The sequence below is a fragment of the Halichoerus grypus genome, chromosome 5, assembly GCF_964656455.1.
Source record: "Halichoerus grypus chromosome 5, mHalGry1.hap1.1, whole genome shotgun sequence".
NCBI lineage: Eukaryota > Metazoa > Chordata > Mammalia > Carnivora > Phocidae > Halichoerus > Halichoerus grypus.
The window spans coordinates 95,172,237-95,441,183 of record NC_135716.1 but is presented as its reverse complement, the minus strand read 5'-3'; the positions used below and the strand labels follow the sequence as shown (position 1 = coordinate 95,441,183).

Below are 268,947 nucleotides of genomic sequence, written 5' to 3'. Positions count from 1 at the left end.
TGAGGACATGGATCTAGGGTATCAATATGGCTTACGTGTTCTCCATAGAGGTAGAGCAAAACAGCTTGTCGGCCAGTTAAGTGCTGGCGAAGGCAAGAAACAAGCTGAGAAAACCCTGTGCCTTGTCCCCGAATACTGAGGAGGAGACTAGCCTAGAAAGTCTACATAGCTGCTCAGGGATCTAGATACTGTCTCGTTGCAACTAGGTGTGAAGTAGTGTTCATGCCTTGCTGAGACTTCCCAGGAATGTGGTCAGGCCATCGGTTACTAAATTGAGATTTAGGAATAAGATTTCAAATGTAAGCTCTGACCAACCTAAGAAAATGTTAAAATATTGTAAAAAAAAAAAAAAATTGGAAATTGTATTCTTTTGAGTTTCTAATAAATTTAGTTAACTAATACTTTCCTTCTACTGATCCAGTTACACAGATGTCTGGGATTGAGGGGCCAAATATCTAATAAATGCAATAAATTAAAAATAAATAAGTGAAGCGTTAGGGCCAGTCTGTCCAGGTCAAGGTGGCATATTTTAAGGTCCTCTACAGCCATTCTGCTTGAAAACTCACCTCTCAGACATGCCTTTGGACTTAAAATTATAGACAAAATATCTGACACGTAAGTAAAAATTGCTAAATATTACCTGTTACATAGGTTGTGTGGTTATTTGCCAGATAGATAAGAAATCATTAAGTAAGAGTAACTCCCAAGAGTAACTCCCATGTGCTGGACTAATAGCATCGGTTTGCCCTCCGTTTCAGAACATGGGAGAGAAAGATGACAGTGCTGGATTCCTTGGTCACATCTTACACAGTCCACTTGGGATCCAGTAGGACTGTGAAGAGACGTGCCCCGGTGCACACAGCAGCATGCAGAGCAGGACCCACTGAAGTCAGGGAGATGCATTACTATCCGCAAGGAAATCTGCCATGCTGAGTAAGGCGGAAGGGTAGCCTGTCAGAAAGGAAGATAGGTGTGCTTTCATCTTGTCCCTGTGGACTCTGTAGTCTTGGTTTCAGAGGGGAGGGTGCCCAAAAATAAGATGTATTTGATGTACTTTTTATAGCTGAAAAGTAAAAAAAGCCCTCAAATATATATGAATTTCATATGATAAATATCTAAGAACTGACACCACGTTCATATTTGTGACTCTTTAAAGTAGAACGCCTTTGGCCAGATGAGTAACATATCATTTAAAGGAGGCTTGATATCATAGTTGATAATTTTTTTCCCATTAAAACACAAATGACTTTAATAGCTTACTAGTGCCCCCAAACAATCTAGTTTTAAAAATTAACAGTAAATACATAATCTATCATTTTACCCTCCACCAGGGGGAGCTTCAGTATCAGTTAAATACTTCTACAAGCCTTGAATGAACAGTATGAATTCAATCCATCTGTTCTTATAAATAAACACTGCTTGCTTCACAAAGAGGTATAAAGGCCTTTCCTCAAGAATTTCCAATCTACCGGGCAGGAAAGATATGTAAGAAATTCATCAAAGATATGAAAACGCTGTAATTTATTAAACTGGTCACAGAGTTCTCTTAGGAATGTTTGGAGAAATATGGGTGTTGGTATGTTATTCTCTTTCCCCTAGAGCTTTGAAGTAATCTCTCTTTGGCATCTTGATCTGCCATCATAACTGACCGCCTTTTACCCCTCAGTGAAACAGCTTGTTTCTTTGAAGTTAGAATGTACTTGGGAAAAATTAATCTTTGGGAAGGTACTGATCTCTATTTTATTACCAGCATTATTAAGACAGGCTACTTGGTCTGGAGCTATTTTTCTCTATATAGGAACGTTCTCCGTTATCTGGACCTGCCCAAGTTCAAATATTTTGCCTCATTTTCCTCATTAGGTACACATATATTTGTCAGTTCATATATCTGATTTTTGTTTTTAGGACTGAGGGACAGAAAGAAAGATTACCTCAGTTTTTTCCTTGTTATGCAATCACAGTAGAATGCTAGAAGACCTAAAATATGCTCTTAAAAATTATATGTATGTGGTGAAACCAGCGTGTGAAGAAATTGGTATTTGGAGGAAGAAAATAGCTTGTAATAATAACCTTTTGTTTTATTTGGGTCTTGTACTTATTTAAAAAGGTGCTACTTAAATGTGTATTGAAATAGCCCCTCTTGACTCAGCTCCAAACTTAAAAGGGTAGAGTGGTTTGGGTGCTTGTCCAGGATCTGGAAGAAGCCCATCTTGTGCAGGGAAGGAAATGAATGTGAGCTTTGAGGTAGTCCAGCCACCAAGCTTTTAGTATTTCTATTCCCCAAAAATGTAAAAAATGCAAGTTATTCTTGAAAATGTAGTACAGACATTACATTGAATATGAAATTTTTTTTACTGCAGTTTCATCTTGGGTTTGCTGAATGCACAGTCCATTTATTTAATGTCATGTCTTACTAAAATTTGCTTGTTGAGAACAGCTGGAGACTTTGAACTGGATGCCTGGTTCTGTTTTCTGGGAAGGCGACGTCGATCGTTTTGCAGACATTAAGAAGAGCTTTAAAAGGGAATTGGGGGATATAGCTCTGGCTTTTTAAGAAGAAGCCGCCTGTGATTCTGGGCTCAAGGTGTGACATACATTTCCTGCTAATTGCTTCTCTTAAGAAGCATGGGCTTGGCTGTTCCTCTTGAGGAAAAACCTTAATAAACCTTCCCGTTTTAAGCAGTGATGTGACTCTTATTTTGAGCTGTTGTTTTCAGTGTATTTTTTTGGTAAAGTTTAACCATGTGCAAGTTCTTGTGCTTGCTTTTAACCGTGTAAAAATTCTTGTAGGGCATATAAAGCAGATGATCCTTAGGGGCCTATCAGCAGATAGTTGCTTCTACTCTGCCAGGTACTGATCTGCATGTTGGGAATACAGCAGTGAATAATACAAAACAAAATCTTTTCCCTCGAGGAATCTTTGGCAGGAGGCAGAAAAATGTGCGTGCGTGCGTGTGTGTATGTGTGTGTACATACGCAATGAGGAGTGCTGTGGAGAAGAGTTAAAAGGCTAGGAGTGCTGGGTGGAGAGAATGTTGTGGTGGGCTGAAGGTTTATATCCTTGCTGAAGTTGCTGTTTGTGTAAATGTTTGAAATGTGCAGCCCACCCAACTGCATGGGGGAAAGAAGGGCCTTCGGTGCATTGGGAAGGGTCTGCAGATGCCGTGAGATGGACGAGTGCCTACATGTTCAAGTACAGTTCAAGCATTGGCTGCGTGGGGTCCACAGAAGGGACTTCAGCAAAGGGTATAGAGAGCATGATCTGACAGCCTCTCATCAGGACACTCTGGCTGCTGAGTTGAGAACAGCTTGTGGAGACCAGTTAGGAGAAAGTGGACCCGGCAGGACCTCCTGACTCAAGTGCAGTGTGAGAGAAAGAGGAATCAAGGATGACCCCCAAGATTTCTTGCCAATAATCAAGATAGTGAAGATTGTGGCAGAAGCAGGTTTGGGAGTTCCATTTTGAACAAAGTGTTGGGAATGGGTCAGATCCTCGAGTTGCACTGTAGGCAGTTGGATAGGTGTCTGGAATTCAGATGAAGAGACCTGGCCAGGAGGTTCACACCATTTGAATGTTTAAGAACGTGGAGCTGAATAGGACTGCTAGTGTTGATTGTAGATAGAGAAGTCCAGGGACTCCATCATGAGGTTGGGAGATGAAGAGGGATTGGCAAAGGAGAACATGAAGGTCATGGTGAACTCGATGGGCCATCAGTGGGGCGGTAGGGGGCATTGGAAACGTCAGGTGTGGACTACTCTGTTAAGACGGTTGTAACAGCACATGTTGGTGCACTAATAGGAGTGGCCCACTGAGGAGGAAAACAGGCTACATGGACGGAATCTAGCATACAAGTAAAGGGGCTGAGCCAGATAGGAGCGTGGGCAAGCATGGCGGTGGGAAGAAAGGATGGGATTGTAGAAGCTGGGAGGGCACAAAGAACTAATAAAAAGTACCATAAAGAAGTGTTCGGCAAAGTAGTCGGAGAGAGAAGGGACCGATGCTTTCTGTTCTGGGGGAGCCGAAATGCTTCAGGGAGGGGAGTTTGAACTGGCCTTAAAGGGTAGAATTTCAATAGGTGAGCATGGGGTAGAGTGTCACAGATTTGCAGGAAACGGGAGCAAGAAGTTGGCATTAATGTGGAAGCCATATTGTGGCAGGCTTTGAAACAAGAAGGTGACCTTCTGGTAGGGTGAGTTAGGAAAATAGGGCCTGGCGCTCATCTGGGGGCCACGGAGAAATTTCAGAAGGGATCTGGACGAAACGCCAAGGTTGCAAGGGTGATTCCCCATGGACAAATGGTCTTTCCAGTCTGCATTTCTCACTTCATTTACCCCCTTTCTCGAATGAAGCTGGTCTCAGTCACGTGGTCGTGATCATTTGCAAACAAAAGCTCAGTTTAGAAGGGAACCAGCATTAATACTCTGGCAGGCAAAGATATTCGGATTGAAGAGAAAAATCTCCTTTATTAACTCTGCTGCTCCACTCTATCTGACACGATTCTGCTCCCCTTGGGCCTTTTGGCACCTTGGGGGCGGGGCATGCAGCAACTCTGGGTTCCACCCTCACACCCTCCCAAGTTTTCCTCCCCCTGCCGTTAGCTCACAGTGGGAGACCGCAGCCTCTGGCCCTCCCAGCCCTTGCCTCGGCACCCACCAGTGATTGGGAAATCTAGGAAGGGGGCTCTTTTCCTGAATTCACTCTTTTGGGTAGCTGCGAGCTTCCCCACCAAGGTCCCGTCATCCAGGCCTTCCCTTGTGGGTGAGAGGGAAGGCACAGGCCACACTGTAGCCCCTGTCGCATCACCAGTGTCCCCAGTTGGGTGGGTTGAGCAATTTGAAGGGGCCGCCGGGATTAAGGGGATGCTAAGCCTTCCCAGTTGGGAAAACTAGGGCATGGAATTGTGGGACAGGCTCTGAGCTCTGCCTTTCTTGGGAAAGGATACCTTTAAGGGAGAAGTTTAAAGATACTTGATCCCCGAACTCCTGGCAGGGTCCTGAAGCCAAGGCCAGAGGATTTGGAATTCTTTGGGCCCTTGAAATCTCAGATGCAGAGCCTACCCCCTTATTTTCTGCTATATAAATGGACTTATCTCAAAAGATGCTTGGAACCTCAGACCAGGGATTCTAAAACCTGCCTAAGTCAGTCTGGCCCAGTGCTCCCTGTGGTAATGAGCAGGCTCCCTGGGCCGCCCCTGCGCCGTGGCAGTGTGCGTGGCAGGCTTCGAGCGAGTGCTCGCAGGCCTGCCGGCCCTTCTAGGCTCACGTTCCCAGCCTGAGTCAATGTAGGGATTTCAGGTGCTGCACTTGGCCCATTGGGAAGAATCTCTGTTGGGTTTTTTTGGGTTTTTTTTTCTTTTTGCTTTAAAAAATAAATTTATGCCTGATACCCTCCCCTTTCCCACCACTTTACACAAATGACTACAAATTTGGCCTTGTGGGCAGCTCGGTCCCCCCCTCCGCTGGAGACAATGCCTGGAGTGTGGCCAGTAGCGGGGCTGGAGGTAGGGAAGCCCGAACACCCAACTCTCAACTTCCTTCCCCGTTGCCCCGCCCTGCCTAACCCTCCATAATCACAATGGGGGAAGGAGAATCTAGCAGACTCAATGTCCCCAGGAGGGGTGGGGATCCCTGGCAAGGCAGGTTAGGAAAAACTCCTTGGGGAGAGTAAGTCTGGAGCCAGAGGTCGTTGCCAGAATGGACAAGGAGATGAGCCAGGTCAGCAAGACCGGTGTAGAGGGCGCAGGCAGAAAGGGGGACAATTTGGAGGCTGGGGTAAAAGCGATGTCCTCTGGGCTAGAAATGGGGACCCATTTGGGACGGAGCCAGCCTGGGAGAGAAGCGGCTGTCTGTGGTGGCCATCTGAAGGGCCTGAGCTCTGGGCGGCCCAAGGACACTGGGGCCCCCAGGCAGCCTGCAGGAGAACAGAACTGACCTGGGAAGCGAGGGTGGAGTAAGCCAAAGTACCAGGTGGCACAGAGGGGACCACACCACAGCTTGGAGACCGGGCCAGGAAGGAGCTTGTCAGCTGTCCTGAAAGTGGGCCTTGGGAGCAGCTGAGGAGGCCTTGACTGCTGGCCTTCCTGACGCAGGAGCTGGGCTCGGCAGAGGGCTCACCCTGACGACGATGAGAGGTCACAGTCACACCAAGATACAGAAATTCGTAATGAGTACTTGCCACCCCAGAGGGGCTCACGATCTAGATGAACATGCACAGGAGCGATTTGAAAGTGGGTCCTGTGGTTCGGTATACGGGCACAGGTGAGGCCCCTGGGGAGGGCTTCTCAGAGGAGGTGCCCTTTAAACTGCAGTGAAAGCTGAGTAAAAAGCTAGTCTGGGGCCTTGAGGAACCTGGAGTCTCCGAGAACAGCCCAGGGAAAGACCTAGAGGCAAAGAGCCCACGCTTGGAGCGCTCAGTAACACACCTCCCTGGAGGATAAAGAAGCAAGTCCCCCAGGGTCTGAGTGGGCAGGGCTGGGCCTCCAGACACCTAGAACAGTGAGGCCAGGTGAGGATGAAGTCACAGAACCTGAAGACATTTCCTTCCCTTCCCCTGTGCTCCCCGCCGAGGGGCAGCATTTCCTTGCAGATGCAGCCTCCGGTCAGGAGGAGAAGAGGAAGGGGGCTAAGGGAGAGGCACGGGAGGAAAGGGAAAGCGGCCAGACGGGGTGACAGCAGAGCCAGAAACCAGAAAACAAAACCGGACTCTTCCCTTGGCGGGAGACACCTCCCCTCCCCAAAACAAGCAGTGCCCCTGAGAGCCACCAGGTAGCCTCAGTTGGTGGCATCTGCTGTGTCTGAAGCCCCCCTCCCTGACCAGTTGGAGGCTGCCAGGGGGCTTCTTTCTGGGACTGGAGAGGGCAGGAAGAGGGGCAGGGAGGACAGCCCAGAGCTGGGTCATGGGCAGGAGAGGGTGGAGGTGCCGAGCATGCGAGAGGTGATTTTTGGCAGGGATTCCTAGATCCCTGGAATGGGGCGGTCATCTTGGGCGCCATGCCCAGAGGGGCAGATCCAGAGAGAATGGATTCTGTGGAGTGGAAGCCAGGGAGTGCAGCAGCTGCGGCCTGAGGCCTTAGTATATGGAGCTGGAGATCCTGCTCCCTCCCGCACCCGGGGCCCCGCCAAGAGGCAGCACAAACAAGTATGGCAGTCCCTTGTCAGATTATGATTGCCCCAAGCACTGTGTTGAGGGGTAGGCACCCCCAGGAGGGCTCCCTGCTTCAGTGTTCCTCAGGGGCCTCTCTCTGACCAGAAACACAAAGATGACTTTGGAGAGACCAGGGCGGGGCGGGGGGGACCCTAGAAGGGGAGGAAGAAAGAGGAGGGCTCAGGAGGGGATAGAATGTGGACCCAGGGATGTTTCAGGCAAGGCTGACTTCACCGTGACCCCTGTGGGCGCATGTGGCAGAATTGGGGGTGGGGTACACCTGAAGCTTGGAGGTGGTGGGCAGAGGGCGTGTCCAGACTGATTGAAGAGCAGGGGCAGAGAAGCAGGTTCTAAGTCCTTTGTCAAATTCGGAGTGAATCTGGGAGAGTTCTCTTCATCCTCTTTGTTCTAAGGATTGGGTAGAGGAAGTAAGAGGGAGGCAGGAACATCCTAATAATAGTACCAAGGGGGTGACTGCTGTCTGGGACGCCCGACTGGCTCAGTCAGTACAGCATGCGACTCTGGATCTCAGGGTCCTGAGTTCAAACCCCACGTTGGGTGTAAAGCATAGTTTGAAAATAAAAGTAAAAAAAGAAAAATAGTACCAAGGGGGTAACTACAGTCTGAGGTGCTTATCTTGCCCTGTGCCCTGGATCTACTAGGCCCTTCCTCCATCTGCACCATCCTGGGCCCCGAGACCTCCTGTGAGAGAGGGTTTCAGGGCACCTCCAGCCCCATCGGGGGGAGTGGATCCTAGCAGGACAGCCACTAGCACCTTTAGGCCATTAGTCCCCAGGGTGACTGGGGGGATGGTATGGGGTGAGGTGTGGAGCTTAGCAGGGACTCTAGGGACCAAGGCCTTAAAGAGCAGAGAGCAGATCAGGGGCTGGACTCTTCTCAAAGCCTTCAGAACTTGGCTCATTCAACTCTCCAGTCCTTGCCAGGAATGTGAGGGCCTGGGGGTTGACTGTGAGGGCCAGCTGGGGACAGAGGGACTGTGAGGGACAGAGGGGTGGCAGTGTTCCCTAGAGCACATCCTCAGGCACTGGGGTCCTCAAGCACCATTTCTGCGCTCAGCCCCCCTGCTGCTCTCTCCATACCCACCCTCCACCCCCAACACACGTCATCCTCTATGAGAAAGTGTAAATTGTTGGCCATTCCGCAAGTAACAGCCCACCTGGGTTATATTTTTACCATGTACAAAAACATTGCAGAGAAGACAATAGAAGACAATAGAGAAACCTATTGTCTTCTCTGATCCTTGCTACAGTCTGGTGAGGTAATAGGGCCAGTATACATTTTTTTTAACAGAAGAGGAAACCAAGCCCCAGTGAAAGTTTTTCTTATTTTCTAGCAGTTTCGCGCTGGTTCACATGGTTAGTGCCTGAACCGAAGGTCAGGTGACCCAGTAGAGAGCTTCTGCTGTGTCTACATGGTGTGCATTACGTCCTTCAAAGCTCCAGCAGCCCTGCATTATCCCCATGTCAGACAAGAAAAATGAGGCTCAGAGAGGTCAAGCGACATACTCAAGCTGACAGGGACAGAAATGGGTCTCAGATCCTGGAGGACTCCTAATCCAGTGCGCATTCCATTGTACTGGCAGAAGTGCCTTAACTACTCTGGGTGGAGAAGGTGGGGGGTGACCTGAGGTGCGTTGAAAGCTGGAGACAGGCCCCTGCTACCCAAAGTCACAAGCTGTGCTTTTGCTTTTATGGAGGCCCTGTAGGAAATGGTGTGACTTGGGAAAGATGGGGTGCCCCCTCCCCGACGGGGAGCAAGGGGGATGTCGTGGGGACAGAGCCGAACCAGGTCTCTATTCCTCTGGGCAAGTTTGGGTTCAGATCTCAACCTGAGGGGTGGGTGCAGGGGAGGTGCTTGGGGACGCCCCTGTGGGAAAGAGGGGTCCCAGTCCTGAAGGGTTGGAAAGAGAAAGAAAGGAGGGAAACCAGGCAGGCCCAGCAAGGACTCTTCTAGCTCCTGCTTATGGTGGGGGAACATCTAGAGACACACTCTGGCCACAGAGCCACAGAGAAGCAGGTGGGGGCCTGGGCAGATGCCTGGGCCAATCAGGGGGTCCCTGTACCTGCCAGGGAAGTGGGCTAGGTGTGAGGCAGGGCTCCATGCCAGGGAGAGTATTAAATGAGCTTCCAGCTTATTTGCATGTCCTAATTAACCATAAAATGAGCCCCAGGGGCAGAATTAAGCTGTCAATTTCCCTCTGCTAACTTCCACTACCTCCCCCTCATCCCGCTGCTCCCCACCCCTACACTTTTCCGGCATCACTTAGGCCCCAGGCATTCCCATTCACCTCTCCCCTCAGCTTCAGTGAAATACACTCTCCATCCTGTCACAACAAAAGCCCAGAAAAAGAAGGAAAAGGAAAAACTAGTGGTGGTGGTGGTGTGTGTGTGTGTGTAAATGAACTGGCCATAGTCTTTCATTAGCAAAGCATGACCTAGTGATGAGGGCATTACACCAGCCCAGTCAAGACCAGGGCAAAATTCCCCCACCGGACAGTGAGCATTCCATTTACTATCCATGCATGGATAATATGGGGAGGACAGGTTTTGTTGTTGTTCCTCTTGACTTGGCTTTTGGAGCAGAAATGGACACTTTGTGGGGTAGTGTGCAAAGCACTAGGCTGGGAGTCTATCGCGACCGGTTCACTCCCAGCTCCGCCGCTGTGACCTTGGGCAAGTTGCTTGCCTTCTCTGAGCGGCTCCACGTAAAGTAAGGGGATCAGCAGCCCCTTTCAGAGTGTGGTGAGAAGGAAATGAGAACACAAAGATGGCGGCGCCCGATGCCTGTGAGTTCTGTTGGTGGCAAATGTCACTCCTAATTGTTTTGTTCTGGCCCGAGTTAAAATGAGTTTTCATTCCCTTGGATCCCTTCTGGCCAACCGATGGGTTAGGAGTTGCTGCTTCTCACTGAACCCCTTGAGCCAGGAGCCGGGTCCTTTTCCTTGCTGTTTTGAGTTCCTGTCGCAGTGCCTGGCACTGGGAGGTGTGCAATAAAGTTTGGTTCACTTGGTCCGGATTGCCATGGCCGGTCCACAGAACAGATGGGTCACAGATGAATGGCCAAGAGGGGACTTGGTTTCCTGTGGAATCATTCCGGATTGAAAGCTTGGTGACTTCACCGCGACCTAGTGGGAGGACCCTTCTCTCTCTCACACACACACACACACACACGCACGCACACACACGCACGCCCCCCCCCCGCCCCCCAGCAAGGCAGACACAGCCAATGGGCCTTCACCCCGCACTGAACTACCCCAGTTCCCCGGGGAGACAGAAAGGATGAGCGGGGACTTGCTCCTCCAGAAAAGGGCTGGCTCTACTAGCAAACTCCGGGGACAGGAGAAAAGGCCGTTTTGCAGCCAGACAATCCTGTTCCAAATCCTGGCTCCTCCATTAGCTAGAAGCCTGATCTGGGCACCCTCTCTGACCCCTAAAGAGCCCCCACTGATTTACCGGGAAGATGGTACTTTCTAGGGTCATTCTGAAGTTTGGAAGGCATGGTTCTGCACGCTGCCTGGCAAATAGCGAGCACTGGAGAAAATACATAGAAGTAGCACCTTCCGTCTGGTAGCTTCTGCCACCGAGAACTAAACATCTCCCACGTGATTGAGCGGGGGTCTGAGAGTGACCCTAACTGGCCCCACCTCCGGCTGTGGAGGGGCCCCGCGAAGCCTCCTCCCTCCGCCATCTTGGTCTCCAGGGGTCCAGGATGCAGGAAGAGCCTCGCTTGTTATTCTCCTCCAGTTAGCTGTTAATGCTCCGAGGGCGGGAAGGCGGCTTGCGTCTAATTGCAGCTGTCACCCCCCATCAGGCGGGAGGGGAGCTCAGCCGGGAGGGGCGAGGGGAGGAGAGGGGGAGGGCCTGCAGGGCGGGGCCGGGCCCAAACAGGCACCCGCATTGTCTCTTCCCAGCCAGCGGGCGTTCCCTGCGGGGCGGGAGGGCCACGTGCGCCGCTCCAGGAAAGCTCTAGGCGCCGCGCGATCGGAGCGGAGCTGCCCGCCCGGCCCTTCCCCTTCCCCGCCGCCGGTCTGGTCCGGCCAGACGGGCCTCCGCGCCCAGCGGGGAGGGAGGCCGCGGGGTGAGGCTGCGAATCTAAACATGAGTGCGCGCGTCGAATGGGCGCACCTTGGCCGCGCCGGCGGATGCCCGTGTGCTTGTGTCCGGGGTGCGGGTTCGGTGCTGGAGGCGGGGGGCGGGGGGGAGGAGCGCGTGTGACTCCAGGGCTGCAGGCTCTGGTCTGCCTCCTGCCCGCAGGGGGCGTATCTAGGCCGGCTTCCTCACCTGGGAGATGGGGGTGGTAACTGCCCTACTTGCTTACTCAGAAGATGACATGAAAAGGCTTTCCAACGTTTAAAGTGCTATACAGATAGATATCTTTCCTGTGCTTTTGAAAAGACATAGGGCTAGCTCAAGTACTCCCCTGGGTACACTCCTTATTCGGCCCATGTCTCAGGACCCGGGTACGGGCTGAAATCTTAAAGGCCACAGGGAGTGGGGGTGGGAATCTGCTGATCCCGATCCCAGGAGGGCTGGGGTTTCCATGCCTGTGCCTGGAGCAGTGCTTTGCCAGGGAAGCCAATGGTTATAAGGTTGGGGCCAGATCGGGGGCCTCTCTGGGGGAACCTGAGACCCCAGGGCCCTAATCCATACAGAATGTTCAACTGAAGTCTTTGGGGGCCCTGAAGGAATGTCAGGATTGCCTGGTCTCCTCCCCCGGCCCCTCATTGTCACCTGCAGTCCCAAAGTGAGCACCACCGTCTCTCTCAATGTCTCTCTTTCAGCCCAGGAGCCCTCACCTCCCCACCAGCCAGCCCCCACGACAGCCTCTCTCAACCACACACTGGTCAGCCCTGCTCCAGACACTCCTGCTGCTTCTCCCTCCTTTCTGGAGGAAAGGGACTCGGAGTTAGGCTTTTGAAAGCCATAGTGCCCACACCCCATCCTTCCCAGGGCCCAGCACTGGGACCCGGTCATGTTGGGTTCAGTCAATGTTCTGTCTCTAGGACTCAGACCCAAACAGCTGTGTTAATATCAAAGCCAGAAGGTGAGGGTTCCAGGGCCTTGGGGCAGCTTGTGGAAGGACGTTCCCCCCTTCTGGGCTCTGCAGTGCCCAGGAAGGGGAAATGCCCAGAGCCCTTGGAATGGCTCCGCTTCTTGACCTTGTGTGAGCGGGCGGCTCTGGGCTCGGAGACCGTGGGCGTCACCCAGCCTGGCTTCTCCTTCAGCAGCCGGTCTCGGTCAGGCCGCACACTGCGCAAGAACTTCCTAAAGATGTTCGCTGTGAGGGCAAACCTGCGGCCCAGCTCCCTGGGCTGGCCCCTCTCCCCTTTGGGCTCCCCCGCCTCCCCCTTCTCCCCACCCTTCTCCACTTCTGGCAAGTCCAGCCAGTTGCCCACCAGGTCTGCAAAAACGTTGTCGCCTAGCACCAGAGGTTGTCGGTTCCGGCCCCGGGACATCAAGGTGGAGGTCCAGTCTTCCGGTTCCACCAGCTCTGGCCCCTGCCGGGCACCGCTTCGGTGCTCCGGTCGCTGTGCCCTGGGCAGGGGGGCCAGGTCCCGCCCACAGGCACTGCTATGGGACGGAAACTTGGCGCCAAGAGATGGTTGGTTGGAGATGGGGCAGGCTGCAGGCGTGGCAGGACCTCTGCCACCCTCCCATGGAGGGGGCTCGGGCTGCGTCCGGGGGCTTTCCGGGCAGCCCGGGGCAGGACTCCCTCCGGAGATCTCCAGCTGTTCCAAAGCTGTCTGCACCTGGAGGAGCTTCAGTTCTTGCAGCGCGCCCATCATGCAGTTCATCTGGTCCTGCAAGCCATCACCCACTTCCTTCATGGACATCTGCGGGCGAGAGGGAGAGCGCAGGCCAGTGAGCCGTGCGGGGCTGGGGGAAGCGCTGCCCCTCATTGGCCCTGAACCTAGACTCCCCACTGCCCACATATACACCTCCAGGTCATTCCAGCCGGCCACTGACCCCACCTCCGTGGGGCCCAGTACAGTGCAGCTCAGAGCTGGGAGAGGAGGAATCTCAACGCTGTTATGGCTGCATAACATGTGAATGGCCGCTAACATGCTAAGGCAGGTGCTGTCCTCGGCCACATGTATGTGACTATGCATACACATATATCAATTAATCTTTTTTTTTAAAAAGATTATTTATTTATGTATTTATTTGAAAGAGAGGGAGAGCACAGAAGGAGAGGGAGAGGGAGAAGCAGACTCCCCACTGAGCAGGGAGCCCGATGCGGGGCTCGATCCCAGGACTCCGGGATCCTGACCTGAGCCAAAGGCAGATGCTTAATGACTGAGCCACCCAGGTGCCCCGAGTTGATCTATCTTTAATCTCACCAACTAGTCAATGAGTTAGTGACTAGTCTTATTGCCATTTTACAGATGAGGGGGAGGAGGCACGTGAGTAAGTTGCTCAAGGTCAACAGAAGAGGTGGAGCTGAGACCGGTTCGAGGGTGCACGCAGCTGTGGTGGCCATCCTTGTCCTTTTATGTGCTGTGCCCTCCTCTTCCCGAGCCTCCCCGAGATGATGATGATGATGATGACGGCCACGACAGTTTGCAGGTGTTTACTATTTAATAGGGATTGAGTGCTCTATGCGCCTCACCTCTTAGGATCTTTGTATAAACCCTATGAGGTTGCTGCTATTGTTCTCATTTTAACGAGTTAACCCTGGTGGGGCGGAAGTAACCTGCCCACGGTCACACACGCAGCTCATATGGCTGGGACTCAAACACGGGACACTCACTCCAAACGCTATGGCCCTAACTACCGAGCACTGCCTGCTTCAGGACGGCGGGGCAGTGGCTGGGCTTTGAGGGCGACGCTGCCCTCCCCAGGGCAGTGGAGAAGGCTGGAAAGGAACAGGAGGGTAAGACAAGGAGCTCAGATTCCCGAAGAAAAGGGGTAGGCGGGGGTTTCCTTTCACTGCTGTGCACATCTGGCCAGTCCGGAGAGAGAGATGGAGGCCAGGAAGCTCCTGTTTGCAGAAGCTCTTCTCACCCCTTCTCTGCCTTCCAAACACCTGTCCTCCCTCAGCTGCTCTTAGACTTGGCTCCCGTGCTCTTCCTGCCTTCTCAGCCCAACTGGCTTCACGGCTCGGGCCAAGAGTGGGGACACTGGAGGCCAGCCCCCCAGTCCCTTTGTGGGCGTCTAAGGCCCGGGTCCCAGGTGCCAGCTGGAAGGGGCTGAGAGGCTGACTTGGGCGAGGGCCGAGTTTGGAGGCTGGGCAGGGGATGCGGTCTGATAACATTCACAGTCCAAGCTGCCTTGGTCCCGCCAGCTTCCTCCCCAGATCTGCTCATGTTACCAACAGCAAACCTCGCGTGAGGGGACCATCTGTTTCTTAAGCCCCCCAGAGACCCGCTGGGATCATCTTACCTCCCAGCCTTGTCCTAATGCACAGAACTAAGCCCACAGGGTGGAGAGCCGGAGGGATTGGGAGGGGAGGCACAGAAGTGCTCAGGGGAGCACGGACAGCTGACCCTCTTAGGCTTTGGGTCAAATCCTCCCCTGCCCACCCCAACCCTGGCGGGGGCGGGGGAACCACACCTGGCTCTCCTGAGCCAGCAGCACTAACACCCGGAGGACTAACTGGGAGGCCTTTGCTGAGTGTGGTGGTCAGGGGCGGGGAGGGGGGCGGAGGGGGGGCCCTGGCAACCCTGGGATTTGCCAGATTGCCCGGGCAAGCAGGCTCCATTTGAGTGGCAGCTCCAGCAGCAAGAGACGCAGCCTGGGAGGTGGCTGTGCTTGCTGATGGCCCCTTCTCTGACCTCTTTGGCTTCCAGCCTCCTGACCGATTCTCCTTTCCGAGACAGCCCGGCTGCAGCTGAGAAGACCCAGGGCAGAGTCGGAGGAGACCCTAAGCCTCCAACCAAACTCCTCCAGGTCTCTAACTGCTCACCGCTTCTCTGACTTCCCTTTATCTGCCCCTTCCCTCATACCCCTTTCCTCCTCACCCCAACCTAGACCTCAGAGTCCCTTTTGGCTTTTCCACCCAGGGCCCCTGCTCTCGTCCCCAGATGTCTCACATCTGCTTTTCTGTCTCCTGGAATGCAGAAGCCTCCTGGAAGGCCTTCCGGCCACCAGATCAGTCTTCCCAGCACGCTCCTGTGATCATGTCACTCAGAAGCGTGTCTCAGTCCCCATATGTGTGCCCCCGGCTGCTGTCAGAACCTCTTAAGTGACACACCTCAAATGCCCTTCCCTGGAGTGCTACTCACCTCCCCGCCCCGGCGCCCCCACACATTTAAAGGCTCAGTTGTTCGTGAGACATCCATTGAGCATCTACCATCGAGGGCAGGGTCAGAGATCTACGCATTATTAGGTCTCCCCAGAACCCAGCTAGCACCTTGCCCCAGGCACACACCCAGAAAACATATTGAGTACCCCTGAATGCCCCAAGTCATCTCTCCAGACCCGCTGCCCTCGGGCAGTAACACACTCCACAGGGAGAAAGAGTCAGGGATGTGGCTCGCAGCTGCATTTCACCAACGGGCAAGGAGTCTGAGCTTGCAGGCTTCCTTCCAGAAGGCTGAACACAGTCCAGGTCAGAGGCAGTGGGAGGAATGAAATGACCCCATTCAATCTCTTCCAGTATGGAAAAATCCTGAAGAAATAATGCTGACATTTTGTACGGTTTTCCAGTGAGAAATGTATGTGGGTATGTATGAATTCAGGGCTGCCCATAAAACAGAGGCCCCATTTAAGTAAACAGGGGGTGAACTTACACCCCTATGGAAAATGATATTCTGCACTGGTTAAGGTCTTCGGTTCTAGAAACAGATGGCACAGGGTTCAAATCCCAGCTCGGCCACATAGTAGTAGCTGTATGACCGGGACCAGTTATTTAAATTGTTCTTCAGTTTCTCGGTTCTCCCATATGGGAATAAGAGTTTCTGCCTCGTACAGCTCTGGCCAGATGAGGTGAGGTCATAAGTGTTTATGTGTGACCTGGAGGTGAGTTCTGGCGGTTATCATAAGACTTCCTAAGAACTTCCAGAGCACTTCTTCTTCAGTAGACCTTAGCACATAGTAATGACAGGACTCCATTCATCTACCCAGTGCAATCAAGGAGAAACATGACTCTTGTCCTGTCCCTTCTGTCCCACCCCTGCCCCCCACAGAGGAAGAGCCGGGGAAGGAAAGGGAAGCCCTGCATCCTCTTGCCCATTCTCAGGCCGGCTTGGTTGGCCAGCCGCGGTGCTGACACTGAGGGTAGAAGACAGCTGTGAGAGGGGACACCAGAGGAGAAGGAAGTGTGGGAGGCGGGGAGGCCGGGGCATCAGCTGGGTCTTGACTGAGAGCGAGTTGCCTTTCCCAGTCCCGAGGGGAATGATGTCACCCTGGGAGAAAGAGCCAGAGGGCAAGCTGCTGTCTTCGTCTGGGGCGTGGGACCTTCGCAGATCCCAGGGTTTCTCTTGCCTCAGGAACCCAAGAGGGAGCAGTGTGGGGTGGGAGCAAAGGAGAGGGGCCAAATCAGAGAAGATGCCGAACTAGAAATGATCGCCACTAAATCCCGGTCCCCAGACTGTGGGGGTCTGAGTTCCTCTCTGGCCTCCCAGTGCCAGAGCCTCAGGTCCTTCCTCAGGACAGGGACCGAATCATACCCAGCTTGCCTTCGGGGGCCAGCTGGAAAAGCCCTAAGAGGGTCTAGTTTGTTCTGATTAGTCTGAGTGGGAGTGGATCTAACAGCCACCTCCCCTCTGTCCACCCCTAGTCACGCTCACTGACCCACACGCATGCCAGGCAGACCTGCTCCACCATCAGACATACTTCCCCAGCAGCACATCCCAGAGACGGGTGTGGGACTCCTTGCTGAGAAAGACCATGAAGGTCTCACCACCCTCCTTGCAAGCACCCCCTGCCCCCACCAGCCATCTCCTATCTCCCGGGGCCTCCTGGGCCTCGAAATGTTTCAACCTAAAAGTTTTCTTTCTTTCTTTCTTTTAATTTCATTTACTCATTTGTCAGTGACAGAGAGAGAGCACACAAGCAGGGGGAGCAGCAGAGGCAGAGGGAGAAGCGGCTCCCTGCTGAGCAAGGAGCCCGACATGGGACTCGATCCCAGGACCCCAGAATCATGACCCAAGCCAAAGGCAGACCCTTTAACCAACTGAGCCACCCAGGCGTCCCCTAAAATTTTCTTCACGTCACGCTTCAGTCTCTCCCACTGCAGTTCAAACTTCCTCCGTGTGTGAGAGCTGGATGGCCCCCGGGTACCCTCCATGGGAGTCCTAGCTGCCTAACTCAGAGGATTCCGGCCCTAAAGTGATGCTCTTCGCTCTCGCCTTGTCGGACCCCCACAGTTACTGTGGTAAGCTGGTGACCCCACTGTACGGAGTAAGAAATGGGATCTGAGATGTTCATTTTCTTCCTCGACATCCTTCCCTAGACTGACTTCACAGTTTTCACCATATCCATGGAGGAGCTCATCTCCTACTTAATGTTGCATGTAAATCTGTTTGTGTAAATAAACGTTTTCATGTAGGAACTTATATGAAATGCATACACTTGCCATAAACAGATGGTAACTATGTAAAACTACAAGTTCTTCATCTGAGTATCACGTAATGTCATCCCGAGTGCCTCCAGTGCAAAGGCAGATCTATTGCCTGGGGTCCGAGGCGTATTCATGGGAAGACTGGGCCCCCAAGCCTGGCCCTCTTACTCCAGGTCAGTGGGCTTCCCGTGTCATCATGATGTGGCTTCTCAGCCCCGTGGGGTTGTTGTGAGAAGAAACCAGGATAGTCAATGCGACACGCAAAGCACAGTTATCATCCTATGGGGAGGAAGAGCACGAAGTCTTGGAGGGACTCCAAGACCCAGTTCAGTTGCTTTCCACTGACAGAGCTTCTTCACTGAATCATCTGAAGAAGGAAGAAGGCCTGTCTGTCTGGAGCTGAAGGGGAAGATGCCCTAGGAAGCAGACCCCACCGTCCTGGACCTGCAGCACTGTGCCCTCCAGGGGTAGTGTGGGGTCAGCTGCCCACGGACAGCACCGTCCCCCTTGGCACTCGCTGGGCCTTTGTGGCATGGGAGGCGTGGCGATGGGAAAGTGACACCAGCATCCTCGGCAACCTTCCCAAGCCCTCTCCTAGGCGCCCGATTGATCCCACAGCTGTGCCCTCCATCCATCCGTCTCACGCCCTCTCCTAGCTCAGCCAGAATCCTTTGACACAGGCTCCAGCTTTGCCCGTGCACCTGGCAGTGTGCCCTGCCTCGCTCCCCCCACCCCCATGACTCACAAGACCCCCACACAGTTCCTTTCAGCCCCTCTGGAAGCTACAAGGAGGTTCGGGGCCGGAAACGGGAAAAGCCCTGCTTTTGCCAAGTGGCCCATTCTCCAGTCCAGTGAATAGGGACCTTCACAGTCCCCTGCTCTTGGCTGGGACACGCAACAGGAAGGTAAAGAGGAAACTGTGCCAAGAGCTGGAGGAGGGCGGAGAGTAAAGAAAGAAGTGCGAAACGGATGAGCCCTCTTTTGACTGAACCATCTACCAGGGGCCATGTGCTCCGGCAAGAGGCAGACGCTCGGAGAGAGGGGCCCAACCCTGCCCCGCAGGGAGCCTGCCTCCCCTGACCGGCTTTAGCTCCTCTCTGCTACAGGCAGTCCAATCAAGACCTCCAGAAGTTACCTTCCTTTTCTCCTTTCTGGTTCAGGCCTTCCTACTCTCCTGCATGGGCTCTGCGATCGCCACCTAACTCATCCTCCTGCCTCAGTTTCCTCCCTCCTCCCCTCCACCCCATACCACGCACCTCCTAGATCCCAGGGCACGTCTCCTATCCTGCTTCTCGCAGTGCACATAGAGAAGGGCAGGCCCTTTAGCATGGCATTCAAGGTCCCCATGGGCTGCTCTCAACAACTCTTTCAGCCCTGTTTGCTCACTATTCCTCTGCACATACCCTATATCCTAGCCAAGCTCCTGTAGTCTTCAAACATCCCCTCTGCTTCCATCTCGGTGCCTTTCGCTCCTGTTGCTTCATTATCTGCCTGGAATGCTGTTTTTCTCCTGGTCACCGCCCTGCTGATCCCTCAAGGTCAAGCTCAAATGCTACCTCTCCACGGAGTTTTCCCTGATCCCCCGGCTAGAGCTAATTCCCCCTCTATGTAGCACGCACCCTCTATTTCTGTACCGGACATATGACTACATGTACTGGTTAAGAGTGTAAGTTCTGCAGTCAGACTGGCTGGGTTTGAAGCCTCACTCTTCCACTTACCAGTTCTATGACCTTGGCCAACTCACTTAACCTCCCTATGTCTCATTTATAGAATGGGAATAAGGGAAGTACAACTTCGAGTTGCTTTGGCAATTAAATGACATAATCCATTATATGCCTGACATATCGGTAAGTGTTAACATCAATAAATTTTTTTTTTTTAAGATTTTATTTATTTATTTGACAGAGAAAGACACAGCGAGAGAGGGAACACAAGCAGGGGGAGTGGGAGAGGGAGAAGCAGGCTTCCCGCGGAGCAGGGAGCCCGATGCGGGGCTCGATCCCAGGACCCTGGGATCATGACCTGAGCCGAAGGCAGACGCTTAACGACTGAGCCCCCCAGGCGCCCAATAACTGTTATTATTATTACCTCCCCTATTGAACGGCGGGTTCCCCGAAGGCAGGCTCTGTGTCTGTTTGTATTTGTAACCACAGTGCTCGTGTCTGGTCAGGTGCTTTAAATATCGGATGAACTCCGTTAATGTGTCCTGTGAATGAATGACTCATGCATACCAGCCTGATCCATCCGTCAGGAGGTCGCCGGGCACAGTGATACGGGCTAAGGACAGACAGCTGCCATTTAATCTTCACAGTGGCTGTATAAAGTAGGTATTTTAAAAACCCTGTTTTAGGGGCGCCTGGGTGGCTCAGTGGGTTAAGTGTCTGCCTTTGGCTCAGGTCATGATCCCAGGGTCCTGGGATCCAGCCCCGTGTTGGGTTCCCTGCTCAGCATGGAGCCTACTTCTCCCTCTGCCAGCTGGTGCTTTCTCTCTCTCTCTCAAATAAATAAATAAAAATCTTTAAAAAATTGTTTTAAAATTTAAAAAACCCGCTTTGCAGATGAGAAAACCAAGGCACGGGGGGGTTAAGTAATCTGCCTGGGTCACACAGAGCCAGGATTTGAGTTCAAGCTGGCCTGCCCCCAAGTCCCACGGTCCACACTCCTCCCTCACTGACCCTACCCCGTTCTTCACCCTAGCTCTAAAAGTCAAAGGAGGCCACATTAGGAGATCCTTGGTAAAAGTTTTTTTCTACCTCAGGAAATTTGCTCTTTGGTCCCTAGAGTTGCAGGCTGTTCCTACTCTCTCTCTTCCATCACCTTCTTTTGTCCTTATCTTGCCTTTAGGCTCTGGTCCTCCTCCACATGTCAGAACCTCTTGAACTTGTGGCCACTAGTGGCTAGGATAACTTCCTTCTAGGAATACGGAGTTGTCCTAGAAGGCCCTTCTCCAGCCCCAGAGAAGTCCCTCTGCTGCTTCATCATGCCTCAGCTAGGACAGGCATTCCAGGAGCTGGCCTCCATCAACCTCCTCTTCCTCCAGGAAGCCTTCCTAGCCTGGCTGGACTTCCTGAGCCCCTATCGCTCAGCCTCTGTACACTGTATTTGCTCTACACGGGTACTGACTCATGAGGAACACGCTGTGAGCATCTTACATCTGCTTTCTCTGTGTTCCTGTGCCTACCCCATTTGTTGGAAGCCCTCAAGGGAGCAGTGTGTAAGAACAGCTGGTCCCAAGGCCTTGTGTTCGTGCAGGGCCCCTCTCCGGTGGCTGGAGGGGAGAGAGATATGTTCCCTGCTGAGCTGTGGCAGCCCTGACCCCCTCATCTTAATGAAGAAGTGTGTCAGCTGCGGCTACTTTCCTGCCCCATTTCATCCCTGAAACGGATCCTGGTCTCCTTCCAGGCAGGGGGAAAGGGCCAGTCCTCTAGGCATCAACCTAACTGAGCCAGGATCCCCAAACCCTTGGCCTCCCCGCAGGGCTCACTTGTTAGAGAGCAAGTTTTCTGCTCCGAGAAATTGAGAAATTCTGCCACTTTGGTTTTCAGGACCATGCTCTTCTTGTCTAGATTTTCTGGGCCAAGGACAAGGCCAGGTTGCAGGAGGGGACACAGAACACCCCTGACAAAAATAATGTCATGACCTGTTAACGTTTCCTTTTCCAGCAGGTTAACCCAGTGTCTGTAGGACACAGGCTTCTTGAAGGGATTTGGTGGCATAAATGAATGTAGAACGTGACTAGTATTACATGCGTGCCATTCCTGAGCACATGCTAACTTAAGGCAAAGCCAGGCAACACACAGTCCCCCTCGGTGGCAGGGAAGATTCTGCCTGGGATAAACACACAAGCCGCACCGCCTGCCCCCACCCTCACAAGCTCATGACATAAGACTACCGTATGCCTTTTGTACCCCATTGCAGACCTGGGGTATAAACAAACGAACTCTCCCTAACCTAGTCACAACCACGTTGCACTGAAGTCAATCCGCACAGTCCTTAGAGGAGCCAAAGGGCTGAGCCTGGGCTAACTCAGCTCTACTTTCTTCTTCATTCCCATTGGGAAAACTGAGGCCCTGAGGTTTGGTTCAGCTACCTAAGCACCGGGCTGAGGTGTTGGGGAGTAAAGGAGACTCTAATGCTTCTGCCTGTCACTCTGCTCTGTCTCATTTTTGGGCAGCCTGGCACAGGGGAGGAGGGGGAGGAGGCGGGGCACCCTGGGGGTGGGGGTGGGGGAGGAGGAGGCTGCAGAGCTCTCCCATCTGAGTGTCATTCTGGGCCCCAGGCCAGGCATTTGGCTTCCTCTCTGAGAGAGTCAAAGGCTGAAGCTGCTCAGACAAAGGGCCAAATGAAAGCTAATGGGGAGCTCGGTGACTTCAGCCTCTCCCCTTCCTCCTCTCAGGGACTGGGGGCTCAAGCCCTTGGCAGGAGAGGGTGCAAATCAAGACCTGGAGCTCAGTTCAGTGCAGATTCCTATTTGCCTTTTTTATTCTCCTGGCATCCACAGACTGTCTTCCTCCCCTCACCCCCTCCCACCTAGGGTGCTATAAAAAATGCAAATCAGTAGGATTTTAAAATTCAAGCCTATGCCAGGAACACCCACAAACCCTCTATTAAGGCAGATCCTGAGGTGGGTGGTGTGGTCCCAGATTCCAAGCATAAAAAGAGGACTCTATTAGATTCTTTTTTCAGCATGGGCCTTGGACTCAGACATGATCTGTAATGACCTTGATCTTTCTGATATTGGACAAATGAATGGGAAGGGTCAGAATTGTATATGTGTGGGCTGGGGCTGACCATCCCAAACTGACATGGGAAGCAGGGGAAAACTAGCATGGGAAGGGACACGGTGGCGACTTCTCTGTCCCTCACCTAGGCAGCATTTCTCTGGGTAACTTTCCCATCTGAGTGTCACCACAAAAGGGGCTTGAAGAGGAAGTCCCAGAGAAGTGACCATTGACCTGAGAAACAGACGCTGGAGTGGAACAGACAGGAAGAGTGCTTGGGAGCCTTGACCAGGAAGCATCAGTGAGAACACCTGCTCTGCAAGCTGCCCTCCCCCAAAACTGGCCCCAGATGCAGCTGCCAAGTTTGGAGGGGTGGGGGTGGGGGGGAGTGTAGAGTTTGCAGGAGCGGGACAGGCTGTCATGGAATCTGGAGAGCCATGGATCCAGGTCTGCTGTTGAGAGCCTGGGTGCCCCTGGCTCTTGAAAGTAGGAAGAAAGAAGAGGGGAGAAAAGTGAGACCAAGGAGAGGTCCACTCCGAGAGAAACTAAAAGGAACTAAAAGAGGCAGAGGCAAAGGCACAGGAGGGAGTCGGACTGAGAGAAAGGCGGGCCTGGGGGCCAGGGTGGGGCGGGGCGTGCATATCTGTGTGAATTCGGGTGGTTGCGGGAACCAGAAAGGTGGCAGGTGTGTGTGCGGGGGGGGTGGTATATGAAGTCGGTGAGAATCAACCTAACGGAGCTTTGGGGGCACCCTTCCCTCCCCCACTTGGGTGATGCCCGGGTCCCAGACGGAGCTCCTTCTCCCGACCCCTGCACCCCTGGCCTCCGCAAGCTCCCTCCGCACTCCCCACGCCCGGCCCTGACATCTGGCCGGGCCCCCGCAGCTCCGCTCGAGATCTGCCAGGCGGCGCCCCGCCTCGGGCGCGGGGCCCTCCCCCGCCCTTCCAGCTGCCAGCCCCCCCCCCGCCCCCCCGCTGGCAGACAAGCCCGGGCAGACAGCCGGCCCGGCCTGCCCCCGCAGCCGCGCCAGCTCTGCCAAGCCCGGCGGGGCTGGGGGCCTCAGGCGGTGCCAGCTCCCCGCGAGCCAGCGGTCTCCGGCTGCCCTCCGGCCCGCGCGCCCGGCCCTGCTCCCGGCGCGCCGTCTGGGAGTGTGCCCCCGTGTGTCCGGCGCCTTCTCTGGGCGCATTTCAGTCCGGGTTTGGGTTGCTCGGTCTCCGTCACTTGCTCGTGTCTGCCTCACTCTCACAAATCTTTGCTCCAAGTTTCCTCGCGGCCGTTTCCCTCGGGCCAGGCCCTGCCCTCTGCCTGCCCGTCCCCTCGTCTCTGGCCTTCCTCCGGCCGCGCACTCCCCGCTCCCCGGCCCGCGGCGGGGCCAGGTGCCGTCGGGGCGGAGCAGTCCTCCGGGCCCCTGGCGCCCGCTCCGCTCTTACCAGCTCCTGTTTGAGGCGGCGCAAATAGCAGTCCATTTCCCTGCTCTCTTCCTCGTGCGCCCATTTGCCGGGCTCGGCTCCGCAAGAGCGTCCCCGGGTGGGAACAGCGGCCCCCGGCCCCCGCGCTCCGCTCCTCTCGCAGCGGCGAGCCGAGCCACGGCTCCCAGGCCCGGACTTAGAGCAGCTTCCCTGGCTCTCGCGGCGCGCTGTCCGTGCGGGGGGCGGAGGAAAAGTGGGACAGCCTATGAGAATTCAGGGGGGATGCCTTCAGCCAATGAGACGGGCGCACCGAGGGGCGCGGGCTGGGCTGCGGCGAGTGGACCCTGCCGCGGGTGGTGGCACAGGGCTGGGGCAGCGGCGACTGGGGGCTGGCCGGGCGACACCTGGTCCTCGCAGGGGGGCCGGGGGTATGGTGACGCCAGACTGGACCGACGTCCCCCAACAGAGCACGTGATCCCCGTTTGGTCATAAAGAGAGAGCAGCGTCTTACGGGCGGGCACTGGGTAGTGGTCTCAGTAAGAGGCCGAGTGCCTTAGTTTCTTTCAACCCTGTTTCCCAGACTCGGATCAGAAAAGGAACATCCTCCACCAAGCAGCCAATCAACAGCTCTTTTGAACTCTGGAAGTGTGCTGGAAGTCTGGAAGTGTGGGTCTTCTTCACCTCCAAGGTGTAGGGTCCCCCCCCCTTGCCCCCAGGCAAGGTCTCTGCTCTCAAGAACGTGCATGGGGGCGGGAAAGGGGAGGGATGAGACAGGTTAAAATAAACAAACACGGTGATTTCAGGTAGTGATTCTTCGTGAAAACAGCAAACAGGGTCATGGGATGGGGGCTGCTTTCAACAGGGTGGGCAGGGAGTGGAGGAATAGCTCCTCTCTTCCCCAGTACTCCCCCAGTGTCAGTTATCCTAACTCTTGCTCAAGGGTGGGTGCCTCAAAGTTGCTCGGATTCTAGTCAATGCATACGGCCCGAGCCCGGGCGGGAGCTGGGGCAGGTGGACCTGAGAGGGGCCGCAAGCCGGCCGGGCGCCCCTCCCCGCGGAGCTCCGGACCCGCCACGCCAGCCTCCGCGCGCGGCCAGATTGTGGGTCCCTCCCGGGGCCCAGGCTCCGCGCCACCCGCCCCGGCCCGCGCGGGGGGGGGGGTGCGGTGTTGCAGGACCCCAGAGTAAATAGGGTAATTAGCGACATGTTATTTCAAGATAATTAACGGGAGAAAGTTTGCCCCAGGCAGAATCTGGGGTCTCTGTGACAGAACCGTGCAGACGTGGGAGAAGGGGCAGAGAATGCGGGCGCTGCAGTCATTCCCACCCTTGTCAGCAAAGACTGCCACTCCTGCGGGGGGTGGGGGGGGCGGGTAGAGGCAGGGAGGATAAAAATGAACATCTTCAGAAATGAAGACTTTGCAGAGTCCATTTGGATGCCTTCACTTAACCCCGGGTCCTCAGTTACAGGGGACCTTGCCCCTATCTTTCGGCCTAGAACTGAGTCCCCCCCCCCTTTGGACGAACCTGCAGCAGCGGTAGCAGATGGTTCCAGAAAAGAAAGAGGCGTAGGTGGGTCGGAACTCAGTAGGAAGTCTCTGTCTCCGTGGCCCCTTGCCAAGCCCAGGGACCAGCGCTCCCTTCGTGGGCCCTGCTCAGGATCCCCTGTCGGTCGGAAAACCTGAGGGCCCCAGGATGGAGCTGAGAATCTGCTTTGGCGTTCCCAAGCTGCTTAGCCTGACATCACATTTCCTTCTGCTCTCCAGGTTGGTAGGTTACCGGGGCCAATGCGGCCGCGCCGGTCCACGTGAGGCGCTGTGCTTGGCCGGCAGGCTTCCTTGCAGTTGGGAGCCCGAGATCCCCAAGGGGGGCCTTTCTGTGTACCCCAGGCCTGTTCACAGTGGGAGCCACCCCCAAGGACGCAGCCACTGTCCCCAGACTGACTGAACCCTTTCTGGAGTTGAATCTTCTGGGATTGGGATAGAAAGGGGCACCTGGCCACTATCATAATCCACACATAATCTTACACTGGGAGAAACACCACCAAAGGGTTTCCACCCCTGCAGGCCTTGCTCACTCTTAGAGCTCCAGCACCCAGCAGTGGTGGCTATAGAAAGCAGTGAGTAAACAGTGGGTCTATGGTTGAAATAGTTTTTGGAGTCAAGTTTAAGCCCCAGTTTTGCCATCCCTGAGAGCTCCTGGACTGGAATCCTCTTGGAAGTTAAGAGGATGGCCGTACTTCACACTCCAAGAGATGCAGGCTGATCTCCTGGTAAGAACCTTAGACTAAATGGTGAGCACCCCTAGCCTGCTCACAGCACAGTCTGACTTGCACAAATGCTTTCCTTTTACTGGCCTCAGCTTCCCTTGGATAGTTAAACCTATGTGAGCCTAACACTTTTCTACTCCTTACGAAACTCTTAAGAAACTCTATTTTGACAATGATCTGTGATGCAGTCAGGACAAGAGGAATCCATCTCGGAGATGAAGACTATATTGTTAGCAAAGCCAGACTGCATTCCATCCACTTTAATATATATATATATATATATTTTTTTTTTTCTAATTGAAGTATAGCTGACATATAATATGCTAGTTTCAGGTGTATGACAATTATATACATTACGAAATCCATCTACTTTTAAAGTCAAGGAGATGGCAAGAAAAAAAAAGTTGATGACCATAATCTCAGTGCAGTACTCCAAAGAGAGGTCCCGGACAAGTCAGAGGTGCTATTACTGTGTGGTTCCCACAGGATTTTGGAAGAAAATGGCTGTCAGACTCTTAAGTCCTTTCATGATGTTGGACCATTGCCGACTTGCCCATGTGAAGGCCAACACTGCACCGGGGTGTGTGGGGTTCTCTTACCTTGCTTCTGAAGAGACAGCTCAGGCCGGGGCAGGAAAAAGGACTGCTGCTTCCATTTTTCCTTTTTCTTCTTCTTCTTCTTTTTTTTTTTATAAGGGTTTAAGTGGTAAAGCCTGTTGCCATAGTTATATAAACATGGGTAAATATTCCTAGGCTGAGGATGGGGCGCAGGGGACATGATTCATTTTTGTTAAGGAAGACTCAAATAGTTTAAACTCCTCTCTCCTGCACCCCGAAACTCAGCCTGGAGGGAGGATGAGATTATCTCATTTGAAAATGAAAGAGTATCTCAAAGGTCTGAGATAGGCTGTGAACATACTTTCTCAAAGCCATCCAGTGCTGGGGTGGAACCCTCCAGAAAGGCAGCTCGGCATTTGCCCCCTGCTAGTTGGGATCGGTGTGTGGTGGGTACTTCTCCTGAGAGAGAGGGTGCAGCTCCTGGAAACCGGTGTCTTAAGGGTGTCAGACTCATGGGGTTTGCCCAGCCTAGTCAGGGAGGGTGGCCTCCTCTGTCCCATTGCCAAAGCCTGGAGGTCCTGGCAGCAATGACTGAGCTCACAGGGAGAGGCAGAACCAGTTGTGTCCCAACAGAGCTCACATCCTAAGCGAAACAATGGAAACACTGCTGTTCTCCTGGCTCCATATCCTGTGGCCCCCACCTGGAGGTCCCCACCCACTGCGTCCTAGCCAGCTCTGGAAGATGCATCCCTGGGTGAGGCAGTGCTCCTCTCCCCTAGCAGTAGAAGAGCCAAGGAGCTCATACCAATGTGAGCAAAGACATACGGGGCCACACACAGTCTGGGAACCTCATTATAACACGCCCCTCCCCAGAGTGGGGTCTGTATCACCACTGCCCTCCTGCCTCCATGCCCTGTGCCTGCCAACAGCCATTATCCCGATCCCCCTCTCCGCCACCCCCCCACACACCTCCAGAGCATCAACAGGAAAGGCTGACCCTGGAGATAAACACGTGCTGCTGGAATGTGCTCAGATAGCACCGGGGAACTGTTGCTCTCCAGGCAGAGGACCTCGCCTAGCAGGCAGGCCCCGAGGTGTTGAGCAGAGACTGCGTGTCTGAGTGTGAACGTGTCAGGGTGGTGGGGAGGGGATCGGAGTGAGGCCTAGCTATTCTTGAAAGAATCTAACTCCTAGCTTTAGTCCTCTGTCCCACCTTAGACAGGGTACTGGGTCTCTGCCTCATGCAATCCCAATTCCAGGCGGGACAACAGAGGGACCGAGTGGCCTATATCTTGGGAGGTCTCTCGGTTCTAAAGGAAAGATTCACTTTGGATTTCAATTGAAAAATCTTTTGACTGGCTGGAGGAATCAAAGGGTCTAGTCATGAAAAAAAAAAAAAAAGAGCTCCTTACCTTTCATGTCTTCAAACATGGAGTTTCGTTCTCCCCACTTAAAGACAGAGCAACTGTCTTGGTGGAACAAAGTCTCCCCATTCCTTCTTTCTACTACCTATTCTGCGGAAAGCAGGAGGGATGTGCCCTAGCGTGGGATACCAGAGATGACTAGAGCCACTGAGGGGGCAAGCTCCTGTAGCTCCCCATCCATAAACCCCACCATCGATTTACACTTAGTGCCAACCTAGCACCACCCTCAGCCTTAACTTCTCTACCAAGTCACCTGCCTGCAAGACCAGGCCATCAGTCGTGCAGGTGCTAAAATTTCTTCGAGGGGCACAGAAGGAAAGTGTTGGAGGAAGAAATAGCAGTAGAGTACATTGGGAAAACTCCAGGTATGAATGGGCTATCTCTCTTGAACAACTCAGAGGGAATCGACTAGTGCAAATTAGACTAGTCCAAATAATGAACCGTAATTTAGACCAGTCCAAATATGGGCGGCTACTGAGCCCTATTTTGGAATTATTTGCAGCTATGGGTCTTGCGCTTATGATGCCTAAGCAATGGTCTCGTTGCTACTTGGGAAGCAAATATTTCCATTTTGCAAACATTTACTGAAAAAGCAAGTATTTTTCAACTGCAAAGAACTCCTGAAGAATGTCAGGGCACAGCTAAGGGAAATGCTTATGCAATTTGCGCAAACTAATGCTTGCAGACGCAAACTGCACGGAAAAGGAGAGGGACTCGTTCTCAGCACTCTCCTGGGGACAGGTCTGCCACCGAGGCCCAGCGCTGGCTTCCCTGTAACCTTCCCTCCTATGGCCTGCCACTCAGAGCGAGCGCTCATTTCATTACACGCTACTTACCATCCCTGCGGAGCGAGAGCTTCGGGGAGCTGTGAGCAAAAACCAGGAGTTGGCGGTCTGCCAGGGAGGGACTTGTTAGCAAGACAGAAAGAAGGCTACCTACTTCTCCTCCTGAGGCCATGGGGCGGGGAGATAAAGAGGTCACGTCTCAGGGTTGGCTTACTGTGTATTTGCTTCCAGCAGACTTCTGGTCTTCTGCAGGGCCAGAGAACTGTGCTAGCCCTGATCAGATGTCAGCCCTGGAGTATGGCTGGGGACCCAGAGGGCAGCCAGGGCCGGGGTGACAGTTGGTGCTGGGAGGGCTTCTGCCTGGCCAGAGAGGTGGGACCCTCTCCCTGGGGCTCTGTGGGGGTGGGGCCGGGGCAGGAGTCTACACCTAAAGAAAGCTTCAAGTTCCAGAGTGGAATGGCAGTGAGACCAAGAGACACTTGTCATCACTTCACAAATGAAGATGCATTTTAAAGAAGAGGCGCTGAACGTCCAAAGGGGTTTGGGTTTTACTGCTCCCCCAACCCCCTGCCCGCCTTTGGACAGGTTTTCTTTGCTGTGATTATTTCCCATGAATCATCACCCATAGGAAGTGACTGAAGCACTGGAGAGTGAATAATGAAGCCCCAAAATGGTCTTTTGTGTCTCTGCCTGGAGGGTTTTGGACCTAACTTGCATTTCCATCTTTCTGACTTGGAATCATAGAATTTTGGAGCTGAGGAGGACCTTCTAGAGAGTCAGGGGATTGTGACCTCATGGAGAGACCAAATGTGTGGGTCTGAACCTCCGGTCTGTCACTAAAAATAGTGCTCGCTAACATTTACGGAAGGCTTTCCCCGCATCAGGCGCTCATCCATTCTTCCCAAACCCTCAGAGGCAGGGGCTCCTGTTGCCTCATTCTGCAGATGAGGAAGGAGATGAGCCAGAACTCCCCTCCGGTCACACAAAGGCTCTGGTTCTCGCTCCAGAACCCACACCCATTTGGTCACCCCACTGCCTCGCCACGGGGCCTCAGACAAGTAATTCAACCTCTCTGTGTCTCACTTTTCGCCTCTGTGATCTTTAAAGTTTTAAAACTCTAACCAAAGTCTGTGTTTCCTGCCCAAGCGTATGACTTACAGGTCGGGAAAGTGCAGCCCAGAAATGCTAAGTGATTTGCCTTAGATCCCCCAGGTCGCGAATGGCAGAACCAACACAAGAGCCCGGACCCGGCGGTCTTTCCTCCCCGCCTCCCAGGCAAGATGACATTCCCCTCCACTCACTTGGGCAGGTGTTTCTAGAGGAATCCAACTCGGTGCCTAAGAGGAGTTCAGATGGATTGGAGATGTTGGGTTTGGGTGTGGCCAGTGACAACCCCAGAGATGAGTTTAGGAGGCTGGTGGTATTTGTCTAAGTGCCTTCGACCTACCAGTCCGTCTGCCCTTTCCTATCTTTCTCGGGTCAAGAGTGGCGATCCAAATCATGGGGTAACCACAGAGAAAGATCATGGTGATCCATCATCTGGTGTGGCACATATGCACCCTCCCATGGTGGGTGATGTTCACAGTGAAACCAAACGTCCTCATCAAGCAAATGCTACCACCTTGTGCCCACTCTCATCCAGCGTCCTTCATGGTGGTTGAAAGTCTGCTCCTCTCTCCCCCTTCCTCCTGTCCCTGTTCCCCCATTGCAGGATTTGATCATGAACTGGTTGGTGTGTGATGAGTGTGCCCCTGGAGGAGGCAGGTCTGACCGTGCACTCTGGCAATCGGTGTGCACCGCCTTTGGAGTATCCTCATCCCGATGTCTTCCCTACGGAAACAGAGATGGGGGGAGGGCTGGAGGTGTCCATGAACAAATCGATGGTGTGCACCCGAAGTGGGAACAAGGGCATCGTGGGTGAGGCAGCGCTCTGTTCACAATGACAGTGTGTATCCGTGTGTTTGTGTGTGTGTGTGTGTGTGTGTGTGTGTGTGTGGCTCAGACACTCTGAAATGAGCTCTCACCCACCGGTGAGTGGAAAATTAGCTTTGGCAGGTGAGGAACTGGGTGACAGGTGAGGAAGCCAGCAGGGTATCGGTGTTTGCCTCCTACGATTGCTGTTGCTGGTGGGCTGACAATCTCTCGGGCTTACCCCCTCTCCCCTGAATTGTGATTAGATGAAGTGGAAATGGCTCGGAAGAGCTTGGGAGTGTGGGAGGGTGACATGAGTATGACAGAATGGCCTCGTGACTTTCTGGAAGCTAGCTGTGTGCTTTGCAGGTGGGCTGCACCAAGCCAATTGGGAATTGGCATTTTGCTGACGGCCCACAAAGCAAACTGTGTGGCTTACATTTCTCTGGTGGGTGGGAGAAGAAATAGCAGTCCGGGGACTAAAACCGGGGAAATTCTGCCATATGGCGTAATGTTGGAGGCGATGTGGCCTGCCAGAAGCCACACAGGCAGGAGACCAGGGGTCTTGGACAGTCTCTGTTGCCCGTCTCTGCCCGACTCTGGTTGGCCCTGTAATCTCTCCGTGCCTCAGTTTCTCTAACTGTAAGGTGGGGCAGATAATCCCTCTGCTCCCTGCCTGTTGTAAAGGTTAGATGTGTAGAAGTCCTTTGAAATGTCACGAGCACAGTTCCAAACGTGAGGCCCGGCTGCCGAGGGAGGTTGCAAAGCCTACAGGGAGGCAGGCGTCTGCCTCTGCGTCAGCTTCACCAGCCTGCGCTCAGACAGGTACTTAAGCATCGCACGTCCATAAATCTCATCTCCTATCTGTAGTCAGCAAATAAACGAAAGGGCAGGCCGCTGCTTCGCTACCATCTGATCTTCTTACCAACCTGGGCCCGGGCCTCCTCCACCCCCGCCTGAGGCGATGATCCCTCTGCCCTCCCGCGTCTGCTCTCGGCCTGTCAGTTTAATTTAACAAGGTTGCGGGAGAGGTTGGATTTAATCAAACCAGTTGCTGTATCCCTTCTGCTCCGAGGTCCCTCAGTGTCACCACCGAGGCTCAGATTAGACAGTGACAATTACTTCTTCCCTGGCGCTTTCCTTCCCCTCCCTTTCTCTCCCTGAAGGGAGCAAGGAGGCAGACCAGTCTCCTGGGGCCTAAGAATAGATGCAGGAGGATCAAAGGAGGGAAGCAGCCTGACCTGAGAAAGCCCCTCTCGGGCCTTCCAGGCCTTGTTTAAGGCTGAGCGACAGCCCCAGGGATGGGGGCTAAGAGAATTCGAGCAGAGCTGCCTCGGGGAAGCCCAAGACTGCCTGAGGACAGAGCTGTGCCATCATCTGTGCTTATTGTCAGGAAACAGGGTGGAGGGTGCGCCAAGGCGGGGGAGGTAGCTGCCTGCTCTGCACAGACCACAGGCATTTACTCCCAGGGTCTCAGCCTGGATCCTGGGGGCTCCAGAGCTGGGAGACAACAACAACAAAAGGTGAGTCTCCGCCCGAGTTTCTGAGGCTCTGCTCTTGGCATGAAAGCAGCAGTGACGGGGGCGCTGCCAGCCGAACCAGGGGTTGGAGGGACGCGCGTGGAAACTGGTGTGGGGACAGCAGGGTAACTGGGGGCGTGGCAGCGCGCGTTGTGTATCTGAGGGTCAGTGGCTGGAAAGCAAGGGACAGGTCTCTGGCGCAGAAACCTCAGGGTGCAGGGAGTTTAGAGTTCCAGAACAAATCGCTCTTCTTGCCGCTTGACTCTTTCCTTTCCCCTCTTTTCCAGGAAGTGGGTGCTCAGCACCTCTTGCTCTCCTGAGCAGCTCGCAGGAGAGAGACTAAGGCCTCTGGAAGGGGAGTCCTCACTGAGGGTGATGGGAATCTTGTTTCCGTTTGCTCATTTGTGTCACATTCTTCCATCGGGCTGGGCAACTGACAGGTGCCTCCCTCCCCGGGCCCCTTTCAGAGTCCCCCTCCCTGCCATTTGTCTCTCACGCACATATCCAGCAGACACCACCATCGGCAGGAGCTGAATATGATTAGCTGAAGCCCTTCCTGACAGCTCCAAAGAGAATCCCTCAAATGCATATTCTACTGAGTGCATCTCATTGCTGCTGACAGCCGCTTTATCAATTAAATTCCACATTCCCAGTCTTTGGAGACGCCATGAACCTCCCTACCTAATAAATCACAGGCCCCCAGTTATTGTTAAATGTCCCATCAGTCTCTAATAAACTCCCTGCCAACAGGAGCAGGTTATTTATTATGCTGCCTGGACAAGAATGAATGGGGCCCCGTTCTCACAAGGAGAAGAGCAAACGTGACGCCCTCCTCCCTAAAGACTGAGGCCGTGGTAGTAAAAGGGGCAATTAATCAACGTGGGCCTTGGGCAGAGGGGAGCCGCGTCTGGAGAGAGGGAGAAAGACCTGGGGTTCTTTCCCGAAAGCCTGCCAGGGAAATGCCCAGGGTGGTAGGTGGCTACACAGGGCTCAGGGGTTGGGCTTTGGTTGCTTCCCCACCTCCTAATTCCCGTCTGAAAAGCTACTGAACATAGGGTCACCCCCTAGGCCAGGGGCACATGTAAAAATAGTTATTCTCCATGCTGGGAGGTAATCACATAGGATTGAGCAGATCACGAAACAATAAATTCCGTCCAGATGGCCAGATATTGTGACTTGATAAACTTCATATAACTGAAGTTTATTGATGGCAGTAGTTCACTGAGCAGACGAATGGAAGAACGCAGGAGGAAAGGTCCCCCTTGTCTGGGAGAGAGAGCGAGGAAACGCATGCTGAGTCAGTTTGCTGGATAAGCCGCTCGCAGGTAAGCCCTGATACTCGGAAAGCACTGTGCCAACACCTAAAACACCCAAGAGCCATCGGGTGTGAGAAACAGTGTGTGATGTGGGCCTGCAGTTACCTGCCTCCAATTAGATCCCAAATTTAGACGATGCTCCACGGTCTGCAAGTTAAAACCCAAACCCCTCAGCTTTGCCATGAATCGAGCCCCATCCACATTTCCAACTGTATTTCTCTTGTTACATAAGAGAGGCCCCCCTCCCCCGCTCCGCTGCCGCATTGGGAGAGCACAGCACACTCATTTGATCGCCCTTATGGTAGCAGACAAGGTCCTCCATAACGTGGGACCGATATATCTCTGCAGGCTCATTTCCTGGTACCTGCTGCCATACTTGCCTCCGTTCACACTAAAGCTCGTGGCTTCCCTAAACTATTATGGTTTCTCAGGCTTCCACGCCTTTGCACAAACTGTTCCCTTTGCCCAGAATATCTCTCTGACTTGTCTGCTTGGTGAGCTCTCCTTCCACCCCCACTGCCTGATGAACTCCTTATCTATCCTTCAGGATCGGCTCAGAAAATGAGCCCCCAGTGCTTCGCAGGACTTGAGCTTTGCCTCCTGGTGCTGCCGTTTTGGCAGAAGTACTAGACTCAGGGATTAGGTAAGGAATGATCCGTGCATGGAGTTTTCCCGATAGTTCGATGCACGCTTTGAGGCACTTTGATTTGGGGTGGAGATGAGGAGGGTATAGGGAAGAAAGCTATTGCTCTCTGAATACCAAAAGCCATTTTCCTTAATTTCTCAGAAGTTCTCACTCTCTCCCACATGACAGCCACACTTGAACTAAGGCCCTGGAAAAATGTCAGGATTGCATATGATTTTACACCACCTCGTGCCACTTGCATATTTCCTCCTTGATCGGGGCCACCTGTTTGCGTGTATGTTTCTCCTTGAGGGCAAGGTTCTGTTTATTTTGTCCCATTTCTGTATCTCCCTCACGGGGCTGATTCATATTAGGTGTTCAGAAGATGACTGTCAAAAGAAAGAATAAAGAAATGTTTGCAGGTTAAATGCAACTAGTATTGCCTACCCTTTGTTGCTTTGAGGGTTAAATGAGAAGAAGTTGCTGTAAAAATGGTAGTGCTTTTCTTTTCCACATTTTCCCCATGGATCCTCACACTCAGGGTGGGCCACCTTATGTCCATGTTTTTATTTCCACTGCTTTTCTCTCCTCCGGTACACAAACCTCCACTTGGAAATGATCGTATGGGACCATTAAGCCTCAGCATCCATCCTGAGTCTACGTTTTACTTGCTTTTCAGTGCATAGGAATCCTTCCCTTCTCTAGCTCCCAGGTACAGAAGGTGAGGAAAGGCTTTCCAAGGTAGACAGAACGCCATAAGAAAAGGCTGGGGTCCCAGTGTGATTTTACCCTGGGGGAGGCCGGTAGGCACACAAGAGTGTATGTTACCCTCACAACTTACCCAGTTATTAAATGGTCTCTTACCTTTGGGTTTTATCTTTATGGCACTAAAAGTTACAGCCAACAACATTATTAACATTTTTCGCTACTGAGGAAAACATTTTATTGATTTGTGTTTTTAGCTGGAGCAATACAATTTATCCCTAGTAACATTACTGCAATATTTGTGTCCGTGAGACATCATAAACAACAGACACAATCACAGAATGCCTATAAAACTGGAAATGTTCTTTTCTGGAAGAGTAGACCTTTTGTTTCTTTTGGGATGAGAGCTGGCTGCTTCATCAGTGATTGGTGTGAATTCTACAGAACTACTGCTATGTGCATGTAGACCCAGCAAAGACTTTTGAGCAAGATTCAATGTTTGTTAGGCCCACCAAGGGCCTGTGCTGGGCTGGAGAGCACAGAATGATAAAATCCCATCCTTGAGAAGCTCAGAGTGAGGGACGGACACGGAAACAAGTAAATAGAACACAGTGAGAGTGAGACTGGAGTTAATATAGGGTGAAGTGGGGGTCTGGTGTGGGAAATAAAAAAGGCTGTTAAAAGGAACAGGACCTGAAGCTGGACCCAAACAACCTAGGATACGCACTTAAGAAGGATTACTCCGGCACCTGTGGGTTGAGTGGCTGGGAGAGAGAAGAAACTCGGCAGGGGGACCATTCTGGATGTTGTTTCAACAGCTAGGATGATAAAGGGGCTTAAAATAGGATACATGCCAGGGGGACTGGATAGAGGAATGAATAAAATATGTAGAGGTCAAATTACCTGCCCTTAGGTAATTGTTAGAAAAGGAGAGGGATGGTAGATGGTGGGGTCTAGAATAATTCTCAGGTGTGGGATGTGGGGGTTGGGTGGGTGCGAGGCGGGGGTACTATGGGGAAGCCTGGAAAATTCAGTGCCCAATCCCAACAGGCCCCCCTCTTTCACATGGGCAGTTGACATTTTCTTAATGTTTTCTAAATTTCTAAGCAAAATACATCTTTGGGACCTCTTTCCAATGGGATTACCTTGCCAAAGCGCCCCCCCCCATCATTTGGAATCTGGGTACGTGCACATGTGTGAAAATAGGGGGAGAGATAATGATCAGAATGATGATATAAGGACAAAAGAAAAAGTTGGGAGTTGGACGTAGAATATCTTTAGGTTTTAAATTGTGAATAAGATTAGGTTCCAGAAATATTTAAATTTGGAATTATGACTAAGACTTGGTCATAGGAGCTTGTTTATTCAATATTAAGCACTTACTATGTTTCAGATCTGGTTTTTTCCCATTAGGAATACAGGAGAGAACTAGACAGGTCCCTGTCCTCACAGAGTGGGGGAGACAGACAATAAACACAATCTCAGATAGTGGTAAGTACCATGAAGAAAAATAAAGCAGAACAAGGGAACAGAGTGGTGGGAAAGGTGGGGGAGCTCAGGGGATGGGGGAACTAGGTTAGATGATAATAATAGGTCGGGGTGAAATAGGTGATGGGGGTTAAAGAGTAAGCTTCTCATGATGAGCACTGAGTAATGTATAGAATGGTTGAATCGCTGTATCTTACACCTGAAGCTAATATAACACAGTTAACGCTACTGGAATTAAAATACATCGACATGGTTGGAACTGGAGGGTATTATGCTGAGCGAAATAAGTCAATCAGAGAAATTATATGGTTTCACTCATGTGTGGAATATAAGAAATAGCGCTGAGGATCGTATGGGAAGGGATGGAAAACTAAATGGGAAGCAATCAGAGAGGGAGACAAACCATGAGAGATTCTTAACTATAGGAAACAAACTGAGGGTTGCTGCTGGGGCACCTGGGTGGCTCAGTCGTTAGGCGTCTGCCTTCGGCTGGGGTCGTGGTCCCAGGGTCCTGGGATCGAGCCCCACATCGGACTCCCTGCTTGGCAGGGGTCCTGCTTCTCCCTCTCCGCCTGCTTGTGTTCCCTCTCTCGCTGTGTCTCTCTCTGTCAAATAGATGAAATCTTTAAAAAACAAAACAAAACAAAACTGAGGGTTGCTGGAGGGAAGGTTGGTGGGGATTGAGGTAACTGGGTGATGGGCATTAAGGAGGGCATGACGTGATGAGCAACTGATGAATTACTTAACTCTGTATCTGAAACTAATGATGTACCATATATTGGCTAATTCAATTTAAATAAAAAAAAACTTATTAAAAAATAATAGGTCAGGAACGACCTCTTTGGAAAGGCGATATTTGAGCAGAGACCTTAAAGGAAGGGAAAGTGGCAAAGACTGTCAGCTGTCACCCGTGAGATGGTGGTGCATAGAGCCAGGGACAGGAGCAGATTTGGGATGTCTATCAGACTTCTGAGTGGCGTTGCTGAGAAGGCAGATGGATGTACAAATCTAAGTTCAGGAGGTGTGAGGACGAGCTAGGGCTTTGGGAGGTGTCAGTCGGGGCCTGGCTGCAATTCAGTGGACCGCATGGGCGCTCAGTGCGCCAGCTACAGCGCTGGGGCTGGGGACAGAGAGGAGTGAAGCGGTACCGAGACGGACACGGACCGCACTACGGGGAAGTCCTGTCCGGCCGTGCTCGGAGCTCCGCGCGGGCGGGGACAGGCCCGGCCGGAGGCGCCCGCCGCCCGCGGCCCGGAGGCGGGGAGCGTGACGCCCCGCGCGCATCACAAAGCCCGCGTTGTGAGCGTGGCGGGGCGGGGCGCGGGGCTGGCCGGACCGCCCACGGAGGCCCGGGAGGCGGGGCGGCGCCCCCACCGTGAGCGCGCGGCGCCCTCTGCAGGCTGCCCGCGACCGCATGCCGGTAGCCTCCACCTTCCTCTCCTCCCTCTTCCCGCCTTCCTCGGGCCACATTTTTTGTCGTTATCGCTGTTTCCGAGACTTCCTAAGCCTCCGACTTCCGTCCCTTCGCGCCTCTCCCAAGCCAAGCGTGTCAGTGTCTTTCCGGGAGGACTGCCAATAAAGTTGTTCCTCTTCTCGCTCCTAGGCTCCTTCCCTCGCCTCAAGTACCGCGAGATCGGGCGGCGCGGCGACGATGGCGGCGGCGTTTGAAGCCCCCGCGGCCTTAGCGACGGTGGAGGCCGCTATGCCGGCGGAGCGTGTGGCCGCACAGGTCGCGGCCTCGGAGCCAGTCCCCGGGCCGGTGCGGAGCCTGCGGACGGCTCACGACGTCAGCGGGCCGCGGACCCGCACGGGGGACGTGCTGCTGGCGGAGCCGGCCGACTTCGAGTCACTGCTGCTGTCGCGGCCCGTGCTGGAGGGGCTGCGGGCGGCCGGCTTCGAGCGGCCCTCGCCGGTGCAGCTCAAGGCCATCCCGCTGGGGCGCTGCGGGCTCGGTGAGGGCGGGGGCCGCGCTCGGGCCGGGAGGGTCCGGGAGGAGCCCCAGGGCGGCCGCCGGTGCCGGCCTCGGCCTGCGGCCGGGCGCTGTGCGCCTTCGAGCCTCAGTTTCCTTTCTTGTAAAACAGAGACGCGGTGTTCAGTTGGAAGATGGTTACGGCCCTTCGCACAGTGACAGGTGGCTCTCAATTCGAGGAGATGAAGTAGAGGTTCAGGGAAGAGGCATGTCTCCGGATGTGGCCTCATGCTTTTTTGAGTTAACTACAAACGAATGTGCCAATTCGGTGATCTCTGGAGAACCTTCCGGTTCTGTGATTTCATGTTGGTATTTAAGCTTCTTTAGTCAGTACTGGCTAGTGATGCATATATCTTTTTCTCCTCAGATTTAATTGTTCAAGCCAAATCTGGCACTGGGAAAACCTGTGTGTTCTCTACCATTGCTTTGGACTCTCTTGTTCTTGAAAACCTAAGCACCCAGGTGAGTGCAGCTCAGAGGACCCAAAGGAGGGTATGTGGATTTTATCACAGGTTGGATGCAACACCAGTAGCTTCTGAGAGACAGAAGAGATGAATTTGATGATGATTCAGTTAAGCCATATGAAAAGTATAGAAACAAAGTAGACATTAAAGCCGTTGCGTGGCTGTGGTGTGGGTGGTAACCAAGGATCCCTCATTAGTGTTAGAGGTTTGGAAATTTCTGTTACTGCATCTTAAATAGATTAAGTCTGCCATGTGTGTCAATTTTTTCATTACCTGAAAATACAGATAAGTTTTCTTTACTCTTTTACTTGCTGACCCGAATGTGGTAGGATTTAGTATTTGGCCTGATTGATGATAACGTGGTGCTCTGGCTATTGCTGGCTCTGTGAGTGTGTTCTATTGATCTCCCATCTTCTAGGTTCTCTTGGAGTAGGTCTAAAGATGGCCTTACCCAAATTAATAAGTGATTTAGGTTTGGGGATCGTTTCTTCAACAAAGTTTGGCTGAGCCCATGTTATGTATAAACAGTATGCCAGTACATCCATATTCAAAGCTTTTTGAGTCTTATAACCACCAAATTCTGGGTTATGCACATAGGAAATCCTTCTGCTTCCCAAAGACTTAAGCTAGTCTACTTGTGAATTTGAGATGTAGTCGAGATTTTGGCTTCTGACAATTTGGCAGTAGGTGAAATGCCAAAACGCTGAATAAGTTCCATAAACCAAATTTGAATTTTTAAACTTCAGATCTTTATGTTCTCAAAGTAATACATATTCATTTTTGAAAAATTGGGAAATTCAGAAAAGTAAACAAGTACCAGGAAACAGCACATAATTTTACCTACTCAGAAAGAAACTGCTGTTAACTGTTTTGGCATATTTTCCTCTAGCTTTTTTTTTTTTTTTTTTAAGGAGTTTTTTTCTTCTCATAGCTGAGAACATGTAGTTTCACCTTGTCCTCCAGTTGTTATATTGCAGAGTTCTCACCGTGAGTCTCAAGGCTCCTTTTTCATGGGCCTAGATATCTGACCCTGATTTGGTCCAGTGGGCTTCCCTGCTATTCCTCAAGCACACTAAGAACATTATTGTTGTAAGACCTCTACATTTGCTGTGTTCTCTTCTCGAAAACAGTTCCCCAGGTGTCACACAGCTAGCTCTACTCTGTGGTGTACATTTAGGTCTCTGCTCAGATGTTACGCCCTTACGCCCTACGGCCTTCCTAGATGGCGCCATTTAAAATAACTCCTTCCCTTCCTTGTCACTTCTCTCTTTTCCCTGTTTGATTTTTCTTTATAGCACTTTTCATTGTATGTCATGATTTATGTATGTTTGTTTATTGTGTATGTTCTTACACAGAATGAAAGTGCCATGAGAGCAAGGACTGTGTATTGTTTTTTTTTTTTTTAAGATTTTATTTATTTATTTGAGAGAGAGACAGAGACAGGGCATGAGCCGTGGGGGGGAGGCAGAGGGAGAGGGAGAAGCAGATTCCCCGCTGAGCTGGGAGCCCGATGTGGGACTCGATCCCAGGATCCTGAGATCATGACCTGAGCCCATGGCAGACACTTAACCAATTGAGCCACCAAGGCGCCCCTGGACTGTGTATTGTTGACTCTACAGCAACTTACATGTTGCCTAGTACATATAGTAGGTTCTTGTTTAATAACATTTGTTGAATGAATACATAAGTGAATGAATGGAGTAGCTTCCCTTGTCTATAAAAACTCATCATTTAAAATGGTTGTTTAAATGAAAAATAGCTCACTGTAGTATGAGCGTGCCAATCACATGTATCATTTCCACTGACTTGTTAAAGGTATATATATTTTATGCTTTTTTAGATTTTGATCTTGGCTCCTACAAGAGAAATTGCTGTACAGATACATTCTGTTATTACAGCTATTGGAATAAAAATGGAAGGCTTAGAGTGTCATGTCTTTATTGGAGGGACTCCATTATCACAAGACAAAACCAGACTTAAAAAGTGTCATATTGCTGTTGGCTCTCCTGGTAAGATATCACCCTGTTTATAACTGGGGCTTTTAAGGAACTGAACGCTTTTCATATAAGTAATATAATTAAGGTAAGAATATGGGAATCTTTAATAACTATGATAATTATTTTGAGGATTATAAATGAAGAGACTTAGACTAGTGAGGTATAGACACGTGACTGGATTACCAAGAGGACTTATGAAATCTCCATAAGGATGTTTAAGCACATGTATGGAATTGGCTTCTGAGAAGAGGAGGAATGAGATGATTTTCAGGAAGCCTTTCTAAGCCATGGATTGGGATTATTCTTTGCTTCTCTATTAATCATTCAGTCGTGAATCACTCAAATCAGAATTTAGTATTCAGGGCCTTAGCATTAAGTTTTTTTTGATGAGAACAGTGTTATGATCCATACTTATTGGTGGTGAAATGTGAGGGAAAAATAATGGATTTAGGCAAGATCAGAACTCAATTTCTGATTTGTGGTTCAGTGTATAAATGCATAATAACGAGGGTCGGGTCAAGAAGGTCAGCAGTATGAACGGTGAGTAAGTAGGCTAACAACATTGACTACGATCTGCACACATTCAGTGCATCTTAAATATTTTCAATATGCTTTTTTCTGGAATTTAGGCAGAATTAAACAACTGATAGAACTTGACTACTTGAACCCAGGCAGTATACGTCTCTTTATTCTTGATGAAGCAGATAAGCTTTTAGAAGAAGGCAGCTTCCAGGAGCAAATAAAGTAAGAGAAATAACGTGCTTGACTATTAAAATGGTGTCCTAAAGTGTCTATTTTTAGCCTTTCCAGGTGCTAATTACTGGGATTGGTTTCCATGGTATGTATTTCTCTCCTGTTTTGCAGCTGGATTTATTCTTCCTTGCCTGCCAGTAAACAGATGTTGGCAGTGTCAGCTACCTACCCTGAATTTTTGGCTAATGCTTTGGCAAAGTACATGAGAGATCCCACTTTTGTAAGACTAAATTCCAGTGATCCGAGTCTCATAGGTGAGTATAGGTATTGGATACTTACATTCCTGGTTTGTGACATTCTGGAGCTTTCCCTTGCCTAGTTGGCTGTTGTTTTCGTATTTGCTATAGCAAATATGTTTGTTTTAACAGAAGACTTTTGACTTCTTTCTAGGTTTGAAGCAATATTACAAAATTGTCAGTTCATACCCTTTGGCCCATAAGATTTTTGAGGAAAAGGCTCAGCATTTACAGGAACTATTCAGCAGAATCCCGTTTAATCAAGCCTTAGTCTTTTCTAATTTGCACAGCAGGTAATGTACCTTAAGAGGTCACCTGGAGACCTTGTGAAATAAAAGGTGTAGGGCCATATTTATAAAATTATAACCCTCTGTGTTATTTTTCATAGAGCACAACATTTGGCAGATATCCTTTCTTCTAAAGGCTTTCCTGCTGAGTGCATTTCAGGTAAGTTCATCTCTTACTTTAATCTTTGTTTAGTGTTCTTACTTGAAGCCTGTCCAAAGTCAGGAGGAAGAAATACTACTTCGTGAGTTGTCTTGAGTGTGAGGTTACACTGAGTCTCCAGAGTAAAGGAGATTTCAGGTGAATATTTCATTGGGATTTGATATATCGATATCCTTGTTGTTTAAGAAGTAACTTGGTATATAATATGAAATTAGGAAATTGGAATGGATTGTCCATAAAGAACTTAATAATTTTATAAAGTTTGTCTTTGTCATCTTCAGAGAAAAATATTTTGCTTCTTTCCATAATCATTGTAAAAATGCTAAGAATTGCTACTGAATTAACTGCTTTAAGGTCTTGTGGAAGGCAAAGATGATTCTTCTTTTTAAGGTTTTATTTTTAAGTAATCTCTATATCCAATATAGGGCTCGAACTCACAACCCTGAGATCAAGAGTTGCATGCTGTACCCACAGAGCCAGCCGGGTGCCCCAAGATGATTCATTTTTGACACATAGCTAAATTATTGCTGCTGACCTAATAGGAATGAAAGATTTAAAGGAATTTTTGATCAGTGAGCTCCTTTTTAGAATTTTCATTGATAGCTTAGTTTTTAACCTGTTAGCCTAAGCTTGTCTAGTCTTTATATATTTATATATATATAAATATTATATATATATAATATATATATAATATTTATATATCATGAGATATTGGGGAGAGTTTATTAATATTTTGACCATAGATCACACTTCAAAACAAAATTTATAAACAGCTAATTATAGCAATTTTATTTTCCTAAGAATTACTCTACTTCATATGTAACTTTGCAGATACAATGTTATATCTGCAGGCATAACCTAGTCACCGTTTAGAATTAATTTTTGAATTTCAAGTTGACTGCCTAACCAGATGTTTTTTTTTTTTAAAGATTTTTTAAATTTATTTTTTGACAGCGAGAGAGGGAACACAAGCAGGGGGAGGGGGGGAGGGAGAAGCAGTCCTCCCGCGGAGCACGGAGCCTGATGCGCGGCTCGATCCCAGGACCCTGGAATCATGACCTGAGCTGAAGGCAGATGCTTAAGGACTGAGCCACCCAGGACGATCCCAGGACCCTGGGATCATGACCTGAGCCGAAGGCAGACACTTAAGGACTGAGCCACCCAGGCGCCCCCTAACCAGATTTTAAAAGATTCTGACTTTAGGTCTTAACCTAGATTTGCATGTAAGGAGAGAATTAACTTTGTTTGGTGTATTTTTAAAGTGTTAAGACTGGTAGTTATGATTTCTGCTTTTTGTGGACTTGATAAATATGTATTAGCTTGTTTTTATATGACTTTCTTTTTGGGTGTTTTTAGGCAACATGAATCAGAATCAGCGTCTTGATGCTATGGCCAAACTGAAGCAGTTTCATTGCAGAGTCCTCATTTCCACAGATTTGGTAAATTGCCTGTTCAGTTTGGGTGACTAATCCATCCTGACTTGGGCTCTATTATCAGATGCACAGGTTTCATTTATTATTTTATATGGGTGTATCTGATAAGAATACCAGAAGGGAATTGTCTTTCCAGTGCTGGGGAATTTGCTTTCTTCAAAGTCTTTTATATTTTCGTGTTTATTCTTGAAACTAGTCATTAGAAATGAATTTCCTTTTCCTTTGCTCCTAAATATCCTCCTGGTCTTAACTTGGCTCTTGGTTATATTAGAGTAAGCGGGTGTGCGTTGGTGCCCATGTAGCCGTTAACGCAAACACTTGTTCTCTTCTTTAATTTAAGACTTCCCGTGGGATTGATGCTGAGAAGGTGAACCTGGTTGTAAATTTGGATGTACCATTGGATTGGGAGACATATATGCATCGGATTGGCAGAGCTGGCCGTTTTGGTAAAAAAAAAAAAAAAAAAAAAGAAAAAAGTTTGGCTGCTTTCTTTAGGAGGAAGAATTACAAATATGACAGGTGGAGTGACACGTATGTGAAATTGATCTACATAACATTCCCTCTGTGCTTTAGGTACTTTGGGGTTGACAGTGACCTACTGTTGTCGGGGAGAAGAAGAAAACGTGATGATGAAAATTGCCCAGAAATGTAACATCAACCTTTTGCCTTTACCAGGTACATTTTGTCTATCTCATTTTGCCATCAGAAGAATAATCGTATTGGTGATAGGCCTCATAAAAATAATAGTTGACACGGAGTACTTAGGATGTGTTGGGTCCCGTTCAGTATGTTAACTCCTTTAATTCTTGCCACAATCCTGTGAAGTGCGTGCTATTATTATCGACTTTTTGTGAATGAGGATATTGAGGCATTGAGAAGTTAAGTAATTTGCCTAAGTTCTTATAGCTCATAAGCAGCAGGGAGAAGATTGTAAGGTAATTCCTGGCACATGAAAAATGTTTTACTACTGTATTAGCTCTATATTTTAGTTTGTAGCCTTGCAATTTCATTTTATTCTTTTATATAACGGGGCATATATTTTATTACTTTTGTCGCTTTAAAGGTAATTCTTGCCATATTCGCCTTCGTCACCATGAGGAAGGAGTAGTATCTTTAATTTGAATGCTATTTTGAAAATTTTGAAGTGTTTTCTTTCTTTTCTTTTTTTTTTTTTTTTGAGTTTATTTATCTACTTACTAAGTAATCTCCACACCAACATAGGGCTCAAACTCATGACCCCAAGATCGAGTTGAATGCTCTTCCAACTGAGTCATCCAGGAACCCCTGCTACAATGTTCTCTTTTGATTTTAGTGACTCATTTGTCAGGCTGATTTTTTTAAGTGCCACCTGGGAAATTGCATGTCCAAGACTATTGATGATCTCTTGAAAATTTTAAAAAAACTGTCATGTAGAAATGTGGTTTATTTGCTACATTTGTTAATGTATGCAGTGTTTGTGTGTGTATGTATACACGTGTATATGTAGATACATGTGTGTATATATATATACACAGATATATACTTATATAACATATACGTGATCTTCTAGAATATGGGATATGTAGTTATTGAATAAATACAGCATGGAATATTTTATTTATTTATATATAACTCCTTTAGTGATTTTTATAAAGCTAGACTAAGCACATGTCTGGGAGTTAGTTCTGGCTTTATAATAACTCATTTTTTAATCTTTTCACAAATTTCTTTAATTGCTCTAAGCTTATGTTCTGATTTAGAAAATATTTGTTTTTAGAAACGGTTTGTAGGTTCTTTGTCTGTTTTAAGACACTACAGTATGTTAATTCTATGTGTAAGTCTATTGGTAACCTGTCAAATGATTATAATGTGGAAAAAATAAATTGAAAATTGGTATAAGAGGGTTAAGACTTTGCGTAGGATTCAGTATCATAGCATTTAGTGATAAAAAGAAAATTTGCCTTTGGATATTGGAAAATGACGTATTTGGATCTTTATGTAATGTTAACAGAGCCCTGAAATCATGAGAAAGTGTATTTGTGGTGTTAGACTTATATCGGACTAGGAACTTATAGGCTGCTCAGATTAAGTACCTGGGGCAGGAGTGGGAGAGAAATTGGCCTGTTTTATAGGTGTTGGGAAGCAAAGGAATCAAAGTTCTAGTCAGAGGGTCTGTTCAGCCAGAGATCAAGAGCCCCAGCTGAAGAGTCCTGATCCGAGGGATTAGGTAGTGGGTACATATACATGAGCACCAATAGCAACAATAAACAGGCAAGACCTGTGTAAATCATGGGCTCTGTATGTTTTGTCTGCCTAAGATGAAAATTGATCACACTTTGGGAAGGTCAGAGTGTACAGGTGGGAGCGAATTGTTCCACCTGGATGGAATAGGAAATTTAGAGAGCTGGAGCCAGCAAATTTTTTAAAACTCACAAGTGCTATTGAGACCATAGATCTTTTTTATAGTCATCTGACTTTTTCCCCTGTAGAGGTTTTTCTCCACTGTTGGAGGCAGTGATTTCTCCCTTTTGGGAGTATAGAGGGACAGATTTACTTGGGTGCAGAGTTGCAATTGTAATATTTCCCAGCTGATAAGCTTTGGGGGGAGCACAATCCGTTTTCTAATATCTTGTTTTGCTGTTGGCATTAGTGAGATCAAGGGGAGGAGTTGGGGAGAGTGAGGAGGGAAGAGATGGGAGAATTGCTACAGCCTTGGACCTTACTCCTAGTGTAAGCTCTTTTTGAGTGGGAGGTATGGGGGGGAGATATTGCTTGTGGGTATGGGATGGGTCTTGCATATTTGGGGGCATATTTCTTTACTGCAAGGATTGTTTAGATCTTTTAAAATACTAATATAATGTAATCCTTAAGCTTCTTAGTATATTATTAGTATATTTTATTTCTTAACCTTATTTGACTGTGGAAAGCTTTATGAAGTCATTCAAAAATTGCTGATCTAGAGCAGCTCACACTTTTAATATTCTTCTATTCCTTTTATGTAGATCCCATTCCTCCTGGTCTAATGGAAGAATGTTTGGATTGGGACGTGGAGGTTAAAGCTGCTATGCATACGTATGGCTTAGCAAGTGTACCTACCCAGCCCTTAAAAAAGCAGATCCAAAAAATGGAGAGAACCTTTCAAACTCAGAAAGGTCATGGTAACCACGTGGCTTCATCTAAAAATACTTCTGTATCTTCACTATTAGTCAAATCAAAAAATAATCCTAAACAGAAGCTTCCTGTGAAAAGCCACTCAGAGTGTGGAGTCATAGAAAAAGCAATGTCACCAAAAGAAGTGGGCTGTGGCATACAATTGGAAGAGCAAATGAAGAATCCTGTTGAGATCTCTGTTGAAAACTCTACCAGTCAGCACCAGGTCAAAGAAGCTTTACCTGTGTCACTGCCCAAAATTCCTTGTCTGTCTTCCTTTAAAATCCACCTGCCGTACTCTTTGACTTTTACAGAATTGGTGGAGGATTATGAACACTATATTAAAGAGGGGTTAGAGAAGCCTGTGGAAATCATCAGGCATTACACAGGTCCTGGGGATCAGACTGTGAATCCTCAAAATGGTTTTGTAAGAAACAGAATTCCCGAGGAGAGAGTGCCGATATTGGCAAGTAGTAGTCAGTCTGGAGACTCAGAGAGTGACAGTGATTCTTACAGCTCGAGGACTTCTTCCCAGAGCAAAGGAAATAAGTCCTACTTGGAAGGCTCTTCAGATACTCAGCTGAAAGACTTGGAATCCACTCCTGTGGATGGCCATATCTCTTTGGAACAACCTCTGAATGGAAACGACACCCCTCATCCAGCAGGGTATCAAGAATCACCTGGAATCCAGACAAAGGCCAGGCATAAAGAGGGGGCTAACCAGAGAGCTAAGCAGAGCCGGAGAAACCCTCCCAGGCGGTCTTCCTATCGAGCACAGGCAGAACCTCAGGAAGATGGTTGGTATGACTGCCACAGGGAAACACATCCAGGTTTTTCTGATGCCTATCAGGATTATGAGGAGTACTGGAGGGCTTACTACAGGGCATGGCAGGAGTACTACGCTGTTGCCTCTCAGTCGTATTATTGGAATGCTCAGAGGCATCCAAGCTGGATGGCGGCTTATCACATGAATACCATTTATCTCCAAGAAATGATGCGAGGCAACCAGTGATTGTAGGCGGTACCTCACCCCATCCAGAAACACCAACGAGCGAAACCTTTGGATAGCCAACCTCCTTGGCCTATATAGTAGAGTGGCATTTTTGAGGAATTTGAAAAGTCTTGAGGCTTCCCGCTGGGACACATCTATTTTTCAGATTGTTTTGACGTACCTGATCAGGTACATTATCTTTTTTTTTTTTTTTAAGAAACTTCACGGATCAGATTCTTGAAGCAAAATTTTGGGGACACAGACCTAAAAGTCCTAGGATGCCATTTTCTGTAAGCCATTTGGAAAAGAAACATTTAAAAAGACTTATACCACTGCTTACTTTAAAAAAATAAAAACAGTTGAGATTTAAAAAATAATGTTAGTTCATGCTGTGGAGTTCTTGACAAAAGGCTTGGACTGTATTTCCATAGAGGTGTGTTCTTGTAGAAATCTGTAGCCTGGTAGATCAGAAAATCCCCTCGCCTTTTATATTTAGGCAGGAAGGAATAAATATTGCTTCAGACTTTTCCAAAGGTACTTGCTTTCATGCTCTTTGCTTCCCGTAAAAATATTTGTTACCAGTAAAAATGCAAACTTAGTCAAATGTTTATTGACATGTTTATTGTTCATCTTTTGAATGTCTTGTTTTTAAGATTGAAAAGCTGTCTGTTTTTACTGTGCATTAAATAGCTGAGGATCATCAGTGGCTGTCTTATTTTTGTTTCTCAAGAAAAGGAGTAACTCTTACTCTTTGTTGGTTCTTGGATCCTTTTAGGGGCCTGATGAAAGCTATAGATTTGTAGAGTTTCCATTCTGTAAACAGGAACTGTGTATGTAATTCCAAGAGGTTCATAGACCTTCTGAAGCCCATGTATGAAACCCAGATTAAGAACTGCACTACTCTGCTGGGAGGCTAAGGGAAAGTTCTAGGTCTTTAAGTATTTTTTGGAAGCTGGAACTCAGTTCTGTTCAGACTCTTCCCACAGTGTGTCCTGATCTTACGTCTTCTAGAAATTTCCCCCCAGTTTTTACTTTTAATGTTTTTAATTTAAATTTTCTCCCAGTTTCTGCTTTTAATGACACCTAGTAGGGAGCATCTCATTTTTCTGAGATGGTGCATCTATAAATTACAATTTAGAAAAAATGTAATTGGAAGTTACAGCAATGCCCCCTTATCCGAGATTTTGCTTTCTGCGGTTTCAATTACCTCCAGTCAACTGTGGTCCAGAAGCAGACGATCCTTCTGACATATTGTCAGGCTGGTAGTAGCCTAATGCTATGTCACAGTGCCTACATCATTCACCATCACGTGGGCATTCTATCAGCTCACATCATCACAAGAAGAAAGGTGAGTACGGTACAATAAGATTTTCAGAGACCATATTCACATAACCTATAGTTTGTTGTGATTGTTCTATTGTTAATCTCTTACTGTGCCTCGTTTATCAACTAAACTTAATTATAGGTATGCATGTATAGGAAAGAACAGGTATATATAGGATTCGGTACTGTCTAGTTTCAGGCATCCACTGGGGACCTGGAACATATTCTTTGTGGATAAGGGGGGGACAACTGTACACATTCTTTTCTGTGGCAATCCTTTTATGATTATGCATTTGGGTCCCAAACCTTTTTGTGAACTGGATTTGTGGTGAGGGAACCTGTTACAAATAGAAATGTATTTACTTTTTAAAGGAAAGCTCTTCTTTCCTGTGTACATACTTATCTAGGCAGTACAAACATTTACCCCCAGGGCTGTCCGCAAACATCCACAGCCATTGTCATTTACTGTCCAACACTCACATACCACCACCCTAAACTCCTGTTTAACTTGGATTCCTGTCATCTGGTTTGGGCAATGGTACACTTTACTTACACGTATCTGTACTGTATATGTATTGCCAAAGTCGAATGAATTAAATTAACACTGTAAATAGCAAATCCATAATTAGGTCCACCATGTCATTAAGAGGTAGAGACTTTAATTACACACATTTCAATAAGATCCTGTCATTGCTATATAATTGAACTTACTTCTTTTCTTCTACCCTCTCCCCCATAATACAGCCAAGTTCACAGTCTATCATTGCTAGGGGATTTTAATTAGGATACTGCTGCATCTTAATTAGAGATGAGGTTACCTATTAGTCTTGAAATTAATTGGATTCTTTCTTTAGGTTTGTTGTATTTTGTGTGTGTTTTTTGATACAAAAATAAGCTGGAGGTGAGAATACATATAACATAGGAAAATAATGATTGTTTCATTTTCCATAAGCATTTGCTTGGAAAATTTCAGCCGTTACCGTCCCAAAGAAGGGATGCAGTAGTAATGGCGGCTGTGGAAGGAACTGCTGCTATTTGTCCATGATTATATGGAAGACTTTTTTGTGTAGAATTGGCAGTCAAGGTGCATGTCTCCGTCATCTGTTAGGAACCACAGATAGGTTTTAGGTAAATTTGCTTGTGAATGCTTTGTGGTTTAGTCGAAAGAGCATTCGTCCTGGTGGAGACTCTGCTGCTGCCTCCTTTATCTTGTACCTGTCATACCACCTCTTAGGGTCTAGTTTTCTCATCAATTAAATGAGACTAGATTTTTAGGCTCCCAGTTTCTAAGACTTAATTAATATATGACTAATAAGAGAAAATAGTTTCTAGTTAGGGAAAAGAATAATCATTTCATGAATATACAGAGCCTTTATAAATTCAGGTGATTTGGATGAAGGCCAGTGAATTGGTTTAAGGTCTGAATTTTAGAGTGCTAAACTATACTGACCACAACTATTCAAGTTTAACTTAAATTAGGCTAGCAGTATTAACGTGTAGAGAAATCTTTAGGAAACCTGCAGCTGTGGATAATTCTGACTTGGAAGACATTATTATTTTGGGTAATAAAGTAACATTTTCTAAATTAGCTTAAGTATTACAGTAATACTTAACCTTTTAAAAACGTCTAAATACTAAGCCCCTGAATACTAAAAATTGAACAGGAATTATACTACGTGAAGATCAAATTGTATGAGACAAGAGAGTAGTATGAAGTTTTAGGTTTTTTTCCCCTTCTAAAAATGTCTGTTAACTGTTAAAAATAAGGATAGGGGCGCCTGGGTGGCTCAGTCGTTAGGCGTCTGCCTTCAGCTCATATCACGATCCCAGGATCCTGGGATCGAGCCCTGCATCGGGCTCCCTGCTGGGCGGGAAGCCTGCTTCTCCCTCTCCCACTCCCCCTGCTTGTGTTCCCTTTCTCGCTGTGTCTCTGTCAAATAAATAAAATCTTTTTTTTTTATTTTTTTTTTTAAGATTTTATTTATTTGCGAGAGAGAATGAGAGACAGAGCATGAGAGGGAGGAGGGTCAGAGGGAGAAGCAGACTCCCTGCTGAGCAGGGAGCCTGATGTGGGACTCAATCCCGGGACTCCAGGATCATGACCTGAGCTGCAGGCAGTCGCTTAACCAGCTGAGCCACCCAGGCGCCCAAATAAATAAAATCTTAAAAAAAAATTTATGAGGATATTTTTGATAGTCGTAGCTGACCATTGGAACTGGATCAGTCACCAGGTGTTACTCTCTTGTTTTGGCAGAATATGGATTTGTGCCTCTGTGAGCAAGCACATATGTCCCAGTTAACACTGAGTGCTTTTCAGTGAAAACAAACATGCATTGCTCAGTGCACATCTGGTTTTCAGTTCCTGGGCTCCAGATTATGTGAGGTATGGATCCGTAGTGACACCTAGTGGGTGATAAGGATATGAGCACCTGAATTTCATAGCCAGCTTCTAAGGCCTTTGAGCACCGTGGATTGGCCTTGATGTTCCACTTCTGTTACGGTTTTCATTGATTGGGAGGTGGTTGTGGGGAAATTAAAAGGATTCCCATTGTTGTTGGGAATATGTGTTGTTCACATTATGGTGGAATATGAAAATTCCTGTTCTCATTACCTAAATCAGATTAGATATCTTGAAGAAGATCTTGATCTTGAATAATGAAGATCTTGAAGAAGATATCTAACCAGTACCCCCATTCTTAAGATGAAACACACTGAAACCAAGAGAAAAGTGCCTGATGGGAAGTCATGCAAGGAAGCGACAGGAGCTAAATATGAGCCTCCGTCACCTAATCCAGAGCTTCCTGCTGTACCCTACACAGCATTTCATTTGGGGTTTCTTTTTAGTTTCAGACCCTGGTTTAGATGGAGTAAAGATTCTGTATTCTCCGCACAACCAGCACTGATAGGTAAAGGCATATCAGTGTTCTGTATTCTTTCAGTAATTCAGGGCTGGGGCTCAGAACAGAGCTGTTGACAAAGGCAACCCAGTGCTTGTGGACATCCCTGACTAAAGCATACAAGCGGGCGAGAACCATGATCTGTGTTGTAGAGGGGTTGCTTGCCCTGAGGGTGGGGGGGGGAGGAAAGATGAGACCACCCCATCAGCACCCTCCGGAGATGCTGTGGCTTTTCTCTGGCAAGAGAGAAAGCCCCTCTGTGTTCAAACTATCCTTATTTTCTAGTGGATAGCCAGGAGAATTGGTATGAAAATAAACATTCGTAATCACTTTAGGGTTTGTGGCACAGAGTCTGTTTAATCCAGATCGGATACATCAGGTACAGCAGTGGCACGTGACTCAGTACTGTAAATGATAATACGTTTTAACATATGCACTACAGTTTCAAAAGAAGACGACAGGAAACTCAAGAGGTTTTTTTTTTTTTTTTTTTTCCATAGAAAGTTTTCACGTTTATCTTCCTGCAGTTTTGTACAGTATTTCTTCTTTGCCATTGAGATGTTGGTAAGCAAAGCCCATTTATTATACGAAAATAGAAAAGAACACACTTGATGTTTTTCACGATAACATTAACAGAGGGGGGTGACCTCTAAGGAAAACATTACACTGGAATGTCTGATTATCAAAAATATACCATCCCTCCCACCTCCCAGGTTTGTAAAATAGTCTATTGGTCCAAGGAGCCCCCCAGGACTTGGGTCAGTGCCCTACACTGGTTTGGAGTGACATCATCCAGTGTAGTTAAGTAACCTGCTAAGATAAATGTCATTCCCACACTTGATGAGAAAAACAAAGAACATTCTGAATAGAAAACAAGACTCAGAAGGAACCCTTTAAAGCTGTTTCTTTTTCTGATAGCCACTTTCTCTTCATGATGCTGTTTGGGCTCCAAGGGTCATGGGTCATAAAAATGCTTTTCCTTCATCCAGTCATTTTAAAGCTTTGCAAATGATGCGATTTCATAAGGAAATCAGAAAGGGAAAATATAAGTCTTCCAGGTTCCCGTTTGTCATGGTTACCATGCCAACTAGTTTAGAAGGGAAACTAATATTGCCTTAGATTAACAGCATTGGGATCTTTCTGCCTTGTAGTGACCTGATGATGGAAGGGAGGGAGCCTGGACCACTGGAATTCATTAATAACCTCAGAATCTAGGTTTAGCTCCATTTCAACCACTACCTCTGCAAAGTTAAGAAGACAAGGAAAAAAAATCTAGGTACACGTTTCAATGTACACTTTTCCTGCCTATATTCTGAAGAATAAGTGATATGATCCTGAACTGCAGGAATCATAGTTTGAAAACTAGGTAAAGTCCTCAGCACGTCTACAGGGTGGTTCTCATTAATCATGGATCAGCATTAACTGTCCACTTTAATTTCTGTTCAAATTCTTTGTTTCTCTTAGTTTCACTTTTCTACTTGCTGACCTTAAACTCCTGTGTGATTGTAGATTAATGTGTTCAACTGTCACTGAGAATATCTGGTCTTTCAAGCAGGATTCTGCGCAGTTAGTCCTGAACTTGACACGTTAAGAGCATAGGGGATGAAGGCGAAATAGTACAGTTTGCTTCTGGAGGTCCTGGTTCAGGGTGGTTCTGATGGAATGCTTCCTCCCCCTAATCACCACCCTGGAAATCCAAGTATTAAAAACAGAAGCAAACCCCAGAGTAATGCAATATGATGTGGGAGAAAAATCTTAGGACAAGATGTCTAAGCCCTGGATGGCAATCAGTTCTGCCACTAACTTGCCTTATGAACTTGGATAAGTCACTCAGCTTCTTCCCGCTTGTTTTCCTTCTCTGTGGATCCAGGACTTAGTCACTTGACCTACTACCATCAGAGGTTGTAGTAAGGATCAAAAGACTCTAGAAGGTATGCTTTCAAATGTATCAGCCCTCTCTTCAATGAGAAGAGGTAGCATTTGGCTGAATGAAAACTGTTTGCTTGTTCACCTTTTTTTTTCTTTTCTTTTTTTTGACAGAATTGATAGTCCATAGCTGGTTCTACCCAGGGCATGGTGGTTTCAAAAGGATGGTTTGTATTAGTACAGTCAAATTGTTCCCAAGGGCTGTGTCCAAGTCGTATTGACATTTACATAAGACTATGTCTCTAGTTACAGCATGTATTCTTTGATGGATCTTCTCCGAAGCGTCATTCCTTCGAGAGGTAACAAGTGTAGTGGAGAAAGCATTAGACTAACAGCCAAGTGACTTGTGTTCTGGTCCTGGTTAGGACATTAATGACTGCATGATCTTGAGCAAGTCACTTCATTTCTCTGGGCCTCAGCCTTCTATACTGTAAGGTATTCCTTAATCCCTTCTAGTTCTGATATATTCTTAATACTATGTTTTCTAAGTTTCCACTCATTTGAACATAGCCTATAATAATAATTATTTTTTAACACTCTCTAATGCTGAGTGGCATCGAATGGGGTAAGTGGTTTTGGGAATCTTCTATTATACTGAAGTGGTTCAGGAACTATGAAAGCTCAAGAGTCATTTCCCCTGAAAGCCATTGCTTCCAGAAAGCCCTGATATCCTGGTTCTTCAGTCACTGGCCAATGAGTTAGATTTATTACACCGATTCAGCACACTTAGGCCTTTTAGTTGACTTACAGAAGTCTTCCAGCAATGTAGTCTTGCTGTATTCTGTTGTGTAGATACGCCATTTTCCTGGGTTGACATCTCTTGGACCAGAGGTGAGCTGGGTCTCTTATCCCTGGCTAAGTCTACACTGGGGGATGGAGATGGAAGGGGATAGTCTAAAGTCTTTTAGGAACCGGCATAATGTGGGATTTAGACATGAAATTGAAGGAACACAAAACAGTTCATTAGGGTCAAAAAATGAGAAATTATTTGAGACATGATTTTTAAAAATGTGTTCATTAATTTTTGCGGGAAGCGCTAAAAGGCTCCCTTGGTGCACTATCAAACAGATCCTGGGTTGGATATTGTCATTATTCTAATCCTGTGATGACCTGTTCTTAAACACGGGCACTTTCTATATGTATGTAACCATGTTCTTATTTTCCTTTTTATCCCTTACCCCACTCAGTTTTTATGATGTAAACTTAGATACTACAATATTCCTAACTTTGTTCCATTACCATTCTTTCAAAGGAAAAATTCCATTTCTAGTCCTGTGCCTGACCTCTACATGGAGTCCAGCCCAGGCTTTTGCCTTCCCTAATGGGATATGTGTATGAAGTGAGTGGATTCAAGTCTTATTCTCAGGTGTGTTTAGGTTGGTGGTGTTGTGTTTGTGTGTGTGTGTGGGGGGGTGTACACATATATTCCTTCGTAGTTGTAAAGCTTTTCTGTCTACTTAGATTGCAGGCTCAGAAGGCCAAAACCACCCCATTCTCATGGGGTGATTTCCCCCTAATGAAGCCAGACCCAGAGAAAGGACTCAATCGGTGGTCAGCAAGGAGAGCAGCCTCCCCGTCCTCTGCCCGCCTGGCCACCTTCTGGTTAGAGGCCACCTCAGAATCCACTGACCTTCCCCTCACACAGGGTCACTAGAGCTGGGGCTTCATTAGGAGCTGGGGCCATAGGGAAGCCCACAGAAGGTATTTTGTAGGTTCCCGACTGGTGAAACTTGTCTAGATGGTTGTGGTGGGCAGAGAGGTCCTTGGCCTACAGTGAAACTGCTGATCACTAACCTGTAGAATGGATGAGGGGCTTCTGTATCTCAGAGCCCAGACTAGAGAGACCGCAACTGGGGAGGGTGGGCAGGGGCTTGTCACTAACCCTGAGGCCCACCTGCCTGCCTACAAGCAGTGAAAAATGGTAGGAGGCTTCCAGAAATGCTTTCCCAGTCCCCCCAGGGTGCAAACCACTTGAACAGGTTCTCCAAAAGGAACATCACTTCCTTTGCACGGAGGTGATCAGGCTTCACCCGCACTTCAGTTACCTTTGGGGACATCAGGCCTGAAGACCCTTCAGACCTCAAACATTTTTCAGGCCAGATAAGAATCATCTAGAATTGCTTACTTGCTTTCACACTTTGGAGCATCCTGCATGAAGCACACAGGCTTAATCATCTGCAGCCTCTGGATGGGAGTTAGCTCAGTCATAAGGTAAGTCGGAAACTTGCCTTTTCTGCAAGAAACTGCTTATAGGGCCTCTTGGCAGAATTCTGGACGGGCTTTATGGTGGGTCCTGAAAGAAGGGTACATAACGAGGTGCTCCAGCGGCCGACTACAGCTGTGAGCCCTGGGTTCTTCTGTTCTCTCTTCGCTAGCACACGCCTGACTCCGCTGTGCCTCCTAGGTCTCGGCTATTTTCTGTGTCAAGATCCCAGTGTGGAAAATCTGGTCATTCCCTTTTTTTCCCCCAGAAATGGAAACTGCAAAGACCACCACCGCAAGGGAAGCACTTTGTTCTATAAAGTGGACTTCCCTCATCCCTAAACTCTTCCGTTTTAGCTTTATTCTCTTCTCTTCCACAGCTGCACTCACACAACTATAACTCCCAGGCATGAGTCTGCAGGTGCTTGGAAGTGGAGAAGGCTTTACTAACATGTCTCAGGATCACCGGGGTCCATGTAGAGACAGATGGCTGGACACAGAGAAAAACAGCCAGGGGGGTGAAGCAGAGAGGTACAGAGACAAAGGACAGACGGAGGGAAAGTGTTGCTGTGTGGTCAGTTGGCAGCTCTGTGCAGGTCAGCTGGGCAGTGGGGGCCCAGGCTCAGTTGACCTCACCCACCTGGGGGAATGGAGAGAGAACTCAGCAGTAACTGACTTCTTAGCCTAAAAGCTTCTGCTATAAAAGGAGAAAGAAAAACAAAAACAAAAACAAAACAAAACCCTCACAAAATGCATTGTTTTGGTTCAAAGGTATTGGGTCCATGGAGAAAAATATTTCACAAAAATCCGTTGGTGTTTTGTTTTCCACCTTTTCCCATGAATAAATATTATCCATTAAGAGCCTTGAAAAAGGTGCTTAAATACACAGTGTTATATTTTCTTCCTGTTTTGCATGTGACAACTCGGCCTCTGTGCTGTTCTTGGTCTTGTATTTTCCTCACCCGGGTCTCCAGAGACAACTGCTATTGGGTCTGAGGCTCCCCCCTCCAGGCCCTGTCCTGGCACGCAGCCTCTACACCACCCACCCCCCCACCGCCATCCCATCTCCCACCCCCCTCCCTTCCTCTGGCCCCAGTGAGATGCCACGGCCACGGCCACGCCAGCAGCGGTGAACCTCAGGTGCCCTTTGCTGCCTCCTTTTCCTTCCAGGCACAAGTCTCAGTGCTAGGGGTGCAACGGGGCCGGCAGAAAGTGGGGAAGGGAGGGGAGAGAGTGGTGCCAGTGGCCACCCACATGCCAGCCCCCTTCACTCCCACTCCCCGCACGGGCCCTCTGTCCAGTGGTTTTACAAGGCGGAGACCTTGACGACATTGCTGGCTACGGAAGGAATGTTCGTGTTGGGGCCGGGGCTGGCAGGGGGTGGCCGACTTTCCCCCTCTGGGGTTCGCGCTGGGGGGGTGGGGATGCTGATGATGGCTGTGGTGATCTGGGATGTTTTGCAGTTTGGTCTCAGTCCGTCATCTGCTTTCAAATTAAGGCTGGAGCGACTGAGATAAAAAAAGAGTGAGTTGGTGATGGTGCTTCTTGCTAGTGTCCCCGAGCGTCCCTGACCCCCCCACATGTCTAGCTCACGGTAACTAGGAGGAAGCTCCCGCGTCCCTCTGTCTCTGCTTTTGGTAATCAGCCTGTCACTCTCCATTCTAATTATTATTTCTGACAATTGCGAAGTCCTGTATACTGGGCTTTGGAATTCAGAGTATGCGTTTTTTTTTCTCCCTGCCATAGACCGTTTACCTATCCTTTGCGGCATTTGAATTTTGTTTTCCCTGAGTCCCTTGCCACTCACTGGAGGTAGTGGAAAGTGGCCTAAGTATAAGCAGAGAAGGAAGGGAAAAGGTCAGTCTGTGGTTCAAAGTCACCTGGGATAAGCCATGTCTAACACAATTGTGAAAATTGTTTCCCTGGGAAAACGATCCATTCTTTGCACTAGGGGAGGTGTTTTCCTTTGTTTTGTTTTTTTGTTTCCCAGTTACTGTTTCTGGTATCTAACCCCACGTTGGGCCTACACCTGCTATGGTACCCTCCCAAGCAAATGAAGGGCCTTTGGGTTAACTTGCAAAGATAAGGAAGGGGGAGGGGGCTCGTGCATTACATAAGGGGAAGGAGGGCTCACTTGGGGCTCTCCTAAGGCCGAGACTATTCGCTTCTGGGACCGGCAGGACTCGAGCCTTGGGGAGTGATGGGGCTGGAAGCCACCCACCTGGTAGTGAGGGAGGGCTGCTCACTGCCCTGGATGTGGATCGTGCTGAGCTCTTGCATGCTGCGCAGGCGAGTGGCCGGCAGGTTGGAGTTGGGCAGGTGCGTGGTCTTCTTACTACGACGGGAGCAGCAGGTGGTAGTGAGGCCCGGGTGACTGGACAGTGAGGGACTTCTTGTGGACGGGTAGTTCTGCATCGAGCTCTCCATGCAGTTCTGCTCAAACATCTGCTCATCTATGAACTCGTGGTTCTGTGGGAAGCAGAAGGAGAAGAGGTAGGAAAAGGAGATGGGGAAGGAGGGGGATGAGCCCCCGTGCGCCGTGTAGCTGCCTGTCTCTGTCTGGGCGTCGAGAGGAGGGATCCCAGAGGCCTGGAGCATGGAGAAGCATTCGGGAGGGGCGATGTCCCACGGGCATCAAATGCAGAAAGAAAAAGATTCCTATTGGCAGCCCTGGCCATCAGGTTGAAGGGTGGGGACTGCAGCCATTAAATCGTGGTGGGACATACACCCCATCTACAGCTTTGAGCTGACGGGACACAGAGGACCTGGAGGGATTTAGTGGCATCCTCAGAGCTAGAAGCAGCCTTGACTTACTTTGCAGGGTTTGCACAGGATCTCCTGGAGGTGGCAGGTAAGGAGTCACTGACCCTGGGGAGTGGGTACGCTAGGCAGTCTTGAATGCTGGGTTGGATTTAATGGATAAGATCCTTATGAATCTTGGGTACGTGTGAGATATAAGCTTTTGAAGGCACTGGATTATTCATGGAATTGGGAGAGCTTTGCTCTTGAAGGCCAATGGGGTCTGTCAGGGTTATGATTTCTTTAATTTTTTTGTTCCCCCCCTCCACCTGATTATGGGATGCAGATCCTTAATATATCTGGAGGCACAGGATTCCCTAAGTCAAATGTAAGCAGGGGAAGGAATGTTAACAGCCTCCTGGTGCTGAACCCGGGATAACCGAAAAAAAAAAAAAAAATGGCTGTTTGGTCAAGGTGACTAAAAACCTATGGTATTAATGGTCTGGCCGAGGCCACCACTCTGGAGAGAATAAGCGTGAGAAGAGCGTGCAGAGAGAGACCAGCCCTGGCAGCCAGTACCAGGAGTCCCTGCGGAGCTGGGGAAGGGGCCCAGGGACACTCACAGGGGACCAATATGGCTGCCATGTTCTGCCACCCTCTCTAAGCCCTTGGGGAGGTCAAAGGAGGGAAGCAGAAAAGCAGTCAGGTAGTTCAGCACAAACACCCCAAAGCCTGAGCTGCTGCTGGGAGTGGCAGTAGAGGTAGGAAAAGCCCCAGAAGAATTGATAGCACATGCAGAGAACCAGACCAGGGGGTAAAAAGAGGAGAATCCACAGACTCAGAATATTCAGAGAGAAACACATCAATTGAATTTTTAAAAAAGCGATACCTTGATGGTGGAGGTTCGTACAGATAACAGGGGATCATCCACAAGATAGGACAACCCCTACAGGACAACATGCCAACAGAAGATAAAAACACCATTGATTGTACATTCCAGCATTCCCAAGCTCAGTTCTGACATTCAGTCCCTCCATCCCAGCATTCCACCCGGGAGTCCAACATTCCACCCCTTGTTCCAACACGACTCTGTTCAAACCCCACATTCATTCCTTCCATCCCAACATTCTGCTTCTTCTAGCCCAACATTCCTCCCCTGAAGTCCAGCATTCCATCTCTTTCACCCCAGCACCCCCGCCCCACAATCCGACATTCACTCCCGCAAATTCAGCATTCCATCCCTTCAATGCCAACATTCCAGCCCCTCAAACCCAAACATCTTTACCCATATCCTTTCAGTTGACACATTCCACCCAGCACATGCAACTTGGAAAGGGCAGTTGGGTCCGGGCCTATCCCGTTGGCAAGCTCTGAGTCTTTGAGAGAAGTTCTAGATATACATATACAGTTCTTAACAGTAAGACATATTTGATAAGTCCTGGAAACTAGGGTTCTCCGAGTACTTTCCCATTTGGGAAGCCCTCTTTGGGTTCAACTGCCATCCACAGTATCCACACTTGGCTCACAGTAGGAGTCATCTGACGTCTATTCCCCCTGCACCTAGAGGTCAGGATATGGGACATTCAGAAGTAGAAACTTCCTTCCCTAGGGTGCTGAGCCCTGACCCTGGGCTCTCTGGGGAGGGCGGGCCTAGAAAGAACAGGGAAGGGTTGCACTTTGTCTCTCTTGGGTTGTCCACCCTGACTTCTCCTCTTCCCTACTGTTCCTGGCACTTTTTGCCAAGGGTCCAGGGTTGGCCCCACTGCCCTTCCTTTCAGTCTGTTTGTGGGGCACAGGCAACATGCCACATTCCAGCTACAGCATCCTAAACCATGGCTCTATTTTAACAAGAAGTCTTGCAGAATCTGAACTCCCTGGGCGCTGCAGGGTGACTAAGAGGGAGCGGTACCCATATAATCCCTGGCTAGAGAAATATAGGCACTGCCTCCCTCATTCACTGTCCTCTAAGGAGCAGTGTAGGGAGCAAAAGGGACCTACACGTTGCATCAGCCTAGCCCCAGGGACAGGACAAAAACTGATGCCCTTCTCCACTGCCCTGTAGCAACCTAGGATAAATTCAGCCCGAGTTTTGAAGAGTGATGCCCATCCGGACTGAGAAACAGAGGCGGAGCCCTCAGCTCTCAGTAACCATGAAAACACGGCTCTAGGGGCCCTGTGGGGGTGTGCAGAAAAGCTGGGGGCAATGAGCTTCTCTGTTGCTGCAGGACGGAGCTGGCCTCCGACCCTGGAGACTGCGCCCCCCCACCCCCTCCTTGGGGTCTTCCTCCTGAGGGCGGACAGAGACCTCGTGGCTACTCTTTGGATCTGAAGGGGACAGACTCGGACATCTGCAGCCTGGGCCCGGGGCGAGGATGCGGGCACAGAGCTCTCCCCTTGTGAGCTCCAGCCCTCAGAGAGGAGGGCAGGAGTCAGGGGTGAGAAGGGGCGCGGCGGGCTGGGACTCACAGTGGTTTTCTCTAGACAGTGCAGCAGATGGTGGTGCTGGCTCTCGGCGAGTGACGTGCTCTTGCCCACGTGCCCCTCCTCTGGGGTGCCCTAATCAGAAAAGAGGAGAGGCTGCGGATCACGCTGGTGGCTCCTCCCGTCTTCTCCATGTCCTTCGTTTCTCCACAGGAGGTGGGAGGGCCCCAGAAAAATCGGGATGAACCAAATTTCAGGGTCACCAGAGAACATGCTAGCTCTGGAGCTGGGGGCCCTGGGTCTACAGCTGGGTCCGGGGTAGCGGTGAGAATCCCATGGGAGAGGGTCTGCAGAGGGGTGCTCCCGGGAGAAGGTCTGGAAACATGTCCTTCTTAGGGTTCACACTGGGGCTTTGGGGGTGGTGGTGCCCCTGGAAAGAGAAAAGAAGCCCGTCTCCCCTCCCTCTCCCCAGCCCAGGCCCTGCAGGCACCTACCATCAGCTCCATGGCCTCCGTGAGGAGTCCGTTGCGCTTGCTGTGCAGGTAGGCATTGGAGCTGCCTGTCTTGGCCACACGGATCCTGGCAAGGCGGGCCTTCTGCAATCGGCAGAGAAAAAAAGAGTGAGCGAGCCTGAGAGACCAGACAGCGAGCCTGGCAAAGCCAGTGACAGCAGGCCGTCCCGGCGCGGCTGCGTTCCCAGGTGATGCCTGATGAAGGGGAGGAAGTGGCTTCTTCCCAGCCACTTACGGATCTCTGTCCGCAGACCCTGGCCCTGGGTCTGAGACTCTGCGTACCCACTCGGTGCAGCCTGGTGCTGGTCAGAGTTCCCAGGGGTCTCTACTCACCTCTCCAGCCTTGGTGCAATCCCGGCAGCAGAAATACCACTCATCAAAGCCCTGCCTCCTCCCAAAAGCTTCATGACCTTTACCTACTCGGTCTCGCACTAGAGTATTTCTCATCTCTAACTGGATCGCCAGCTCTAGAAAGGAGCATGGGTTACCTCACCCAGCTGTAGACCCAGGGCCCCCAGCTCCTGAGCTAGCATGTTCCTGGTGACCCTGAAATTTGGTTCATCCCGATTTTGCTGGGGCCCTCCCACCTCCTGTGGAGAAACGAAGGACATGGAGAAGACGGGATATCCCGACGCTCCTCGAGGGCCCGGGGCCCTTCCCTGTACCCAGCAGGTGCCCAAACATCAGTTAATTAGGAGAAAAGCAAGGAGTGTGCATCCTGTGCCCTTCAACATGTCTTCACTTCTTCCCTTCTTTCTATTTTGCCCTTAGCATTTATGACTAAGGGAGGATACGGTGTCTGCATTTACCTTGCCACTGCCTCCCAAAATGTAAATTCCTTGCGGGCAGGAGTTTTCGTTTTGTTCACGGATGTATCCCCATGGCCTGGTAATTTTTAAATCAATAAAAGTCTTTAAAATCGCAGGCTTGTTTTGGGGTGTGGATGCATGCATGGTGGGGCCAATACGTGTCCATGCTCGTCGGGGGCGAGAGCAGGTGCACGCGCGTGTGACGCGGTGGCCCACTGTGTGTGTGTGAGAGAGGGGAGGATGGAACACATTTTCACACACTGCTCTGGCTTTAACTAGGACAACTGGAACGCTCCCCGTCCCCAGCCTGGGAGGCCCCAGCAGGTCCCCTGCAGGGGGGCCGCCAGGTATCTCAAGGCAAGCGCGCATCTGTCCTGCTTGCAGAGGCAGGGGGAGGTGGGACCCACTGGGCACACCGGCTGCTCCTGTCTTTCCTAATAGCCATAATTAGCGGCACCGTGACGCCAGCACAACCACAGAGGGAGGCCCAAGAGGAAAGGGGCTTCGGGAGAAGGGTTCCTGCTGGTTTACAGAAATGCAGCCAGAGTCTGGGCTCCTGCAGATCTATGTAGAAGCAGCTCTAGGTCCACACCGCTGGAAGCAAAGGAGCCCACAGGGACTCACGGGCGATCCTGGGCCAGAGGAGCCCCTCCCTTGCCTTTGTCAAAGTCCGCTGTAACTTCACCATGGACTCCGAGCAGGACAACAGGCCTTGGGAAACTGTGGCAATTTCCGTGTCTCCATCTACCTCTCCCCGGCAAGGGGAAGTGTCCCTTCCGAGTGTCCTGCTGGGCTGTCGCATGTGCTAAAAAGAGGCCAGGGAGTCGGCTTCAGGCTGTCAACGGAAGCACAAGGACACACTAGGTCTCTGGTTTCCTGTGGCCTGCATGTCCCCACGGGGACAGCTCGACTCCCTTTCCTGGCTTCTGAATACGGGGAAGAGGCCAGGGCTTGGGCCCGGCGGATCTGCCTGTGAGTCGGAGGGAGAGCGCTTCTCTAGATGGCGAGAGCGGAAAGGGGGATCCGGCCGGGAAAGGATGACAAGGAAAGTGAGGAAGCCCTGTCAGTCCTCTTCTCTCTGGGCCAAGAACTTTCATCCCAGGCCCAGGACCGCGCCAGCCCTACCCTCAGCGACACGTCTACATTCAAGCACGTTGCTCATCATTTGAGGATGCGGCTGTTATTGCCTTGGGTGAGGACTGGGTGTTGAGAGCTGCATATGGAAATCCAATTGTGTCAAGCTCATTATAGCCTTCTAAAATTTGCACCACTTAGAGCCAGACCTTTCTTGTATCTGGGGTCTGTCTTCATTACTTTCTAGAGATGAAAGATTCTCCTGTTCTCCTTTGTGGCACTTCTTTTAATCTTATCTTACCCTGGGCTCTATTAAAGCAACAGATTGTCATATCAAATGCACAACACTGTTTAATCATTTTCCACACAGGATAAAGAGGTTTGCAATATATTTACAGAACCATACCCGGCACATGAAATTTGGTGAGGATTTCTCGTTTGACTTTGAGCTCCTGAGAGCCAGAGTCTGGCTTACGCATATTTTTATCTTCGGCGTCTGACACAGGGCTGTGCACGGAGCAGGCGTTCAAGCCAGGCTGGTGAGGACCCAGGAAGGAGAACGGTCCTTCCCAGTCGGTCAGAAATCCATTAATAAGGCCCTGGTCATGAGCCCATCCCTGTGTGGCCTGGTCAGCCTCTCCCTCCTCCACTGGCCAGGAGCACAATGTGAGAGGTTAAAAGAGAATGTGGCCGTCATCTAGGCTATTTTGAAGACAAGAAAATGGAGGCTATGAGGGGAAGTAACTTCTCCAGGACAAAGCAGCAGGCTCGGGGTGCGGGGGAGGCTTCTGCTCAGGTCTCTCTACCTTCAGGCCAAATGCTGCCTCCATAACAGCCCTCTCCCTGAATTTCAACGCCTGCCAGGCAAGTTTCTAAACTGGATGAGCTAGGCCCGAGAAGTTGCAATTTCAGCAGGGATGGAGATTCCAGGGTTGGAGGAGAGGTCTGGAAGGAGGATGCTCCCACTCTCGGTACAATTCCAGGTGCTGTCTGGGTCACGAGTATTGACATGTCTTGCCCCGGAGAGTCAGGAGAAGGAAAAAGGGAGACATGGGAAAAGCCACAGGAGAACACGGCCAATTGCACTCTCGGGCGTTCATCCCAGAGAAATGAAAAGTTACGTTCACACAGAAACCTGTTCACGAATGTTCACAGCAGCTTTACTTGTAACAACCAAAAACGTGGTTCATATAGCCCCATGGCACAGGATACATCTATGCCATGGGATACTACCCAGCAAGAAAAAGGAATGGACTATTGATACTTATAAACCTGGATGCATCTCTAGGAATTATGTGAAATGGAAAAAAACAAAACAGAAAACAACCTCCAAAGGTTACCTACTGCACGAATCCATTTATGTAGCATTTTTGAAATGAAAACATTGAGTAAATGGAGGATAGGTAAATGGTTGCCGGGGGTTAGGGATGGGGTAGAGGTAGGGTGGGAGGAATGCTTATGGTGCTGGAACGGTTCAGCACCTTGACCGAAGTGATGGAGGCATGAAGCTGCCTGGCATCAAACTTCACACACACTCACACACGCACACGCACACACTCCCACACATGAGTACACGTAATACTAGGGAAGTCTAGAATAGGATTCGTGGATTGTATCAACATCCATACCTGGGTGGTGATAATCTTATAACTTACATGTGAATCTATGCTTAGCTCAGTAAAAATCCAGATGTTCCCTTCTCTCCGTCCACTGCTAGACGTCCTTACTCGATCTTCAATTCACCTGGCTTCGAGAACCTAGCCTCTGAAGCCAAGAGTTGTGGAGTTCGTTTCAGTAACAACCCCAAGCAAACCAGTTGTGATGGGAAACGGTGACAACTTCTTAAGCCTTCCCTTTACAGTGGAGGCTGGGGGAGCTTTTTCCTTTAGGGCTGTCTAGCTCCTGAGTGTGTGGTCTGGGCTGAGAACTACCAGCTTCCCTGACCTCCTCCCTGTCCCATGTCTCCACCGCCACAAAGTCTCCTGTACCTGCCTTCCTTGCTTTGCGGCGACAGACTCAGTGCTAGAAGCAGGCAGTATTCTTGTATTCTTTTTTTTTTTTGCCTCTCGCAAGCAGCCCAAGGTGAAAGAGACAGAGCCAGCAACCTTGAGGGGAGACAGTATCCAGGCCAGGTGAAAACACTGTAAATATTTACTCTGACTTCAAAGGGAGAGGGGAGAGGGTGGGGAGAGGCAGAAGGGAGGGAGTGTGGGCTTTAGCAGCTAGAAGGAGGGACGCACCAAGGCTGATTCTTTCTGCATTGTGATCACACAGGATGAGCTTTGTAAGGTCCTGGTGGAAATGATCACTGGTCCGTTCTTTGCAGGGGTAAAATGGCAGGGGATGTGATGCTCTGAGAGGTGGGTAAGGGTGTGGGCACACGGAGGGAAAGGTAGCTGCGGGAGCACTTTATAGCCCAGCCTGCCTGGGCACAGCGGTAGGCTAGTGTGTGAGCTGGGGATTCCTTTGACCCTACCCCGCTGGACCAGATACCTGTGTCAGCCCAGCCCCTGGGGGGTGGAGTTGCTCTAGGACCCCTGGTCCTTTCTTGAGGACAGCATAATGAATTTAGATATTGTCGAACATTTACCAGCTGACTCGAACAGGAGAAGGAGATAAGACTTCTATTTCTGGGTGGCTAGCAGGGGGTGGGCGTGGGGAGGCCTGGACCTTGGGTGAAGAGGTAGGAAATGGGTGCCGGAGCAGAGGGAGAGGACAGCACAGAGCCAGAAGATCGATCTAAGGCAGGCTGGCAACATTCAGAGCCAGGTCAAGATAAGTCAAAAGGTATCTCAGCCCGGGCTGGGGGCGTGACCACGAGGGCACGCAAAAGGGGCTATGTTGGAAGTGGGAACCAACTGGATTCATTATATAATTGCATAACATATATTATTAAGTATTATTGTACGTAAATTACCATACGTTTCAGAGCTAATGTTCATGAACGTTGTGACTTCATTTCAGACAGCGTATACAGATGTGTTTTGAAATTCTGGATTCCTCTGATATGTCAAGGAAGACCTGCTACTTGGTGTTACCCCTGTAAATGGGAGGCCAGTAGCAGGGACCGTGGGGGGAGGAAACCACCAGCCACACACACACGGCCTGACACACCGCAGGTGCAGGAAATATCTGTGGAATGAATGAATGACAGAAAGAATAAAATAAGGACACAAAATCTCTGGCCCCCGTTAAGTGACTCTCTCAATGAGGTCCCGCGTCCACTGTACCCAGAAAGGCTCTGACCGAACCTCCTGGAGGTTGGGCGGCTGCTGAAGGGGTACCTATTTCAGCCCAGATCAGAAGAGAAATGGAAAACGGGCCCCGTAGTCCTCCCCTTTCCTGATAGGAAGCTGACAAAAGTCACGACCCAAGAACCTTCACTAGCCAGATGCCCTAAGAACGCACCAAAGCCTTCAGCCAGTCTTCCTTTGGCATGGGGGCATTTGACTGCCCTGCCTTCTTAAGCAGTGTATACTGGACATCACCGCAAACTGTTCTCAGGACCAGTGTCTACTCTCCTGGTCATCAACCGCAGTTCTGTGCCTGAACCGCAAACACCCCGAGGTGACCAAAGCATGTCGTGCCTTTTGTTCTGGAACTCAGCGGCCTCAGAATGTTCTTCTTTCAGAGTATTCGCTTTTCTTCTCAGCAAATTTCTGTTCTGTCCCTATGTTTTGTATCGGCTAGTAAAGGGTATTGGAGAGCAATTACGTGCCCCAGTAAGCTCCTGGCAGGGACAGGGAGGGGTCTGGGGCACTGAGTGTTGGTGGCTGAGGTCTTGAAGGGGAAGCCAGGGCTCGAGGAAATTGCACAGAACATCCAGGAGGGAGAGAGTCAGCTTATGGATGATTGAGGGCTTGTTGCACTTTGCAGCTGACCGGGGATCGGACCTGGAATGCAGGACACTGGTCAGTAGGAAGGGACACAAAGCTGCCTTACCTTCAGAAGCTGGAGGCTGGGGGATCAGCCCCAGAAGTCCAGGCCTGGCGACCTGACTGTGACCATGGCACAAGGCCCAAAGCAGAGGGCCAGGCCCCTGTCTGAGCCCCCAGGCTGAGTCTTACCTTTTGTGCCCTGCGTTTATCGGCTCTCTGATTCTGGTGGTAAATCCGGCTGAAGTTGGAAACGATCACAGGGACCGGCAGGGCAATGACCAGGACGCCACTCAGGGAGCAGATGGAGCCAAAAATCTTCCCTGCAATTGTCTTGGGCACCATATCTCCATATCTGAGAGAGAGAGAGAGAGAGAGAGAGAGAGAGAGAGAGAGAAACAGGTGTGAGGAAGAGGGGTCACTGGGGAAAAAAGCCAGGCTTCCCTGCCCATCACTCACCCATCCATCCACCTATCCATCCATCCACCTATCCATCCATCCACCTATCCATCCATCCATCCATCCTTTCATCCATCCATCCATCCATCCATCTATCCATCCATCCATCCACCTATCCATCCATCCATCCATCCATCCTTTCATCCATCCATCCATCCATCCACCTATCCATCCATCCATCCATCCTTTCATCCATCCATCCATCCATCCATCCATCCATCCATCCACCTATCCATCCATCCATCCATCCATCCATCCATCCATCCATCCATCCTTTCATCCATCCATCCATCCATACACCTATCCATCCATCCATCCATCCATCCATCCATCCCTTCATTCAACAGTTGTTTGAAGTGCCTACTCCGTGCCTACTCTGACCTGGGAGCGAACAAAACAGACAAGATCCCTGTGTTCCCAGAGGCAACCACCTACAAGGGGAAGACCATTAAACAAATAAGGGAACACATAAAAACACTGACTCGTCGTTATTTCTATGAAGAGAAGAGAGACAGGTGCTGTGCCAGGCGGGGGCAGTATGGCCAGGAACGGCCTCTCTGAGGAGCTGACATTTCAGCTGAGATCTAAAGGTAAAGGATCCAGCAGGCAACACACTTGGGGAAGAGTGTGCCAGGCAGAGGGAACAGAAAGGCAGAGGCCCTGAGGGAGGAGGGAGCGTGGCGGGCTCTGGGCATGACTGCAGGCCTGCTGGTGGGGAGACAGGGGTGGAGGGTAGCTACAAAAGGAGGTCGAGGCCACCCCACAGAGTGTGGATTTTGGGCCAAGTGCCGTGAGCAGCCACGGATGCATATTAGGAAGAAAAGCAGCACAATCTCATTTATGTTCATAAAAAAACAAATAATAAACCCACCCTCTATTCACGTGGAGACATAATACACAAAGCCCTTCTGCACGCTTACCTCCCACCAGCTCCATGGACCCTGTGAACTTTGTGTCCTCAGCCCCACTGTGCAGATGCGGGAAGTGAGGCTCACAGGCCGGGGGACTGCTCACGCTGGGGGAGAGGCTGGGATCAAAACCCATTCCTCTTGCTTTCATCTGTTTTCTACCAATCACACCATCTCAGAGGGCAGCCATGAGCTCCAAAACTCAGCCCCCTAAGCCGCGCAGCCACTTTGGGACGGCGCCGGCTCGTCTCAGAGCTCAGAGAGTCTCTCTTAAGTGCTTCCCACCCTGGTGGCTGCCCTGGGGGGACCAGCTGGGCCTGGCTCCTGCTCAGCCCCAGGCAGGCAGGCCAGAGCCTCTCTCCTCCGATCAATAAGGTACTCTCAGCAGTGGTTAAGTGTTTAGCCTCTTCTTTATTGAGATAAATTAAAGGCTTCATTAGGCAAAAGCTGTGATGACTCCTTTGGCCAAAGCCAGAAACACCTTCCCCCCCTCACTCCTCTGTGTGTCTGGAGCAGAAGCAGGGGGAGGAGGACCAGGAATTGCTGCCACAGAAATCTCGAGGCTCAGAGTCCCTTGTCCTGAGGGGACCCAGGTGCCCTGAGGACGCAGAGAAGAAGGAGAAGGGGATAGGGCGGATCTTTTCCAGAGTGTGACGTCCTCCCCTCCTAAGCACCTAAGGGCTCCGTGGACCATATGCCAGCCGTTGACACATATTTGGTGAGTGAATGAGTGACCTCATTTAAGGCTCTCGACACCCTGTGAATTAGGCTCCTCTTCTGCGAACGCTCTTCCTTCTCCTTCGGTGTCTCGGCCCTTTGTCCTGGCCTCAAGCTCTCTCTGTCATGCCACTGACGCCAAGCCCGAGGCTGCTCTTTCGGGGAACGCTGACGTTAGGCTCTCTGGCTCCGCCATGCTGCCCAGGAGGGGCCTCTGGGGGTGTGTGGTCGAGAACCTGGCCTCCAGACGCAGGCGACCTGGGTTCCAGCCCCACCCAGCTCACCATCAGATCACCGCACGACCTTGGGGGAATGTGACTTTGGGCCTCAGCCTCTCCTTGTCTGTCAAGGGGAGATAGAACGAGTAACCTGGGCCACGGTCCTCTTGCAACACGTGCACCTCCATAAACCATACACGCCATTACTTTGACCCAGGCGTCCCGGAAACCGTGGTCTCTGTGGCTGGGAAACTCTAAAAACACAGCTGATTGTGCCATGGGCAACTAATCCCGATGATGAAGGAAAGGGGGGTTGCCCCTGGAGGCAAATGATGTTAGTAGGGATTTTCGGGGATGTGACTGAAAGGTGGACATTGGGTGGAAACGAAGTGTGGCAGGAGAATGTAAGCACGGTGTCAGAAAGCCTCCATTTGGGGGTGATGGCGGCTGGTGAAAAATGCTACGGACCCAGAAAGGTGGTTTTATCCCCTGGAAGAAAGAGTGAGGCGTAGAGCCGAGCCCGCTGCTGGGGCAGACGGTGTGCTGGTAACAGACGACTGAGCAAAAGCAGGACAGCTCAGCTCCCGTGCGCTCTCTGCCTTCTCCACCCAGAAGAACAGGCTTTATCTTGGAAAGGCTGAGGCAAATGTTGGGGGGAAAGGATGCGGAGCTCGAGGGCGGGGAGGGGCGAGCGGGTGAGCGCCCAGCTGTCTTCAGTGGAGGCACCTCGCAGGCCCACCTGGATCCCACCCCAGGAGACAGGAGGGATGCACAGATGGAGTTGTGGAGCATTGCCCATGGCGGCTGAGAAATCATGGCGTGGCGCAGAAACACGGAGAGACTGAAGCCTGCAAACTGCTGTGTTGGTGTTTTTGAACACGGAGGGTGGGGGCGGGGGGGGAAGGAAGTCTGAGAAGTCACAGACCAACAGGCTGGGCACCCATCAATTCTGCCATCAAAGTGCTGGCAGAACCTGAGAGCAGATATTAAGCGGACAGCTTGCGAACACTTGGAAAATAAGCCGTATTGCTCACTAGGCACGCGTCTTGCCAAATTAACCTGATTTTTTGTTTTGGAAGGGTTCGCTGGCTGGTGGATCCGGGGACTGCTGCATCATGATCTTAGCAAGATGTGTTCCTGTCCCAGTTCCTCATACCCTTGACAAGCTGGAGGAATGGGTGTGGATGGCAGTGCGGTCAGGAGGGGCTGAACAGACACCTTCGGGCACTTTCCAAAGATGACCAACAGCGGTCCTATGCCAGCAAAGGAAGTTCATGGCTTTCGCGTTAGAAGGCTCTCCTTTAGTGAAAGGGTAAATAAGTAAATGAAATAAAGAATGGATCGAGAGCTCGGTCTCCAGTGGTGTGTTCCAGAATTTCTCTACAACTTATGTAAAGCCAGAGGGAGGCAGCATGGCCTAATGATTGAGAGAGGAGACAGGTCCCAGGTTGATCCCCGGCCCCACATTACTTAGGGGTTAAGTGACCTTGGGAAAGTTATTTAAGTGGAGCCGCTACCCATATAAAATAGGTTTCATATACCTAACTTACAGGGTTGTTGTAATAATTAATGAGATGATTCAGGAGAGGCACTTAATGTTGTCTCTGGGTAAATGTAAATTCTCTATAAATAGCCAGTGCAGTGGGCACCTATGGTTTTGTCTGCTAATGGCTACCCATCTAGGAACTGTGCCCTCCCCACCATTACAACATAAACTCTGTCCAGAGGAGCTGCCATATTCTTACAAACCCTCCCTTCTGCCCCTGCTCCCACCGGGCACGGTTAACAGGTTCAGAATGAGGCATCTGACTCACGCTGGGCCATGAGCTCCTCTCCTGGATTCATTTGTTAACAACTTTACTGACATATAACTTATATATCATACAATTCATCCATTTAAATCATACAATTCAAAATTTTTAAAAAAGATTTTATTTATTTATTTGAGAGAGAGAGAGTACGCATGAGCAGGGGGGAGGGGCAGAAGGAGAAGGAGAAGCAGGCTTCCCACTGAGCAGGGAGCCCAATGTGAGACTCCATCCCAGGACCCTGGGATCACGGCCTGAGCTGAAGGCAGAGACATAACCAACTGAGCCACCCAGATGCCCACGATTCAATATTTTTCAGTGTATTTACTGAGTTGTGCTACCATCACGACAGTCTAATTTTAAAACATTTTCATCACCTCCACCCCCCAAAAAACCCCACACCCATTAGCAGTGAGGGATCATCCCCCCCCCCCACCCCTCAGCCCCACACCACCACTAAATTACTGTCTGTCTCTATAGATTTCCTTCTTTTGGACATTTCATATCAATGGAATCCTACAATACATGGCCTTCTGTGTCTGCCTTCTTTCACTTAGCGTGACTTGCTAAGGCTTCGAGGCTCATCCCTGTTGTAGCAGGGGCCACTATCTCAACCCTTTTGATTGCTGAATAATATCCCATTGTACGGATGTCCCGCAGTTTGCTCTTTCACCCATCCGTTGATGGACGTTTGGGTCCTTTCCACTCTGGGGCTATTACGAATACTTTCTGCTCTGAAGAATCGTGTATGCGTCTTTGTGTGGAAAGATGTTTTCCTTTTTCTAGGAGTCACGTGGCAACTGCGTGTTTAACAGTGTAGGGGACTGCCGAACTGTTTTCTAAAGTGGCTGCACCACGTCGCATTCCCACCAGCACTAAATTAGGGCTCCACTTCCTCCATATGTTCACCAACACTTGTTACTATTTGTCTTTTGAGTCTAGCCATCCTAGTGGGTGGGAAGTGGTATCTCACTGTGGTTTTGATTTGCATTTCTCCTGCTGGCTACTTATATGGGGCGACGCCTTCCCTCCCCTGGAGTGCTACCTTTGCGATGAGACCAATCTCTTCACAGAGGGTTGACCCCAGGCTGTGGTCAGAGAGGGAGCAGGCTGACACGGAGAAAGAGGTGAGAAGTGGAAAAGGGGCTCTGATGGAGTCCGAGTTCCTGTCCTGATTCTGAGGGCCAGCTTTACTGTCGCATTCCCTGTGGCTTAACTGTTCAGTCCTTCTTCTGAGTCTGCGCACCAACAAATTCTTGTTTCTGTTTTAACGTTCTTCCACTCGGATTCCATGATAATAAGGACGATGGTGATGGTGTTGATCAGGGTACTGCTGCTGATGATTATTTTTACAATGAATTTCCTTTATTGAAGTATAGCTGACATACAATAGCCTATTAGTTTCAGGCATGCATCATAGAGATTCGATATTTTTATACATGATGCAATGATCCCCATGATAAGTGTGGTCACCATCTGACATGGTACAAAGTTATGACCATATTGACTATTCTCTACGCTGAACATGACATCCCTGTGACTTATTTCTTTCACAACTGGAAGTTTGTACCTCTTAATCCTCTTCATCTATCCCACCTATTTCATCCGTTGGATACTCTGGTAATCAACAGTTTGTTTCTTTTTTCCATGAGTCTGTTTTTGTTGTGTTTTGTTTGTTCGTTTGTTTTGTTTTTTAGATTCCACATTTAAGTGAAATCACACGCTGTCTGCCTTTCTCTGTCTGCTGCTGATTATTTTTAAGCAAGCTCTTCAAATTTCTAAATGACGGCGCTACTATGAATTGAGGTCTTTCGGAGTCAAAAGGATTTTAACAGGTTGTAATCATGGGTGAAACCAGCCAGATTAATTCCAACAAAGATGAATGACAACACCAGCATTTTGATTCAAATAATCAATGACTTGTATAGCTGATGGGAAAAACCAGCTTAAAAGCCATCCATGTTAAAAATCACCAGGGAAATTTAACTTCAACACAGCCACCAGCGTAATGCCCCTGCTAAAAACTATGCCACCGGACTGGACTGATGGGAGTACAGTGCCCAGAAAGGACTGGACTGATGGGCAGGACTGATGGGAGTACAGTGCCCAGAAAGAGGGAGTAGGTGTTTGTACTTGCCCGTGTGGACAGACCACCTCTAGGCTGCTGTGTGGAGTTCGGGGCATTATATATTCTACAGGACATTGATTAACTGGATCACGTCCAGAGAAGGGAGGTTGGGATGGTGAATTGTCTGGAAGTCTTCTCATAGGGGAAACAGTCAAAGGACCAGGAACATTTGGCCTAAAGAAGAGGGGATGGGGAATGGAAGGGTGGATGGGAATAATGTACAGGAGCCTGCGTGGGGAATTTTATCTGCATTCATGGGTCTCACAGTAACCCCATCCTTAGGAGCATGGAGCCCATGTCCAGAGAGGACAGAGAAGTGTTTAATGCCCTCAAGCAGTGAGGGGCAGAACTGGCTGGGTTAAAGCCCAGGTCGGTTTGTTCCCAGTGCCCTGCTCTGTCCTTCACATCCGGCTCCTTGGGGGGCTGTGGGGGGATGGGGGTGAGGATGGTCGTGGGGAAGGGCTCTGGGCAGTCAGCTGGAGGTCACCCACTTCTCTGCCTCTGATGCCTCAGTGGCAGTGGTTCCACGTAGGTTAAAAGTATGGACTCGGAGGCAAATCCTGGTCTTGCCACTTGTTAGCTGGGTGACTTTGAGCACGTCACTTAACTTCTTCAACCACGGCGCCTGGGATGGATAAAATAATAGTACCTACACTTCACAGGGTTGTTGTGAGAGATTAGTGAGGTCCGATGTGGAAAATGCTCAATTCGGGCACACAGGAAGAACCTTATTGATGTTTATTAAACAAATCCAGGGCCCAGACCACCGGGCCTTCTAGACTGGGCATCAGCAAAAGCCTCCTCGCCGGACTTCTCATTTCTACTCTTGTTCCCTTTTAATTCCCAAAGAACCACATTCTTAAAATGCAAATCCAAGCATGTCCTTCCCCTGCTCAAACTTTAATAAATGGTGGAATGTGTGAGTTAATGAATAAAACATACCTTGCAACATTGTTGCAAAGACTACATGCTTGTTACACAGTAAACACTCATTAAAGAGCAGCTAATTATGACTGCAACATCCACCCTGGGCAGTGGCCTTGGCCCCGGGGCCTCCTGGGTCCCACCTGGGCAGGAGCTCTGAGGTGCAGGATCTCTAAGTCCTAATGGCATCTATGGCCTATTTTCTATGTGGAATTTTGAGGAAAGAAAGGGGTGAGAAAAGAAAAAAAGAAAATGTCATGGCCTAGAAAAAAAAATTCAAGCCTTAGCCTTATTTCCTTTTTGTCTTCCTTTTCTCCTGCAAATAAGGCCTCCCTTCCCCCACCCCTCATCCTGGCTCTGAGAGGGGAGGAAAGGAAGGGATGAGAAAAAGCCCCTCCAGGAGGGAGACTCCCAGGGACAGAGGAGCTATGGTGCTCACCCCAGATTTAGGACTCACACCCAGACCTCACCTGGGGCCACCCTGTGGCAGCTGTCTGCCCCTGGACCCCGGGGCGGGGGTGTTGCTCAGGCACTCAGTACCCCTCTGTCCACCCCTCTCTCCCAGCACATTCTCGGTAATCCACAGTGATGGCTGGGCTGTGGCAAGAACAGGGAAGCTTACCCTCCTAATATGGAAGGCTAATTAATTTGTATTAGGGTGTAGGGATAATTAAACTTTTTATCTGAACTTAAGCTGCACAAACCACCCGCCTTGTACAATTAATTGCTGCCTTCATTTCCTCGTCCAGGTGCTGAGAGATAAGTGGGAGCCAAGCTCCCTGGTCTGATTCCGCCTGCCTCTCAGGCAGGGGCGAGGCTTCACATCTGGCAGGGAGTCCCTTCTTTACTGAAGGCCAGACACTGCCCGTTCGGGGCCCAGCTGCTGGGAGCTCCGCCAAAGAGACGTGTCCTTGATGAGTTCCCGCAAAGGGGACGTCTCCACCTCAGGGCACACCCGCTCTTGCACCCACCTTCTCCACTGGGAGGCCCCTGAACTTGGCTTCCTCCTCTGCTTCCAGACCCTTGGGACTGGGGATGCAGACGGGGGATGGAAGCTGCCCTGTGGGGAGACATGTTCTCAGGGCAGGCTGGGCACCATGGCAAGTTCCAGGGACTCAGACCCCTGTGGTCACCTCCTTGTCCAGGGCAAAGGACAATGGCAGACTACCCTGGGGGACACTAGAACACCAGCCTGGCTGATGAGTTCATCCCTTCACAAACCTCTGGTCAGCCTCTTTTCATGTCCAGATCCCCTCCCATGGAGTAGGACTGCTGTAACTGTTTTTCTTTCTTTTATTTGGGCTCTTATGTCATGCCAAGTACTGCAAATACATGATCTCTCTCCTTCCAGCAATCCTAAGAAATAGATGCAATTATTATGCCCATTTTCCTGATGAGGAAACTGAAGCACAGAGTGGTTAAGTAATATGCCCAAGGTCACTTGGCTAGCCAGGGGCAGAACCAGGTCTCTTAAACTCCAAAGTCCCTACACATAACTACTAGTCCCTATAGCCCAAAGCCATGGTCCCTGAGGAGCCAACATGGCGGGCAGAAGTCTCGTTAGAGAGCAAGGGGGGCCCTTCAGAGCTGATTGCATCTACGGCAGCTGCCTAGCCATACCCCTACGAATGACTTTAGCCCTATGCTCTCATATTCAAGGAGGGGGACTTGGAAAATCAAATGAAAGCCTCATGTCACTATTCTTTTCTACCCCATGCCTCTTCTCCCATCCCCACCCCCCTAAAAAAATCAACCCACATCTCTGGTCGTGTTCCTGCAGCCAGGCACTCTCCTGGGTTCACCCGCAAAGTGGCCCCAGTGGTGAGCCAGGAGCCAAAAGGATGGGTTGGCATTTGGAACCTCAAGTTTCCTCAGAAGACCCCATCTGGGGGTGGACCCGGAGGGGAGAAGTGAGGCTCAGAGCAAGAGAACCTAATAATAATCACAGTAACAATTCACTAATAGTCTATTTTTATTAACATCAATATGCACCATTTGATCTTCCTAACAACCTTACGAGGTATCATTAGCCCCATTTTTGAGGAAACCGCAGCTGGGAGAGGCAGAGTAGAATGCACAGGGTCATCTGCTTGGCCAGGCCAGAGTGTCAGCCTCACGTGACTTCCGAATACCCTGCGCGTTGTGTTTGTTCCACACACACCCAAACCTGCACGGGCCCACGCGTTTCCACCTCTGTCCCTCTGGATCGATCGAGTCATCAAATGCCTGCTGGCTGTTTACCCTGTGTCCCTACCTTTGCTAGTGCCGGGGATTCAAAGCTAAATAGACAGGCATGTCCCCTGAGCTTACGATCTCAGGGGGAACAGACAAGTAAATCCCGACGGCGGTTCAAGGTCGTAATGCTACACGAAGAATGTCCGCAGGCTGTGTTGAGGAAGTAAAGCCTGCTGGACTCGGTCACTGGCTCCGTGTGAGGGTGGACAGAAGGGAGGAACCTAGGGGGGCACTCGGGCAAGCTCTGCGTGGGTCTGCAGCCAAGCTCCCACCGGTCCCTTCCTCCCGCTGCTGCTTCCTGAACTTGCCTGAGCTCCCACCTGCTACGGGCTCCTCGGTGACTGCAAGCCTTCCGCGAGGCCCTTCCCTCTGCTGGAAAGGATTCTCTCTCTCTCTTTCCCAGGCGACGGCTACTCATCTTTCCAGATGCTGCTCAAATGACACCTCCCTTAGCAGCCCTCCCTCCCCCCGCCACAGTATCACTCATTCCTCTGTCTTTCCACCTCCATCAGAACATTTACTCCTCCATGCAGAGACACACCCCCGGAAATGGCTGTTTTCCCCATTTCCATGAGTGCGGTCTGAGCACAGGGCTCTCTGTCTCTGCGTCCCTGGTGCCTGGCACTCGGCATGATGCATAGTAGGGATGCAAGAGTTCAGAGGGAGTAAGCAAAAGTAGCCACTCTGGTGTGTGTTCCACGGACTGGACCGGACCCCTGGGACTGGCTCCTTCTGGAATCAGACCTGAAGCTCCAGGAGGGGAGAGGCTGCATCCTCAGTACCTAGAACCGTACCTGACACATGATGTGCACTCAGGATATTTGTTGAATGAGTGAATGAACTATAAACAGATTTAGCAATGGAACTGCTGACTCTAGCAGACGAGATCATCAGGGAACCCTTCTGCTGCAAAACAGCTAAATCCGGAATAAAATATACTTTCTGATGCATTGCTGGGTTCACGTGCAGTAGGGGAAATCCATGTTACCCCCAATAAAAAGGGACAAACCCCAGGGGGAAATCACAGCTGGGAGGAGGGAGCAGTAAGCAGAGGAAGGAACATGGTAGCCCTGAGCACCTATGCCGACAGCAGCTGGTGAGTTGTGACCTGTCACCGGACCCTGAACCTTAGGGAAAGGAACTCCCAGGGTCTTCAAGTGAAGCCAGGCCCCGCACATGGGCTAAAGTGCTCCCAAGATGGTCGAGCTACCTAGCTTCCGGGAAAACCCGATTTAAGCCCTATCCAGAGGAAAACACCCTTAACCCTGGTCTTCAGGATTCCCACAGATTAAGATCACGTAAATATGAGTTTGCTTTAAAAAAAACAAATCGTAAAGAAGCAAGGAACCGTGAATCAGTCAACAGAAAGAAACCAATAATAGATTTAGGTACTCCTCCCCACCCCCCAAGAACTCCAGACACTGAAACTGTTGGACACAGAAGACTTCTGTATGAAATGGTTTTATGAAATAAAGGATGGAATCACAAAGATGAGCCGGCAATAGGACACTATCAGAAATCATCGGGCACACGTGAAAAAGAACCAAGTGGGGTTTCTGGAAATGAAAAAATTAAACGCTGAGGTTAATTATGACTGAAATCAATAGCTTATCCCTCATGGGTTCAGCCTTTGGAGCAGACCTCCACTTCCCAGTCTCATCCTTGAAGACCCTCATGCGGGCACCTTGTCCCTAAGCCCTCGTCCCCGAGTCTGTCCATATCACGACAGGTAGGAGGGCAGCGAAGACCGTGGAGCTGCCCACAACAGCCATGTCATCAAGAGAGGCCACCACTGAAGTCATGTCTCAGTGCTGAATGGGGCTTGCTTCCGGTACAGACCCAATCCCTTTTGCTCTCACGGCTCCCAGGAAAGACACAACGGCATGGGCGAGTATGGAGAGGATAAGCAGACGGCAAAATCAAGACAGCAACCCAGTGTTAGAACTAGACAGGAACAGTGCCAACCAGCCAGCCAGCCACCTTCGTGTAAAAACCAGGGAAGGAGATGTAATCGCATTCACTGCTGGTCTCCTGTCAATGGGAAAATAGTCAAACGAAAACTGGGATTTGGTTATATCTGGGGATACTTCCTATACGCCCCCTCAGCTGTTCCCTGTGCTCTGAATGGGCTCGTTCCCAGCGTGGTCTGCAGGGTCACGTGTCCAGAAGGAAGAAGTGGAAGGGCTGGGGTCCTGGAGACCGTGAAAGCACCCGTCCCTGGCTGGACCAGGCCCTGGATCTGGAGAGGGCACATAGGCTCTGGTCTGGGGCACCCGGGGGCCACGAGTCACACTGGCACGTCCAAAGTCCCGGCCCCGATATCGACTGGCATGCTCTTCTGGAAACTGGGCCTTGCTCAGCCATTCTCCCCAGCCTCAGCCCCCAGGACACTTGTCCCCATTTACCCCCTCTGCACTCTCAGGAGTAGAGGTTGACAAGCAGGAGCCATGAGGAACAACACACATGTCTGGTCCAAGCCCGGTGCTCCCTCAGAGACCTCGTCCCGCAGGCTTGCGTCATCTGCTTCTCTTTCTCCATATGTTCCTTACAACAGTCCCTCTCCCTGGGGCAGCTGCTCGGCCTTCTGCTACCCCCGGCGGGGAAGAGCTACCTCAACTACAAAGTAGAGCACGACAGGCCATGGCAAGCCTTTGGTGAGTGCCAGAGTGGGCACGTGTCGCAGAAGGCGTGGGCGGGATTCTGGGAGAGAGAGGGAAGGGCCCAGAAGGTCTGTACAGCGAAGGTGGGGGTGTGGCCAGGGTCAGACACCAGGTGGCGCACCAAAGCGGGGGAATGGAGCAATGAGGTCAAAGTCCGCGGAGGGACCGGGAGCTGCAGGCAGAAGCTGGTAAGGCAGACAAAGTCTTGGGGAGTGGGGGGTACTTACCGCTGATGGGGACCTTCTCTGGAGGTGGTGCTTGCTTCTGCTAGCATAGCTCGTTCTCGTGTAGCTGCAGCTGGGACGGTGGGGAGTGGGCAAGAGGCGAGCACCGCAGGGCTGACAGGAGTCTTGGCCCCAGGCCCCAACAGGTTGAGGGGCTAAGTGATGTGGCCCCTGGACCCTGTATATGGCCACCGGGTGTCCCCACTCGTCCCAGCCCGGCCGCACTGCCCAGAAGGTAAACTGAGTCCGCTCCAGCGGCCCCTCCCCTCTACGCTGTACTGTCCAGGGCTGCTTTCCCTCATCCTGGGGGCTGTCCCTCCCCTCCTCACCCACCCCACCCTCCAAGGACCGGGAGGTGTTCTCCCTTTTCCAGTAGGTCTTATCCAAACTGCACTTGGTCCCCACTGTCTCAGAGTCTCAGGTGGCACGGGAGTCCTCCCCACGGTGGCCTTCCTCACCTGCTGGGGACCTCCCCTGCACAGGCTTTGGAGTCAGACAGACCTTCGCTTCAGTCCTTGCTCTTTCTACTCAGCTAAGACCTCAGGCAACCATGAGCTTCCTCAGTTTACTCATCTGACAACTGGCATAACAACAAGCTCCCTCGCAGGGTTGTTCGGAAAGTCAGTCCCTAAAAGCTCTTTATAAACTGTTATAACTAGTTGTATATATAGTTTATAGTTACCACATGTATGTAAACTATAGTTATCCACACATATGTAACTAGTTATAATTACATAACCATGAATAACGAGTCGTAACTCAGCTCTACCTGAGAGCTTAGTCATCCTTCTGCAAGAAACAATCTGGGTCACGGTTGGACTCCTCACGTTGTCAGTTTACCTATAACTTGTCCCTGTAAGTCCCGGTCCTGCCGTGGGAGCCACAGAGTCTGTCTGTCCCTCTGCCAGCACGACAGCCCTCCTCCGAGCTCCCAAGTCATGCTGTGGCTCCCCATTTCATTTGGCCTGCGCTGGAGGTCACTGTCCCACACCTGCCTTGTGCTCTCATCCCCGGCAGGCCCCAGGTGCGAGAGAACGCAGGTGCCTTGTGAACCTCATGTCACCGTCATGAAGATGGGGTCTCTCCCTTGTGTGTCATCTCACGCAGGTGCCCCACGGACTGGCCGCGGGATGTGCAGAGGGACTGTTGCGATGCTAGCCTAGACTCAGACTTCGTTTCTACGGCAGGTTTCCCCTGGAGACTGTAGCGGAACGAAATCCCTGGGTCTCCCAAGACGCTTAACTATTACCTCTAACCTCTCAGGCACTTAAAGTCCTGTTCCAGGGCCTGCGGCCAATTTCACGTTTCTGCCGAGCTGTGGAAAACCCAGAAGAATCCTTTGGCATCGTACACGCGGCCAGCCCGGGGCTCAGCGCTTCTGGGTCTGGTCTGATGCAGCTCCCTATGTTCGCTGAGCCTTGATCACACCCCTGACCTGTTTCTTTTGCTTTGGAAGGTGGGAATGAGCTGCGGGCTGGGCTCTGTCTTGCCTGACCCCACTTGAGGCGGCGGGGGAAGGAAAGGGTGAGGAGGCCGCCCCCCCCCCCCCAGCTCTCAGGAGGTGCCTGGCCTTCCACGCCTGCCTGGAAGGAAAGGAGCCTGGCCTCTGGCCTCCGTCTGTAGTCTCTGTCTCAGAGCTGTTGCCTCTCTCTCTCTCTCTCAGCCTCCACTTGCGGTGAGATGCCTCTTGGTGGCATCTCGAACAGCCCCTCCCTGTACGTACCAGCCTGTCTGCCCTCTGCCCTCACCCCTGCCTGTCTCTCCTGCTAGCCAGTGACAGCAGGGGCTCTGCCAGCCCGGGCCACCCCTGCTCCCTCAGGACCCACCACACTGCCTGCCAGGTAGTGGGCTCATCACAGGGTTGGTGAAGAAATGGATGTTTCCCTGCTTCTCTTTTAGGCTCTGCCTCTTTTGGACCCATATGTCCAAGCTGTTCCAGCCAGGCCTTGCCTGGGCTGAGGTCTGCCAGGAACAGGAACGATAGTCTTGGGGGGGGTTAGAGGTGGTCCTTGGGGCTGCTGGTTGAACATGCGTGTGCGCATGCTCGTGTGGGTGTAAAATAGCATTCCCCACCCCAGATGGACACATCGCTTCCCCCTCACCCCTAGGAGGAATACTCGGACATTCACCACCACCCATGCGCTCAAGCCAGGTCAGAGCGGGGAGAAACCTCAAATATCGTATGTTCCACGTGTATCAAAGAGTTTATGGGCGAAATGACACATATCTGGAATTTGCCTTAAAATACTCCAAGAACAAGATGAAACCAGGTGGGTAGGTTCATGGGGCTTCACTGACCACTTCCTACTTTTGTACATGCTTGAGATTTTCCATAATAAAAAGTTCGAAAAAAAAAAAAAACTTAGTTAAAAGAAGAAACATCTACTCCAACCCCTTCATTCTCCGAGATGTCGGAAGCCACTGCTCATTTTTCATGTAAGACCAACAGCCCTGCAAAATCTCTTGTTGTTACTTTAATGTTTCATGGGAGGGTGGGGTTTGTGTTGCCAACTAGATACTTGCTTCTTGAGGGCAGGACTCTGTTCTTTGCTCTTCGGGGTCCTCCCATAGAGCTTAAAACGGGGCTGGGCCACTTGGAAAGTACTCAGTAAACACCTGATGGCAGGAGATGCCCAGCCCTCGGCCCTTGGGCCAAGGCCTCCTTCATATCCCCATGTCCTTGGCATGTCACTCCTTCTCCACCTTCACTCCATCCCAGCTCCTCTCTGGCTTTGGCCAAGATGACGGGGGATGCTTTGGGCAAGGGCTCCCCTGTTTCCGTGGAAATCAGAGCCTTCCGTCTTCCCTGGCAGCATGCTCTCTGGGCTGTCAATATTTAATTTAAGTAGATCTGAATGGAGGGAGGCTCGTGGGCTTGGGCCCTGCATCTCCCAGACTCCCCTAAACCCCAATGTGACTGCACACATATTGCATTACAATGGAGCCTCTGTATTCTGGACCCTCCCTTTAGAACATTTCTGCCCTGTGCCCTTCAATTCACCTTCGGAGGTGTGGGCTCAGTGGGGCTTCAGCTGCAGGGGAGGGGACATGCTGGCTAGTCCCATGGCTCTGCATGGCTCCCCTGGTGGGCAGCCTCTGTGGGAAACACAGGTGCCCCCAAGTGAGGGCGATGGGCCAGGAGGATGTGAGCAGTGCCAGCATATGAAGGCTTACCATGCGCCAGGCCCTGGCCCCAGGACTTTGTGAGCCTTCACGTATTTAATTCCCCCAACGACCCCAGGACACTTGCGATGATCCCCACTTTGCAGATTAGGAGACTGAGGCTCAGCAAGGTGAAGTGACAAATCCCCAAATCACACAGGGGATAGACAGCCGAGCTGGAATTCGTGCCCATGCTCTTGAGCACTACCTTGCAGTGAGGGAAGGATGCTGGACCCAGAACACACGGCCCAGGCAACCGGGCTCTGACAAGGCTGCCCTGCCCCCCTTGTCCCCCGCCTCCCTGCCCTGCACCTGCCTGCCCTGCCCTCTACTGTGGCCCCTTGAGGGCCCCTGCACCCGGCTGATGGGCCAGGCGAGCCTGCTGCAGGGCGAGGGTGTATCAGATAAAGGGCAGAGGGCTTCTTGGCTACAAAGCAGAACCGGGTGGCATAAGGCAAGGGCGGCCCGAGTGACACGCAGGGCTTATTTATGTGCTTTGTCTTCATCAAAGGGCCTCTTTAAAAATGACTCAATCGACTATTAATCTTGATGAAACATCAACCCCAAGGAGGGGGGGGAGCATTAGAAAATCTGCAAGAGGAAAATGTGTGCGTCTCAGCCTCGGCCCCCTGGAGAAGGGACGCATGGGGACGCTGCGGGGAGGAAATCTTCCAGGGCCTGACAAAGAGCCACGGCTATAACCTGGGCATGCACCCAGAGCCAGGCTGGTCCCCTGGTCCCCTACCCCTGCCCTGACCAGCTTCCCAGGCCGCCCTCCCTGTCTCCTGGCTGGTGGGGTCCCCACTGACTGAGCCCCGTCACAGCCAGACTGACACACACCCTCTGTGTGGTAATGAGCCTCCTGTGTGGATGGTGTGGAAATTAATCTTAGAAATACTACCAAGTGCAAAAGGAAAGTCCTCGAGGGGCATAAATCTACTCCCTTTAAAAAGCTTGGCTCAGCAGAGGCCTTCAGGTTTAGGGAGAAAGCAAACTTGACTCGAGAGCGAGATTTGAGCTGGGAGGGGAGGGAGGCCGAGGGTTCAGTCTGCTGTTGTGCTCGGCTCCGGGTGTGCTGGCTCGGATTCCCCCTGCTGCTGCAGACAAAAATGCAGCAACTGGCTTGTGGGGGGAAAGTAATTACAGAATGTGTTTATGTTTTCATAAACTCAGAGGTCTGGGATCAGAGTGTTCTGGAAAGGCTGCTGGGTGACTTCCCGGTGGCAGGAGAAGGATGAGGAGGCAGGAAGGGAAGAGAGGAAGGTGGGTGAGCAAGCACCGTGGAGTCCCCGTTAGGCCTCATCTGAAATGCCCCCTCTGGCCTTCCTCGCGGGCCCTTCCCCCGTGCAAGCCCAGTCCCCCCATCGGGCATTCTCTTTGGGGGGCCCATCTGCTCCAACTGGGGTGCTCGCCTGCCTCCTGTGGGGAGCAGCTGTCTCCCCGGGAACAGGGTTCCCCAAGGGGGCACAGGGATCCCCGCTCCAGTGGACAAGCTGCCTGCCATTTCCACTTGGGGATTTTTCTTCTGACACAGACGCTCGGCTCTGCGGATGCAGCTGCTCATGGGACTCCCTGCCTGGCTCTCCCATTTTCCTGAGCCTTTCATGGACACCTTAAATAGCGTTCCCCTCCTCTTTTCCCTTTCCCAAGTGTGGAAGAGTGAGCAAACTATGGGCCCGGGGCTCAGAACAGTCTGGATTCAACTCTCGTATCCTCCACTCGGGGACCACTTGACTTGGACAATTTCCGACCCTCATTTTCTTATCTGTAAAATGAGAATGTTCCTATCTGTTCATCTGACCCGATCACCGTAAGGGAAAATGAGAGAAGGGACATCTGCTTCCAGGAACAGAACGCTAACAATTTGAATAAACCTCTCTGCTGAGGGCCAATACAAAAGCTGGATGAAATACCGCGAACATCTTAGATCATCAATGAGGAAGCATTGGGCCATAACCTCTAAGGTGAGAGCTCAGAGCGGTGAGCCCAGTACTTGACGCCACCCTGGTCTTTGAAAAATAAATTAATCCACAAGTCACAAGTGTGAAAAAGAAGTGACAAAAATGAGGTGCGGATTTCGCAGTATCCCCTCTCCCCTCCAAGGTGGGAAGCCTGAGTAAATACTCTCCACCTCTCTCAAAGTCGGGGTCCTGCAGAGCTTCACCCGTGGGATAAAGATGAACTGAAAGTAATATTCCTTCCTATGAACATGTGGCCTTGAATTTGGGTCCAGGAATCCAGACTAAGGGGGTCCTGAATGGGCAGCATTCCCAAGTGTCTGGCAGAAGCAAACTAGAATCTTCTCTGCAGGAAGACTGCTCTCATCCTAAGCTATGGATTATTCCTTCAAACGATATTTCCATACATTGTCCAGCACAGAGTCAAAGAACACAGGGAAAGATGACACCATGAGTGAGAACCAGAAGAAATAACAGATAAGAAAGAGAGGCACGTACCCTTGAAATATTGGGATTATCACCCACAGACAGCTATGTTTACAATTCAAAGAAATAAAAGGCAAGCTTGAGAATTTTGCCAGGGCGTGGAAACTAAAAAGCAGATCTAGCACTTTTGAAGAAATCTAAATAGAAACTTTAGAACTAAAAAAACACAACAATCAAAACTAAGGACTTGATGGGTGGAATTGAGTGTAGATTAAGCACAGCTGAAGAGAAAATCATTGCGCTGCAAGTTGGAAGGAACTATCCAGAACGGAGCACACAGGAACAGATGAGAAAGTATTTGTGCCTTGTTCCAAGCCTGACATATAGATGAAGGAACTCGATAAGTGTTCATTTCTTTCCTTTTCCTCTTTCAAGTACTAAAAAATATTTCTTATTTCAGGAAACCTTTTGTGATTCATCTGGCCTGACATCCATCACTCCATTATGCTGAATTTTCTCAGCACCTTTGTACTTGTTTATTCATATTAACAGGAACTCATTTATTTCTTGAGATCAATGAATGCAAAATTAGAGTCACACCCAAAACTCTGTCCCTTGGTTAAAACTTTCCTAATATGCAAACCCATTCTTCCTCTTTGCCATGATGATGTATCAATGCAAGGACTTCCTTATTGCGGCTCGTGTTCCAGGGAAGAGGAGTCTGTTGCATTCCAGAATAGGGTCTGCTTCCTGAACCCATTCTCCCATCGGTGATGGGTTGAGGCAACAGCCAACCAAGAGCTGCTACAAATACTTTCGGGTTCAGGGTCACCAGGGAACATGCACAGGCTCTCCTAAGCTTTCCTCTTCCAGCACATCTTCCGGTCTAAGGCAATTCTGGAGATTCTGATGAGTCAAGCTGGTGAGTGAGAGGGGCTACTGATTGTCATTAATGAGACCAGCGAAATCACCAGCCTCAATGAGGACACTGTCAACTCTGCAAGCAGTACGTCTGTTCCACAGCCCCCAGCTGTCCAGGGCCTTTGAAATTCATAAGCAGGCCTTGCCAGAGATGCACATTGCCTTAGTGTCCGCCCTTCATTTCCAAGCGCTGGAACAAGAGGGATCGGGATGCCCTGAACAATCCCATCCCCACCCCCGATCTGGGTCCTGTCAGACTCCTGGCCTCGAGGACACGAGCAGACAGAACTGAGGCAGAACCAGGGCCAATGGCTGTCTCCCCTTCCATGGGCTTGAAGTGTAAGGGAGAAGGGCTGGGACTGGCTCTGGGAGGAGAGAGAGAAAGGTGCTGGGCTGAGCTGAGTTTGGGAAAGGCTGGCTGGCGGGGGGCGGGGGAGGAGCTGTGCAGGGGCTTGGGGGTGGGTGCAGGGCTACTGTAGCAGGTGGGGCTCAGAGGCCAGGGAGTTGCTCCATGTAGGCAACAAGGAGAAACATTGTGTTTTGATTAGTAAGAGCCTGAGGGAACTACAGAATCCGAAGCCCTGGCCTCACCTGTTCTGTTTCAATAGCTGAAAATTATTTTTCCGCACTTAGAAAAAATTGCATCACATTTCCTCTGTGGTGTGTGTGTGCGTGTGTGTGTGTGTGTGAGCACACACCCACATGCATTTGATCAAGGGTTCACCAAGAACAAGGGCAGGCGGCTCAGTTTAAACAATACTGGTTGAGGGGCGCCTGGGTGGCTCAGCCGTTAAGGGTCTGCCTTCAGCTCAGATCATGATCCCAGGGTCCTGGGATTGAGTCCTGCATCGGGCTCCCTGCTCAGCAGGAGGCCTGCTTCTCCCTCTCCAACTCCCCCTGCTTGTGTTCCCTCTCTCACTGTGTCTCTGTCAATTAAATAAATAAAATCTTTGAAAAAAATAAAAAACAATACTGGTTGATGACCTTTGCATGCCTGGCACTCCGGAGAGCTGGGGACTCCAAGTGATCAAAAGGGGTCCCCACCCTGCTCCCCGGATATCCAGGGGCTCAAGAGAGACACAGGCCCTCCTGAGGGCACCTTGCTGTGCCCGGCCTGCTCTGGGGCTCTCTTCATTCACCGACTGATATCTGATCTGGCCAAAATGGTTTTTCATAGCCCCTCCTGGGCTCCCAAGGCAACACCGGAAATTTCAAGTAAAAAGCAGCTTCCTGGTCCAGCACTGCCAGTGTGGACAGGAAATTACTGAGACCAAGGATGGATGAGCTTCTTGGGCTCTTGCCTGCCCCTTCTGCCCCTGATCGGGGAGCAGACATCCAAGGGGTCAGTATGGGAGGGGCCTTCAGAATCGATGTGAGGCTCTATCCTGAATAGACTAGGGGATGCTATGTCTCTTGCTAAACCCTACTCCCCACCAGCTTTTATTTCCTTCTGATTTGGGGCTGGGTTAGGTCCTAGACCCAGTGACTATTTAATCTCTGTCTTATAGAATGGGCTTTCACCTTGCTGGAGAAGGGTAGGGTCTTCAGGCTGAGACCAAATACCTTGAGAGGAGCGGCTCCTGGTTGCCTCGGGACCCATGGGGGCAGAGGAAGGAGCCATGCTCTGGGCTCCATTCACCTACTTTGTCCCAAGGCTACAGCCAATGGTCTGTGCTGGGCACAGGCTGACGGGCCCTGAACTTCTCCCCACGCGTCCATCTTGGCTGGAGAGACGGCAGGTGTCTGAGAACCATCCGCTTCTCTTCTCAGTGATGATCCATCGCCAATTAGCTGAGCCCAGGAAGGTGGAAAACGCCTCTCTCTGGCCCCGGAGCTAACAGCAAATGCAGTGTTTCTTGTCGACATCTCTGCAAAGGGGGAGGACAGGATAACCTCCCAGGACCTCGGGAACTGGTCTGCGGCTGTCAGCCCAAGGCTTTCATAACAGAAATGGCAAAGGAACACTCCACTGAGTGGCTGAACATGAGAGAAAACTCGGCTATAGCTTTTCCAGACTGTGTCTGGAGCTCTGCGTGTGTGTGTGTGTGTGTGTGTGTGTGTGTGTGCAGAAAGAAGGGACTCTCTCTGGGGTCTAACAGATTGGGGTCTTTGCTGTGAAGGGTGGTGGCAGCAGTGAAAGGAGGCAGGCTAATAACTGGGGGCTAACATAATTGGTGTCACACGTACACTCCTTCCAGTCCCTGCTTGTCGCTCCCTCCAGCTGCCTGGGTCTCTGGCGGGGTGACTCACGCAGCCGGCTGGGCGGGGACACCTTCCCCACACCACAATCAATAGTCAATTTAAGCAGATCTTATCTGTGTAAGACTGTTGAGTGAGGGAGCAGGGATCGAGGTGGTGCCATTCGAGAGGAGGGCCTGGTTCTGCGGCTCTCCTGCAATGGGAATTTCCGCTTTACTTCCCCCATTGGCTCCGTCGGTGTGGTGACCCTTGTGTCACTTGCACACCGGAGGAAAAGGGGACTCATGCTCACCGAATGGGGCCACAATGCACCAGATCGAGGCCAGGCGTTTATCAGATACATTGTTCCACTGGCCGTGGCATGATCAAAACGGGACAAAAGATGCCAAGGAATCTGGACAAAGCCAGGAAACACTATATAAATACAGGAGCTGATATATCTTCTGTTCACTGCTCAAACCCAGGCAGCCCCGAGGTGCCTGGCATAGAGCAGGTGCTCAAGTAATACGCTGAATGCATGAACCCTGGGTTACCTGGGCGGTGTCACCGTCGCGTTACCTGGGTATGGGGCTCGGCGAAGGGCGGAGAGGGAAGTGAGGGCGAGCCGGCCCACGGGGCTTGAGCATGTGTTTCTGGGTCCTGGGTGAATGCTGCCTTGGGATTCCCGGGCCGCTGTGCACTCTGGACCGTCCTGCTTGGGATGGACAGTCTGCACCTCGGCCTTCTCCATCCGTGCCCAGCAGTCCCAGCTGCAGAGGACTAGGGCTTGATTGTTTTTAGAAATCAATCAGCTCCATTAAGGTATGACTAAAGTTCTATTTTAAACTTCCCTTGGAGAGATATTACTCACCGGGAATAGGTGAGTAACACTGGCCTTCTTTGAGAGGTTGGGGCCTAGAGAATTGAGACTTAGGCATCTCTCGTCCTCCCCCGCCCAGCTGCCTGGTCCCTGGGCCTTGCACAGAGTGATTCCAACACAGGGGGAAGCAGCGCGGGGCGAAGTGGGGCTTAAGAACACGCAGGATGGACTCTACTCTGCCACTTGCAGCATCACCTGGGGCCAGTCTCTCTGACTTTCTCTTCTGAAAAAAACTGACGTTAATTCCTGGGTGGGGTGATGCTCCTCTGGGGCTGGTGCCTGGTAAATTCTGGGTGAGCAGCGGCTGTGCTGGGCTGGAGGGGGGGACTGTCCAGTTGACCTTCGCCAACAGCAGGGATGAGGAAGGAAGGGGATGGCAAGACCATCTCCCTGGCTCCACTGGGCACACTGGAGGAGCTGGCTTTCACACCCCTAGGGTCAGTTACTCAGTTGGTTTTGCCCCTATGCCAAGTGGCCCAGTGTACCACCCTTGCACCAGAAAGGACATCGGGGTCCCTGGGCACCGACCACCATCCAAGATGGAGCAGGCGGAGGGCTTTGGTGCTGAGGGTCGGTGTTAAGGCACAATCAGACTGCAGTGTGGCTTTCCTCCAGGGCCAGCCAGGGCAGGATCCCCCCACCAAGTAGGCAATCCATAAAAATAAGCACATGGCACATTTATTGAGTGCTTACTGTATGCCCTGTACTATGCTAGCGCTTTCTTCACTTGGACTTTTCACATTTTAATCTGTACAAGGGCTCAACCAAGAAGGTTCTCTTAATCATCCCCATTTCACAGAGAGTGAAACTAGGGCTCGTTTGTGTAAGGGCTTCACTGAGGTCACCAGCTTGTGAGCAGTAGGACTGGCCTCAAACCCAGTCCTGCTTCACTCAGTATCTGCACCAAAGCCCCACCGCACCGGCTGCTGGGCACAGGCTAGCCCAGGCCTACATGCCCATCTCTTGGCTTTCTCTTGTTCGGCCGCTGGGGGCATATGGAAAGGTCTTCTCCTAGCATCCTGGGAGAAGCTCAGCCCCACCGGGACATGGCCCGCCACCTAGAACCGTGGTGCCAGGGGCAGCTGGTTCAGGCTCCTAGGTGATGGAACCCCAGGCTCTGGGAAGCCAGCTGGAGAAGAGCAGGGGGAGCTCCGCTGAAGGCCCACTGGGTGGGCAGGGGGAGGAGTTCATGCAGGGGCCACCGGGGGCCCCCAGATTACCCTCTGAACCCTAGCGAGGATTAGAAGCCTGCAGTTCTGGTGCCAGCCCCATCAGACCACAGTCCCTCAAAGAAATGCACAATCCAATTTAATTTCCCTTTAGGAAATTACGTATTTTTAAAAAATACATGAAGGGTCGGAAGGGAGCCATGGCAACGAGGAGGCTGAGCATCGGAGCCATGGCCGAGCCTTTGCTCCCTGGGCCGGGGCATCTGGTCACCCAGGTCAGACCTCCTGACCGCCTTCACATCACAGCACATGTGCAAAATGTCATCGGTGTCCGGGACACCGGGGTCAGCCGGGGCAGAGCCATCTGTAGCCAGGGGCTAGCAGCCCGAGGCTTTAGTTGTCTTAGACTTTCTTGGCCACGGAGGCCCCTGCCCTTCACCCCTGCGCCAGGGGCTGGCTCTCTATCTGGGTCAAAGCTACTGGATGGATTCAGGTGACACTGACTGGGACGTGTTAGGAGCCAGGCAGGCTTCACCTACAAGAATCCTGTGGCAGCTGGGACTCCTCTTGCATTTTATAGGAGGCTCTGAGGCATTCGGTGACTTGCTCAAGCTAACAACAACAGTACTCAGTGAGTGCTTATCCTTTGTCGGGCACTGTGCTGAATGCTTCACACACACCATCTGCCTCTGTTGTGTGGCCCCCCCTCCCCACCCCTCCCCACGCCGGTCTGAGCTTTCACAGACTGGCTGTGATGTGCTGGGCCCCAGGGTGGGTCTCCAGTACAGAGACAAACAAAGGAGATGGGCCTGCCCTCGGGGAGCCCAGCATCAGAGACAGATTTGTAGGCATTCATTCACCTGTGCCAGGGGCCAGGCGCTGTCCGGACGCTGGGCACAGAAAGATCGAGCAGCTCCTAGGAAGGTGCAGACCGGTGGAGGAGCCCAACACGTCAACTGACGGACTAGAGCACAGCCCAGGAGGTTCCGCAGCAGAAGCAGCCATGAACCCAAGTGGGGCTGGGACGAGGTACCCCCACGTTTCCCGGGGGTGCCTGAGGAAGCACCGTGGATCTCACACCGCGATAAGCGAACACATTCACTGGGGGCACATCCCTGTGGATGAGACATGGGTGTGTCTGGGGAACCGGAACCGTGTCTGACTTGACTCAGCAGGAGTTCTGCGCACAGCGGGTGCTACGTGATGAGGAAATGAGGTGCCTCTGTCATCTTCTTTTCTCTCAGATTAATCTGGCTTGAACAAGTGCTTAAAGCAGAGGACCGATTACCAGAGAAACCCCAACAGCTGCTTCAGGGGCCTGGAGGTGATAGCTGGGGAACCGACACAAACACACAGCCCTTCTCTTCCTTGGGGGTCCCGCTGGTGAGGGGACACGGGCCCAGGGGCCAAGATGACAGCCGACTCCCCCCTCAGGCTTATCCGTCTCCCCAGCCCGCAGTTTTGCTGTTGGAGGCACCTGCTTACTTATCTTCTCCACCCGAGTCCCTAGGATATGTCTGCTCAGCTATATTAGGGAGGCCCAGTGCCCTAATATTTTTATCAAATAGTAGAATACTTGGCTATATTTGTACCCTGACTCATGTGGTGCCTTTATACCAAAGAACACAAAGCAGTAGGCAGACTTTTGGTCAGGTTAGCTTCTTCCTGCCTCGGAGAGGAACAATCAATTCTCTCTCTTTGGCAGAAGGGACAGCTGAGGCCCAGGGATGTGTTGGAACCCTTAGGGCCTTGGTGGAGAACTTGGACTACTAGAATCTAAGGGGGTGGGGTGTCCATATTACATTCAGGGAAACTGAGAACCGCCCTCCAGGGCCATCTCTAGCTCTCTGGGGGCCCGGCTGACTTTTCCACTGGCCACTTTGCCCCCTGATGGTTGTCATTCATTTCATGGAAATCCTTCCTCTTCTCCTTTTTGGTCAGTCATTTTCCTTCGTGATACTTGCAAGGGCCTTAGTTCAAGACAGAAGGTGGGGAGCAATTTCTGGGCTTTCCTGGATGTTCCCATGCAGAAAAAAAACATCATCCCTGGGATGACGCCCAGCCCCCACCTCTACTGACAGCACCCAGGACCCTCAGGAGGAAGCGAGGGGACGAGAAGACAGGGGAGGCGGGGGTTACCGTGGGAATAGTGACAGCTATCCTTCCCGAGCACCGACACGATGATAGACAGTGAGAGTTTTCCATGAATTCTCTCCCTTAATCCTCACAACTGTCTATGAGGTAGGTGTTCTCAGTATTCCCATTTTATAAATGAAGAAGCTGAGGCAGTGGGGGACTGTTGAGGCTCTGGCTCAGAAAGGTGGGCTAGGACGTGAACCCAGGCAGCCTAGCCCGAGAGCCTGCATGCAAGCAACCATGCTGCCTCCCCGGGAAGGGCATGAGCCCCAGCACCCCAGCCTCTCTCCCTGAGGATGCCTGGCGGCAGCTCCCCACACACCCTCCCACTAGCACTCAGCCTCCTCCTCCTTTCTCAGGCATATGAGTTTTATTCATGATAGGAGCTAAACATGTCAGGTTGGAAAGGGTCACCCCCAGACCTGGCATGCCCTCAAGGTCCTGAGGAAGATAAGATGGTTGGAGTGGAATTAACTCAGACCTCTTGTTTCTTCCAGGGAAGCCCAAATGCATCATACAGAGGTCCACTCATTCCACAGACGTTTGCAGAACCTGAAGAATGGGTCGGGCTCTTTGCTAGTGACTGGAGGGCAGAAAAGCGGTTGGTATGTTTCCCGGGAGGCCATGATCTAATGGGTCTCCATCCGCGTCCAAACATGGCCACTGGGATGCCCCAAACTGGGGGAAGACAAAGAGAACTCTTAGGGATGGGGCTTCTGTGACATCTTTGTTGGTTCATGTAATATTCTCCACAATTCTGTGTCACAGATATTATCCCCATTTTATAGATGATGAAACAAGGACTAAAAACGAAAGGGCATGTAACTGGCCCAAGTCATACAACTACTAACTGGGTAACACAGAATCTGAGCCTGAAAGCTTCCAAAGCTCACTTTCTTCCTTCTTCACCTCCTGTCTCCCACAAGAAAGTGAAAATAACCTCACATCACCACTACACACACCTACACCTACAAATGTACAAATGGGAGCATCTGATATCTGAGACTCTTGTGCAGGCTGCAAAGTCTCTCTCTCTCACATAGTACATTCCCATACCCATAAGCACACATCTATGCACAAATCAATGTTTTTTTCTAACTTCCAAATGTTGTGAACACTGCCACTAGTCAATAAGCACATGGAAAAATACCCAAACTCATTATAAATAAAAAAATGTGAATTAAGGCAGCAAGGAAGTATTGTCATTTTTAGCCGATCAAATTAGCAAAAATTAGGAAAAAAAATGGGAAAGCAGTCCAGAAGAGGATGCATTGCAACGGGGACCCTCATATATTGCCGGCTGGTACAACTCTTTGGGAAAGTGACGTGGCAAAATCCATCAAGAGGTTTAAGAGTGTCCGAGACCATCGGCTCAGTCATTTGGCCTGAGGGCCATTCTGAAGTACACGCATAAAAATGTTCCACACAATTCTGTTTATTATAGCACACACTTGATACTGACCCCAATGACCTGCACTTGGGCATCAGCCAACTAGATTAGACAAAGGGAACGACTGAGGGCAAATATAACAATGCAAGAATGTGAACAGTGGTTGGGTCTGAGTGATCAGAAATCCTGGTTAATTTCTTCCTCCTCCCCTCTGCATTTTCTTTAGTCTAGTTTTCTGTATTCTTCAATGAAAAAAGGGCATGCTTCACATTTCCAATGGAAGTAGACTTGATGAAAAAAGTAGGGCACAGATCACAACACTACAAGAGTGATAGAAAGCCGAGTGTGTGGACACAAGGTTTTGTGTTGTCATCAAGCGACACCTACAACAGAAATGATCTATCATGTCAGCGACGAGCAAAAGAGCCACTGGGCACATGTGGTCGGACATAAATAGTAAAAAGCGCTCATAAAGAGCTGTAATTAGGTTGGCTCTTACACCACAATCCAGTTTTTAGTTTTTCTCTTTGTAGTTCTTTAGCATCTGTTAACTGCACAGGGGCTGACAGTTTAGCCTAATACCAGGTGTGAGCTGTTCCTATAGGCGTGTGCATGTGTGTGTGTGCACCTGCGCATGCATACACACACACACACACACACACACACATTATTATCAGCGATTGTCTTGCCAGCTGGTGTCCAGGGCTGGGCTTCGTGAGCCTTTCTCCTGGGCTGGTGGGTTCCAGGCAGTGGAAGCAGTTGGGGGTGGGGAGATTTGGTGGAAGGTGGCCTCTGGGTAGAGGCAGGAGAGGACCAGGGCTGGGAGGACTGAGGGGGACCTGCCCGTGCCCAGACCTGAGGCCTTGTCTCTTCGTCCTCAGCAGGAGGAGAACACATTCTCACTGGTTTTGGTCAAACGTGGCCTGAGGTGCAACGTGACTAATGTCACATGGAAGGCTGAAAGCAGATGGGAGCCAAGCAGGGAGAGCTGCAGAGTCTGCTGTGGCAGAAGGGTTCAGAGAAGGCCAGGGAAAAGCAACCTGACATTTTACCAGGGAGGGATTTTACCTTTTCAAGAGCCTCCTCTGCTTTTCTCCTATTGATCTATCAATTTTTTAAAAAAAGATTTTATTTATTTATTTATTTATTTATTTATTTATTTATTTATGAGAAAGAACAAGCAGAGGGGAGAGGCAGAGCGAGAGGGAGAAGCAGGCTGAGCAGGGAGCCCAACACAGGGCTCAATCCCAGGACCCTGAGATCACGACCCGAGCTGAAGGCAGATGCTTAACCAACTGAGCTACCCAGGCGCCCCTCCTATTGATCTATCAATTATGCAATCACCAGGCCTTCTCCTATCCCTCAGAGACTGGGCTGAGACCCCAGGGGGACAGGTGTAAGCGAGGGACCACAATGTCCTCCGAGCTTCCTGGGTGCAGGTGATATGTATATTGTCCCCCCGCATTTGCCTTCTTGCTCCACACCCTGCCCGGGCTGGCTGTTCCAAGGAGCCTCCTCACCTTCTCTTCCAGGTGAGCGGGGCGGGTCTGGGCTTTGCTGTCTGCAGAGCCTTCCCAGGCTCACACGGGGCAGAGCGCAAGGCTCAGGCCCTGTCCCATTGTGAGGAGATCCTGAGGAGGCCCCCGGGGACACAAGGCCCACCCCACCGTCCTGCCTTATGTTTTCTCTCATCTCTGAAAGGCTCAACTCAAGAGGAGAAGCGGCTTCCAGCTCGCATTTGAACCCAGACAGGCTTTCCTTGCTGCTAGGAGGGCTCACACACGTGTGCACACCCAGCCTCTCACCTGCAGGTGCTCACACGTGTGCACCCACAAGTAGACACGTGCCCCTCTCTACCTGGGTCCGCTTTGGTGCCGCCTAGCTGTTAGCGTGAACCGTGTACAGCAGGCCCTCTCACCTCTGAGGAAGCAGGAGGGAGAGAGGTACGGCATGGCTGGAATTCAGATCAGAGATACGAAACAAAAAAATCCCCAAGCTCAACCGGGGGAAAAAAGCTCATTAATGTCTCTGTTCTCCTCTTCATTAAGCCAGAGATCACTCATAAATATTAACAGAATTCTAAAGTAAGGTCAGGTGACAGTTCAGTTAATGCACAACAATTAAGACTGCTCCCAGCCCTTGGGCAGCCGTGTGGCTCTCCTCCCAGCGGGGCAGGACAGGGGAGCAGGGGTGCAGCAAAGCTCCGGAGAGAGACTCACCTGTCCACACCACCAGGTGCCCTCGAGAAAGCAGCTCATAGGACCTGCTGCTGTCTTGTGACACTGAGAATTCGGTCCTCATGGGAGGGGCTTGAAGCTCCCCCAGTGCCCATCACTGGCCACCCCAGCTTTTTTTTTTTTTTTTTGCTTTATTGCAGTATATTAACAAATAAAATTGTTAATGTATTTAAAGTGTATATTTTGATGATTTGATATACGTGTACACTGCGAAAGGTTTCCCCATCTAGTTACTTGACAGATCCATCATCTCATTCATTCATTCATTCTTGCATTCATTTGTGAGAACACTTAAGTTCTACTCTCTTAGTAAATTTCAATCGTACACGAAGGCAGCCTTATTAACTACTGATGGTCCCCGATTTAGGATGATTCGGCTTAATGATTTTTTGACTTTATGATGGTGGGAAAGCAATAAGCATTCAGTAGAAACTACTTCCTGTTTTGAATTTGGATCTTTTCCCCTCCTAGTGATGTGGGACACGATCCTCCCATGATACCAGGTGTCGGCAGCTTGTAGGCAGCCTCGCGACCACCAGGGTGAACAACCGATACACTGACGACCATTCTGTACCCACAGGGCCGTTGTGTTTCTCACTTTCAGTACCACAGCCAACAAACTGCATGAGATATGAGCCACTTTACTGTACAGTAGGCTGTGTTACATGATCTTGTCCAAGCGTAGGCTCCTGTGTTTTTGACTTAATGTTATTTTCAACTCAGCGATGGGTTTATTGGGATGTAACCCCATCAGAAGTTGAAGAAGATCTGTAAGGTCACCATGCGTTACATTAGACCCTCAGACCTTACTCACCTTATAACTGAAAGGTGTTTGTGCCCTTTTACCAACCTCTCCCTATTACCTTCACCCAGCCCAGCCCCTGGCAACCACTTTTCTACTCTCTGTTTCTATTAAGTTTGACTTTTTTTTTTTTTGAATAGATTCCATGTGTAAGTGATATCATGCAGTATTTGCCTTTCTCTGTCTGCCTTATTTCACTTGAGGTCATCATAACCGGAAAGGGTCTATGATTGTCCAACATGGCCACACCAAGCCATGCCTGGGGCCGGGGCACTTTGCACAACCCACCGACAGCCGTTAGCCAGGACCAGGGAAGCTCTCTCCTCCCACGGGGATCTCCTCTGGTTCCTCCCTTCTCCAGAGCTCTCTGATCCTGCACACTGCAGCCAGATTAATTTTCTTAAATGCTGGTTTAATCACATCACTCCTTCCAAAAAACATTCATTGGCTCCCCATTGACTATGAATTAAGTGCAAACTCCTCTTGTTCTGTGGTCCAAATGCTCCTTTACAACCTTAATTACCATTACTCTTTATTCATTTCCCAATGTTCCAGCCAAATGGAACTTGGAGCTCTTCTCCAAAATGCTTTATACTTTCCTGCCTCCAAGGCTTGTTTATGTAGCTCGCACTTTCTGGAATTCCCTCCCCTGCAGGTTCTACCTGTCAAAACCCTATCCATCTTTCCCAGGCCTGTTTCAAATGTCATCTCTTCCATTAAACTCACCCTGTTTCCCACAATCTGACGTCATCTCCTCCAGGGTGTTTTGCTGGAACCTCTTGTACGCCACAGTTACAAACATCTATGCAATTCAACTAATAACAGCAGAATGATAACAATAGTTGTAGAAATAGTAGTTACTACTTCTGAGTGCCTACTATATGTCAGTTGCCTTGCATATATCATACCCTGCAAGCTAGATACTGTTATCCCATTTTACGGTTGAGTATGCCCTGTGCTGAGAGGCTAAGACCAACTTTAACCGGCTCTAAAATTTTTGCTCTTTCTCCTTTGCTACATTGTCTCATTCTTACATTCCAAAGCTCCTTGGGTTGAATTGTGTCCCCCCAAAAGATATATAAAAGTCCTAACACCCCCAAACCTGTCAATGTGACTTTATTTGGAATAGGGTCTTTGTGGATGTAATTAAGTTAAGATGATGACATACTGCATTAGGGTGGCTCCTCATCCAGTGACTGGTGTCCTTATAAGAAGGGGGATTTTTTTTTTTTTAAGTAGGTTCCATACTCACCATGGAGCCCAACTTGGGGCTTGAACTCACGACCATGAGTTGGAGACCTGAGCTGAGATCAAGAGTCGGATGCTTAACTGACTAAGCCATCCTGGCATCCCAAGGGGGAAATTTGGACAGACACACCAAGGAGAGGTGGCAGAGATCGGAGTAACGTGTCTACAGGTCAAGGACGGATGGCAACCATCAGAAGCTGTGAGAGAGCCAGAGGAAGGGTTCTCCCTGAGAGCCTCTGAAAAGGAATCCATCTTGCAACACCTTGATTACTAACTGTGAGCCTCCAGCACTGTGAGAGAATGAATTCCTGTGGTTCTAAGCCACCCAGCTGCTGGTACTTTATTCCAGCAGGCCTAGGAAAGGAATACGGTCCCCAAGGGCAGCATCCGTCTTTACCCTTCTCACTACCCTTCTCAGACTCGAGCACTGTCTTCACGTGGCAGGTACCCAGGAAAGGCCTGTGGGAAGGAATGGAGCTTTCCATTCCCAGCGTGCAGAAGTTCCAGGAGCTGGGAACAGATTTAACGTTTTATTGATGGGTGTTGGAGGCCCAGAGAGGTCCGTTACCTTACAGCTAGCTGGCGCTGCGGCCGCTCCCGGGACAGGAGTCCCGGGTCCGGGCAGCTGGGCAACGCGGCGCCTGGTGTAACCTGCCTCCAAGTGTGAGGTCAGCCCAGCCCAGGCCCTTAACAGTGCATGTGGGTTTCTTTGGCGCCTTCCACTATAAGCCATTTAAAACATCCTGGGGCTGTGGCAGTGTCGCAAGGGGGCTCAGGAGATTTTACCTGGTGACCTCCCCACTCAAGAAGCCCAGGGTGGCCCACTCTGGTCCTGGACCTCAGTCAGGGTTGCTCTGGGTTCCGGGTTTTCCAGAAGGCCGCTGGAAGCATGTGGGGCTCAGGACACCTTCTGGAAGCAGCCAATGGTGAGCCTTCCTTCCCCTGCTGATGACTGGAGGTCCAGCCAGCATCCTCCACTGCAGCACCAGCGGCCAGGTGCCCGCTCAGCCTGGGCTCCTGTCCTGTCAGCAGGCAGTGGGAGGGGAGCCGGGGGGCCGTCTCTGGGACCTGGAGCATCCTGCAGCCCCCCACTGCTGTTTGGCAGGAGGATGGTGAGTGTGCTGAGCTCTGAGGGCTGGGCCTGTGTGCCGACGCCGTACAAGTCAGCAAGTGGGGCTCATCTCCTGGGCTGCTTACCCTGCCTCCCAGAACTGAGTCGTGGGACTTTTCAGGAATTATAAGCAACACTCTGTCTGAGATATCCCCCTAACGCCTGCTGGGTCTCTCTTTGCCCTTGACAGTGAGCTATGATGGATTATATATTTTTCGGTTATGTAAGCGATTTTTCCTATTGTGGTAAAATATATATAACATAAGAATCTACCAGTTTAACCATTTCTAGGTGCTCAGCTCAATGTAGTAAGTGCATTAACAATGGTGTGCCACCATCACCACCATCCAGCTCCAGGACTGGTTCATCTTCCCACACCGACACTCTACCCTTTAAACAACAGCCCCCATTCCTTGGTCACCTCAGCCTTTAGCAACCACTACTCCCCTTTCTGCCTCTAACGTGATGGCGCTAGGTACCTCACTTAAGCGGGATCATACAGTATTTGTCCTTTGTGCCTGATGAATTTCACTTTGCACGACATCACGATCCATCCATGTCCGGGCATGTGCCCAGATTTCTTTCCTATGTACAGCTGAATACTATTCCATTGTGTGTGTATACTATATTTTGTCTCCGCATTCACCTGTTGATGGACATTTGCGTTGCTTCCACCTTTTGGCCGCTGTGACTAGCACTGCTATGAACACAGGTGTACAAACATCTGTCTGAGTCCCTGCTTTCCATTCTTTTGAGCACATCCCCAGAAATGGAACTGCTGGATCACACGGGAGTCTCTGTCTCATTTTTGTGGAAGCAATCCTCTTTTCATAATCAGACATAGAGATAGGAGAAGTGAAGAAAGGAAGAGAACCAGCATGACTTGAACACACACTTTGTGCTAAGAATTTCATGTCATCCTATCTAAATGGTACAGCAAGCCTGTGGGGGAGGTACCATTTCCATTGCAGAGCTGGGAAAGCCAAGACAGCCTCTTGTGCAAGGCACATGGTTTGTAGGTTGGAGCGGCAACATGGACCCAGCCAGACGGTGGCAGGGCCCAGCCAGGTGGCCGAGCTGCAGATGAAACCACAGAAGTGGGGGGGTCTCACGGCTGCACGGTCCCTCCCCCGGGGAAATGGTGAACTCCCCTCAAAGATCCCGAGGAGGGTCTTGGGGGGTTGGGCAGGGTGGGGGGAGTGGGGTGGAGAGATGTGCTCCACAAGTTGTGAGGTGTGGGAGTGAACCCCTAATTCTAAGCAGGCAGGGTTGTGTATCCTGCCACCCTAAAGGTCATTTCCTATTTTTTTAAAAAAGATTTTATTTATTTATTTGAGAGAGAGAGAGAAAAACAGAGGGAGGAGAGAGAGAGAGAGCATGAGCAGGGGAGAGGGACCGGGGGAGGGAGGAGCAGCGGGAGAGGGAGAAGCAGGCTCCCCGCTGAGCAGGGAGCCCCATGCGGGGCTCGATTCCAGGACCCTGGGATCATGACCTGAGCCGAAGGCAGACACTTAACCGACTGAGCCACCCAGGTGCCCCTAAACATCTTTTCCCATTCAAACTTCCCAGTTTCTCTCAACAGTTTCTCACATGTGACAGTAGCCAGAGCCCCTGCTGTCCCTTCTGTCCTCCCTCTGCTGAACCCACCCTGGCCCCTAATATAACAGAGCCTGACACATTCCATCACAGCCTGCACATCAGGCCCAACGGCTCCAAGGCGCCAAGGGATTGGGCTCATTTAAAGAGAGTGAACTACTCTCTCTCTCTGCTCCTATTTTGAGCTTTGGTTCCCTTTTTAATGGTGCTGGTTTTACGGTCTCCAATCTGAAGAACATTTTCCTTGATGGGAAAAGCACAAGAAAAATAGGAGTTGAATAACACATTTCATTGCAGGGTGCATTACGCCCTGCAAAGCACTTTGGGACTACCAGCTCATTTGGTCCTTGTCGTGACCCCGAGAGCTAAGTAGGGCAGTGTTATTACCTGCTCAGTGAGGTTGCATGACCCGCACAGGGTCCCTCAGCTAGTTAGCAGCCCCGGCAAGGCCGGAGACTGTTAGGGAAAATTCTGACTACACAAGCACAAACCATCCCAATCAGGAGGCATCTAAAGACAATAATGTGGCCACGCTGGGGACTCTCTGATAAACTCACATTTGAAGACCCAAACTAAAAACAAAAGAAAAAGGCTGCTTGAGTTGTAAAGAGGCAAAGCCCAGCACGGGAGAGCAGCGTGGCCTCTAGAGAAGGATGTGGAAGATGCTGGCTTTTTAGGAAAAGTGCAGAGACAAACTAAACACATTTTTAGGTGTGCTGAGAGTATGATCCCAGGCCCTCCCCAATGCACTAAACAAACAAATAAACAAAGCCTGGGGCGCCTGGGTGGCTCAGTCGGTTAGGCGCCTGCCTTCAGGTCAGGTCATTATCCCAGGGTTCTGGGATGAAGTCCCGAGTCGGGCTCCCCGCTCAGCAGGAAGTCTGCTTCTCCCTCTCCCCCCGCTTGTGCTCTCTCACTCTCTGTCAAATAAATAAATAAATAAATAAATAAATAAATAAAATCTTAAAAAACTAACAAACAAACAAAACCCAACAACAAGCCCATATAAAAAACACTCACAAGCAAAGAACAGAACAGGGTAAGTCCACTGCTTAGAGAGAAGTGGAGAAACACCCGCATAGAGGAGATAGCTCTTGGAAGGCAGGAGGGCATGGGGGCAGAGCGTCCAGCTGATGGGGGGAGGCCAGGCTTGGACAGCTGGCTTACTCATGTTGAGCCACCCCCTCCCTTGCCCCCCCCATGTTCCAGATGCCCAAGATTCTGGACTCAATGTTTACCACACTGCACTCATCCTTCTCCCGCTCCGGAGATTCTGTTACGTCTACATACCACCTGCATTACTAAATTCCAACCAGATGCTGTGGCCTCCTCAAGGTACCGAGCCCGAAGCTTGCTCACACTCTGTTGGAAAGGGAGATCGCCACAGCTTACCGAGGAGTTACAGATACTCAAGCGCCAAACTAAGACTTCCTCCTTGGTAGAGTTGGAAAGATTGAATAAACTGAAAAATAAAGAACTTAAAAAAAATTCCATGTCCGGACACCACCGAACTTACATCAAGCTTCACTCAGCCTCGTTCTGAGGATTGCCAGTGATCCAGGATGCACAGTTTGGGGAGCGGTGGGCAACGCTGGAGATCACTGAAGTCTCCGCACCGAGGTCCGTGGTTTCTCCTCACTCGTGAAGCCCACCGGCCCACCATGTGCAGGTGTTCTGTCAATTCTGCACCTGCTTCCCAGGCAGCACACCTGCCCCATGAACATGAACATGAACTCCTACTCCTCCACAGCCAGACCCACTTGAAACTTTAAGTTCCCCTGACCTTGGGGCACATGATCGCAGAATTATCTTCAACTATGAGCCTTCGTCCAGGTCTTTTCAGATCTCTGGCACTTTTACGTAAAGTTTATTTTTTCCATAACAAAAGCAATGCAAGCTCATTGCAGAAAATCTGATCACCAAGTAGAAAGGCATAAAGAACTAACTCTCCACTGTTGCACCATCCGAAGATCCCACCCTTCGTATTCTGTATTCTATCAGGCATTATTATTTTTTCCAAATCGTAGTTGTTAACAGATTATCCAGGTGATTTTGTCTCCTGCTTCTTCCCAGACTATCATGAACTCATCATAAACATCACGCTGCAGGTTGATTATGTCTCACTTTTGCTGACATTATTAATAACGGTATTTCTGAACTAGCTCAAGTTCCTTAGGATAGATCGAGTAAGTAGCGACTCTCCTGGGTACCATATCCTACTTGCAACTTTTGAATGGGACTCTATGCTGCACCCTTACCAGATTTATTCAGATTCATTAAAAATCAAAATAGAAACTAATTTTGGTAAATTTGTTCATTTACAAGGCAAGAGTAGCTATCTAGTCATTTGAATTTTTGTTTTGATTACTTGTAGGATTGAAAATTTTCCATCTGTTGGAAACCGGCTTTATTTTTTCTTTAGTGAATTGTTTATCACATCCTTGGCTCACATTGCCATTGTGCCTCAGGGGTTTTATTATTGATTTATACTAGCTCTTTATATGTTAAAGATATTAACCATTTATCTAATATCTGCTGCAAATATGTTTTTCTCAGTTTGACGTTTAAAATCTGGGTTCATCAGACGTTTCCCATGTAGCCACATTGATTTCTTTAGATGTCCCATTTTCTTCCTTGTTGGAATTATATGTGTTTTTTATTCTTATAATTTCATTTTTAGAGTCACTCACACCTTGTGAGCTATGTTTTCTTCTGGAGTTTGCAGCCATGGGACCATAATAACTGTACTTCTAACTTTAAAGTCTAGGATATGTGTCTACTGTCATGCAGCATGCTCCTCCTTTGAGAGCACACCCCCCCCCACTGTCCCTTATCATGAATACATGGAGACACTGAATAATCACTTAAAATATGCCAGTCATTGTTCTAAATGCTTCGTATGAATCACCTGGTTTAATCTCCAACAACCCTAGGAGGCTGGCACTCTTACTACTGCCAGTTTTCAGATGGAAAAATAAGACACAGGGTGAGTAAGGAACTTGTGCAGATGTGTTACAGGGCCAGGGGACATGCACACATAGGGTGCGCTACTAAGAGGACAGGTGAGCAGGCAGGTGAGCAGTAACTTCCCGGAGGGAGCTGGGGAGGCAGGAAATGGGAAAGTGCCCAGGGGAGAGGGAATGCAACAGGTGCTGGCTGGAGGGGGAGATGGAGTGAGCATCCTGTGACCCAGCTTGGCTCCGTGACCCTCAGTGGGTTCATACTGCAGGAACCCATCTTGCCCAGGAAGCAGGGTTCTCCCTGGGGGCCACCAGACACGGAGCAGACAGAATTTTGATACTTGCCTACACTGCAAGTTAGGTCTTGGGGCTCCTAGGCCTCAGGAGGGCAGGGAGAGGGAGTCACAGTGGGAACAGCTAACCTGCCGTGAGCACTCGGTACAGGCCAAACCGGGCTAGGAACTTCACATGCATGTCTCATGCATTCCTTGTAATGATCCTACGAGGCTGGTACCATTATTATACCCATTTTATCTATGAGGAAACTGAGGCTCAGAGAGATTTACAACTTTAATAGGCAGAGCCTACATGACTCCAAAGTCTCTCTGTATTGTCTCTACTTCCCTCTGCTGCCCCCTTCCCCGGGTGGCTGGGGTTGGTATCATCTTGCTCCTCTCTCCCTTCTACTCTGGGACACTCTGATGATGAGCCAGGGCTGAACAGGATAAAAAAAAAAATGGGGCTCCAGGGGACGCAGCAGGGGAGGTTGCCATTCTTTCTCTAGAGCCCTGGGATGAAGAAAAGTAAGAAGAAAGATTTGTTGTTTCCAGGTTGTTCTATTCCATCTCCTTTTCACTGATAAGAACTGGTGCCTGCTAAGATTCCTGGAAGGGGGGGGCACCTGCCATCTGTGCAGGGGCTACTGTGAGCGGCTCCTCCAAAGGAGTCATGTGGGGCCCCAGGCTTGCCCACCCCCTCACCCCTGCCCTGAGCAGCGCATCCCAAGAGGGCACATCTGGGCGTGGGAAGCAACGTCCGCACTGATCATGGTCCCAGCCATGTTCACTGGGCTCGGGGCTGTGTCCGGTGCTGGCAGCAAGATCTGACAAAGCCATTTTCCTTCCCTCACAGAGCCTGGCATTCATACAATGCGCCTGGGGCTTCGTGAACAAAGATGGGACCCAGCTTTTGCTTCCGTTACCTGTGGCTGGATCGTAATAATTGTCTCACTTTATGGGTTTCTGTCTCGGCTTTTAGCTTGTTACTGCTCTCATCTGAATAGAAAAAGAGTGCATTTATACTATTCAGCTTCATCTTCCATTAGTGACTAGGCGAACCCTCTGCCCTGGCGGGGCCAGCTTCCTCACTGACTCCCGGAGCAATGAATCAGCGAGGGCCATCTGTGTGCTGCAGACAAGCCCTCTGGTTGGAAGTTTCTGAGGTATCTGTTTTAGGCCACCCGAGAAGACTTGGCAATCCCCAGTTCCTAGGTCCACCCAGAGAGGACACGACTTCACCATTACCTGAGGGGGGCTCAGAGATCTGTTACGTGCCATAGCCCGGTGTGCTGGAGAATGGAGGAAGCCCACCCATGAACTCTGCTCAGCTTTCTGTCCTCTCATCTGGACATGTGGTTTTGCTCATTGCTGTTGCCAGCCCCCTGTGCCACCCAGCCTCAGCTGGGGACGTTCTTGGAGGCACCTGGAACCAAGGCACTACCTTCCACCTGCCTTTGAGTTCTGTGATGTTTACAGCCTGGCTCACACCCCAGACTGGAGCCCCTGTGGCCTTGATGTTGGGTAGACTGGCTGCTAAAGCCACTTGAAGACAAATGAACATATCTCCTGCTGTCGCTTGGCAAAGCCATGTGAATGAACAGTTGCCCTCCAGCGTATGAGTGTTAGGATGCAGTCCTGGTGAGGTGGAACAGGAATGACTGCCACGTCTGATGGCATGCGGTTGTGTGTGGCTGCAGGTGGGGTGGCGAAGACCTAAAATGAAAAGGGGTGCTCGAGCAGGTCTTGAAGAATGAGTAGGAATTCTCTAGGTAGACCAATTTCTGGTGAGAGTGGCAGGGGGTAATGCACCTGGGCTTTCTAGACAGAACAGAGTGCAAGAGTGCAGAATGGTCTAGGCCTACAGATGGTAAGTAGCAGGGAGAGCTGGGCGGACCACGGAGCCGTGGTGGATGACTGCTGAGCAAGACAGCACCTCCGGGCTGGACAGCGACATGGTTATTGGCTTCATTAGTTAATTTGGAGAACAGTCTTCATGAGGGGAGGGGGAGCCAACCTCGTTGACTTTAAACGTGTTGCATTCAAGGCAAGTGTGGCAGGAACAGGTGGGTAAGTGTTCGTGTCCCTTGGCTGTCTCCTCTCCTCACTTTGAGCACGGCTCCTCAGTGACGTTATCTGCTCAGCACCTGAATAAGGGATGACTCTTAGGTCTCAGTCCCCAGTCCAGCCCTCTGTTCTGGGAGTAGGACCCACACAATCCAACAACTTGCTGGACCTCTCCACCTGAATGGCTCCACCCTTCAGGTACCTCCAACCCAACACACTGCTAACTGAGCTGACTATCCTTCTCTGCCAAAAGCTTCTTCTTGTGGGTGCGCTGTATCAGAGGACGGGGCCACAACTATCTGAAGTGGCAAGCCGGGCACCATCCCAGACTCCTCCACGGTAACACGGCCCATCTCTAATGCTGCTTCTGCCCATCTCATGCTTCCTCCTAGCTATCCCCCCTGCCTCCCTGTTCACCATCATTCCTTGGAGCATCCTTATGACAGTCTGTACCCTCCTCCCCTCAGTCTAAATCTCTGCCAGCAGGGTGGCTCTAGATGTCCAAATTTATTTATTTTCTGCTTCTTACTAGAATGTATGCTCCCTGTAGGCTCCACGTAAGCTCCACAAAGGCATAGAATCTCTGTTCAATTGTCATCCCCAGTGCTCGGGACACAACAGGAGCTCCATAAAGATCGGTTGAACAAAGGAATGAATGAATCTAAGGATACAAATCTGGTCCCATCACTCCCTTGCTTAAGGCTCTTGCATGGCTTCTTAGAGCTTTCCAGATCCAGACCAGTTTTTCAGTGTAGCATGTAAGGTCTGGCCCCGCTCAGTTCTTAAGCCTCCCGCGCTGGCTCATGACTCTGTCCCTCTGCCTCTGTTCCAGCTACGACAACCTCCTTGCACTTCCGGGGGCATGTCTTAAGCCAGCAATTTTCCAAGTATGGCCTGTGCAGCTCTGAGAGTCTTGAGACCCTTTCAAAGAGTCAGTGAATATGGGTAAAAGATCCATTCAAAGTGCAAGAAAGACTAATAGATTTTAACGTCAACAGGACATAAAAAGCACATTGGTATGGTTCAGATTCCACAATGCAACGAACCCACTGCTGGTTGTGTTCTGGTGCAATATCAAAAGAAGACTATCCCTCCTTAACCTGGCGAGGCCATTGAAGGACTCCAGGCCCCAGGAGCACACAAGCTAAGGAGGCCCTCGCTCTCAGGGCCGACCCTGTGCTGGCATGACCCCCAGAGAGGGGGCCTCCTTAAATTTTGTTTCCTAGGTGCCCTGCTTGTCCCACCTTGGTCCTGGCCTTGCTGTGTGGGTCTGGGTTTTCTTCATCTGCCCCCACTAAAATCACACATAACCACAGATTGAATGCAGATGTAGATAGGAGAATCCAGCTTCCTTCTATTAAGCCAGACCCTGAAGAGATTTGCAAAAATGTAAAACCCTGACACTCTTCTCGCTAGTTTTATTTTGGAAAATACAGCCATTTTTCATAAAATGTATGTTAACATGCAATAGATTTATTATTTTATTTTTTAAAAAAGATTTTCTTTATTTATTTCAGAGAGAGAGTGAGCGAGAGTAAGAGAGAGAGCATACGCAGGGGGAGGGGCAAAGGGAGAGGGAGAAGCTGGCTCCTCACTGAGCAGGGAGCCCGACGCAGGGCTTGATACCAGGACCCTGGGATCACTACCTGAGCAGAAGGCAGACGCTTAACTGACTGAGCCACCCAGGGGCCCCTGGATTTATTATTTTAAAATGAATGAATGGGTACATGTTTTTAAATAGTTTGAAGATTCCAGTTTTGATTTCTAATACCATATATACCCCACATAAATAAAAGCTCTCTGGGGTCCTCGATGATTTTTCTGAGACCAGAAAGGTTGAAAACTACTCTGTTAAACTAGAAGATGGGGGGAAACATTGTTTTTTTGATATTAAAATAAGCCTGGGCTGCATGAATTTTATCATTAACTAGGACTTCGAAGCGATCTGCAGTGGATGGATTCAGGCAGCCCTCCTGCTGGCCTCAAACGATGGCTGTACCCACTCTGCTTTCATGTTGGCTGTGCTAACTACCTCTTTCATCCTCAGAGAAGAAGGAAAGTAATGGATGGACAGACGGACGGATGGAAGTTTCCTTCTTCGGGCAGACTCAAATCTCTTGCCCTGAAGGCCCCAACTCACTCCTCCTTCCTCATTCTTGATCCTCCTGTACTTCGCCTGCCTGCCCAGTCTCATGTTCCCTTCACTGTCCAGCTCAGTTTCACCGATTCTAGGAAATCACCAACAGCCCCAGTCCCAGTGCTCCCAGATGGAGATCCCCAGATGTGTGCTGGGTTGGATCCATGAGCGCACCTGGGCAGCACTTAAAATACACAAGCTCTCTGAGTCCAGCCCACCGCCAGAGCTCTCTGAGTCCAGCCCACTGCCACCTATTTCACAGGTCCAGAAATATGTATTTTTAAAAGTCTCTCTAGGAGACCCCTTGCAGCCCAGGGTGGGAAGTGCTGGGTGTGGAAGGGGCGCTACTTTGAAGTTTTCTCTTCAACAAGGCTGTAATCTCGGGCACCTGGGTGGCTCAGTCGGTTAAGTGTTTGCCTTTGGCTCAGGTCATGATCCTGGGGTCCTGGGATCGAGTCCCGCATTGGGCTCCCTGCTTGGCAGGGAGTCTGCTTCTCCCTCTGCCCCTGAATCCCTCCCCACCAAACCCCGCCCATGCTCTCTCTCTGAAATAAATAAACAAAAATCTTAAAAAAAAAAAGGCTGTAATCTCCTAGAACTCAGGGTTTAGAATGTCTCCTTCCTTTCTATTCCAGAACAAAGAGCATAGTGCTGTGCAAAGGGCTTGAGGTGTGCTTAGAGAATCCCACTGAACTGGAACTGTCAATACTGTGAAAACTCTTCTCTGACCCCACCTCCATCCTGACACCACAGATCTCCCCTTACTCAGGAAGTATCGGGGAGCCAAAGCTTGCACAGACTCAACAAGCTCTCCCTTCATCCACACTGGCTCTGTACTTCACTGGTTAATGGTCAGCAAGCCAACGACAGGCGTCTTTTGAAGGCAGGTGTATGCAATCCCAAGCATGTGCATGTACGAAGCAGATAGACACAAAGAGGCTCTTAACTCTGCCACTAGCCTGGGATGTTGAGTGACAATTTGGATCAGATCTGATGATTCTTTTTTTGTTCTCTTTCAGGAGACCTTCTAAGTTCAAGAAGCGCTTCCAAGGGAGGGTTGTGTCAATCACAGGCATCTTTAATAAACACTAATGAAATTCTCCGATCATCTCTTCTATGATTTTATATTTCTTCATTTCTTGGAATCCCTGAACTCTTGTCTGAAAATGTCCCTAACCTCACTCCCTTCCCCAAAGTGTAGGGCGGCTAAAACTATTTCTGGGACGGGCACAGGGAATGGTGGCTAGGGAGGGCGTCCCAGATCCTGCTTTTTACTTAGACCTGTAACTGCTCCATCTAAAAACTCAAGCTTCAATTCAGATAGAGTCCCCCCACCCTCACCCCGCCCGACCCCCCTGGAACGCATGGCAGAATGACAAACGTACTGAAGATAACTAGGCCGAAGGGAGGTGTCGATCTAATGGTATAAATACCTCTTTGGTAAATCTTCCCACCAAGATGTCTTTATAACTAAAAACAGCCACTCTGTTCCCCATAGCTGCTGTGAAGGCCGACGGGCTTTTGTATTTCTCTAGGAGCCATCTCTCTTCCCTCTTCCAGCTTACCACCAGCAACCAGACATCATACTGGGTCCAGGAGGGAATTAAAGTTTCAGGGGCAGGTGGGAGGCAAGGGGGGAGAAAGCCAGGCAAACAGGAGGACCACACACCGGCGGCAGTGTTGAAAACTGGCCTTGGTCCCTGGTTCCTGGTGACAGCCAAGCCTCTACAGTCACTCGCTTTTATGGAGATTGGGAAGAAATGGAGGCTTTGCTTTTTGCCAGTTTTGACACCTCTCTGCTTTGCACATTAACAGGCTCGCCGTTTGACACCACATCTAATCCATCCACTGCTCTGTGGAGGTGTCAAGCAAACTTGCTAGAGATACGAGGGCCCAATTATGGCGCCTAGTTTACACTTGGATCTTGACAGATGCTGGAAACCTTTCAGACTCTGGGATGATGAGTGCAGACCTTTCCCTTTCTTGCAAGCAGCTCGGAACCCTTGCACCTCTTTTCTCAGCATCCAATGCATCCTGAATGAGTGGCCCTTCCAAATGTGGCCCATAGGGGCATCAAAGTCTCAGTGGTAAGGGGCCTGAGGCCCAGAAGGAAAGTGACTTGCCTGAAATTATATATCAAGCCTGTAACAAGTCCTCCGTTCTTTTGGAATCATGCTCAAAACAAGAAATTCAGACAGGTCAAGGTAAGAGCAGCAAGCCAGGCAGAATTTTTTGGATGAAGAGAAGAGAACAAATTAAGGGGAACACTGTCCAAATGGTGGCGGTGCAGATTCCTGGCATGATCGCTCTGCCTTCTGCTGCCCAGACGGGAAGGCCAGGGAGTCTAAAATAGAGTCTCTCCATATCACTTTCTTTATATCAATTTCTTAATTCAGGGGGGGCATCTCCCCAGATGTACGCCTGATAATGGCGTGTAGGTAGGTATGCAGGGAAGATGGTGGTGGGCAGCCGTGATTGAAAACCTTGAAAAAGAACAAACTCATCTGATTACAGAAGCTGAAAGAGAAAGAGTGAAGAAAGCCCAATGAGACATGGCACTGACGAGGGCTTCTTTCAGGAGGGAAATGGACTGTCCAGGGTGTGGGTGGAGGGCTCAGGGCTCACAGGCTAAGAGTAGGAGGAAGATGGGTTACCCACAGGTATGGATGCGTGCTCAATAAGGGAAGTAGGGCTCCGAGTCATTTGAGATGACCCCTTGGGTGGGCCTAATTCCATTTATCCATTCTGCCATCACACGGGACCAGATCAAGGCGTTGACCCATGGAGGGAGCTGGGTATATTCATCCAGCTCTCTCCCTGTTCCCGGGACCAGCTTGAAGTTGGAAAAGAGGATAAGGCTCAGGGAATGAAAGTGGCCACCGATGCCCACCAGAATTTGGAGACAGCTTTCCTATGGAGAGCAGGTGTCTTTAAACATTCACACAGAAGCCAAATCTGGTCCTGTGGCTCAGACTCAGATTTACTGCTCCTTCTGTTAAAAAGAACTTGAAAAACAAAACACAAGAGCTTAAAACTCGAGACTTACTAAACTTGGGGATTTTTATCTCAGCTCTACATACTAATCTCAGCTCTTTCCGGCTAAGCCACGATCCTCAGTTTCTGCTCTGTCTACTTACTGAGAACACACAAGCCCATCATCTGAAGCTTGGAAAGGAATTTAGAGATCTTCTCATCCAATCTTCCATCCAAAGTGGAACCCCTCAACAACAACCTCGACAGGTGGTAATCCAGTCTTTGAACCCTTGCCATAATGAAGAACGATTTACTTTTCCATGCAATCAGATTATCAGAGGCACCAATCGGGAGATAGTCTTCCTCGGGATCCAGCCAAACTCTGCCTGTCCCCAGCTTGGGTTTTAACTCTGCCTTCTGAAGATACATAGAGGAAGTTTATCCCATATTTTATATGACAACTCTGTAGGTATTTGAGACAAGCAGCAGGCTGCTTCCCCAGCAGGGCACGGTCCAGGCCCCCACAAGCCAGGCTGCTCAACCACGGATATGTCTGTCAATATCTTCCGTTAAAGTGGGGCCCTGTTCCGAGTACAGATAAGCCCCTTCATCTTCATCCAGTGGGGTCACATCAACCTAGAGGGACAGGCAGCAGCTTGGATCCTGGTGACTGGGAGGGAGCCCGGTCCATTTAAGGGGTAAGCTGAGAGCTATTTCTCGGACAGACTGTAGGCTCATCACCTTCCAGAGCAGCCTGCCGACATGGAGGCGGTGCTGGGGGGGGGTGGTCTGTGAGGGAGTCAGCCAAACCCAGTGAGACTTTAGCTCCTCACCTTTGCACACTCGGCACTCACAGAGTGCTGGCTCTGCTGTTTGGCAGCGGTTGGGTGGTGGAGGGGGTGATCTGTTTTAGCTGTGGTTGATTTTATCAAAAGTATTCAGAAAATCAGCGTCTGTGTCATTTTATGTAAATCCAGATCCATCTGTCACCGTCTATTGTACCTCCAGGCTCTGTAAAAATTGTTAATACAATTGTTGTTGTTTTTCTCCAAAGGCATGCGGTAACATCTTTAGAAATCTCTGGTGTAAGGAGACGTGGGCAGAATGTGTGGCTTCATGCCCTGAGTAATGCTGACATTCACATGGGTGGATGCTGGATGGGGGACTTTTGGGCTTCTGAGATGCGAGACAGGTCGCCATGGATCTTGAAGGACCAGGTCACTGTACTCCCTCTTCTGTGTCCCTGTTATGGTGCTGCCTCTGGGACTGGGTGCTGTCAGTTTGGGCTGCTTGCCTTTACTCCATGTTGCTTTTCACGCCATAGTCACCGCTGCTGGGGGCGGTCTTACAATGACCCCTCACCTTTCCAACTAACCCAATCCCCCTCCTTCCCAGTAATCTGATTCCCTCTGGGTTCTGATTTTTACCCAGAACTTCCTTGACTGTTAAGAGCTCCATAAATGGTGGTTTTAATGCATCTGGGATGGCTTATTCTTCTCATTCTGCACCCCACTGACGCAGACCCTATTCCTTATTCTCTACATTGCTTCCCTGTGCTTGGTGGTTTGTCTCTGTGGGAGTGGGCTCTTCCCCACTGACCCCGGAGCCCCAAGGGTAGTGACCACTTCACCTGATAGGCCCGAGTGACGGGGTTCTCAGAACACCAGCCTTTCCCCAGAGGTGCTGGGGCAGCGGATTACAATGGCAGCCCCCGCCATCTACGTGCTTACTGAGGTTCACAGAAGTTGGATCAGTGTCCAAGGTCTATGCATCATCTCCAGTCCAGCCCCTACTGCTCTGTGAGCTCACCACACAAGACCCCATCCGTGAAGAGATGCCTGTGTTCTTGACATGCCCCTGATGGTTTTTGCAGTTAGAAAAGGAAGCATTTAAAGTAGCATTATCTTGGCCTCTTGCCCAACCTCTGTGAATGGGCACAATAAGAAATATACATTTAAGGTAGTTTTAATAAAACACATACTTACTAACAATAGTTGCTTTTCATTCAACTCATTTTATCCTCTGAGTCACCCTGCAAAATTGACCAAAAGGTGTCCTTATCTGTACCTGGAGGATCAAGAAGCACAGATCCAGAAAGGCTGGGGGACATGCTTAGGGTTTCAGTAAATCAATCACCAAGACTGTCCCTTCTGTTTGCTGGCTCTCACTCTGTATTGAAGCAATAGATCACCTGGTCCAGTGTTTTCTCCAAGGTACATATCATGAGTTCCCCACCACTCCTTCATCTCTCGCTATTCTCTGAGATACCAAACACCTTTCTGAAATAAGGCTTACCTTAGAAAATAAGGGGCAGGGCCTGTTGCCCACAGAGATCCACTTACTGAGTAGTTGTCATGGACCAGGGGCTTTGCTCCACCAATTGCTCTACAAGGTAGTCACCATTATTTGCCCATTTGGCAGATGAGGAAACTGAGGGTTGGGAGGTTAAGTGAATCGACAAGGTTCCTACAGCTAGAATGGGGTAGAGCCTGGGCTTGAACCCAGGAAATTTGGGCTCCAGAGGTAAGTCTCCTCACGGGGTCTGAGGAGCAGAGCGCAGCCAGGCTGCCTGGTGTGGATGTGAGGGAGTGCTGGGGGGCAGCGGTGGGCCCCCCTGCCTCTCACCGTCGCACCGCCCAGGGCCACAGACCGAGACGTGGTTGCCTCAAAGTCGTAGACGCCTTTTTCATAAGCTGTATTGAATTTGGATGTCCCCCAAGATACATTTAAGTGTAAGTCATTTTTTATGTTAAAAGCAAGAGTTTACACTTACATCCATTAAGTCTTTAAAATAAGCATTTTTTACTTCACAATAGTTGTAGGTTTACAGAAAACCTGTGAAGATAGTACAGTGAGTTCCACACCCAGATGCTCCTCTTCCGAACATCTTCTACGTTCGTGGGCTACATTTTCCCACAATCAATGACCCACCGTTGATCTGTTATTATGCAAAGACCATCCTGTATTCAGATTTCCTTCATTTTTTACCAACGACCCCATCTAGGACACCACCTTACACCGAGTCGTCATATCTCCTTAGGCTCCTCTAGAGGGTGAAACTATCTTGGAATGTTTTCTTGATGATCTGGGCAGTTTTGAAAAGTGCTGGCCGAGGATTTTGTAGAATGTCCTCAATTGGAGATTGCCTGACGTTTTTCTCAAAATAAGATAGGGATTATAGGTTTTGGGGAGGAGGACCCCAGAGACAAAGTGCCATTGTCATCACGTCATATCAAGGTACGATATTGTGTCCTCAGCAGCACTGGTCCCGACTGGCGACAACCTTGCTCACCTGGCTAGGGTGGTGCTTGTAAGGTCTCTCTGCTGTAAGGTCACAGCGACTGTCCCCGCCCCTGGCCACACTGTCTTGCTTGGAAGGAAGTCACAAGATTTCTACACTTAGGGAGTGAGGAGTTACCCTTGAGGGCGGGATAGCTACAGAAATCACTTGCCATTCTTCTGCATGTCTCCCCAGCATTTTGTTCAGAGTAAGCTCATCATTTCAGCTGCTGGGGACCTGCTTGCGTCCTGATACTGTGACCCTCTGGTAATTTAACTTTCCTGGGTGGGTGGTGTCTATGCATCTCTCAGAATGACTTCCACATCACTTACACAAACACTGGACAGACCCCCCCCCCTTTACAGAGATTCTCTTGACAGTCTGGGGGACATTTCTGACAGTCTGGGGACCACATCACTGTACTAGTGTCCAGATCCCACTTCTCCATTTTATCCATGATGTGATAAGGAGGAGTAAGTTCATTCAATGTTTTCCTGAAATCAAATCATATTCTAATATTCTCAAGAAAATAGCTCGTAAAAAGTCATTTTAATTTTGCATGATTTATTTTTAGCATCCCTTGCTAGCTCCTGGGTATCTATTTTCTGAGTGCACACGAACGAGCTATTTACCACTGTATCTGTTTAGAACTTCATCAGTGTGATACCAGGCTGCTCCATCCAGAGCTTCTGGAGTCTTGCTTTTTGAAAAGTGAGCTGTTTCCAGTCTTTGAGCATCTCCTCTGTTCCATGTTGTTTCTCAACAATTACAAGCGACGTTTCCACCATTGCATCTGCAGATTCTTTCAATCCCAGGATGTTAAACATCTGGGTCTAGAGTCTTGCCCTCATTTAAGGATGATAGATATACAATTCCTGATACGTCTGATCAAAAATTGTTCCCTTCGGTGACAAAATGGCAGCAAAACCCGAAGCAGGTGGTGTTCCTTTCCCCTCTCTCACCCAGGAGCACGGTTCTCCACCCCGGCTCATGAGCTGTATTCCCTGCCTGCCCTTCAGTCTTACCCTGATTCCCTTTGGTTAGCTATTTCTTTTGAACAAAGTTAATATTACATCATCTTCCCCAAGGAGCAGTCCTTTATCTTGTTCATTTTCCTGCTTCAGGCATTACTTAAAAATAACAAAAACCACTAAAAGCTAACCTTTATGGAAGGTTTTGACAGTCAGAACAGAAGGCAAGGACATTACAGGCAGATAATGATGATAATAATACAGATGGTGAATATTTATTAGACCAAATGTGCCAAGCACTAGGCCAAGCACTTGACAGGCATTATCCAGCAAATTACTCACAATAACCCTTTGGGAATAGATATCACTCCCATTTTACAGGTAAGGAAACTGAGGCTGGTGTGAGTAAAAAGCTCGTCTGCAGTCACAAAGCTGAGATTCAAACCAGGGGGGTCTGATTGCTGAATCCTTGCTCTTAGCAACAATAGCTACAGTAATACCAAAAGTGCCTTTTTGCTGTCTGGATTTTTGAGAACAATTCTGGCCTTAAACTTTCAGATACAGTTCTTGCAAGGTGTGGTGCCCTCTGGTACCCCTCCTTGTTATAACATCCTCCCATCCTCTGATGTGCCCCCCATCCTTGCCGAGTGGGAACCTCTCAGAAGTATCCTCTGCACCTTCGTTGGTCCCTTTACGTTAGGTCTCCTTAACACGAAGTCTCCAACCCCTCCCAAAATTATCCACAAAATGTTGTATAGATGCGCATTTCCTTTTCGCCCAGGAGGAAGGGTCTATGGTTTCATCAGATTCTCAGAGTGATTTATTATCCACCCCCTCATTCAAACACGTATGAGTCATTGTTTTGGATGCCTCCCTTTTTCTCTTAGAGCTGTTTTGTGACTGTGACAGAGACAATTCATTTTTATAATCCCCCAACCCACTAAGCTATGTTCCCTTTTGGCCCTGGAACTAAACTTACTGTTCCATTGAGCTTTTTAGATTCTCTGTTTATAAAGCTTTGCCTCCCTGGCTATCAGTCATGCTAAGCTGATGTGGCTCTCCTTCCGGGTTCCCATCCCTGTTCTTTTTATTCCCCCGAGCAAATACTTGTGCAACTCCAATGCCCCAGGCGCTGTCCCAGGCAGAGGGGTCAGCCTCGAACAAATCACAGAGTCCTTGCCCCTGGCGGAACCAGCATTCGTCAGAGCAACAAGTCATTCTTTTCTGTGGCTCCCAGTTCAGTCTAGACTCAGTTCCTCTATTTGCCTGTTATACCTTTTAAGGAATGAAATGATTAGCGGGTCAAGTTAAAAATTTATCAGCTCTACTGCTTTTAGCAGAATGATACAGCCGTTGTTTAATTAGCGAGCAGCCCTGTCACCCTTCCTTTCTGTCCTGCGCTGCCGGGGCATCGCTCCGGGGCCCATCTGACAGGCAGCTCGTGACATATCCCCACTCAAATCCCTCACCTGGGTCGTGCCCTCCTGCTCGCAGGTTTCAGACACGTAGCGTTCCCTGTCCCTATGCAGTTAGAACCTTCCTTGTTGCACACTCGGGGCATGAGCTTCAATCCGACAGGCGGGAGGGTCCAGGAGATGACCAGGGAACTTGGCCTCCCCTCTCTGTGCTAGCAGGCAGAGAGCAGAGAACGTAATTGCTCCTGACTCTTGAGCTGCTCCTCCTCAGGCTTCCTGGGCACCCCTTCCAGAAAAGTTCTTCTTTTCTCTAGGATCAGTGTGTTCAACTTACTCTCCATGGGACTCTGGGCAAGTTCAGTTCTCTGAAGCCTCTGCCTTTTTCTAGCAAGGGTAATAATACTCATCTCATGGGGCTCATGCGAAACGTAAATGAGACAATGGTGGGCAGCTAAAGTGCCACTTGTGAAATGGGGCCCCCACGTATGGGCACCACCCACGTGGGCTCGCTTGCCCTTCCTGCTGTGTCTCGCCGCTCCTCCCCCAGGGGACCTGGCCTTTTCATTTTAAAGCTTATTTCAGTCTCTGCTGGCTTGGGGCTCTGTAGGAGAGAAGAAAGAACTGAGAGGTTTGCCTTCAAATGGTGAGGGTGGCAGGGGGCTCTGCCCAACATGCCCCGGGGTCGGCGGGGAGAGCTCTTGGCCCAGATGCCATTTCCAACAAGTCCCGATTCTCAGCCCCTGCTTCTAGGCCTGGGCACACTGGGGCTTTGCCGCATGGAAACACTCTGGAGAGAAGAAGGGCAGCTGAGGCATCGGTCTGGCTCCCAAATGCCAGCCAGGAAGGGGCCCAGGTGTCCTGGCTTTAGGACTGCTCTTGCTAAACTGGGCATTCACAGGGGACGTGGGGCTCAACAGAACTCCCGGCAGAAGCCCCACAATGATGGTGAGTCGGTGTCCAGACTCTCCACCCACCCTGAGGGGCTCCCCTAGCCAGACGACTGTCCTTAGGGTCAGTTGCCCCATTTGAATGTCCCTCTGAGAGCAGCCTTGGGAGCGGCAAGGACCCCCTACAGATGCCAGAGCCCAAGACTGGGAAAGGGGGTACCACTATCCATGGGGGAGATCTAGCAAGGCTCTGATCAGGGAGTAAATGCCATTGAGAGGTATCCGGGCTGCCAAGGACACAGCTGAGTCTAGAAGGACTGGGAAAAATATTTCAACCAAGGCCTGAGTAACTGGAGAACAGGGCAGAGAATGATTCCAAGGAGGGTCCTCACTGAGCCTCTGATGGAGAGCGACCATCAGGGGCTCGGACGAGCAGCCAGTTAATGCCGAGAATCTCTGCCAAGGTGAGTGACACCCACTGTCGGCCATCTGTATGACTGTCTGTGTGACAGGTGCCCTCCCGGTCAGCTGTGTGTCCGGGCTGGGGACGGGTGGCAGATAGGCTGAACCAAGGGGCACCGCCAGAGAACAGAAGAAGTGGGGAGGAACTATAACCCTGAGCACTCAGCTCAAGAAGAAGAAACACCAGCTCTCCCCCTGCACCCTGCCCTCCGCTTCCGGTCTTTGGATCCTGGCAGTCCCGCTGACCAGCTGTGGGGTGGTCACTTTGAGGTGACCACGTCTCGGTCTGTGGCACTGGGCAGTGCGGCGGTGAGAGGCAGGGGTGCATCTTGAGGGCAAAGATTCTGTTCTGTTCATTTCCGGCATCCTTAGCATGCTTACAGGCCTGAGTTCCCCCTTTGCTGAGTCAATGAATACATGATGCTCTTCATTACCTTGTCCGGGATGAGCTCAATTGGGAGCTTCTTTCATTCACTGTCCTTTACCCTCTGAGTCCTAGATTTGCTGCCAGTCTTATGGAAGCTCAAGCTGAGCTCAGAAAAATGGTCGCTGGGGTCTGGGGAGGAGACCACAGAGTCAGAACAGGCCCTGGAGTCTGGGGCACAGGACGGGCCACTGCGGTTCCAGCAGACTCCCGTCCCACCGGAGACCCCAATACATAGATTTGCTGGCTTAGAAACTGTGGACGTGCAGAGGGTTGGCTTTGCATTGTGAGGGGCAGCAGAAGACCAGGCTTGCCCAGTTTCTCCACCGTGGCCAGATGGTGTAGGCCCCAAGCTCTCTGTTGTCAGAAATTGGGGCAGGGCTCAGGGGCCCACAGGGGAGCTAAAAATAAAGCTGGTCTGTGTCTGCTCCCTCGGTGGGAGTCTACCTGGCCACTGGAGTTAGGAGGGCCTCAGTCTTCCTTGCCCGGGTGGGCATCTTGCTTCGGTTTGTTCTTGTAAGCCAGGGGAGCACCTTGTGCCCTGCAGCCCAGGGTTCTCTTATGCAGCCCCGGGGGGAAAGGTGAGGAAGCGCAGGGGAAGCTCATGTTGGGTGCACAGTAAGTCCGATTGAGAAACTAGACCTTCCGTGGCAAACAGCCTATGCCCCTCACATCTGACCCTGTGTTTTTCCTCACACCGTGTGGCCACTACCCCTCTGGTTGCACACTGCAGTGTTATTTCAAGTTCCAGAAAAATCCAAGTGCCAGTGGACCACGCTGCGGTCATTGTAGGTTGGCATTAAGATGGGGTACAGGAGTGGTGCTGGGTGGGTGGGCAGGGAGAGTGACAGCAAATACCCATCTTCCCTGTTCTCCATCTCCCAGCTCCCCCATATGGCCCCTGAGAAGAGCCTCTGCTGGGCACTTCTCAGGGACAGGAAGAGGCAAGGTCCACAGCAAGACACGCGGGGACAGGTGGAAGGGCCCCTCGGGTTGCGAGCAAGGCATTTATTCATTCATTCCATTCACTCACTCATTCATTCACTCATTCTCAAACAGCCAACATTTCTTTCTTTTTTTTTAATGAGTTTTATTTATTTATTTGAGAGAGAGAGAATGAGCAGTGGGGAGGGGCAGAGGGGGAGAGAGAGAGAGAAGCAGACTCCCTGCTGAGCAGGAAGCCTGCCGCGGGACTCAATCCCAGGACTGGGAGATCATGACCTGAGGCGAAGGCAGACGCTCAACCGACTGAGCCCCCCAGGTGCCCCAAACAGCCAACATTTCTAAACAACTTATTAAATATGGCAGATGGGCAGGCACGCGAGGCAAAGGCAAACAGGGCCCAGATCCCACCTTCAAATTCCCCATGTCCCTGCAGACCTCTCTGGGAGGAGACGCTCATTTTTTTCTGAGGCAGGGAGGCCCCTCCTTGATAACCAATACCACCCTCAGAATGATTCCTATTGTCAAATTTTTTAAAAGCCTCCTGCTTCTTTGATGCTTAGATATCTATCTGCTTCTTCTATCCTTTTGTTGGTCCATCATCGATCAACTGCTCACTGGGCACCACGGTATTTAATCTCACTCGGGACCCAGCCCTGCTGTCACCCCAGGTGACCGTGGGGTCCACGTGGACCACTCTGACAACAGCCCCCACCCCCGGAAACACTGTTTTCCTTCCCCACACGGGCTCTTCCACACGTGCACCCTTTCCTCCAGCCTCCTCACCCCCATCCCTTCCCTTCGTGGGAAGTCTTGCCTCCAAGGCTCCGGAGACAGTGGTGCCATCTGCGTGCTCAGCACGCCCCCCCACAAAGTTACCTGCATCCCCACTCCGCCTTATGTCTCCCCTCCGTCTCACTGCAGAAGGCAGCCTTCCCCTGTCAGCGAATCCTGCCAGCACATCAGCACCTCATTGGCGCCTGCCTCCGCCAGGACCGGGCTCCATCAATTCTGCCTTTATCTGACATCTTCCCCCTCTCTGGCTTCCACTGCTCTCTCCCCAGCTCGAGGCTCTGCTCCTTAAAGACCAACACACCTCTCCTGACCCTGCACCCCGCTGTGGCCGCTGTCTCTTTCCTTTGCAGCTGAGCTTCTTATCTCCTCTCACCTCTGATACCTCAAATCCAGTGGATCCAAATGGACCTTACCATCCCTGTGTCTTCCCTCCTCATAGCTCCTCTAGTTCTCAAGGACTGCTTCCATTCCAGTGACCTAAGCCAGAGACCAAGTCATCCCTGACCCACCGCCGCTTACAACTGCCTTCTGTGATAACTCTATGGGATGCTCACAACCACCCTGTGAGGTGGTGCTAGTATTAGACCTTATTCAGAGACAGAGAAAGTGAGATGCAGAGAGATGAAATGATTTACCCAAGGTCATCTAGCTCATAAGTGGCCACCCCAGGATCTGACCCCAGAACTTGGCAGCAGAGTCCATGCCCTTATCCACTAACCCCACTGCCTCTCTGGGGCCAAAGCCTGTGGATTCCACTTCCTTAATAATTCAACCTCACTGTCTCCCCCAGACCACCGCATCCTAAAGGTCTGGTTGGCCTCAGCCTTGCTCCCTATAATGCATCCCTCAGTGGGTCTCCATGTCCTTCAGAGTAAAATCAGAGTCATTAGGTGGGTTAACAAAGCCCTGTTTTTACTCCTCCAGTACCAACACACTAGAATTATGGTGACCATATAATTTATCGTCCTAACTGGGATTGTCTGAGAGTGAACAAGATGCTATTTATAATTAAGCTGGGCCAATAGTATAAACCAGGACAGTCCCAGGCAAACTGGGATATATGGTCACCCTAACTATCATCCACTTAGATTGAAATATTTGCTGTTCTCTGAATACACTGTGTTCCTTTACCTCTGGGCCTCTGAACACACAGTTCCCTCCCCCAGAAAAAGCTCTTCTTCAGGAGCTCTTCCCCTGATGTCATTCCCCCCAGGTTACGTAAGGCATCTTTCCTCTGTGCACCCATGACACTCTGTGCAGCTGCTGAAAGGACGGGAGCCGGTGTTCTCTGGGGGTGAGTGCAGGCGGGGGCGGGGTGCAGCAAGGGAGCCAGACCACCTGGGGTTGAATCTCAGCTTTCTGGGAGAGCTGGATGGTGTTAGTTAGCCTCCCCGCACCTCTTCCTCCGAAGTTTCTCGCGCGGATTCTATGGGGTAGTCCCCGTGAAACGTGCCTGGTGGAGAGCAGACATCCATTTGGCGCAGCTATTACAATTTACTGAGCATGTGCACAGGCCGGGCGGGGCTGAGAGCACCACACCCGTCACCTCGTGTGCTCTCTGTCACAACGGCTCTGTGAAGTGGCTGTTACTTTCATCTTAGTTTTTCAACTGGGGAAACTGAGTCTTAACAGAGTTCTTTGCCCGAGGTAATCGAGCAGCTCTGGTACGTGCTGGGCCCGCAGCATGCGTGGTACCCATGATTTTGTCCCCAGTCTCCCTCGCTAGACCGTGAGCCCCCCTGTTCCCTTGGGGCTCTGTTCCCTCGGCCTGAGCCCAGTGTCCACCGCAGTCTGGTAGACGTTGACCAGGGGAAGGCCGGCACTTGTAACTCGGCGATAAGGAGAAGGAGAGGCAAGTTCACGCCCATGCCAAAATAAAACACTCAGGATTGAGTGAGTGGTGTCACCAGCGAGGCAGGGCCAGGGGGCCAGAGGAACGGGGGGAAAGAGGCCTCCTGCCATGCGCCAGGGGGGCACAGGGCTATCTTCTCCCAAGATTTGGGTTTTCATATCACATGGAGACAGAGAAGACACACCTCTGTATCTCCTCTGCTCCAAGAATATAGGTTTTTAAAAGTATGTGTACTGGGGGGTTGGGAGGAAAATGGTGCATGAGTGTGTTTGTGTGTGTGTATTTGTGTTTTGCTGCAATTTGGGCTCCTCCCTGCCTCTCACCCAAGATAAAAATAGCCAAAAGAAAATAAGCCTCCTTCAACCATGTCCATGTTCTTTTCTGGAATAAAAGCTCCAGGAATGACAGCCCAGAATGCTATGGACCTTCGATGAGCATTTATAGTAATTCGGCAACAATGAAAACATGCGCACGCGCGCATGTGCGTGTGCGTGTGTGTGTGTGTGTGTGTGTGTGTGTGTAGGGGAGATCTAGGTGGGGGCTGGCCTATCAGTCTCTATTCCTGAGGCTAAGCAGCAACAAATTAACAAAAAATATTCCTACCAGGCCTCACACTGCTGAAGAGTAAATATAATTATGCTTAATCAATACAGGCCCTTCAGTGCTAGCTAATGGCTGTCCTGGGCTTAATTGTTCACAGCAGTTGGGGAGGGAGGACGGGGGGAACGGAGTCCTCCAGCTTCCGTCTCACAGGGCAGGATCCCCGGGATGTGTGGAAGGGGAAAGCTGGAAGTAAAGTTAGTCAAGGAGAAGCTCACACGATGCGTCCAGACTGAGCTGTTGCCTGGGCCTGACATCCACAAGCCCCCATGGTGCCTTTGAGAAAGCCCTTGCGGGGGCCCCCGTGAGCCCCTCCTCAGGCCCTGAGAGGTGGAGGCATGCAGGGGCCAAAGCCCCCGATGCTGCCTCACGCCCTTCACACGCAGCCTGCGTCTCGTGAGCACCGACTGGCTCTGGGCACCAAGGGCCACCGAGGGCCACCGAGGGCCACCGAGTACAGAGCGAGGAGCGCCTGGCTTCAAGCAGCTTGTGCAGAGCCCACTCCTCAGTGACTCCATCTCCTGGCCCAGGGGACGCTGTCAGCTGCAGGCCAGGGGGCCATGCCCCGTGGTCCTGGGCAGACAGATACTGTCAGAGTCTCAGAGCTCTGTGGATTTCGGGGTACCTAACCCAGGGTTCCCAGGTGTCCTAGGAGGGGTGTAGTTACAGGTGGGGGTCTGTGACACCTTCTATGTTCCAGGAAGTCCAGTGGAAATGTCACATAGAAAGAGCTTTGAGCGCTGTTTGTTGCCACCTGCCTGAAGCCCTTCCCGTCCCCCTCTCCCCGATGTGGCTCTGCCCCCAGGTGACTCTCAGGTGTCCGTTGGTGCAGCTGCAAAAGGTAGGCTTGCACATGCTCATACCAAAGCCAGAGGCCTCAGCAACCCTGGCTTCTGCTCCCTGAGCGTGGCACAAGCCCGGGCGGCAGGGGGGGTTGTACCCAGATTGCCGCAGGGGCTGGGCTAGCAGGGGTGGCCTCTGGGGCCGGCCGTCCCCACACAAATTCTGGCTCCTTGTAGTTCTGGGCACTTGGGAGAATTCCCACGCTGCTCCGTGCCTCAGTTCCTGGCTGCAAGACATGGCAATGGAGAGTCCCTCCCTAGTGGGGCTAGTGTGAGGAGGGGTAAGGTGAGCACAGGTAAGTGCAGAAGATGCCAGGTGCCCCGGAAGTACTTCCCGTGGGGAGCATGGGCTACGCCACCCAGAGAGGCTGCCAGTGGGTGTCTCCACCCACCCTGCTCTTCTCCTCTGCATCCCAGGCTCCAGTTCTGGTCTCCACCGCACCCTCCTCACCACCTCCTGCTCCTTTCCCTGAGCCTGTCCAGAACACAGGGGCCATCGTGGAAGGACGCCGGGCACCTTGTGCTCCACCTTGTGTCTATTCCCGGCCAGGTGCAGGTGGCCCTCGAAGCCCAGTGTCCTAGTGATTGGGCCTGAACACCGTCTAGGCAGGGCAGACCTCCTGAAGGGGGCGCTTGCTGTAATATCACCAACACACCTTCAATGGCTCTAGGCACTTATGTCCCCTCTCGTTGGCAGGCTGAGCCCCCCGACCTGTTTTTGAGGCTGCGACCCGGCCAGCCACCAGCTATGCTGCTGTACCCAGAAAGAGCACCCCGCATCCCGCAACGGGTGGGGAAGGGCCGGCCCCCAGGCCCTGGCTCAAGGTCCCCACCCAGCTCTCCTCCTCCCCTCCCCTCCCCTCCAACGTGGGTCTCCTGCTCCCTGAGGACCCATGGAGGCCCTAGGCAGGAGCACCTGTGGCTTTAGGCCTGGCCCAAGGCCCTGAAACCCTCTCCCCCTGTGGCTGGTGCCATCTGTAGGGGCGGTCCAGGCCAAGCTCTGCGAGCGATCCTATTTCTAGGCAGGAGGAAGCGGAGGAGTGCAAGGCCAACCGCTTAGGTGCTCAGCCTCAAGGCCACGGGTTCCACTGTGCCCCGTCCTGGCTGAGGGGCTGCAATCTGGGTGCTGCATCTGTGGGGAGCAGGTGCCTTCTCTAATTCACAGGAAGATGCCATGTAGCCTGGCTGGCGCCTGCTCACCTAGACTCTCTCTATTTGTGGGTTCTCTTCAGATGTGGTGGCCTGGTTCCCTGCTTGGACTCATTTCCTCTGTCACTTGGCTCCTCCCTTGGTCCCTCTGGGCATCTTCTCAGGGGCCAGATTTCCTATCTCCAGCCTCCTTGTTACAGGACCCCTGATCCCAGCCCCAGTCTCCTTATCCTGGGCTCTCATGCTTTCCATCAGATCTGCCTTGCAGTAGCCACCGGACCTTCCTGCCTGACTTAGTTCGTGCCTTTCTGAAGGCAAAGGAGAGTCCACCTTCTTTTCTAAGGAACCATCCTGAGGACCCCAGAACTGTCTCATCACCCACATCACCATGTTCCCTCCTGCTCCATCTAGCATCTCTTCTTCTTGTCCTCTCCTCTGCAGGGCTGGCAAATATCTGATTCTCCTCCAACTAACCCTGCCCGAGAATGTCATCTTTCCTGGTCCAGTCCTAACAGGCTCCGCATAGAATTTCCAATCCCCTGGCACCCTGAGTTGGCCTGTTCCCCGCTCCCTGATTAGAGGAGCCCAAATTGCCTGAGTGCTAAGAATAGCATCTTCATCAGTGCCTAACAACCTGACAGACAGCAACCCCCCACTCCCCCTGCCCAGTGTGCCCCGGGGACATGTCTCCCGGGCCTCTGCTTCCTCAGGAATCCTTGGAGGCTGAGAGCTATCTAGGGACCCCTTACAGCCAACCCCCGGCCTCACTTCCTCTTGGAACATACCCCTCCTTGAGAAAGGTAGGGACACATGATCATCACCACCACTCTGGGGAGCTTAAAGCACACAGACCCTGGGCCTGAGCCTGGGCACACTGGACGGGAAGGTGTGCTAATGAGGCCCTCAGGAGACTCTGAGGTGACTGGTTCAGTCCCTGGCCGCCACATGCCACGACACCAGATGACTTTCCCATGTTTGCCTCCAACTAATGGGAAGCCCAGGGATTGGGAAAGTGACTAGGGCCATCACTGGGGGCAGAGGAAGGCCGGCTCCAGGTTCAAATGTCCCCACGATATATCCCCATAGGGTTTTAAGCCACCAAGTATGTCTCTCACGGCTGAGGGTTAATTCTCAGTGATAGTCACTTGGCACTTAGGAGGTTAGTCTGCAATGCTGGGATGCATTATGCATCTCTCATTTGTATTCCTGTTCAGCTCCCGTATTAGCTAACTGTTTTTGTCCTCAAAATCATCTGCACTGACCTTATAATCGGCCACTTTTGACCTGGAAACTCCTAATCACCCTTAAAACTCAACATGGACACGACCATCCCTGGGAACTCTTCCCTGAGCTGCTATTCTTTCCACTCAAGTGGTTGTTTCTCCCTCTTTATATCCCGAAAATGTTCTTGTGATGGACATCCTCCCTTGACTTGTCATATTCGTAGTTGTTTGTCTGTCTGTCTCCCCTATAGCCTGGGGCAGCGATCTGGTCTAATCATCTCTGTATCTGCTGAGCCTAGCACAGCCTCTGGTATACAGCAGGCGCTCAGAAAATGCTCATTGAATAAATGAGCACAATGTGAGTCTTCCCACCTAGAGCGCAGACTCCTTGGGTCTAGGAACCATACATCTTCTACTCGCCCGCACGATGCTCAGTACAGAAGGGTACACATACCTCTGTGCAATAAAGGACATGTCGCTGCTCTGGTTCCGCCCCCAAACTCATCTGTGCTCAGTGAAAATCTCAACGATCTCACTATCAACTCAGGGCAAATGTAGTCACTCTTCTCTGTGTTCAAACCTCTGCAAACACACCCGTATGATGGCATTTATCCCAGTGGATTTCAACCATTTGTTTACATATCTGTCTTTCCCATTCGATGCGAAGCTCCTTGGGGACTGAGTGTGTTTCTCATCCTCCTTTATTTCCCATCCCAGCACTTAGCAGGGCATCTGCATGATGTGGGTGCTTGGAGCCTGCATATGGAGTGAATCACCACCATGACAGGGGCTGTGGCTATGGGACAAAGAGTGGCTTACAGATCAACAGAGACCCTGACATGGGACCGAGGTGGCTCTGGATCCTCATCGGATGACCTTGCTAAGAGTCACTGGCCACTTGATGAGGACAGTAAAGTACTAGGGCAGTTTAGAAAGATGGCCAGTCCTTGACTTGGCCCCCCATAGCTTCCTCCTGTCCCTGTCCCTAAGCCCCCAGGAGTACCCGATCCATCAATCTTTATAGCTGCCACCACCTGGATCAGTGACTCTTTGTGGAAGTCGTGAGAACATGTGGGTCACAGGCTCAGGTTTCTATCCCAGAGGATTAACGGAGCATCCCTTTGTCCTCCTTCCCTCTGAATCATCTCTTGCTCAATATTAACCAGGTACCCACTACATCTAAGTCCCTGTTCTAGGTGCTGAAAGCACTTTTCTGGAAAGAGAGCTAGAGTGGTCAGCGGCTATTATAGTCGCAGGAAGGTTGGCAGGGAGAAGACGGGGAGGGGGCTGGACCAGCAGAGCAAGACCAGGAACGATAAATTCCAGAGGCCGGGAAAACAGCTTCGACACCTTAGGGCAGCCCAAAGCTCGCTGCGGGGCCTGCCCAATACGTGGGGTGGGCAGGGAGACCTTCCTGGGAGTTGGCAGGGACAGAGCCCCGGGCTCTGCACTGGCATCACCTGCGTGAGCCGGCCCAGACAGCATCTGGCCTGGTGCTGGGCTCCATCCTCAGTATCTTGCTTTAGGGTAATCACTTTAATAAATATGAATCGTGGGACTCGTGCCTGGGAATGCAACCGAAGCCGAATCCCTAATCCAGCCAGAGGGGAGTGCAGCTGCACCGGGTTAATTACGCGCACGCCAAGCATATGGCAGCGCACCTCCAGACCAGCAGGCGGAGAGCACTCTCTGGGACGCAATTAGCTCCTGTGCATGCATAAAAAATGAGCCAGCGCCTCCAAAAGAAAAATAAAATTGCTGAAGTCATAACCTCAAACCAGCATAATTACAATCACAGAGTCGCGCCACTTAGGTTTCAGCAACCTTTACTCATCTGCGCACAGGCAGGTGGGCTTGCGGGTGGGCGGCGGGCCCCTTGCTGCCTCTGTCCCGACAGCACTTGCGCCAATTCCATCTTTTCCTTCCCCAGCAGCCTGGAGCAGCACTCTGCTTAACCCTGGCCCTCCAGGGGATTCGATGAGTAGAACAGTAGTCTTAGAATAATAGTAACAGGGGCGCCTGGGTGGCTCAGTCGTTAAGTGATCCTTCGGCTCAGGTCGTGATCCCAGGGTCCTGGGATCGAGCCCCACATCGGGCTCCCTGCTGGGCGGGAAGACTGCTTCTCCCTCTCCCACTCCCCCTGCTTGTGTTCCCTCTCTCGCTGTGTCTCTCTGTGTCAAATAAATAAATAAAATCTTAAAAAAAAAAAAAAAAGAACAATAGTAACAGCATGAACGTGCTGAGTCTGGCACTTGACATGAGTTATCAGCTCGTCCTGGAGCAATGCTGTGAGGTGGATAATAATGTTAACCCCACTTTCCAGGTGGGGAAATTGAGGCCTAGGAAGGGAAATCAGTTGGGCCAGACCAGCCAGCCAGTCTGAACCGAGTGCTTCCCATGACGTGGGTGGACTTGGAAATAGACGGACCAAGGTTTGAAGCCCAGCATTGGCATCTTAGGCACATTTCATTTTTTTGAGTCATTTTATCTTTCCTCTCTGGAAAAGCATGATAATAGAACTTACCTTCAGGCTTGTTCTGATGTGGGGCTGAAAAGAAATCATGTGTGTGAACGGGGCGGGCAGGGAGCAGACCCTCAGTCACAGGTCTGGTGGGCAGAAATGCAGAGTGGTCAGGAAGCTGACTGCAAGAATCGGGACCAGGGGTGGCCCGAGCTCCTCTCGGCTTCTCCCCATCCCACCCTCGCTGCCTGCACATCTCTGCTCGAATGGCATCTTGTCAGGGGTCTTCCCCGGACCACCCTCATTTGAATTACAACTCCTGTCACTGGCACTCCAGAGCCTGATGCTCCCCTTTCTGTTTCTCAGAATAACACGTCACAGACTATACATTAGACTTTGTCTATGCCCGTCTCCCCTCCCCTTGCTCCCCGCTAAAGTGGCAGCTCCACAGGGGCAGGATGCTTATCTCTTTTGTTCCCTGTTGCACCAACAACAGTGCCCGGCACCTAGTAGGTGCTCAGTAAATACTTGGTGAATGGGTAAACAAATGACTAGCCTCGGTAAGCCTCAGGGACCTCATCTGTAAATGACTACCCTCTTGGGTTTTTGCGAGGATTACGTGACAAGAGATTCTAGAGTGCTTACCGCAGAGACTGACATTTGGTACTTGCTCCAAACACGATGGTTATGAGAGAGGAGCCTTAGCTTGTTTGTCCCTCGCTATGTAACTCCACGGCCCAGGAGAGTGACAGGTAAAAGGTAAGATGTTCGCTAAACGTTCGCTGAGTGGATTAGTGTTCGATGGCTCTTCAAGTCTGAAAAGGTAGAGGAGGAGGTCTCTTGGAACAGGAGGCCCTCGGGTGTCCCCTACACGAAAGGACAGCTTATGGTTCTCAGAAGGTCATCACTGAGTATGCGGGTATCGCTTAGAGGGTGGCACTCCCCAGAGCAGGCCCCAGGCAGCTGACTCTCTTTGAGAGCCTTTTTGGCTGGGAGGAGGATTGCCAGATAAAATACAGGATGCCCAGTTAAATTTGAATTTTAGATAAACATGATTCATTTTTTAGGATATGTATGTCCCAACAACTTCAGGACACACCTATACTGCAAAAACCATTATTCATTGTCCTGTATTTTTATTTGCTAAATCCAGCATCCCTAGCCAGGAGATGTGTTTTCAAGGCATTCAGAGATGATGGAGACACGAAGAAGATGCCCTTGGCCATAAGCGTATCTCCTCCCTGGCCGTGGTGCTTAGGCAGGGGCTCTGGTGAGCTCATAGGCAGAGAGAGAGGCAGCAGAAGGGAGCAGAGAAGCATGGAAAGGGTGAGACCCTGACTTTGGCTACTGGGCAGAGCCTGGCTCTCCGGGGAGCAGGTATAAAAGGGTGAGAATATAGGTATCCCCCTTTGGGACACAGACCTCCCCGCTCTTAGTTGCCATTGGCACTAACATGCCTTCCCCGTTTGCAGATGCCTTCTTCCATTAATGTCAGGGGATGTGCTAACTCGACTGCAGACATTCAGGAATTAAGGCCCAGAGTCACAAAGGCACTGCCTGGGTGACCCAGCTGGTTCGCTGCTAAGCTGGGGCTTGGATCCTAAGCTTCCTGGTGCTAGACTCCTGCTTGCAAGGGGTGAAGGTAGGCCACGCTTCCTAGTCTGTGCCATGAGTGAACTCTGAAGAGCCTGGAGAATCCCACTAACATTTCTTGGGGGCCCATCACGTTCCCAGCACCATGTCATGGGCAGAGTTGGGTGCTTGCTGCTCTGTGGCATGGTCAGCCCTGCAGCCTTGGTTCCCATCCCACTGGGCCCATCTCCATGCTGGCCTAGCAGCCTGGCTCTCATCGCGTGTGGGGGCCATCATGTCTGGGAAGCTGAGGTCCTTAGGCCCATGGGGGATGTCAGGCTGAAGTCAAACCCAGACCGAAATCTCAGAAGCAGAGATGCAGCCCACTCTTAAGCTGTGGGAGCAAGACCACTGTCCCCTCCACTCCCTTCCCCCCCGCCCCGACCATGTTCCAGGCCTCCAAGGCCTGGACTACTCCTCCATCCTCCAGTGCCCTGGGATGTCCAGGTGGGTAGCCTCCAGGACTCCCCAGTCCACTCCATCCCTTTCCCCAGCGCAAGCCTGCCCATCTCTCTCCTGAGTATGAGAGTCCTGGATGCCCGTTATCCAAAAGCTATCTCATCCCACCCACCCTCTGAGGGTCAGAGAGGCATGTTCCAGCAAGTGAGACCCAGGGGTGACTCTAATCACCAGCCTATAATTACTTTTCACACCTCAGCTGCATCTTGATGGTCCTCTTTGAGCAAGGAGCCTGTGTCTCATGCTAATGACCACATGCCAGGCAGGCGTGGGAGGGCCAGGGAGGGGACACACAACAGCAAGGAGGCTGCTGGGACCTTCTTCCAGACTGCTGGAATTTGGTACGTATCCTTGTGGAATGGGCCCAGCTTAGCATCCTTCTCTCCATCCGGGTCTGCAAAGACCATACATCTTACTTTAGACCTTTTCCGTAACTTCCTTCCACACGCCCTACTGTTGACAGATGGCACACTCGAAGGAGGGTAACAGAGAAGGTTGATAAAGAGCCTCTCTACAGAGGCCTGAGTAGGGTCTACCTAAACCATGAGGGATAGCATAGTAGGCAGGGCTGGAATAGCAGGTTGTCACCCACGCTCGGCTAGCGGGATGAGGGGAACCATGGCACCAAAACCAGGGAAAGAGAATCCTGTAGAAAGGGCCCCCTTGGGAGAAGCCCTGGCCTTCAGGTGTGGGACAGAGCCAGTCCCAGGTGACTCGCAGAGAGTAGCCAAGGGGACACCTCTGCTTTACTGTCCTTCCTCCCCGCGAGCTCTTGCCAAGCCTCCCATCCGCAAACTCAGCCAGAAGCAGAGAAGAGCAGGTGGGGAGAGGCCAGCCAGGGGAGCTCTCCATGATGAGTAGCTCTCTGCCTCCCTCAGGACCAGGGTGGGGGGCAGGGGGGGTATTTCCATCCTCCACAATGTGTTCTGTGAGGGCACTTGTGTGGTGTGGGTAGATGTTTTCAGAAGTTTCAGAAGAAGAACACACAATTTGGTCTCAGAAGTCTCAGGACCTGGAACTGTGTGTGTGACCTTGACAGAGTCCCTTACCTCTTGGCGATGGTATTCTAACCCGTGAAGGGTAATACTGACCATTCAGGCTCATCGTGAGGATTACACGGGATAATGTGAGTGGAAGCTCTCAGCACGGTGCGTGCCTACGGTAGGTGGGCAATAAGCACGCCCTGAATCCAAACGTCAGAGGAAGATTGCCTGGTGAATCCCGGGCCTCCTGCCTACTGTCTCTGTCTTTCCCAGCTTCCCTCCGGCCAGGCCCCCTCGCACGCCTGGATCTCAAGCCTCTGCCCTGCATGGGGTCAGCTCCAGGAAGCCAGCTGCCAGCCCCACCTGCCAGTTTCCACGGCTCCTGGCCAGCACTGAGCACATCCTAGCTTCTGTTCCCGTGTGCTTCTGAGTATTGGCTCCATGCCCCCGGGTGGCTGCACGGTACTGCTGGGCACCAAGGTGAAGGACGGCACTGGGGCCAGACTGGTGCCGAGGAGGGAGGGGCGACCCACCTGCAGGGTCCCCGGCACCCTGGGCAAGCCGCGAAACAGGGCAGCGGGGGAGGGCCCTTCCTGCCCTGGGAGAAACCAGCAGCTGCCTGTCTACCTCGTTAGCTGGAGCACAATTAAGGCACTTAGGAGTCTGCGGCTGGCTCATGTTTATTCATGCACCTTCCACACACTGTTTCTGTGTGGGTCACAGTCCCCTGGGCGCTTTGTGGCCACTCCCAGTTCTTCAACTTTCTCTGCCTTCATCTGGTCCCTGGGCGAGCACCCTGCACCTTCTCCCATCGACTCATTTACACCTCATAAATGACCATCTGTACAATCCCTTACGGTTTACAAAGCACTGCGCACATCCATTACTCCGTGTAAGCCTCCCAGCAGCCCTGCACAGTTTCTATTATTACCATCATCCCATTTTACAGATGCCGCACTTGGCAGGGGGGCTGCATGCCCCAGCGCCAGGGGAGAGGCCAGGCGTCTGCCGGCCCCGCCCCGCCCCGTTCTTCCTCCGCTGGCTGGGTGTGTGGGGCCGGTTCTGCTGACCCAGGAGGTGGGGACAGAGACGAAGCGTCCCTGTGAACGCGTCCGGGTGAGCTGCCGTCCTCCTCCTCTCCTGGCTCAGCTCCTTCTGCCAACAGTACAGCAGGGAGAAGAAAATAACCATCCCTTATGGGGGAGGGGCGGGGTGCTGCCTCAGCACACCTGGGCCTCTGACAAGTGCCATGCTTAGCCCGGGGCTCCGGGGTACGTCCGCTGCCTTCTCCGCTCTGCTCCACAATGGGCACCCAGAGCACTCCCAGGCAGGCCCCCCTCCTCAGTGCAAGGGCCCCCCAACCATAGAGGTGCTCACCTGTCCCTACGTGCCCTCTCTGGGAGGCTCTCTCTGGCCACCTGTCCAATAACCCCCTCTGTGACTCTCCATCTTCCTATACAATTTTTCTTAATAGCACATGTTCATCCCCACAATCTGTGATTTTCATTTCTTTACTGTCTGTCCCTCCCATGGGAATACAAGATTCACGAAAGAAGGGTAAGAAACGAAATATTTGCAAACTGTATAATGAATGAATGAATTATACCAGGGCTTTGAGAAGGTTCCATTCATATTTATGAGCACCTACTATGCACCACACACTTTTGTTTGGCTATTTAAAAAAAATCTTTTGATTCTTACAATGATGCCGGGCCATAGCTTTTGGTACCCCCCCTTTTGGAGATAAGAAACTGGTGCTCAGAAGAGTTACATGCTTCGCTCAAGGTCACACACTGGCTGCCATGTTCCTCATTATACAGAAAGGCACCATTGAACACGTGCCTGCCCGAGTTGGTGAACTGAGAGCCATGCCTCCTGCATCACCTCACCCCTCCCCACCCCACAACACACGTTGTGGAAACAATCATCAAGTCTTGTCAATTCCTCCACTAGAATATTCTTTTTTTTTTAAAAGATTTTATTTATTTATTTGACAGAGAGAGACACAGCGAGAGAGGGAACACAAGCAGGGGGAGTGGGAGAGGGAGAAGCAGGCTTCCCGCTGAGCAGGGAGCCCTTTTCGGGGCTTGATCCCAGGACCCTGGGACCATGACCTGAGCCGAAGGCAGACGCTTTAACGACTGAGCCACCCAGGTACCTCTCCCAAGAATATTCTTGACTCCATCCAGTCCTATCTCCCTTGTCATTTTCCTAGGCCAACCCACTACCAGATCTCAGAGGCTGCCTTAGCTTCAGGGTCTCAGTTTTCATTCCTGCAAAATGGGGGTAAGTTCAACCAACCCAGAGCCAAGGTGCCTCCAGAGGCCCATCCATTAGGGTGACGAACTATCCTGGTTTGCAGGGCTGCATTATGATTTCTGTGGGCCCTTTGCCTTCATAGTCTTCTTCCTCCATTAAAAAAAATTAAGAATTATACTTTACCACTGCATTAGTACAAAGACAAACATAACCCAGGCTGGATTTATTGTTATATATTCATTATTATCATATTCATTGTTTTCTTCTGATTTAAAAAAAAAAATGGAATTAAAACATGTTTGTGGGCTCCTAAAAGCAGTGTGGGTCCCAAGCACTATGTTTATCGTGCCTGATGGCTTTGCCGGTTCTGTTGCTTTTAGCACCGAGAGTCCTGCATCCCGGAACACCCCTTAGTCCTGTGCAAATGGGGATGGTTGGTCACTCTACTCCAAGGCCTCCCTTGACCCCGTTCCCCACTGCCTCTCTGCCCCCGACGCCCGATCCCTTTCCCTGGCTAGTTTTGCTCCAGACACACAGGTTCCCTGGCTGGCCCTTCATCCAACTAGGCACCCTCCTGCCTCAGGGGCCATGCAGTCTCACTCCTCCCTCTGCCTGGCAGAAACACTTGGCTAACTTCATTCAGATCTTTGCCCAAATGTCGTCTTGCCGGCGTGGCCTTCTGTGGCCACTGGCGCAACACCAGGCTCCCTTCCTCCCTCCTGCTCAAGTCCACTTCCTTCTCCACAGTAGCCAGAGTGACTTTCCAAAAAAACCCCAAACAGAGCAGGTCTGTCCCCTGCTTACACATGCTTCTGGGCTCTCGCGGCTTTTAGAAGATCCCAAGTCCCTGGCATGCCCCATGAGGCCCTGCTGAGCTGAGGCCACAGTGGAGGCTTCTGCTGAGAGACAGTCCCGAGGCATCTGCACTGCTGATCTTTTGCAGCCCCTCTCCTCCCAAGGCTCTCCCCTGCACGGCCTGCCCTGATCCCCTTGTGAGAAGCTCTCCTGGGGCCGGGGGGGGGGGGGCCCGAGCCTCAGCGTTAGCTCATCTAAGAAGAGCAGAGACCTCAGGGTGCCAGGAAAGGCTGGGGAAGCGCGTGGATGGAGGGGATGACCTCATCCATGAGGCCCCGCAAGTTCGGGGTTTATTCTCTCCCTGGGCCCAGCTGGAACCTCTGGGGAGACCTTGGAGGACACTGGGCCCCACCTGGCACGGGAAGCAGCACCAGGATTTTGCTTGGAAATATTTGCCTTCTTTTACCCCTGGGATTGTTTGAGGCTAGACAGTGCTTTCCAGAAGCCACAGGGTAGAGAACTCACAGGAGCCTGTTGGGAAGTGCTGCTTTATGCTGACCCTACATCGCTCATGCTATGATGTCCTGGCTCAGTGGAGAGCCAGGAGATGGCCCCGCCCCCAAACCCTTTGTTTCCAAAGCTGGGCCCTGCTGACATGATAAGAATGCACAGCTGTCACGTCTTTATCATGTGCCAACTACTGTCCTTGGCTCTTCATAGGCATAAAGGCATTTATGCCTCACAATGGCCCAGGGAGGTCGGTTCTGTTTCATGAAACGAGAGTTTGGAGCTCCTAACTCCCTGGCCTTTTGATACCAGGGTGGCAGGAGGTGTGGGGAGCCCTTTCCCCACCCCTGGCCCCCTCTGGGGAGGAAGCCTCTGCATCCTCCCGGAAAGGCGCCCCAAGGACACTCAGGGTCAGTCCTGGGGCTATCCCGCCAGAGCGACAGCATGAGTTGACCGAAGTTCCACATCTTCCAGCAGGTTCTCTGGATGGTGCCTGGGATATGGAGAGGGCTTAAAACAGATTTGGTGAAGACATAAATGTATTGAGCAGCTACTTAGTGCCCATGGTCTAAAAGATAATTTGCACACATTGTCTCATTTAAGCCACACAGAAACCTTCAGAAGTCGCTATTGTGAATTCTATTTAACGGAGGAAGAAATCGCAGCTCAGAGAAAATAAGTAGCTTAGGCAAGGCCACACAACTAATAAATGGTGAAGCTGGGATTTGTCGCCTGGTCCATCTGACTTGCTTCTAACGGTTTAGGTGCTTGATTAATACTTGTTAGGCGGCTAATGAAAGCTGTGGACAGCTCCACTGGGGATAAAAACAGCAACACGGCGCTTCTAGCCCCTTGGGAGAGGAATCTGGAGCAGAGCTACGGCCTCTCCGGCGTCCCACCCCCACTTCCCCGGCTCGGGATTTAGCCCTATCAGCGCTGCTAATGGGTGACCCACGCTCCCAAGCTGCCTCCAGCCCTACCCGTCCTTGAGTGCAGCTGTGAAATCGTAGTGACAGATCCAGTTTAGTTCCCAGGATGAGCCTGTGATTATGTCTGTCTCAGCAGGGAGGTGACCCCTTCTCTGTCCTTGCCCTGTGACAAATGAGCTCTCCTTCCTCATTCAGGTAGCTAGCTCGAAAACACCACCTCTTCCATCAAGCCTTCCTGGGTTGATTGGGTGTCAGCCGTCCGCCCGTCCAGAGAAAGCTCTGGGCCCAGATCTTGGCCAGTGTCTGTCTCTGTCGTCTTGGATTATTGATGGGACATCTCTGGGAAGGTTTAGGCCCCAGCCAGGGAGTTTCCCTTTTGTTCCCAGAGGAAGTCCTCTCTCAAGAAGGAGCTGTCTGGCAGAGCCTGCCTCACCATGTCCCATTTCCAAGGGGCTCACATGATGAACCCAGCAGCTCCTAGAAGGTGGCTAGTCGAGGGTGCCTCTTGAAAAGCCAAGGGGCAAAAGTGGGGAAGCAGGGGAGAGTGAGAGTGATAGAGGGCATGAGAGGGGGCGGAGAAGAAAGGAAGTAGATGGCACAGAGGCACAGATAAAAATTTGGGGGTAAAATCTTCCTTTAAAAAGAGAAAGGGAGTGTTTCCTAGGGGAGGCTCTGCTGAGGAACAAACCCGGGACAAACCCCAAATAACTCGCGTCTACTCCTGGGTTCCAATAAAGATGTGATCTAACTTTAGGCTCAGAGATTTTGGCACATGGAGGCACTCGATGTTCAGATTTGGGGATCCTTCCAGACTTCAGCTGTGCAAACCGCTTCCTTTCCCTCCCTCAGCAGTCTCAGGAAGGTTCCTGAGATCACTTGAAAAGCCTTCTCATTTCACAGATAAGAAAACTGAGGCCCTAAGACTTGCTGCAGGCCCCCAGCATGGCTGTCCTTGCAGGTGGCAGGCGGCTCGCTCCTCCCGGGGCCGCTGGGGACGGGGCAGAACGCGTCGTTCCTCCTGTGCCTCCCCTGTCCTCTCTTTCCCCACTTCCCGAGGCAGCATTTCCAGGCTGGCAGAGCTGGGGTGGGGTGCAGGGAGGACTCTGCAGGGAAGAGGGGCCTTGCAGGGCCAGGGCAGACACCAGTGACAAGTGCAATTTATTTCCCAGGCACAGATTAGACGGCAACTGAGAAATTCTCCCTCTGCCATCCATCAGCTGCCCGCCTCCGGCAGCCTCCACGGGGTCAGGAAATTTGTCTTGACTGCACTGCTCTGCCACTTTATTTGGGCTCCTGTGGCTCAAGTCATGCCGGCGACCCCCAAACCAGCCGAAGGAATCAAACCCAAAGATTGTTCACAGAGCTAGCACCTTGGGAAACGCCCCGCCTGCTCTCATCCTGGGCTGCAGACTCCCCCAAGGTGATGATGCATTTCCTTGTGGCCTGGGGGGAGCACTGCCCTGGCTGGGAAGGGGGCGGCCCCTGGAGACTCTGCCCTGGGGAGCTGGGACCATCAGGATTTTCCCAGTCTGCTTGAACAAGTGGGTATTGGCTGGAAGTACTATTCGCTGAAGGGGTTGCAAACTTTTCTATAAAGGGCCAGATAGTAAATATTTTAATCTTGCAGGCAATAGGCCTCTGTCACAACCGCTCATCTCTGCCATGGTAGTGCAGAGGTAGCCAGACAGAGCAGACATGAATGAGAGTAGCCACATTCCAATAAAACTTTATTTAGAAAAAATGGGTGACTGGCCCATGGGCTGAATGCTCGTGCCCCAAACCTTTCCACCTTCTTAATAAGATTTATCAATTAAGGGGCACCTGGGTGGCTCAGTCGGTTAAGCGTCTGACTCCTGGTTTCAGCTCCGGTCCGGATCGTCATGGTCGTGGGATCAAGCCCCGAGCCGGGCTCCGCGCTCAGCGTGGAGTCTACTTGAGATTCTTTCACCCTCCCTCTCCCTCCCCCTATGCTCCTTGCTTGCTCTCTCTCTCTCTCAAATAAATAAATAAATACAATCTTAAAAAAAAGAAAAAAGATTTATCAATTTATAATGATAATGATAATTTTTGCAATGAGGAACTGTAAACCTAGCAATGGGACCATTGGAGCTTACCCTAAATTCTCATATCGTGAGCCTGCAAATTGTATCACCAAGTCTCAGAAACCAAGGGATCTGCTCTTCCCTGGATCTGGGGCTATTAAGTCTCGCAACATGCTTCATCGGTGTTGGACAGAACTGTGTGGGAGTTCAGAGAATACTCTCTGAAGTCATAATACTTGGGTTCAGTCCTTCCTCTACTACAGTTTACTAGCTGGATGACCTCAACCTCACTTGTCTCAGCTTCCTCATCCGTAAAATGGGGACAACAACGGAGTGCCCTCACAGAGTCACTGTGAAGCTGAATGAGTTATTACAGGTGAAGTATGTGGAAGAGTGGCTGGCTTATGGTCAGTCCTCACATGTAAGTGTTGCCAGACCTTAGTTAACCCTCACTAAACACTGGCCAGGGGCTGGCTGATCTTGGGTGACATGAGAGGTTAAGGTGTGTGGTCACTGTTCCTGCCAGATGGGCAGTAGGTGACTGTCCCCTTCCAGGCACATTGGCATTGGGCCTTTGGGATTTCTCTTTTGCTTTTGCCTATTTTGATTAGAATTATAGCAAAGAGAAGAATGAAGAGGAAGGATATGGAAACTACATTTATTGAGTTGCTATAATGGGCTGGGAAGGGCTAGGTACCTTGCATATTTTATTTCATAAAATCCACACAACTTTGCAAGGTAGGCATCACTATCCTCATTTTATAGACAAAGAAAATTAAGTCTCAGAAAGGTGATGTGACATGTTCAAGGTCACTCATACTGCCTAATTACAAGTTCATTCTTTCAGCAGGTATCTCTTTTTTACCAATTATGGGTTAGACACTGACTATCCTGCATTAGGAAAACAGAGAGAGATAAAGCCAGCTCATGATCTAGATGGAGGAAATGAGAATTTAAATGTCATTAAGGTGGGAATACAAAGGCAAATTTGGGGAAGCAGGAAGTCTTCACCAAGAAAGAGGTACTCAAGCTGAGTCTTGAAAGATGAATGGAGCCTACTGGGAGGATGAGGGGGAAGGGCATTCCAAGGAGAAATAACATCATATGCAAACAGATGGAAGCATTAAATGCCATTGTGCTCCGAGAACAGCCATTCATTTGCTCTGGAGGGTCACGAGGGCAAGTAGCAGGCAATGACGTTGGAGAGGCAGGTGGCAGGGGGCTCAGGGAGGCCTTGGTGGGTCACAATGGAGAGCTTGAACTTGATTCTGCATGCAATGGGGAGACATTTAAAGGGTTTTAAGCAGGGAAGCAACAGAAGCAAATTTTGTGTTAGAAATAAAAAATGCAGGTTGGATTGGAAGGTGAATAAGGTAGGAAGCAGGGAGACCATCTGAAAGAAAACTGAAATAATCCAGGGGAGAAATGATGAGCAGTTTCCCTAAAAAGTGGGAGTGGGGATGGGGAGGAGGAGACAGATCTGAGAGCTTTAGAGGAGGTAGGCTTGGTTGAACTTGATAACTGGAATTGCGGGAGGGGGGAAGAAAGTAGTCTAGGGCGACTTGGAGCCTTGGGTGATTAGGTGAAATCTTGACTGACATGGGGATGGAAGAGGAGGAGCAGGATTCTACAAAGCAAGTTCCATTTTGGACATGCGGAGAATGGCTAGTGTGGGGGTCAGATGTGGTGGAGCGTGTGGGTGTCTGGATGGCTAGGACTGGGGAGAAGAAAAGGACACACATCCTCTCCTCAATCCCATGTGGCACTCAGTGATAAGAGCTGAGAAACAGTACACTCATCAGGCCTAGATAACCAACTTTGGGGGAAGAGTGGCGTGCACCCCCCAAGATTTCTGTCTTGAGGTAGCCTCTATCTTCTACTCTGGGGAAAGATCTTAGAGTAGGGGAAACCACAGGTGGGAATCCTCCTTTTGTTTCTTTTCTTTCTTCTTTTTTTTTTATGAGGGGATTTTATTTTGAGGGGAGGGGCAGAGGGAGAGGGAGAGAGAGAATCCCAAGCAGACTCCCTGTTGAGCACAGAGCCTGAAGCGGGCTTGATCTCAAAGCCCTGAGATCATGACCTGAGCTGAAATCAAGAGTTGGACACTTAACTGACTGAGCCACCCAGGCGCCCCAGAATCCTCCTTTCTTTTTTGTTTTTAAAGATTTTATTTATTTATTTGACAGAGAGAGACACAGCAAGAGAGGGAACACAAGCAGGGGGAGTGGGAGAGGGAGAAGCAGGCTTCCCGCCGAGCAGGGAGCCAGGTGTGGGGCTCGATCTCAGTATCCTGGGATCATGACCTGAGCCGAACTCAATCGCTTAACGATTGAGCCACCCGGGCGCCCCCAGAATCCTCCTTTCTTAAGAACACAACTGGGTGCGGACCACCTTCATTTCTTCTTTTCATTTCTTTTTCACTTATTTTGTGTTTCAGTAAAGTATAAATTCTGATGGCCATGCTAGGACACATGGCTCTTTAAGGGCTAAATGAAGATGAACAAATGGAGAGCTTCCTTGTACCCATCCAGTCTTCCTTTCAAGTAGCCTGAAAATATTGGTCTAATGCTCCCCATTCCCTCCAGAGCCCAATCATCCCATGGTTGCTTCTGCCTTTGCCTCCATGCCACAGGGACCCTTCCTGGTACCACGGAAGGTGTCCCAGGTGGAACTCCTGACTCAGCAAGGTCAAACAGCTCCTTGTCCTCCAAATAATTCACTGCAGTTTTCAGCCCTGACCTCAGAGAAGGGAGGAAGGGCAAGGATTTTCCAAGGAGTAATAGGATAGTGTGCATGTTTGTCTGTGTGTTTGTGGGAGTGGAGAGGAGGAAGGGGGAAAAGAAAAGGAAGGGAAGGGAAGGCAGAGAGAGACATAGGAGACAAATACGGTCAGAGAGAATGCTCACATACTGCAGACAAATAAGGGGCGGTAGAAATAGGAGAAAATAGGAGACAAGAAATAGGAGAAATAGGAGACAGTGTGGTGGCTGTGGTCTATCAGAGACAGCCTGAATTCAACAATTCATCTTGGGCTGAAAGTGTCCTTGGCCATGGTGCTGAACTGCAAGGCACTTTGAGGTAGAGGCAGGTGAACTGTGCTATGACTTTAAGCTGTTCTATTCACCAGGTTCCTGACTATATTGTTGCTGAGTTCCCACTGCATGCCGGATCCTCTGCCACCTGTTTTCACATGTATTATCTCATTTAATCATTTAATAACTTCTTAACACAATAATTCAAAAAACTGTTTCACTTTCAGTTCCTCATACCAAACCAGGAATGGGTACTGCCTGAAACTATCGTTCTTTGTTCTAAGAACCTTTTAAAAAGGCAAGAAAGGAGGGGAGGGAACTGGTCTCTGGTTACATTTAAATGATGACCAAAGGAGTCAAGGCTACATAGAGAATGAGCCAGCGTGGATTTCGTTAGGGATGCGTCCCACTAAGACACTGCATGTCTGTGTGAACAGGGACAGGGTCCTGAGAAATTTAAGTGTTCATGTAAATTGGTATCTTTAAAATATCATAAAAATGATGTATCTAAAAGAGAATCCTTCATAATGGAGATTCTAGCAGTTCTAACGCAATCCGGTTATGTTGCTATTATTTGAAACACTTTTTTTTTCCCAGTTTCTTTAAAAACGCTTATTTATACGTTTTTCAATTGTAAAAATTCTTCATTTTGAGGGTACAAGTTATTTTCAAAATACAATATTTTTAAACATTTTATTTTTATTTTTAAAGTTCTTTTAAAAGCAGTTTAGTTGTACAGCAAAATTGAGAGAATATCATTTTATTTTTCTGTGCTGTTTCTCTGTTTTGTTTTTTTCTTAATGCACACACACACACTGTAGCTGAGAAGCTGAGCAGTGCTTTTTTGGGTCAAAACCAAGGTGTGACTCTAATGTATTAAGGCTGACTTTCCTATTTAATTCTTAAATCGGCTCTAATGGCCATTTCCAGGGAGGCATTCTACAGCCAATCAGCAACGCCAGCACCACTGAATTAAGTATGCAGCCTCCCAAGGAAGCCCTTTGAAGGGCACTGCAATCTTTTAAATGCACATCATGGAAAGATTCCTATGTGTACTTATTTTTTAAAAAATAACATTTTACTGCTTTAAAGTCCTAACTCTGCCACTTACTCACGTGTATGACCTTGGATAAGTTACCTAACTTCTCTGTGCTCGGTGCCCCTGTTCCTTCATTAAGAGAAAGGGGAGAGTAAAAGTGGCTAAGGAGTTGATACAAGTACAGTGTGCCGAGAACAATGCTGGGCCCAGAGGAAGCATGCAGCTGATGGCTACTTTCAACCGTCCTATCAAATACCCTCTTGCCCTTCATCTTCTAGGCACATTTCCAGCTAGAAAATCTAGTGAGTTAAGCCATGTTAGATAGCTTGGTCCAGAGTCTCGCATCAGGTAGGTGTTCAATACGTCTGTTGATTTGACTAGAACTAAATATAGCCTTTTTAGGAGCTGGAGGGCTTACATTAGGATTTACTAAAAACGGAAAACTCTCTTGGATAGATTTCTAAGATCAACATGTTTTGGATATTATCTGAATATGCAGAGCATCCCGATTCTGCGTCATAACTGGGCGAGACCAAAACTGGAAGGGAGGCCTGCCTTTGGACCCTCTCTGAGCCCCCCTTCTCCCAAGGGAACACCTCTCGCCACAATTTCTATGCAGTGGGGGACAGGAGGGCTGGGGTCTGTGCTCTCAAAAGCATTGGATTAGAAAGTGCATCTTGCTAATGTGTTAGTTTTTGAGATTCATTCCCCCTATCCTGGGGCTAATATGCACTTCTGAGAGTGAAGAGCTTTAAAAACTCGAATCAATTTTCTGGTGAAAGCATTGCAGGCACCTTGATAAAGGTGTATAGGAGAACTTGGGTATTTTGTAAGGCACTTTGAAGAAAACGCTTCCGAGCACAGTAAAAATCCTAGCATTGTGTAAGACACTGTTTTAGTGGGTGAGAGCACAGGCTAGGTGTCAGACCTTGGCTCCAGTTCCAGCTCCAACATATACAAACTGCATGACCTTGAGGAAGCTGCTCACTGCTCTAAGCCAGGGCGCCTCATCAGTCAAAAGGGATCATCCTATCATCTACCTCAGTGGGCTGCTACAAGGTATCAGGAAATAAGGCCTGCAAAGCACTTAGCAGAGTGCCTGGCACACAAAACTCTCTCTAGATCGTGACTATTATTATTTTAAGTGGCTGCCTATAACAATAGCTACCATTTAATGAGTGCTCACTATATGCCAAACATTCTGCTAAAGTACATCATGCATGTTATTTTACTTAAACTCTGCAATACCCTTTGAGGTATCATTCCCATATTATAGTTGTGGGGACTGAGGCCAGGGAATTCAGACAGTTTTATCCTAGAGTCATATAGATATTAAGTAGGGAGTCAGGATTTGAACCTGAGACGCCTTGCCTCCATAGCCCCATGCCGGTCCCCCTTTCATAAGCCACCCATTCTGCCTGTGTGCCCTGTCACAGCAGACACCAGCAGTCCCAGACTAAAATCAGAACACTTCTTCCCCTCTTTCCTTTTCCTTGTTAGAATATTTCCTCTCGAAAAGTCTGCTTAACATTCATAGGCTTCCGAGTCTTTAAAGTGAGCTCCTGAGACACAGAAATATAGAAGCTGCTAGAACTATCCAACAGAAACTGAGCTCCAAGAGCCTCCAGCCCCAGCCTCCTGGTCCCTAGGAGTCCTAGGTGAGGGCTTCTTCCCAGCCTTCGTTCCAAGTGTGTCCACCAGCCTGAGCTCTGTATTACCTCGCCCTCTTCTACTCCCAGTGAACTGCGTCCATGACCACATTACACACACCAGCCCACGTATTCCTCCAGGGATCTTGCAGTCCCTGTTTGCAGACTGAAAACAGAAATAGAAGCTAATACTGAAAGTGAGCAAAGATCACTGAGTGGTCAAGAGGCAGAGATGGGACTGGAGCTTAAATTTTACCAGGCCAAATCTTGTCCTAGACTGCTCCTAGATCTCTCTTATCCCTGTCCATAATGAGCACGATGGTCCTGGTAAACGCCCATTTGCATGTGGCATCGGCTGACCTGGGCAGCCTCAGGGAGCTTGATGCTCAAGGCTCTAAGTAAAGCATGGCCCAATGTACTCAGTCAGGAAGGGAGGAATGAAACCAACCCAGTGAGCACCCCCTCTGTCCCAGGCCTCCTGCCAGGTAGTCTCATGTACATCATCTCCTTTAACAACACTGCAAGGAGGTAGTGTTAGCTTGTTTTTACAGATGGGGATATTGGAATTCCCAGAGATCAGCGTGTAGCCAGGAAGCGGGGGTTCTAGGTTTGGAATTCCCATCTGATAAACTCCATACGTTGTGTATGTGGGTGAACTGCTTCCCAAAAGAATGAACACACACACACACACACACAGAGTCAGGTACTGACATAAAGTGCATATATAAAATCAATATTGAGTATAACTGTATCATACATATTACTGGATGGGAAGCAAAGTGATTAACCGAGACACATGTAGGCAGAATAATAATAGGTCAAATTTGTTGAGCACTTGCCATATACCAAGCACTGCTCTAAGAGCTTTCTAAGTGTTAGCTCATTTACATGTCACATAGACCCTGTGAAGGAAGTATGATGGTTACTACCATTTTAAAGACGAGAAAACCGAAGCACAGAGAAGATAAGCCACTTGCCCGAGATTGCAGAGCCTGCAAACAGTTGTGCCAGGGACTTATCTGCTGCTACAGCTCCATCCATTTTCTGTTCTCTACTCTAAGTTGGACCCATGGCTGCCCTTGGTAATTGGCTCTCTTCATGTTTTGCTGATCGCAGGCATTACAAGACTAGAAAGCAGGAGGAAGGGAGGAGGGGCCTTCTTTCCTAGTTTTTTTCCTGTTTCTGTCAATGCAGCTCTAACAGTAGCTCTCGGCTCCAGCCACTAACTCTTCTGGGCATCCCAGAACCAGCCTCTATGCGTCCTTGCGGACCAGTGGCAGACAGGTGGCACCCCCTCCTCCAAGGTCTGAGTACCAGCACCTTGGAGCTCCAGGTTCTAGGAACTCTTCTCTCCTGTCCTCCAAGTCCCAGGGGTGGTAGCTGTTTGCTGCATTTATGATCACTGAGTTACTCCAATGTTTCCCTTGCTCTTCCAGCTCTCCAACAGGTGTACAACCAATCCCCTGTATTGAATCTCCCCTGTTTGAAATACCTAGGGTGGTTTCTTCTTTCCTCATGGGACCCTGAACACTATAATCCTTGGATCTGGAAGCTTGCCAGATGCTCTTGCTTCCAGAGCCTGTTCTCTTAACTACTAGTGTCTTATTACCTTTCAGGACCTGTGGGAATTCAAACTCCAACAGGCAAGATCACAGAAGACACTTTTATTATTTCATTCCCCCCCCCCGATATTAAATATGTATCTCACAAATAAACATTTACAATTTCCTAGCAGGCCATGGGCACAGGCTTCACTGTGAAGGTTTTTAGCTTTGGGGATCCCAGTTGAGGGGCTCTGGGCATGGTGGACACTGAGAGCTACCAGTCTGACTCTGAGTCCCCTTGTTCCGATGCTGGGCCCCAGAGTCACTCTGCCACAGAGTCAGACTGAACCCAAATTAAGAGGACAGATAGTCACTTTGACACTAAAGGAAATTACTAGGGATAATAAAGGCTCATGGCTTTAATTAGAGGGCTGGCTGGTGTCAGTACCATTTTGAAGACATGAGCATCAGGCATTCAAGGGCTGGGGGAGGAGGGTGAGTGTGGACACAGCTCAGAGAACTTTCAGCTGGGTTGCCTTGTTAAGAGGGCTTTGATCAGGGGAGGGGGAGCACCAACTCCAGGATCAGGAATAACGGCCATGAAAGCTCATGAGTATGGTGTTATAGGTGTCTTGTCTAAGATGGTCCGTGAGACCGCAAGAGATGGTCTTGCACTTAGTGAAAGAAAAAAAATACAAAAAGAGGAAAAAGGTGGCCGCCATCCAACCACCTATCCATCCATCCAATCACCCACCCATCAACTTATTCATTCATTTAACAAACATCTATTGAGCTACTATGCTGTGCAAAGTATGTGGGATGGGAAACAGAGATGAGTCAGGCATGGATCCTGTCTTGAAGAAATATAACCTCCAGTAGGGGAGAGCAGAAGAGAAAAATGTAACCTGTAGCAGGAGCAACTGTGACTGAAGGAAGTAGCCATTGAGATGCAGGGGGCAGGGGGTGGGGAGAGGAGGGTATATGTGCGGCACATTGAGGAATCTGGTGGGTTGCAGGGAAGGCTTTGCGAAGAAGGCTTTGTTCTGTAGGTAGTAGGGAGCAACTGAATGTTTCAAGCAGGATATGGGATGCTGAGAAGTGTTTTTTAGAAGAATATTCCAGAAGCACAGTGTAAAATGGACAGTGTTCGGGGCATCAGTTAAGAAGTTGCTGTGATGGTCAAGGCAGTGAAGGAATAATGAAGGAGTGAATTTTGGAAGAGGTAGAGAAAATGCAGATAAGGAGACAGAGTTTGCAGCCAAATGGTAACATGAGTGGTAGGACCTGGCAAGAGGCGGGGGCTGGGGGGAGTCAAGCTTGGATGGCGGAGAGGACAAGTGTGTCCCCAGGAGAAACGGGGAGCATGAAAGAAAGAACAAATTTAGAGGGGTCCAGCTGTGAGTTGGAGGGGCTGTCGGGAAAGAAGGCTGGAAAGAAGGACAGCATGGAGTTCAGGAGAGAAGCTGGGGATGGGAAATTCATTTGGGCACCCTTTGCCTTTACCACGGTTAACAGAAGAAGCTCTGAAATTGGATATGAATTCCTAAGGAGACAGTGTTGAGAAAGAGCAAGGAAAAGCCAAAGGACAGTTTTTGGGTATAACCAAAGTTTACAAAGTAGAGGAAAGGAGGAAGCAAAGGACCAATGGCCTTTGGGGAGGGACAAGAGGAAAGATGAGTTGAAGGGAAGTCCAAGGAGGGAGGGTGAAGCATGAGGGAATGGGATACTGGGCATCAAAGGCATGGGAGACCAGAGGCCAAGGGCAGAGATCTGGGGGCTGAGAAGTGACCAGTGACTGTCAGGGGGGCAAGTCAGGTGTAGTGGTGAAGGCAGAGCCAGATGAAAAAAAGCCAGAAATCATCATTATAATGATAATAATAAAAACATAATAAAACCATGTATTTGATGGTTCCTGCCAGGCACTTCCTTTTCTTTTTTTTTTTTTAAAGATTTTGTTTATTTATTTGACAGAGAGACAGTGAGCATAAGCAGGGGGAGCAGCAGAGGGAGAGGGAGAAACAGACTCCCCGCTGAGCAGGGAGCCCGATGCGGGGCTCCATCCCAGTACCCTGGGATCATGACCTGAGCCGAAGGCAGAAGCTTAATCGGCTGAGCCACCCAGACGCCCCTGCCAGGCACTTTCTAAACACATTACGTGCACTAGTTCATTTAATCTCCACGATGATTCTATGAGGTGAGTATGATTAGCATCCCCATTTTACAGATAAGGGACCCCCAGCAATGAAGAGAAGAAGAAAGGGAAAGACTGGATTTCCAGAGCATGTTCAGCAGAACCCTAGTCCCGCGAGAAGGGCACGGAGAAGGGCTCTGAGGTTAAGTCAATTTGGCATTTCCCCTTTTAGGAATGCAGATGAGTGTATTAAAGACCCAGGAGACCTGCACTGAAGAAACTTGTTTAATTTTGTTAAATCAATGTTTTCTAAATTTATTGGACCTGCAAACCTTTCTACCATTACCATTCTATGGAACGATGTTCTACAAGGCACACTTTGGGAAATGCTGGTGTGCAGACTCTCCCAGAAAGTCACGGACAGAAACACGAGGACTGTGGGAGCGCTGCTCTTTTTTTTTTGAAGGGGAAAGGGTATTTGTTTTTTCTGACTGGGGAGCAAAATTTTCGGGTGAGCTAAAGGATGTGAGGGTGGGAGACCATGGGAAACAAGGAATCCAAATGCCAGACAATCAATCAACAACACTTGTATAGAGCTTTGAGCTGGGATTCTTGTTAAAGAGACAGCAAATCATTACCAAGTGCACGTCAGGCTCTTAAAGTCGCACCGTCCATTCCCATGTACGCCCTGAGCATGCTCACCAGTTTACAAAGGCAGATGCCTCCATGGTTTTAGGAGGAGTCACCATTGTGAATCTTCTTCCCCTATCATCCATTCATTTATTCATTCAACAAACACAGCCGGGACTTTATCTGGGCCAGGAACAGTGTTAGGCGCTGCTTTTGCTTTGACGCTTGTCTTAATTCCCAGCTCCTGGTTCTGCAGCTTGCATTTTGTTCCTGCCTCTGATCCTTTGGACTTGAAGCTGTGTCTGGTTTCCACCCCCCAGCCCCCCAAAGGTCAGTTTCCCTGCTAGCCTCTGGCCCATGCTTCCCAGTGCCCCACGAAGCTTCAGGTAAGAACGCTGATCCAGTCCTGGGCCATCCACCACCGACACTGTCGCAGTGTCCCTGCCTTGAAATGACCATGCCCTCTGTTGGGAGTGGGGGGGTGGGGTGGGGGTGCAAAGGATAAGGGCACTCGGGCAAGAACAGACGCTGCCTCCAGGAGACACATGCGGCCAGGACAGAGGTGGCACGCGCTCTCCTTAGGACCACCTGCCTCCCCGCATATGAACTAGGTGATGGTGTGGCGTGTGGCACAAGACACGTGTGGTGTGACAGGTGGCCGGAATTACCAGGTGAAGACTTCTGAAGGAAAAGAGTCTTAAACGAGGAGCCCCACTTGGGGGCAGGGGACTGTGGGCAGAATGAAGTCTGGCTTGGAAATTCTACTTTATGAATCAGAGACTGCCTTTTTGGGTCAGCTCCATTCCACGGGGTGGGGGTGGGGGGGGTGGTGGTGGTGAGGAATGCTGCCCGCCCCGCCTGGAAAGACAGACTAAGTGTATTTTAATGCGCAGCTGCAGCCCCAGCCCAGAGCCCCAGTCAGGCCCAGGGCATCTGGCTGGAGAGGGTCTCTTTGAAGCAGATGCTTATTATAGACTTGTTCTGAGCACTTAACCTGCCTTCTCTTTCCCAGCTGCTAAATGCCCATTTCCAAGTTATTGAAATTCACTGGGAAGTATGGTTAATATGCGAATATAGATTAGCCCCCTTGCCACCGAGGCAAAGCTGCTTGCTTGGCAGCCTCTGGTACTCAAGATTCACGAAATCTCTGGCACGAGCCGGGGAGAATGGAGACTAACTGGCCGGGGGTGGGGGGATGAGGGGGTAGGTTTAATTCTTGGGCTGCTAATGAATCTGATTGCAGCCAACACTCGATTATACCCAGGTGGATTACACACTGGGTGAGCAGCCTGTTGAGAATGTGAAATCCTGTGGGATTTCCCCCATTGCTCCACATACCTACAAAGCTTCCAAACAGCCTGACCCAGCCATTAATTGGTGTGCCCTCATAGGCAGCCAGCTCATTTCCATACTGGTTGAAGCAAAACATAATTAGGTAGGCAAACATGCTGTAAGATGTGGACAATATCTACATATCCTACCACACGTTTGAAGTTAAACAACAGTGCGCTTTTTGGTTACCCACCGTTTTGAATGAATCACCCCACTGCTCGCCCCGGCGAAGGGAACCAATGAGAAGGGGCTGCCAGCCATGAGTCTGTTTTAACAAACACCCGAGAACACACACATATTCGAGTGTGCTGTTCTTTCAGAATATTCACCTCGGGACTGAGCTGCTGCTTTGCTTAAGACTCCTCTGGAAGTTTTTGTTTTTTGTTTTTTGTTTTTTTTTTTTTGCTTTTTGGTTTTGCCTTTGGGACTTCTCACCCATTCTTGAAAGGGTCTGTCTTCTACCTAGAGGGCAGATAGCCATCCTGGGAAGGCAGGATTGATTTTTAAGGGAAAGTAGAAAGCATTTTAGAGCCAAGTGCTGTGAGTCAAGTGCAATCTTATAGTTCTTACTCATGAAGAATTGTTGTCCCACTTCCTCCTTTTTTTTCTTTTTTCCAAGAAAGGTGTTTAAGACGAACTTTGCATTTATGAGCATTGCCTAAGCAAGGGGTGAGCTCATCTGTGCTCCCCTGAACAAAATGAGCAAGACAGAACCAATCCCCCCAACAATGACACGTGTACCTTTTCTTCTTCTGAGCACACAGCTCTGGGCTTGGCAGCCACTGACAGCCCCACGGGCACAATGACACCTAACTAGCCCCCAGGGCCTCTCCTCTGTGAGCTGCTGCAACGTTGTTTCAAACACCTTGCTCCAAGCCAGCCTCCCTTTCCACCCAAACAACTCCTCGCACCCACCTCCGGGGCCTCTCATCAACCTGGGCCAGGAAAGGCAACTTCAAGCGAATGTCAGTGTCCACGAGTTGGGAGGAGGATACCATGACAACAGCTTCCAGAGCAGGAACCCAGTGCCCTGTGAAGACAGTCCAGGTCCAGAGGGGCAAGGAGGGCGGCTGTGGCCTGGGATATGCTTCCAAAGGAAGGGCTCGGAAGCGGTTCGAGGAGCTGGTAATGACTACAGTGTGTGGATCCCCAAAACGACCTCTCAGGGGAGCTCAATCTAAACCCCAAATCCTCCTTGGATTTAGGAGTTCTGATGTATTGGTTAAAAAAGAAATCAATGCTTTGTCTGTAGCCCAGGGGAGTGCTGTGCCTGGTGAGAGGAGGCGGGCAGTGTGCTGGGTAAGCCTGGTACTCATTTATCAAGCGAGCGAGAGCCTAGGCCCCTTACCAGGTCTCCAGGAAAGCAGGTAAGCTGTTGCTAAGATCCTGCTCGATTTCCCTAAATCAATCTCTTTCCCCTTAAAATATCCACACTACTGTGGGGACGAGCCGTTGTGCACAAATAAGAGTGTTATCTCCAAGAATGAAAATTCAGAAAGCCAGAGTCCAAGCGGGGGGTGGTCTACAGATCAGGGAGAATTCTCCATGGAAGGTACAGCCCCTTCTATATTCCTCCCAGGGATCTGCAACCTCTGCGGGCACCAGTCCCTGGAGATTTTCCCCGATGCTCGGGAGAATTGAATTCTGGGCCTGTCCCTAGATTCTCCTCCCCCAGGAGTGCTCTCTGACCGGCTCTAGCAATGTCCATGTCTGCATTTCCCTGGACACGGAGCCTCCAGACTCACAGAAACTAGAATCCCATTCTTTCCTCTAAGGAAAACCATTAGACCTGCACTTAGCAACCACAGGAGGGTATTTTTAGCTCTCTGGCAGAAGTGTAATGTACAAAATGTAATAATCTCAGCCTTGAAGTTCCTCGCAGCCCCATTCAACATGAAACTGTGGCTGATGGATGTTCATGGAGAGAAGGGAAAAACAGGGCCAGCGAGCTTGTCTGCTGTTTGCCTTCTCTGCTCAGATGCAGGTACTAGACCCAGGATAGATCAAAAACACACAGACCAAGGAAGTTTGCTACTCAACTGGCAGGTAAACTAGCCCCCAAATCTGTTTCTTCCTTAGGCCAAGTTGCCAGCCCATAGGCGAGAGCCACTAAACTGGCATTTCTGAGTGACCCCTACTCCTGACTTGCACTGTGCCCTTGGGCGAGTCCTTTCACCTGCCTGGGCCTCAGTTTCCACACCTGTGAAATGATCCTTTTCAGTTTGGACGCTCTACAATCCCAAGGGCCACTATGTGGAGTTGATTTAACACAAACCCCATGAGTGGGCAGAGGCCCAGGCAATCAAAGCGTGCATGTGCTGAGCACTTACGAGGTTCTCCATGCTCCTAGGGGGCTGCTCTGGCCCCGGCCCGGTGTGTAGCTAATCCACCTCCTAACCCCTCTTTTAAACCAATTTTAATTCCCACAGTGCAAGCCCCCACTATCTGTTACCTCTATTTCCAGGCCGCTCCTATGAGTGGATTTTAACTCCAGCCCAAGTAAAACAAAACCAGGCAAGTTCACTCTGCTCGAAAACAGGACTTCTTCTGAGGCCCAGGAAAAGTGATTTGGGGATTAGTTACTATTTTCCGAAAACTGAAGGGTAGAGAACAGATAGATTTTGTTCTCCCTCTTTTGACCATGCTCTTCCCAAAGCAGACAAGGCAAGGAAAGGGGAGGAAGAAGAGCAGAGGGAAATCTATAGAAAGAGGAAGAAAGATGTCTCCAGGTCGGATGGCTTCACATCTCCCTGAACTAATTGGGATCCTGTCCCAGGGCTCTATTGTTCATTCATTCCCTTACTCATTCAGATACATTTAGAAAAGTGCCCACTATGTGCTGGGCTTACAAGTTGTCTCTGTTTAATACAGTTTAATTTATAAATTGGGTGTAGTAAGAGATGAACAGCAATAACTGGGAATAGAATAGGACAATTATAACAATATACTATAAGTTACGTGAATGTGGTCTCTCTCTCTCTCAAAATATCTTATTGTCCCTATACTCACCCTTCTTCTTGTGACGATGTGAGATGATAAAATGCCCATGTGAGGAGAAAAGAGGGGAATGACGTAGGCATTGTGGTGTCGGATTAGGCTACTGTTGACCTTCTGATGATATATCAGAAGGATCATCTGCCTCTGGACCACAGCTGACCACAGGTAACTGAAACTATGCACAGCAAAACCACGGATCTCTGTACCAGTGATCTCCAGTGGACAGGGAATGAGATTTCTTTATGTCTTACATCTGCCTGTCTCCAAAAATACTTGAAGCTCCATCAAACCAGAGTCCCCAGGGTGCCTGTCTGTGTGCACGCACGTGAGAAGTGGGGGTGGGGCCTGGGGATGGGGAGGCAGGGAGAAGACACTCTGAGTTGCCTTAGGAAAGGAGTAGATCCTTCATTTTCGATATGATCAGAGGGAGTGAGGAGGGCCCAAGGAAGGCTATGCAGGGGAGGGAGTGGGGGATCAGGGGCTAACAGATATGGTTCTATCTTGTGTACCAAGGATCCACAGCCATTTGTCAGTTATCCAGGCTGAAGATGTGTGATAATGGAACATGTTACATATTATTCCCAAACCCACCAAGCCCGTGGCTGTGGACCCTCACAGCCTCACCACATGTAGTGAGGGCAGAGGGAAAGAATCACTGACCTTCCTCTTGAGTAAGCTCATTTCCCCAGAGCACACATCATTCGGCGGAGGGGTGGGACAGCCTAGGAATTTAAGTTGGCTGTGATTATCCACTAGCAGAAAACCGCATCTCCAAATCTCAGGAAGCAAAAGGAGGCTGATGGATATTGATAATTGCTAACATTCTGGGGAGGCCTTACCATGTGCCAGGCATTTTTAAAAGCCATTTAAATATACACAAATTCACCTAGTCCTCACAAGCACAATGCTATGGAGTAAGTGGTACTATTATTCTCATCTTTTCAAATGAGGAAGCGAAGGCATGGCCAGGTTAAAGGACTCGCCCAAGGTCACGCAGCAGGTAGATGCGGGATGAGGTGTGCCTGCCACAGTAGCCCCCAGATGAGCCTCACTGCTATCTCGGGTTACTGGAAAGACAAGCTGGGTACTTATCTCCTCTGGCTCATTGCCACCGCCAACTTTCAGACTAGCAGGCAGGGAAGCATGTACGTGAAAGCTCGTCCTGTCTCTTTGCTGAGCCCCATTTCCCGGAGTGTGACATGAGCTTCCCTCCTGCCAGCCACAATATGGCCTTATTATGCCTAATAAGACACGGGGCTTCTAGTCAGCACAAGTTCAGAGGTTGAGCCAAGGGGAGACTCCACTCCAGCATCCCCCTGTCCAGCGTGTGCAGGGCTGAGGTCCAAGGCTACGACCAGGCAGAACCCACGTGTCCCTGTCCTTGGCGAATCTGCTCCATTGCTTCTGGTAGTGTGGGGTCTGGGGAGGAAAAGAAGGGGCTAAGAAGTGGACAGAGGCCCTCGCATGGTCATAGGCTCGTGCTGTAACCCCCACAGCTGGCTGCCCCAGACAGCAGATGCGGGAAGCCAACAGAAAGGACAGCCTCATTAGGGGAGGCAATGGGATGCTCCAAGCACTCTCCCCACACTCCCGCCTCCTAGAACATCAGTTGGAGGGCAAGGGGTAGAGGATGAGGAACTGGCTGCACTCAGGCAGGGACACTGTGATGGCTAATTTTATGGGTCAACTTGAGTGGGACATGAGGTGCCCAGACATTCGGTCAAACATTATTCTTGGTATGTCTGTGAGGGTATTTTTGGATGAGAGTACCATCTGAATGGTGGACTGAGTAAAGCAGATTGTACTCCCCCCCTGCAATGGGACTGGCCCTTATCCAATTGGTTGAAGACCTGAATAGAACAAAAGGGCTGACCCTCCCGCAAATTATAGGAAAACTCCTCCTGCCGGACGGTTCGAACTGGGACACGGGTCTTTTCAGGCCTTCAGACTTGAACTGAAATAGCGGCTCTTCTTGAACGTACACTCTCAACTCCCCTGGTCCTCTGGCTTTCAGACTCCGACTGGAACTACACATCAGCTCTTCTGGGCCTCCAGCTTGAAGACTGCAGATCTTGGGACTTCTCAGCCACCATAATTGTATGAGCCAACTTCTTATAAGAAATATATATATATATCTCCTATTGGTTCTGTTTCTCTGGAAAATCTTGAGTAATAGAAGCACCATAAATATTCATTGGTGGGGACCTGGCTTGGAGCTTGGTGGGCTGGATTTCTGAGTGCAAGGGAAGGTTCCGAGTCAATGCATTAACATTCTTGCCTCTCAGCTTCCAGGGATTACTCTAATGGCCCCTGAAAGGCAGCCTTGAGCAGAAAACTCAGCACGAAGGCACTTTTTCCGGCCAAATATTCCTAGATATGGCCTGGTTTTCAAAGCTTGAAATTAAAGCCTGTGCTCAGAGCTCTTCATTCTTTCCCAGCTCTGTATGTGCCGCAAGGGCTGAAAAGAACCATATGGTGTGAAAGTTTGAACATGCTTTATCTCAGCCTTGCAGAGAGAAGCCTGCTTGGGTGTCCAGATGCAAGTATGTCTGGAGAAGACAATGGTTGCCTTCAAAGGGGCTGTCCCTGCCAGTTTCATGTCGCCGGGAGGAGAGGCTCTCACCAGACCTGCAGAGGCAGCCCCTCAAAGTCTCGGAGGAAGGTATCACCACAAGCTTGCCCCCTCATTCATTCCAGTGTTGGCTCCTCCAGAAGATCTCAAATACTTCCATTCTAAGGCAAGTCAATGCTTCTGCAATGCAGACTTGAGTGGGCAACTCCAGGGGTGGCCTGGAGAGGCAGTAAGTGCAGGGAGGGTAAGCACTGTGCTCACTGTCTGGGTCAATCCCAGCTCTGATACTGACCGCCTAGGAGATCTGGGGCAAGTTACTTAAGCTCCTTGTGCCTCAGCTTTCCCCATCTGAAAAATGGGGTGATGAGAGTGGTAACCACTCTTGGGGTTGTCGTGAGGATCAAAGGAACTAAAGTATACGCATGTATGTGTCTATGGATAGGGTAGCAAAGTGCTGTCCTATGGTAGCGCTGCTCGCATGTGAACCATTATTACGTATTTATAGGTTGGTGGAATAGTTCACCCTTCTCCGTCTCCCCCTCTGACCCTAGAACTTGCCTGGTAGTCAAGGAAATTTACATATGCCAAAAACAGAGGGAGATGCGAAACACTCGGATTTCAGGCATTACCCACTGCCAGGCTCACAGCCCAACCTAGACGGCAGAGGGATACTTAAGACATGGTCTCGATCGTCAAGAACTTATACACTGAGTTATGGAAGCTTATTTACTCTCACCAGGTTATAAATTGGCAGCTTCTACACCGGGAGGTGAGCAGAGTTCAGCCAGCCCGGGCGGAACCTGGGCACCTCCAGGCTCTTAGATGACACCCCGTGGCTGATGTCCTGGGTGGAAGGAAGGTGCCCATCTCCTTGGGATTAGGAGCACGGATTAGGAGAGAGGCCCTCTGAATGGTAACTTAACGAATGGTAACTTAACGTTTTGTAGTTTCCTGCTGGGACTTCTTTGCTAGTGCCATATAAATACGGGGTAGGAGCACAATGTCTTAAGTAATAAAGGAGGAGGAGGGAAAAAATAATCCAGAGAGAAATCAACTTATGGCTCATTTAAACCTTATTGAAATTTCTACTGTGGAAACATTTAAATATCATAGTTACCGCCGTGTGTCTTCGCTCCTGCTATTCCCCGGGTGGATGTTTCGTTGCACATTTGGTTGGGGAGCCAAATAATAAAGCTGCTTGGAAATCGCTCTCCCACTGCTAGTAATTACAACAGGTTTTTATTCCAAATGTAAAGAATGAACCGTTATTTTTTTAATAAAGGGAGCTCTCTGTTGGCCTCGGCCCTCTCCACCCCCAGCCTCCGGGGGCACTGGCCCTTGGCTCCCCGGTCCTCCACTGCATTTCCCAATGGGGCCCCTTTCTCTGCCTTTCCCCCCAGAGGCATCTGGAAGCAGCGCTGTCTCCCAGGCCAGGAGCCCCATGTCACTGTTTAGAGAGAGGGACGGCCCCCTCCAGGTCTCTGTCAAGAACATTAAATATTTAGCCTGACTCCATCCAGGCCATCAAACACACTCCTGTCTCCCTTTCCTACCCAAAGTGACACATTTCCCCACCTCCATCTTTTTTTTCAATCCCGAGCAAGCGATCTGGGGTTAACTCGGCATTTGTCAGCTCCATCTGAGCACAGGCGTGAGCTCATCGGCTCTCTTCCACCAGACTGAGCAGAGAAAGTGCCTTTTGTGTTCTCAGATGCACAGTTCGGCCTGGCAACCAAGTGAGCACCTGCCCAAGGCCACGCTGGCTCAAGCCCCCACCAGCTGCCTACATACGGCTTCTCTCGTCCCATTTCTCAGGTGTGACTCTGGGACGGCTTCCCCCATCACCTGACATGTGACCTTTTTTCCTAACCCCCTCTGACTCTGGCTACTGTGTGCCAGGAGTGGGGGGGGGGGCAGGGAACAAGTTCTCTTTATGCTATGTCACCTCCAAGGTCGCCAGGAGGGCGGCATCAACAGCTCACATGACATAGGGCGGTCCAGGGCAGCGCCTGAGGCAGGCAGGGCAGAGATCCCACCATCCTGCAGCTGTGTGGCTCTCAGTGCCCCCATCTCCTTTCTGGGCCTCGTTTCCCTCTTTGTAAAATACGGGAGGTACGCTAGGTAGCTTTGCATTCCTTTGAACGGTAATACCCCGTGACTTCACATTTTAATAATTTCCATTCTGGCCCACTCTCTACTGTTTTGCCTTGTCTGTGTCCACATGTCCTTCCCTGAATCTAACCACACATGGCTGGGGCCAGACAAAAGCACCATGCCGGCCTCAGAGCCACATAGCTCTGAAGGGGCTGTTGTCTGCTAGTTTTCAGACTACGCACACTTTCTTCCAGGCAGAGGAGGAGAGTAAGGGATGTAGCTGGTGCCCCGATGTATTGGAGAAACGTGATGGAGGCCCAGCAGCTCTGAATGGAGGCAAGTGGGTGGCCTCTCCAGGATAGACAGCTGCGGCTTTTGGATGGTCCCCTGCACTCTGTTTCTGGCTCCGACCTCTGGGGAAGCCACTTTCCCTCCCTGAGCTTTGATTTTCTTCATCAGTTTAACGGGATAACATTATCCATGCCCTCCACTTATGAGCATCAGTGAAGAAATGAAAAAAAATGTTCTTTGGGAAGGAAAAAAAGCCAGAGGACCAATGGAGAAACTGAGGCACAGGGTGCTTCCCCCCCTTAAGTGTGGAAGAACCGACTAGCACCCACATTGGAGTGAGGCAGGGCCTCCTGCCTCCAGTTTGTATGTTCATCAGGCAGGGCTCCTGTGCTTCTGGAGGTCAGTGTTAGCAAGGAGAGATCATCTCTTGCCAGCGTCTCCCTCATCCCAGCCCAGGACCCCTGCGGAACAGACCGCTGTGGGCTCCAGGGCCAAGAAGGGGCCTGGAAGCGAAGCTCTGGTGTCTGCTCTGGGTCTGGAGTATAGTGGGAAGGAGCCTCAGCGTGTGAGCCAGGACAGCGCCCCCAGGCCCAAGCTGCCCTGAGGCTGGTGTCTGAGGTGTGGCCGGTGGGGGTGGGGGATGGGAGCAGAGCAGCGGCTGTGCTGGGGGCGGACAAAGGGAGAAGACAAAGATTATTTTAAACCTGTATTAATCACTGCTCCAAACAGGGACTGGGGGTGGGAGCCGCAGCTGTCATAGGGAGCTGGGGAGGGTGGTGGAAGAGAGTCCACAGGGAGGGGCCGGAACTCTGAGCTTTCCCCCCCCCCCGCCCCCCCAGTACCTGGGCCCAGCCCAGCTGCGAGCCTGGGGCCTTGCTCAGTCTCTGGGGCTTGCCCCAGGGTCCAAAGTAAAGAAAGGATAAAACCACAAGTGCAGTCCCGTCTCCCAAGCCAACTGGTCTCCTTGCCTCTAGACGCCCTCCTCACCAGCCTCCCCTCCACACTTGCCAAGTGTTAGCCTAAAATAGTTTGGATCATGTCACTTTTCTCAAAAGCTGGTGATGGCTTCCTGTGCCCAAACAACTGGCCTCCTCCTTGGTCCGATGACAACTAGCCCACCTGGACCTTCCAGGGCCAAGATCAAGCCCCCAGCCTCGGGTCTGACAGTGATGGCCCATTATGCACTTCCCGCATGCCTGGCGCCCAGCTAAGCGCTCTCATCCATTACTTCACTGAATACTCACATCCGCCTGTTGGCAGACAAAGAAACCGAGCCTTAGAGACGCCACAGAACTTGACCAACGTCTGTCTGATACCCAAAGCTTACGTTCCTCATTCTTGGAGAGTTCCACAAACATTCAGGATTCCCTGCCTTGCTCAGCCCTTGGTCCCTTTTTGTCCTTATGAACGTCCCCCTCACTCCTCAGGGCTCCCCTCAAATGCCACTTGTTTCAAGAAGTCTCCCTGAAGGAAGCTCAACAGCAGACTCAAAATAACTGCGGACTTATTTAGTATTTACTGCTGTTTGCGTAGGTCCTACTATCTCCGTTTTACAGACAGAAAAATAGAGGCTAGAGAAACGAAGTATTCATGTTGACGCAGCTACTGAGTGACGGGGGAGGGATTGATTGAAAGGCCGCTCTTGCAACAATTCCAAGTTCACTGTTCTTCAAAAACACTTTGACTGCTTCAATGACTCTTCCTTTATGTGTCCGTCGTCCTTTGTTTGTGTCTTTGTTAGTGCTTATCAGATTCTGTGTCGAAAATCTGCACTAGGATATTAGAGTGCTCCATAATAACTACAGTATTGACTGTCACTATGCGCACGAGGCATTTCACATGCTTATTCTTATTTCGTTTGCTCACCCGGGAGCTAGCTATTGCGATCTCCATTCTTAGAAGAGAAACTGATACCTCGGGCATTAAGCCCCGTATCCAGTTAACACAGTCTCGCCACCTCCGTGGGATTCAAATGTGGATCTGTCCCAAGTTCATGCCTTCCTGCTACACAGATTGCTTCTTGCAAGCTCTTTGAAAGCTAGGTCCACACTTCGTTTATCCCTGAATGAGGACCCTAACGGCATTTTGGATACAATGGGAGCTCCCTGAATAAGGAGATGGACCATTCCTGGCTGGGAGCCCTGGTCACCACGGTCTTCGTGGGGAACCCGGGGCACTGGGCTCTGCTGACACCAACAGCTCCTTCTTTAAAGCTTCAACTCAATTCTCTTTAGACAGACTTCTAGAGTGATGTGGGGGGTACCTTTCTTTTCCCCCCATTTGTCAAGGTTTTTGAGATGTTTGTCTGAGGACAATGACACCTCTCTAAGTGAGAAATGGGCACATCTCAAGAGGGAAAGAGAGCTACTCTCCTGTGCATGTCCCCTTGTTACTGACATTTCTGTAAGAGTCCCTCACTTTACACAGGTTCTGTGCCGTTCCTGGCTGAGGCAGGGGGCACTGCAGGGAGAGAAGCCAGAACGGAAGTCCTCACCAGGAATGTGAGCAGTCCCGGAAAGAGGAGAGAAAACTCTAGAGAGGAAACTCCCACGTTGAGCTATCTCCATGGAGTGGGACAGCCCTGGGGGAGCTTATGCCTCCATGAGAAGAGCAGTCCCCCAGATCTGGGGACTGTCTAAATGAGACTGGAGGGGCACCTGGGTGGCTCAGACATTAAGTGTCTGCCTTTGGCTCAGGTCATGGTCCCAGGGTCCAGGGATCGAGTTCCACATCGGGCTCCCTGCTCAGCGGGGAGCCTGCTTCTCCCTCTGCCCGCCGCTCCCCCTGCTTGTGCTCTCTCTCTCTCGCTGTCTCTCTCTCTGTCAAATAAATAAAAATAAAATTAAAAAAAATAATAAAAAATAAATGAGACTGGAGAGTCTAGATGATTTTTCATTCAGAGGATTCTCTCTTGCCAAAAAAGAATTGTATGTTCATGTAACTTTTGGAAACTGGTGATTATTAAGAACCAACAAGATTCATTCAGACCACGTAGCACCAAATTAATCTTTAAGAGGGTTTTTATTTCGGTAAAGTTCTAGGTCAGGGTTTCTCAACCTTGGTACTATTGACATTTACACCTGATAATTCTTTGTTGCGTTTGTGGGTGGGGGCACAGGGCCCTCCCTGCACCCTGTACCCTCTCTACTTGCTAGATGCCGGGGGCAGCACCCCTACCCTCAACACACACACACACACACACACACACTCAGTTGTGACAACCGAGAATGTCTCCGGACATTGCCACATGTCCCCTAGGGGAAAATCTTCCCTGGTTGAGAACCACTGTTTAGACCAATAATAAGTCAAGAAGCTTCCATGCACCTAGTTCTTTAGTGAGGTATTTGACACGCTTGTGCATTATTCCTGAGAAGAAGGAGAAAGATGGGCTGGGCATACAGAAACTGGTAGAACACTGCACAACAGTGTTGGTTTGTGGATGGGCGTCAGCCTGGGGCATGTCCATAGTGACAGGCCCCCGGGCTCCATACGTTTCTATCAGCAATGTGGATAAAGACATTGGTGACATGCTTACTTTGTGTACAAATGCCTCAAGTCTGGTAGATATAAGCTATGTCAGATAAAAGACTGGCGATTCAAAAGGGTCTCTGACATTGTTAGGTGAGAAAGGCAAAGCATGTCCCCCAGGCTGCTGTTTGGGTAAGAAGCAGGTGATATACAAGGACCGATATTGGTATTGTCTTGTCCCCGTGTAAAGAAAGCCCGGGAGGATACATGAGACACCAGGCACGTGGTCGCTACCTATGCGGGGAGAGAGATGAAGTTGGGCAGATGGGGTGGCATGGGAACTCTTCATAGTTTACCTTGTTATATTATTTGGCTTCTAAATATGGAAGGGTATTATCTATTCACTTAATGAAATTTAAGACAGATTTTCAACCTACGTTTGGGGCCAAAATAAATACAATGCAATTGAACAGGCACAACATCCATCCTGCCTTAGTTCAAAAAATTAACTCGGCAAGTATGATGAGAGCAGATTTGAGAGGTTCATGTGAAAATCGGGAGTTTTTAGTTGGTCACAGGCCGTGAAGTCAACCAATCAGCCGACACCTGACATACACAATGAAGGCTTTGACCGTTTACGGCATTGGGATCAAGGGCAACAGGGTCCCATTTGTACCCTGGGCAGCTCAGACCAGATTCATAGCCGTACCTTCGCTTCTCTAGGCTGTATTTTTGGAAGTGCATTGGCAAGTGGGTACAAAGGACAGTGACCTAGATGGCAAGGGGCCTGGAAATCATGAAAAGTATGAGGGATAGGTGATGAAACCAGGGATACTTAAATTAGAGAAGAGATGATTTAGAAGGGACACGAAAGCTGTCCTCAAACATCTGAAGGGTTGTCCTATGCAGGAGGCAAGATTAGCTGCCTTTTGTATGTATAGCTCCAGGCGGCAGAGGCGAATCCTCTTCAACTTATTGGGAGGCCAATTTCCTTTCAGAACCATGCAAAGGCTGCTTTTGCTTTAATAAAATAGCTAACACTCACCGAGCACCTACAAAGCAGCAGGCCCTGTGATAAGCACTTTCTCTGCATTATCTCCCTGACTTTTCACAACACCCTGAAAAGCTGTTCTCTTCATTGTCCTTTTAAGAAAAGGGGACACTGAGACTTCGCAAGGTTAAGTAAACGTGGTGGTGACACAACCCGTACATGGTGCATCCGTGTAACCCCAACGTATATTCTCAACCAGCGAGCCTACCACCGAAAGGTAGTGAGCTGCCCATCAGAGCCAGCATTCAAGAGCGATGGAAACACTGCCAGCCCACAAGGCGATGGGGAACTCCTGCCTGCAGCCTAACGCACTGTCATCCTCCTAAGAAGATGAGCTCCGCGGGCCTGTGAGAAAGCCAGGGAGTGAGTAAGGCATATGGAGAAAGAGGCAAGCAGGCTCCTGCTCATATTTATCTGGGAGCAAAATTAGAGTCTTTGGCGGGGGTGGTGTCAGTTAGAAGTCAGAGAGGTGTGAGCCAATAGGAAACGCTGCCCGGCGCTGTGAGCCGCCCCTTCTGTCCACGGAGGCTGCGACAGGGCTCCCAAACCCTGAGCTACTACGTCCTCCAATTCATGAAGCCCCATCGTGGACAGGATCCCATTTAAGTATGCAACGAGCTTCCAGCAAATGCCCCTCTGGCAGGTGGCGGTGAGGAGGGACGGAAAGTATGTCTTTCCAAGGGAGAATGACAAAAATAGACAATTAAGCAGTGGTCATACCAGAGAAGGAAGAAGAGGGGGTGGGGGAAGAGGAAAGAAAAACACACCTAATTCTTTCAGCCTCATCCGGGGGCCCAGACAGGCCTGCTCTGCTGCCTTCAAGTCCTTCACAATACTTCCAAGCAAAACAAACCCCCCAAAGGAAAGGACCCCTCGTGTGCCCCACGAATCCTCTATCATGGAATAGCAGGGATAAACATTTACTGGTTGGAAAGAGCAAAGTACTGTGGAGGACAACGGTAGGCAAGTACATCAGATTTAAAACTGGCTGAATCAAAGCAAATACAGCAAAGGCTGGTGCTCAGTTTTAAAAAAGTTATCTGAAACGTTGACTGGAAAAGAGAAAGGTAGGCGGGGCTTAACACGAGAAGGCATCGCTTTGGAGGATCCGGGAATGGAAAGTTCCGGCCCAGAGGGAAGGAGCTACAGGGAAGGATTTATAATTCAGAGAGGACTTTCCCAGGGAACCCATTTACACAAGAGCCTCAGAAAATTAGCAGAGGGTCGCCTGGGGGGAAAGCGGAAAATTCCCAGGTCCTGGCAAAGGCCGTGGGGCATCAGACAGGCCAACACCGTGGGGCCGGGACAAGGTCACCCCGGGTGGGTGGACCAGAGCATCGACAGAGCCAGCTCTAGAGAGAAGGCAGGGGCACTGGGAGGACCGGGACCGACCGCTGGCTAGTCTCAACCAGAATCGTCGTGGATGGAAACCCATACCGGGGGCTGAGAAGGAAGAGATGCAGGGCTCTCCACTGGACAGAGCACTGCCCCCCAAAGGCCAGAGGCCAAGAGAAGAAGCCAGAGTGGGAGGGAGGTGGTAATTACAAGGCAAGGAAGGGGAGGATTTAGAGGGAGAGGAAAACGGACAAGGGGAGAGAGAGGCGGAATGGAGGAGAAAACAGACGGTGACACAGAGACCCAGATACAGAGAAACCCAAAAGCAGAGGGAGAGACAGAAAGCTCTGCAGCGGGGGAGGGGGGGCTCTAGGGAGAAGGAGCAGCAGAAAGAGGCAGAGGCACATGTGGAGAGAAAAGAGGAGAAACTGGCAGCCGCAGAGGGCCCTGGGGTCAGGGAGACAGGAGTGACGGGGTGGAAGGCCTCCAGCTGTCTCGAGGCCCCAGGCAACCCATCCTCCTGTCACTCTTGGGCAGTAGCCCTGCTGACACACAGCCATTCTCTGCTCGGGTCTCCCACAGCAGCGGGAGGCGCAGCGGGGTTGGGGGGGTTCTCACTCTGCAGAGCTGGGCTGTGTGACCACCTCAGTGGAAGGGGTCCGTCTGGGTAAACGGAGGCCGTGTGGCTGCTGGGCTGTGCTCGGCACCCCGCTGCTCTCCCTGGGTCAGGTCACCAATGTCACCCAGAGGTCTGCCCCAAGTATGGGGAACAGATGCCGCAGCCTTGCCAGTGGGTCTGTCCCATGGACAGAATGAAAGACCTGACCCTGCTCAGGTGGGCAGGGAGGGCACGATCAACCCAGGCATCAACCTGTCCCCCTGCCTGGAATGCCTTCACTCAACAGGACTTTACAGAGCACTGGTCTGTCGGGGTCTCTCCCTGGCACTTAGAATATATTACACCGCACAGAACACAGATACCTGGTCCCGGGGGGGCCCACATTCTATGAGGGGAGGTTTACTTCAATGAGCCAGCCACACCATATGTTTGAAGGTGCAAAGTATCATGGAGGACAAAACAGAGCAGAGCAAGGGGGAGCTGGAAGCCTGCGAGGTCAGGCCAGCCGCCACCCAAAAGGTGACTTCTGCGGGGGGGAGGCATCTGGGAGCGAGCGTTGCAGGCAATGGGAACAGCCAAGGGCAACGTCCTAAGGTGGGAGCCGTCCTGGAATGTCAAGGCACCGAGAAGGAGAAGTCCATGACTGCAGAGGGGCTCTGGGGGCCTGAATGGAGGCTACCATGAAGACTTTGGCTTTGCCTCTGGGTGAAAGGGACAGCCATCAGAGGGTTCTGATGGGAGAACACCATGCTGTGACTCAAGCTGTAACAGGATCGCGTTGGCTTCTGGGATGAGAGTAGATAAGGGATCAAGGATGCAAGTGGGGGACCCCATCAGGAGGACGTTCCAGGCAGGCAGAGGTGACGGTGGCTCACACCAATGGTAGGAGTGGAGACGGTGAGGAGCACTCAGGGGCTGTGCATGCTCCAAAGGGACAGTGAGCAGGAGTCCTTGACAGAGGGAATGCGGGTGGGAGAATAGCAGAGCGGTTCAGGGCAACTCTAAGGTTTTGGGCTTGAGCACCTGAAAGGCAGGTTCTTTCCTTCCACAAGGAAGATGGGCAGAGCAGATCTGGACCATGCAGGATGTGGGGAGGAAACCAGTGGTTTGGACGTGTTGTTGAGATGTCTATGAGTTATCACAGCGGACATGAGAAGAACTGGGACAGATGTAGGTTAGGAGAAGGTCTGCGCGGGAGTGACAAAAACGGGAGTGGACCTGCAGAGTACTGAAAGCCAGGAGATGGGACGAGAGGACCAGGGAGTGGGTGCAGATGGAGAAAAGGATGAAGGACCCAGCTCCGGGCTCTGCCCCAGCCCAGGGTGGGAAGAGAGAAGCCAGCAAAGGAGACGGACAGGGAGAGAAAGGTGAGAAGGCAGGACCAGGCAGGCGGTGTCCCGGAAGCCTGGGCAAGAAGGCATGTGAGTGAGCAACTGTGTTAAATGCTGTGTAGACAGCAGGAAGAAGATGGGCCAATGGTCAGCATGGGATCTGGCCACAGGGAGGCCACAGGTGATCTTGCCCGGAGTTTCCAGAGAACAGAGCCTGGGCAGTCAGGGAGTGTGGCACCTAGAAGCCGTGCGGCATGGTGACTGAGAGCACAGGTCTGGGCCCCAGCCGGCCAGGGTTCAAATCCTGCTCTGCCTCTTCCTAGCAAGTTCTTTAACCTCTCTTTGCTTCCATTTCTTTTCTTTTTTTAAAATGTTACGTATTTATTTGACAGAGAGAGAAAGAGCACAAGCAGGGGGAGCAGCAGAAGGAGAGGGAGAAGCAGCAGGGAGCCCAATGTGGGACTCGATCCCAGGACTCTGGGATCATGACCTGAGCCAAAGGCAGACGCTTAACCAACTGAGCCACCCAGGCGCCCCATCTTTGCTTCCATTTTCAAATCTGAGGCCACCTACCTCACGGGGCCGTTAGGAGGATTAAATTAGTGAGTGCTCGTAAGGTGCCAGGCACGTGGGCAACACAGGAAATGTTTATCAAGTTAGAAAGAGGAGAAGAAAAGAAGAGAGAGAATAGGAAGAGATGAATCAGAACATTTCTTCAAGGAGTTTTACTGCAACGAGAAGCAAAGAAAGTTTGTTAGTTAGCAGGAAGTGGTGGGGGGGGTGCGGCAAGAAGGTCCTTCAAGAAAGAAGAAATAACAGGATGTCTGAAGCCGATGGGAATGGTCCATTAGAGAGAAGTTGGTGTTTCAGAAGAGAGAGGGCAGACTTGCTGGAGTCCTGCAGGAGAGGTGGCTCCACGTGGGCCCCTCACCTCCCACAGGGCATCCCACCAACCCCCTCTTGGGGACAAACACTAACTACCTGTTAAACGTGGCACCCCCCCCCCCCCACTGCCTGCCCCCTTCTTGGCTTTGCTCTTCCCCGTCACACTGATCACTATCTAACCTATCACTCTGCTTACTTGTCTTGCCTGTCCGCCGGCCAGCATGTAACCTCCTGGAGTGCAGGGAGCTTGGTCCGTCTTGCTGACAGTTGTACCAGAGCCTAGAACAGTGCCTGGCACAGAGTAAGCACTCCAGAAATATGTGCTGAATTAACAAATGAATTGGTGCCTGTACTTAGGGAATTCCTTGCCCATCAGGGAAGGTAATAAGCCCCCATCTTCATTTATTCTACCCATACTTTCTGAGCATCTACTATGTTCCAGGAACTGTATTACGTTCTGGGGAACTGAAGATGAATCACACAGCACCTTTGTCCTCATTTAGCTAACTCTGTAGTGTGTGTGTGTGTGTGTGTGTGTGTGTGTGTGTGTATAGGAGAAAACAGAAAAGGCCATTCCAAAGCTATGTGATAAATCTTCCAGGAGATGGAGGTCCAGGGTCCCACAGCCTTGAGCATGTGGGAGAGGAGCAAGCTTCCTGGAGAAGGAGTGACTGGAACTGAAAGAGCAAACAGAGTTGCTAAAGGGTCATGAAGAGGTAGAGTATGGCCTTTTGGACAGGCAAAGGCCTGGCAGCGAGAGTGCCCAAAGCTCGCCCCTGTCCTCATGCCCTCCATGAAGCCTGCCCTGTTGCTCCAGCCCCACCCCGACTCTCCTCTGCTTTACCACTAACAGCACCTGTGTAGCATTTATTGGGCTTTGCCCGGATCTGTGGGCCAGTTATCCAAGGCCTGAGTCTCGAGACCTCAGGCAGATGGTATGCTTTCTGAGGGAAAGGGCCACGGTGCCTATAGCAACAATTTAGATATAGGAAGAGCTCAAGAATCATCTGCTCACAGAATGATTCCTGGGCGCCTACCATGGGTAGGGAGGCAGCTAGGAGTGAGACAGGCCAGGCCAGGCCCTGCTTCCTGGAACTCGCATCGGACTCGGGAAGACTATACATTAAATAAATCAACGTGCATGCTAGTGAAAGATCCACAGTACCATGCAGACAATAACAATGGATGGGTGGTGGGAGCTCTCCAGAATGGCATTCAGGGAGGGAGGCTCTGACATTTCAGCTGAGACAGAACGACAACTATCCACGGAACCAATTAACGGACAAAAGGGAAGTAGGCAGGAAGATCTGCTGGAAGACATATTCTGGGAAGGCATGGGATTGAAACGGGAAGCCCAAGCGCTGAGAGGATGCAGCAAAGGAGCCTTCCAAATCAAAGACCTCCTGGAGGAGGTGGGTTTTGCTCCGGGTTGATCCCGAATGGTGAGCAGCCTTCGGTTTGCAGATGTGATTAGACAGCTTGGCTTTTAGCTGAAGTGATGACCAAGAGGGAAGGTCCTGTGTTAGCAGACGCTTGTCGAGTAGCTGCTCTGGGCTGAGCACAGGAAGATGGTGTGAGAGGCCAGTCCCTGCCCCCTGGGGGCTCACAGTTCCGAAAAGGAGACAAGTAGATCATTACCAGGCAGCGAGAGCCGGCTGTGGCGGCTAGAGGGGTACAGGGTAGCTCTGAGCAGGAAGCTCTGGACTCCCCCTGGGCGGGGGGGGGGGGGGGGGTAGGTGGGGTCTGGGGACAGTCGGCAGAGAAAGTGACATGTTGGTGCTTGAAGGATGAGCAGGAGTTTGCCAGGGACTGTGGGGAGAAGACCCTCAGGAGGTGTTCAGAGAGATGGGAGACAAGTAGGAAGGCTTGGAAGAGTGACACAGCCTCCCACCGGAAGCTCGGGACTTATGAGGTGGTGAGGCTGGAGGATAAGGTGTATGTGGGGGAGATGGGGGATGATCCTTTTAAAATCCCTAAGTTCTGAAGGAGTCCCCATGCACATAAAGTCCTTCCCAGAATACAGGCATCTGGAACATTCAGCATGTGCTCCCTCTTACTCTACTCTGTGGCCCACCCTGTGTTAGCCTCTCCACGGGGCCTGTCCCTTGTCTTAGGACACGGGACTAGAGCAGGTAGAGCTCTGGACATGCTAGGTGTGAGCAGCCTGCAGCTGGGCGGCAGGACAGAAGAGCTAGGTCTGAGACCCCCTTGCACCCTCTGCAATCAGCCTCCTCCGTGCGTACCCTGGCCCTTCTTGCTCCCCACAACCCGTCCTTCACACGTGCGTCAGAGTTAGTGATTTAAACCATAAGCCAGATCCAATCAGCTGCTGCTTCCAACCCTCCAGTGGCTTTCCATGGCACCTAAAATCTTCCCGATCCTCCCTTGGCCTGTGAGGGAGCAAGGCCCCAGGGTCTGCGGCTGGCTGCCTCCTCACTGCCCCCCAGTTGACTGGCTCCAGCCACATCGCGTCCCTCCTGTCTCTCAGACAGGCCCAGTCGTCCCCCAGCTGAGCAGCGGGTTCTCTCTGCCTGGAATGCTCTCCCCCTTCGTCTTTGCAGAGTGACTCCTCCCATCAGGGCCCACCCCTGGGTCTCACAGGCCCTTCCACAGCACCCTAGGAAAGCTGTCTTTCTCTCCTCCCATCCCCTCTTCCAGCTCCTTCACAGCATTTAGCTTGAAGTTATCTTAGTCACTTGTGTGTTTGTCTGTTTCCATGTTTGTTTATGTCTCCCCCACACCTACCCACCCCTCCCCAAAATGCAGGAGCAGGAACTCTGTCTCATTTGTGACACTCCCTCTCCCCGTACCTGCATGTAGTAAACACTGACTGGCTCTCTCCCCACGAGCTAAAGACAGGCGGAATGACCGTCACCAAATGGGGCTGCGTGGGTGGTAATGCAGGAAGCTCCTAGCTGGGGTCAGTGGGGGCTGCCCCAGGAAAAGACTGCCCCGGCCTCCCCAGGCCCGGAGCCCCCTGGGTCCCGAGTGTCTGGGGAGACGGACGCCCCCTGACTATCCGACTGAGCCTGTGGGCAAGGCTCTGGGCCTACATGTGTCCAACCTTTCTGAGGATTTCTTTCTGCTAAACAATTACCCAAATAGACGCTTTCTCAGCAGTGGGGCCTGCACCGACCTTGGTGAGCCTTGGAGACCTCAGTTCATGGTATTCTCCAGCTACCCACAGGGCAGAGCCAAAGTCAGAGCTGCTGGAGGAGGAGAGACAGGCTTGGGGTGCGGGGAATGGAGAGAAGGAGGAAGAGGAGGGAAGAGGGGGAGGGGGCTGAACAGAAGGTTGGGGAAGAAGGGGAAGGGGAGGAGGCAGGCAGAGGGAAGATTCTGCCTCAGCCTACCTGGGGGCTTCTCTGCCTGAACTTTGAGGGCCACGGCAGGGAGGACAGGCCTTCCCTCGGCCTCCCAGTGCAAAGTGCATACCAAATGGGAAGGTGGAGGAAGGGGCAATAAAAATTAAATTAAGAAAAAAATTTTAAGTTGGAAGAACAAATTATTTGGAGACGAAGCAAAAATATCTGTGACATACCGAGCACTGTTTTAATGACAGCCCGTGTGGGAGGACAGTTTAGTCATATTTTTCATTTTCTCTTCCCCGGGGAGCTGCGTTTCAGTGATCAGGCCCTGATATCAAATTGGCATGTTCCCTAAATCAGTCACCTTCCCGGATTATTCAGCGGCAGGATGAGTCAGGGGGCTGCAGAGTAACCCCTTCTCCACAGGGCCCAGTAGGTGGGCAAGAAGCTCGGGAGGAAAGGCAGCTGGCTCCCCCCGCAGGACCGCCTGAGGGGAGGCTCTGCTCGAACTTCGAGGGGTAAGGATATGACGAGTCCCCCATCTGGGGCCACCGCAAGTGTGGAAAAGCATTTCTTCGAAGAAAGCCTGGTTCAATGCCAGGAGAAAGTTCAGGAAGCAGTGGTGCCATCCCCTTAGGCACGGGCACTGCCAGGACTAACCATAAAAATAATGAGCCTGACTTTGGATCTCAGCTCAGGTCTCAGGCTCAGGGTGGTGAGTTCAAGCCCCGCATTGAAACTGAAATTAAAATTTAAAAAAATTTTTTTAAAAATTTAAAAAATAATGAGGATAATTTTCAGTGACTACCGGGACGTGTGGGCTTACCTTCCTCACGGGATGGGCAGACACTCCTCACACGTCCCTTCATTTCTCTTCACGGTGGCCCTGGTACCAGCCCCGGGACGGCAGGGGAAACAGAGGCTCAGAGAGGCGAAGTGACTTCCCCAAGAATGCAGCTGCTACGTATCAGGGCAGAAGCTGAACCCGACTCTGTCGGATTCCAGAGTCCATTGCCTCCCTGCATAGCATGATGGTCAAGAGCTCACTTGCCTTCTGAGTTAAATGTGGTAAAAATATAAGACAAAGGCACTGGGAAGGGACCTATTCCCAGCTCTACACCCAGAAGATTTCAACTTGCTTTACCTCCTATTTTATTCTTAATACCATGCTATGCATTCCTGGAAACCAGGAGGGAGCAGGCACGGTTCTTCCTTGCTTTACAGATAGAAAAACTGAGGCCCAGAACGAGGAGGTGACCGGGCCTGGAACTGACAGAGCTGGGCTTGAGCTCTACTCTGTTACCAGCTGTTCAGTAAATAATACTTTTAAAGTTTTGATCTCCATTTCCCTATCTGTAAAATGGGAATAATGAGAACCACCTCTGAGGCCGGCTGGTAGGTTCAAGTGGGCTAAATAAAGTGTGTTTAAACTCTAAAATGTCATGCCAAAATGGGAGGTAGCTCACCCTTCATGAGCACTGTCATCAAATGTTGTTAATGGCATGGGCTCTCAGACTGCCTAGGTTCAAATACTGGCTCCTTCGTTTATTAGCTGTTAAACCTTGGACAAGTTACTTAATCTCTGTGTGCCTCAGTTTTACCTTCTGTAAAGTGGGAGTACTATCAGTACCTTCCTCATGGGGTCGTTATAGGGATTAAATGCATTAATACCTGTGTAAGTGGTAAGAGGCTTCCGGCACACAGCGAAGGCTAGCAACTACTATTTTTAAAGCCTTTTTTTTTTTTTTTTTGGAGAGAGAGAGTGTGTGAGCACAGAGGGACATAGGGAGAGGGAGAGAGAGAGAGAATCTTAAGCAGGCTCCATGCCTGGCATGGAGCCCAATGTGGGCTTGATCTCACGGCCCTGAGACCATGACCTGAGCTGAAATCAAGAGTCAGACGTTTAACCGACTGAGCTACCCAGGCGTCCGGGTTGGCAACTGAACACCAGTTCAGCGAAGGTATGCCCACGGGCACGGGCCCTCCTTCAGTATTTGCCTGGCCCAGTAACTCCGGAGGCTTTTATCAATCCTTGCTAGCATTTGGGGTTTGTGGGGTTTCTCGGGGTTCTCAGCTGTGACAACTGAACAATTCCACTGCACCAAAGTTCCCAGCCTCGGGGCCTGGCTGCCGCCTCGCTGGGGGTCCTCAAGCCTTGAGAGGTGGGGGCGTCCTTCCTGCCTTCCATGGTTTGTTCTCTCGTCTCCTCACCCCAGAAAATTGCCCAGACTTCAGTCCAAGTGTCCTTTCAGAATCTGCCCCTGGTTTTGCGTGTGGCAGGGGCTTGTGTGTGTGTCCATGTGAATGTGGGGGGCGGGCATGGGAGCACAGGGATGGGAGAGTGTGGAGCTGGGTACGTGTGGGACCCTCTGGGGATGGGCCTGCGGGTCTGGGAGGTGTGCGCTGAGATGAGGCAAAGGCAGATGGGCCCACGTGTCAGTGTCTGGGGTGCAGGAAGAGGCTAGATCATCCGGATGTGAGTGAGGGAGGTTGGATGTAGGTGCGGGCTGTGGGCTTAGGTGTATATATGGATGAGGAGGGAACAGCAACGTAAAGAGCATTCGGTCCTGGTCTCCAGAACCAGGTCTCAAACCAAGGAATGCACCTAGTACTTTGTTTCCATAAGAATCTGAAGGATGGATAAACACAGGTCAGTCGTAAAGGAGAAAACACTTATTTCCAGATTTGCCTTAGACCGCTAAAGGCTTTGGGACCTTGGAGGTCACCCCATCTCCAAACACAGCCCTCCTTCTGTAAAACAGAACCTCTCTCCCCACCCAGCCTCGTCGGCCCTTGGGCATCCTCGAGAGGTGAGCCGAGGAAGCCAACTGCCGGGCTTTGGGTCCCAGCCCCATGCTGTAGCTGTGGCCCTGGGCGTGTCAATTCTCTGCTCTGGCTCCATTTCCTCAGCTGTAAAATAGGGTCCACGGGGACTGTGAGGAGGGAATCAATTAATCCGTGTGGAGCGCTTAGAGAGGGAAGGACTCCAGTCGTTTTAATTCCTATTATCTCTTTCTTTCCCTTGATTGTACCTCTGCGGCGGGAAATTAAAATGAATCCCCAAAGCCCAGCCACTGGCTCTGAGGAGTCCCTGGGGGAACTGCCCCTTCATCTGCTGTCCCCCCACCTGGCGCACAGGAAGGGCTTAGAGAGAGCAGCTGTTAACCTGATCATTGTCTGACATAGACTTCGAGGGATGACGGCTGGAGATGTGTGGCCACCACCCTGGGGGACTGTGGCCAGGACTTCATCCACTCGTCACTGGGTCCCTAGGGGTCTGGCACAAGGTGACTTTCAGTAAGCGCTGGGTGAGTTGAAAGCTTGAGTAGAGCGGCACCATGAACACTGAGTAGGTTTTTCACTCGGTTGTTTATTGAGTGTGGGGCTTTAGCTGTCAACGAAGTCCAGGCCTTGCCCTTCAGGAGCCCAGAGTCCTAGGGGAGGGGGACAGGGGGACAGAAAGAGCAGAAACCACAGTGTGGGGGTGGGGACAGCTTCCCAAAGGAAGTGAAGTCTAAGCTGAGGTCACAGCCAGGAGCAGAGGTGGGAGTAGGGGACATACTCCAAGGCCTCCCCGGAGACATACGCCCCACACTGGGGGGCTGCAGGACCACCAGCCAGCCTGATGTGGGGATCCCGCAGCTTCTCTACTTAAGGACCAGGATTTGCCAGGGGCTCAGCCCATCTCATAACTGTTCCTTCCCCTGTGATCAGTGACACTGGTTGTCATGCTAGATCCAGAGGGGTGGCATGATCCTGTCCTCCCCCCACCTAGTGGCTGTGGTAGAAGTTCTCCCTCCTTCTCTCCAACCTCCCAGCATTAGGGGCCCAGGGCACCAAAGGACTTCTAGCTGCTGATCTGTCTGTGCAGGGTCACTGGCGAAAATTTTGCTCGGTGCCCTCCCTGCTTTTGGCCCAACCCCTAGCTTATCACTGTTCCAACAAGACTGCCATGAACCCTGCCTGCCTCCTCTGCAGAACAGGGAGACTCAGGCTGACCCTTCAGCTGGCTCTCAGAAGGACTGAGTAAAGCATGGACACGGAGGCCACAGGCCCCTTTCCCCTTCCATCCTCCACCTCCCTCCCTTTGTTACTGGTGAACTTCTGTCTAGCAAAGCCTTTCTCTTTGGTTTTTGGACCTGAGGCTGGGACTGCAGTGGGGGAGGAAAGCAGCCCTGTCCTCTGTCTCTGGCTCCAGGCGACAGGAGCAATGTGTCTGCAGAAAGGTCTACCAAGTTCCCCACCAACCCCACACCCCGACCCAACCCCTGTGGCTGCCTGCTCCCTCGCCCAACCACAGTGGTTCCCCCGTAGCGGGAGCTTGAATCCCACTTGCCATGCAGTGCCAGGAAGGTTGTTTTGAATTTCCCCTTAGAATGTGTGTGAGCACACATGTGTGCACCTGAGTGTGGGCTGGGAACACGTGTGCATGTGTGAGTGTAGGGTGGGGCAAAGGAGGACAGAGGGGACTAGAATTGCCGGCCACCCCCATGCCGGCCACCTGACCACACGGGGGTATATGTGGGCATGCCCTGGGGACGTGGACCCACAGGCTCCATGGGATGCCGGTCATCTCACTCGTGCCTCCCCTGGGTCTCTCCCCAGAGACCCTCACTCAAGCCTTCCCTTTGCTCCCCCGGACCACTCCCCTGTGTCACCTCTGGCAGGAAAGAGAACGTCTGCCTGTCCCCCTGAAAGCCGGGATGATGCTGAATCCGAGAGGTACAGGTACCTTTCCCTCGTACCTTCACCCACCCCGCAGAGAGAGGACTTCCGGGACCGCTGGCCACGATGTGTACCCGCCGAGCATCCCTTTGCCTGAGGCACTACCAGTGTCTACGGGGACCCACTCCACCCTGCAAGCCAGCTACGAGCGTGCGTTGGCAGAAGGGGCACCCTTTCCCTGATGTCGTGAAGAGAAAAAGGAGATCTAGATGCAGTCTTGCCCTCAGGAGCTTTGTGACCAGAGGCAAGTGACCGAGAGTCCCTGAGTGCATTTCTTCCTCTGTACCACGGGGAAAACGGGACTGTGTGTACCTTGTGCCTCCCCAACAGCAAGCCCTCAACCCCTCCCGGCTGCCTGGGCGGGTAAATGAATAGAGAAGGACTGTTACCGGGGTTAAATGAGATGAGTGGTAGTAAAGCATTTATTGCAACGATGTCACCTACTCAGCATTCAGTATAAGGCCCTAGTATTTCGCTGGCTGCTATGCAGAAGCAAGATCTTAACATCCGGTCAGACTGGTTCCCAGAGCTGATATGAAGTCAGGTAATTAAGGCTAAATAGTGGCATGCCCAAAGAATCTAAGCGGTCATCCCTGGGGTCCAAAAGGTGATATGTTGTATTCCATTCCATTCATTTTAACACGTTTATACTGAGCACATCTTTATGCCCAGGATGGGTGAGCTCTTACGCAAGATACAGGAGAATTAAGTCGAGCTACCTTCCTAAAGGAGTTACCTTCTCCTTGGAAAGGTGAGATCAACGCTCATTAGCGTAAATGCCTTCCAGCTTGAGCCAAAGACTCAGATGGTATTCCAAAGGCCAGGACAAAATTTTTCACTTAGGTCCTTAGCAAATGATCACAGCTGACTTGCTGGGCAGCAGCAGGCCCCTGGCTAGGCACTAGGGACATGGAGAGAAACCCTGTGAATAGAGGAGCAGTTCTTAGGCTTGAGAATGAGATCGCATAAAAATGGGTCAGGACAATAAATGCTAAAACAGAGCACTGAACGCAGGGCCCTACCTCTGTGTGGGGCAGGGAGGCTCATTACCACTACTTCCTGGGGACGGAGCTAGGGAGAATGCCTTCTCCTCCCTGGGAGAGGTACTTATAAAGACCCAGCAAAACCTCTTGACTGGGGGCCCAAAGCCTGACCTCACCCGGCTGGAAGCTGGAAACCACTGTCCTTGAGAGCGGCTGTCTCCCTGTGGCCTTACCCCCCAGGTCCCCAGGAGCCCTGTGCCCTACGAGAACCCTACTCTATCAGTGCTGGAAGGGAACTGAGAGACCGTCGAGTGAAGGCAGAGTCCCACAGAAGCGTAGGACCCTAGGCCACTCCATTACGCAGTGGCAAGGCTGAGTAAGATGCCACGTGTCCTGATGCCCAGGCCAGTGCTTGAGTTTCTAAAGCACAAAGATGCTGAAGCACCTGTCAGACACAGCAGGTGAATGAGGGGTGGTGGATCCCTGCTCCCAGCGCGTGGCCAGGGGGCCTGAGACGGGCACAGAACACAGATTAGCAGTGACGGGGAGGCCAGTCCCCGAGTGAACCCAGGCTTCAGAGAATCTAATATGTGGGGCACCTTGTACTATAAGTCAAAGAATCTAGGGTTCAGGGATTAAAGGGGTGGAGAAAGAGCAGGTGATGGGCAAGTGACTTCATAAAACACCTGTTCCCAGTAGCAACTGCCCTGGGCTTCCGCCAGACCCTGGAACAACAGACAGCAACTGGGTGGGAGAAAGGCACCACGGGACACAGGTGAGTATGGATGGGAGACAAGAAGTGCAGCTGAGACACGCCCTCCCCGCCACGCCCACAGCTCCTGGGCAGGACCCTGGATCTAGCACTCCTGTTCGGAGACTGGTTGACTCAACTCCCACCCCTGCCTCCTCACCACTTTGTAATTCTAGCGGTTTGTGAATGTGCCTGTCTATGCCCACGGCACACTAGCATCTACGCCCCTAAGAGAAGGACCACATGTAATTTGTGGCTCGTGTTTCAGAGCTCTGGGGCCAGGAGATCCTTTGGATTCAAGTCTGAGCTTTGCCAGCCACTTTCCAGTGTTACGCCCCTGGAGAGGCAAGTTTAACCTCTCTGATCCTTAGTTTTCTCAGCTGCAGAATGGGGGTAATACCTCAAGGTTGTTGTGAGGCACAAATTAAACACACTGGTGTCAAGCACCTAATACAATGGCTGGAATCTGCTAGTGCTCAGCCAATACAAGGATTATCTTCATTTAGTCCTCTGTCCATTTTCAACGCACTTTAGAAAACAGCATAGTGCTTTGCTATAAATATACATTTTTAAAGATATATATTTACGTAGATAGGCATAGAAATACACAATAAATATACTCATATATATATACTTATGCACGGACATAAGCCTAGGCTGCAGGATCTCAGAAACAGACCCTGATGGCCAGGAGGAATCCTTCACCCAGTATGTTCTGGAGCAGGACTGGGCTGTCCGGAAAGAGAGGCGGGACTCTTTCACTTTGGCACCAGCCTGTGACATACACTTGGCCTGCCTCACCGTCTCTGAGAGCCCGGGGACCAGCAGACCAGGGGGAACACAAGGAAAGTGCCAGATCCCGTGCCTGGCTGTTTTCTGTGGTCTTCCTTGGTGCCTACTTATTAGCCCGGGTAAGAGGGCAGAGAAGGCCGAGCAGGTGGCTGGTGGGAGGGGGAGGGTCACACAGCATGAATGTCGTGGGAGAGGGAAGAGGTTCCAAATGTCGCAGCTTACACAAAGTCGAGCACCCTGGGCGTGGCACCCATTCGGGGCCTCCCGGGCCAGCCACGGTTCAGGTGTCTGAAGGCCACTAGTTTCCGAGGCTCAGAGTGACACTGCAGAGCAAAGTGTCCTGCAGAGAAGCCATCGACTTCTGATCTGTCTTTTAACTTGCTCATTAAGCAGCAGGGTCATTTGCATCTACTGCCACAGTGGAGAAGAATTTGAACAATGATAATGAACTTGGCGCCGAACTCTTCACCTGGCACCACTGACATCCCTGAAGAATGCCAGGCTGGCTAGATACTCCCCACACAGACTAGCTGGAGAGGGGGTGCAAGGCCTGAGCCAGGGGGCCCCCCACCTCTACTCATAGTCCCCCAGACCCACTGACTGCTCCTCCCACCGCCCCTCCCGGCCAGTTCACATTAGGCTCATTTGCATGAGCGTCCCTGTGTCTGTCCTTCTGTCTCCTCCTGTTCATGCCTGTGTTCCTGGGATTTCAGGAACCTCAGTCTCTCCTGAGCTGACCTCTCTGCAATGCCCGGGGCTGAGGGAGCTCAGTCTAGGCTCCTGGTGGGGTCTAGGGCTGGGCGGCAGAAGCAAAGCGAAGGACATGCAATTACCTGGTGAATTCAAGCACATAAACAATTTGTCAGCCCTCCGGCTCCCTTGGTGTGCTGCATCTCTTTCAGGGTTCTTTGGAGGGCTTTGCAGGAGGGAGGCTGGAGGTGCAGAGCAAATCCCCAGGCCATCAGGCCATTAACCTGGATTCCCAGTGACCCAAGTCCCTCCTGTGCCCCCTTCCAAAGGTGGAGCCCCTCAGAAGGGTCATTGATCTAGGGCCCTGGGGCAAATACGCAATTGCCTCTGGGCTCTGCTTCTGCTCTGGACCATGTCTCAGGGACCAAACTGACTGCTCAACAATGCAGAGAAGCCTGTTTTTGGATGCTCCTGTCGCGTTTTCCAACACCTGCCCGGGGAAGCCCCCCTCCACTCTCCAGGAGGTGCAGGGATGGGGTAGGGGTGGGTCGGTGGGTGGAGGAGCTGGGTAGGGCCAGTTTCCCCTGATTGCTACAGAGCAGCCTGGCTTCGTTGTTCTCTTCTCTCTTACTTTCCTTTTTACCTATTTTTTAAACCTTCTCAATGGGCGAAACACAGCCCATGGAGAGTGTGCCTAATTGAGGAATGTTAAACCTTCCTGTGCTGGGCTTGGAAGTCAGCCTCTTTCGAAGCTGTCCACCGGGATGTACCAGTGCAGGAGCTAAATATAGAAAGGGCTCCCTCCTCCCCCCCCAGCCTCCCTCGTCCTCTGGGCACGGGTACAGGCGAGATCGATGCTATGCTTGGCGGCGGCAGCCTGCGTGACAGCCGCCCCTGCTTAGAGACCCTTATCTGCACCTGCCACCGATCAGCTCTGATAGAGCCCTGACATACTGAGGGACAGGAAGTCACCATGGCGACCTGGCACAATCCAGCGGGGAGAGGACAGGGGCTTGGCTGTGGGGAGACAGACTCGGCCCGCCCTCGTGGGCTTGTCCCTCTGCCCTGGCCACTCCGGGCTGGCGGCTCTGTGTCCAGGCCACCTGCGGAGAGTGCAGCCCTGTGGGCGATGAAGCGGGAGGCAGGCGGTGTTATTCATGCCGGAAGTCCACGGCATTCTCAGGGACCTCTTCCATGTGCCTCCCCAGAACACCAAGAATGGATGAATCAGTCCCGGCTCATCAGAGCCTTTCATGCTAAACCAGCCCAAATGACTGATTTAGAAACTGCGTGGTCTTGTTCTTTCAGTGGATTTCTGAGGCACGCTCCAGAGCAGGCCCAGGTCTTCATTATCTCCATCCACACCCTTTGCTTAAGCATCTGTGACCACACAGCATCGGGTGCTGGGTGCTGAACCCCAAGAGACATGGAGGAGGTACAAGTGTAGAAACGCATAACCAGAACACTCGGGCAGCAGGAAAATAATAGAAACAGTAATACCATTTGTCCCAGGCTTCCAGTGGATTGTCACAACCCTGGGAGGAATGGCTATCACTCTAATCTGATGTGAGAAGAGAGAGGTTCGGTGCCTTTCACAAGGACCCCTGGTAAGCGACAGAAGGGACACACTCGAGTTTTCTAGCTGTGATGGTGGCAGAGGGTGCCTGGTGCATCCCCAGCTCTGGACTGTGAACTTGTGGCATCACAGACACCGGGGGGAGGGGCTTCAGTGAGGACTCCCGGGTCTCACTCTGATCCTGGGATCCTGCGTCAGGAGCCAGAGGCTGTGTTTTGGGGCCCCGGGTGGCTGTGGTGTGCAGTCCTCTGGGAGTCAAGCATGAAACTGGCCATGCTTCGAGAGCCTCGGCAAGCTCGTGGCTCTCGTGGTTCTCCGCCCAGCAGTACGTCAGAACCGCCCCCCCAGGTCAGTTTAAAGGAATAGCAATGCCCAGGCCGTACCCCATCTCTCATCTCCTCTCTCAAGGGGCATCGCCCACTTCAGAAAGCCCCTTGTGAGATTCTAATGAGCAGCCAAGTTGGAGAACCACTTTTCTGGGCCCCTTCATTTTACGGACGAGGACCCCATAGCTCTGAGAAGGGCAGTGAGTTGGCAGCAGACACAGTAACCAGCTGCCTGGAGAACCAGAGGGAACCCATGTGTCCTGGCTCTCGTTCAGAGCCCTCTTACCGCCACGCTCTATGAACCCAGAAGTAGCCTTGGGAGATCCATACTTGACGGGATGGTATGTGGGGAGGAAGCTCATTTTCCTTTCCTAGACTCCTAAATGTGAGGAAAGAGCTATCAAGTTAGGAAAGTGGGTGGAGAGACAGAGGGGGACTCCCTGCTCTGAAGGGCTTGTGGGGGTCCGGAGCACCCACCCTACCCATTCCTCTGACCCCCAGCCTCTGCGGTGATGATTATGAGCACACCTGCCTGGGACCCAGCACATCCTACCCAGCAAACATCCTGCCTGGCTTGACAGCTCTCTCTAGAGTACCACCTTGACCACACTGCTCTGGAAAGAGAAGCTTCATCCTCTCTGATCTTATGTGACCTCGTGTCGGGATCAGTTATTTGGCAGTTGGTCATTTATTCGTGGCTTGTGACACCCGGCAGATCACTATATTATTTAAAAACCAAGCAATCACAAATCTTTCCTGTCTCATCAAACCAGACTAGTGACTTGAATTTTGAACGTCGCCCTAGCCTTGACCTGGTTCTCTCTCAGGACACTGCTTCCCGTACCTTGCTTCTCTGCCCTAGCCCGGGCTCAGAAACAGCCCCTCCATCCTTGCTGCTGGAATTGGGGGATGGGGCCGTGACTGTTCACTCCTTCCTTATTCCAGATCAACCAGCGCACAGAGAGCATCCCCTCCTGAGTCCAGTCTGATCAGGTCATCGAGGTGGATCCAAAGAGAACTAGAGAATCTGCCGCTCAATTAACTGAGGTGCGGCTGTGTCCAGAGCTTTCCATGCTCCCGACTCTCCCACACTCGTCTGCAGTCCCCACGCAGGATGCCTTTCTCCCCCTGAACTACCACTGTCCCCGCTGACTGCAACACCCACTCCCCACTGCTAGCTAACATCGTGTCCTTCGGCATCGACTCAGAGTACCCTTTACGATATGATATCTCTGCCCTCATTCCCTCTCTGGTCTACACCTGCCCACACTGGGCTCCTGTCCCCGCTGTTCGGCCATCCATCATGATCCGCCACACTTTGAGGGGGCACAGCACTCCATAAAGATGGATGAATTGAACTGATCGTTACAAGGGAACAGACTCGTCACTGGGGTGTGTTCAGGAAGTCCCAGATGTCATCCTCAGACCCAGAAGACCTAGAAGGCAGAGTTTGCTTTATGCACGTGCAAAATAGCTCAAGGGAAAGGACTCTCCATCCAGTGCACTGTGGTTTTCCTTTCTGACTGGTGGACTTGGAAGAAGAAGCATCCTGTGTCTTATGGTAGGCAGCCTTTAAAACGGTTCTGCCTTCTGGTATTCACACTTCTGTGTGGCCTTCACTTAATGACTTGCTTCTAACAAGGCAGAAGTGATGGGAATCTCACTTCCAAGACTATCAAAAGATTGTGGTGTCCACCTTGGGCTCTCTCTCTCTTAGATCAATTGCCTAGGGGAAATCAGCTGCCAGGTCAAGAGGCAGGCCACATGGTGAGGGACTGAGATGGGCCAACAAGCTCGCAAGTCAAGTCTTCAGATGACTGAGCTCTGAGTGACATCTTTTTTTTTTTTTTTTAAGATTTTATTTATTTATTTTGACAGAAAGAGAGAGCGAGAGCATACAAGCAGGGGGAGCGGCAGAGGTAGAGGGAGAAGCAGGCTCCCAGCCGAGCAGGAAGCCGGATGCAGGGCTTGATTCCCAAGACCCTCAGATCATGACCTGAGCCAAAGGCAGATGCTTAATCAACTGAGCCACCCAGGCGCCCCTCTGGGTGACATCTAGACTGCCACCACATGACAGTCCTTGAGCCAGAGGCGTCCAACTGGGGAAGCCACACCTGGTTTCTTGACCTACCGAATCTGTGAGCTAGTAAATGTTTCTGGTTTGAAGTAACTAAGTGTTGGCGTACTTTGTTACAGAGTAATAGAGAACTAATACATGTCCTTTGAATTTCTCCTATGTGCATATACATTGTGGATATGGCAAGGGAAAGTGGCACCTGACAGGGCTGAGGGCAGGCCAGTGGACTGCGAGGGAGAGTTTTGGGTCTCTGCCCCCCGAGGACTGCTCAGAAGCAGAGCCCCGATGAAGACAAGCAGGGGCAGGTGTTCTATCTACACTTCAAAGGCCTGCTCTCATGTCAGCCCCTCTACCCACCTTCATAACCATCCTAGCACTCAATGGATTCAGGCCCTTTCTAATGTCCCCAGCCTGTCTCAGCGTCTCCTTGTCTTTCTACCTGACATTCAAATACTCGTAGAATGCCTATCACAGGCCTGGCTTAGAGGGCAGGAGATTCTGCAGTTCACTGTGCAGACATCACTGTTTTACCCGCATGACTTTCCCCTTGGCCCCCCAGAAAGCACCTTGAAGCAGAACATCCTGCACTTTTGGCTCTCCACAGCACCCAGCTAAGCTCAGCACTCTGCAAATATTTGATAGTCGAGAAGGAGAAAATGAAGAGTTGCCCGCCAGAGGCATTTTCAAGCTATGTTTTGTGTGGGGTGGCTGAGAATCTTAAGATCCTCTCTACTCCCTTCTCCCTTTAGAAGAATAGATTGAGATTTGAATGAGATTTATTTAGCACCTAGTGTATGTCTGGAAAGTAGCAGCTAGGCATGCTCCTACACGGTAGCTTCTTCAACCCTCACAAATATTTGCTTGGGAGGCCCACATAATTTCCATTTGACTAGTGGGTAAATCGAGGCTCAGAGAGGTAAAAGAGCTTGTTCAAGTGGCCCAGTAAAATTAAGAGCCAGCCCGGACTGAGGCAAATAAATATTAGGTGGCTTGCCCACATATATACTGGTTAGCTAGTAAGTGCCAGGGCCAGGAACGGACCCTGGGAGTCCGACTAGAACGCTTCCTCTTACCCATGCTGATGGTCACAGCGGAACTGAAACGCAGGTTTTCTGGCTCTGAGGCAGGCGCTCCCTCTCTGCCCAGAGGGGCTCCTGCCCGTCTCCCAAGCAGCCTTCCTAACATCCAGCCAGTGTCACCCTGCTCCCATGGTCCAGGGACTTTCCAATCTGACAGTCGATTTGCTTGAGTCTTTCTTTGACTTAATTCAACACTTTTTTTTTTTTGCCTCAAAAATAAATCCGAGCTCTTCTCCTAGGTTATCCTGGAAATGCCACCCATTGTCTTCCCCAGCTTTTTAGAGGTTGTGCATGAAGAAAAGGAGAGGAAGGAAGGAAGATGGGAAAGAAAAAAACTAGATTAACAAGGGCTTTCTCATCTCAGAGGCGAAGTTTTGGTTCAGAATGAGTTGAAAGCCCTTGGTCCTGTGCCCTCTTATTTATTTATTTATTTATTTATTTATTTATTTATTTATTTATCTAAGTAAGACTGTGTCAGGAGGAGAATAATGTGACCTGGTGAGTATAAATAAAGTTTCCATAGGCATCGGGTGGGGACTTAAAATTCAGAAGGCAGGCTCCTCAATTCTGAATTAATTTTCTTTCTTCTTGGGCACAAGAAGGTCTACGTTTCTCTCATCGTCTCCCCAGCCCCACACACACTCTTTCCTGCAAGTCAACATCCCTGCCCCACAATAGGTGTGATTGCTTCCCATTATGTTGTCATGGCAACATCCACTGCCATCTGGGCGGGGGGAGGTGGCAGCGGAAACAAAGGAGTGGCCAATCAGGCTTTCCAGGAAAGTCTCATAATGACACGCTGCTCGTTGCAAAGTGCTAGAGCCCAGTGAAATGAAGGTGAGTGTGCAAGGACTTGATGAATGGGGCCCAGTGGTGGGTCTCCTCCCCTGCATCGGACTGAGGCACACCGAGTCCACATGAACGTGTCTGTAATAATTGATGGACTATCGTTCAGCAGGAGAAGGCAGATGCAACTAGGGAATAGTAACGGCAAAAGCAAAAGGCCTTCCAATGTTGCCACCACCACATGGTTCATATGAAAGATCCATGGGGGCTAATGCTTTCCTCTGCCGAGCAATGTGGAAAACCCCAGTGTCACCATGGTCACGGCCAACCCCCTGCCCCAACCCAGAAAGAAATGGAAGAGTCCTACTGTCAAGACCTCTGAGGACAAGAGGGAGTGAAACCCTGGCTCTGGTCACAGACACGCCATGCTCTGAAGGATCTGCCAGGGAGCAGCTGTCTGCCCTTCCTTGTTACCATCCCTCGGCCCCAGTTTTCTCCTTCATGAGATGGGGTCATCATGCCGTATCCTTCTTAGGGCTGTCATGTGGATTAAATGAGGTCATGCATAGGCGAGGCGCCTGGGTCACGCCAAGTACTCAATAGATATCAGCCATCTTGGTTACAAGTAATCACGCATGCCCTGTGCTGTGGGACATGGTGCCACCGCAGCATCTCCCTGCTTCTCCACCTGAGTGCTATGTTCTGGTGAACAACACAGCAGGGGTGAGTTTTTAGTGGCCCACGAGCCATGGCCATAGTCTTTCACTATAAGAGACTCCCAAACCCTCTCCATCCCCGGACACGGGAGAGAGCCACTGCTGTTCTTTCCTGGGAAGACAGGGGGTTGGCAGCTTGGCCTTCCTCTTTCGAATGGTTGTTCACTTCAGATCACCATCAACTAGAGCTCCTTTAACCACCTAAGGAAGGTCTACAGCATAAAATGGACCTTGTCTTAAAAGGGAAGCACAGCATCATCCACAGGTGCGTCTGCAAAGTGTGTGTGGGAAATCTCTCAAGGCTCAGATCAAGAAGTCCCCAGTTCACACTCTTGTCCCAATGCCCAGTGTCCGACACTGAGCCCCTGGGGCTTTCTGATCAAGACTGGGGAAGACAGCCAGCCAGAGGCAGCAGCTGAGGTCGGCTAGAGCAATTAATCCTAAAGGTTACCAGAACGTGTCCTGTTGGGGAGCAGGAATTCAATTATCCACGGTGACAGCAGCTTAGTCCCCAGGGAGATACTTGTCTGCAGGGCGGCCCAACAACCTGTCTGCTTGAAACCTTCCTGACAAGCAGTCTCCTACCCCTCCACTTCTTCCACATACCTCGGCTGAGCACAGACCTCAGCTGACAAGGACATCATCCAGGCCACAGTGTGGGGGTTGGGGGAGGGGGAATGTGGACCAAGGACTGAATTCTGGGAGGCTGGACCAGGATGAGCCCAGAATTCTCCTGAAAAGAGCTCAATTTGCCCAGTGGAAACAAGACCAGAAGAAATGGTCATTTTTCCAGGCTGAGCCAGACTTTATGATCCATCAGTAGCAGGAGGGAAGACAGAGCGAGAGAATCCAAATGAGTTGATTTGGCCATTAAGTAAATATGCAAAATTATGCAGATGTGGAAATGGGCATATAATTTTCAATCAATTGCTCTGCCATCATCTGAAACAGACCTATGGTTCTGGATAAGGGGACCACTGAGGGAATTCTGGCTTCCTTTCCTCCACCATCCTGGAAAAAAATGCAGGGTAGGAAACAGGGAGGTTTGGAGGGAGGTGTGCTATGCCAGATGACTTCGTCCCCTCCTCTTTCTGTGTGGCCCTGACTCAGATCAAGCTCCTACTGGTCCAGGACTTCCACGCTAGAAAAAGGTAAAAAAGAAGCCAAGTCTTTTGCATGGCCGCCACTGGGGAAAAAAATTTGACTTTTGTAATGCAAATTGGCTTCCTGGCTTGAAAGTGTATGATTAAAATGATACGCTTCAATGTGGGAACCAGACAGCAGATTTGGTACTTGAAAGTGGCAACTGCTGCTTGCACACAGGAATATCTTCGAGGTGCATGCAGGGGTAGGTGAACAAGGATGCTGGGGCCTCGAGATCCCAGCACTTGCTAATCAGCATGGACCATTAAGGTGGGTTGTATAAAACAACCGGGGTGCATTCTAAGAAAGGCTGAGTACCCTCTCTCTCCTTCCTGAAAAGAGCTCTGTTTTGTCCCAGATTGGTTAGTCAATTATTTATTCAACAGCATTTACTGAGGACCAGCTCCTTGTACCAGGTGCTGCCCTAGGTGCAGAGGATATAGCAGGGAACACGATAGGCAAAACCTGAGGAGCTGATGGTTTAGTGGAGACTGCTGATCAGGACTCAAACCTGGACTCTGCCACCTAAGAATAATGTTATCTTGGGCAAGCTGCCTAATCTCTGTGCCTCAGTTTCCTTACCCTTATAATAAGCATGATGAAAGTATATACTGCCACTTTGGCTTCCAGTCATGACAGAGTGACAGGGACTAAATTTACCCTCTTGTCTTAAACAACTGCAAAATCAGGTAAAATATATGAAACAAATAACTCCAGGCATCAGATGACAAGAGTACAGGATTGTGTTCCTGAGAGAAAGGAATCAAACAAGGTGTAGGGGGGCCCACAATTTCTCCACCTTACTGCCTGGACCCAGTTTCCAGGCTGCAGCACAGGGATGGGGAAACCAAAGAGAGGCCAGCCTCTTGGAGTTCAGGAAGACAGAGGTGGAATGTTCTGGACAGAATATCAGGAAGAGCTCTGGATATGTGAAAAGGATATCCTGAAATTTTTGGCTGAATACCGAAATGCATATCCAAGCAATGAAACTCCATGAGGCTGGGGAAACCTCCACAAAGCAGCAGGCCAAACAATTTCCAGAGTTTTAATGGGACTGGGAAGAGTTCATGTTCCCATGAGCCAAGGTGAACATCTTATAATAAATGCATCAGGAAGTGTCCTCAGAAAGGAAGTATCTTAATAGTGGTGCTGAAAGGCAGCTGCAGACTCACCTATGAAAGCATAAAAGCAAGCATTGAAAGGATTAAACTGATCCCAAGTAACTATATGCCAGGACAAAGTCTAACACTTTTTAAGAAAAAAAATCACCCAGTAAAGTAAAATTCATGTCTGGCATCTAATAGAAAAAATTAAGGCAAGCAAAAAAAAAAAAAAAGAAGAAGAAGAGAAAAAAAGAAAAAGTGACCAATGACAGAGAGAAAATTAATCCATAGAAAATGACTCAGATTGACAGAGATGACACGGTTAGCATTCAAGAATATTGAAGCTACTATAACAAATATATTGCATATGCTCAGGAATGTGGAAGAAAATATGATCATGATGAGACTAGAAATAGAAGATATAAACATGACCCAAATGAAACTTCTAAAAATGAAAAAAAAATATAATAACTAAAATGAAAAATATAATAAATGAGATTAGCAGGGGACCAGACACAACAACAGAAGAAAGGTCAGTGAATTTGGAGATATATGAATAGGAAATATTCAAAATAGAGAGAGAAAAAGGACTGAAAAATGAACATCTCCGTGACCTCTAGGGCGACATCAAGTGATCTAACGTATGTATAATTGGAGACCCCCCTTGCCCCCCAAAAGGGGGTACAGGAAAAATATCTGAAAAAATGATAAAATTTTTTTCAAAAACTGGCAAAACCTGTAAACCCACTGATGCAAGAGGCTCACTGAACTCCCAACAGAGTAAACATTTTTTAAAAAATTACACAATGGCACATCATACCCAAGTTGCTGAAAACCAGTGATAAAGAGAAAAACCTTATAGGGGCTCCTGGGTGACTCAGTCAGTTAAGTGTCCGATTCTTGATTTTAGCTCAGGTCATGATCTCAGGGTTGTGAGATCGAGCCCTGAATCAGGTTCCATGTTGGGTGTGGAGCCTGTTTAAGATTCTCTCTCTCCCTCTTCCCCTGTCCCCCCTCAAAAGAAAGAAAAAGAGAGAGAGAGAAAACCTTAAAAATAGCCGGTGGATAAAAGATATTCTATACAGAGGAACAAAGGCCAGGGGGCAGTCGTCTTATCATAAAGTGTGCACAGTGACAGAACACAGTGACACAGTGACAACCCAAACCACTGAAAGGAAAAACGATCAACCTAGAATTCTATATCCAGCAAAAATATCTTTCAAATATGAAAGCGGGTTAAATCCTTTTTTAAATTAAAGCTGAGATAATTCATCACGGTCAGTCTTGCCTAAGAAATGTTATAGGAAGTTTTCCAGGATAAAAGAAAATGACGAAAATCTGGATTTGCACAAAGGAATGAAAAGCACTGGGAATAATAGATATGTGGGTAAATCGAAATACGTTTTTACTCATTTTTGAAATCTCTTTAAAAATGTTGACTGTTTAGGGCGCCTGGGTGGCTCAGTTGGTTAAGCGACTGTCTTCAGTTCAAGTCATGATCCTGGAGTCCTGGGATCAAGTCCCGCATCAGGCTCACTGCTCAGCGGGGAGTCTGCTTCTTCCTCTGACCCTCCTCCCTCTCATGCTCTCTGTTTCTCATTCTCTCTCTCTCAAATAAATAAATAAAATCTTTAAAAAAATTTTAAAAAATGTTGACTGTTTAGAGCAAAAAATTTTCACTATTATGGAGTTTATAAAATGTGGAAATAAAATGTATGACAACTATATCGCAAAGGACAGGAGTCAGAAGATAGAATACATTGCTATAAGATTCTTTACACTACATGTGAAGTGGTATATTATTTTAAGATAAACTATGACATATTTAAATCAATAAAATATGTTTATATTTACAATAAAATGTCCTGTAAACCATAGATTAATCACTAAAAATAAGAGAAGTATGGCTAATAAGCCAGTAAAAGCACTGAAATGGAATCAAAAAAATACTCAATTAATACATGATAAGGCAGAGGAAGAAAAAACAGGAATATAGGACAAATGGGACAATTAGAAAATCAACAGCAAAATAATAGACTTAAACTCAACCATATCAATGATTACATTAAATATTAATGGTCTAAAAACTTCAACTAGAAAACACTGTCATATTAGATTTTAAAAAATCAATATCTAACTATATGCTGCCTCTAAGAAACATACTTTATTTTGTTTTTTAAAGATTTATCCACTTATTTGAGAGAGAGAGAGATTGCAAGCAGGGGGAGGGACGGAGGGAGAGCAAGAGAAGCAGACTCCCCACTGAGTGTGGAGCCAACATGGGGCTCAATCCCATGACCCTGAGACCATGACCTGAGCCAAAACCAAGAGTCAGATGTTCAACTGACTGAGCCATCCAGGCGCCCCGAAACACACTTTAAATATGAAGATGCAGATAGGTTAAAAGTAAAGGATTGGAAAAAAGACCAAGCAAACCCTGATCAAAACAAAACTGGGTGACTACTTCAAAGTAGACTCTAGAACAAGGACTATTACCAGGGATAAAGAGAGACATTTTATAATGCTAAAGGAATAAATTCATCAAAAGGATATTCCAACCCTAAATGTACATGCACTTATTAACAGAGCTTCAAAATATATGATATGATATAAGCAAAAACTAAAATAGGTGAAAGGAGAAATGGACAAATCCACAACTATAGTTGGAAATTTGAACATTCTTTTCTCAGTAATTGATAGAAAAGGTAGACTGATAATCAGCAGGAATGTAAAAGACTCAAACCATCCAAACCATCCCATCAACTTTTTTTTGACACAATTGACATAATTACAAAACTCCACCCAACACACTGTCTTCAGGTACATATAAACCACTTGCCAAGATAGACCACAAAACAAGTATCAATACATTGTAGTGGACTGAAATAATACAAAGTCTTCTCTTTGACCACAACAGAATTAAATTAGAAAATTTTTTTAAAAGATATCTGAAATATCCTCAAATATTAGGAGATTAAACAGTGCAATTCTAAATAACCCGTGGGTCAAAGAAAAAGTCACAAAGAAAATAAGAAGATACTTTGAACTGAATACAAATGAACACAACATATCAAACTTTGCAGTATGTAGCAGCTAAAGCAGTGCTTACAGAGAAACTTATAGCATTAAATGTTTATACTAAAAAATAGTATCAAATCAATGATATAAAAACTCCAACTGTAAGAGACTAGGAAAAAAAGACAATTAAAAGCAAAGTAAGCAGAAGGAAAGAAACAATAAAGAAAAGAGCATAATCAATGAAATGGAAAACAGAAAAACAAAGACCAATTCAATGAAACCAAAAGCTCTTTCTTAAAAAAAATGAGTATAATTGGAAAACTCCCAATCAGAAAAAAAAAAAAAAAAGACAAAATCACGAATAGGAGGCATGAAAGACTAAACTTCACCACTACAGCTTCTACACAATTCAAAAAGATAAGAGAATGTTATAAACAAGGTACAGAGGGCTTCACTGATAAATTCTACCAAACATTTAGGGAAGAAATAATATCAATTCTATACAAAATCTTCAGTGTAATTCATCACATTAATAGACTAAAAAAAGAAAGTCCATATAATCATCTCAATAGATGTATAAAGAAATTTTAACAAGTATAACACCCATTTATGATTTAAAAAAAAACTCTCAGCAAACCTCCTCAACTGGAAAAAGGCATCTATAAAAAACTTACAGCTAGCGTCGTGCTTCATGGTGAAAGACGGGATGCTCTTAGACTGGTAACAAGGCAAGGATGTCTGCCTTCACCATTTCCATTCACCATTGCACTGAAGGCCCTAGCTCACATAGTAAGGCAAGAAAAGGAAGACCATGAGCACTGAGTCTGGGGATGAGAGGTAAAACTGTGTTTATTCTCAGATTCCACGCTCATCTATGTAAAAGTTGTAATGATCGAGTTAATCCTTGCAGAGTGCTTAGAATAGTTCTTGGCACATAATACATGCTCAGTAAATGTTCACCAGCGTCATTAGCTCACATGATTACAGATCAGAACTGAGCCCATGTAATGGGGGCCTGGCCTGGCTGGAGGAGGGGTTATGGGAAAACGCCTGGTGGCCTTGGAGGCAGCAGATCTCACACGTGCAGGGGGTGGGGAGGGTCACTGTGAGGGAGAAAATGAGCCCTCACATTTCTATTTCTCCTCATAGAGGTCTTTGGAACACAAGGTCGTATATAATCCTTTAATGACCTTGGGAAGAGCCAGGGCTTCTTGAATTAATGAATTCTCCACAGAATGGGTCCCGAGGTCTCCATCCAGGACCACTATACTTATCATGACCCCATCCTTCCTTTCCACCTTAATACGGGGTGCCCCACCCCCCGCCACCCCCCTGCCGCTGTAGAGGGCGTTTGGACTTTGACCAATCTGGATGGGCACATTCTGGAGAAGGCTAGTCTGGAACGCAAGTGGCCCTTACTATGCAATGGTGGGCTGAGGGCCCTGGGGATTTGCCCTCTTGCTTTTATGCGGTCATTCCTCCCCACATATCTGGTAGGTTCCCCGAAGACTAAAACAGAAAATGCCCAAATCCGATCATGGCACATAATAAGTGCTCAGTAAATGTTTACCTAAGAGATGCCAGCCAGTCCGGAGCCCAGAGGAGATACGAGTGACTTAGATGTGAAGAAATGATCACACACAAGAAAACCTCTTTGTAAACTGTAAAGTGCTATGCAAATGTGATGTCCCAGACGACAAGGAGACCAAAAAAGAAGGCTGGAGCAAAGTGTCACTTGCGCTTGGGAAGAGACTTGGAAACAGGAAAAGAGGGTTGAAAAAGCATGTCGCATATGGAATGATGGGAGTGGGGCTTGGGAGAAAAGTTTCTCTAGCGTCTCCTGGGATTTACAGGCCCTGTGCTAAGTGCTGGGCAGGTGGAGGTAAAGACACAGCTCCACCCCTAATGAGCTTGTGGCCTTGTGGGGACAACGGGCACATGGACACTTTCCATACATTCCAGCGAGTGCTGGAGTCCACAGTGCTGGGGAGGGGCCACAGAGGAATTCTGCAAAAGGCCGAGGGAAGCTGCTACTGAGCTCAGGAAAGAGTGGTGTTAGAGAAATCTAGGTAATGATAGGGGCTGAGAATGAAGTAAAAGAGGGTAACGAGGCCAAACAGACTGATGGTGGGTGTGTGGCAGGGGGTGGCAACTTTAGATATGGTGTTCAGGGAAAGCATCTCTGAGAATGTGACATTTGCGAGAGACCCGAATGATGAGAAGAGGTTGCCCTGTGATAATCTGGAGGAAGTGAAAGCAACAGCCAGTGCAAAGGTCCTGAGGCACGCATGAGATTGGCAGGTGCAACGACTGGAAAGAAGGCCTGATGGGCTAACGCCCTGAGGCCAAGGCGGAATGGTATGAGATGGGTTTGCAGAGCAGGTGGGGTCTCATCAGATAAGATCTGGAAGGTCAGGCTAAAGGGTTTGGATTTTATTCTAAGTGCCTCATTTTGCCTCTTACCGAAGTGCTCATTAATCCTGATTTGACGCTGTCCCTGAAGCAGGCTGGGCAAATTTACATGTTAACAAGTACAAAATCTCACGGTTTAAATTTGTTCTGGCAAATCTGTGGTGGAGTCCCCTCAACCACAGTCTTACCAAAGGATGAACCCAGCTAAAGCTGGCACTCCCTGCCTCCTGAGATGGCGTCTCTGGACCATTAGGACTTGATCGGATTTGAAACAAGTGCCACTCTTTTCTGGATTCTAGGCAGTGTCTGGAGGACTCACATTGCCCTTGAAGGAGCCAGACTGGGTGGAGGGAGGTGGGAGAATCTTCCCAGGTTCCTATTCCGAGCTCAAATTGTTGCCGTACCATCCCCTCTCCTCTCTACTTCCTACTCCTCCTTGGGACCAGGGAGCAAGGGACAGCTCTGTCCCCAGGCCACTGGACAAATGCCTACCTGATACCTTTGGGAGCGTGAGGTGGGGGAGTGGGAAGGGGGAAAAGGACCCCACTGGCCCCTCCGACTGGGAGCTAAAAAGGAGTCCCCTTCTCCCTGCCAATGCTCCATCTGGGAAAGGTCACCTGGACGCTGGCCTCACCCCCAGCCAGGCAGAGACAAACCGCATTGGAGGGGCAGGTGCCTCGTGGGCACCGTCTGCACGTGAGCCCTGACCCAGGGAGGAGAGGTCGCCTTCCCACAGCCCGACCTCACACATTCCTTCAGCATCTCTGGGAAATAATCACACTCCCCACACTGAAGAAACACAGTCAACAGATTCTGGTTTCCTAGATACGCCAGTGGCTTCTAAAAATAGCCAGGCAATGACAAAGCAAATTGGCATATGGACTGCACATAATTCCAGGACCAGCTTGCTTGGCAGCGCGCGAGCCTCCCCGTGCTGGGCGCCTCCTCCTCTTCCCTCTCCTGTTTCTGAAACAGTCTCTTGTTGCTGAACACCGCAGGCCAAGTGTGAGCTGGAGGGGCGGCTGGAGCCCCCACCGTGGGTCCCACCCAGGGCTGGTGCATCCTGCGGGTGCAACCCCCCCCCCGCTTGGTCGGCCCCACACTCACACTGAAGGCCCACCCCGTCACGCCACCAGCAGCTCTGTGTTTGTGTACGTGTGTGTGTGTGTGTGCCCTAACACCCTCCCAAGCAACCAACCCCTCCCCTTTTCGTGACCAGGCGGGGCTGCCCAGGCATTCCCACCCAGGGACCCCTCGCTGTTGGGGATGGGTCACTGCCCACAAGACCTCTGACTGTGACCTAGGCCGTCTCCTGGCCCCAGGAGGGAGACTTGGCAAAGTATCCCCCGTCTCAGCTCCTTCATTCCCAAACCCTGTATATCGGGGTGCTGACTCCACAGCAGGCCTCTTGTTGGCATACCCAGAAGAGGGAAATCTAGGGGGCAAGACAGGCTCCATGCCCCGAAAGAGCAAGGGAAACTACCGCAATCGAGCTCTACTGCTGAGCGCTCTCCGCAAGCTGTCTCATTTATTTCTGCTTCAGCCTCTATAAGGACCCCGCGGTGTGGGGATCTTGTCTCTTACCATCTTCTTCTCTCTGTTCTTATTCTGAACTCTGTAAACCAATGGAGGATAGGAACTTGGATGGGTTGAGTAACTTGCCCAAGGCTACGTCTGAGAAAGTTCCACTGGGATTTGCTTGGACAGCCCTTTGGCATAAAGGCCCTGCTACCCACCGCTAGGACCACAGCACCTCCTCAAGCAGCTTATTCTTCAAAGGAGTTTGGGTCAGGGGCAGGCAGATAAAAGACTCCATCTCAGAAGGTCCTCCGATGGAAGGATCATTGGCAGAGGTGGGGCAGGACCCAGTGGGCCAATCAGGGATGCCCAGGCACCCAGGGACTAGCAATGGCCAGAGGCCGGCACTAGCCCCTCGCTGATGGAGTGGGGGAGTGAGCCCCGAGAGCCTGAGAGAAGGAGCCGGGGCTGCCGGGCAGGAGGGCTCATCATGGAGCAGTGCCCAGGACAGTGAGGAAGAGGGGAGGAAGTACCCCAGTCTCTCTTCTTCTCACCCTCAGGTCCCCTGCTAGGGCCTCAACTGGACGCCTGGGCATAGAACAGGCCCAGAAGGGTAAGGGTGGACAATGGATCTCCAGGGACAAACAGAATGACCTGTACATGAAAGAAGTAAGATACTCCAACAGCTCAGGCCCAAATCACCCTTGATACTCGGAGCTCACTAAGCCAGAGTCAAGATAAGGCAGAGAAGTTAAGGACTGTGTGGCCTTTAGGAGGGGAATGAAGAGAAGGATAAGCAGGAGAGATGGGAAATGGGAGCTCTGGTCTGGGTCTCTTTAGACAAAATCCTTAATCATGCAACTAATTTTAAAAATTACTTTCAAAATTATTTGACTCAAAAACTATGATTTAATCGGCAGTCTATGCCTGGATCACATAGTCTGCGTCTCTGCGCCCTGCAGAACTAGCACCATAGCTGTTATTTAGTAGTATCCACGGTTTGTTGAATGAATGACAGATCCCTTCTCACTTGGTCCCGAGAACACACTCTCTACCCGTGGGAAGCGCAGCACTCAACCTGCTCAGACACACCTAGCCGATTACAAAGGAAAGGATCGGAGAATATTAATAAGTAAGAGTTATCAGTCGGTACTGCTCCCACACATCAGGCCGGGACTTTGCACGCCTTATCTCATATAACCCAACGACATAATGGGACAGGCAAGGTTCTCATCCCGTTTTACAGATGAAGAAACTCAAGGCAGAGAGTGCTGGTCCTGCACCTCTTGGCCCTCGGACCCGTGCCTTCCACGTGCTGCAATTCCTGGGTTCCCGGATCCACTGGCTTCCAGCTGGATTCAGCCAATGAGAAGGGCTGGCAGAAGCCTGGAGGGTGGGAGGAAGCGAGAAGCCACTCTGCTGTGTGGTGTTTCCCTCCAGACAAGCCATCATTATTCCACCTTCTGCTAAGTGATGCCAGTGGGAGGGCTCCTATAATATAGCGGGGGCTTCCTGCTAATCCCCGATTACCTCCCCACTCCCAATCTGGCTTCCCACTCTTCGTCACCCTGAATAAAGTGCTCCCGAGTTCTCTCAGCTGCCACGTCTTAATTCGGAAATCGTCTGAGTCCCAACATCTCACTTCACTGAGGCCCAGAGAGGCTGAGTGGCTTGGCTGAGGTAACACAGCTAGTTAACAAAGGCAGAGTGAAGGTTCAGAGTACAACTCTCCCAACCGTTGCCAGTGACGTTTTCCTTCTATGGCACCATCAACCCCCTGATCTGTCCCAGGCCTTGGATAGGAGCAGTCACTGCTTATGCTCAGAGTTGACATTTCCTTCTTACATTTGAGCTGAAAAGGCATCCTGGCCTCGCCTCTCCCAGGGCTGTTAGATCAACAGGAGAAACCAGGGCCCTGAGCTCCTGGGGGGATAACGTGGGTGCCACTACGGTGGAGGCGACAGCCGGAAAGCACGTGTGGGTAAGCAATCACTTCTTAAACAATTTGAAGTTACTGCCACGGCCAGCGGTGTTCTTTTCTCAAGGCAGCTGAAAAACTCACTCTGTAGACATCCCCGTCTCCAACTATTTGTTGCCTTGAAGCCCAAGAGCGCTTCCAGGAAGCCCTGATTTGTCGGAGGTGAGCACAAAGGAGGCGGTGCCATGGCACGGCCACGGGCAGCATGTTTAATTCATGAGCAGGCTGGCGGTAGAGGCCAGAAAGGAAGGGCGACCGTCGGAGGAGCTGCCTGGACTCAAGGTCAGACTGAGACTCTAGCCAGTTCCAGCGCAGCTAAGTGGCTCTCGGTGTGTGCTGTGAGGAGAGGCGATGTGCTCAGTGGTCACGGCTAGCAGAGGAGGGACTCGGAGCAGCACCGCCTGCCGAGAGCACAGCTGAAGACCCACCCGTGGTTCTTCCGTTCTATTCATTCATTCAACAGTGTTTACCGAGTGCGCCTAGTACGGTATTAAGAGTGAGTTCTGAGTCAGAAAGCCTAGGTGCAAACCCAGGCTCTGCTCCTTACTGGCTGTGTGACTTTGGGAAAGATACTTATGCTCGCTGTGCCTTTGAAGGGATAATAACAGCATTTACCTCCCAGGTTGTGAGAAGAATTCATTTAGGACACGGAAGGGCTTGGATCAGTGCATATGGGAAGCATGCTGACACCATGCTAGATGCCTTTGGCTGTGAAGTCAGATCTGTGTGTAAGTTCTGTTTCTAGCAGGTGGCAGCGGTGTGACTTGAGGCCCGTTACTCGACCTCTCTGAGTCAGTTTCCTCGTCTACAGAAGAACAGGCCCTGTTTTTCTATGAGGGTTCAATGAGACAGCAATGTAACGTATCCAGTCAATGTTTATTGAGTGTCTCCTCTGTCATGAAACACAGACAAGACCTCACTCTTAAGGCTTATGTCGGGGGATGAAGCAGCTGCACGCATGCCCACATGCATGATCATCCCTGAAGGCTCGGGACAGACACTGGGCATGAGTCAACAGGCCTGGCTCTGTGCTGGCTCTGCCCTCATTGCTGGGTAGCCATGCACCCTGACCTCTCAACCTCCGTTTCCCCACCCCTAAGATGAAGGGGTTGGAATACACGGGGCCCCTCACAGCCCCACCATTCCAGGGCATGTTCTGCAGGACTCTCTGGACCCCTGGCTCAGGCGCAGACTTGAGAACCACCACGGTGGAGTGGAGAGGGCGAGCTCACCAGGATAGCTATGAGTGCGTGAAGCTAGACAGCACTGAACACCCAGCATGCCCTCTACGGTGGCTTCCTGCCTGCTTCCCTTGTCCAGCCGCTCATTACCACCTGATTCCACAATGCAGGGCTGAGTGGGAAAAGCTGAGAGGTACCCCCAAACCGTCCCGTATTCTTCCTTTGTCCCGGGTCCCACATTCCCCAAAATCACTTCCTCTGGTTCTCCAACGAGCCAGGACCTTGACACGCAGTCGTGTGTGTGTGTGTGTGTGTGTGTGTGTGTGTGTGTGACCTTTTCACTTTCGTCTCTAGGATTCTAATCTCCGGCGTTATACCACCTGGGTCAACATCTTGGAAATGTATTTCTGTTCCTCCAGCTAAGGAAGCAGCACACGTTTCTGGGTCAATGAAAAGCCAGGAGGGGCCTTACTACCTCCTTGGAAGCTCTAAGCTCCTCAGCAGGGGGTCAGGGGCTTGTTGCCCAGGTAGGTGAACAGCCCCTCCTCCCCTTCCTCCGCCACCTGCAGGCAGTGGGGTGCCCGGAAGTGCCACTGTGAGCCCCACTGGCCAGGCGGAGGCACACAGGGCTTGAGATTTCAAATCACGAAGGAATTCACGAGCCGTCCCTTGGCCAGGGCCATGCCCTCGGGCCGGGACCACCAGCCGAGCCCTAACCAGGCTCCACCTTGCCGGTGAGCAGTCACAGGAGATGCTCCTGGGGGCACTAGTAAGGAGGGCTCGGCATCGTGCTTCCCGCCCTCCCTTCATTCACGTCCCGTCCACAACCTTTGGCAGGCACTGTGCCAGGCACTGAGCGTGGGACTGCGGACCCGGAGGTGAGTAACGGGAGCACCCTCCCTCTGAGGAGCCCACAGCCCGGAAGAGAAGACTGTGGACATATAAACACATAATGACAATAGCATGCGCGAAGTGCTATAGCAAAGCAATAGGCGCTATGTTGAGGGAGTGGGGAAGATCCCTGGGAACACTAGAGACCCTGCAGAACACTCAATTAAGAGAGGTGGAGACCGGGCTTCAATCAGCCTGCCCCGAGCCTCCAGAAGCATTTCCAGCTCCCACTGCAGGCACGGGAGTTTTTCTCTGCTGGCTGTTAACACAAGTGCAGGGGACCAAGCCCCAAGCTGGAAGCTCAGCTCTGGGGCCGCCCAGAGGCACGGCCATCCCAGCCGAGCGGCCAGGGGCCCCTTGTGCTGAGAAAAGGCCTCCCTGCGAGGACTCTGCCAATGTGGAGGACCAGGACACGGGGGCCCTCAAACCACCTTAGTTTAGGAAGAATAGAGATGTCGGGGCTGCCGCAGCTCCGGGCTATTTCAGGACATGATACGCTTGAGAAATAACAGCCTGACCTGTCTTCCCTCCAGACACGGGCTCCCTTGCACCTGACTCTCTCATTTCCCCGGAGGGGGAAACATATTGCTTCTGGCTATGACCCTGAGCGGGACACGTGCATCCTCCTTCCTGACCGCTGTCTCCTACCTGGGAAGGGAGCCAGACCCCACGTGCAGGTGCGCTCAGGAAGGGAGCGCTTCTGAGGCAGGATCCATGGAGCCAAGGCCTTCTTCACACCAAGGCCTTCACTGCTTGTCTCCACATTCGGGCCAGCCTGTGTGTCCAGGGACCAGCATGATGTTGGTCAGCTGTCAGGCGATGCTTCGGACCTTACAGCAAATGTCCCCTTGACCTCTGTGGTCAACTAACTGGTGGGGACGGGGCAGAGCAAGGAAGGGGCCAGCCTGCCTGGCTCCCTACACAGGGCTGCCCATGCCCCCTTACCTCCGGCAGAGGCTGTGCCTGTCCTCTCCTCCTGCACTGGCATTCAGCAGCCCCAGAATGTGTGCCCACATCATGCCAGACACTGAGACGTGCTGAACTAGACCAACTGCAAACACGTCTCGGCCATGACCGTATTTATGGGTTTCTTTGGGGGATGAGGTCATGTCTGCCTTCATCGTGCCACACTTCAAGTTAGGGGTCTGAGTCACATTCTTGTGTAGAGAGGGAGAGGCAAGAGGGATCCCCGATCCAGAGTGGGTGCTGCCCATCCCAGTCCAGGGGCTAGAGCCCAGCTCTAGGTCCTGCCTGGGTAGGGAGTCGCCATCAGAGAAAACCCCCGGCAGGCCACACTTCCCTTGCCTGGGCTCACTCTGGCAGTCCCCCAGCAGGTCAGATGGATATGCTGCTAGAAGGAGAGGCTGGGTACTGGCAAGTCATGGCTGACACGTATCGTGCTTGTCTGTGTCAGGCAATGTGCTAATGGCTTACAAAGGTCAACTCACTTAACTGTCCCCACTGCGTCGACAAGGCACTGAGAGGTTTGAGGCTTGCTCAAGGTCACCCAGCTAGCAAGTGGCGAGGCCAGGATTTAAACCCTAGGAATATGAATTTAGAGCCTGCACTCTTACTCACTGCATTACTCAAATTCCTCTTTTAACTTTGGAGACACCACAGTGTCTTCTTCTAACGAGCAATTTCATTCGTTAACACGGCAGGCTCTGGAGTCAGACACAAAGCAGACCTGGGTTCCAACCGTGTGACCTTGGGAAGGTCTCTTCATCGCTCTGGGCCTCAGTTTCTTCATCTACAAAATGGGATAAGAACACCTGCCTTACAAGAAGTAAAAATATGATCATATACTTTGTACAGTGTCATTCACCAGTAAACAACTCCTGGATGTTAGCAATTAATCATTTACAAATATACTTTCTTGGCTTTGCATAGGTGATCTGCCCAATACTTAACTGATTATTAGCTGTGTGACCTTGGGCAGGTCATTTCATTGTTTTCTTTCTGTAAAACACTGGATGGCATAGTGCATTCCCCAAGCAAACCCAGGCTGGGCGGTAGGGAGAGGGTGCCTTCCAGCTGGCCTGGGATTTAAAACTTCATCCCAGAAAAGCCACAAAGTAAGCATCTACACACACACACACTGAGATGCAAAAAGTCTGTGACCTTCCCACTGTCTCTGGGCCAATGTGGTTCCCCCAACCCCACACCTGCCCCAGGTTTCCTTTCCTGCCCCCTCTCCACTCCACTGTTCTCCACTTAGCACCTACTGAATTACTGTATGTTTTATTTACGTTTATTCACCATCTCCCCCACCCCCACTATATCGTAAGCTCCAAGTGGGCAGGGACCTTGACGGTCCTGTTCCCTGCTGTATTGCGGGCTCCAGGAATAGAGCCTGGCACGCGGGGTACTCAGTAGGCGTAACTGTGCGCTCAGGGAATGGAAGGAGGAATGAGCAGCCCCTGAGCCCCGTCCTGCCTCCCGACCGAGAGCTCCCCCGCAGGTAACACATCCAAGTGCACACAGCTGCCCTCCTCCAGTTCCCGTTCTCTGCCCCTCTCTCTACCGCTGAGCTGCACAGAATCAAGTACGTACGTAGGCTTCATGAGGCACAGATACTTAACAGAAAGTGCCAGAAAAATGGCTAATGAATGACTTTATTTAGCATGACAGTGCACCCTGCACTAGGCTAAGCGCTCCGCATGTATTCGCTGCATTAACTCACTAATCCTTATCACAGTCTGTCTCCAGTTCACAGGGCACAAAACTGAGGCACAGGCAGCTAATTGCATGGGAAATCACGCTCAGGCAGTCTGCTTTCAAAACAGACCGTCCTGACCACTTTGTGCTAGGACCTCCCAAGGGTTCGCGGTGCTCCCCGCCAGCTTCCTCCCCTCTTCCCCCCAGATTCTCCTATCTTCCCGCTGCTCCTCAGTTACAAACATCTCCCACAGAGGGAGGTCTCGGCACGCATGCGTTCATTCAACAGATAGGTGCTGAGGACCTGCAGGCCCCAGTAAGGTTTCAGGCTGGGTAGAGTCCCTTCCCACCCCAGGGCACGCCGAGACCCCCGGGGCCGTTGGTTGTGTTCTTTCTTCTCGAGGACTTAGGACTAGAGAAGTGCCTGTCTAACCTGGGGCCAGGGGGCCAATGGGGTCTGGCCCTGACATAACCTGGCAAGGGGCCAGCCCGCTCTCGTGGGGAGAGAAGGATGGGCACCCCCCGCATCCTTCCCCCAGCCTGATCCTCTTCCCCAGCCTTGGGATCCTCCCTCCTCCCAGCTGATCACAAAAATGCCTTCTTTGCCTAATTATTACATATACTAATTATTTTCATTTACATGCCCAGCTTACCATTTATGTCTAATTATTGTGCTGCTCAGAAACAATTATGCATACCATTAAGAGTGTATCAGGGTAACTCTGCAGTGGATTTTACTTAACTTCAATACCAAATGGTTTGTGTGTGATTAATCTCTGTGGTGTGTGGTTCCCATAGCAAAGAAGTTCCCTAAACTGAGTTGAGGGCCGGAGCAGGGACACTAGGGTGGGTCACACTGCTCTGTGATGGTGCAGAAGAATAGCAGTACAAGGACACATAATGGCTACGATTTATTGAGCAATGATGTAGGGACATCAGATACCATTAAGCGCTGCATATACATTATCCCCTTTAAATTTCAAGGCCTCTCGATTATTAAAGTGGAGGCAGGTAACACATGCAAGCGCACACAGCTGGAAACGGCATTCTGGGGCTCAGGTGCCTTCTAGGTCCCTGCCCACCGAGAGGCACAAGGGGGGCCCCAGGGGCGCCTGGGAGGCCATGCAGTCCACCCGCCTCATTCTTCCAAGAAAAGGAAACTGAGGCAAGAGTGGGGAAGTGGCTTGCCCAGCCAGACCAGGCCAGACTGAGACGACAAGGGCCCAACACTCGGCCCTCCCTCTGCTGCTCCGGAAGGAAGCCGCCCTGGGAAGAGAAGCAGCATCTCTGAACTCCGGTCCATCACTCAAGGCTGACGTAGGCAGCAACGGGCACCTCTGCTGGGTCATCACCTTGGGTCAAGAACACCCTTTGCTCCCATTCTCAAGAGCTGGCCAGCTCTAAGAAGCACTCCCTCTGCAAGATGCCTGGTCTCTTTCTTCCCCTTCAGTCCTTTCTTTTCTAAACATGCACCCCCCTCCCCCACTCCTTCATTTATCTTCACTCACGAGGTGTTAAACAGCATTTAGTGACTACTTATTATGGGCTGCTTATTATGCTAAGTGGTTTACATCTACTTTCCTATGTAATCCACAGTACTCATGTGGGGTGGAAACGATCTATTGTCATCCCATTTTCCAGCCAAGGGCTCTGAAGCCCAGAGAGGGTAAGTGGCCTGCCCAAAATCACACAGCTGGTGATGTCAGTGCTCAGATCCAGGGCCAGGTGTCTCTGATTCCAGAGCCTGCTCTCTTAGGTCAAGGCACAACATAAAGTTTCTTTTTCTTTTTTTTTTTTGTAAAGATTTTATTTATTTATTTGACAGACAGAGAGAGAGAGCACAAGCAGGCAGAGGCGGAGGGAGAAGCAGGCTCCCCGCAAATCAGGGGGAGCCCGATGTGGGACTCGATCCCAGGACCCTGGGGTCATGACCTGAGCTGAAGGCAGTCGCTTAACCAACTGAGACACCCAGGCGCCCCAACATAAAGTTTCTTAACATCAGTCTGCTGGCTGCCAGACTGGCCTCACATTTCTTTTTCTTTGCTAGGCAGCCAAAAGCAAACATCCCGTGTTTTGAGCCCAAAGATTCGAAGTGGCTCTAAAGTTGACTTCTGTCCTACTCCAGAGCTTTGGGCTCTGCCAATAGTTACGGGCACTTCAGGGACCAGGCCAGATTCTAAATGGTGTTTCTAGAAAGGTCTCTGCTTCTGCGTCCCAGGATATGGAGCTCCACAGACCAGGAAGTCTCTTCTTGCCTAGTGTCAGAATACTCAAAGAGCAAGAAAACATTCTAGGAGCTGGAAGTGTTCACTGTTCTAAAGTTCTCGTGCCTTTTGAACTCTGAGCTTGGGCTGCCGGCAGGACCCTTCCCATTTCCTACAGTCGGTTACCAGCGCTTTCCAGGACTCTCCCCTCCTCAGGAATCACGGCGGACCAGCGAGCGGGGGCAGCCCCCCACGGGGGATTGTGTGGGAGAGCCAGGCCGAAGGCTGGCGCAGAGTCCCTCCTTCCCTCCACATGGGAGCCTGCTCGCTCCTCTCACTCTGGGTCTCACCTCCAGACCTGGGCATTCCCACCCACAGATAAAGAAGGGCACATCATTTTATTACCACTTTGGAACCCCATCCCTGACTGGGCATGCCTCTTTCTTCTGGCCATAAGCCACTGAAATCCCGAACACAGGGAAGTGACTGATAGCCAACGTCATCCTGTGTGGCGGACTTGACAGAGGTGAAAGCATAGGGTCACTACCTCCCAAATGTGCAGAGGGAGAGAACACTGGGCTGGGCTTTCCGGGATAAAATGTGAGTGACAGTGCCTATATTCATCTCTCTTTCTTCTTTCTCCCCGCCCTCTCTCCTTCCTTCCATTCATCCATCTGTCCATCCACCCACGTGTCCCCCTGTCCATCCAACAAACATTCACTGAGCCCCTACTCTATGCCAGGCACTGTGCTAGGAACCAGAGAAGCAGCTATAAATGATACCCCTGCCCTAGGGGAGCAAAAGTTCACCAGAAAGGAGACCCAGTGAAGCACAAATTATAATACTATTGTAAGTGTAAGTGTTATAATACTATTGTAAGCAGAAATTATAATACTATTGTGTTATACTATTGTAATACTATTGTAAGCAGGAAGGCGGTGGCCTCCATGGCCCTATGTGGCCCAGTCCCTCGACCCTTCCTAACCTCACCTCCTCCCCCTCACCAGCCACACTGGCCTCCCTGGTGGTCCTCAGACATCCCTGGCCTGGTCCCGCTTGCACTTCAGCTCCTGCTGTCTGAAATGTGCCTCCTCCCAGACACCTGCATGGCTCACCTTGCTTCCTGTGGTTGCTGCACACCTTTCCAAAGGGGCCTTCCCCGCCGGCCTCGAGAAACAGCCCTGCCTCTGTCACGCCCCACCCTCTCGCTCTACTTCAATTTCCTTACACAGCACTGACAGCTTCTTCTTCTTCTTCTTCTTCTTTTTTTTTTTTGCTTATGTATTATTACGTTATCAACCCCTGCTAGAATATAAGCTGCACGAGGGTAGGAATTTCATCCTACTTTATTCACTACCATGTCCCCAGACGACTAGAATAGCACCTGTCACATGGGAGCGCGACAAGTATCTGTTAAATGAATGGCCCAGAGGGAGTGCGGTCATGAAGCACAGGAAGGAGAAAGGGCCCTTGGATGGGGCTCCCCGGCTCCCCTGGAGCCCCAGCTGGCTGGGACCCCCTGCTCTTAAAGATCTCCGAGAGAGCCCCTCTCCACATGCCCTCCCTCCTTTGCACAGGAAACATGGACACTCAATGCCCGATGCTCTGCCTCAGTGGGGAGCAGCGGGAGTGAAGCCCCACCAAAGCAGGGGACCAGGCTGGGAAGTTCACTCCTTTATGGCTGCAGAAGGCATGGTACAGTTGGTCTGGGGACAAATCCACCACCCTAATTGTATTTGCATAAGGTGGGGTAAGATGAGTTCTCACTCTCTGTGCAGGGCGCCCCAAGGCAGAGTGGGCAGCGAGCAGGGGGTCAGCCAGGAAGGACGGTGCCATCAGAACAGGACCTGAGTCTAACTCACAGGTGCCCCCCGGTGTGTCCTGGCCCCAGAGCCTCAGGGCAGCTCCACATAGACCTCATAATGTTCCCTATAACAGCTCTTCCTGGGGGCGATGTCACTGTGGCAGGTGGGCTATGGGATGTGAGAGCCCTTCCTACCTCCACCTCCTGTTCCTGACTTCCGGTGTGCGGTCAGGAAGGCAGCCGGCCTGGGGCCAGGGAAGGAAATCTCTGCTCTGAAGACAAGGGACCGTTTCAAAGCAGAGATAACAAGCCCGTGAAGGCATCAGGGTGAACAGAGCCTCCTGTAAACTTGGAATCTGAATGGCTCCGGCAGCTGCATTAAAATCTAAACAGTCTTTCCTGTGGATTTTTCCGATTAATGCAAATTTGTTTTGCTTTGCAAATTGAAAATCAGTTGCAAGCACCTGGTGTAAGAATTCTAACCGGGAGTGGAGAACCCCGAGGGCATCTTCACGCCAGCCAGCCAGCCAGCCAGCCCGGGACCTTGCCCATCCTCTGGTTCCGGGGCAGCCAGGCTTCCTCCTGGGTTCGAGGCTGGTAACCCCCCCACCCCACGTCAGTAACCAGCTCTCCACTGAGCAAAACTGAATGCACCCAGCGGTTTCCAGGTGCTACGACACCCTCTTTCTTCCCTCGTGATGAAGGGTGATGGGGACAATCAGGGAGGTCATTCAAGCCCTTTGTAAGAAGCCCGCCTTCATACCTCCTGGTTGGGGCGGGGGGGGGGGACATCATCAGAATGACAAGGGTGGCACTGCTTCATCTTTCAGCACGGGGACGGACAGAGTGCCTTGGAGCTGGCCCCGGGGTTGAAATCATTCCTTCCCAACTGTCCCAGGCCTGTCCTCACTGCAGGGTGACTTCTCAGCCTGAGCAAGCACCTCTCCTCCCCCAAGGTCCGGAGAGCAGAGGGAACCATGGGGACTCCCCAGGAGGGCTGGGTGAGGAGGAATGGGCTGCCTGTATCCCACAGTTGCCTCTCCCTGCAGAGCCAGGCCCATCCTGCTGGTGCCTGCTCTCCGTCCGAGCCTCAAAGCCGTGCTCCGTGTGCTCCCAGCCCAGCGAGCCTGAGCAGATGAACGGATGAACGGAACACCCTTTCCCGCCTGTCCCCTCCTCCACCAGCCTCGCATTGTTCATTCAGCTCTGAGATAAGTCGGGAGGAAGGGCAGTTATGAACGGGCCCCATTATGCTCCCCCTTCCTCTGCTACGCAATTTAAAGGCAGGAGACAGAGAGAAACGCTCTGGAAATCCAAATTAAAATGTATTCCTGCAGCAATCCCGCACCCAATTAAAGTAACCCAGAGCCTATTGTCCTTTGCTAAATTTAGAAAATGCTCAGGTGTGTCTGATCCTACTCTGCTAGATATTTTTAATATAGATTTAATCATATTTTGGGTTAGGAGAAGAAGCTAATTAGGTAGGCAGATTTAGAAAGGCTGCTGGAATGCGGGACAAAGCGAGGTGATTTGATGCAATTCACTATTTTTTGGGTGTTGCTTTTTTTTTAAACAGTAAGTTGTGCTGGGCCTGGGTTTTGGATTCACAGCAAACTGGCTTGAACACTGAGGTGGTAACAAACAGGCAAGCTCCTCTTGTTAGTAGGCAATGAACCCTGAGGCTGCAGGGGGCCCCAAAAGACGGTCACATCACTCTCTTGTCTCCTTTAACTGTTGAATCCAACCACTCCCAGGGGCAGGGGGCTTTAAGATGCCACATAAACCGGCATTCTTCATCTGTGGGATGGGAAAGTTCTCTGGCTGCAGGAAGGCAAGGTGCTACTCGGTGAATCCTGGCTGGGATCAGTGGCTGAGCAAAAAAGCCAAGAAAGCAGCCAGCCCCTTCACTGGGGCAAGGTGCTTCTAGCTCCTGCCCACCCTGCCCCCGGGGCCTGTCTGCCTGTGGTCCCTCCATTCTCCATGAAGCACCCGACTGCACCAGAGTGTAATAAAGAAAACTGGGCTCTTGGCTTGACTCTGTGCTGAATCATCATGTGATTGAGTAAATGACTTAAAAACTCCTCTAAGCCTCAGTTTCTCCCCCAGCACATGGGGATTCTGGTCTCTTTGTTATAAGGCTGGCAAAGGTAGAGTGGGACTCAACTGTGGCAATCTGGACATGTCAGGAAGGAGACCGCCGAGGGCACACACCCAGGCAGCTCAGCTCCGTGGGTGAGACAGGTCGTGAGACTCCCAGTTCATTGTGTTTTAAACCAAAGCAGGAGTGTATTATGGGGAGTGGGCTCTTTATCCGAGACCCACCCCAGCTCCTATCTTTGTGATGGAGAAAGCTGAGCCCAGCACATTGTCACCGAGCTTTCCAAGTTCCTCCTGTGCTAGTAAGTACTAGTAAGTAAAGATACTGCATCTTAAAATGCAAAGTGCAGAAGAGTACCCATAGTACGCCACCATCACTTAAGAAAGGAACAGAATAAAGTACATAGGTATCTTGCTCATTTGTGCAAAAGGAATACAGGAGGGATAAACCAGACACTTAAGAGATGGGTTACCTGCAAGAGGTAAGTGGGAAAGGGGTGGCAAGAAGAGGGAATGGGAACGGGGAACAGAGATGGGGAGGGAGGGACACTTCCCTGAGAATATCTTTCTTTAGAGTTTTGATTCTCAGAGCCTTGGCAATGTTTCACAGGGCCTTCACACATCCCAAAAGAAGGAAGTGAAATCAGCAGAGTTCCTCCTCAAAGCAGGCTCTCTCCTCCTCAAGGAATGGGCCCCACAGAATGGAGAGACTATGATTTTCATAGTGTAGCTGCTGAAAGCAAAGATTCTGGAACCTGGCTTCAAATTCTGGCTATACCACTTACAGGCTGTGTGACTTTGGACAAGTCACTTACCCTCTCTGGGCTTCCGTTTCCTCATCTATAAAGCGGAGTAAAACTGTAAGTACCTCCCATAATTCTTACGAGGAGCTTATAAGTTAATATGGAACCAGGGCTTAGGACAGTGCTTGCTCTTAGGATTATCATTATTTTAGGGCTTGCTGGTTAGGGGCAGTCGCAGTGACTCATCTTCTGTCCCATGGGATAAAGACTCCCTTCACCCCTTAGGACATCTCTCAAGCACTGGGAATAGGCCAGCCTGACAAGAGAGCTTCCAGTGGGAGGCGCGCTGTGATGGCAGGAACCACAGAGCTCCGAATGCCCCTGCTCAGGGACCCTATCAGTTTCCTATTGTCGCCGGAACGAATTACCACAGACTTAGTGACTTCAACAATACAACCGTATCAGCTCGTGGTTCTGGAGGTCAGAGGTCTGAAATGGGTCTTGGTGGACTAAACCCCTCGGCTTGCGGGTCCCTCCTCCATCTTCAAAGGCAGCCACAGCTTGTCCGGTTCTCCCCTAGCATTACTCTGACCTCTCCCGCCTCCCTCTTCCATGTTTTAAGGACACCTGTGACTACACCGGGCCATCTGGATAACCCAGGATACGCTCCCTCTCCTAAAGCCAGCTGATAAGTCACCGTGATTTTCAACTGCTGCCTCCATCCCCTCCGCAACATACTCACAGGTCGTGGGGATTAGGACTCGGGCATCACTGGGGCCATTCTTCCGCCTCCCACACGGACCAGCCCCGGACCTGGTCCACCTCTTTCCTTGTGCTTAGGGCGGGGTCTCTTGAGTGGGTTGGTTGGCTTTTGCCATCTTAACCATTTTACAGCGTACAGATCTGCAGCATTAAATGTAGTCACACTGTTGTGCTGCAACCATGGCCACCATCCATCTCCAGGACGTTTCTCATCTTGTGAAACTGGAACTCTGCATCTGTTAAACACTAACTCCCCACCACTCTACTTTCTGTCTCTATGAGTTTGAGAACTCTCAGTATCTCATGCGAGTGGAATCGTACGTATTTGTTCTTTGGTGACTGGCTTAGTTCACCTTGCCACACTGTCCTCCAAGGTCACCATTGCACCTCAGTCTCCTGGGTGCCGCTCCTCCATCCCGAAGCTGGCCCCATAGGGGGCCCCACCGGGAATAGCATCTCAGGCTAGAAGTTCGCACATGGATTTTCTGGCGATTTAAAAAGAAACTGTGGTGCGATGTGGCATGATGGTGCGGACTGGGGGTCAGAGGGCTGCTCTGGGGTCCCGGGCACTGGGCTCCCATCCAGGCCAGCCACCACTGGCTGTGTGTGGCTTTCATCGGCAGCACTCACAGAGCTCCTCCAATGCCCCAGTCTCCCCGTGAGGCACAGGAGCCCAGAGGCTGCTCAGCACAGTGTCGGCCACTTAGTGAGTACTCCCCGAACGCTAGTTCATAAAGGGGGCCGAGGTAGGGACAGAGCTGAGAAGACAACTTCTTCCGAGGGTTCCACGTGAGCTCCCTGTTCAGGAGCCGCAGGGAGCTGTGGTTGGCAGTTCTGAATCCTGGCAGAAGAGCCACCCTTCATAAGGTGTCAGGGGGGCCTGCTCTGAGGAACCTCTAAAGGTGGGGCTGGAGAGGCCCCCAGGAAGCTGCACCATATCAAGAGTGGCATGTATATGGGAAAGGAGGCAGGGAGGCCCAGGTTCACCTTTCAAAGCTGATGGGTGGTCCAGATCCTGCTTGTTCATCTCCTCCTCCAGGAAGCATTCCAGGATTACACCCACAGAACTTTAGTGACTTTTACTAGACATTTCCTCCATATTCCCCTCTGGAGTCTGTGCTGTACTAATCTGCACGTATCAATCACAATATAAAAGCACTTAACTAATTTGGATTAAAGCACTGGATCCATCTGTACTGTCAAGCATTTTAAAAACTCTCCCCAACCTTCCATCACGCAGGGGCTATGCTACGGGCAGGAGGCACTGAACATCGGGCATTGACGGAAATAGATGGGAAGGAGGAAGACTCTTCCTGTATCGATCCCACTAGGTCAGCGCTTGACCTTTACCCTCCCAAAGGCCTTGGGAAAGGGGGCACCGCAACAGCCAAGCTTCTTATTGTGTGGTTCCAGGGAAAACACTTCAAGTTTCCGGGCCACTGTCCCCTCACCTGTCCCACTGGGAGGTGGGGGGCAGGGGCTGGGAGGTGCGGTCTCTAAGCCAACTCGAGAAGGCTTCGTTTTAATGCCTGTTCTTCACCTGGACAAACAGGTCCAGAGGGCAGGAGCACTGCTCAGCTACCCGGCTGGGTTGGGGTTTGGGTTCCAGGATGAGGGGTCTTCTCCCTAGAAGCCACCATCTGCCCTAACTGCTAGCTCAGGACTCCAAGGAGAGCCCAGAGTGTCATTGGTTACTCATGCTTGGGCAAACTTCTGTTCTGCCCCACGCCAGCCAAGTGGCCTCCGTAAGACACAATCCCTCCGAGGCCCAGGTTCCTCCTCTGTAGGTTGGGGGGCGGGTCACGAGGGGGGTGTGCAATAGCAGGATCCGCACAGAGGTGAAGGGAAATGAACCATGTGACACACTTTGGAGTCTTGTCTCACAGCATGTCCTGACCAAGGGTCACTGTGCTCCTAGTATTGTCACATGCACACAGTGGGCCTTCGTGGTCACAGGGTCACAGTGTTGAGAAGGTCCTCAGAATTCGCCTGCAACAGTCTTCAGCTCCAGCCAGGGGTCCCCGTGGAGCTGAACCCACCTGCGCTGTGCTGGAACGTTTCCAACAGAGCCAGGCTGTACCCATGGAAATGCCACCTCCAGCGGAAAAGCCTGCTGCCTGCATGGGGAAACCACGTGGGTGGCTGGCAAGCCGTTATGGCTCCCCAGCCGGGCACAGCTCCTCAGGCCCCTGCCTCCAACCTGGGGGTCCTCAAGGAGGAGGCAGTAACAACACTGTAACAGGAACAGGCCTCTGATGCCACACCAAGGGACTCGGGCCACCTGGTTGGCCTGGGGCATTTGGGCAATTAATTAATTACTCCTATTTTCTCTCCCTCCCTCCCCCCTTTCTTCTTTTCTTCTCCCCACCCACTTTTTTTAAATGAAGGTATGGAGGTGAATATCCTGGGAAAGTCCAGAGCAGTCTAGCTATCAACTCTCCTTTTGCCTTACTGGGGGCCAGGACTGTATTTTTCCAACTGAGGCCTCCATCTACCCTCTCTATAGAATGGGGATTAGGCTGATGCACTCTCTAATAAGGACAGAGACGAGACAATTCTTAATTCTGAATCCACCCAGGATACCTACGGCCAGGGCCCCCCTCTCTCTTGTGTTCAAGCCCATGCTTGTCTAAGCTGCTCTTAGAAAAGGGAACAAAGTTAAAATCTGGTGAGTTCTGATGTGTGTTAGACACTTTACAGCCATCACTTGGTTAATTTCATCCTACCTCATGACAATGCTTTAGGGTTATTCCTACATTACAGATGGGGAAACTGAGTCACAGAAGTGCAAATGACTTGTCCAGTGTTGTTCAGAGTTCAGTGGTGATACAGGGAGAACAGAGCTATTGGCAATAATGGGGTTCGGGCCTTCCTTACTGTCTCGCCCTCCATATGACAGGAAGCAGCAACCCTGACTACCCAAGGCTAAGGGGCCCCTGACCTAACAAGCATAGACAACTCTCGGGGTGCCCGGGTGGCGCAGTCGGTTAAGCGTCCGACTCTTGGTTTAAGCGCAGGTCAGGATCTCAGGGTTGTGGGAAGGAGCCCTGTGTCAGGCTCTGTGCTCAGCGAAGAGTCTGCTTGAGATTCTCTGCCTCTCCATCTGCCCCTCCCCCTGCTCTCTCTCTCTCTCAAATAAATAAATAAAATCTTAAAAAAAAAAAAAAGGAAGCATAGACAACTCTCGTTCAGCATGTCACTGGAGAAATGCAGATCACCCAAATCCCTTTCTGTTTGGCTCTGATGTGGATGACGCGTGTTCCGATTTTTTTAGAGGCAGATTTACCCTCCTTGATTACATACATCTGAAGGCAGCTACGAAGATGAATTTTTATTCTGAGCCACGTGCCCCTGGGTGTGCAGGGAGCTGGCCGGGACCAGACAGGCTGTGGACTATCCTCCCGCGACAGTGGAGCGTTGGCAACATGACTCCCAAAGGGTTGCGGTGAGGTGGGGGAGCAGCTTCCGGGGTCGAGGCTGCCCAGGCTTGTCCTGGGAGCTGGCTGGACTGGACCACGCCTGCCTGGCCTGGGTGGGGTGAGAGTGGGTCTGGGAGTCCCGCGGTCTCCCCTCACACCCACGCCCCTCCCTGCCATCCAGAGAAGAGCAGGCGGGTGCCCTGGGCCCCGGTGGCTCTGCTCTGCCCTGGTGGACATCATCTTCTGTCCTGGGGAGAGTATGCCATAATCACAGCTATCTTTCCAGGTAACCAGTGCCCTCGAGCCCTGTAATCGGGCCCCCGCTGGACTGAGAGGACAATTTGGAAGTGACATGAAGGGCACGGGAGGAAGGGCTATTTTCCTGGTGCTGCAAGGCTCCTACCCAGCCCCCGCGCCCCTTCCCTCTGTGGCCTGGGGAGGGGCAGCTCCATCAAAGGCACAGCCTGATCAGGGTGGGGCTCGGCCCAAGCACATGTTGCTTAAAAACCACGGCCTGCCAAGGGCTCGGGGCAGCTGATGCACAACAGGATGAGGGAAACCAGAGCTAGGATACTGGCCACGGCAAGGAGCTCCGCCCTAGGCCTGGGAGGCCGAGACAGACCAGGTGAACGCAATCGTCCCACCCACAGGGAATCTGTGAACTAATCCCAGGCCACCACCCTGCCAGATCTGGGTGTGTTCTGGAAACGGCAATAACATTCTTAGAAAGGAAGAGGGATGTAAATCTGCCCAGAAGTGTGTACATGAACACGTGTGTGTAAGCATGCGTGCATATGTTGTGTGTGTGAGTGTGTATGTGTGTGTGGACACTGTAGGCAGAGACACAGTTGTATGCACAGGCTCTGGACTCTGGGTCTGTGTCCTTGGTCTTGGTGAACTTGGGCAATTGCTTCAACCTGCTACACCTTCATTTCCTCACTCACAAAGTAGAGATACATAATTCGTGAGACAGTTGTGGTTATTCAGTGAGTAAACGCGCATGGAGCACGTAATGCTTGGCCTACGATCCACGCTCAATTACTGCCAACTATTGTTCTTATTTTTGTTTGTTTATCCAGCTCAGTCGGCTGGTAAGTGTCACCTCTTGTTGACTTCAGACTAAGGCATGAGGGCATCCCTGGAGGTCAGCAGACTCAAAGCCAGATCCTTCCATATTTTCAGCAGGTGTGTAATACCGAGCACGTACATCCACATGAGACTTGTGCTTTTAAGTAGATTCTCAAATTCACCAGAAGGACCTTCATGGAAATGCCGTTCCTAGAGTCCATGCCAACAGGAGTCTTTTATATATTCAACCACATTACAGCAAGGACCTTTGGATACTTCATCAGCCTGGTCCAACCTGATCCACCTCATGTTCTCTGGCTTGACTGCAGAGAGATTTCTAAGTTGATTATAGAGCCCCCACTCTTGGCTTTTGGCTTCTTTGTGCAACCACTCCCACCCCTTACTCCCAGATGACTGAACTGCCTGTTTTTACCCAGTTACGTAGAGAGATCACTACATAAAGGAAATCATTTTAATATCTTGTCTTTATTTGGTTGCAATTGCTCAGAGAGAAGGAAAACAGGTCCTTTCCCGCTGGGAGATGCAGATCTTCAACATGATGCGTACAATGAGCCGAGGATTTTAAGTGATACAACCGATGATAGTGGTAATGGAATACTAAATCATAATTAAAATGGCAACAATGCTAATGGTGATAACGAGGAATCTGGTGGCAGCTTCTGTCTCCTGCTGACACTTACATGGGGCAGGTGCTGTGCAGACCTTCCTGGGCAGTAGCACATCTGATTTTGGCCTCGGAGCAGAACTGCCTCTTTGCTGCAAACTGACGGGCAAACTTGGCCTGTTCGGGTGTGTGGAGGAGGGGCCGAGGGGCCGACAGCTCTGGCTGCAGATCCAGACGGCGTGAGCGTGTCCTCCTGGAATCCCGAGCCCATTCTAGTCCACAGGGAGAACGGTGCTCCTGCCCTTGGCACACAACACGCCCAAACCACTTTTCAATGATCCACACACACACGTGCCCCCTATGTAATTATCCCAACAAATGTGCTAAAGGAAAATACACTCCACAAAACTGCCCGTATAAAAATAGCAAAATGCCCAGCACAGGCCTGCTCTATATAATTCATGCAGAAAGCCTGGAAACATCTTATCCTGATAAATTGCGCTTTCCGCGAATTTGCTGATTATACACACACACAGACCGGCACACTCACACGCATGCACAGACTGCCTCTGTATGGCTGGAATGTGGATAAAGAGGTGGGCGGAGCCCAAGTCTGAAGAATGGCTGTGTCCTTGGGGGTGGGGGGGGCTGTCAGCTTAGGGACAGGAACCTGAGGGGCTGGGAGAGTGAGCACTTTCTGACAGTCTGGGCATGTCTTTCAGTCCAGGCCATTCAGCTTCATCATATTTAGCAAGTCCCTGTTACATGCTTAGCCCTGGGTAAGCAAAGGGGTCACAGAGAAGAATAAGGGAAGAAGCAGATCCCTGAATGGATAAAAAGATTGACAAGGTAGGTATGACTGTGATGCAAAACAGGAAGATCAGGTGGGCTTGCTGGAGGAGGAGCCTGAGTCTTGAAGAATGACTATGGTGGCCAGGGGAAGATGGTAGGAAGGCATTCTAGGTAGAGGGAACAGCAAGGGCAAAGGCGCCGGGCACCCGAAGACAGAGGCTGGATACTTGGTTTTGTATCACCAGGCAGGCAGCAGGACAGGCCGGGGCTGAGACCGGTGAGCTAGGGGGCAGCCAGACAGGAGGCAAGGCCCCAGCCACTTGCCAAGTCGCCTCCCCACTTGGCCACCACTTAAGGCCTGCTTACCCTTCGGGGCATGCTTAAATGTCCCTTACTCAAGGAGAGCTTCCCTGCTCTCTGCCTGGACAGATTGGAGCCCTTCCTTGCCAGACCCTCTCAGACCTCCTTCTCCTCTATACGGGGGCTTCTAACTCCAGCTGGAATTAGAGAATTATCCATGTGATTTTGGGTCACTGTGTCCCCCGCGAGACATCGTGGGCTTTCTCGTTCACCCAGTTCCTGGTGTCCCTCCCACTACACAGGAGTCACTCAATACCTGCTTTTGCTGAATGAATGCATGCATGGCTAATGAATGGATTTTGCAATTAATCACGGGCTAGCCGGATGGGGGTGAGTCTGGAGACAGGAGACCCGCCGGAAAGCCATGGAGTAACTTTGCCTGAAAGATAAGAGTCTGAAACAGAGAGCAGGGAAGGAACAGGTCAACCCCATAAGAAGGTACGACAGCAGGCAGATGTTGATGGATCGAGGTGTGGAGAGAAGGAAAGGCTGCCTGGATATTCCAGTCTGCCCACTCCTGGACAGCCAGTGGGCCATCTGCCCAGGTGAGGAGCAAAGGAGAAAGAGCAGGTTTGGGGGCAGGGGGATGAGGTGAGTACACTGTGGACATGGTGAGTTTGAGTTCGCAGAGACTCAGGACATTCCCCACCTGGGCACAGACACGGTGACCCCAGTTGCCATTCCCGACATCCCCTCCACAAGCACCATTAACATTCTCGCTGGCCAGCCCCCGTGCTTGGCCATTCCCCCAGCCCTGCCCAGGTTACCAGGCTCCCTGGGGGGCAGGCAGGTGCAGGCCTGGCCCACGAAGACTGCTGGTTTTACTGGGAGGAAGAATAGGATGTCTGCGGCATGAATGGAATTTCAGCAGCTCTCCAGACAGACGACTGGCTGTTGCACACCGGTGTTCATTCCTTTCTGAGCCTTTCTCTCTCGTGATAACACAGCTGTGCCCGGAGACCTAAGAAGGGACTGGCGGTGTAACCCTCTGAGGGTCACTGCAGGAGGTTGCAACAGGGCCCGGCAACGCCCAGCCTGGAAATGGGTTGGCCAGCCTCTACCTCCCTGCCCTGGGCAGGGGCACATGGGCGGGCAGAGGAGCAGCGATGAAGGGCTGGATGGAGGTCCGGGGTAACTGCCCTGGACCCCGCCCCGCCTGCGTCCCCTGCCCACTTAGTCTTTTTAAAGTGACCCTGCCACTCTCCTACTCAACGACCTTCACTCGCTCCTCGTTGTCTTTGGAACGGAGCTGAAGTCCAGAGCCCCGTGTTCGCAGTCCCCTTTAGTCTGACCCCAGCCTATGTTCCCAGCATTTCAGCTCGCATCTGCCCATGTCAAGCCCCCACGGGGCTACTTCACTCCAGCCCGATGGGGGTCTCCTTGCTGACTCGAGCCCCTGGAAAAAGGCAGAATCATGGTACCTATACCTGTGAGCATAGCACAGCATAGAGAGATGCAGAATCACTATGAAACTAACGTACACCTGAAACTAACGTAACACAGCGTGTCCACCGGACTTCAACTATGAAACAGAGAATCGTGGACTGTGGGGCTGGAAGGAGCCCCTCGTTCTACAGACAAGGAACCTAGGCCAGAGAAGGTAAGTGACTTGCCTCAGGCCAGGGTCGGAGCTGAGTCCAGGGTGCTAGCACGGATTCAATGTCTGCTTCCTGCCAGACACGATCCCAGTTCACGTAAGAACATGAAAGCCCCCCTTAGTCATTTGCTTAACGAATTATTTATTAAGCACCTTCTATGTGCCAGGCTGGGAGCCAGGATGCACCAGGAAACAGAACAGAGAAGTCCCCACATTCTTGGAGAGTCGGAGCGTGACAAAATCCACAAAGACACGTGTCAGACGGTGGCAAGGACGGTGAAGAACACCGGAGAAGGGAACAGAGAGACTTTCATGCAGGGTGCTAACAGAGGGTCACAAAGGCCCCGAGGCAGGAGCACCTGAGCGAGTTAGCAGGCCGGCGGGTGGTGGGGGGAGTGGGCAGGGAACGCCAAGGACACCAGACAAGTGGGGGACGGTCCAGCCAGGTGAGGACTCCGGTTTCACTCTAAATGAGATGAGGTCCGGAGTGGTGGAGGGATGTGAGCTGACACTGTGCAGTGTGACAGGAGTGCAGTGAGCCACAGCCGCCCTGGGGATGGGGGCTGGGAGGTTTCCCCACCTCGCCTCCCGAAGCAGGATGGGCAGGTGGTTAGGCAAGAGAAGTGTGTGTGCGTGTGTGTGTGTGTGTGTGTGTGCACGTGCGCGCAAGAATAATAGCTAAAAATAAAGCCCAGCATTTATTAAGGACTCACTATATGCCCAGAACTGTGCCGAGTATTAACTCGTTTAATACTTCATTTCCCCCCATTTTACAGATGAAGAAACTGAGGCACAGAGAGGTTAACTTGTTCCAGACCATGCTACTGGTAATGACAGAGGGGCACGGAAACCCAGTCTGGCTCCTGAGCCTGCGTTTCTAACCACCACATGGTAGTCACACAGGGAAAGTTCCAGGTGGAAACAAGAGAGGCAAAGTGAGTGGGGGCTGGTCTGGCATCCCGAGCAAGAAGGGCTCTGGCCCTTTCCCTCCCTTTGAACAGTGTCCCAGAGTTAAGGAAGCCCAGGCCAAGGCAGGGTCAGACGTGCTGTGTGTGGGAGGAAGGGAGTCCCATCTCAGCCCGGGGGGCCCAGAGCCTGAGGGTGGGGTCCCTCGCCCCCCACAGGTCCCGATGTCGCACCTCCACCTCTACTGTCCAAGCGATGCCTAGCCATTCTTTAGATCCTGCCTACTCAAAGTGTGGTCTCCGGACCAACAGAATTGGCATCACCAGCAGGGGTTATTAGAAAGGCAGAACCTCTGCGCCGCCCCCACCTCCTGAATCATAATACCCATTTAAGCAAGACCCCCAGGAGATGTACAGCGGACCCCAGGCCAAACAGGACTTCTTCAAGGAAGCCTTTCCTGACCGACCACCCCCACAAGGCCTCAACCCATGACCTCATTCTCTAAAGGCAGCTTCGAACCCTGCCACACAGCATTTCCCACATGGTCATGCAATTGTTCTCACATTTGCTGCACACGGACTCACCTGGGGAGAGTGCAAAATGAGGGGGGTCAGCTGTACTCCTCACCAATGAGGTCAGCACCCAGATACTAGTTTCTGTTTTTATTTTCATCTCCCCGCCCCAAGCCACACACACCCTGGGGTTTGCAATGTACAGTCAAGTTTTTGAACCCTTGTTGTAACCAAATGCTTTATATAGCTCTTCTTCGAGTACGTCCCGTGAGAGCAGGGATTGTTTGCCTTGTTTCCTGTGGCTCTCAGCTTCTCAGCAGAGCGCCAGGCGCTGAGTAGGTGCTCAATGAACATTTCTGGAAGGAAAGCAGGAAGGTAGGAGGAGAGGGAGGAGGGAAGGGTCTCCTGCTCTGACCAGCTTAACTCAGAAGAGCAACAGCTACTGCTATTTTACGGATAGAAAGAAGAGCGGGGTCATTGCTGAGCTGCTGACCAACTTCGCCCATAAAACCGGACACATTTGCCACTTTTTCCGGCTAACTACAGGCGCCCAGGAAGGCCAGCAGCCTGACGGGTGTGGGCTCTGCCTCTCACCAGAAGGAGCGGTTACGAATCAAGAATCTCAGCATGAGGAGGAGAGGGGGCCTGGTGCCTGCTGTCTGCGGGGCCCCCTTCTACGCTCCTCCTGCCTAGCTGCCCCTGCACACCGCGGGGCGACATAGGTCCTCTGTGCAAGATGACCTGGGAGCACCTGGGCCCAAACCCTCGGCCCCGCTCCCGGGGGCTGAGGGGACCTGGCTCCAGATCGACTCCAGATCACAGAAGTAAGTCAGGCACTACTTTTCCTCTCCCACTAAAACAAACTTCTCTCCCATCCCTTCTGGAGAGCTTCATTTAATAGTGTGTGAAATGAAATGTCAACAAGAATTAGAACAACTGGCATCGTAATCCCCAACAGATGATAGGCAGCCAGGGGCTGGAGGCCTCCAACAGCCCCGAGCCACAGGGAGCAGGCCTGGGGGCCCGCAGCCCTGCCTCGGGGAAGAGGGACCTCTACGCACACCGTCTCCCTGCTTGCAACCGAATACAGTCTTTGAGCTTCTGAGAGCAGATCAGAAACTGCCTTTGAGATAGGAAATAACTTTCCTCTGACACACAATTAGCAAAGACAAGTATTCCCCGGGGCAGGACCCAAGAGCCCCATCAGTCAGCCCGTCAGGGGTCCTTGTGCATGGCGGGGTCGTCCAGAGCAGAGTCTGGACCTACTGCCAGTCACCGTCAGCTCACCTCGCCTTGCTTGCATCGGCCTGCTGCTTTACACAGGCCCCTGCATCTGTCAGCTCATCTGCCCTTGGGACTTGGAGGTGTGAGAGGAAAATGCCTCTGCCCTCTGCCCACCTGGGCCATGGAGGGCATCGCCGCGTTCATTTAATTCGATAACGGAAACAGTGAAGGTCATTGGGTGCTTACTATGACGGGGTCCTCTGCTAAGAATTTTATGTGCATTATTCTTCTTCATCTGCTCATTCATTCCAACACGTATTTATTGAGTATCGACTACGTAGCAGACACAGTTCTGGGCACAGCAGTGAACAAACAGACACCAATTCCCAAACTTGAACTTGAGGAGCTTATGTTTGCGCGAGGTTGGGAGAGGGAGACAGATGGTAGGATAAATAAGAACAACATCTAGTGGTGAATCAAACAGCACAGCAGCGGGCGGGCGCCATGCCACACCTCCTCCCAACTCACTTGGCGCGTTGTTCTGTGATGCCAGAGTCCACACTGGGGGGGAGCCTTGGGCTTGCTCTGCTTTGCTATCCCAGGGCTCTGTCTGAAGCCTGGGGGAGCCCTCCGCATTCACAGAGGCTCAGCCAGGGGGAGAGAGGGGTCAAGTGCTCCCCGCTCTGCGTGTGCTCGGGGTGACAACTCTGAGGTCCCCGTGGGGCTGAGCTCCCCAGCTGCCCTTGCCGACCTTTCTCCAGCCCCGTCTCACTCACCCTGCCACCCGGGACACCACCTTCAGGCAAGTCTTGGTCCTGGGCTCTGTGTACAGGGGAGCCCACGCTTGGGCATAAGATGATGCGTATGAGGGAGAAACTCAAGTGGGAAAGAGAGCAGGGATTCCGCTGTAAGGCAGGAAAGAATGACATTTCTACCTTCTAGATGAGGAAACCCGGTTGGGCCTCCAACTTCCTTAAGGTCAGCTACTAAGTGGCAGAACGGGACTGGCCGCCTTCCTCGTTGCGCGAATTTGGCTCTTAAGCGCTTGACTCCTCACCCTTCACCTGGCTGAAGAGCCAGTCCGGAGCCGTGAAGGCACAGGGTGGACCAAGTCCACCACACCAGGAAAGGAGAGAGGAGGTGTCCATGGGCAAGGCTGGAAGAGGAGAGGTCTGAGCAGGGGAGGGGAACAGGCTGTTGGGAAGAAGGGGGACCTAGGAGGGGCATCCAGGGAGAGAAATGGGAAGCCTGGAGTCACATTTCAGGCTGGCTGGAGGGGAGGCTGTTCTATGGGAGAAGAGAGGGGTGAGAAAGCGGGGACCCAAAGGAAGCTCGTCTGCTGCAGGACCCTGGCTGCATCCCAATAAGGTAGGCTGCAAACAGAGAGGTGCCCTGGCCTCCGTCTGTTTCCACTTGGCTCCTTCTCCAGGGACAGCACCGTGCCCAGCCTCCCTAGCCCGCAGGTACTGCCCCAACGCCTCCCCGGGCACACGGCGCCGTTTCACTCTCCTCTGCCCCTTGGACTGGAGGCGGGAGAGCGGGAGGAAACCCAGATGCTGGCTCCTGGAATACCTTCATTGCTCCAGGACAGAGGCTGAGGCCCAGAGAGGGGGTGGGACTTGTCTGAAGTCACACAGTGAGACAGGAGAGGAGCTAGGGCTAGAACCCAGGTGTCCTGACACTTGCTCTGAGGCTGGTGATGCCTTTTCCTTTCCTCCCGGGAGAGGGGTTATATTTGCACAGGGCACCACCTGCCCGTGCCTCCTGTGGGTCAGCGGCCAGGCCAGAGCCCGGAGGAAGGAGGAGGAGGCTAGTGAGAGCAAGGGGCCATCCGCATGCCTTCACGACCGCCAAGGATGCATCCGAATCCACCAAGCGCTGTCATACTGCCCTGTGACTCAGGCGGGACAGGCACCATTCAGCCCCGGGTACAGGGGAGGAGACCCGGCCAGGGAGTTCACCAACCCCGGGAGTGGCATGGCCAGGACCCGAATCCACAAACTCTGATTCCAAGTTTCATGCTCTTTCCAATTACGCAGAGCTAAACCCAACCAGGGCCTCACAGTGATTACCTTTCATTAGCTTCAGAAAAGCCTCCGCTTTTGGCGAGTTTCATAAAGGACTAAATCTGTCAGGAAAACATAAAGACAGGGCCCTCATCCATCTTCTCGACAACTATTTATTAGACTTATTATTATGTAAATACAAAAGAGGAGGGGGAAACTACATTAAAATCCAATTGTGGCTGCCTCTGCAGGCAAGGGCTAAAGGGCAGGGGAGGTAGAGGGAGGCCTGGGTCCTTGGGTCCCTCCTGGAGGCCCAGTGGGAGGCCCACAGCGGGGGGCGGGGGGAGCCTGGGGACCTGTGGTGGGGGGGGTCACCGGCCGATGTCCACTCAGAGCCTGCAGTTGCTGTGTTGCTCAGCCTACGCTGTTGTCATTCCATTCTCAACTCGTGGAAGGTTAGGACACACTCAAAAAGCCAAATGGTGCCCTTAATCGGGGCAGTGAGAGAGCAGCTTAGTAGTGCCATAAGCAGGCCCTTCCCGAGGGGCCCCAGACTCCCTCTGGTCCCACAAGAGACCCTCTTGGGGGCTAGCCCAGCCTGCCCTGGTCCTGACACACGGTGGGCCCAGCCGCCCCTCCTTGGTAACCCCTGCCCAGCCCCTTGGGCCTCCTGGCAGCCTCTGCAAGGGCACGTGTGCGGGGGCCCTGGGATGGGTCTGCTCCCATGCCTCCCCACCCACAGCTCCCACAGTGACGTTGGCTCGTTGGTCTTTGTGTGTCCCCTATGGTCCTGGCATACAAGGGACTCGGTAAATGTTCCTTCTTGGGCCTGCGAATACATTCCCTGGAGGTGATTACACTCCAAGAGGAGGGAAGTGAAAACAAATATGGGCATTTCAGCCACTACATTACAGGAGGCCCAAGGCGAGCCCCATGATGCAGGTGGCATGGAACTCCGTACCCAGCACCCCGCCGGGCCCTCCTCAGCGTGGGCACACCGCATGCCAGGCTGCCCACGGTCTGCAGGCCGGCCCGCACCACTCGACCCTGAGCACCGTGATGACAGGGCCAGGTCTCACGTCCCGACGGCGGCACAGTGCCCGACACATAGTAGGTCCTCAGTAGGTATTTGTGGAAGGAAGAGAAGAAAGACGGAAGAGAGGGAGGACAGAGGGAGGGGAGGAGGGAGGAGGCGTGGGGAGCTGAGTCCTGAACCACAGCAGTCCCTCCCATGACGCAGAGCAGGCGCCCTGTGGGGAGCAGAAGTCTTGGCTCATGGCAGTCACAACCAGCAGCACACTACACCTAGCGGGGCCACTGCTGGCCTCCCCGTGCCAAGCAGAGCAAGGGGGGACACCTGTCCCCAGCCTGACGCCCTTGTACGAGGCACATGGGCTCAACCATGTATGGCAGCCTGTGTGGTTCAGGTGCACAGGGGGGGATTTGTGGGGGGATTCAAAGACAGATTCACGCTGGATTCCTGGAGCAGTCCAGGACACATGGTTCAGCCTTCAAGGTCAAGGGCATAGCCCACAGATCCTTCTACAGTTAGCTATCTTCCACTAACAGAACAGAGCCTCGCCAGTTCTAGACACCGTATCAAGAGATGGGTGTATATGATCTACTCTGCTTCAATCTTTACAACAATCTCAGGAAGGAGGCACTATTATTACCCATTTCACAGATCAGCTCACAGATGCTCAGAGAAGATTCAAAGTATGCCCAAGTCATGGCTGGTAATCCCAAAGTTGGAAGTAGAGCCCGGGTGGGAGGACAGCTTGCCAGCTGCGTGGCTGACCCAGGGAGGCTGTTGGGACAGAAATAATCCAGGCCTCGGGCAGGTCTCAAGCTTGTCCCTTCCTCACTTTCTCAGAACCCTGGGGTTCCAGGGGTCTTGCCTCAGTGGGCTTCTGCGGCCAAGTAGCCCAACAGCTGGTTGTTTTACCAGGTGGGAACCTGGAATCCCAAGGTCCTGGGCCATGACCAGCGATGGGGAATGAGAACAGCATTTGCTAAGAAACTGCCTTCCCACCTGATGTCTACACCAATGAGGGAGCAGCAAGGCCATGGTGTGTGGTCTCTCCCCACACATATGAGTAGTACAGGGAACATGAATTTGGGTGTCAGATGGACGGGGCACGTGTTCCGGCTTCACCACATCACTTATTGGCCCTGTGATCTCACACAAGCCTATTTCCTCATCTGTGAAGAGGGGAGAATACTACCCAGCTCCCTGAGTGTTGTGAGGATTAAATGTGCTGATCTGCATACCGCCCAGGGCCCCGTGCTTGGCACCTAGTAGGTACTCAATCCATGGTAGCTGTTACTCTTCACAAATTAACAGCTCGGCTGCCTCATGAAATCACGTAAGTGCAACAAAGTGTTCTGGAAACTACAGGGGACCCACGCTCGGAGTGCAGGGGGCACAAAGGACGAAGGGGCCAGTAACATCCTCTGTGTGTGTGTTTGTGTGTGTGAGCGACCGGGAGCGGGAAGTATGGGGATGGTCGGAAGCGTTCCACAACCCGTGATCTGAGTTGGTGTTCAAGTGGCGGACGGGCGGGCATGGGGTGGGGAAGATGTTCTGGACGGAAGCTGAAGAGAGCAGAAGCTGCTATTCCACATACCGCATGGTGCTGAGCACAAGGCTGGGAGCAGAGCTGGTGCTCCCACCATACTTGTTAAATAAACAGGCTGGGGCAGATGTTGGCTGAATCCTTCTTGCCTTCTTAGGAGGAAGGCGGCCAGACTTCTCTTGATAGGCCTCCAGCCCCCAGCCTGCCGGAGCTCACTCCCAGACATCTCCAGGGCCCTCCAGCTTAGTGCGTGCCCGTTTTTGCTCCTTATCTAACCTCGCTGGACAGAGAACACATCCTCCTTATAATACTCCTCCACAGACTGGCAGATTATTATTAAATACTGAGAGTGTGAACACGGAAGGTTATGTTGCTCTCGGTGTTTGCAAAGAGCTTATCCACATCCTGTCAGAGCTGTTCTGGGTCTCCACACCCAACCCCGCGCAGGAAGGGAGCTGAGGGGGCCCCGCTGGACAGGCAAGGCCCAGGGGACAGCTGTTTACTGGCAGAGTCCTACACTGAGCCAGCCAATCGATAACAAACACGGAGGGTGGGACGCATGAGTTCCAAGAAACCTTCCCTCCAAGAAACCTTCTTCGGCCGCCACTCCTTCCTTCTATAAATATCTAGTGAGTTCCTAGCGTGCCCTGGGGTACAAGGACCACTGAAGCAAGCCCTGTCTGCTTGGGGAGGTCGCCCCACCACGCCCACTAGACAAATGGGTCTGCCTGTGCCCCTGGCTGGGCCCTCGCCTACCCGGCTCTGCAGAAAGATCTATTTCAAGGCACTGGGCTGGTGCCGGGCATGGGGCTCCCCTGCCGGAGATGAGTGTTGTTCCCATCTGTAAACCGTGAGGCTCCACAGATAGGATGGCAGATTGCGGATACATCCCTTTCTCCCAGTGGCCGGGTAGGCTGTGCTGTGGATGAGTGAGGGGACATGCGCCGTTTCCGTTTTGTGGCTAACCGGTCGGTCATTGATTAATGCATTCATCACGTGAGTGGTCACTGTGTGTCAGGAGCGTTCTAGGTGCTGGGGATATAGCGGCACAACACCAAGGTCCCCGCCCTCATGGAGCTCACCTCATAGGAGAGGCAAGCCCTACAGACACTAAACATTTGCCCAACACTTTAAAGTTCACGATATACTTTCTCGAACGTCACCTCAAGTCTCGGGTTAGCCCTGTGATCTTTGTACTTCTGTTATTCTCGTTGAGTAGATGAAATTAAGACTCAGGTTAAGGGACTTGCCCTAACTCCCCCAGCGAGTCATCCGTGAGACCAGGACCCAGACTCCAGGTTTCAGACGCACGGGCTCACGTGTTCTTGAGACAATGCTCTGTCAGAACACTGGTGTTCGATGTGGGGGCTTTCCTTCATCTGCCTGGGACTCTTGAGGGGGATGCTGAGGTTGGCCGGATGCCACACATGCTCGGAATGGCTGGCAGATGACCTGTGGTAAGCCAGCTGTCTAAGAATTGTCGCAGGAATCTGCGAAATCCTGGGCTGGGATAAAACGTGGTATTTGATCAGTATTTCGTTTATTTGCTTATGTTATTGTGTTTTGCTTTGTAGCGCCTGTCTGGGGTATGCAGATGTTTCTCCAACGGGGACTGCGCACGTATGCACGCACGGGGAGCCAGGTAAACAGAGGTGAAGGAAGATAGCCGATAATGGCCTGACCTCCAAGAAACCTTCCGCCGCCACTCCTTCCTTCTATAAATAGCTAGTGAGTTCCTAGCGTGCCCTGGGGTACAAGGACCACTGAGGCAAGCCCTGTCTGCTTGGGGAGGTCGCCCCACCACGCCCACTAGACAAAGGGGTTTGCCTGTGCCCCTGGCTGGGCCCTCGCCTACCCGGCTCTGCAGAAAGATCTATTTCAAGACGCTGGGCAGGTGCTGGGCATGGGGCTCCCCTGCCGGAGATGAGTGTTGTTCCCATCTGTAAACCATGAGGCTCCTGGAAAAGCAGCCGCAGACAAGTACTTAGTAGCAAATAGATCACTCCCCACCAAGCCCGTGATTCACCAGGGCAGAGAGCCAGCCTCCCGAGGCACAGGGAGGCAGCAGTCCTGGGAGGTGCCAGGGAGGCGCACGGGACTCTGGCCCACGCTTAAGGGTAGGATTTATTTCTTCCTCTCCCCACAGCGTGTCGGGCTCTTCCGCTAGTGCTTCCACTGATGTTATTTTGTCCCTAGGGCTGGAGCGAGTTTCCATCCTAGCCGTGCAGGGCATTTCCCCACGGAGGCTTAAAAACCCTCAGACAAATGAGCTGACGTCTGTGGCCCGGGGTCGCTTTTGCTTGCTCTCCTCAGCCAGCAGATCTCTCTCCTCCGGGGACCTGGCCTCCATGCTGCCGATGCAGGGCTGACTGTGCACTGCGGCGGGGGCGGGAGGGGAAGGAGATGAGGGAGGAATGGGGAGTGGGGAAGGGGCTCCTGGAAGGCCACAGAGGGAGGAGCAAGCAGAGAAGAGAGGCAGGTACAAACGGAGAAGAAGCTAGAAGAGCAGAAGGGTTTGCTATTACGGCGATCCGTTCCTTGGAGTCTGATGTCATGCTCCAGTGAGGGCAGGAAAGCACAGCAAGTGTCTCTGGGTCTCACTCTGCATGTCTGGCACTGGGGTGATGCATGAGGGTAAGACACGGCTTTCGTCCCAGCGGGGCTTCATCTGGGAGGGGACTGGGCAAAAGGCCGTTATGATCATCATAGGTTCAAGGTCCAACATAATATAAATAAAAACGCTTTTGCCTGGGTGACAAGAAATCTGGGGACAGCTCTGGTGTCTTTACTCACATCTGGGTGAGCCTGGGCCTGCACTGGACCTCCCCATGCCTCGGTTTCCCTTCAGTAAAATGGACATAATACGACACCTCTTGCCAAACTTGGGTGGCCACAGGGACCCTCAAAGGAGACACTGTGTGGGTCAAAATGAACTGTAAATTCTAAAACTCAACAGAAATGCAGGAAGCAGAGCAATCAAGGAGTGGATACTGAGGCCAGTCGGGGATGGTCAGAGTGTTGGAGGCCAGGGCATTGGGCTGGGCTGGGAAAGGTCAACGAGCAGCTTTGGACAAGAGAAGGAAAGGGAGTCTCGGGAAGGGGCGGGACACCCAAAGAAAGGCACGGAGGTGGGAACATACTTGTTTTCTTTGTGAGACAATTAGAAAATAATTCTGGGTTTGTTCCTTTGCTTGCTCTCTCCTCCCTCCTCCCACCCCTGGGCACGTTTAAGGGATTTCTTCAACCTAGGATAGGCTCCTATCTTCCTACCCTTCTGCTTGTGAACTTTTATTAGTATTTCATGTCTCTTTTAGACATCACTATTTCCAAGAAGCTCTTCCTGATTCCCAAGGAGGGGCTTGGGAATCCCAATATACCCTACGTTAGTGTTTTCTAAACATTTCTACTGTGACCCAAAAGAGGAAATATGTTTTACATCACACACACACACACACACACACACCAATGTATAAAATGGAAATAAAAGTTTTAAAGAAATATTTTTCCCTCATTATGAGTGTGATCCCATAATATCATTCTGTAATATTTCTATTCTGCTCCATTTAATTTTTTTTAAATGCTGGTCGTGACCCACTAAGTTAATTTCATGACCCACTAATGGGCTAGTAACCCGCTGTTTGACAACACCACTTTCTGCTCACCCCTGCCGTCGCATTTACTCCCCGTACTGGATCGCCGTGCCCGTCTGCACCCCCGCCTTCCCCTGCAAGCCCCCTCAGGACAGGCACTTCCTCAGGCTCGCGCCGGGACCCCGCCCCCAGCACTGTGCCTGGTGCCCAGCAGGTGCTTTAAAAATGCTGAATGAATGAATTATTGAATGGAGGGACATCTGGCGGGGGCAGAGGAGTGCCAACCAGCAGGAGGATAAAATGAGGAGGGCCTTGGAAAGCAGGTGGGGGAAGGTGAGTCTTCAGGGAGCGTATGAAGGCAGCAGGGCAAAATCTCTGGCAGGAGAGGAGGGGGGCCCGGCCCGGGGGTCCCCAGCTGCAGCAGCCATGAGGAAGGGCTCTTCTCTGAGGCTGTTTGAAGGGAGAGGTGACAAGGCTTGTTGGCAGAGAGCTCTAGAGTTAGCAAAGAGTAATTGGCAAGGAGGACCCCAAGTCTCTGGCCTGGAGGCGGACGCCTTGTAATAGCTTTTCTGCCCAATCACTGCAGCTTAGGGAAGACCCATAGTCATGGCGGCTTGTGTTTATTGACCACCTACCACGTGCAGGCACTAGCCCAGATCCTGCGCACACATCCGCTATTGACAACCACAGGCCCAAGGTCACACAGCTGGTGAGTGGCACAGATGGGACTCAAGTCAGGTCAGTCTGAGTCTATGGTCCACAGCACCTTGGCCTGCACGGCTCTGCCCACGCCTCAGTCTTCCTCCACTTCCTGTCCCTCAGTTTCTGTGAGGACACAGTCTATGGGGTGGGGTGAAGATGACATGTGTGGGCCACCATTAAGTGTGGGTGCATCCAAGGGGTGAGGAGCAGGGCACTCATTCATTCAGTCATTCCTCCATCCACCCATCCATCCATCCATCCATCCCTACATTCATTCAATGAACATTTATGGTGCCCTCCACGTGCCAGGCACTGGCCAAGGTGCTAAAGACACAATGGAGGACAAAACAAAGCCCCTGCCCGTGCGGAATTCACATTCCCAGAAAGAAGGGAGCTAGATGATACTCAAGTAGATATATGAAGTCATGCCTCAAGATGAGTGGTAGATGATTAAAGAAAGCAGAGTTGGAGTTAGACTACTGTAGATAGGGTAGTCTGGGAAGGTCTCTTGAGGGGGTGACACCTGAACAGAGACCCAGGGCAAAGCTCTACAGGAGCACCCAAGGTTGTAGGTGGGAGGACCAGGCAGCTGCAGCGAAGAGAGTCCAAAACACCTGTAGCAGAGCATGAGTGTCTCCAGAAGGACAGCAGGGGGTGTGGTGGGGGAGGAGAGAGTGTTTCAGGGCCCAGGAACAGCATGAAAGCCAGGAGGCATGAACGTACCTAGCAAGACGCTGAGACTATTGACAAAATACTGCCGAGCAAGTGGGCACAGCAATCAGCTGGGGGCGCGCCTCAGGAATCGTGGTTATCTTCTGAGAGCAGGTTCTGGACCACTGACAGGCCACGGCCACCGGCCACGGACTCCAGCCTCTGGGAGTCAGCCTCAGGGTCAAGATGGGGAAACACTGCCCTCCTGCAGCCTTCTGGGAGGTGGCTGCTTGCAGTGTGGCTGGGGGGTTTTGCTTCAAAAGGGTCCTTCCCCTTGTGCCTTGTGGGGCAGTGCTGACCTGGAAGCTTCTTCCGCAAACACACATGCCCTCTGCCTCTCCCTCTCCAGCTCCGGGGTCTGAGAAGAGAAGGAAACTCTGCGGAAGGTTCAGGGGAATTCAGGGTACCAGGGCAGCCCCAACAGGGTGATTCACCTTACCCCCACTCATGCTTTACCATCTTGTCTCAGAGCTTGCAGCTCCTGGCATCCCGATAAGGGTAAGAAGTTTCTAGGCTCGGCTGCCATTCCCCTCTCAGCCAAGGTGGCTGGAAAAGGAGAGAACACTCCTCTTGGCTTCTCCCATTCACATGTCCAGGGCAAGGAGGAAGCTCACTCCTTCCCAGAAAAGATGCAGAATGCTGGGTGGAAGCCTGCCCAATGTCAGACCTAACACTAAATATGAGAAAACTGAGAAACCTCCATGCTTGCCTCCTCTTCTTGGCAAGGGGTTCGGTGCCTCCCAAGCTCCCTCACTAGGCTTGGGAGGCCAGCAAGAGAGGGGAAGATGGAGGCTCTCTGGTTTCTTCCCCTCAGCTCTTCTTCTTGCTGGAGACCCTCCCCACAAATCATTTCCCAATCACATGAGAAAAAAACATAATAACCCTCAACAACATTTTATTGAGCACTTACTATACTCCAGGCATTATCTAAATGCTGCATAGGAATAAACTCACTAAATCTTCATGAAACCTGATGAGGTACCGTTGTGCTCTCTGTCTAGATGAGGGAACTGAGGCACAGAGAGGCTAATTAACTTACTCAACGTCACACAGCTGGTGCCACCAGATAGTGGGCGTCTTTAATCTCAGTTTCAGATGAGTCTCCGCATCAATGGCTACCACGTTCTCTAGCAAGGTGCCAGGTCCCCATGCAGGACCTAAGCTGTCCGTTCACCACACGCATCAGTGTTGAAGAGAATGAGAAAAAGGTGGTCACTGAGGAGTCACTGGTGTGAGGGGAGCTGTGAGTGCTCCTCTTTCAGGTCAAGCCAAGAGCGAGGGGTTTTAGGGAGAGATTTACACAGGTCCTCTGCACTTGGAGACATGGAAAATGGGTGTCTGGTTCTTGCCCGAATAATCTAAAAGGAAAGTAGGAGGCTCACTGGCAGTTCAGAGGTGGAGTGAAGGAAAAGAGGTCTCACGTTCCCAGGTTCTCAGGCACATGGACCAGGGTGAACTGATGTGGAGAGATCCTGCCTGGAGGGCTGCCTGGAGGTGGGGGGTGGTCGAGGGCGGCTGCTGGGAAGTGGGGGGGCCTGTCCTTTGCTTAGGGCAGGGGTTGAATGCCCCTGAGCAAGGGGTTGAACACCTAATCAGGAAGAGGGCATCACATGCATCGGGGGAACTGCATGGGTTTCCCAGGGACTGGGTTAGCCAAGTGTGTCCAAAGTGCTCCCCTCCACCCAGGGGAGAAATAGTCAGCTTTATGTATGTGCTAGGCCCAGAGAACTCAAGTGAGAACATCTACACCCTGCCCTCCTGTCCTCCCTTTCACCGTCTAAACTGGGAGCAGAGGAAGACAGAGGCCCCAGGATGCCCCTCCAGATGCACTGTCTACCTCTTCTTGGCTCCCATGCCCCCTGACAGGAGCCACTGGGGGCTAATGAATGTGGGAGGATGGCCTTCCCTCTTCTTCGTTTGCTTGGGTCTCTGTGGGCCCCTCTCCCTCTCTCCCGAAGACCACAGTCCCTTCAGTGGCCCTGCCCATATAGCTCCCTTCTCTCGCTCCTAGTAGCTTCTCCTTCCCCTAGCACCTGCAGGCCCTAGGGCTCTCTGCTCTCTTAAGCATGCCACCACCTTTGTAAATAGTCCCTTTATAAAACTCCCCTCAACTTTCCAGCTTCTGACAGCCATTCGCTTCCTGTCAGGACCCTGACAGATACAGACGGGAAAGAGAATAGAAGCCAACCACGCCCACCATGCTGTCTCCACCCGCGGCAGGCAGAGCCGGGGGATAGGAGATGTCTTAACTTTAAATGGAGTTTAAAGCTGCAGTTATTGGACTGGGCTGGACATAGCCATCATAGAACTGAGGCTGTTCGTGGCACCTAAAAATGACCTGAAAAGTCACGGGACTTGGCCCTGTTTCCACCCAGGGCAGCAGAGCTGCGCCGCTGAATAAATTCACAGGGACAGTGGGAGATGACAGTAAGACTGCCTTCTCGTCATCTGAGGACTTGCCCGGTTCACCAGCCAGCTGTTCCCCGAAGTGCCAGAGCTGGGGGCCCCGCCCAGGCGCCGGGCTCCAGAGCCCGTGTTCTAACCATTCTCCTACACGGTTTCCTGCAGCGTGGTCTTCGCCACGATGAGAATCTCTGTAATTTTCAATGTTTGTCCCAAATGGGAGACCCCAGACTTCTCCCTCCACTCCTTCCTTCAGAATTCCACACGTTGCTTCTGGGCTTCTATTCTAAGGCCACCTTTTGAGTTATTTCCTTTGTTTTTCAGGGAAGGAAACCGGTCTTTGAGTCCAAGACTGAACCCAAGCACCTGCAAAGGCTATTTGTGAGACACGCCCTCCTCCTCTCTCACCACTCAATACCTGCAGCGCTGCCCCTGATGTCGGCCTGGACTGAAAGGTTCTGCCCAGCTTTTCCTGAAGGATCGGAACGCTCGCTTTCGCAGCTCTAGGTCCTTCTTTGCACACGCTCTTCCCTCTACCTAGAACCTCTACACTCCCTCCAAGTCCTGCTATGATCCTCTGGTCCTCCCCTAAGTACCAGCTTCTCCGAGAAGCCTCTGTGGCATGGCTGGAAGGCTGGGTCCCCCCTCGTCTGTGCCCCTGCAGAAGCCGGGCCCCACTTCCGTAGCGGTTCTCAAGCCTCCCTGTAATGACCCGGCTCCATGCACATCTCCCTCACCAGGCAGCGAGCAGCTCAACAGAAAGCCTGACCGTGTTTAATGCTTTCCCTCTCTTCGACGTCTGCTACAGGCCTGACACTCGAAGGCTCAACGAAGGTTCTAGGAATAAATTAATTAATGAACCAATGAATGGGTGAATTCCTTTAGCTTTTGAAGCAGATGGACTCCGCAGCCAATAATAATCAATCTCCTTGCCCTCTCCACGTCACCTCGAGTATAAAGGTACAGACCATTTCTGCCCTCGAGACACACAATCTGGCCAGGAAGACAAAATGGTAGTGGTGGTAGGAGCGACTGGTGCTTACTGGGCGCTCGCCACATGCCAGGCTCGGTTCCGAGTGAGTCAGCAGGCGGTAACGCATCCTGATCCTCACAACCGCCTCTGAAGAAGGTGACTAGCACTTATAGCCACCCAGCAAGGACGTGGCATACTGAGTCCCAACCGGAATACCCAATATACAGGAGGGACTGCAAGTGTTGCAGGAGCCCGGGGGAGAGGGGCTTCTCGCGGGCTGGAGGGGTCGGGGAATGCTTTCAGGAAGAGCCCGACTTGAGCTGAGTCACGAAGCCCCCGCACCCTAACCTCTCCTCGTGCCCCTGCTGACGGGGCCCTCAGGCCGGTGTATCCGGCGCCCCAGGGGAGACCACTGCACGCTGGCTGATTGTGTGAGGGCGCCGATGTCATCAACACTCTTGGGGCGGCTGGCGCCCAGCTCCAGCCAGACGCTTCCCCAGTTCTGGAGCCCGAGGGGGCAGAAGCCCACCGCAGCCGCTGATTAATTTCCACTGACAAGAGGTTGCGTCTTCGGCAAGCACGGTATTAAATAGCTCCTTTTGATCATAATTAAGTTTCTCCCAGGCTGATGCTATAAATAGCTATGCCCTATTGATTGGAGGGTCTGGGCTCTGAGCTCAGCATCCTCCGGGAGCCTTTCCAGGCCTGGCCTGGGCTCTCGAGTCCCACTTTTCTCTTCCTGACACGCAGCTTTCCTGATTTCAAGGGCAGGTGCAGCCAAACACCAGGCTTGGGGTTCAGCTCCTTTTCCCAAACCTCCCCCACCCCCACTGCCATGCCAGCAGGCGCCCGGGTTGACTCACTGTGTTACTCGGCTTCCTGAAGGAGGACCAGAAAGAGCCCTCAGGAGGCAGGACACCTGGGCCCCTCAGGACCCGAGCTTTCCCCTCTCTCTGCAATGAGGACACTCCCTCTTCTGCCCTACTCTGCCTGGACACCTTCCTGTTAAACCAAGAGTGAAGATCCTGTTAATAGTCTCCAGAGAAGAAATAAACTCACAACTAGTGTTTTCCCTTCTTCCTTCTCTTCTTAGAAAACGCATAACCAATCTTGCTTTGCTGTACTCAATGCTATGTCTTAAGAGAGGCTGAGTGGAGGGGCCTGGGGCCCAAATCGCACGGTCACAATAAAGGGAGGAGGGGGGACGGAGAGGGTATCCAAAACAAAGCACGGTGATTGCAAAGCTCCCTCTGCTCAACACGTGTTTGTGCTAGAGAAAAAAGCACCAGGTAGAAGGCCCTCCTTCGCTCCCACTTGATGCCCATCAGAGTGACTTCCCAGAAAGTAACATGGCTCTTTCTCCAGGACTTCTCCCCAACTCCCTAGAGGCCCCCCAGAATCACCAAACACACACACACAGTACTGCTGCTTAGTCCAGGCAGTGATTCCTTGGTACTCAGTTCTGTGTTTTGTTCTGCCCCATTTTAGAGACATGATGGGCTGGGAACCAGGCAGTATGAGAGAGAGGAAAGGTCTGCCCTGAAGTTGCCAGGCTTTGCATGATCCCTCCTCTGCCACCAGCTAGCAGCACGGTCCTGAGCCAGTAGCTTTGCTTCTCCGTGCCTTCATTTTCCTCATCTTAAAAATAAGTGAGTGGAGTGAAATGACCTTTTCAGCTCCAAGTTCTACAGGATATGATTCTAAGTAAAAAACGGGTATGTGCACGCAAGCACCAAGAAAGGAGCATGGAAGAGCCTATGCGTAGTTTTCATTTTTAAAGCAAGATGTTGATTGGACTCCCAAAGAAAGAGGATGTCTGCGGAGGGCAAGCCCTGGGGTCAGGCTTCTGCCCTCCACTCTTTCTGAAACCACACTCTTGGAGCAGATCTGTCCCGTCTTCTGTTTTCATAAACAAAAGTGCAACACAGCCATGCTCATTTGTTATTGTCCATGTCTGCTTTCGCGCTACAACAGTGGAGGTGAGTAGTTGCAACAGAGAAGGTAGGACCCACGAAGCCTAAAACTTCTACTCTCTGGCCCTTCACAAATTAAGTTTGCCATTCTCTGCTAGTGCAGGTCAGTGGGTGGACAGAAGGAAGTAAAGGACTTCCAGTTAACATCAGGAGTACATGCCTGGGGAGCACCTGGACAGAACAGACTTGCCTGTTTCCCACTGCAAATCGGGGTATAGCAGGGGTTACTGGTACTTTTCCAGGGGACCTGGGTAAGGACCCTTGAGCCCCTGGGAGCTCTGCCTAGTGACCTGGCAGCCCAGAGATAGGCCGTCCCCAAACCATCCAACACACACATATAGACACACCCACACAGCTGGGGTGGGGAAGGGAGATCCTTTCATCCTAAATTGTGACGGAGAAGAGTGTCCTAATCCAGCTTCTATTAAGGCATCCAACTTCACCTGACCGGGCTGTGCTCTTCCCTGCCTGAGACCCACGGTTAATCCACTCTAGAAAACCTACCCAATCCCCTGCAGATCTCTGAGCTGAGACCAGGGGAAGAGAGAGCCTCAGGCCCAATCAGCAGTGCCCAGAGGCAGGGCCATTCCCCAGGGAAGAGTAGGGAAAGTTGGTTCCTGACAAAAAGAGCAGACCGGAGGCCCTGTGAGCTGCACTTAGCAATCTGATGTACGAACAGGGCCACAAGCTGCCGGGGGCGGGGGGGGGGGGGTGCTGCCAGAGGACTGCCGGGGGGCTGCCAGGGGAGCAAGAAGTAGCTGGGGCTAGAGGGAGGGAACAAAGACATCCAGAAGAATCAGCATGGGTGAAATAAAAACACCATTTAGCCTGCACTCTGTGCTCCCCCAAGCCCCCTAAAGCTCTCCAGGCTTGGGCTGCTCAGCTGCAGATTTCTGAGGGTGCGCCTGCCGCTTCCCATTCTTCTGCACCCTCCGGAGCTGGGAGGCCCCCTCCGTCTGGCCCTGTCCAGCTGCACTTAGCAGCACACAGCAGCCCTGGATCTCCACCCCAGAGCCTTCGGCATCCACCTGGTGGGCGGTGGGGGGCTTTGATAGCCTTTTCTTCCTCACCATGAAGCCCGATCTGGCTTTTCAGGGCGGGGGGTGTGTGTGTGGCAGGGAGCAGAATCTCCCCATGAGTTCTCTCAGGGCGCCTGCCCAAGGCCATATGCCGTGCTCCCCAGCTCTGCTGATATGCATCTCGCTTGTAATTGCTTTACAATGACCCTCATCATGTTCTATCTCATCACCCAATGACAGATCCGTAGAGAGAGGGGAAGGACAACACTCACACACTCACTCACAGAGGTAGCCAGACTGCAGAGCGGGTTAAGAAGAGGGATCGTGCGGGAGTTCCAAGAGCTGGGCTCTGCCCACTTGCCCGAACAGAGAGTGTGTGGTGTTCGCCGGGCCTGGTTCTGCGGTTCTGTGTAGCAAAGGGAGGCAGTCAGTGGCGGCCTGCCTGCCCTGGTTTTCCAGAAAAGCACTTTCACGAGCTCCCCAGCTCCCTGTAAACCCTGCCTAAAACCTCAGCCTTTTTTGCTGGGATGACTCAAGGGATGAAAGCTTCTTTTCAGGAGCAAAAGGCAACTATGAACAGAGAGGCAGAGACTGAGGTTTTGCTCCGTTTTTAAGGTGCACGGCCCTCCCTTCCCGCCGCCACTCTGGGGCTGCCTGGTAGTCCCCTTGCTCCAGGTGGCTCACCCCACCCTCTACTTCCCACCCCCTCAGCAGGCAGGGGCCTCTCGCATTCCTAAAGGTCCAACAGGGGTTGGAAGCTTCCAGGGGTCCCCCATGAACTGAGTCACAGACACCAACTTCCCCCACTGACTCCTGCTCTGGGGCCCAGTGGGGGTGGGGACATCTATACTCTCTCCCTGCCCACTGCCCAGAGGGGTGTCTGTGCCTTGCCAGGTGCTCCTTGGCACGTAGTGAGTACCCAGTAGGACGCCAAGGGAGAGCTCCCTCCCCAGAGCTCTGGGGCCAGGAATGGTTGGGGGTGTGAGAGCCCCACGGTCAGAGAGTCCCTCAGTCCTAGCCACTTCTCCCTTCCCCGCCCAGGACCAAACTCCTCCACACCCCACTGCCAAGACCCGTCTCCTTCACGGGAGCTGGCCTCACAGAAGACCCCACACAAATCCTCCAGGGCCCCACCGGTCCATAGATATTTAGGCCTTGATATATGGGCCCAGAGAAAATACCCCAAAGCCCAAGATCCTTTTTTGCTAAGGAGGCTGATCCTCAGAGCATTTGATAAAGCCCCACTGAGCAACCTCAAGGAGGACCGCTCATGGCCCCCAGTCACCCTCCAAATGGAGAAACTGGGTCTGCCATGGAGTGGTGACACCACAGGGGCCAAAGACTAGCCATGACAGGGTACCCCTTCCCCCCCTCCCCAGAGGACTGGTCAGGCCCAGGAGGGCCCGCACGAGCATGGGCCTCCGCAGCCCCAACCCCCACCCAGAAAGCCGTCAGGTACAAAATGCTGGAAGGTCCTGGGGGAAACGTGGGGCTGCAGGTGGGGTGGGGGAGACACCCACATCATCCTCCCAGGCTGAGACAAGCGGAGAGGCCTAACGGAAGCAGACACAGTTAGGTATGCAAAGTGCCTAACTCCAGGGGAGACGTTTTCTCTCAAACCCCCTCTTGTATTAAGATGGGAATGAGCATAGGTCCCCAGGGACAGGGGAGAGAACAGAACAGACTGTTTCCAGAGCACCTTCCCGTGGGCACTCATCTTTCTATTTCTTAATGAGGAGCCCGAGGGGAGCCTGGGGCCTCGGCCATGGGTGGGGGAGGGTAGCGAGTGCCTGGGGGAACCCCATCCAAACGCCCACTTCCACCCTAGGGAAGGCCCCCAGGTCATGCCCTACCTCCTCCCGCTCTGCCAGAGCAGTGGGGCATTTCTGCCCAGGAGCCCGGCCTCCCTCTTGTCCCAGGGAGGAGGGAGGTGCCACGGAGGGTGAAGCTCTCTCCACCCAGGGACCTGGGCTACAGGCCGGCCTACTTTGCTGCTCCCCGGCTGTCCCGCCAGGAGCCGACAGCCGGGATTCTGGCTGGCCCCAGAGGGCCTGTCCCCCTGCATTCATCACATCTGCAGGGGGCATCCTCAGCTGTCCCTCAGAAAGCAAACACTGACGCCAGCGAGGCCATTGTGCTCCGAGCAGCCCGGTCACCCCATCAGACCCAGTTGGCACGATGTTTCCTGGTCTTTGTTGAATGTGTCCAATTTCCTGACCACCTCCCTGATAAATAATCATTGGCCTCGTTCACTCCAGGCAGCTCCGAGCGAGAGGAGGGCGGAGGCTGGTTTGATGGGGATGGCGCTCTCTTTTGCCTCGTCGGTGTCTGCAAGCCAGGCCTGACCTCTGCTCAGTGCCTCGGCAAGGGCCCGTCTCCTCCGCAGCAGCTGCGAGCAGCTACCAAGCTCCCTCCTCACTGCCACCCTTTGCATCTATGATGCATCTTCTCTCCCCGTTCCCCACGCTGAAGCTCTGTAGCGAGGCATGGGAACCGGATGGTGAACTGGGTATTTTAAGGGAGGCCGGAGGGACACCTTAGAAGATCTGATGGCATGGAGGGATGAGCGCTGGCCAGGAAATAAGGCGATCCCGGCTCCCGTCTGACCTTGGGTGCTGCCTGGCCGACAGAGGGGTTGGCATCTCAGTTTTCTTGTGTCGAAGACTCCGGGGCTCACCCAGAGCCCTGCTTGCCTGTGTGACTGGTACCCATGGAGCTGAGCCCTCAGGCAGCTACAGTCCCACTTCTGTTCTCCCCGTAGTTTCTGCCCTGCGTCTCCCTGGCCCAAGTTGCTGGCACACCATCTGGTATTCCCGGGCGAGCCAAGAGTGAGTTACCAGTGACAGTTCTGTTGCTCTGGCCATCCCCGCCCACGCACAAGGGGCCTCCTTGGAGAGGCCAGGCCTAGCCTCCAGCAGCAATCACAGTTCTCAGGAAGGAACAAGTCTATGGCTTTTGGCCTCTGGCGTCACCTCTCTTCACTGCCTTCCCCAACCCCGATCAAAACAACCACAATGCTCCGTTACCTCCCACACTTAGGGACTTAAAGCCACTGCCCTCGTGTTGGCATCATGAAAACAACTTGGAAGTCTGACCAGGCTAATGTCCCCCGTGGACCATCCCCCAGCCTGTCCATACATCCCCACTGGTCCCTCACTATAAAATTGAGTCCACAGAGCTCACAGTAATGATCCTGTGGCAGGTTGCAGAAATGTCCACCAATTCTTCCCATCCTTTTGTATTCACATCCCTGTGTAATGTGACATTGTGGTTCCTCCCATCAAAAGGCAGAATTGATTTTCTACCCCCTGGAACCTGGGCTTGCACATGGGATTTGCTTTGGCTCTCGGGACATTAGCAAATGTGACACAGCCGGGGATTGAAAAATGCTTGTGTGTTGGGGTTGACTTCTCTTTTAGCTCCTGTGACCTCAGTGACCTGCCACCAGTTGAAGGATCCAGGCCAGCCCACTGGATGATAAGAGACAAGAGCCATGTCATCCATCCCCATGGCTCTAGCCAGCCGCCAGATGGGTGAGGCCGTCCTAGACCATCCATTCCCAGCCGAGCAGCTAGCTAGAGAGATCAGCTGAGCCAGTGCAGACCCAGAGAACGGCCCAGCCAACCCACCAAGTCATAAGAAATAACCAATGTTTATGGTTTAAGCCACTAGTTTTCTGGGGTGGTTTGTCATACAATACAAGTGAACTGATATGGAATCCCACAAAGGAAGTGATGAAAAATATCATGAACATGGACAGGAGTGACAGTCTAGTGTAGTGGTCAGAGGGGTTGGGAGCCAGAATGGCTGGGTTTGAAATCCTACTTTACCACTGAGAAAGTATCTTTGACAAGTTAATCTCTCCATGCCTCATCTGTAAAGGGAGGAGAATAATAACGCCTACCCAGTTAACAAATGCAGAGCACTTAGAATACTGCCTGGCCCGCTGTATGAAGGGCTTCCTGTCATTATTATTAGAATAGACAGCCCTGCCGAGTCGTTCCACGGAGCAAGGGGGCTGACTAGCGGACCTCCAGCTCCACTTAGGGTGGGCCCGAGGCATTGAACCGACCCTATCACGAGGGACAGAGGCTGGACCTCAGCAGAGCCTGCCTGACAGGGAGCCTTGCTGGATGCAAAGAAGGTTACAGGGGACCTGACAGCCAGATGGCCTTCTGGGGCTGGGAGGAACCTAGGCAGGCTGCACCATCTCTCCCACTGCTGCACCGACACACATACGGGATTTCTGCTCTTTTGAAAGGTTTCCTGCCTAAGCAAATCCTCAGCTTTTCTTCGATCATCTTACTGCCCTCCTCAAGGCACGGTCTCAGGGGTCGGGGGGAATCAGTCCTCCACAAAAAGGGAGAAGAGGACTCATCCCTTTCCTCACTCCTTAATTTCCCTCCCCCTCCCCAAGCCAATGCCTCCGAACTGCCTTCTGGTTATAACTTTATTGCAATTCAGCAGAAGGAGGGAAACAGGGAGTTAGGTACCATTATGGCTGCCTGGGCTCCTGACCAGGGCTGGGCAGGAAGGGCGAAGGGGCCAAGACTCCGCCTGGACCACAGCACTGGACTCCAGGATTTCACTGTCTTCTCTGACTTGGCAGACGGTGCTGGGCCAAAGCGGACTGCCACCGAGGATGGCCCAGCTGGGACCTTGAGAGCGCCAGGTGGGTAGAGGTGAAACCAAGGATTCTAGAATTTCCAACCTGTGGGCTGTGGTGAGCAGGTGGCCAAGAATGGGCTCCAGGCATGTGGAGAGGTACAGATCTCCTCAGCCCCCAGGGCGGCCGGGTGGGGTGGGGCAGCAGAGCCCCTGGCCAGGAACCTCCTACCTCAAGCAGCATGGCCAGCCCCAAACAACAAGGTCAAAGGCATGGCCAGCCAGGGGACTACACTGAGGGGCACAGGTCTGAAGGTCTGAAGGAAAAGACCATCAAACTTGGAGCTGGGAAGGAAGCACAGATCCATGTGGGGAGCCCTCTTGGACAGAACCGAAGTTTATATTGTTGAAATTTTAGCTGTTACGAGGAGGTTTAGACATAAGAATAGGAAAAAGGAGAGAATGGACTCCTGCGCTTACAAGGATAGGAAGTGCAGGAGCTAGGGGTCCCGCCAGGCCCCGGCCATGCCCCCAAGGGTAATCCCTTCCTGCTAGGCCGGCAGAGAGGACTGCTTCCTTCACCTTGCCCGCATTACCCAAAGTGCATAGTCCTGAACTCTGCCAGGGAGCATAACTACAGGTGTCCTTGCAATTCATCTGATTCATTTTCTGTGCCTGGTGACCTCACCTGCTGAGTTTTTCATCACCTCCAGAGCAAGGCGCACCTGGTCAGCAGGACAGGAATGTTTGTTGAATGAATAAAGGAAACCGACCAGAGCGGATTCCAACGCTTCTGTGGTCAGAGGCTTCCGGTTTCCACCTCCACCCCCAACACATTTTTGTGTCAACAAGACTACAAATCCAAGGACTACTGAATCCCTCTGGTTTGGTTTTAATTTTAACCAAACTGGTCTCTGGTCTCTCTGGTTGGTTTAATTTTAAGCAATTAACATGAAAGAAAGATTTTTAACTTTTTTTTTTTTTACAATAGAACACACATACCTTTGTATCTACACAAGCCCCCTGCCCCATTAAAATAAAGTTGCCTTTATCCTAGAACATGAGTTTCATTAAATAATCCTGCCACCCCAATGAAAGGCACTCACTTCTGTGGGCGGAAGGGAGTTTTACAGATGCTGCCTGAAAGATGGCAAGATTTTTTTTCTTTGGATGTTTGATATATTTCGTAATTTTTTAAAGGAAAAGATCTAACATCTTCATTTACCTGATGTCCCCAGAGTAGTCAAATTCATAAAGACAAGATCCCCATCAATCCTCTGAATTCTCCAGGCACAGAGTCACTCTCTGGGAAAAAGGGGTGGGTGGGTGAGGGGCTTACGTGAGAACCAGAAGCCCGAGTCCCGGCTCAGGATGATGCTTCTGCTAGGGGAGAAGGGTCACCTCTCAGGAGACGAACCTTCCAAGAATGGAGACACTCCAGATGGCAAAAAGAGCACAAGACCTAGAGGTTCCCCAGGGCCAGCAACAGCCTAGGGTTACACTGAGAACTCCCTCCCCACCCCTCCCTGCCAGTGGGCTTTCATATGTGCGTGCGCCTGCACACACACGCACACACACACATGCGCGTGCACACGCGCACACGCACGTGCCATGAGCATGGTGCCTGTTTCTGAGTCTCTCCTCCAACTTTTGCTTTTCATCTGGAACACTTTCTCTTTCCAGCTCTCCAAGCCAACTTCCTCCCAGGACGTACACACTTGTACAAGTTCTCTCTCGTCCGTGGCATCTCCAGTTCGAGCAGATCTGATGATGTGTGCGGCCCGGCCCTATCTGGATAGGAAATGGCCCAGAGCTACATGCCCCACCCCGAATATGGGCACATCCTCCCTCACCTCGCGCCATGAAATGCACAAACCTCGCCCCTGACACATCGTCCAGTCCTCCCTGGTTTAAAGTTCCGTCCGCCATCTTCTCTGACCCACACGGGTGCAGGTGCTTCTCGCTGTGGCTGAAGTGACCTGGCAGGGCATGATGAGGAAGGGATGGGCCAGAACCTGACAACTGAGCCCCTTCCGTGTGCCAGGCACTCTGCTGGGAGCTGGGGTCTGGGACCACAGTGCCTGCGTTGGGGGAGTGAGGGCCACCTACGCAGACAGGGCTGTTTACCCAGGTTTTCTGATGGCGGTGACAGAAGGCACAGAGCCCCCCCCAGGAGGAGACTCACTCACCTGGCCCATTTCCACCAAGTTTCCCTTCACTGCCACCACCGGCTGCCCGCCCCTCGGTCCTTGCCTTCTCTGCACATTGGGAAGAAAGCCCACGAGATGCTCCCAGCCAGAGAGAGCCCACACGTTGCTCACCCTCTCCCCAGTCCTCTGTGATCATTAAATGGTTGGTTTCATTCAAACACCTCAAGGTAATGTAAGCTGCACTGCCCACGCGAATGCTAATAGCACATATAGATTCCCCTGCGTTCCTGTGGTGAGCTCATGCCATAAAATAATGGGAGTGGAGAAGGGAGGGTCATTTCCAGACCCACGGGATAACAGGGGGAGAGAAGTAAGCTGGGGGGGATGGGGTGGGAAAGCAAGAAACCAGCGCCTGGTGCAGGCGTTGATGGGGATGGCATGACGGGAGACAGTGGGAGGGGTGGGGTTCCACTGGCCCCAGAATCCACCCGTCCGTGCTGTGCAGGCCCTTCGCTATTCACTCAAAGGGCGTGGTTTGGAGCTTGTTCACCCATGAAGCTTCCATTCCCTGAAGGGCTTGGGTCTTCCCCGGGCTGGGTCTGGGTCACCCTGAGGCTGTGCCAGGACAGATGTCCCAGGGTCTTCTCGCCACCGAGTCCCCTGGTAATTTCCCCAACCATAATTACAATTGCCTTGCAGAATGGTTTCCTTCACAGAACCTTCTGGGTTCTCAAAGCGCTCGCCCTTCTGGGGTGTAGAGGAAGCAGACTTGGGTTGAATACACAGAGGAGGGTGGTGATCACTGACTCTCTCCAAAATGGAATGAGCTGTAGCCAAAAGGGTAAACATCCATCCCTGAAAGTTCAGGCAGACCTGTTGCCATCTGCTGAGGAGGTTGTTGCGGGGGCAGGGGGGGTCCAGCTCTGAAGGGGGTAGCAAACTAGACTCTTTCTAAACCCAAGACTTGTGGAGCTCAAATAGCTGTCTGATGGTCCCACATCTTATGCCTTCCCCCCATCTGACCCATGTGGAGGAGCCCTGGGGCTGAATTCACAATTCCCTGCTCTCTCCAAACACAGTTCTATGTGGCTGTGGGCTGCTGACCTTGATCGTGTACGTCATCCTAGCTCACCATCAGACACCCTGGAGCTTTCTGGGGGAGTCTCCAAGCAGGACCTCCCAGGCCCCGTTGCAGACTTGCCTTTCTGTGGTCACTTTGCCCAGGGACTCTTAACTTTTTCCTCTTTGGAGGTGAAGAAAGGGAAATGGGAAGGTCCCCAATGCCCTGCCCATCTACCGGTGGGGGGTGGGAGGAGGGTTCTCCAGGCTGTGAATCATCCAGGCTACTGGACTAAAAATCAGTTTTCCTTCCAAGAGTGAGAAACTTACAGCTTGTGGAACTGTCTAGGAGGTGAAAACTCACTAAATTCAACCCCTCATCATTCAGAAGAGGATGCTGAGGACCAGAGAGAGAAAGCAGCTTGCCCAAGGTCTCAGAGCCTGCCAAAACCAGCCCCACAACCCACATCTCCTGGCTCCTAATCCGGTGGTCTTTCCATTGCCCTAGGGAGCCCCACCCCAGCCAAAGGATTCGGTCAACTCACGTGGGCCAGCACCTAACTCAGAGCATGAACGCAACAGCCTCTGCTCTTCAGATGAGAAGCTGACCTTACATGGAAATATTAAGAAAGTCAAACACGGTGTGTGGGTGGGGGGTTGGCATAACGCTTCATCATCCCTAAGCCCTGCCCAAACTCTGAGCATGGCAATCGGACCGCAGGAAAATGTTTTATTAATCGACACAATGCCCTTTTGCTAGTCCAGAGAGAAGCTTCTGCTGGAGAGGGGAGGGAGGAGAGGGAGACGGGGAGGCTTTGGCTCCAAAGACACAAGCCCTCAAGATATGAAACTCTGGAGAGAACTTCTAGCAGCTTCTGGAGGCAGAAGAGAAACTGGCCAGGGAAGAGGGGTAAAAAGAAAAACTAATGTAGGGTCACATATGGCAAATCACAACTCATGAAGAAAGAGTCACACCTGGTACTGTGATTCCTCATGGAGGGTGGGTGCAAAGTAACACCCGTGACCCATTGGGTGACACTCCCCAGGAGACTCCTCACCCTACCCCTGCCTGCCCCATCCCCGGGATCCACAGGCCACCCAGCACTATGCAGGGCCTAGAGCTGAGGGGCGTGGAGGACGAGCCAGCCTGCGTTCTGTTGCCGGGCTCTGACAGGCTCCCCAGCAGAGCTGCTCCCCGCTCCATTCCAAAACTCTGCGACTGGCCCCCAGCTCTCTGCTGCCTCACCTGCCGTCTCTCCAGGGTGCTCGGAGGGGCCGGTGAAAGGCCGTTGTGCCCAAAGGCCTGCAGAGGAGTGGGTGGGGATCCCCCCAACACCCAGACCACCCAGACGGAGGATATGGCAACAAAGCCACCTGGGACCAGAATCTCTCCAGGGAGGAAGATGGCACGAGATTTTCCAAAGTTATTCTAAAAGAAATTTACATAGGATATTTACATAGTATGCATATTTACCACTTTCCCTCTTCCTTAATTTTTTTTTTTTTTTGCACAAATTCTACTACTACACTAAAATTTTCCATCTCCTTTTTTTCCATCCTCCCTCCTGTTCACCAGGATTCACTGGGCCTGTTGGCCACCTCGCCCCCTGCCTGTCACCTGCAGTCATGTCTCTGTGGGCCCAGAGGAGCTTGATCCTTGCTGGCCTTGGCCCCAGAGGCTCTGCTCTGTCCTCCATCGCCATCCTCTGTCCACTCCTTATGCTCATGACCTTTGCCAAGAGGCGCGAGAGTTGTTGGCCCAGGCACATTAGCGCACTGGGGATGCTGTGTCTGCCTCCCTCTGCCGGAGACAGAGGCTGTGGAAGGCGATTTCCCCCAAGGGCCTCCCCAGGGAAATCTGGGTTGTTAGGGAGAGCGTAAGAGAGCCTGCGGGTCAGACCAGTGCACGTGTGAGTCCCAGCCTCTCTGGTTACCAGCGGTAGGCTCTGAGCAGGCCTCCCATTTCCTCAGCTTTAAAGCACAGACAACAGTAACCTCTCTCTCCTATGGTTAATGGGGGAGTTAAATGAGGAAATGCATATAAATAATTTATATCTAGCACAGGACCTGGGACACCATCAAAGCTCAATATTATCAGCTATTATTGTTGTTGTTGTTGTCGATGATGATGGTGAGGACCAGAAGTCCCTCACACGTCAGAGTGAGCCTATCTCTCCTCACTCAGTCTCCAGCAAGCATGGCAAACAGCTGCTTCTCAGCCTTCTGGACAGCAACCCTAATGAGACTCAAACATAGCTATTAAATCATCATTTCTGTCCTGAGGCCAGCCTCCCTTGGACTCCTAACCAACTGCAGAGAGCACTTCCACTTGGGGAGAGGCTAGAGGAGCTGTCCCTCTGAATCCTCGTGTCCTGACTCCTCATCTCTCTCCAGTGGGGCCGATGCCCTCCCTGTCTCTCCCCTTACCACCTTTCTCTCTTTCTTCTTGGCTTTTACTTCAACCATCCCATTTTATACATTCATTTTATCGTCTGCAGCTCTGGCGGGAATGCCGACCCCAGAGGACTTGTCTGTTCAGTTCATGAGTACCTCCTCAGGCCCCAGCACGTGGCCTGGCACATGCAGACCCACCATATTTGTTGAATAAATGATCGAAGGAATGAACACATCTAACTTTTGCACTACAACCTTTCAAGGGTCAACTGGAATGCCACCTCCTCCGAGAAGCCGTCTCTGATTCCTGCCTCCTGCACCTTCCCCTCACACTTTGCTACCCTTTCCTCATACCTCTTACCTTGCGGAGCCCGGACACATAGCTCTGTGCACACACGGCATCTCTGTTCCTGGGCCGAAGCTCTTTGTGAAGACTCTAAAGGAGTCAGGAGACTTCAGTCCGAGCCCACTCATGCTACTACAGCGTACGAGCTGGGGCAAGTTCCCTACACTCTCCGCATCTCAGTCTTCTCAGATGTAGAATGAGAGCCTAACACCCACCCCACAGGATTTAGTCCTCGCCCCGTTTTTTTCTTTGTAGCCCCTTAGGTCAACCAGGACGCCGTCTTGCTCACAGGCACAGCTCAATGCATGCTTGCTGAATTACTGAGCCATCGCTGTGCCCGTTGCTTACCACAGGGCCCAAGACAGGTATGTCTGGGAGGGGACAGGCCAGAGGAGGTTCCCAGGGATGCCAGCAGGGCGTCCGGCATTTCTCCCTAAGGAGAAGAGGGCAATGAGGGGCACGGGCAGCATCTTGAATCCCCAAAGCCTCTGCTCAGGGGTCTGGCCCTGCAAGGACCAGGACAGAGCCGCCCACGGAGGCTGGGCCACTCTGAGTTAGCATTGCCCCGGGCCAGGCACAGATGCTTTGTTGGTCTGTGACCATTCAGACCCCATCTATCCTCTCCACATGGCAATGTGAGGATCCTTTTAGTATTATTGTTTAGCAAAGCCCATAAACCAATTCTGCCTTCCTGGGTCAGAGCTGTTTATTTAATTAGCATTGTACGAGACTAAAAGAAAACCTTGTTTGACTCAGAAAACCAATATGACCTTTTGGCCCCAGCAGAGATGCAGCATGACAGGGAACGCCCACGGGCCAAGGAGAGAAGCTGAATGCAAGTGTCCGCAAAGCCATTCCATGGGTGGGAGCAGCGTTCCTTAAGGAGGCAAGGTGCCGAGAAGTGGGGCCTCACCTCCACCCTCCCTTCGGTTTTCTTTGGTAATATCTATTCCCTGCTGCAGCCCATCCCCAAACTGCCTTGCTAGCCCCCTTCTCCGTGTTAAGCTCCAGACCCACTTTCCCACCTGCCTGCCGCCTCCCTCCAAGCCATCCAGGGTCAACAGCAAATACCCAAGCTCCAAAGTCAAGTTCACGGTCTCTACCTTTCCCTTGCCCTTCTGCCAAACTGCTCCTCCTCTGACGTTCGCCGTCTCCCCATCACCAATCACCCAGTCTTATAATCCCAGAGTTCACTTAGACTTCTCTTCTCCTGGATGCCTTTCCACTCTACCTCCTTCTGTCCCTTTCCACTGTGACCATCCCAATCAGGCCTCCCACACGCCCTTCCTGGATCAGTCTGCTGGCTGACCTCACAATGGGTCTAACATTCAACCAGAACACTGCTCCAAATAAACCTTCCTAATCACTGCAACACGGACCACCTTTAGTGGTTCCCTGACACCTACCAAATAAATGCCTTAGCCTAATAGTTTAGGACCTCCGTGTCTCTAGCAAGCCTTTTATTCCTGTCTACCTCCAGCCATTCCCCTCATATGCCCTAAACACCAGCAAAGCAGCATATTGGTTAAGCTCCCAAGCACCGTGCCCTTTTGCAATTTACTCGGATTTCCCATTTCCGCATCTCAAAATCCTACCCACTGTTGTTGGTCTAGCTGAAATGTCACCTTTTCCGTGAAGCCAATCACTCATTCAGCAGCAAATATTTATTAAGCATTTATTCTGTGCCAAACACTTCCTGATCACTTCGGAACATGCCCCATCCTCCCTCGTCTGCTCATAAACATACTCAAATCCCCTGCTGTACTGTAAACTTCTTAGGGACAGGAGCGAGGGCTTATTTATTTCTATTTCCCCAACACTGACTAACTGCATGCATCACAAACACGGGGTATAATATTTGTTAAACTGCATCAAGATTTATGCTGTCTGTGGTTTTAATATCATTTAGTTTACAATTCCCCTACTTTTTTTTTTTCTGCTTAAGTATGCACGACCAGGAAGAAGTAAAAATAAACTAATGATACTTCTCAGCAGCTCTAAGCCTGTAATTATGGTGAACTCTAAGTTATCCTTGACACTGGAACCATCATGCTGGAGAGAATCTCCCACCAGAAGCATAAAAGCATCATCGCCATCAGTCTTTGACATATACTGTATGACTGTCGAGGAGCTGATTCGCCTTTTTAACTTTGTGTGCCCAATCGGGGTGGTATCTGCCTCTACAGTCCTGAGAGCTGGCTGAGTAAGAGGGATGGAAAGAACAACGGAGGTCTAGCTGGTGGGGGGGTCCAGTCTGGGACAGAATGTCTGCCCTGCGCAACCTCGAGGCAAGACTGGACAGTCACGGTGTCACGAGCACTCGGCACTGGCCGGTTTCTTTCAGACGACCGCAAGGGCAGAGACATCCCAGCCCCCTGGCAGCTCAGGGTCCAGAATCGATTTGTGTTTTAAGGACAACGCCCAAGCGTCAGTGGGACGAGTAAGGTTCTGGGATGGAAGAGGGCTGTGCTTCCAGCCTTGCGGGCATCAGGATGGTGCCTCGCTGTGCCACCGGGAACCGCCACACGCAAACCACAGAAAATGAGATTTGCAATTCTGCACTGATAGCCAGATAATGTAGGGGGGCAAGCTCCCCTCTTCCACTTCTGAAGCAAACAAATATCACATGGGGTGATTCCGCAGCTGCATTAGTTGGGGAAAATTGATGCACATTTCATGTGTCAGGGAGCTGAATCCCAGAGAATGGAGCCAGCCTCCCAGAAAATGGTTTCTTTATATAGTTCCATCCATTTATTGTTTGATTGGACTTTCTGTATATTAAATTCAAGCTGTTCTGCCGCTCGTGGGCATTATGATGCGTTGGCTCCGTGGGAAATAATGAAGGTGATGGGATTTTACGGCATCACATTACAAAGGAGGCGTCCCCAGCCTCATCCATCTCTCCATCAACGAGCTTGTGTGTGAGGTGGCACTTATATTAAAACGATTTTTCTGATTCAGTTTAATGACACTCATTCCAGTCCTGACACCCAGAATATGATTACATGAGCCAGATGCAATCTTCCTCCATCCAGTCATGGTCAGCCAAAGCTGAGTTATCCTCCCTCCTGGTCCCCCACCTTCCCATGCACCCGACATTTGCATGGCACTGGGCAGAGGGAGGTGGGGGCCGGGGAGGAGAGGCCTCGGTTCCGGCCTGGGAAACGCGGGCTGGACGGAGGCCCGAGCACAGGACTCAACTTGGAGGCCACGGTCTCTGAGCCCTCTGGCCCAGAACTTTGGGCGCTCCAAGGCACTGTGGTAACTCCTTCCCCCTTGTCACAAACAAGTCCCCATTGGAAGTTGGTCTGAGGTCACTATGGAACACTCTTTCCAAAAGAGATTGCTGCGGGACTGGTCCCTACTTCCAAAAAAGAAAAACTGCTTAGATATTACCAGAGGATGAGCACTTAGGATATGAGTACGGTGTTGGCTTCTTGGAAGGAGTTGGTTGTGTTCAGGGCCACCTGCCCGAGCACAGGGGCTGGGAGCCTCCCAGCTAAGTCTCTGCTCCTCTCCCTGCCCGGGGAGGGGTTGGCGGGGGGGGGACGGGGAAGCTCCCAGCCATGACTGTATGTGAACCAGAGCCCTGCGTGGCCCAGAACAGGAGCTCCCTCCTGGATGAGAGAGGCAAAAACACTCTAGCAGTTATTGAGTGGTTCTGGCCCTCCCCTGAGGAGAGGGAGGGCCAGGCTTCCTTTTATTTACACTATTTTCAGGCAGAATAATTGCTGCTCCTCAGGAAGAATCATGTTTATGTTTACGGGTGTGTTTGAAGAGGGAAACCCAAACAAAACCAGAGAAAGGGAGAGAGAGCGAGATTGAGATTGATTTTGAGAGATTTAGGAGGAGAGCTGTGAAATGGGCATCAGCCTGAAAATCCCCTCCCCAGAATTGGAGCAATTTGAATTGCTGGCTTGGAAGACCAATCTAAAGTAATGGTTCTAGTGTGAAGCACCCAAAAGTCTCCTATCCCATCCATGTGAATCCATCCCTCCCCCGCCTGCAGCACTGACACCCTGCCCACCCCTCCGTCTCAGCTGCTAACAGAGCCACTGACTTCCATTTCCCTTTCTGAACCAAGACTGTCCCCCAGCGTGGTAAGCACGGTGCCCAGCCCTTGGCAGATGCTTGGTATTCACTGCTGTGTTGAAAGGAAACCACAGGGGTGCCTGTGTGGCCCATTTGGTTAAGCTTCTGACTCTTGGTTTTGGCTCAGGTCATGATCTCAGGGTCGTGGGTTCAAGCCCCACGTAAGGCTCTGTGCTCAGGGTGGAGTCTGCTGGAGATTCTCTCTCTCTCCCTCTCCTTCTGCCTCTCCCCCCAGTCATGTGCTCTAAATAAATAAATAAATAAATAAATAAAACCTTTAAAGAAAAGAAAGGAAACCCCAAACCAGGTACAGATGTTCCTGCTTGCAGGCAACCCCAGCCCGGGTCTCAGACACCCATGCTCCAACTTGGGCTCTGGGGCTTGTTCACTTCATCCATACTGGGGTCTCACTGCCCTGGGCATTGAAGCCACCCTCTTGCAAGAGGCCCCTTCTTGTGCAATGCTTCTCCCGGGGTGGACAAGGTCTTTAGGACCATGTCTTCCTGGGCCGGTCCTTGCTACGGGAGCTGAGAAAGTCTTGGGCGGCTGTCGTGGTAGAAGCAGGACCGGCATCGCTCCCTGTTGCCCCTGCCTTCAAATACACGCAAAATCTCTCAGTTCCCCGCTCCCTGCTGCCAACGCCCTTGGCCCAGCCACCATCATCATCCGCTGCATAGACTATGATGGTGGCTTCTCCTGACAAAGTATTCACTACCCAGCAGCCAGAGTGATCCTTTGCAAACCTAAGTGAGGCCTACTTAAAACCCTCCAATGGCTTCCCATTCCAGGCAGAGAAAAAGACAAAGGGCCAAGCCTTTGATCCCGAGGGCCCTGCATGAGCTGCTTCCCCCATTACCTCCTGTACCTGGTCCCTGCTCCTGCCGCTTGACCATTAGGACCTTGTAGCTATTACAAGAACAGCACGCCAAGGCCTCTCCTGCCTGATGGCCTTTGCATTTGCTGTTCTCTTGGCCTGGAGTGCTTTTCCCTAAGCTACCCACATTCTTTCAGGTGTCTGCTCAAATATCACCTGAGCTCCTGACATAAAATAGCAACTCTCCCTCGCTCCACCACCTTCCCACACTCAGTGCTCCCTGTTTATGCCACCAGGCTTTATTTTTCTCTGGAGCATGAATTGCTGCCTCACGGAATGTATTTATCTGCTGATCTATATACTATCTGGGCTCCTCCACTAGAATGTAAGCTCCACAAGATCAGAGACTACTTTCTTTGCTGCCATATTCTTAGGGCCTAGTGGCTACTCAACAAATATCGGTTGCATAAAGAATCGAATGGAGGAAAATTTCATGGACGGGGGCACTTATCTCTGGCTCCCTTTCTGCTCTTCCCTGGCCCCAGAGTCTACAGTGGGAAGCATGGCCAAGTGGCCAAAAATACTGAAGGACGAGGGTTGAAACTTCCCGTGCAAGAAAGGCCCCAACATGCTAAGGCTGACGTCAGAACTAGAGAATGCCCCACTTGGCCTCACCATCTCCACCCTGCCCACAAATGGATATTTGTCTGATCTGACCAAATAGCCCACATTTGGATAGCACTTCCACTGGTTCTTAAAATGGCCAGGAGATGGTTAGCAAGTGAGGAAACTGAAGACAGGTAAACTGGGGTACAAACCTGTTTAGTTGAACAGCTATCTAGTGAGACCCTGACTTAGGCACAGATCATACAATGATCTCTGGAATAGAGACCTGCCCTTGAAGAGCTCACATCCTGGGAGAAAGACACATAAGCGGATCAAGTTAATAAAATATGGCAACTGACAAGACAGAGGTATGTCAGGGCTGCAGTGGGAAGCAAGAAGAAGGGTGCCTAGTACACCCCGGTACCGGGGGTCGCAGGAAGGACTCTGGAGGAGATGATGTGGGGCTGAGCTATGACAGGTGATGGGAGCTAGCCAGACACAGAGCGAAGTGAGGGGCTGTCTCTGGAGTGGCAGGAAGAATATGAGTACAGGCCTCTTTTTCTGACCCTTGGTCTACTGCTCTTGCCACCATCTCTTGTTTTGGTTCAAAGGAAGAGAAGTGAGTCTCATTCAATTCTTGCTGTCTGGACCTTACACTGGGCTGATGTGCAATCATGGCGCTTTGTATTTGCAGGGCCTGGTGCACAGTAAGCACTCAATAAATGTTGAATGAATGCAAGATTCCTTGTCAGGATGTGGATCTGTATCTTCTCTTAGGAATTGCAGCACCCGAGAACTGTTGGTTAAGAAGTGTCAAACCAAGAAAAGACCTTGGGGTCATTCATTTCCAATAAGTGTGGCTATGACCAGATCTCCCTGGGCAGGGACACACCACCATCCATGTAGGCACAGCTGACCACTGTCCTAGGCCAAGGCACTTGGGAGTTGGGAGGAGGGCTGGTGGGCCCCGGAGGCAGTGGATGAAGGTGCAGCCAGAATTTGGGGGATTGAAGGGTTAACCAGATCCCAGATTGGCTCCACTTCTGGCGCTGGGGGGTAGCCTGGTCAAGCACCCCATTCCGTGATGTGCCTGTATTGATTGTCCAGGCCGGACTCCCAGTCTTGCAAAACCTCAGGCAGGCCCCTTCCAGGATTATGTTTTAAAGGGAAATGCAAATCACCTGGAGGCTGCTTCATGCTTGGAAGAAGTAAAAATCGATTCTGTTTTAGTTAAAGTGATTTTTGGACACTGTCAAAAGCTCTCTCATCTCAGGGCATGGGGTGACAGATAGGCTGCCTGTCTCAATTACATAAGCAAGCCAACCAGGCAGCAGCAGGCCATCTTACCAGGAGCAAGTCTTCTCTGGGCCCTTCCCAAGCCCCCACCCCCCCACCCCCCGCCCTGAAGATAGCCAAGACGGCCTCATCCCCTCCAGTCTCGGAGCTGGCCTTCGATAGCCCTGGTGGGTGCTCACTTGCGAGGCTTTCCTTCCGCACGCTCTCCTCTTCCCCACTCTGAACTGGAGCCTCACCCACAGACTGACTCAGACAGTCTAGGCCAATCGTGATGCCAAGCCAAGTCAAACAAAATTCAGAAGGAAAATCTGCTTTAAAAAGTCTACAACATAGACTACCTTCATAAACTAGACATGTTGGTCTTATTTAATATTGGGAGTTCTGTCTTATCCCTTTCCTCTGTTAGCTGAGATAATTGAGGATTTTATTTATAGCAGCAATTATGAGCACCGAAATTAATCCTTTCATGGCGCATGTGGGAGCTCTACGGTCAAGGCGGCATAAGGGAAACATGGCTGGCCATGCAGGTCTTCCCTACCAGCACAAGAAGCTGCAAAGGTCAGCCATCCTCGAGCCTCGGCGGCAGTTGGGCCGTTATTGTTCTGTGTGCTTAAGGTATTTTGAGATATTAAATAAACAGAAATGATTGGTTCCAGGAGATCCCTCCCTGGAGGACACCTGAGTAACTCATCAGTGAATCCTGGGAAGGCGGGCAGAGATGGGAACTGGAGCGAGGGAGCGTGAACTCTGCTCGGCACTTCGGTCCTCAGCCCAGCCCCGTGGCCTGTCAGTCAGCCCTCCTCTGCAAAGGAGCCGAAGACAGTTCCTCCCAGACTAAAACGGGAACTTGGGGCAGGATTAGGGCAGGGAGGGTCTGCAGACGGGAAGAACGAAGGGTCTGCTGGGAGCCGTTAGAAGTAGCTGGACAGACCGTGGAATGTGGCAGAATATTGGCCCTTGGTATCCCACAGCCACTTGGGGGCTCAAATGCCAGCAAGGAATAAGAAAAAGAAGGGCTCTCTGGAATCGCTTAGGCCTACAGCTAGCCAGTGAATAAGTTCAGGACAGGAACCAGCCAGGGGAGAGGGAAAAGTTTCCAGGGTCGAGTTGGGAAGACCTCTGAGCAGAGCAAGAAGACCCCCGCCCCTGATGTTGCAGAGTGTCCCAGGGGATGGGCCAGAGGCCAGGTGAAGGCTGCCCTCCTCTGCCCCCAGGGGCCAGGGCTGGGGCAGAGCACGCATCTTAGGTCCACCCTAGAAAGGGTGGACGGGCAGGTCTGGAAAGGACTGAGAACAGTATCAGGCCAGGTAAATGGAAAAGGCACCCCATTCACAGTGACCAAGCCATTGAAAAACGTTTTGCCAAGTACCTGCTATGTATAGCTAAGCAGTGAGCCTGGCAATGGTTCCACCTGCCAACTCAGGTCAAAGTCAAAGTTGCCCAATCCAGCATTCAACCACACCAGCCAGGGCGGAGGAAGAAAACCCTGCTGTCCCATTACTTATCCGAGGTTAAGGAAGACACGACTGAAGGAAGGCTTCTTGTCCTGCTCATTCGCTTCCCCTCCCAGAGGCCAGACGTTCTGATGCACACGGAAGAGCACGGCGAGGAGCCCACCGGGCCACAGTCAGGGGAAGCATGCTACTCCCCTTTCCTTCCTCTTCACCTTCACTCTCTGGCAGAGGCCCCCTGCTCCCTGCTATCCCCTCCCCGCCTCAGAAAGTACATACAAGGCCAAGACTGTCCATCCCCTGACACTGGCCTCGCCCTTGACCTAGAGGGTGGATGCTAAAGGACATCAGTGATCTCCCCAGCGACAGTAAAACAGCGGATTCTGCCAGGAATGCAGCCATCTGATTCCCAAGGCAGCATTTAAACGGGCCAGATGGAAACGTTTGGTTTATAAATTCCCTGTGTGCCTAGGACAGTGGCTGCAGTACTCACTGTGTCCGTGTTCAAGAGCGACGTGACTAGAATAAACTGACCCCCCAAGGCCATAATATAAAAGATGGAACCCTGGAGGTCTACTTTCCCCCCACGGCCCCGAACGGTATGGGGACACGCAGAGTGGCGAGTGAACAGGGAACGGGCGCTGGAGACAGCCAGACTGGCATTGGGAAATCAGGTCTGCCCTGATCAGCTGTACGGTACTTGATCTCTCTGGGCCTCGCCTGCTGCATCTGCAAAGTGGGATGGCATTTTTCCTAGCAGGGCTGTTGTGAAGACTCAAAGGGGTAATATATGCAAAGTGCTCAGTGCACCGCTGACACACGGTAGACGCACATATGCTGTTACCCTAATAATAAAAAGTAATAGGCAGGTGGCCCCTGAAGTTTCCATCGATCTCCTCTGAAGCGATCCCACTTTAACTCTGACATCCACCCATCTGCCCTGTTTTCTCCCCACGGCAGTCCTGAGGCATCACTCTGGTGTCATGAGTCCCATCAAAGGGCACGTAAGGGCACGCGGGATGGTCACAGCCACGTCAGGAGCAGGGCCAGGGAGGTCCTGGCCTTGGGGGGGGGGTTCCCCTTCAGGAAAGTGAAGGGATGGTCAGGGTCGGCCTTGAAGGGGCAAAGATGCCTCCTTCTCCTGACACGGTGACCAGTTCCCAGACCACTTTATCCCTAAATATCCCACTGTGCCAAGAGACAAGGTCAAACGACCAGACGCTCCTACCCACTCCGGGTGTGAGTGGCTGTTCAAAGAACTATGTGTGTGTTGGAGAGAGAGGAAGGGGCAGGATGGCCTGTTTCTGACAGACAAGAGGGAAAGGAAATGCCCCCATCAAATGTGTCCTCCACAAATGGACAATGACACTCCTTGCCCGCCCCACCCCCCTGTGTGGCCCAATGACAAATGTAATCATTTTAAAAGGTCCTGTCACCTGCTCAGTCATTCCCAATAAGCATACACAGCACTATGGAAAAACCGACACCAGCGCCACGGGGTGTCAGTCAGGAAAAAAAAAAAATCAAATCACCAGGACGCCACCAACCAAATTGTCAAAGACCAAATAAAAAGCTTCATGAATTCTCCATCAGCAATATAACGCTTCCTGGCCTAAGCAAATACAGACCCAGCATACGAATTGTAAAGGGATTTTGCATTAGCCTCAATGACTTCCAACGGCCGAAGCAGAAACGCCTAAGAAATTCATGTCTCCTCCATAAAGTGGCCGCTGTTGGCTCTAATCCTGTTAGGGGGAAGATTGCAATCTCCTTCCCGAGCCCCTTCCTCAGATGGAAAGCTTCACATGCCAGCACCATAAACACATTTCTGCGACCTCAGCTAGAGAAGGGACCTCGGGGAGATGGAAGAGACGGCGTCACCCGTGGCCCTTGCTGAGTGCCTCTCCCTCCCTGGGATGATCCTGCTACTTCTGTGTCTGCCCATGTGATCTCTTCAGACCATCTCACCATGGCCCAGGTAGGCCGGGTCATTCAATCACAGAGAACTCCTCCTTCAGTGAGAAAAAAACAAGTCGGGCGCTCCGCTTTGCAGGAAACCCAAGTTGAGAGTCACTTAGAGAAAGTCTGCTCAGAGCCACCAAACCCTGGAGCGTCTGTGGCAGGAGAGAAGAGAAGGAAAGCAAAAGAGAAATAGCCTGCAGATGCACTATAGAGAAGTGCAGGAAGGATCCAAAGAGAGTGCTCTCGGCGTCTTCTGGTTAATGGAACTGTGTGCCCTCCTTACCACATTCACCGAACTCCTCAGGCCCTTCTTCCTTCCCACCTGCTACCCCGTTTCCCCCCCGCGGCAGCCCTTATAAGCGAAGGGGCATATAAGAACGCAGCAATCACCACTCACTCCACCCCACACACATACACAGAATGCAGGGCTGAAAAGAAAAATGGTGGCTTAATTTTCCATGTTTTATAAAATGCATGTCCCCCCAAAAGAAAACTCAATTCAGAGCAAGCTCTCACCTCCCAAATGAATCACATGTGTGCCTTCCTCTTTCTGATGAGGCAACTCCCCTTGCTCCTACGACTTGGACAAGTGACTCCATTCTCGTCTGCCGGATCCTGCTACCATCCAAATGTAACCTCCCTCCCATGTAACCTCCGCCCTACCGGCCACCGGCACAGACTTACCCTAGGGTGGTCATGGTGACAATGGTGTACCAAAAAGAGGCAGGGATGCTCGTGAACTTGCTGGCAGAGGAGCCCTTCTCGGCGTAAAACATCACAGTGGCAAAGATGATGATGGCCATGGTGAGGGAGAAGAGGAGAAAGCCGAGTTCAGAGGCACAGCTCTTGAGTGTGTAGCCCAGGATCCGCAAGCCCTGGGAGTGGCGTGAGAACTTGAAGATCCGGAAGACGCGGAAGACCCGGAGCGTGACGAAGGCGCCGGACACGTCCTCATTGTTGGTCATGACCAGGCCGATGTAGTAGGGCATGATGGCCACCACATCGATGATGCTCATCACGCTGCGGATGAAGCGGTAGCGGCTGGGCGCCGCGAAGAGCCGGAGAAGGTACTCCACGGTGAAGATCATGACGCAGGCTGTGTCCAGGCAGAAGAAGGCCACCGAGTAGCGCTCCCCGCATGGCAGCTCCTTGCTCCCAGGCACCGTGCCGCACGGCACCGTCTCCACCACGTTGGTGATGACCGACACGGCGATGAAGAAGCCAGTCACGTAGTAGAAGACCAAGGCCAGCGTGCTGGTGTGCGGGTTCTCGAAGGCCCGCCACATGGTCTGGCGGAAGCTGAGCGAGGGCATGGACTCCTGGTTGTTCTCCGAGTCGTTGTCGTCCATGAGCCGCTCGGCGTTCTCCCGCTTGCGGTCCTTGTACTCCTCGTAGCAGCAGTCGCCGATGATCTCCGGCAGGATGCCGTAGAAGGCCAGCTCATCGTCGTAGGCCGAGATGCACTCGTAGCGCGGGTAGTGCAGCTTGCCCGTGCGGTAGAAGTTGAGGACACACCGGAACACTTCGGGGTCCCGGTCAAAGAAGTACTCCTTGGTGTCCTCGTTGAAGAAGAACTCCTTCTCTGTGCTGCCCAGCAGCGTGTCCGGGTAGCGCTCCAGCGTGGTCCGCCAGGTCTGGAACCTCCGGCCGCTCACGTTGAGGACGATCAGTTCATCCTGCCGCTTGTTCTTGTCGGCAGGGGCGAGGGGCATGGGGCAGTTGGCCACCGGCATCCACCCGATGGCCGCCGCCCGCGCAAAAGGCAGCCAGGCTGCCACGCCGGCCGCCATGCTGACTCCAGCTCTTGGGCCGGCTGCTGCTCGGAGGTGGAGGCTTCACACACCAGCTTGGAGTTCGTTCCGCGACCCCTGGGAGACAGGAGGAGAGAGCAGAGAACCGGGTGAGTCCGCGATTGCCTCCCTACTAGGAAGCGGGACACAGGGAAGGATAAGTGCCAAGTGAGACGGCGAGAGTCTGGAAGGCAAATCAATGAAACCAAAGTCACTACCCAAGGGCGGCGACTTGATTCTTTTTCCTCCCCTCCTAGGGAGAGCACCTCACATGGCACAGGGCAGCCTGTGTTGGGCTCACCAGATGTTGTTGACTGCCCGACAAATTGTCAAGTTCCAGGAAGGCTCAGCAGCATTTGGAGGGAAAGGCTCTTTAGGAGGAAGATCTGGGAAGACGTGGGTAATAATCAGCTCTGAAAGGTTATGGCGTTATTACGAATTTAAATTGGGAGAGGGTAAATGAGTTCTCATTAAACGAATTTAAAAGTGGGATAAACATGCTAATTTTTATTTCACTCTTCACCCACCAGGGTAATCAGGAATGGGGGGTGGGTAAGGGAGATCAGGTAAACACATTCTTTCTACTCCTCACTGCTGAGGTGGAGGCTGGGCCTGCCCATGTCTGGAAAGTTCTCCGAGATGGCAGGTAAAGACGGTAGGCCCAGAGCTCGGTACAGTTCTGTTCCCCAAGTCCCATGGAGAAGGCAGCCGCTGGTGGAGTGCTACTCTCCGGGACACCTGGCAACCTAGCATCCAATCGTGCTCCTCAGAGCCAGGACAGAAAGATGTGGGAGAGGCTGTGAGGCCAGGCAGGACTCCTTCCCCACCCTGTAAAGAGGGTCTCGGGCTCTTGGTTCACCTGCCTTCCATGCATTGTCCCTCTCCCTCCCAGAGGAAGCTGATCCACACTCTGCCATCTCCAGATTCCTCGCCTCCCGTCTCCATCTGCCCACCATCCATAGCTCCCTCGGGTTATGTAACAATATTCTTTCCCATGCCAGCCCCTTTCACCTGGCCCCACTCCAGCCCTGGAGGTTCCTCCAGCCCTGGGCCACCTTGTCCCTTCCCCCACCAGTCTCTGAACTACACCGTGGACACACCTCCCCATCACCTGCATGGATGGGGGTAGGGGGACAATGGCTCGGAGAATTATTTTTGGCTTTGAGAAACAGATTTACCTTCCCAAATCTGGCTTTTTAAGGATGATACTGAAATGACTCTGAATCCCCAAATGTGTTACCATCTGTGGGAAGACATGTGGTGACACAGAAACACACGTAACAGCACCAGGAAATTGTTTGGGGTTGACACACTCATTTTCACTAATCCTAAACTGGCACACGGAACCAATCCTCACTCAGAATTATTTGGACCCTCTGGAGTTCAGTTGGCTTGACTCTGTGTTGAAATGAATGAGGCAGAGGTTTGTCTTGTAAATGGGATTTGATCTTCATCTTTCCCTATAAATCTGCTTCCTTCTCCTGACTACCAACTCCTCTAGGCCCTCAAATCTCCACCTCTTCTCACTCCTGAGCTACCGCTAGACTGTCCCCATCTGGATGCCTCTGATGCTGGACAAGGTCACACCGAACCTACCTCCTCCCCCAAAGCTGCTCCTCAGTCAACCTTTTGTTCACGGCTGCCCTAACCCCAGGCCTGTCCCTTTGGCCATCTTTCTCCTTACTTCACCCAAAGAGTTGCCAAATAATGAGACGACAGCCCTTACTGCCCTCATGAAGGCCCTCATTCCCTCAGGCCTCCTTCCCTTTCCACTGGCCTGCTCGTCTCTCTCGCCCCACCCCCACCCCCCACCCCCCATCCCCCACCCCTGTTTTTCCTGGTCCCCAGAAATCCATTCTGCTCAGGGTAATCTCCCTAAAGCCAGGTTCTGATGGTGCTGAACCCCACAACCTACAAAATCAGGTCCACACTCTCTGGCCTGGCATTCCAGCCTTACCGCAAACAGATCCTGGCTGACCATTCCGGCCCATGCTCCGTGCACCTGTCCTAGCCTCCAGCAATAAGAGCAGAGCGGCTCTGCTTCTGGACACTCCTCCTTCTATGGGGAATATCCTTCCCCTTCAGCCTTCCTATTTGCCTCCCGGTTCCTCATCCTCTCTGCGATGCCCCCTTCTCTCGCCACCTTGAAATTCTCTCCTTCTTTGGGCTCACAGCGCTTTGTTTGCCCCTCTTCTCTAGCACCTCTCACCCTCTGGGCTGGATTACAAGACACTTTCTACGCGTCTAATTAATACTCGTCGCTAACAATCATCTTGCACGTACTCTACGCACTGTCTCCCCCGGATCATCTCCTATTACCCTCACAGCAACCTAGGAAGAAGTCTGAGGGTTGGCAGTCTGCCAGCCGGAAAGGGATGGAACAGGGATCCCACCTCAGGCAGCCTGATGCCCCCCACCACATGCCCTGAAGCCTATGCTACCCAACTTCTCTAGGTCTCCCTGTCCAGAGAGGAACAGCAGCTGATGTTTACAGAGGGCGGGCTGGGTGCCAGGCACCGTACCGCATGCTTCTGTGGACCATCTCAACCCACCCCACTGACAACTCTAGAGGGGAGGAGACACGACTGTCGTCCCCATGTCGCAGATGAAGAAGAGAAATCACGAGGAGTTTGAGTAACTGGTCAAAGGATGTGATAAGAAGGCAGAGAGATTTAAACCCAGGCGGTCTCGATGTGGAGTTCAAGGGGACAGCCCCTTCTCCCCCCTCCCATCGTAAGCTCCTTGAGGGTAAAGGCCATGACGCCTCCGTTTTTACCCAACAGCCCAGGAAGCAGCTCAGAGTGCTGCATCAGGAGGTTCTCAAACTGGGAGCCCGGATTTTATAGATCATTTGCATTCCCTCGATCTTACTCCATGCCTTGCTAAGGGAGGTTTCAAGGGTAGACATTCTCTCTCCTGACAGACAGCGGAACTCTGCCGACAGATCAGAATCAAAAGAATCCAATTGAAGTGCCTCTGACTCACTGTGCTCTCAGTCGGGTTTTCTCAAGGAGCCAATCTCTGCCTCAGTTTCCTCATCTGCATGCTAAGGAGAATATTCACAGGTGCCTCTGCTCCCTCATAAAGGGAGGTTGATTCAGATGCCGCAGAAGACAACAGGAATGACAATGACATTCCCTATAAATGTCATCACTCAGAGAACAGAAAAACAGCAGAAGCCTGATGAGCTCTTGATTATGGCAAAAGAACAGGGGGATTGTTCATCCATGGCAGTGGGTGATCCGCATGCCACTGATGGATTTGGGAACACATCCTGTGCATTTTATATCTTTTTCAAGAAATTTACCCTGATAACTCCCCGTACTTTCTTTGGGCTATCAGGAGGATCTGCAGTCCCTTCACACACTCTTCACTGGGTTTTCTAAGGAGTAAGGGCAGTTGGGCGGGCAAGCCCACAACGTAAGCCTCGGTCACAGATAATTTCAATTCACGTTCAGTGAACATTTATTGTGTGCTGACAATGCTCTGGGCACTGTTTTAGGCACTTTTACAGCAACAATTCAAATTTATCCCCAGAGAAAATCCTATGACTTGGACATTTCTCCCCATAAGTTTCAGCAAGGGAGCTGAGACTCAGAAAGATCCCTTCAGAGTGGCTGAATTCCATGTGTGTAGAAGCTGACGAATTTCAAGCAGACCATTGACCGAGTCACTGCTAAATAGCTCTCCTGACCTAAGTGTAGGCAGATACTGATGCTCCTCACGGAAGAGAGCAGGATGCAGAGACGCCCCTCAGCCCAGCCCAGGCAGCGAAGAGCAGGAGGTCAGGAAGCCCTGCATTCCAGTTTCACTTCTCTCCTGCACTTGTGAAAGCAAGCCCACCATCGCACTCTGGGCCTCAGAATCCTCCTCTGTCAAATGGGAGAACTGGACAAGAAACTGACAAGGAGCCCTTCGGCTCAAGGCATCCTCGATCCTACTAGGACCCGGGACATCGAGGCAGTAGCCCCTCGGGTCTCACCGAGACCTCTTTGTAACGGCTGTCCATGCAAAACAGGAAGTAGAGCATCTGGGTTTGTTGCTGTGGGGACAGACTTTGCCTGAGCCTCATCTCGACAAGAGGCAGTTCTGGGAATTCCTGATGAGGCTGGTGCCCAGAACAGGGGGCGCAACCCGCATCACTCAGAACACGAGATTATCCGAGGCTGGGGTCCTCCCACAGGACCCTCCTGGCCTCCTCCAACACGCTGCGCCCTGGACCTCTGACCCTTAACATCTTTGTTTTATCCCATAATGGAGCTCAGAGAGGCAGTACCTTGAGGGGGTTCCGGTGGCAAAGAGTAAGATAAGAGACTGCTGAGCCAGGAGGTACCCCGTTAGCACCCTGCTTGGGCCAGATACGCAGCTCTGCACCCTGCGAGGCCAGTGTCCTTCCCCTTCCATTCTCCCAGGGCTGCTCCACCCTGACTCCCCAGCCTCAGTGGCTGGCACCTGCCCCTGCCAAGCTGCGTCCCACCCCTGACCCTTTCCACCTCAGGCCAATCTCCTCTTCTCAAGGGCAATGAGTACTTCATATACTGCTTTCAGATGAATAACTGAGAATTAGGGAAGGAAAAACAACCCCTCTCTAGCTATCATAAAAGCCTCTAGTCCCAAGGCCCAACCAATCCAGGACAATCTTCCCAAAGAAGGCCAAGCAAAAGCCAGGCTGTCTCCAGAGGCTCAAGCCCTGTTCCCCTGGTAAAAGGTACCCCCAAAGGAGCAATTACCCCACTGCTTTCTCTCTCTCTCTCTCTCTCTCTCTCTGTGTGTAAGGGGGGTGATGGGGTTTAGAACGGGAGGAAAATTTCCCACCTGATACCAGGCCCAAGGCCATATAGCCTCCACACAAGCCTGCAGACGTGACCTGGCTTAAGCAGGGCTTCTCCACGGCGCTTCCTGCAGCACTCACCCCCCAACGGGGGCCAACACCTCATGGAGCAGACCTGGCTAAGAATTCCTGCAACAGGCACAAGAGTGCGGCCCCATTTCCAGCCAATGGCACTGCACACGCCTCAAATGCCAAGGTTTTACTAGGACGTGGACGCCTTACAAATGAAAAATCTGAAGCTATTTTTGCTTTTGGCAGAAGAGTTTGACAGTGGGAAAGATGGGGGTGGGGGGGAGCCTGGGGAAGAGCCATTTAAAACAGGTGAGGGCTAAAATGACAAAGGCAAAAAATCCTAGAAGAGGGGAATACATGTTCTCTTGCTGTAAAAAAGTCAGCCCTATTAAACAGCTTCTGTTTTGGAGGTAGAGGGCCCAAAGTGGGCAAAGTGACCAGACAGCCTGTCCTGGGAACTGACACCTAACCTGAGCCCAGGCACAGGGCAGCAAAAGCATCACATCACCAAGGTCTGCCCTTCAGTGACCTCGGCAGAGTGCTGGGTGTGGAGAGTCTTTGGAAACTTTTACCTTCCACAATTTTACAACACGTCGATTAGCCCAGAATGGGACCAGTCTCGGGGCGGGGAGGGTCCTGATGATCCAGGGGGCCGTCTCCTCTGCCCACAGGGTTTGGGTGGAGGGGCATGAAACCGACAGGGTGCCAGGCTGGGGTTCCTTGGGGTACAGGCCTGGGACATACATACAGATCCTCTTCTCCCACACTGCCACTCCTAGGCTGGCCAGGGCACTTTCCTGAACTCTCTTTTTCTCCAGACTCCTCAACAGCAAAAGGGAACAAGCTACTAATCTTTCTTCCTCTGGGGGTCCCTTCTGTACTTGCATTTTGCTGCCTTCAAGTAGCGACAAGGAAAAATAAACACATCAATTCTCCAATTCCCGTCTGTGTGCCAACATGTCCTCATGCGGAAATGTACACACGGTTTGCATTGAATTCCTGCACGCCCTTTCTACAGACATTAAATATCCAGGTTTCCTTGAAGTAACGGTAAATACGGCATACATTTAACCATCACATACATTCATGCAAAATACCAACATGCACCATATAGGAACCCCAGCCCAGTCTTACAAACAGGATGATAAGAAAGTTCAGACACCCTCTTTTCAGAAATATAACGGAGCCCTCTCTTTGCTATAAGATTCTAGGTCCGGAACCTCAGCCTGTTGCTGACATATCAGGCTGCCCGGGATAAAAGCAGAACCTCTTGGACTCGATTCAAACGTCAACGCTAAGCAAGTGCAGGAATTTAGTTGATTCCAGGTAACTTCTCTGCCTTGTCCCTTCTGCGCCCCATCCCCAGTGTAAACACCTCGCCAAAGTGAGTCTTTCGAACCCCCTCCCCGGGCCGCACTGGCCCTGGGTGTCACTTAACGACCTTTCCCAGAGCTCGCGGGGTGGAAGCGGCGTCGGGCAGGACCAGATGCGAGGCCCCCAGCCTCTGGTAAGCACACCGCTGGCTCGCCGGGCTGGAGAACTTTGCGAAGCGCCCCAAACTGCTCCCTGCTTCCACCCTCAGCCATTTCTCTTGTCCTCCCCTCACAAGGAGCGGGGGGGGGGGGGGGGGACCGAGCAAGCCGTCGCCACCTGCCGCCGGATCCCGGGGCGCTGCCTGTGGCACCCCCGAGGGAAGGCAGGCCAATGGAAAGAGGGCAGAGGTTCACACCCCCACCCCCAAGCCTCACGTCGCCGAGCTGCCCGGAGGTGGCTGCACGGCCAGCCGGAGGGAACCGACGCCCCCGGGCCGGCTGCCTGCTCCCCCGCGGCGCCGGCCCCACCCCCAACCCTTCCGGCGCCCCAGCGCCCACCCACCCAGGCGCAGGAGTGGGAGGGTGCCGCGTGGGCAGCTGGAGCAACAGGCGTGGGAGCAGCGCTCCTCACACTTCCTGGCTCCAGAAGGCTCGGTCGGGTCCCTCTTACCTTCGGCGAAGCGAGCCCCGGGCCCCGCGCCCCGCGCCCGCGCGCGCGAGGAAGCCGCGGCCGGGAGCCGGGGGCCGCGGAGGCGCCGAGCGCCCAGCAGCGCGGCGAAGCGCCCAGCAGCCGCCGCTCGCCGGCGAAGTCTCGCTCGCTCCCTCCCTGGCTCGGTCCGTTCGTGCGTCCCTCGGTCCGTGGGGCCCTCCCTCCCTCGCCGCCGCCGCCGCCGCCGCCGCCGCTCCAGCCCCGGCTCGGCGGCGCGTCCCCTCCCCGCCGCCCCGCTCGCGGGCTCGCGGGCTCGCGGGCTCCCTCGCTCGCGCCCTGCCCCCGCCGCTGCCGGCGCCGCGCGGAGCGGAGCCCGGCGGGCCACGGGCTGCCTGGCGAGGTCCCTCTCCCGAAGGGGGAGGCGGTGGGGGCGCGGCGCGGGCGGGGCGGAGAGGAGAGTCCGGGGGCGGCGGCGAGGCTGCGCCCTCGGCTCCCTGCCGATCCCCGCCGGCGGAGCGGCTCCAGGCCAGGCCTGAGAGCGCGGGCCGCCAGGCAGCGGAGGGAGAGAGGAGGAGGACCTGGAGGCTCGCCGCGGGAGGGTGCCCGGGGCGAGGGCGTGTGACACCCCTCGCGAGGGTGTGTGTGAGTGCGTGTGTGTGTGTGTGTGTGTGTGTGTGTGTGTGTGTAGGGGCGCGCGCGCGAGCGGGGGGCGGGGAGACGAGGCAGAGCCTGGTGCGTCTCCCCGGGCGAGTGGAGGAATCCTAGGGTGTGCCTGGAGGTGGCGGAGTGTGCCGGCGCGGGTGGAAGCGCGTGTGCCGGCAAGGGTGGGCACGGGGGTGAGCGTGGCAAGGTGAGCTCGGCTTGGGCGTGGGGGCGGAGCATTGAGTGGGCACGAGTAGGAGCTCGGGGGCGTATATGCTGGGGACCCGGGGAGAGGCGGCACGGAGCGCCAGTGTGTGCGCGCGCGTGGCGGGGGGGTGTGTGTGTGTGGAGCTAGCTGGGTGTCTTTCTCACCGACTGTCCACGCGACACCAGCACTTGCTCGCGGCCGAGCCCCGCCACTTGGCGAGGTGGAGCCAGCCACCGCACGGGCTTCCCGGCTCACCGCGGCTCTCAGCTCCGCGTGCCTCCGCGTGCCGGGGCTGGAGATCCCAAGGGGGACTCACACTGCCCTTATCCCACGTAAGAGAAGCTCTCCTCCCGGGGCGCGAGGGGCAAGACCCGAAGGTAGGGATTCGCCCTCCCGTCCTGTCACGTGTTCCTAGTACCCAGGTCCGAGAGTCTGGACTTGGGAGGATGAACTCTCAGCCTGGGTTCGCCGGATCCCCTCGGTCTCTCCCCAAAGCCCACGGAGCTCCATTGCCCGGTGCCCCGGCCCAGGATGGGGGAGCGGGCGATCGGCACGTGCCCACAGGACCCGGCGGATGGAGCCCCGAGGAGCCCCGCGCATCCCCGGAGAGTGGTATCGGGCCCAGCCTCCCACACTCCGGGCCGCGGCGCGCCGAGCATTCAGTCCCCGCAGGCCGTGCGGACCGGCGGCTCCAGCCTTCCCCTAGTCTGCGGCCGCGGTGCCCGGAATCCCGGGATCTCGGCCCGCCACTCGAGAAGCCGGGCAGCTCCGTGCCTCAGCGGGACCAGAACACAGGGCTTGAGCGATCACAGTCCTGAGCGTGGAGAGGTGTGTGCCTGAGACGGACAGCGAGAGATCAGCAAAGTGTGCGGTGAAGGCGAGGGTGTGCTGGAAAGAGCCTCGCTGAGTCCGGATGGGGTTTCCGGCTTGTGAGAACCCCTAACCCGGTTCCAGGTTCAGAGATGGCGGTCAGTCGTAGTCTAGGCCGCTGTGGGACCCTGGAAGCTGGAGCCCCTCTTTCACTCATTCCTCCCAGTCTTCCCAAAGCCCCCTTCAGTGTATCAGTCTGAAAGGTGTTCAATTGGCCCTTCAAGAGGTGGGCGTGGGATCCATTAGCATTTGCCAGGAGTCCCACAGCGCTGTGGGATTTGCATACTGATTTACATACAGTAATAATGATTAACAACACTGCCACTCCCTGGCAGACAGGGGAAGAATTCAGGCAAGGCCGTGGCCGGGCTCCCACCTTCCTCCTCCCTTCCCTCCAGGAAAGAGCTAATTTTCTCACAACTACCGACCTCAGCTGCTAGGACCCCTGGGACCGCCCCAGACTCTGGGTGGGCAGGTCCAGAGAGGGGCACTTTCTTTCCGTGCTCCACCCCCTGGTCCGAGTGGGGAGAGTTAAAACCCCCTATTTTATTTCTCTCTTGTACATTCCCACCTTTGTTTTGCATCTTGGGGATAGCTCAAGGGCTGGGTCTGCCCCAAAGCATAGAGGCTTCCCGGAATAGTTAGCTGGGGGCATCCTTCCTCTTCCAGAGAGGTCAACTGATGGGACATCTGTGCTCTCCCGCACCTTGTAGGTCTTGTTTGAAGACGGGGCACTGATTCGGAACCCCCCCCCCAACTCCCACCCCCCTCACACACACCTGGCCCTGCTCCCCCCAGGCTTACATCTCATCATTTAACAGAAGTAGCTGTCCAGAGGATCTAGAGGGAAATATGAAAGACTTGCATTTCTAGTCCAGGCCAGTATGGTTTTTATTTACCTGCCCTTCTCACAACCAGCTGACCTGGAAAATAAGAGAGCAAGGGATGGGCAGAAAGGAGGCTCCTTGACTCCGGCAGCTGGAGGAGCCACTGCCCAGGAGATGCTGTCCCTCCCACTGGCTGCCACCTTCCATTGCATCTTTCCAGCCCTGCATGGCCTCACCTTCCCCCCTCTCTGCCTCTGGCCTGGCCTGGCCGGGATTTTCACTTGCTTTTCCCCCATGACACGGCCGCTTTTCCTTTAACTCTCAGCTTCTATTTAAAAAGCTAATTTGGGAGCTTGTCCATGCTCCCAATTCAGACATTTTAAATAGGAACTGAAAGTCAGGAGCTGCCAGGACACTAGATTTCTTCCCCTTGCCACCAGCACGGCTAAGGCGTCTGTTCAGTCGCTCCGCTGGCCCTGGCTGTGTGCGTCTGTGTGTGTGTCGTGTGTGTGTGTGTGTGTGTGTGTGTGTGTGTGTGAGAGAGAGAGAGAGAGAGAGAGAGAGTGAGCTAGCTAACGAGAGAGTGCACCGAGTGTATTTCCAGCTATCTTTTCTATTTAAAGACGGTGCTCCTGTGAATGACTGTTCTCTGTGTCTGTGCGTCCTTCCTAACCTGTGCACACATGAGGATTCTTCTTGAGTCCCGTGGTTCTGGCCACTATTTGCAGAGCTTGTCACCATGTGGACTGTGAGGGCAAGAGGCAACCCAGCTCCAAGTCAGCAGCCTCTGTGCTGACATGCCAGGCTGGTGTGTCTGCACAGCTATTTCCCAGGGCCGCTATGCTCAGGCTTGCCCTTTGAAGCTGTGCCTCACAGTGTCCATAAGGGTTGCTCCCCCTGCTCACTGCTCCTTGCTGTCCTACTTGAGCAATTTGCCCCATGTTGGGCCAGGAGCTTGGAGAGAGACTGCACCTCTGATGGTTGCAGGCTTTCCACATTCAATGTACTACCTACCTTGGAGGTAAAAAGCATAGGCTTTGAGGTTAGACTTCCTGACTTTGAACCTGCCTCTGTGACTTACTAGCTGTATGACCCTGGGGAAGCTGTTTACTTTCTCCATGCCTTGATTTCCTCATCTGCCATGAAATGACAATAGGTACTACTATTTACCTTATCGGGTCATTGTGAAGATTAAATGAACTATCAGAACTTATGAACAGTGCCAGGAATGTAAGAAGTACCATATAATTGTTGGCTGTCGTTGTTGCTCAAGGCAGAAGGGGTGCAAACACCCAACAGGATGTTTGCCTGGGAGGAAGGTAGAACTGCTGGATTGCACACACAGAGAGGCAGACACACACCTCCACTCATATAACAATAACAGTGCCTGGCCACAGCCCACAGAGGGTCAAGTTCACCTTGTTGAGATAGTTGATTCCCTAAGTCCCAGAAGACGGAAATTTCTGGCAAAGGAATAGAGGAGGAGCCACCGGGATGGGATAAGGAAGGGACTGGACCAGGTCGAAAGCCCATGGGGCACTTCCTGGGGGCTGGTTTTATGCTAGCCATATGGACCCAGCCTCCCTTATTTACGTAACCATGTAAAGCAAGGTTTGATGGAAGTGCAGCTCTGGTGAAGGACTCAGTGGGGGTGGCCGCTCGTTCTCTCTTAGTCTCCCCTTGGGCTTTGGGACATCTGGCTGGCCATGGCCTCCTGCCCCTATCCCTGCAGCTGGGCATATCAGCATTTATTCATGGGCCAACTGAGTTCATTGCCCTTAGTCCCTGAGCATCTCATCGAGACACAGCAAGGTTAAGTGGCTTCTTCAAGGTCACAGGTAGGAACTCACAAGGCCACTAATAAGAGGGAAACAATGAAGGAGCAAGAATAAGAAGGCTGTCCAAGGGATCCAGAGCAGCACTGCAAGTCATTGAGGTGTATCAGTTTTAGTATCAGCCTCAAGTTGAGGAGCCACCATGAGCTGGACTCCTTGCTAGGTCTCCTTTAATCCTGCACTGCAGGTATTATTACCATTTTATAGATGGGAAAACTGAAGGCTGTGGATGCATAGGCACGCATCCCAGACCACACACTTAGAGTGTAGCTCTGAACCCTCCCTCTTTCCATGCCCCAAGGCTGCTGGTCATTTGCTTTTCTGAGAATAGAGTGGCACCCTCAGTCAGGTAAGATCTGCCCTAAGAGGACACTCTTGACCTGGCTCTGCTGGTCTCTCCAGTGTTTGACGTCACAGCCTGGGTGTGGGGGGCAGGGGTTCAGTGTGTCCAGGCTGGGGTTGTACTGTCTGAGTCTTTTTCAGGGTACAGTCTTCCTGAGGAATTTCTTTTTTCTTTTTTTTTTTTTTACGATTTTATTTATTCATTTGACAGAAAGAGAGCACAAGCAGGGGGAGTGGCAGGCAGAGGGAGAGGGAGAAGCAGGCTCCCCGCTGAGCAGGGAGCCCAGTGCGGGGCTCGATCCCAGGACCCCGGGATCATGACCTGAGCCGAAGGCAGATGCTTGACCGACTGAGCCACCCAGGTGCCCTTCCTGAGGAATTTCAAAGTTTGGTGTTGCCTTGGCTTTCTCTAGTTTTCCAAGGTGAAGCGGGTGATGGTGTTGTAAATGCTGAGGAGCTCTGCCCCATCCCAGAAGGCCAGGCGTTCACCTGCTGGGTATCAGTCCACATTGTTCGGCAGGGCGAGCCCAAGATGTACGGCCCAACATTGGTGGCCCTGCTGGCTGAACTCACAACCATCAGGTGCCCCTGGTCCCTTCCTGAAGGAGTGGAGCAAACCCACACTTCCTGCAGCTCTAACCCTATTAGGGAGGCCTGTAGTTGCCT

At 51.5% G+C, this 268,947-nt stretch overlaps 3 protein-coding genes and 1 long non-coding RNA gene across 5 annotated transcripts; 2 read left to right on the top strand and 2 right to left on the bottom strand.

Annotated features, from left to right (window-relative positions):
- Positions 1-7,967: 7,967 nt before the first annotated feature.
- Positions 7,968-24,029, bottom strand: INKA2 (inka box actin regulator 2). The gene is made up of 2 exons (XM_036103665.2): positions 23,820-24,029; positions 7,968-12,998 (listed from the first exon to the last, which is right to left on the bottom strand). The coding sequence occupies exons 1-2, from the start codon at positions 23,853-23,855 to the stop codon at positions 12,171-12,173; spliced, it is 864 nt and encodes a 287-aa protein (XP_035959558.1). The 5' UTR covers positions 23,856-24,029; the 3' UTR covers positions 7,968-12,170.
- Positions 24,030-31,636: 7,607 nt separating this feature from the next.
- On the top strand, positions 31,637-34,324 carry LOC144381885 (uncharacterized). Its single transcript, XR_013447985.1, has 3 exons — positions 31,637-32,266; positions 32,551-33,588; positions 34,127-34,324. It is a non-coding gene; the product is annotated as an uncharacterized LOC144381885 (long non-coding RNA).
- Positions 34,325-37,847: 3,523 nt separating this feature from the next.
- DDX20 (DEAD-box helicase 20) lies at positions 37,848-48,519 on the top strand. The gene is made up of 11 exons (XM_078072603.1): positions 37,848-38,349; positions 38,734-38,828; positions 40,671-40,839; positions 41,457-41,571; positions 41,692-41,834; positions 41,971-42,109; positions 42,205-42,263; positions 43,620-43,702; positions 44,037-44,142; positions 44,270-44,371; positions 46,678-48,519. Exons 1-11 carry the CDS (start codon positions 38,049-38,051, stop codon positions 47,835-47,837), a joined length of 2,472 nt encoding a protein of 823 aa, XP_077928729.1. The 5' UTR covers positions 37,848-38,048; the 3' UTR covers positions 47,838-48,519.
- An 8,727-nt stretch (positions 48,520-57,246) lies between these two features.
- KCND3 (potassium voltage-gated channel subfamily D member 3) lies at positions 57,247-256,826 on the bottom strand. 2 transcript variants are annotated; one of them, XM_036122695.2, is made up of 7 exons: positions 255,647-256,826; positions 67,787-67,949; positions 61,819-61,920; positions 61,370-61,459; positions 59,793-59,849; positions 58,386-58,633; positions 57,247-57,672 (listed from the first exon to the last, which is right to left on the bottom strand). In XM_036122695.2, the coding sequence occupies exons 1-7, from the start codon at positions 256,750-256,752 to the stop codon at positions 57,471-57,473; spliced, it is 1,968 nt and encodes a 655-aa protein (XP_035978588.1). In that variant the 5' UTR covers positions 256,753-256,826; the 3' UTR covers positions 57,247-57,470. The 2 variants fall into 2 exon arrangements, with proteins under 2 accessions (XP_035978588.1, XP_035978589.1); XM_036122696.2 differs by lacking the exon at positions 59,793-59,849.
- Positions 256,827-268,947: the final 12,121 nt, after the last annotated feature.

Excerpts from the sequence above, each read along its gene's own strand:
- INKA2 (XM_036103665.2), bottom strand. The coding sequence starts at position 23,855 with ATGGACTGCTATTTGCGCCGCCTCAAACAGGAGCTG. Across the intron at positions 12,999-23,819 it reads GCCGCCTCAAACAGGAGCTG|ATGTCCATGAAGGAAGTGGG; the intron begins GTAAGAGCGGAG and ends TCTCGCCCGCAG.
- DDX20 (XM_078072603.1), top strand. The coding sequence starts at position 38,049 with ATGGCGGCGGCGTTTGAAGCCCCCGCGGCCTTAGCGACGGTGGAGGCC. Across the intron at positions 38,350-38,733 it reads GCTGGGGCGCTGCGGGCTCG|ATTTAATTGTTCAAGCCAAA; the intron begins GTGAGGGCGGGG and ends TTTTCTCCTCAG. Across the intron at positions 38,829-40,670 it reads TTGAAAACCTAAGCACCCAG|ATTTTGATCTTGGCTCCTAC; the intron begins GTGAGTGCAGCT and ends ATGCTTTTTTAG.
- KCND3 (XM_036122695.2), bottom strand. The coding sequence starts at position 256,752 with ATGGCGGCCGGCGTGGCAGCCTGGCTGCCTTTTGCGCGGGCGGCGGCC. Across the intron at positions 58,634-59,792 it reads TACGAACCTCCACCATCAAG|AACCACGAGTTCATAGATGA; the intron begins GTATCGCTTTTT and ends TGCTTCCCACAG. Across the intron at positions 57,673-58,385 it reads CAGCCCTCCCTCACTACCAG|TCGCTCCAGCCTTAATTTGA; the intron begins GTGGGTGGCTTC and ends TTTTTATCTCAG.